This window comes from Pollicipes pollicipes, unplaced genomic scaffold (assembly GCF_011947565.3).
Source record: "Pollicipes pollicipes isolate AB1234 unplaced genomic scaffold, Ppol_2.1 Scaffold_1600;HRSCAF=1878_pilon_pilon_pilon, whole genome shotgun sequence".
Taxonomy (NCBI): domain Eukaryota; kingdom Metazoa; phylum Arthropoda; class Thecostraca; order Pollicipedomorpha; family Pollicipedidae; genus Pollicipes; species Pollicipes pollicipes.
The window spans coordinates 8,658,004-8,861,189 of record NW_023595962.1 but is presented as its reverse complement, the minus strand read 5'-3'; the positions used below and the strand labels follow the sequence as shown (position 1 = coordinate 8,861,189).

Here is a 203,186-nt window from a genome sequence, read left to right as displayed (position 1 = left end):
GTTCAGGAAAGGGCAGAGTCATTAAATTGCCTCGTTACTGGGATTGAATAAACGTTAAAAGGAAAACTTTCTGATCGTCATTTCTTCCTCTCTAGTTCATCCTAAGTGTGCACAATGAAATAAATCTACCACCTACCAGTGGAGGCGGTAGATACCAGAAGTCTATTCTTGTTAGAAATGGATGATACAATATCGGATCTAGTGCGGACAATATAAATGAAAATATATAGCTTATTTTATAGGATAATGCACGGAATATCCTTCATCTTTTCTACAGCTACTAATCGTTGTGGAGATTTCCGCATACAAGAGAACAGCACCTATCTTTTCTCACTATCTCCTGCAGTGGTGTCACCAGTGATTCTAGACTGGCGGAACATATCGCTGGGGAAGTGGAAAATAGCATGAAGAGCCGGAGTCTACAAAGTCACTACATTGTCCCTTTTCCGGGTTTCATGGAGGCTGCTACGTATACTGTTCTTAATTTCAAGGTTGGGAGGTTGTCCATTTCTTCCCGCCCTTCTCCCCACCTTAATAACGCCTCTACTCCCCCATACAGGAACATATCGGCGCTTCCGGTTGTCTTCGCGGCCGAAATACCTCAGTTGGGAAAGCGTTAGACTGAAGGTCTAAATGTTCCTGGTTTCGGCAGTCGTTTTAAGCAAAACTTTAAAAACCCAGAAGCGTATTCTACCACAGTGGCAAGACTGTACGAGAACCGGTCTCGGGCTCCTAATACCCGTAGGGCTGTCGCTCGTTGCAGCTTACGTGTTGCAGCGGGAAGATGATCTTGATGATAAACCGCATGTGGTCTTGACCTCATGCGGTTTATCAACTTGCTAACAAGCGGTTCATAAGCTGTGTAAGGATCGTGGATGTCAGATATATTCTTCCTACTGCAATACTACATTTATATCTAGCGAAAACGCTATGGCTATTAGACCCATAGAGTGACCTTTGTACCGTCCTGCCATTGTGATGGATTTCACACCTGGATGTTGCTTAGCCTAGTTTAAAACCACTGCCGAAACCCGGGATCGAACCAGGGACATTTCGATCTTCAGTCTAACGCTCTCCCAACTGAGCCATCTCGGCCGCGAAAACAGCCGGAAGTCATGATACGCTCCTGTATGGAAGAGCATCAGCGTTATCGCGATAGGGAGAAGGGCGGGGAGGGGTGGCCAGCTTCCCAATCTTCAAATCAAGAACATCATGCGCAGCAGCCTCCATGGAACCTGGAGCAACAGAGACAGGGTACTGATGTGGTGGACTCCGGCTTTACACACTATTTACCCTTCCCCCAGCGACGTGTTTCCCCAGTCTGGAATCACCAGTGACGCCACTGCAGGGGATAAGTGGGACGAGATAGGTGTTGTAGTCTTGTATGCGGCGACCAAAGGCGTCTCACTTGACGTCGGACGTCTCATTTAGGCGTTGGCTCATTTTTTGCTCGCAGGATACCATCTCCTGTCAAGCGTAGATCCAGCATCACATTTTCCAATAACAAGTTATGAGCACCGTGTACATTTCTTGAGCATGAAGCCTGAGGCGAGGATATGTGAGCTTTTCGCGATGTTTGAGAAGGAGGGCTTTAGAGTGGTCACCACAAATGTGCCCCAGAGCACGGTTCTAGGGCTGGGAACGGTTGACTGGTGCCCGGCACCAGTTGGCATGCCTTTAACGCGGCCCGCTGTTTGGTAAGTACAACCGGCCGGGTATCGTCAGCTCAGTTGCTGCTGCCGTGGGATCAGAACTGCTTCAGAACCAGCCGTCGGTTGGACGATACCCACACAATGCACCTCCAGACGCATGTGCGGCCGTGCGACATCGCCCTCCAGAGGCGCCAGGCGTTCTGTGGGCCCCAGCAGGCTTGCGGTGTTATGGGCGTCTAGTGGCCCGGTCCCCACAAGTCTGTTCACACTCGCTCACCACGGAGGCAGGGGAACCGGCGGACGGCCAGCCGGGCGGTCGCCATCCACGAATATTTGGCCAGTTCTGGCGGGTGGACCGCCGATCGGTAGACGGCCTGGTGACTGTAGATCAGTAGGTGAGATGGTGGTGCCGTCGAGCTGCCGAGGGTGGGCGTACGTACGATACTGCCCACCAGAGGTCCCTTTGTCTTCTTATACTCTAAGTTAAAACCCGAGGGTACGAGTGTCTAAGTAGCTCTTAAATGTGTGTGCCCTGTGGCTGTCTTTGGTATGCATGATAGTGTCCCGCGGCTCACAATGATTTTGTCTCATACTGTCTGTGACCCGGAAAACACCAACGTGAGGTGATTATTTACCAACGTTCATGCGAGGCTGATGAAGGCATCATCGCTCAGAGTTCTTTGCAACTTGACATGAGGAGTTGTGTGGTTCGTCCAGCTCATGTGGCACAATATGATTTCTCTGGCCCATGGGTCACGAGATATACCCCCAGGCAATGTTGATGCTTGACCTAACGAAGTTTTGTTCTGAACACCGAAGCACCAATACATACGCATAATAGTACAATAGCGAGACGTCAACATGCGTATGCATGCTGAATATAACTTTTTCAGCGTAAAACATGGCAAAACGGTGTGCGACGGAATTGGGGAGACGGTACATCGTGTCCCTAGGGTAAAGCGAGCCCCGAGAGACCCGGCCTTGTAGGCCTGGGACATACTGTCATGAAGGGCAGTTTGACTGCAACGCCTGGAGTGGTCGATGTGGGCCTGCCTATGTTTGGTGGCCGCAATGGGTCCGCAGTTACCGTCCAAGGACACGTCCGCAAAGCTCATCGACGCCTGGTTTGGTGGAAGTGGTGTAGTTTCGTTCGTTCTAGTCTTCTTTGTCTAGTTTGGTGGTAAGTTTTAGTGCTGAGACTCATTCTTATTGTGTTTTTTTTAGTTGCAGCGGGCACTGGTGTCCATTAAGGCGTCTTCCCGGATTCCATCGCCGTTGCAGAGTATAGTAACGACAGTTACAGTACTATTGAAGTGTTCTCTTTGGAGGCTTGTCACCGACAATGCCATTATCATATTATGCTATGTGTATACATACATACATACGCACAGACACCCCCCCCCCCACACACACACTCACACTCACACACACACACACACCGCAGTTCCCTTGGCTTTTTGAAACAGTTCTAAGAGTGGAAGTCGTTAAGTATCTTTGGTTAGATCATAACAGGACCATTTCTTTTCAGAGCAGGCCATAATATCAGCTGCAAGGTTCATTAATCATTAATTGGCTGCCGTCCCAAACGAGCGCCTCGGTCTGGAAAGCCGGGAGACAAAACTGTCACAAAGCTTTTTCGGGACCTCATTGCCGAAGCTAGAAATATATATGCCAACAGAAAAAGTTAGTGAGCACATCTTAGAGAAGCATCATTTAGAAATCATACTGACATGACGGGTTTAGGTCAGGACAAAGGCCTGCAGACCCCCGCTACATGTTCGCAGGGGCTGGGTCAAGCGAGGCGCTTCATTTCTTCAACAAGTATATGCCCTTTGGCTATTGAGGCTGCCGTGTTACGAACTTGTAGATGCCGCAGTGGGGTCAGGTCAAGGTCATTCTATAGGTTAGTGTGATAATTTGGTGTATTTATGCGACCAATGATTCAAAAGATTTCCACATCCATTTTGTTTGCGCTATGCAGCTTAGGCGCCAGCTACAATTTTGTTCTGGTCAGTACATTGTCGGATGTAGGTAGGATGCCAAAATGAGGTCATAAGAGGTCAACGTGACATGCAGTAAGCTAGTCATGTCATACATGCTTCCGGATTGCTCATCCATCTACGATTAGTCAGGGGAATGAGGAAGAAGTTACAGATAATCAGGATATAGCAGTCATTAAATTGTATCCTTACTGAGATTGGACAAACTTTAAAGGGCAAAGTTTCTGAAATCGTCATTTCTTCCTCTCTAGCTCATCCTAAGTGTGGAAAAATCAAGTAAATCTACCACCCATCAGTGAAGGGAAGTCTATTCTTGTTAGAAATGAATGATACAATATCGGATCTAGTGCGGACAATATCAATAAAGATATATAACTTAAGTTATGTGATAATACTCAGGGCATTCTTTATCTCTTCGACAGCTGCTAATCATTGTGGAAATTTCCCCTTACAAGAGTAGAACCTATTGTCTCGCTATCTCCTCCAGTGGCATCACCGGTGATTCTAGGCTGGAAGAACATGTTGCTGGGGGGAGGAAAATGGCGTGTAGAACCGGTGTCTGCAAAATCACTACATTGTCCCTTTTTCCGGGTTCCATGGAGGCTGCTTCACATAATGTTCTTACTTTAAAGGTTGGGAAGCTGGCCACCGTTTCCCGTCCTTCTCCCCACCGTAATGGCGCCGTTGGTCCCCATACAGGACCATATCAGCGCTTCCGGTTGCCTTCGCGGCCGAAATAGCTCAGTTGGGAGAGCGTTAGACTGAAGATCTAAAGGTCCCTGGTTCGATCCCGGGTTTCGGCAGTGGTTTTAAGCAAAACTCAAAAGCCAGATGTGTATTCTACCACAGTGGCAAGACGGTACGAGAGCCGGTCTATGGCCCCCAACGCTCGTTGCAGCTTAAGTGTTGCGCTGGAAAGATGATCTTGGACGATTATGATCCTATTTTAAATTGTGACTGGGTTATTGGCAACTGTCTATGCCCCATAAAACCAATGCCATAAAATATAGTTAGAACCGTCTGGTAATTCTCACTTCACCTTTGCTCGACGTTAGCAATGCTCCGATATGCTCCTCAGACGCATTCAAGTCTTGGCAACAGTAATGTTATGCTAGGGTTAAGCAAGTATGAGGTGATAACGACTCTACCTCATTTATGTGGTCTTGAGCCCATGCGGCTTAGCAAGTTTCTAACAAGCGGGTCACAAGCTGTGTGAGGATCGTGGATGTCAGATATCTTCGCCCTACTGCACCACTTCAGCTATATCTAGCGATAACGCCATGCCTCTTAGAGCCATAGACTGATCTCTGTACCGTACTGCCACTGTGGTGGGGTCCACATCTGGATGTTGCTGAGCTTAATATAAAACCACTGCCGAAAGCCGGGATCGAACCAGGGACATTTCGATCTTCAGTCTAACGCTCTCCTAACTGAGCTATTTCGCAGGCGGAAGTGACCGGAAGCTCTGATGTGCACCTGTATGGCAAAGCATCAGCGTTATTGCGATAGGGAGAAGAGCGGGGAGGGGTGGCCAGGTCCCCAACCTTTAAATTAAGAACATTATGCTCAGCAGTCTCCATGGAATCTGGAACAACCGAGACCGTGTAGTGATGTGGTAGACTCCGGCTTTGTACATTATTTGCCCTTCCCCCAGCGACATGTTTCCCCAGTCGGGAATCACCAGTGACGTCAGCATAGGGGATGAGTAAAATGAGATAGGTGTTCTTATCTTGTACGCGGCGAGCAAAGTCGTCTCACTTGGCGTCGGACGTCTCATGTAGGCGTTGGCTCATTTTTTTTTTTGCGCGCAGTATACCATCTCCTGTCAAGCATAGATCCAGCAGGACATTATCCAAGAACAAGCTAGGAACACCGTGTACATTTCTTGAGCATGAAGCCTTTGCCGAGGATATGTGAGCTTTTTGCGATGTTTGAGAGGAGGGCTTTAGCGTGGTCACCACGAATGTGCCCCAGAGCACCGATCTAGGACCGGGAATGGTTGACTGGTGCCCAGCACCAGTTGGCATGCCTTTAACGCGGCCCGCTGTTTGGTAAGTACAACCGGCCGGGTACCGTCAGCTCAGCTGCTGCTGCCGTGGGATCAGAGCTGCTTCAGAACCAGCCGTCGGTTGGGCGATACCCACACAATGCATCTCCAGACGCATGGGCGAACTTGCGGCATCGCCCTCTCGAGGCGCCAGGCGTTCTGTGGGCTCCAGCAGGCTGGCGAGGTTATGGACGTCTAGTGGCCCGGTCCCCACAAGTCGGTTCACACTCGCTAACCACAGAGGCAAGGGGACCGGCGGACGGCCAGCCGGGCGGTCGCCATCCAGTAGTTCCATCTGGATGGCGACCTACGTCATCCATCCATCAGGCCGGTACTGGTGGATAGAACGCCGATCGGTAGACGGCCTGGTGACTGTAGATCAGTAGGTGAGATGGTGGTGTCGTCGAGATGCCGCGGGTGGGCGTATGTACGATACTGCCCACCAGAGGTCTCTTGTCTTTTTATAGCCTAAGTTAAAACCCGAGGGTGCGAGTGTCTAAACAGCCTCAAGTGTGTGTGCCCTATGGCTGTCTTGGGTATGCATGATAATGTCCCACGGCTCACAATGATATCGTCTCGTACTGTCACTCTGAAAACACCAACGTGGGGTGATTGTTTACCAAAATTCATGCGAGGCTAATGAAGGCATCATTGTTCAGAGTTCTTTACAACTTAACATGAGGAGTTGTGCGGTGCGTGTAGCTCATCTGGCACAATGTTATTTCTCTGACCCACGGGTAACGAGATATATCACCAGGAATCGTTTATGCTTGACCTAACGAAGGGTTGTTCTGAACGCCGAAGCACCAATACAGACGCAGAACAGTACAAAAGCGAGACGTCAACATGTGAATGCATGCCGAACATAACGTTTTCAGCATTTTACATGGCCAAACGACATGTGACGGAATTGGGGAGACGGTACATCGTGTCCCTATAGTAAAGGGAGTCCCGAGAGACCCGGCCTTGTATGCCTGGGGTACACTGTAATGGACTGCAGCTTGACTACAATGTCTGGAGTGGTCGGCGTGGGCCTGCCTATGTTTGGTGGCCTCAATGGGTCCGCAGTTACCGCCCAACGACACGTCCGGAAAGCTCATCGACGCCTAGTTTGGCGGTATCGGTCTAGTTTCTTTCCCTCTAGTTTTCCATGTCTAGTTTGGCGGTAAGTTTTAGTGCTGGGGCTCATTCTTACTAGTTTTTTTTAAGTTGCAGCAGGCACCAGTGTCCATTAAGAAGTCCACATGGATTTCTTCGCCGTTGCGGCAGTATAGTAACAACAGTAACGGGACTATTCAAATGTTCTCTTTGGAGGCTTGTCACCGACGGTGCTGTTACTCTACCATGATATGTGTGTACATACATACATACGCATACACACACATATATACATATGTACATGTATATATAATATGTATGCATATATATATATACATATACATATATATATATATATATATATATATATATATATATATATATATTATCTCCTCTGATCAGGTCGTTTTTTAGTTCATCCGTAGAATTGTGCGTGATTAGCAGAACTTATTTCCGTCGTTCAGGATGACTGTGCATTTGTGTTGTAATCTTCTTTGGCTAGGATGACAATAGCAGGCTTGTAAGTACTTGGTGTCACAATGTGCTCGTTCTGCCTTACATCGCTGGCGTCACGCCGCAGACGGGGTGGCAGCGATTTTTCCCCTATACGCTCCTCGTCGTGCTGTCTGTAATGAAAATATGATGACACCTAGGATTGGTGTCCATCTTTTGCTGGTTTTTGTTTTTGCTTTGTTACTACAAGATGCAGATGGAATGTTGGATGTTGGATGTCTGGAAATGTCTGGATGCTGAAAGTCTTTTCTGCAAGGGCCTACATAAAAGGAAGATAGGAAGAGACCCGGGATGAAACTTGGCACGATGTTTTAAATGGAGACCGGCAATTGCAACGCGGCCTTTGTCCCAGCTTTCGTCATGTGCGTGCTTCGAAATTTCCACACGAAACCCGACAAGCATCGACATCGCAAACAAGGCAACGACGCTGGAGTTATGGGCAGCTATTAAACCGGTGCCCCCAAGTTGGTTTACACGCGTCGATAACCGCCCCACTGTCCCACCCCAGCACTCTAGGACCGACTGATCCAAGGCCCTAGAACAGAAGGCAAAACCGTCCGGCCAAATGCCGCTGCTTCGACTGATGACGTCATAGGTGTAATCGGTACGTAATGGTCAACGGCGGATACATGCTATCCGCAGTTCACTCGGTTAAATTGAAGCAGTTCTAAGACTGGGAGTTGTTAAATATCTTTGGTTGGATCATAACAGGACCATTTCTTTTCCGAACAGGCCATCATATCAGTTGCAGGTTTTATTTATCATTATTTGGCTGGCGTCCCAACCGAGTGCTTCGGTCTGGAAAGCCGGGAGACAAAACTGTCGCAAAGCTTTTATGGGAACTCATTGCCGAAGTTGGAAATATATATGTAAACAGAAAAAGTTAATGAGCGTATCTTGAAGAACCAAAAAATAGAACTCATACTGACATGAAGGGTCAAGGTCTGAGCAAAGGACTGCAGACCCCCGTTACATGCTCGCAAGGGCTGGTTCAAGTGAGACGTTTCATTCCTTCAACAAGTATATGCCCTTTGGCTACCTCAGGATGCTGGGTTACGAACTTGTAGATGCCACAATGGGGTCAGATCAAGGTCATTCCATAAGTTAGCATAATAATTTGGTGTCTTTGTTTGGCCATTGATTCAAAATATTTCCACACCCATTTTGCTCGCGCTATGGCGCTTAAGCGCCAGCTACAATTTTGTTCTGGTCAGTACATAGTCGGATGTAGGTAGGATGCTGATCCATCTAGGATTAATCAGGGGAATGATAAAGCAGTGACATATGATCAGGATATAACAGAATCATTAAATTGTTTCCCTACTGAGATTGCACAAACTTTAGAGAACAAAGTTTCTGAAATCGTCATTTTTTCCTCTCTAGCTGATCTCAAATGTGGAAAATGAAGTGAATCTACCATCTACCAGCGGATAAAAGTCTATTCTTTTTAGAAATGGACGACACAATATCGGATCTAGGGTGGACAATATAAGTACAAGATATATAACTTATTTTATAGGATAATACTCTGAGAATTCTTCATCCTTTCGATAGCTGCTAAACATTGTGGAGATTTCGGCATACAAAAGAAGAACACCTATCTCACCTCACTATCTCCTGCAGTGGTGTCACCAGTGATCCTGGACTGGGGGAAACATTTCGATGGGGGAGCATGTAGAGCCGGAGTCTACCAAATCGCTATATTGTCGATTTTGTTCTGGATTGCGCGCAGGTTTTGCGCATAATGTTCTTAAGTTCAAGGCTGGGACACTGGTCACCCTTTCCCGCCCATTTCCCCACCGGAATATTTCCGCTGGTCCTCCATACAAGAGCATATCAGCGCTTCCTGTCCTCTTCGCGGCCGAAATAGCTCAGTTGGGAGAGCGTTAGACTGAAGATCTAAATGTCCCTGGTTCGATCCCGGGTTTCGGCAGTGGTTTTAACATAGACTGAGCAAAACCCAGATGTGTATTCTACGACAGTGGCAAGAGGGTATGAGAGCCGGTCTATGGCTCCCAATAGCCGTAGCGCTATCGCTCGTTGCAGCTTTAGGGTTGCAGTGGGAAGATGATTTTGGACGATTACGATCCTAATTTATCTTGTGACCGGTTTGTGGGCATCTGTTTATGCCACATGAAACCAAGACCATAAAAAAGTGTTAGAACCGCCCGGTAATTCCCACTTCACCTTTGCTTAACGTCAGCGATGCTTTGGTTGCTCCTGAGCCGCATTCTCGGCAACAGTGGCGTCATGCCTTCTTCCCACTTCAGCACTACAGTTATGTCTAGCGGTAACGCTATGGCTATTAGAGCCATAGACTGACCCTTGTACCGTGCTACCATTGTGATGGAGTCCGCGCCTGAATGTTGCTGAGCTTAATTTAAAACCGTTGCCGAAACCCGGGATCGAACCAGGGACATTTAGATCTTCAGTCTAACGCTCTCCCAACTGAGCTATTTCGGCCGCAAAAACAACCAGAGGCTCTGATATTCTCCTGTATGGAGGGGTATCAGCGTTATTGCGATAAGGAGAAGGACGGGAGGGGTGGCCAGTGTCCCAATCTTCGAATCAAGAACATTATGCGCAGCAACCTCCGTGGAATCCGGAACAACCGAGACAGGGTACTGATGTGGTGGACTCCGGTTTTACGCACTATTTGCCCTTCCCCCAGCGACATGTTTCCCCAGTCTGGAATCACCAGTGACGCCACTGCAGGGGAAAAGTGGGATGAGATAGGTGTTGTAATCTTGTATGCGGCGACCAAAGGCGTCTCACTTGGCGTCGGCCGTCTCATTTAGGCGTTGGCTCATTTTTGGCTCGCAGTCTTCCATCTCCCGTCAAACGTAGACCCAGCATCACATTTTCCAATAATAAGTTATGAGCACCGCGTACATTTCTTGAGCATGAGGCCTGAGGCGAGGATATGTGAGCTCATCGCGATGTTTGATGAAGAGGGGTTTAGCGTGGTCACCACGAATATGCCCCAGAGCATCGTTCTAGGACTGGAAATGGTTGACTGGTGCCCGGCACCAGTTCTCATGCCTTTAACGCGGCCCGCTGATTGGTAAGTACAACCGGCCAGGTATCGTCACCTCAGCTGACGCAGCTATGGGATCAGAGCTGCTTCAGAACCAGCCGTCAGTTGGGCGATACCCACACGATGCATCTCCAGACGCATGGGCGACCGTGTGACATCGCGCTCCAGAGGCGCCAGGCATTCTGTGGGCCCGAGCGCGCTGGGGGGGGGGGGGGGGCTATGGGCGTGTAGTGGCCCGGTCTCCAAAGTCGGTAGGTTAGTTAGTTGAACCGGAAGACTTTGTACCCTCGCTTTATCAACTCGGAGGATTTTGTACCATTTCTGCTCAACTCGGGTGATTTTAGACCAAGCTGAATCAATTCGGGTGATTTTGTACCAGCATGAGTTTGCGGCCACTGCCGCTCCTCGGAGGCTATTGAGTGTAACCTAAAACAAAAAAATCGTGGTTTTGCAAATCAACAAATCAATCTAACTTTTGGCAAAGGAATCAAGTGAATCGGATTATTAGAAGAACTCGAAAAAATCGGAAAGTTGGGCAAGTTTTGATTTTTCGCTCCGAGAGCATGACTTCAACGCCTTGCAAGAAGATTGAGACGCTGATTCGACCCGGGCGGAGTTGCACCTTTCGTTGATTTAAACCGGCGGGATGTGTATCATTGGTATTTTTGACATTTTTGCATAACAGTTTTCTAAACAAGATACATTACGGAAAAGTGTCTTTTCACCTGTTCTTTGTAATGTATTTGGATTTTCTTGGTTACACCCAAAGGGTTTTGAGAAATTATGTGTTAAAGTAGTTGGCCAAGATTTTCGGAATTTTCCGTGGATTTTCTGTGATAAAGGTGCATGTTGTAAATAACGTGTTATTTATGCTGCAAAAATAATTTCTAGGTTGCACTAAGAGCCGTCTGAGTTATGTCCGTTCCTATCCTGAACAAGTGTATTTTCGCCGCATACAATGATGCAATGTTTCCCTCCTGGTTCCTAAGCAACTGCACGTCTTAGAAAGCTACTTTTTACACCGTCACTCACAGTTTTCTTTGTATTATCCTTTTGCGTTTTTTAAAAATTGGTTTCAAAATTTTTAATTTTGACACAAATGAAAGCTTTAAGCAACATATATTTTCAAAACTTCCCGAATTTGTTTGTTTGTTAAACGTCATCACATATAAAACTGTCCAATTAACAACTTTTATGCAGGTTATTTTGTGATTGGAAAGTTATTTTGGGTTCCTAGGTTTCAGTGAAATATTGTTTTGCTTTTTTGTGCATCGAAATTTTTTATTTTTGCATTCTGGTATAGTGTGTACATGCGTTTTGTGATCATGTACAACGTGCTCTTTACAGCTTGTGGGTATTAGATATATTGAGGAAACTAGCCTCGCTTGAGTAAGGTAGTTTTTCCATGTAACGTTACGCGTGGCACTTGGAAAAAATACGTGATTCTCTTATTTGTAAGTCCATCTTTGGCAGGCTTTTTCTCGGCAGCCATACGTCCTTGGAAGTTTGTTTTAAGACTCTGAGTTACACCTTTGTCTGTTCTATCTGGATTTTATAATAAAAAAGTAAGATCACATACTTTAGCGTTTGATATAGAGACATGGTCTTGTCAAAAAGCATTGCCAATTTTTTTATGTTGATGATTTTTGTGTTTTTCTAGATGTAAAATTAATTACGATAATCATTTTATGAAAATGTTTTTGCCATTTATTCAAAATTTGTGGTAATACCAAGGAATTTGAAAATTATAATGCAATTTGTGGGCTTTCAAAAACTTTGTTTTTTGACTTTGTTGCCTGGAAGTCTAAGCGCTTGTTCATGGTGTACATCATGTTTTCTACAGCTTGTACATTCAATGTATTTTAAAGAAGTTATGGGGGATTGAGTAGATGTATTTCTTTCCATAGCGTTACGCGTGGTACTTCGAAAAATATCGCTGTTTCGCTTATTGCAGATGTCAAGTATGACAGACTATAGCGCAGCAACAAAAAAAGATAGATGGTTAGCAGAATCAATGTCAGATAGGCCATTTTCTGCTCTACCTGGGTGGTGTGCTTTTGAGATGTTTTAGAAAAAGTGTGATCAAAATTTTTTGAAAGGTCTTTGCATCTTAAAATTTGCAAAAAACTACAATATTTTAGAATCGAAGCCAGTTTTTGATAGGAAATTAGTTCTAAAATGTATTATCACCGAGGCATTTTGGGATCAAATAATTTTTTCCACATCATGCATGTCAAGAAATATTAAATTTTGCAATTCTGACGACACAATTTTGAATGTCTCTTTCAGGTTTAGAGTTGCGTGAATTTTTATCTACATCATGTTCTTTAAAGATTCGAATTATCTAGCATGATAAAGAAGCGACAGTCGATTATACAGAGGTACGTTCTCCCATAGCGTTACCCGTGTCACTGAAAATTTCGCGAAAACAGGGCTCAATTGGTTTCCTGTTTGACCGCTTCTATCTTTGGAACCAAGAAGTGTAGAACTACGTTCTTTTCACTGACAGATACTAATTTAAACGTAGAAACGACTCATGTTACTTGCGACACTCATTGCAATAACATTTTTGCAACTTTAAGAAGTATTTAAAATGTTTTGTCGCCAAAATTTTGCACATTTTGAAAAATTTGTACGCAGTTTTGCATAGAAATCTTCAAAAGCTTTGATCTAAGTACCTTTAGGACGTGAGAAAAAATGTAACCCAGTTTGGAAAGGTCAAAAATTTTGACAAATTTTTGAAAATTTTGACTTCGTTAAAAACCATTTCTATTTCCGTTATAGCATGCGGGCTATGTTATGCTTGCTATTAGGTTAAGTTAGGTTATGCTTAACTCTGTTCTGCATTTTACAGAACTAATTTGCATAGGTTGTTGAAAAAGTGAGACAGCATTGAGCGGAGGTAAATTTTTCCATAGCGTTACGCTACAACTCCGCCACGTAGTGGGTGTCTTCATTAAGGTATAACATTTAAGCATTTAGAATAACAGTGTCCAGAGTTTTACTCCTTGTAGACAATTAATGGAGCAATGTTTTCTGATAATGGGAACTTTTGACTCAAGAAGGGTGCATAAGGGTACATTTAGCAAAGACAGCTGTCCTACGGGAAGTAACATGCAAAAAATGACAATTTTTTAATTTTTCCAAGTTTGGCTAATGAACTTTGTAGAACGTAACGTGGGCTGTCTGATGATGCCATTTTGAAACTTTGAAGTCATTATTCAGTCGTCCATGACCGATCAAATTTTGGGCATTTTCGGGCATGTTGAACACTTAAGTGCGTGAAAATCAAGTCATCAGTGCTAGAGGTAAACATCAATAATTTTTAGTATCACAATGCCTTTGGCAACATTTGAACGGATTTCTACGTACAGGGGATCTGCGATTACACTGATTGCTTCAATTAATAGAAGTCGTTGAATTCAGTCGTTAGAACTGGTAAATTTACCCAAAACATGCGCCAGGCGATTGCTTACACAAACCATTTTTCAAAACTTAAATCGGTTGAATAATTAACGAGTTATATGTAAATAAGTACATTGATGTTACCACTTAGCCTGAAAAAAAACGAAAACTGGTACAACATCACGCGAGTTAACTCAGCGGAATCCATTGCGATGCAAAACAGTTCTTCGGATTTTTCTCGGTCTCTAATTGATAGAACTGAATGATCTAAAGAACAAAAGATGCGCACTACATACACGCAGCACATTCTGTGAGGACACGTCAATCGGCGATTTGGTCTTAGCGCTAGACCATATTATGTGACCCAAAAAACTGAAAAACAGTGTTTTGCCTAAAACTGTTTTACCCATTTTTCAATCACTTACAAAAAATAGCGTTGTGCCCCCGGAAATTGCGCGTCTAATAACATTTTGTGCGCAAAAATCGGTTGGATAGATTTCTTATTTTAAGCAGTGGCCCAAACGCTTTTTTAAATTTGAGTTTTTGCTAATATTTCTTGAACACTTCAGCCGATTTTGAATTTTCGACCGCTAATCGATGCTCCGTATTACGGCACAACTTTTTCTGGAGGTTAGAATAATGTGCTAAAAAATTCTGGTCAGGGGAGATTTTTTAAAACAAATGTATTTTTCAAAACAGTATTTTTTTTACAACAGTATTTATTTTTTTATGTATTTTTTTTGGATTTTGTCCGATTTCAATTTCGTTTGTTTTCATTCAACTCGTCTCGCCGAGATCTTTCATTCTTTTTGACTGAAGGCAATCGGATAACTAGAAATATGTTAGGTCGTAACTGGTGCAACTGGCTATGCTCGTATGGAAAATTAACGTGTAAGCCTATGGGAGGAACACGCACACCGGTATATGACCGCCGATTTGGGCACCAAACCTCAAGTACCCTTATCTATGAGTGTACCCTAGAAGAAGCACGAATCACCCAGCTCACCTAAAGCCAAATAGAGGCGTATTAGGCACAAGTCTATATCTCTAGGTAACATGGGTTAAACCTAAGAATGTCATTTCTCCGACAATTGACTCAGTTTGAAGCACCGTGACCCCTAAACCATTCAATCGATTTTGACAAAAACTAACACCATCGTATCCGCCGAACATTTTTCTATATAATTTGTGAGCTTCAGATATCTACATGACCTAGGATAGGTCCGGCGATTTTTTAGCTGAAGGGGGGATTTTAGTACCCGTCGACCACAAAATGATACAAAATCCCCCGCTTTGGATACAGAATCTTCCGAGTTAACTTAGTAGCCTAAGTTAAAACCCGAGGGTGGGAGCGTCTAAATAGCCTCAAGTGTGTGTGCCCTATGGCTCTCTTTGGTATGCATGATAGTGTCCCACCGCTCACAATGATATTGCTTCATACTGTCACTCGAAAAACACCAACGTGAGGTGATTGTTTACCAGCATTCATGGGAGGCTAATGAAGGCATCATCGTTCAGAGTTCTTTACAACTTGACATGAGGAGTTGTGTGGCGCGTCTAACTCATATGGCACAATACTTTTTCTCTGACCCATGGGTCACGAGATATACCACCAGGCATCGTTTATGCTTGACCTAACGAGACGTTGTTCTGAACGCCGGAGCACCAATACAGACGCAGAATAGTATAATAGCGGGACATCAACATGTGTATGCATGCTGAATATAACTTTTTGAGCATATCACATGGCCAAACGGCGTGCGACGAAATTTGGGAAAACGGCACATCGTGTCCCTATAGTAAAGGGAGTCCCGAGAGACCCGGCCTTGTAGGCCTGGGGCACACCGTAATGGACTGCAGCTTGACTACAATGTCTGGAGTGGTCGGTGTGGGCCTGCCTATGTTTGGTGGCCGCAATGGGTCCGCAGTTACCGCCCAACGACACGTCCAGAAAGCTCATCCACGCCTAGTTTGGTGGTATCGGTCTAGGTTCTTTCCCTCTAGTGTTCCATGGCTAGTTTGGTGGTAAGTTTTAGTGCTGGTGATCATTCTTACTAGTTTTTTTTGTTGTTGCAGCAGGCACTAGTGTGCATTAAGAAGTCCGCACGGATTTCATCGCCGTTGCGGCAGTATAGTAACAACAGCTACGGTACAATTCAAATGTTCTCTTTGGCGGCTTGTCACCGATAGTGCTGCTTTTATATCATGATATGTGTATACATACATACATACGCACACACACACACACACACACACACAGACACACACACACACACACACACACACACACACACACACACACACACACACACAGACACACACACACACACACACACACACACACACACACACACACACACACACACACACACACACACACACACACACACACACACACACACACACACACACACACACACACACACACACACACACACACACACACACATATATATATATATATATATATATATATATATATATATATATCCGCTCTGATCAGGTCGCTTTTTAGTTTATTCGTAGAAATGTGCGTGATTAGCAGAACTTATTTCCGTCGTTCAGGATGACTGTATTTTCGTGTTGTAGTCTTCTTTGTCTAGGATGTCAATAGCAGGCTTGTAGGTACTTGGTATTACAGTGTGCTCGTTCTGCCTAACATCGCTGGCGTCACACGGCAGACGGGGTGAGAGCGATTTGTTCCCCTATACGCTCCCCATCGTACCGTCTGCTATGAAAGTATACTAAAACCTAGGATTGGTGTCGATCTTTTGCTGTATTTTTGCTTTGGTGCTACAAGATGCAGATGGAATGTTGGATGTTGGATGTCTGGAAATGTCTGGATGCCGAAGGTGTTTTCTGCAAGAGTCTACATAAAATGAAGTTAGGAACAGAGCCGGGACGAAATTTGGCACGATGTTATAGATGGAGACCGGAAATTGTAACGCGGCCTTTGTTCCAATTCCCAGCTGTTGTCATGTGCGTGCTTTGAAATTTCCACACGAAGCCTGACAAGCATCGACATTGCAAACAAGGCAACAGCGCTGGTGTTATGGGCAGCTATTAAACCGGTGCCCCCAAGTTGGTTCACACGCGTCGATAACCGCCCCACCGTCCCACCCTAGGGACGGTGGGTACTATGGTCCCACCCACCCCGTCCCGTAGCACTCTAGGACCGACTGATCCAAGGCCCCAGAGCAGAAGGTATAACCGTCCGGCCAAATGCCGCTGCTTTGACTGATGACGTCACAAGTGTAATCGGCACGTAATGTTCAACGGCGGATACATGCTAACCGCAGTTCACTTGGTTAAATTGAAGCAGTTCTAATACTGGTAGTCGTTAAATATCTTTGGTTGGATCATAACAGGACGATTTCTTTTCCGAACGGGCCATAATATCAGCTGCAAGGTTTATTAATCATTAATTGGCTGGCGTCCCAATCGAGCGCTTCGGTCTCGAAAGCCGGGAGACAAAACTGTCGCAAAGCTTTTTCGGAAACTCATTGCCGAAGTTGGAAATATATCTGTAAACGGAAAAAGTTAATGAGCGTATCTCAAAGAAGCAAAGATTATAAGTCATACTGACGTGAAGGGTCAAGGTCAGGGCAAAGGCCTGCAGACCCCCGCTACATGTTCGTAGGGGCTGGGTCAAGTGGAGCGTTTCATTCCTTCAACAAGTATATGCCCTTTGGATACTTGAGGATGCTGGGTTAAGAACTTGTAGATGCCACAATGGGGTCAGATCAAGGTCATTCCATAGGTTAACGTGATTATTTGGTGTATTTATGCGGCCATTGATTTAGAATATTTCCACATCCATTTTGCTCGCGCTATGCAGCTAAAGCGCCAGCTACAATTTTGTTCTGGTCAGTACATAGTCGGATGTAGGTAGGATGCACAAAATGAGGTCATAAGAGTTCAACATGACACACAGTAAGCTAGTCATGTCATACATGCTTCCGGATTGCTGATCCATCTAGGATTAATCAGGAGAATGATAAAGCTGTTACATATGATCAGGATATAACAGAGTCATCAAATTGTTTCCTTACTGAGATGGGAGAAACTTTAAAGAACAAAGTTTCTGAAATCGTCATTTTTTCCTCTCTAGCTTATCTCAAATGTGGAAAATGAAGCAAATCTACCACCTACCAGTGGATAAAAGTATATTCTTTTTAGAAATCGACGATGCAATATCGGATCTAGGGTGGACAATATAAGTACAAGATACATAACTTATTTTATACGATAACACTCTGCGCATTCTTCATCCTTTCGACAGCTGCTAAACATTGTGGAGATTTCTGCATGCAAAAGAAGAACACCTATCTCACCTCACTATCTCCTGCAGTGGTGTCACCAGTGATCCTGGACTGGGGGAAACATTTCGATGGGGGAGCATGTAGAGCCGGATTCTACCAAATAGCTATATTGTTTCTTTTGTTCTGGATTTCACGCAGGTTTTGCGCATAATGTTCTTAATTTCAAGGCTGGGACACTGGTCACCCCTTCCCGCCCTTCTCCCCATCGGAATAACGCCGCTGGTCCTCAATACAAGAGCATATCAGCGCTTCCTGTCGCCTTCGCGGCCGAAGTAGCTCAGATGGGAGAGCGTTAGACTGAAGATCTAAATGTCCCTGGTTCGATCCCGGGTTTCGGCAGTGGTTTTAACTTAGACTGAGCAAAACCCAGATGTGCATTCTACGATAGTGGCAAGACGGTACGAGAACCGGTCCATGGCTCCCAATAGCCGTAGCGCTATCGCTCGTTGCAGCTTTAGGGTTGCAGTGGGAAGATGATTTTGGACGATTACGATCCTAATATATCTTGTGACCGTTTTGTGGGCAACTGTTTATGCCACATGAAACCAAAACCATAAAAAAGTGTTAGAAACGTCCGGTAATTGTCACTTCACCTTTGCTTAACGTCAGCGATGCTTTGGTTGCTCCTGAGCCGCATTTTCGGCAACAGTGGCGTCATGCCTTCTTCCCACTTCAGCACTACAGTTATGTCTAGCGGTAACGCTATGGCTATTAGAGCCATAGACTGACCCTTGTACCGTGCTACCATTGTGATGGAGTCCGCGCCTGAATGTTGCTGAGCTTAATTTAAAACCGTTGCCGAAACCCGGGATCGAACCAGGGACATTTAGATCTTCAGTCTAACGCTCTCCCAACTGAGCTATTTCGGCCGCAAAAACAACCAGAGGCTCTGATATTCTCCTGTATGGAGGGGTATCAGCGTTATTGCGATAAGGAGAAGGACGGGAGGGGTGGCCAGTGTCCCAATCTTCGAATCAAGAACATTATGCGCAGCAACCTCCATGGAATCCGGAACAACAGAGACAGAGTACTGATGTGGTGGACTCCGGTTTTACACACTATTTACCCTTTCCCCAGCGACATGTTTCCCCAGTCTGGAATCACCAGTGACGCCACTGCAAGGGATAAGTGGGATGAGATAGGTGTTGTAATATTGTATGCGGCGACCAAAGTCGTCTCACTTGGCGTCGGCCGTCTCATTTAGGCGTTGGCTCATTTTTGGCTCGCAGTATTCCATCTCCTGTCAAACGTAGACCCAGTATCACATTTTCCAATAATAAGTTATGAGCACCGCGTACATTTCTTGAGCATGAAGCCTGAGGCGAGGATACGTGAGCTTATCGCGATGTTTGATGAAGAGGGGTTTAGCGTGGTCACCACGAATATGCCCCAGATCATCGTTCTAGGGTTGGGAATGGTTGATTGGTGCCCGGCACCAGTTGGCATGCCTTTAACGCGGCCCGCTGATTGGTAAGTACAACCGGCCAGGTATCGTCACCTCAGCTGCCGCAGCTATGGCATCAGAGCTGCTTCAGAACCAGCCGTCGGTTGGGCGATACCCACACGATGCATCTCCAGACGCATGAGCGACCGTGTGACATCGCGCTCCAGAGGCGCCAGGCATTCTGTGGGCCCGAGCGCGCTGGCGGGGTTTTGGGCGTCTAGTGGTCCGGTCTCCACAAGTCGGTTGGTTTGTTGAACCAGAAGATTTTGTACCCTCGTTTTATCAACTCGGAGGATTTTGCACCATTTTTACTCAACTCGGGTGATTTGAGACCAAGCTGAATCAATTCGGGTGATTTTGTACCAACATGGGTTTGTGGCCACTGCCACTGCTCGGAGGCTATTAAGTGTAACCTGAAACAAAAAATCCTGATTATAGCCAAAAATCAGTTTCACTTTTGGCGAAGGAAGCAAGTGAATCGGATTATTAGAAGAACTCGAAAAAATCGGAAAGTGGGACAAGTTTTGATTTTTCGCTCCGAGAACATCACTTCAACGCCTTACAAGAAGATTGAGACGCTGATTCGACCCGGGCGGAGTTGTACCTTTCGTTGATTTAAACCGGGGATGTGCATCATTGGTATTTTGGACATTTTTGCATAACAGTTTTCTAAACAAGATACATTACGGAAAAGTGTCTTTTCACCTGTTCTTTGTAATGTATTTGGATTTTCTTGGTTACACCCAAAGGGTTTTGAGAAATTATGTGTTAAAGTAGTTGGCCAAGATTTTCGGAATTTTCCGTGGATTTTCTGTGATACAGGTGCATGTTGTAAATAACGTGTTATTTATGCTGCAAAAATAATTTCTAGGTTGCACTAAGAGCCGTCTGAGTTATGTCCGTTCCTATCCTGAACAAGTGTATTTTCGCCGCATACAATGATGCAATGTTTCCCTCCTGGTTCCTAAGCAACGGCACGCCTTAGAAAGCTACTTTTTACACCGTCACTCACAGTTTTGTTTGTATTATCGTTTTGCGTTGTTTTTAAAATTGGTTTCAAAATTTTTAATTTTGACACAAATGAAAGTTTTAAGCATAATATATTTTCAAAACTTTCCCGAATTTGTTTGTTTGTTAAACGTCATCACATATGAAACTGTCCAATTAACAACTTTTATGCAGGTTATTTTGTGATTGGAAAGTTATTTTGGGTTCCTAGGTTTCAGTGAAATATTGTTTTGCTTTTTTGTGCATCGAAATTTTTTATTTTTGCATTCTGGTATAGTGTGTACATGCGTTTTGTGATCATGTACAACGTGCTCTTTACAGCTTGTGGGTATTAGATATATTGAGGAAACTAGCCTCGCTTGAGTAAGGTAGTTTTTCCATGTAACGTTACGCGTGGCACTTGGAAAAAATACGTGATTCTCTTATTTGTAAGTCCATCTTTGGCAGGCTTTTTCTCGGCAGCCATACGTCCTTGCAAGTTTGTTTTAAGACTCTGAGTTACACTTTTGTCTGTTCTATCTGGATTTTATAATACAAAAGTAAGATCATAAACTTTAGCGTTTCATATATATACATGGTTTTGTCAAAAGCATTGTCTATTTTTTATGTTGATGATTTTTGTGCTTTTCTAGATGCAAAATTCATTACGATAATCATTTTATGAAAATGTTTTTGCCATTTATTCAAAATTTGTGGTAATACCAAGGAATTTGAAAAATATAATACAATTTGTGGGCTTTCAAAAACTTTGTTTTTTGACTTTGTTGCCTGGAAGTCTAAGCGCTTGTTCATCGTGTACATCATGTTTTCTACAGCTTGTACATTCAATGTATTTTAAAGAAGTTATGGGGGATTGAGTAGACGTAGTTCTTCCCATAGCGTTACGCGTGGCACTTCGAAAAAATATCGCTGTTTCGCTTATTGCAGATGTCAAGTTTGACAGACTATAGCGCAGCAACAAAAAAAGATAGAGGGTTAGCAGAATCAATGTCAGATAGGCCATTTTCTGCTCTACCTGGGTGGTGTGCTTTTGAGATGTTTTAGAAAAAGTGTGATCAAAATTTTTTGGAAGGTTTTTGCATCTTAAAATTTGCAAAAAAATGCAATATTTTAGAATCGAAGCCAGTTTTTGATAGGAAATTAGTTCTAAAATGTATTATCACTGAGGCATTTTGGGATCAAATAATTTTTTCAACATCATGCATGTCAAGAAATATTAAATTTTGAAATTCTGACGACACAATTTCGAATGTCTCTTTCAGGTTTAGAGTTGCGTGAATTTTTATCTACATCATGTTCTTTAAAGATTCGAATTATCTAGCATGATAAAGAAGCGACAGTCGATTATACAGAGGTACGTTCTCCCATAGCGTTACCCGTGTCACTGAAAATTTCGCGAAAACAGGGCTCAATTGGTTTCCTGTTTGACCGCTTCTATCTTTGGAACCAAGAAGTGTAGAACTACGTTCTTTTCACTGACAGATACTAATTTAAACGTAGAAACGACTCATGTTACTTGCGACACTCATTGCAATAACATTTTTGCAACTTTAAGAAGTATTTAAAATGTTTTGTCGCCAAAATTTTGCACATTTTGAAAAATTTGTACGCAGTTTTGCATAGAAATCTTCAAAAGCTTTGATCTAAGTACCTTTAGGACGTGAGAAAAAATGTAACCCAGTTTGGAAAGGTCAAAAATTTTGACAAATTTTTGAAAATTTTGACTTCGTTAAAAACCATTTCTATTTCCGTTATAGCATGCGGGCTATGTTATGCTTGCTATTAGGTTAAGTTAGGTTATGCTTAACTCTGTTCTGCATTTTACAGAACTAATTTGCATAGGTTGTTGAAAAAGTGAGACAGCATTGAGCGGAGGTAAATTTTTCCATAGCGTTACGCTACAACTCCGCCACGTAGTGGGTGTCTTCATTAAGGTATAACATTTAAGCATTTAGAATAACAGTGTCCAGAGTTTTACTCCTTGTATACAACTAATGGAGCAATGTTTTCTGATAATGGGAACTTTTGACTCGAGAAGGGTGCATAAGGGTACATTTAGCAAAGACAGCTGTCCTACGGGAAATAACATGCAAATAATGACAATTTTGTTTGATTGTTTCCAAGTTTGGCCAACGAACTTTGTAGAACATGACGTGGGCTGTCTGTTGATGCCATTTTTGAAGCTTTGACGTCATTATTCAGTCGTCCACGACCGATCAAATTTTGGGCATTTTCGGGCATGTTGAACACTTAAGTGCGTGAAAATCAAGTCATTAGTGATGGAGGCAAACATCAATAATTTTTAGTATCACAATGCCTTTGGCAACATTTCAGTAAAACCTGGGCCTCAGGAAACCGATTTCTACGTAAAGGGGATCTGCGCATTGCACTGATTGCTTCAATTAATAGAAGTCGTTGAATTCACTCGTTAGAACTGGCAAATTTGCCAAAAACATGCGCCAGACGATTGCTTACACAAAACATTTTTCAAAACTGACATCGGTTGAATAGTTAACGAGTTACGAGTAAATAAGTGCATTGATGTTACCACTAAGCCTGAAAAAACGAAAACTGGTATAGCATCACCCGAGTTAACTCAGCGGAATCCTTGCGATGCAAAACAGTTCTTCGGGTTTTTCTCGGTCTCTGATTGATATAACTGAATAATCTAAAAACAAAAGATGCGCACTACATATATGCAGCACATACTGTGGGGACACGTCAATCGGCTATTTGGTCTTAGCGCTAGACCATATTATGTGACCCAAAGAACTGAAAAACAGTGTTTTGCCTAAAACCTTTTTACCCATTTTTCAGTCGCTTACAAAATAATCGCGTTGTGCCCCCGGAAATTGCGCATCTAGTGACATTTTGTGCGCAAAAATCGGTTGGATAGATTCCTTATTTTAAGCATTGGCGCAAACGCCTTTTTTAAAATTTGAGTTTTTGCTAATATTTTTTGAACACTTCAGCCGATTTTCAATTTTAGACCGCCAATCGATGCTCCGTATTACGGCACAACTTTTTCTGGAGGTTAGAATAATGTACTAGCAAATTCTGGTCAGAGGAGCTTTTTTGAAACAAATGTATTTTTCGAAATAGCCTTTTTTGGATTTTGTCCGATTTCAATTTCGTTTGTTTTTATTTAACTCGTCTCGCCGAGATCTTTCATTCTTTTTTACTGAAGGCAATCGGATAATTAGAAACATGTTAGGTCGTAACTGGTGCAACTGGCTATGCTCGTATGGAAATTTAACCTGTAAGCCTATAGGAGAAACATGCACACCGGTATACGACTGCCGATTTGGGCACCAAACCTCAAGTACCCTTATCTATGAGTGTAACCTAGAATAATCACGAAAAACCTAGCTCACCTAAAGCCAAATAGAGGCGTATTAAGCACAAGTCTATATCTCTAGGTAACATAGGTTAAACCTAACCATGTAATTTTTCCGACAATTGACTCAGTTTGCAGCACCGTGACTCCTCAAGTATTCAATGGATTTTGACGGAACTAACACCATCGTATCCGCCGAACATTTTTCTATATAATATGTGAGCTTCAGATCTCTACATGACCTAGGATAGGTCCGGCGATATTTTAACTGAAGTAGGGATCTTAGTACCCATCGACCACAGAATGATACAAAATCACCCGCTTTGGATACAGAATCTTCCGAGTTAACTTAGTAGCCTAAGTTAAAACCCGAGGGTGGGAGCGTCTAAATAGCCTCAAGTGTGTGTGCCCTATGGCTCTCTTTGGTATGCATGATAGTGTCCCACCGCTCACAATGATATTGCTTCATACTGTCACTCGAAAAACACCAACGTGAGGTGATTGTTTACCAGCATTCATGGGAGGCTAATGAAGGCATCATCGTTCAGAGTTCTTTACAACTTGACATGAGGAGTTGTGTGGCGCGTCTAACTCATATGGCACAATACTTTTTCTCTGACCCATGGGTCACGAGATATACCACCAGGCATCGTTTATGCTTGACCTAACGAGACGTTGTTCTGAACGCCGGAGCACCAATACAGACGCAGAATAGTATAATAGCGGGACATCAACATGTGTATGCATGCTGAATATAACTTTTCAGCATATCACATGGCAAAACGGCATGCCACGGAATGGGGTGACGGTACACCGTGTTCCTAGAATAAAGCAAGTCCCGAGAGACCCGGCTTGTAGGCTTGGGGCACACCGTCATGAAGCGCAGGTTGACTGCAACGCCTGAAGTGGTCGGTGTGGGCCTGCCTATGTTTGGTGGCCGCAATGGGTCCGCATTTATCTCCCAATGACACGTTCACAGCGCTCATCGATGCCTAGTTTGGTGGCATCCGTCTAGTTTCTTTCTTTCTAGTCTTCTTTGTCTAGTTTGATGGTAAGTTTTAGTACTGAGGGTCATTCTTACTGTTTTTTTTTTTAAGTTGCGGCAGGCTCCGGTGTCCATGAAGGCGTCACCTCTGCTCCGGCATGACGGAGCGAGTGACCGCTGTGTCGTACTCGCGTGTCAGGACCCATGATGCAGCCACAAGTTCTATATAACTAATGCATTTTGTCACCACTGCGTTTATCGTTTCTTTTTTCTTCACATTTTTATCTTCACAATTGACTTATCACAGCATATTCCACGTAAAGATCACTATGTACGCCGATGACACCCAGATTTCCTAATCTTCCCACCAACATTTTTAACCCCAAATCTCTGCTGAGAAGAACTAGACCATAGCACTGCGATGGTCTTGTCAACAACGCCCAAAAATAAACTATTCCAAAACAGAAATTATTCTGATTAGGTATATCCGGCTTAACAACACCGACCCACAACTAACAGACAAATTCTGCTGCGACGAAATGGAACCTTTACAATGTATCAGTATCCTGCGTATCACAATCAACTCTGTATCATACCCTCAGCTGGGAAAATACGTCCCGATCATCATGTGTCGTTGCCGCGGCATTCTGAGAGCACCCCAATCAGGCACCGCTTAGGGCAGAGACTAAGGGAGGCCACGCACTTGTTCCGCTGAGACCGCGTGCCGACAGAGACCTAGAGAGGCCCTACACTTGCCCCAATGAGACAACACGTAGTGACAGAGGCTAAGGAAGACTCCACACTGACCCCCACTGGCATGCTTGTCATGCGGCGCGGCCCGATACCTTATCCGCACGCCTGTCTCACGGCTGTCATCCAGCTGTCATGCGGCTGCCATCCAGCTGTCATGCGGCTGTCATACGGCTGTCATGCGGCAGTCATGCGGCGATTTGCGACTGTGTCCGGCTCAACGGTGGCAAACGGAGACAGGCGAAAACCGTCAGATTTGACCGAGTTATGGAAAAAGTTGTGTCAAACCCCATTTTAGAGGTGTCGCGGTCATTTGAAATTTGCCTTCCATCATTACTTGAAATCATATAAGAACAATTTGGCTTCCTAAATGCGAACTACTCCGCGGTGTCCATGGCCAGTTGAGGCCAGTTGTGGCTCAATGTGAAAAAAGCAATTAAACCTACTTTTCATACCGGACCGCACGACAGAATGCACTGCTACCAAGAATGGAACGTCGTAAAAAGCATTTAAGACATCAAAATTTATATATGCAAGATGAAGCGCGTCTGACGTTTCTTCCGGACCCCTCTCCATTGTTAGCATTGGTGTCTACGTGTTGGGGGGGGGGGGGGGGGGGGGGATGCGTCGGAACCTTGAGCGGAGGGGCATGGTTTCGTCTAAGAGATCCGAAGAGGCACCAATGGTGAGTTCGTTGATTTATGTTTCCTGCAGTGTGGCCAATATTCCACGCAGTTGGGCGAATTCACATAGGTCTTTTCGCTGCGATTTTCTGGTGCTGACAATGGAACATGTTCTCGGATTGATCAAGGCCATTTTGCTCCATTTGCATACACCGATCAGTGCAGAATGTTATTTACGGTCCAGGTAGCCGTATAAGGGGTATGGGATGTTTCGCTCCAGTCGTCCCTCATGTGTTTAAAAAGCCATGAGTGGGCACTAGTGTCTTTGTGTGTGTGTGTAGGGGGGGGGGGAGAAGAGTGGCAGGAATGATACTATTCTTGTATACGCGGAAAGGCTAACGCTCCCGCAACCCCATAAGGCTAATGTCAAGCTTATTACCAATGGAGCAGGTGGAGGTATTAACCCTCTCCCGTTGCCTGGTGCCTACTACCACGGCTTTTCTAACACAATGCCTGCCCTTTGTGCCGTCATAATTGCGTGCAATGTCTTGTCGTCATTGTCAAGTGGCTAGGTATAAAAGAGGAGGATGACTAAGATCTCCAGTGACATAAGGTATAAATGATATAATCACGTTGTGCTTTAGGAGTTAATGAGACCACGACCAGCCACTGATGTCTGCGTATGGTGATGGGGATACAGTAGAGGTAGGGTGAGGTGGGGGTGGGGGGTGGGGGGCAATGTCGAGAGTGACGCAATGTTTCAGTAAGTGGGAAGGCCAAAACTAATTTCCGCGAAAGGACTAACGCCAAACTTGCCAGCAATGGATTAGGGTGAGAATGCAGGAAGAGAAAAGTTGGCAAACCCGAAACACCAATGGAGATATTGCTTATTCGGCATCCATGGCAACGAGCCGCGTGAGCGCGCCGTCGCCCTGTCGCACTAGAGCCCGACAGATGTCGCGTCAGATCGCATCGGGTCGCGCTGAGTCACGGTGAGTCGCACCCTATCGTGTCGCGCCACGCCGCTCTGCATGCAGCGCGCACAGCGTGGCCGGCATTAAGAGGACAATGATGGAGGTGTTGATGCCACTCCACATTTGATGCTGCTTGACACTCTCTCGGGTGACCGTTCAGCTACACAGAGACAGGGGGTTAAAAAAGCACGGAACGTCGGCGCTCGCATTGCCCTCAGAAATAGCCATCGCCCTCAGAAATATCGTGTGTCTCCCGTACTGCTTGAGTTGGGTTGGGCAAAAACACGTGGCATCCTCACCGAACAGGGCATGATGACAGTGCGGAACATGCTGTGAGGCGATGCAACAACGGCCGGTCGGACCGCGGTGTCCTCGCGTGTCACCCGGGCCACAGCTGGCGGTGTGTTGCCACTCCGCGAGTGTACACCGAGGTCGTGATCGAGGTCGGGGTCGGGCTGATTATTTGTTTCCGGGTGACGTGTACGTGGAATTAGCTGCAATCAGACGTTCGCCTGTCTTCCACCGTCGTTTGCCTTCGATCGAGGGGAATCTGTGGTGGCGTTTTATCATCGCGTGTGATACGCATGTCTTTCGTTTCCGTGTTCAATGTATGTGACGTGAATACTGGAAATGGCATGTTATGGAAGACTCTAAATACAATATAACTAGACACCTATCTAGCACAAAGAAGATCTTCGGTGCGGGATAAAGGCACGAAATGAGTCAAGACATCACGCACGTGTCAGCGTATTTAACCGAAACGCTTGCTTTCCATAGGCCCCATTCCTTCGAATGCAATTTCGACCAAATGGGATAGGGCGGGGGGGGGGGGCTGTTAAAAGAAATGTTCCACATTTAAAGATATTGAAGCAGGAATCTGATGCGTTGAGATGAGCTCACCGACAACTATTGGTATATCATTAAATTGGAAAAACTGTCATAGGCGCCACAATTTCTCTGTTTATTTAATACGCTTCTCAATACGGCATTGTTTGATTACGTGACTATGCCTTGCACATCAGTGACTGAGAGCCAATTGGCGGTCGTTATATCTGGAATTCGTGCTTACGAACGCCCAACAAGAACGATTCGACAATTTTGTTTTTCTTGGGTTTGATCGCCACATGGCTAATTGAATTGAAGGGTCTGAATGGCGTTATCATGGCGTCATGGATGCCAGGGAGGCCTTGAAATAGTCTCCTCAAAACAGTCTTCACATGTTCGCGGCAGTGTGGCTCAGAAACGAGAGGGATATAGATCTTAACAAACGCAAGGCTGCGAACTGTACCGAATCATTTTCGAGATGGCTGTTTCAGTTCAAACCCCACACAGATGTGGAACACTCCCTTTAGGAACCACGACATATGCACAAAGGATGTTCACAAACGCCTGTTAATTGGCGGAGCGCACGCACTAGACAGGGGAGTTCTGGTGGTGACGTTGCTTTGCCATTGGCTATGTTACAAGTTATTATATGCATAGCTACATATCTAGTGGTTTATTGGGCATCTCGAGCTTTGGGAATCATCATGGTTTCACCCGTTTGCGTTGCGTAAACTTCCATTGCCGCGCTTTCCTTCAGTGGACTGACGCATGTCCCCTATTCATCGCCAGGTGTACTTAGACCCGTCAAACAAAACGCGCACGGTTTCGGTCAGCTGGCTCTAAAAAAAACGCATCGCACCCGCACAGTTGTGCCAGAAACAGGGGCGTGCCCTGTCGAACTCCACCAGGATCTTACTGCAGCGTGGACTCTTCACCCCAGTGGCAGCATTGTTTACCTCCGTTTTCTGGTTAAGTCAGCATTCGCGAGCATTTTGCAAAATTTCATCATGTTTGTGCGGTAGTTGCGCCGATACGTTGGACTTAGGGTAAAAAATAGTCGATCACCTGATCACATCGGCTACATTGTTTACATTGACATGTTCTTATTAACGATTAGGCTCTGTTCTACATTTTAACGCTGCGACTGAGCAGCATCACCTCTATCTGCATTTTCCAGGCAATGATAATTTCCACTCCTCAAAAACACAACGGCATTTTCTGGTATTCTACCTCTACTACGGTTTAATCATCAAGGGCTCGTAAAAATGTACTTGCATTAATGCATGCAACCTGTATTATATTAGATTCAGCGCAGCCTATCCAACTGTCTTTTTCAGAGGCGGGTTTCCGATACAAGTTGCCGCCATGTTATTTTAGAGGACTTGAGAGGAGATATCCCGCCCAGACGAGACGGGGAAGCGTCAGCACGCGGAAGCGATCGACGGAGACACTACAATGGACGCGATAAGCGCGCTGCTGGGTGTGTATCTTCTGTGTTGCAAAACGCCACCGTATTGCCGGTGAAGCTGTGTCTTCGTGTCCACCGCAAAAAGTGTCCTTCCGCACTTCCCTGTTACTCAACAGAACATCATAGCGTGTTACAAGGGTTTTCCATCGGTAGGTGCAACAATCGCCGATGCAATAATACCTTACGTGGTTAAGTATGACAATCTCCAAGTGTTTCACGCCAATGGCTTCGGTACAAAAGCGGCATCTAGAGCGTCTCATCGACATTGTGTCTGTGGGTTGACTGCTCTGTCGTCAACATGTTGCCGTATATATTTCTGGTAAGTTGAACGCATAACGTGTGGTTTTAGGAACGAACCGGGGAAGAACTCTCCTCCGACTTGGCCGGTCCGCGCGATATGGATTGATCAAGGAATTATGTGGGTTGGATCGAGCGATCATCAGTTGGCAGGAGTTTGGACTGGATTTCGAAACCGACAGCCTAAAAGGGTTTCGAACGGAACGGAATGGAAACCAGTAATGCTGAGTTAGATAAGACAGTAGTAATAGCATCATTCTTCAGAGAAAAACCATGAGAATGGATATATAGATGCGTTGATATTTTAGTGGCATGCCTTTATAGAAACAATAGCAGAAGTGAATTCAAAATTGCCTGCCGATAATCCCGCTCGATTTCTCAGGTTTTATTTGAAACAGCGTGTCGCGATTTTACAGGACACCAACACTCAGGGGATTAAACAAGGAGCAGTGGCCAGCCCCCACTACGATCCAGTGAATCTCTAGCCAATAATTACAATGCGCTAAACTACGTGTACCTGCAAACGAATTCAAGTCAACAGGCATTACGAATCACACTTCAGTCAAACGGGCAGACGAGTTGAAGTAAACAGGCATCACACGTCACGCATCAATTATACATGCAAACAATTTCAGTTCAACAGGCATCGCGCATCACGCGTCGGGCATCATTTGCACATGTTAACGATATTAAGCTAGGACACACCACACATCAAGGCACATATCATGTTCGCGTAATCGACCGCGACGAGCCCTGTACGCTTAAGTTTGGTCGTCGACTTTTGATAACAATATATTCACTTATTTTCCTGTCTGGGTGATCCTGTGGTCTGTCGATGACTTTGAGCTCTAAAAGGCGCATAGGGTTCATAGCTACCTGAATTTCGGCCCGAGCGTGTTTTGTTAAGGTGATCATCAAAGGGGGCTTCCCTATTTTGTTTTTAGGGTCTCACATATGTTCATTAGACCTAAAACGAATAGGGCGCAAGGACTGCCCGACATAGACGATGTTCCTCCAAGGGTTTTAAACAGTTTACACTTAAATTCCTACACAATGTTTGTTACGTGCAAATCCCTTGAAACCCAGACTTGCATATATTTATGCACAACACAAAATTATGCATAAACTTGCATATATTTATGCATGTCTGGGTTTCAAGTAGTTGCTGCCTGCTAGACGCCAAAAACACAACATGGAATACCCATTTCGGTGGCCATTTTATGTGGCAAAGCACGCTCATGCTGAAATTTAGGGAGGTATGGATCCCTCGCCTCTTTTAGAGCTGAAAGTCATCTACAGAGCACAGATTCACCAAGACAGCAAAACAAGTGAATCTGTTGCTATAAAAAGCCGACGACCCAACCTTAACGTACAGGGCTCGTCATGGCCGCTTATGCGAACGTGATGTGTCTTGATGTGTAATGTGTGCTAGCTTGAAATCGTTTACATGTGGAACCGATGTGATGCCCGACGCGTGATGCACGATGCCTGTTGGACTGAAATTGTTTGCATAGATAATTGATGCGTGATGTGTGATGCCTGTTAAGTTCAACTCGTTTGCATGTTTGACTGGAGTGTGGTTCGTAATGCCTGTTTACTCGAATTCGTTTGCAGGTACACATATTTTCAGCGTATCGCAATTCTTAGCTAGATATTTAGTGTACCGGAGCAGTGGCTGGCCATTGCTCCTTATTTAATCCCTAAAAATTGGTATCCTGTAAAAACTGTGACTCACTGTTTTTAAAAACAAAACAGCTGAAAAATCGAGCAGGATCATCGACAGACAATTTCGAGTTCACTTCTGCAGTTGTTTTAATAAAGGCTTGTTGCCTTAATATCAGCGCACCTATATATCCGTTCACGTGTTTTTTCCAGGAATGAGGCTATTACTACTTTCTTTCCTATGTGAATAATGCTCCTCCAAAATACACCTAACTGTACAGTGATAGAAAAATATGAGTGCAACATACAATATGACCCTAAAAATTTACAGAAATTAGATCTACAAAACCGCAGTCGAAATCCATTCTTAGCAAGCCGAACATTCTCTGCAAAATGTGATATTTTCAGCCTTATTAGATGGAGGGCAGCAGCAGTGTAGCCACATTTACCGACAGAAAGCCATGTTTTCCATCTGGTCTCGCCGTAATGCTATGGCCAACAATGCTGCCATATTTGAGGGTACCACCGTAAGTGCGGCCATATTTAGCAACACTGTTGCGCTCCCATAACGTTCTGTAAGTGACGCAGAATAAATGAGTCGTAAACAGTGAACAACCACCAAAAATACTGAATGTGGCACTCATTAGGAGGGACCAGCAAAGCCCACTGGGCTGGGATATATCACATCTAATTCCCGTCCGTTGAAAATGCACCTTTGCAGCGGCACATCCATGATGCATTTGGTAAGTGCAGTGCACTAAGGGCACGCTTAGGTGCCTTGATTTCTACCAAGCCAACCGGAAGCGTGGCACGTTAACTCCGTCACGATGCTTGATGCCTGTTTGCCTCAGTTGAATTGACGGCAGGCTGTGTTCACGTACGTCGTTGGTCGCAAAAGTCTACCACAGAACACTGCTGGAAGCAGATGCTGTCAAATGTAGTTGGCAGCTTTGTCGAAGCCAGTTGGCGGCTTCCTGGCACTGCGTCGCACTTTTGCTACTAGCCTGTTGGGTTCCTGTGTGAAATACGCCATCTTGTGTGAGCTGTGCAGCCCATTCTGGTCAGAAGATCTCACTGAAGCTTACACCAAAAGTGACTTTGATCTTTTGTTTCAAGCCGATCTTCGTACTTGCTAAACAGTGCACCCGCAACATACCGAGCCGGGATTTCTCCGCGCAGCGCGACGGATTTTGAATTTTGAGTTTTGCGACTTGAACCCGGACGTCGTTCCCTAGTGCAGCTGGCATGCGTGCCATCCGTGGCTTAGAGATAATGTGTTCAAGTTTCGGACGGTGGAAAGCTTTCATATCGGTTATCAGTACTGGCTATTCTTTTGTTAAAAAGCTAATCGTGCTGTTCGTATAGTGTAGGCGTCATCTCCCTGGCAGCTCGCTGCAAACGTTCTGAACAGGGCGCTCGTCTAAACTTGAGATGCAACAACTGTGGAAACGCTTACGTCACGTGGTATCCAATTACAGGCCGACAGATGCATATTGGAAGCCAATATTCTAGCTCTTAATGGCGGATGTACTTAATTCTTGAGTCAGCTGGAGATTTGTTGAACAAATTTTGTTCCAACCTTCTCCCTTTACCGGACACAAAGATCCGGAACTCCCTCGAACAGCAAGTTCTGTTACTCAACCCGTGCGTAAATACAAGTTCATAAACATTGACAGAAAAGTGCTTTAACTTTGATGCAAAGGGTGTAAACTCCTTGCTGTAATGTGATCATGGCAGTTGCAGTTTTTTTTAAATAAAGAGGCATCCGGCTTATAAAGTTTGCCAAGTGCGGTCGCAAAGTGACGATGCGCTGCCAGTAATAGCTTTCGTTCTATATGTGTGGCGTCCGCCCTCCACACATTGATATGAAATGTGGTTCTAATATAAAAAACGATTACAATAGGAAAAACTATAAAAAACGAAAAGCTCGCTGGCGGGTGGGCCCGAGGTTCCAGTGTCGTTTTATAGCCATGCTCCTGCGCTTTCAAACTGACACAATTTTACTCACGTCAGTCGATTGCAAACAATTTTAAAACGGTGTTGTATTTCCGCCAGCAACAGGGTGCACACGTCGCCTGTGACGTCATTGCCCGTCTACAGAGACTTCTAAAATTTGCCGGCCAGCAAACAACATTGATAGTAAATACTACCTCGACAGCAGACAACATTGACAAGCCTGCAACGCCTCTGCCACGTCAGCTGTCTCTGCACGTGTGTAATGTACGCGAAGGGCTTCCCGCCGACAGCATTAGTTTTACCAATTTCTATGACGGTAGTTTGACATGGCTGCACCAGTTTGTATGAGAGCAGTTTGGTGTGGCTGCACTAATCTGTATGAAGAGAGCTTAGTATGGCTGCACCAGTTTCTATGAGGGTAGTATGGTATGGCTGCACCGGTTTGTATGAAGATAGTTTAATATGGCTGCACTAGTTTCTATGTGGGTAGTTTGGTATGACTGCATCACTTTCTAATGAGAGTTATTTGGTAATACTGCACTATTTTTTATGAGGTTAGCTTGGTATGGCTGCACCAGTTTGTATGATGGCAGTCTGGTATGACTGCACCAGTTTGTTTGAGGGTAGTTTGGTATGGCTGCATCAGTGTGTATGAAGATAGTTTAATGTGGCTGCACTTGTTTGTATTAGGATAGCTGGGTATCACTGCACTGGTTTCTGTCAAGGTATATTGATATGACTGCACCAGTTTGTTATGAGGGCAGCTTGGTACGACCACCAGCTTCTATGAAGGTAGTTTGGTATGGCTGCACCAGTTTGTATGAGAGTAGTTTGGTATGGCTGCACCAGTTTGCATGAGAGTAGTTGGGTATGGCTGTTTAGCTAGTTTCTATCAGTCACTAGTTTCTATGAGGGTATCTTGGTATGACTGCACCAGTTTCTATGAGGGTAGCTTCGTATGACACCAATTTCTAATGAAGGTAGTTTGGTACTACTGCACTAGTTTCTACGAGAGTAGCTTGGTACGACTGCACCAGCTTCTATTACGGTAGTTTGGTATGTCTGCACGAGCTTTTTTGAGGGTAGATTGATATGGCTACACCAGTTTTTATTACGGTAGTTTGGTATGGCTGCACCAGTCTTGACACCTTTTCCGACTTCCTGCAACAGTTCACCACCTTTCAGGAGGCCGCATTTTGCTGGCGTTCGAGGCGTAGCACCTGACTACATAGGACGCACCCAACGCTGATATCAGTCAGGCCACAGTGCACAGCGTGTTGTTGACAACTTCCTGCCACACGCGGCCGCACCAGTATGCTCACTGCGATTACCATGGTGCCGGCCTGTGAATAGTGGGCTTTTACTGACGTTTAACTCATTCTAGGGCAGGAGTATCGCTCTCTATTCGTAGTGACATACCCAACACCGCTCCAAGGATGAGTCACGCTTGTTGCCGCTTGAAGAACAGAAGCTTCGTCTGCAGCGCCACCCTGACCTTACAGCATGCAGTGGAACGTATGCATATGCGCCGTACCGTACGCAGCCTCCGAAGCCGATACACGCCGCTGGAACCTGAGAACGAATCTGCAGCGGACTGGCTTCTGAATGGCGACGACGCCGCGTGATTTTGCGCACATGATGACTGAGTATAATGTAGCCGTCTGTTCTTTGACAAATCCGCGATGCGATGCGTTGCGGACTGTCCCTAGTGATGCGATGCGGTCCATCCCTTATGATGCGATTCAGGCCGTCTCTTACGATGCGATGCCTTCCGTCCGATACGATGCGTTATGTGGCTTATTATGTTTCATCTGATGCGATGGGATGCAGTCCGTTCGATGCGATGCCGTCCGTCCAATTCAATGTGATGCGGCCCGTCCAATTCAATGCGATGCCGTCCGTCCAATTCGATGTGGTGCGGTCCGTCCCTTCCACAGATGATGCCGGTGTTACTGACGGTCGCCGCGGACACCGAGCCGGAGCTGCCGCCGTTTCTGACGGTGCTGGAGCGTGAGACGGTGGCGATGCCGCCCGACCGGCTGGCGGCGGCGCTGAGCTGGGCAAGGGGCCGGCTGGCCGCGCACCCGACCGCGACGGCGGCCAAAGCGCCGCACCATCCGGGCCGCCGCTCGCACTACCACATGTCGCGCCACGACTCGAACGCACGCGTGCAGACGCTGGCGCGCGAGGCGCTTGTCTGGGTGGAGGCGGCGCGAGCGCCGGCCAACCTCAGCGCCGCGCGTGACGATGACATTGAGTGCCCGGATGACTCGGAGCCTAGCTGCGACTTTGATGATGCGCGGTACCGGCGCCAGGACGGCGCCTGCAACAACCGGCGGCACCCAGCCTGGGGCGCCTCCGACACAGCGATCGTACGTCTCGCCGCTAACACGTACGATGACGGCGTCGACGCGCCGCGCAGCGTGTCGGCGGCGGGCGGCGCGCTGCCGTCGGCGCGCAGGGTCAGCGCCGGGGTCACCGATAGCACCGACGCGGAGAATGCGGCGCTCACGCTCTGTTTCGTCCACTGGGGCCAGTTCATGGACCACGACATAACGTTTTCGCCGGTGCAGCTCGCCGCGCCAGGCGTCAGGATCCGCTGCTGCGCCGATGGCGTCGTCGCTGACGACGCGCACCCACGCTGCCTGCCGATCGCCGTGCCAGAAGACGACCCGTTCTACGGGCCGTTGGGCCAGCGCTGCATGGAGTTCACGCGCTCGGTGCCGGCCATGCCGACCGACTGCTCTCCCGGCCCAGCCATCACCGTGAACTTGCTCACCGCCTTCATCGACGGCAGCGGCGTGTACGGGCCTCACGAGTCGCGCGCGGCGCAGGTGCGCGCCGGGGAGGGTGGCCGTCTACTGATGCAGGAAGGCGCACTGCTGCCGCGCGACCCTCCCGGCGTCCAGATCGACACGGAGCTGCCCTGCCTCAGCCCCGACCCGGAGGGACGGCCCTGCTTCCTGGCCGGCGACGTGCGCGCCACGGAGCAGAGCGGCCTCGCCACGGTGCACACTATCTGGATGCGTGAGCACAACCGACTAGCACGCCGCCTGGAGCGCGTCAACCCCGAATGGGACGACGAGCAGCTCTTCCAGGAGGCGCGCCGCATCCTCGGCGCCGAGATCCAGCACATCACGTACAACGAGTGGCTGCCGCTGCTGGTAGGCGAGGCATTCATGCGGCGCATGCGTATGGGCACGCAGAGACGGGGCTTTTCACGCCGCTACTCGAATCGTGTCAACCCCAGCATCGCCACCGAGTTTTCGACGGCCGCGTTCCGCGTGGGCCACACACTGATCCAGGGCCATCTTGAGCTGTACCGGCGCGTCGCCAGCTCCTCGGTCAGCCTGCGCATCAACCTGCGCGACGTGTTCCTCGACCCGGCGCTGCTCTACGACGGCCAGCTGGACCAGATCGCCATCGGCATGATCAAGCAACACCCACAGACGTGCGACGCCAGCATCGCCGAGGATCTGACTGAATTCCTCTTCCAGCCGAAGGGCCACACCTTCGGGCTCGACCTCATCGCTCTGAACGTGCAGAGAGGCCGCGACCTCGGCATCGCCTCCTACAACACCATGCGCTCGCGGTGCGGCCTGCCACGTGTCTCGAGCTTCAGGCAGCTGCAGCGACAGATGCCGACCGATGTCGTGCGCCGCCTCCGCAGCGTGTACGCGCACGTCGACGACATCGACCTGTTCGTCGGCGCCGTGTCCGAGCGGCCGGTGCCAGGCGCGGCGGTCGGTCCGACCATCCGCTGCATCGTCGGCGACCAGTTTGCACGGCTACGCTGGGGAGACAACTTCTTCTACGACCTCGGCGACCGGCCGTGGAGCTTTACGCGCGCCCAGCTGAACCAGGTGCGCAAGGTGACGTGGGCCCGCATACTCTGCGACAACGTCAGAAGCATCGTCAGGATCCAGCCCAGTGCCTTCCGGTCGGCCGGCATCGGCAATAGCATCACGGCGTGCGGGAGCTTGCCGAGCATGAACCTGCGCGCTTGGAGGTCTGACGACTGAGACGGCGGGTGCGCTTGACGGACGTCAGACGTCAGACGTCAGACGTCAGACGTCAGACTCCTTCTTCGCCAGGCTTTAAGAGGGTTTTGGGTTTTTGCTTTCGGTTTCCGGGATAGTGTTCAGGTGTTCGGTGCGCGTGCCTCGCGTTTTTCGCTACGATTGGCATTTCGCGGTTTAGTAAAGGGGTTTTTCGTACAGTGATGGTGTTTGGTGATTACATTAATCATCGATCTCCTGCCTCAGATAAGATAACTGAATGTGCATATGATGATGCACGACAGCATGACGAGCTTAAAATGACCAATATTGCATTGTGTGGTGTTCAAAACACTTCTCTGTCCTTCCCTTATGGTCGAGGTTACCTTTAGATGACCTCAAGTTTCCGAGAGGTTTCGGTGTGAATAAATGTTGGCTTTCAAAGCTTTCGTCTTTTTCTTTGGACGAATATGTAAATTTCTACGGACGTATGTCTTCGAAGATGTGCGAAGAGCATCGCCGCATACCGGTGCTACCACCGAAAACACTTTGAATGACCTTAGAACGTGAAATGACCATAGAAGCCCGTGCGCTCGTAAGAGCCCCAAACATCATCATGCCACCACCGATGCAACCGGAAGGCAGACCTGTAGCCGCCCCACGCCGAAGAGGCCCAAAGACGAACAGTTTGGTGCCTACTTAAGCTGTCAATTTTGAGCACCAACATATTATCGGTTAAAAGAAGGCACGTGCATGAGTTTATGCGCACACACGCATACACGTCCGTTAGGGTGTGTCACCATATAGGGTTTTCTCTCAGATTATATTTGGAATGTGATTTGTCGTGGAACAGCATGCTGGAAAGTTGATTAACATAAAAACAAATGCACAGCTATGTGTTTTTGTTGGGCTAGAGCGACCTTTTCTCGTTTACCTAGAAGTACCCATTTTGATCTCAGCGCCAACTAAAATGCCTTGCGATTGTACTGGTCGCCGACCGAATTTCACTATTTCGGAGGTGCTATGATATATTCCACAGCAAAATTGCAGTCTTGTGTTTGTTTTGGTAGTATTTGTCTACAATGTACTTATATTTTTTCATAGCATAAAATACTTACAACCACCTGGTTCTATGGAACATATCATTACATACATTCGGATATCACTGCTGCTAAAATCGTTCAAACATAAAAAACTTTTACCGAATAAGCGTGGACATTTGGAAGGTAATAAGTATTTCGGAGAACTGATCTGACGAAAAGTTCATGGAAGCGCGGATAGTTAAGAGGAAAATGTATTTAACGCATTCGCGGACTCACCATATCATGCTAGGTCAGCCAACCTCGCTACAGAATACACAGCTACCAACGAGAGGCGATGTTATGAATCACTTGAGATCGTTAGCGCAAGGCAAGTGAGTTGTGTAGTGGAAATCACCGGATTCAACCATCTTCCGTTACGTAGCTGCACAGGTCATCAAAGTCTGGGCTAATGAGGGTATTCCAACTCACGACCCATACTACGTCTCCGAACGTGTCAAAGTAGTGAGATGCCATGCACTTAGAAAGACGGGCTAAAATCCTAAGGAATCGAGAAAGAGGAAGGGGAGTGAAAAAATGAGCAAGGCCTTCTTTACCAAACTGACATCGCCATGTGCAAGTGCCGCTCTCAGCAACATGTACTTGACTAGTACCCAACACAATTCCGGCGGAAGAACGGGCAGTTTTGAAGCATCACAATAGCCAGCGGAACCTCATTCTGGGAGCCGTCGATGACAGGGTAGAGACTGCAGTAAGGGAGGCGCTCCTTCAAAGAAGAGAGTCCCGACAAATCCATCATCAGCGGCAGGCGGCTGATCCTGCACCTGGACTAAGCAACACCACTTGCAGCTTCGACAGGGACGACAATGCGAGTGTGGATGACCCCGTGGGAGAGGCAGACAACTCCCTGTCGACTGACAACTCCCTGGGACAACTCCCTGTCGACAACTCCCTGGTTCGCCGCCACGACCACGAATACATTTCAGCAGGAAATCGGTCGTCCAAGCTCACAAGATAGATCAGCAAGATGGATCCCGCGTTGTCGAGTCGAAAAAGATCTGGCGGACAAGGACCCTCGTAAAGCAAGGAGCGGCACGCGAGAACGCAGACGACATCTTGGCGTCGGCATTTGTTAGGTTATTCTTCGATCGACAGAAAGGCAAAGCACGCGTGGACCGAGGCCATTACTAAAACTGAAAAGCACGTCATCCTCGCCACGGAGCCGGGAGAGAGGCGTGTGACGCATTTCACCCCGCAGTCTGGAACATCCATCGACCTGCTGAACGAGCTATACTCGACCAGTCTACAGTCTTCGACGGAGGAGTGAAGGTCTTGGGCTGTGGTGGGACGGCCGCGAACACTAGCGCGACCGGCAGAGTGCGTCGACTCTTCGAGCCCGTATCCGAAGCTCCAGTTAAGTAGTTCACCTGCCAGTTACATGCCGATGTACTGAACCCGCGATATGTTCTGCTTACCCTGGATGGGACCACCTCCGGGCCACGGTCTTTTACAGAACCCGCCGGCAAAAAGTATACCACCGATGTGTGGCGGAGTAAGATGGTCGCATTTGATGCCGTCGCTGGGTTCGTGGAAGAAATCCCACACGCTGTGGTGCGACAGCTCAGTCACGACCAGGAGCAGCTGTACCACCTGGCTCATGCCGTCCAAAACGGCACCGTCCCGGACCGGACAGCCAGCAGAAGAAGAGGAGCAGCTGTAGCGCCTGGCCCGTGCCATCCAAAACGGCATCGTCCCGGACCCGACAGACAGCACAAGAAAAGGAACACTGAACCACGCTAGGTAAGTGAAGTGAAGGCTGGAATGTGTTTTATTCGATATCGCTAACAATGCATCAGTCTAGGGGTATCAATTTTTGTAAATCATTGGGGACCAAACCGAAGCCCCTACAACCTACCACCCCATTTTTTTCTTACAAGGTCTAGCCCACTTTATTGTGGTTAAAGGCTATATATGCTTTAAATATTTGTATAATTTATCAGAAGTCTCTAATTTGAGCAGCATAGAAGTCATGCAGGGTTAGATGCAGAGAGCAGACACTGCACGCACGCTCATCTTCCCATCAGCAAGCGAAGGCGCCCGTTTAGAGGCCACTTTAGGGCGTTGATGTAGCTCTCCTATGGCTGTCATGGGAGGCGGCACGCATTCTGGTTGTGGCGGACGAGAACGGGATTAGCCATGAAGGATTTTGGTCATCTCATATTCCAGAGCTTTTCGCTTAAACCTTAAAAGGCAATGCGTGTCTTATGACTCTAGCCATGAGAAGCTTGTTGCATCGTTTTTTCGCTTAGATGTTGCGATTTGTTTCTGGTGGTAAGAGTGACCGTGACTTTATGTTATGAGAGTAGCACGAGACGCCACTAAAGAAAAAGATTAAAGGAGATAGTCTTTTTCTTGTGGCCATCTTTTAAGTTTTTTGTAGCATTCCGGTCGGAAACATCGGGGGCCCAAACCATTATGGGGTCATCTCATTGGGGGGGGGGGGAGGACCCTCACAAAAGAATACAAATGGACACTCGTGCATTAATCGTTCAATAATGTTCCCAATTGCTACAAAGTACTAAAAACACCTCGTCCAAATGAACAAAGGATGTCTTGAATGATGTGCTTTGTTCAATGACTTTTCTCGTTTGAGATCGTGAGGGAAGATGTACTCTGCAGACTGTACACTGCACGTTAGGGACCGTCCATTAGTTACGTTTCACGGGAGAGAGTAGGTAGGGGTCATCCACAGCGTTACGAATTGTGGCGCAAGGGAGGGGGGGGGGATGTTGGCACCTTGGTTAGTGTAGCACTACGTCTTGAAGCCAAAATCATCGGCAACAAACTTTTGATGGTTTCTTGGTAAAATGCCTTGAACCTGATTTGTTGATGAAGGGTATTCTTCGTATACTGCAATCATGACAGGGGATACTGTTCAGTGTGACAAGGGAAGGGGATAAAAATGATAACTTTTACGTAGCATCATTAATGGACGGCCCGTTCTAGCACATTGCACGACATACACGCATACGGCAGCATGAATTCATTGTTTTGCAGGTGGCTGACGATGGCCGTGCGCCACCTGCGGCTGTACATAGCGGCCGAATCTCCATCTGCTGAGCTAAAACAAGTGGCTAACTTCATCGCGGCCCACTACGTCCCAGCCTGGTTCACGGTGCGCCAGAACAGCGGCTACAATTCCGACGCCAAGACCCTGCATCTCAGCGTTGAGCTGTTCTGCTTGCAGTTGCCGAGCAGCTAATCCATCGTCTGGCCGGTGCTGCTGAGAAACGGCTACTGGGCCCACCCCGAGCAGCTGCTGCTGGCCATGGCCTCCAACGATAGCCGGCAGACACGAGAGAAAACGGCCCAAGTCGTTCGTGCTGCGCGCCTGCGTGTGACGCAGGCCGACAGGCGCTTCAATCTTCCTGATGACAGCTTCGGAACTGAAGGGAACACGGATCTCACCAACGGGAGCTCAGTGGGGTGAACGAACCACCGCTGCTTGGAGACCTCAGTAATGAGAGCTTACAGGAGGTCGTCAAAGATTCAGCCTCGCTCCCGCTGTATTCGGTGCACACCCAGGCCGTGGAGAGGGCCGTCAACACGGTGACGGAAGTCTGCTCTTCGGTGCTCGGGGAGAAGTCGAGGCACGGCCTCTTCACAGCGAGGCTGAAACAACGGAACATCATCCCGGCCTTCGCCTCGAAGCAGGACTTACATCCCTCTGTTACGTGGGACCACTATCGTCCTTCGATAGTAGATATATCACAAATTTCAAGTTTATCTCAGCAGACCCAAATAACTACAAAAGAACTGAGCAGTATGCATACATTGCAACTCATCTCTTTCATCGATTTACTTGTCATTGTGGCATACTAAGATTTACGTGAAAAACCAGATTATCACGATTTTACACATTTTACAGATGCTTTAAGTTCTCGTGAGTCATCAGAAGCCTTCTCATCAGCGTGCGGATGCAGTCCTGCCTCGAAACCTATTTCATTATAGTCCATATCTTAATTGTGTTCTAACACAACCCTTTTCTAAAAAAAACAAGTCATTCATCCCACGGAGACCTAACCTCGTACCTAAGCGTTTCCACACTCTTTCTAGTCCACATCGGCCGGGACGACCGCGGCCTGTCGACGAGTAGCAGTGACCTGTCCGTCCTGCTCCACCGCCACAACCTCGCCCGTTCCGTTACCAACACCTGTCTTCTGTCTGCCAATGCCGAGCTCAGCTGAACTGGCGTCAGGAGTTACCGTACTTTGAACTGGAGTGAATATGCGGGTTTTTGCCTTTGTAAATCTGATTAAGATCTTGAGAAGCGCTGAATACAGCTTTAGCTTGCAGTCCGTGTTATTTCCCATCTGTAATCAGCAGTCTATCCAAAAAGATGGTTTCATGATCGTTTTCAGCCCTTACCAGAATCATAAAACATCATAGTTAACTTCAGAAATATGGGCGATATAGGTGGCGCTACTATCGCCAGAGCAGAAAAGTGGTGCTCCAGAAAATCGTCCCTCACGGAACTATTTTTGATTTTTGCTCTATAATTCCTTCAGATTTGATGTTAGTTATCACCAGCGTCGCTTTTTATCATATTCCGAAGCAATTTTGTAATTGACAACACATATTAATGCCCGTATGTCTGTCGCGCGTGTGTTTATCTTACGAGCAATGAAGAAGCATCAGTAGCCATCAGCATTCAACAGAGAATTAATTCGGTGTTTGCGACCACAAAGCCAATGCACACATCTTGTTCTTGTACCAGACTACAGTCCTCACAAGGGAGGCACTAAACGGCCGACCAAACCCGTTGATAACTCCTTGCTCCAAGCCTATTGCACCGATTGGTCATGAGACCCTCACCAATTGATGTGTCATAGTCAATATCTTATCCTTCCCAGAACATGCTGACGTCAAATGTTGTAGGTCACGTCAAAGGTCACTGTAAATATCCAAAATCCGGAAAATTGGGATGCAGACAACGTCAGCGCTCCAAGCCGAGCTTGTGGCACCAATCAGCATAGAAGCTTCACCAATCGATGCACCGTAGTCGAAATCCTATCTTTTCCAGATCATTTCCCTGGGTCAGGTCAAAAGTCACCAAAGAGACCCAAAACCACGAAAATTGGTTGCAGACAATTTCAAAAAAATACAGCAAAGTAAAGGTTGCAAATAAAATCGTAATGAACGAGCATTTCATGCTCTAGGCAACTGCGACATGGGGACATGTATTTATTTATTTATCACATGTCATAAGCTCACTCCATTCAGACTGTGGCTATTACAGAGCCCATGCCATTGAAATAAGACACTGTAGGTCAGGGAGGCTCGCGCAAACACGTACACACGCAGGCACACATACGCAGAGCGAACTCCCTCACCTTTGCTAAAGTCATTTGAAGTAGGCGTCGCTATCCGTTATTGATCCGCCGCTGCAGGACATAACTAGGCAGTCGGGTTTGAATTGTGGAGGGCTCAGCTCGCGACTATTCTGCGGTAGTGCGCTGTAGGCGGTCACGGTGGAGTAAACAAAACGCCGCCTTCCCGATTCGGATCTGATGGATTCGTTCTGACATGGATTCATGTCCTGGTCGCGCCGGGTTTCTGGTTACCAATTTTTTCACGCCTGCATCCCTGCTCGCCTCGTTCAGCTTTGCCGAAAATTTCATGGACGTCCGATAAAGTACACGTAGGTCTGCTTCCAGGACAGAATCTAACGTCAGCTAAAACCGTTGTACTGTCTGTGTCGGAGCGCGTGGCCCGTCGCTCCGCACACTGTTCCTGCCCAGGCGTCACTGGATGTGATGTGGTCAGCGCAGGTGGGAGACATGTAGGCGGGTTCCGTGTTGGACGTTTATGTCTCTTGTAGCAGGTGTACCAGGATGGTGTGCTTCGGCTGGGTTCGGCTGGACAAAGCGGGCTCGGCATGCGGTAGTGTGCGGCCCGCGACGACGGCGACAGCGACGACGAATGATTCGACAGCGACGAGAAACACCGACGAATCGGAGACACAGCATCACTGCATGACAGGCCCGAATGTCACACACATCTCATAACTATAAGGCTCTTCTTCATGCCTCCACTTTGACTGTCTAATTGGCGATCGCCTTCACGGTAATTCGCAAGACCCCGCCAGCCAATGAAAAACGAATGAGAGCAGTGCCAGGGGACGATGTTTGGGAAAGATGTCCACAAAAGCCGTTGTTTAGTCAAGCGCCATGGCAGGTCTCTTCCGATCACATTATGCATCTTGTTGGTAGACATAATGACTCTCTTGATATAACATCATTAGATAAAACTGGTAGTGAGGTTTCACCAGAGTACGTCTTTGGCATACGTCCCAAGAGCGGCGTACTCACTTTGAAATCCTGGTGCGACCATCCTGGGCGGGATGAACACGACATAAAACCCAGGTCCCGGCCTGTGGGGTAGCCGGTGCACTTGATTAAAGGATAGAAAATGGGGGTACTCGGAGCGCAGTACGAACACCCCGTCTTGATGCAGAATTGGACAACCTGAGCAAGTGCAGCCGGCAGCTGGACTCACAGAACGGTCACCAATCCCTCTCCGGACAATGGTGATCTTAGGTCGAATCAAAAGGTCAACGAAGGTAAAAAAGGCCAGCAAAAGGTCAATATGAAGAAAGGAAGCATACATCATCACGACCTCGCAAGATTATCGCAAGCTCCGGAAGCCAACTTTCAAAATTATTGTAAAATATTACGGAACGTTGCATCCATTATCACGCGCTAGAGTGGGTGTCAATTTGACCGCCCCCTCCCCCAAGGTTTTCCGGGATGACGTCAGAATGGCGCGGTGGAGTAGCGCCAATTTTGCATCGCTGTAGACAATTGAGTAGCAAATCATTTGGTGCCAGAAATTTCAAATGTACCGTAAAAGGTGGCTGATCCACGGCAGGTCCAAATCAGGCCATGGATTCGGCGCAGTCAATTTCTAGGGAATCGTTCAATCTGATGCAACAACGGAGTGTCAGACGAAACCGTACACCTCTGAGATAGTTTCTTAGGCCCTTAATAAATTGCAGCATTAGGGGAATTCAATCTTCCGAAGCCATTGGTGACGGTCACAGCGTTCCTTTGGAGTTCATTTTGCTGTTATTAACACGCGCCCGGGGGCCGGCTGGCCATGGGTTCGGCGACACAATGTGTTACAGCAGGTAATTACTACAGTGTTAATGCAATACGACACATAACACACATAATGTGAATTCAGAACACAACAATTAAATGGGCAAATTACATTGACTTAGGGTCAGGTATGAAGGTCAGGCCAAGTTCACAACCAGCCTGTCTTGTTGCTCCAGGGTTTGCTCTACGGGGTAGTTCTGGTATTTATTTCGGGTTCATTGATAACAGAAACCACATTGTTATCTTTCATGCACTTTTAAAGGTCGGAATAGGTCACTGACCTAAAACGACCCAGGTCAACATGTTGTTTTTGAAGCATGCTAGCTAGCGTTATTTTTGTTGCCTATTCAGATATAAAACTCGAGGCAGTCTTGTATAATTTTGGTCACCATGACCTTCATAAGGTAAAACAGGGTCACTAACCTTAAATGGTTTTTGGATTACTTATGCTTAGAACAGGTATCTAGATTATGAGGGCCCTTTGAACACCAGCCTGGAGTTTGACCCTGTTTAGACATATTTGACCCACAGTTTATGACCTAGGAAGCTAGAAGTTTGGCCCAAGCGAGTTCACATGCAGACCAACACACTCTTTGCATTTATTATTTCTATCTCTCCTACTTCCTGAGATCTCAAGGGTAAAACTGACCCCAACCCGAGGGAGGGGCATCCAGCCGGCCACCCGGGCGCGTGATAATAACGGCAAAATTAATTCCAAAGGAACGCTGTTACCGTCACCAATGGCTTCGGAAGATTGAATTCCCCTATTGGTGCAATTTATTAACTGTTGGAAGGGTTGTAGGATGTTGTAGCGTTTTGGGGAGTAGTGAAGCCGGGCGGAGCTTTAGAGCGGCTGCCAATGACCTCGCAAGGCACTAAATAACACTTTTGAGATCGTTGCATGAGGTTACAAAATGATACAACAGCAGTTTACGACCAAGAAACGCAAGGTAGCACCATATAATCACCTCCATTCCTCTCACCAGACACGAGAACCCCTAGTAAAGATGGGGGGGAATCACAATATAGGAAATAATGTCTCAACTTGCAGCGAGCACCTCGTTTCAACGCTAAAATAGGCACGTTTGCGACTGACGTGTGGGCGCGACCAGACGTGCCTGGCATCGGCTTTAAGGTCCGGAACGTCAGGTCTGGTCTCAGTTGAAGTCTGGCTAACTTAAGCCTGGGACGGATGTAGTAGATCAACTCGCACCAGACGTCGTCGGCACCGTGGAGACGTCGGCCCGTCTGCGCCTGCAGTTTACGGGCAAACGCGGCATGTAACGCTTCGGTGTCCTTAAAATAATGTATTCGATGAGAGCGACGAATGACAGGTGGCAGCACCGTGCGCAACAAGCCAGCAGTGATCCCGACCCCTTCACACGCACACACGCGCACGCGCGCCCACGGAATGATTGCTCAAGATCAAGGACGAGCGTCTCCCTGCGTGGCCCAGACCATGGCCCAGACCATGGCCCAGACCATGGCCCAGACCATCCAGACCATGGCCAGCTTCCAGACCACGCCATCTACGTCACGCGCACGCTGCCAGCGTCAAGGCCGTGCGAGCCATGTCAGAAAGACGCGAACCAAGGGCAATGCTACGTGTCACAGGGCGAATAAGGACTACGAGCAGGCGCGGCTCGGTTCTCAACAGGCGTGCTTTGTGAATGATCCGACCTTAAGGACCAATCCACATATTGACCGAAGAGCGCGTACTATCCTACAAGTATAAAGTCAACCGCATATGCGAACGTCGCTTACTTCGTTCCGTGCTGTCTCTTTGTTTGACGCCTGGCTGATCGTGAGACTTTGCGCACGGCGAGGGCCGGAGGAACTGGTCACGTGGCTGATCGTCAGACTTTGCGCACTGAGAGGGCCGGGGGAACTGGTCACGTGGCTGATCGTCAGACTTTGCGCACTGCGAGGGCCGGAGGGACTGGTCACGTGGCTGATCGTCAGACTTTGCGCACTGCGAGGGCCGGAGGAACTGGTCACGTGGCTGATCGTCAGACTTTGCGCACTGCGAGGGCCGGAGGGAACTGGTCACGTGGCTGATCGTCAGACTTTGCGCACTGCGAGGGCCGGAGGGACTGGTCACGTGGCTGATCGTGATACTTTGCGCACTGCGAGGCTCGGAGGAACTGGTCACGTGGCGGCGAACGGTGCGACGGTGCTGGTCCCATGAAGTGGTGATATCTGACCAAGGTGGCATCAACACAGACACGGTATCGGTTACGTGGCCGCTGCAACACTACGTGACCGCCGTCGTGACGTCATTTTCAGAGGCACCGGATGTACCATAACGTACGCCATCTGCAGCCTGTTTCTGGCCATCCAATCGCGCGTCTAGAATCAAGACAGCAGGCCACTCGATCCAAACAGGATATTGTGAAACCTAGCACCTCGGTCTGCACGGTCCTACATCTCGAAACGCCATGGACCTGGGAACATGACGAAGGTCCATGGCAGGGCATGAAGTCATGCGATGAAAAACCATGCGATGATACGTTAGTGAGAGAATGCACGTTCACAAGATGAAGTAACTTGAAGGCTCCACACTAACCTCGTTTTGCAAAGTGAATCTTGCGGTGTCATGGCGGGGTTATAACAAGGCCAGTAATCAGATGGCATAGCAGATGTGCTTTCTCACTTAAAACAGTCCTTTCACGGTCACTTCTATCGACGTCCATCACAAAATGAAGCGCTCAAATCAGTCATAACACGCTCTCTGTTCACACAACAACATGCGACCAAAAGACATGCCACTGGGCACTCGTTACATGGTGAAACGCTTTTCGTTCTTGCCGTCTCTAACACCGTTCTGATACGCCACCGGAGGTCATGTCACGAGCTGACCGATGACCGAGGCCGGTGACCTGTCGGTCATCCTCTGCGGTCAGTGCCGGGCTGGTCCCGGGGCAGCAGCGCCAGGCGTCGGCCAGCACTGGGACCTCTTGGCAGGGCCGAGCCCGCCGCCTCGGTTCGGGATGTACTCCATGCCTGGGTCAAACTGCAGCAATACAAACACCTGGCGGACAGAAAACGAACAGAATTATGGCGATTTCGAATGAGGACACGTGGTGTAAACTGTAAACCAACGGCCGGGTACACAGGTGTATCCGGACGCAGGACTCGAGACTCAGGACTCAGGACTCAGGACTCAGGACTCAGGACTCAGTCAAGGCAGACAGAAATATTCAAGCCAGTCACAAACTGAGTCCAAGCAGACCAAGGCCAGCTCAACTGCCGGCCAAACCACCGCATATGCAAAAGACGCCCCAACACAGCAAAAACACTGCAAAAGACGACCCAACACAGCAAAAACACTGCAAAACTTCCCACAAAAACAACCATCGTCAGTCGAACGCGTGAAATCCGCCACTGTGCAACGGTGTCCCGTGTCGACACGGCACCTGTGTGGGTTGGCGTACTGTGGAGCAATATGTTAGCGGGCGTTATGGCTACGCGGCCAAAAATGCGAGGTCTGAAAGCCGGGAAACCGGGCAGCGGGTTCTCATCGCTGTAACGGTCACAAGTGGTCACACTTTCAAGCCTTCAAAACTTTCAGACTTTCAAACATTCAGAACTTTGCAATTTTCAAGGCTATTAAATTTACAAAACTTGTGAACTTCCAAAACCGTTAAATTTTCAAACTTTTCAGCTTTCAAAACCTGAATTTTAAAAACCTTAACCTTCAAAACTTTTAAGTTTCAAAACCTTTATACTTTCAAGGCTTTCAATTTCTAAAATATGTCAACCTAAGAACTTTCTACTTTCAAACGTTTTGAGCCTTTAAAACTTTCAGTATTCAAACTTTTAAAACTTGAAAGCTTTCAAAATGCTCAAACCTGCAAAACTTGAAAATTTTTAACACTTTCAAAACGTTTAAAGTTTTCAAAGCTTTCAAACTGTTTAAACTTTCAAGCTTTCAGAAGCTTTAAACGCTACAATATTTCAAATAAAGACACAATTTTTAGCCCGCCAGCTCGACAATTTTTGATCTGCATGAAATCGTGGGCTTCTGGCTGGGTCATGGGCAAGACCTTTTGGGCTTTTCCGGGTCAAACTTTTCTCAGGCAAAATAATGTATACTTTTCGCTATTCCGTAAGTTTTGAATCTCTCCAAAGCCAGATTATGCTGCTAAATGCAAAGCAGTCATGAAACAAACATATTTTTACAGGACGAGCATCGGTGACAGAAAACCTGTCGTGGACATGAGACACCAGAATACCAGATAACATAAATTAAACAGCTTTAAGCAATCATCTCACTGGAACATTTGAGAAAAACAACCCAATTTCTTAAAACTAGGGCCTGGTTTCATTAAGCAGCAGCTAGGCGGTCATTTTTATAAATACAACTTTGCGCTGCACTTGGTTGCTGTTGTGAGGGTGTGGAGCACCCAGCCTTTCTCGGTTTGCACAAAACCATGCCTGATAAATCGCAATCACTTAATAAAATTAATTAAACTCATGGGAGGCTGCGAGCCTTTCATTGCCCTACCTCCCCTCACATGTCAATACAGCCAGCAGTTATTGGCGTATAAAATGCGCAACAGTTGTCCAAAGTGGAAGTGGTGGCATAGAACTAGTCTATCTATGTCTGAAGAAAATGCAATTTGCGACCACAGTGTCAGGGCAATTACACAACACGGATTTCCTTACTACGATTGTGACTATTTTTCAAAGTGTTTTCTACGACGGATTGCGTCCCGTTTGATTTGTGAGCTTTTTCCACTATTGGGAGCCGCAGATAGTTTTTGAGAACAAATTTCAACATATGACGTCGATGAGGCATTTGATGAAGATCAAAAGATGCAGTCCAGAAGCCTTAATAACTAAGAGTTTTTGTAAACAATTTCTACAGTTTGTTTTTGGTTTTCGTGAAGTTTTTCTGCAGTATGCAGCAATTTGTCACGGTTTTGATGACATCGTTAAAGGTGAATGACGTCACTAGATGAACAAATATTCGTGGACAACATATTACTGCTATCTTTACTTTCAAGCCGTATCAAGCGGCGCGGCACTGGTTGTGGGATGGGGCGTGGACGGTAGTGAGAGAGAAATGTGAATAATTTCAAAGTTATTACGTGGGTTTTATGAGATGTGGTTGCATAATGTATCCACCTAAGAACATCAAACAATATGTAGGGCTCTGGTTCTTCAATGGGATTTCATTTGGCAGGCATCATTATGGCTATTGTGATGCAGTCAAAAAATAAATGAGTTTATGCACTGTACTGCACTGTACTGTAACTGTATGCACTGTAATGATCTGGCACCCCCAGTGAATTGAAGCATCCAGCATATTTTACTCATTATTGCAAAGAGCAAATTTATCTATTGATACATGCTTCTTTTTTTAATGGTCTGTGGTTTATTGATTTTAGGTAGAGTGACAATTTCTTTGGAGCATTTTCGTGCAATTTAATTTCTACCCTCTTATTTCTCATTTGTGGTTGAAAAACTCCTTTACCCTGCCTAATATCTACTTTGGTGCGTTCAAAATTCCATTGTGCAGGTACTGAGACGGCTGCACTCTGAACAACATCGCCGATGTTAGCCGAACAATGTTATGCATTAGATGACACTTGCGCTTCATTGTATGCACACTTGAATGTTCAGGTCTAAAAGTAAGGTGAAACGATAGAATGCATACTGCAGCAAATTAGTTATCGCGGGTTAATTGTGAAGCAGCATTGCAGCATAGCGGGATTTTGCGAGCTAGTGACTAGCTAGGCGGGGCAGGCTGGGCTGCGGGCTGATATTTTGGAGAAAGTTGCGGCTCTAGTTTCAAACTTTCAAAAGTTTCAAGCTCTCAAATCCTTCGCAGTTTCCAAACTTTCAGACTTTCGAATGTTTCAAACTTTCAACGGTCACAAGAGGCAGCGGATCTGTCGGCTTGATGGTCCAGCAAGGGAGCAACGGTTTGAAGCAAAAGCACGGCAGATCGCCCAGCGTTGCCCACTTGGAAGGCTGTTTTTACTCACGACCACCAGATGGAACAGCGTCACCGACTGTCAATAGTATGATAAGGCAGCCCCGCTGAATGAGTGGAGAGCGAAGACCTGGCCAAAGGGCGCCGCCGACTGTCAGTGGGGAGGGGAGTGGAAGAGGAGGATGGGGTTGGGGATAGATACACACGTTGACAACGGGGTTATGACTCGATTAAGGATTCACTTGTCTTCAATCACGATACATTTGTGGTTCAAATTATTAAAAATCTCTAGGTTTTTCCAAAAGCCACCTTGGTGAAAACATGCATACCCGATTAAACATTGCTATCTGCCCTGTAAATATCATGGTATAAATATGATCCGAAAAGCTCCAAAAAGTAAAAGCGGAGCTGTATGTTACGAACAGCTTTAACGAACGTTTCAAGCCTCGGCAGATGCTCGGATGCCGCTGAGTAAGAAACACGCGGCATACACACAGGATGCATTAACGATGACACCACAGCCGGGAAACCACTTCAGTGGTCGGTCTTGGAGTTTGGAGAGACTGCAGCCCGTTCATCCCCACTCGCTTGCAATTAGCACCGTTGGACCTTTGTTAGACTGTCCGTAAGTCTCAGCCCCACCAAGCCCTCGTTTCGGACACCAACGCACGCAGCCCAGATGGCTTCAAACAGCTCCCGAATGGACAGAGAATCTTGCGAGCCGTGTTGAGTCAAACGACCCACAATGAGTATCCGGCGAGCCGAGTGGGCCGTGAGTCACATTATCAGACGGTGGATTTCTGGAACTGCTATTGTTACATTCACTACTGTATTTTCGTACGAGTACTTCTGTTAGATACGCCAATAGACACTTTGTTAGACATTAGACACCGTGTTAGACACTTGACACCGTGTTAGACGCTAGGCACTATGTTAGATACTAGATGCCATGTTAGACACTGGACACCATGTTAGCCATTAGATGCCGTACTGGACACCATATACTCTGTAAGACACTAGGCGCCGAGTTAAACACTAGACACTGTATCAAACACTAGACACCGTGTTAGACACTAAACACCGCATCTAAACTCATTCTCCCGGCCCGAAGCCAACGCACCTGGTCGGTGGGGAGGATGGCAAAGTCACCGGGCGGATTCGTGATGACGTATCGCTTGGTGGACGCGTCCGGCGAGCTGTTCGTGTCACGGAATCTGCGCCAAACGGTCAGCAGGTCACAGCAGGCAGGTCAAACGGTCAGCAGGTCACACCAAGGTCAACCACCGCCGGCCGCGGGGGAGACGGCCAGGAATGCAGAGGTGGGAGCTTATGAAGTTTTTTTTCTCGAAAACTACCCCTTTCCAAACCAAAAACTGCCTCTACTTACCAACGGCGTCCAGCATATTTTGCGTTTCCCGGGTTTTAGGATACAATAAACGTATCAGTAAAATAACCGGGGTCAACGAAGTGTTGTGAAATGACAGAACGTCAACGTTATCAAGCTACGTTTGAATTTACGAAAAATTGCGTCATTGTGCGGTCACACATCATCACGCAAGCCGTCATGGAGCAACCGGACGGCAGGCTCCGGCTTCGGCTCCGTCTCTCTCTCTCTCTCTCTCTCTCTCTCTCTCTCTCTCTCTCTCTCTCTCTCTCTCTCTCTCTCTCTCTCTCTCTCTCTCTCTCTCTCTCTCTCTCTCTCTCTCTCTCTCTCTCTCTCTCTCTCTCTCTCTCTCTCTCTCTCTCTCTCTCTCTCTCTCTCTCTCTCTCTCTCTCTCTCTCCTCACCTGTAGAGGCCGATGCAGAGCATGCCGTACTGCTGCAGAGAGGCGGCGAACAGGTCGCCATACTGGCCTCCCTCGCCGAAGTGTGCCAGGGGCCCGTCGCACAGGCTGATCTGCCCCACGCGGCATCGGTCCCGGTTCGTCAGCGTGTCGGCCGTGCTGTCCGGCAAAAGGTGGACTGATAACTCCCCGCCGGACTCGCGAGCAAAGCAAACAGCCGACACTGCGAGGCTACGAGAAGTCACAAGAGCTGTGGGGTAGGGGGCGCGTGGAGAGCAGTTGACACTGGCTTTGTTTGCTTGGGTCGGAGCTTTTTCGGCCAGTCATCACCATTTCAGGGCTATGCAATGAAGGAGAAAGGTAACTGAAGGACGGCGTTGCGCGCACCTGGGGTCCATCCACCGAGGCTAGGCCCGCACATGGATCAAGAGTACGCACACATACACACACACACACACACACACACACACATATATATATATATATATATATATATATGTATATATATATATATATATATATATATATATATATATATATATATATATATAGGTGCGTGTCGAGAATGCGTTGCTTCATTTCACCGCGTTTCATAACAAATGTTTTTGGTAAATAGTTGCTGAAGAACCGGCACGGCCCTAGTGGAACGCAAAGCAGTCAATAACAGCAATCCATTAATCTGCCCCCTAACGGCGGTTTTCCAGTGCCCTTTTCGAAACCAGACATTGGAGTGTCACCAAGAAGAGCATATGTATGATTCGTGGCGTTTGACTCAGTCCAAACACCTGTCACCATTCAAACACCTGCCATCCCTGACGATGCATCGCATACTATCTAGGGACGTACACACGACTTCACAATGGCATGGGCACATCTCATGATTTTCCACACAAAAAAACTGAAAAACTGGACAAAAAACACTGGGCGTACACTCGCGCAATTTATTTCTTCTTGCAAAGAACATCGCCTGTTCCACCCATGTTTCATTGCATCGAACATCGATCATATCTGTGCGTGTCAACCTGGAGTTTTTAACTGCCAAGATTTGGTCAAGTGTAAATTAATAACTTTCAATTTGATAACGAGGAGGTGTTCTCGGGAGCTACTACGTGCATATGCCCCTGAAACTACCGCACCGGCCAGCGTTGGCGCATACAGCTGGCACAGCAACATTGCATAGCGCTGCTCAGCTGGGAAAGGGCGTCAGACTGAATCATTGGCCTGAAGACTTACGACATACTGACTCAAACCTGCCGGATTCCCAAAGCTGCCCAGTGAAACGGTGGAGCCCGGTGAGGACATTGGGACACAACGCAAGAATTGGTAGAGATTCGGCTTGTGTCTTCCACGGCACATACGCCGGAATACATGTTCCAGCCTTTCAGTTGTCTGACAATGATGTCAACCATCAGTTTTGACGCTCTTCCGTCGCAGCTGATGGTCTGTTTTTGCCACATTCATGATGGCGGATTTTTTTTTTTTTTTTAATCCGTTGACCGCACCTGCCGACCGTGGCGTAAAATAGAGGGACTCATCGTGTGCCCAACAACACCAAGGAGAAGTACCAGAACTACCACTTTTGGGTTTGCAGACACGCAATGTGCGGCTAGCAAAAGCACACGGCGTTTAAAGGGGATATTTTTGGCAAAGTGGCGGTTTCTGTTTGACGTTTAAAGATGGCTTTGAGAACAGAGCATTCACACAATAAAAAAATATCGGATTCTACGAGGCATTATAAAATTCTAGCTTAAATTGAACTCTGAAGTGAAAAATATGAAATAACATCGTGTTACATTCAAATGCACTCACTGACTACTGAAATGAAGTATAGTAACTACATGGTTCTATCTGTAGCACAATAACAGTCATGCAACAATTATCATGCAGATAACTGCTCTAAACGTTTTATTAGTTGACTGCCACAAAGCCTACCACGATTTACAACTTTCCTAATTAGGCATGGAAGCAAGACGTTTGTCCAGGTGGAGAATGTGTGAATGTCAAATCACGGGTCAACCTGCATTACACAATGTCCTCCGTCAGTCATCCACATCACAGTGATCCCGTGATCAGCAGCCTCCCGCGATGTCACCGCCCTCCCACCCATCACGGCGACCCCGGCGGCCTGTGCTGACCGGCACGGCTCCCTGTGACCGACCTGTAGCCGCCTCTCAGGCCGGCGCCCTCCGCCAGGATCAGCTCCAGCTCCGGTGTGGCGCCGCCGGTGATCAGGGACCGGATCAGCGTCAGCGCATTCTGGTTAAAGTACGTCTGAAACGCAGCATAGCGGCCCTCACTGCGGCTGGTCCGAGAAGCTCACAACCCGCAGATGACGGCCCTCACTGCGGCTGGTCCGAGAAGCTCACAACCCGCAGATAGCGGCCCTCACTGCGGCTGTTCCGAGAAGCTGGCGGCCCTCACCGCGGCTGGTCCGAGAAGCTGACAACCCGCAGATGGCGGCCGTCACTGCGGCTGGTCCGAGAAGCTGACAACCCGCATATAGCAGCCCTCACTGCGGCTGGTCCGAGAAGCTGACATCCCGAACATGGCTTGGAGCTGAAGCTCGCTGTACGTTATGGTTCGTTTCAGATGTCCAAAACATAATGATCGGTGTGCGGTTGTGCGTCTTCGTTCTCAGTACGATGTCTTCAGGCATGCCAGACGCAGTGTGCTAAAAAGGTCTGGCGAATGCCATATCAGCAGCAACGTGACGTACCCACATATTGGGCCAAGACAACGACGATGACTGAAAACAACGCTACGTTTCGAGTTTCGGAGAACAGAAGCATTCCAGATAAGCGCAAAATCCCATACAAATGGGTTTTAAGTCACGAGCCATCACACTTTAACATGAGATCTTCGTAAGTCGCAGGAACAGTGAGTTCTTAACTCAGCAGGACATGAGCACGACCCACATGAACATTAACACCACAGGGAACACTGCAACTGAAACGCAAGCGAGAATCTAGCATCTTTCGGGCTGCGCAAATGGAGTTAACATCTACGCCACGTACTTGGGGTAGGCGCTATGTACTTGGCTATCGTACTTGGCAATCACTTTAACTTGGCACTTTTGAAAGTCGACGAAGGTAGACACAGCTGCTTGGAATAAATCAGAAAGCCTAACGCTGACGAGATTCTTCCCACAGTGTCAATGGGAACCTGATGCATTCCAGGGGGACGATGTGTACGTAACGTGGAAGAGGAAAACCCACAGGATGAGGGTTACAGGAAAACGCGCAGAATTAGAGTCACAGGAAAACCCGGAGAGTAAGGGTCACAGGAAAACCCGCATAGTGAGGGTCAAGAGCTGACAGTCTGTGAATAGTGGAACACAGGGTCGCAGGTTGAGAAAATGGCTCAAGAGGGTTAATTCCACAGCCTCAACAGCCCAACATGCTGGGGTCAAACGCGGAACGCGTCGTGCCCTCAGTGGTCCACCACTGCGGCCGCAACGAGGTCAGGGTGCCGGAGGGTCACAAGGGTCCCGAGGTCACGGCGACCGGAGGATTACGGGGGTCACGACGTCACGTCGGTCGGAGGTCACAAGAGTCACGGCGGCCAGAGGGTCACAAGGTGCACGAGGTCACGACAGCCGGGTCACGAGGGTCACGGCGGCCGTACCGTGGACATGAGCGAGTCCAGCACGCTGACGGCGAAGGCGGTGCCGCAGGCGAAAGGCTGGGTCAGGTACAGCTCCGTGTCCGGGTCATCGTCGTCGTCCTGGTCCAGAAACTGCGGCGGAGCGGCAGGCCACGGTCAAGGCGCCGGCGGGAGCGGCGACTGCATCCCTCGCCAGACCCGTAGCTGACGTTGGAGGTATGGGTGCCACTGACACTGACACTGACGCTACACCTTATTCGGCAGAAGGGAGGTCGCAGTAACACGATCAAGTCCCGCGTGCCAAGGGTCAGGTGGCATAGCGAAGGGCAAGAAAGGCGCTACTTTGGCGCTACTTTGGACGGCAAGAAGCGACAACTGAGGCCTGACAGAGCAGCAAACGAGCAACTAAGCTCTTTTGTCGACTCAACAAATACTTTGCGCCTGTCGGTTTGACCGCAGCGGCATCCTGGCGGCGTCAAACCCCCCCCCCCCTTCGGAATGGGTGAGCGCCCCCCCCCCCCCTATGAGAGGGGGCGCCCCCCTTCAAGAGGGGGGTCATCCCTCTCCCGCAACGGGTCTACAACAAGGCTTTCGGCCCACAAGCTACCATGCCCAAACTCTCCTCGGTCCTACAGTGCGTGAGATCGTCTAGTATGTGCGGTGACGGCAGCATACCAATTCCAACGATTTAACCTGCGTTCTGTGTTTAAGTGTGCCTGCATGTTGTGAACAGTATCATGAAATCATGAAATCATGTACCATGAAATCATGAAATCATGTATCATGAAATCATGAAACGTAAAGTGCCACCCACCCAGTCACGTCCCTACGCAGGGCTGACGCTTGTTGCCCTAACAATGGTGCGGCCATTCGACACAGAGATCCCGTCACTTGACGGCCACATGTCATTCCCGCGGCCTGGCGCCCCCGGGCTGCCGACCTGGACGTTGGAGTCGTTGACAAGCTCAGTGATCATGGGGACGTTAACGCCGAACACGGAGCCACGCCGCTGAACGACGAGAGGACTGCTCGGCGGCGTCCGACTGCCACTCGGACCTGGTGGTGCGGGCGGACACAGGTCACCGTTAGACACACTCACAGTCAGACACAGGTCACAGTCAGACACAGGTCACTGGAGGAAACAGCTCGGGTCTTGCAGTGCAGTGAGACACAGATCACAAAGACGGCGCAGGTGAATCCGGCGGTACAACCAATCACACGTCACCAGTGAACACAGCGGCACGCAAGCAAGGAAACCAACAGAAACGAACAGAATGGCCCAGGTTTAGCATTTAGGGTGCATAACATGTTATTTTATTCAGATCATAGAGCTAGGATAGGGGAGCCCTGCTGCCGGCATTTGACCAGCCCAGCAGGCCAGCTGAAGCGTAACATCATGATTGGGGTGTGTGCCAAATAAGGGATCAATTATCAACTGAGAAGCACTGCCGCGGAAAGTTCAGACTCGAGTGGGCTGTCCTGCGGACCGTGCTCCTCGCCATCCAAGCATGTGGAGCTGGACCTTTTGGCAAGCTGCCAACCATTTGGCACGGCAGACCGGACAGAAGGGGATTGACAAGCGCTTAAGCGTCGACGGGCGGCACAAATAGTTGTTGTTCCTGTCGGATGCAAGGTAGCTATACGGGTGATTTGGGGGGTATTTCATCTACAATGCTCAGCCTTCAATGCTCAATTTACATTGCTTAGTCTATCTCCTGAAAAATGGCACGTATTTACGACTAAAATTGACAACTGCTATGGAACAGTCTAGCCGCGTGCTGGCTTCACATAACTTCCTCGGAGAGCAGGCTTCCGATGCGTGTTCAGAGGCGATCGCGACAAGCCGTCCAGGTGCCCCCTCCCCCTCCCTTCCCCCCCCCTCCCCCCGCGCCACTTACTCTGGCTGAAGACACCAATCGTGTCATCGAACGTCATGGCCTTGATGTTGAGGGAGGCGAGGATTGCCTCCTTATCCGCCAGAGTCGGGTCGTCATGACCTGGCACCTGGCCAAGGTCAGCAGAGGTCAGCGGAGGTCAGCGGAGGTCAGCTCCCCGGGCGGTGGCTCAGGTCAGGCGGGTGTGACGTCAGCATGGCGTGACGTGACGTTGCGCCGGACACGGCATCAATGTTTGCACAGGCGTGCGTGGCGATCCACAGGCAAACATCGACGTCGAATTTCAGAATCGTTCAATTCAATTCAATCAGTCGACGTTCAATTTCAGCATCAGCAGCATCAGAACGATGGATTCTCGTCTGGTCTGAATTGATGGAAAATCAGTTCACGGCAGTATACTTGGTCAAGAGAACAGATCAGTTTATTCAGAGAAGAAATAGCGTCGCCGGTTAAAGAGTGTTCCACATTTGTACGGAGGTTTTAACTGAAATAGCCATCTTGAAGATCATTTGGTGCAGCTCACAGCCCTGGCCTTGTTAAGACCTAAAACTTTCTAGAGTCTGAGCTATGCGCCCCAGAAGATGTACAGACTACATCGTGCAGACTATTTCAAGATCCCCTAGGCATCCATGATATCATCATTACGTCATTCTAATCCTGTGATTCCACTGGGTACGCGGCGATCTGGGCTAAGAAAGCATAATTATCGAGTCGTTCATATCTGGCGTTCGTGAGAGCAACTTCCTGGTATAACGGCCGTCCATTGACACTCATTCAATGTTGTGCAAGGTGCGATGACGCAATCAACTAATGACATACTGAGGAGAGTATTTACCAAACAGAAAATTGCGCTGTCTAGAGGAGTCTTTGCCACTTAAAAATGTATCCATAGTCATAAGCGAGCTTACTTCATCATATCTGATGTTTGCTTCAATATCTACAAATGCGGGGGGTTCCAGATATGTGGAGCGAGCATCCCAGATCACACCAACTTAACTAGATCAGCTCAGCTAAGTTCGATCGGCATAAATGCAGGTGCATACTCAGCCCAGTGCAGATAACCAGCAAAGTCGGCAATGCGCGCTGAGCCGGCGCGGGCTGTCCTGACTCTGTGGTCCGGTGCCGGCAGGGTCTGCCCTCTCACCTTGGCCGACAAGATGACGCACATGTCGCAGAGGTTGACGTTCACCGCTCTGAGGTCGGCCCTGCTCAGCGGAGATCCCTGAAGCAGCGGCGTCGGGTGTGATCCGGGCCATGACCGCGCGCAGCAGGGCGGGAGAAGCATTGGCGCGCGCTGTGACGGACTTGTGAACGGACGTTTGCCGACCGCTTCGTGACGGAAACTACGTCACGTCTCATGATGCAACGCGTTACACGGTCGTTAAAGCGATGGCCCAGCTAAAGCCGGCCAGGTGCTGGCTGTGTTCGGCCCTGCCCTGAGGGCTAGTGGTGGGGTCAGTGGCGCGCTGCCCCCCCCCCCCCCCCCCTGTTCCGTTAAGATTCAGATCCCAGGTCCCGCGAGCCGACAACTGAGACAGCATGTAACAAGCGGCCATCAAAATCTAATCTGATTAGTGGGCATCTAGCCGGCGCTAGATGACCCCAAACTGACGTTACACTTTGCTGAGAAAACATGGCATCACACTCAGTTTTGCTGGTTCACAAAATGAACCCAATACTTGAGGACACTGCCCGGATGTCATATTTGTCACTACGGCTTTGGTCTTTGACCTGCAAACGACCAACTGGACAGGGCACTGGGCGCGGCCGTGGCACTGACGTTCAGTATGGAGAGTTTGGGCAGGTTCTGCAGGTTCTTCCAGTCCCGTCGGACGTAGTCCACAGAGCCCACGATCACCACGTGCTTCAGCTCGTGGTAGTGAAAGTTGGAGGCGCGCAGCGGCATCACCAGGTTACGGAGGCCTGCCGGCGTACGGAGACATCATGTCGGACTCGCTGACAGAGCGACACCTTGGAGACTTGCAGGAGGCTCGGAGGCACGCAGCGGCAGCACCGGAGATCGGACCAGGCTGGCCCCACCCAGCGGGAGCGCGGAGCACGGCTGTTCTGAGCACTCAGTGCTGGGGAGCACCGCTCGCAGCTGAGACACTGGGGCGAGCTGGGGTGAGTTGCTCACCCGGCAGAGGGCCGTGAGGAACTCACACCATTGGAGGCGAGCCCGTCTCATTCACGCTCTCGGGTGACTCGAACACAGCGGTCACATATCAGTCAAGATGAAGCCCTGTTCATAGATTAGAGATGCGAACAAGTCACCCATCAGTGAGAAATGACGTCATAAAGAGCACGCTGAGAGCAGAGCTGGCCGCAGGGCGGCGGCGGCGGCGTGCGCCGGTCTCACCGATCTCACTGGATCTCACCAATCTTACCGGACCCAAAGATCTCACTGATCTTATCGGATCTTATCAGATTTTTACGGATCTGACCGGTTTCACCGGTCCTGCCGGATTTCACCGGACGCAGACTCTCACCGATGAGGGGCGAGTCGGGGTCGGCGAACAGACAGACCACCACATGGCCGTTGAGCACTGTCATCGCCGCCTGGTTCCGATCCTGCGAGGTCAGAGGTCAAGGCCAAGGCCCAGTGATGAGTGGTCACACCGGTGGACAAGTAAGGCCTCATCAACCGAGGCAGAGGCATTGACTGAACCGGCTATGGACAGATACATTTTTATTTTGTGAAGTTAATTCTCGGAGCAAATCACCATGGGTCGTTGTTCAATTGCCACAAAGTTTATGGCCAAGCCCATGCCCAATACCTCGCTCCCATAACTTTGGGCCTCGGTGTGCTGGGTGAGGGGGATGACCATAAACACTGAGTGCATATCATACAAAAGCATGCCAACCCATTGGTGCACTGCCAGCATGAATCCAGTCAACCAACGTTGTGATTTCTAGCCGATTGGTCGGCGCCCACCAAACGAGTACATCACCGTGCAACCCACCGGCATGCCGGCTCCCCGTCGGCCAATCAGCGACTGGCCCTCTAGCGCGTCGGCCAATCAGCGACTGGCCTCTAGAATGTTCTGGCGCCGCCATTGGACGACAGCGCTGAACGTACCAGCATGCAGTCCTCCATGGACCGGGCTGGACACCAGTGGAACATGCCCGTGCTGTCGTACTTCATCTCCGTCTTCTCGAAGTCGAAGTCCTTGGACTGGTCGTCGGCGATGCCGGACTGGATGCCGCCGGGGCCGGCGTTGGCGCCGCTGGCGGCTCGCGACGCCGGGCTGAGGTCAAAGTTCGTGACACAGGTCACGTCAGGGGTCAGGCTATAAGTAAGATGTCACGTCAGAGGTCAGACCATAGGTCAGAGTTCATGCCAGAGGCCATGCCAGTAATCAGGGTACAGGTTAGAGGTCATGCAGAGGTCAGAAGTCATGCCAAAGGTCAGACTACGTTTAAGAGGACATGTCAGGGGTTTGGGTACAGGTCAGAGGTCAGGCTACATGTCAGAGGTCATGCAGAGTTCAGGCTTTAGGTCAGAGGTCATTTAACAGGTCATGGGGAAGTACGCAGGTCAGATTGGAGGCAACAGATTCGATCTAGGGCACAAGCTAGAGGTCACGTATCGAATGCCACAGATGATGATCACCAGTCAGGATGGATATATGACACAGGTTACATGCCAGAGGAAACATCAGCGACCAGAGTTAAGATTACAGGTCACGAGAAGCCTCTGGCAGAACGTTACACGTCTAAGGGATGATCACAACCCAAAGGCAGGTTACAAGTAGTGCACTGGTCACGGGCCAAGGCGAATATACATCAGAGCACAGCCCCAGGTTTCCAGGTCAAGGAACTGCCAGAGGTGGCGGCACCGAGATGAGCATAACACCACCAGTAGGAAAGAGCACACCGCATGTTTGGGTCAACTTCCTCATCAGAAAAAAGCAGTACCGCAGGGAACATCAGCAACACCCATCATCTCTGAACGTAACACACAAAACAGCCCTGAATAACAAGCTTCCGAACAGGCATTGAATAACGAACATCAGACAACCATTCAGATGTCGAAATACAACACCTAACCCTCAACTACCAGGGACAAGATGGTCCATCTCCAAGTTTTGGAGAGAACTTCCGAACAGTGTCAGGGTAAGTCCCGCCAGAAGGTGTGTCCTTTATGCTGACTTAAATCCGTTTGAGCGATGGTGAGGAGACACAACTTCCGTGCAGAAAGTCGCGTCTCCAAACAGTTGGATTGACATATAGTCCGTCCTTTTGTTAACCCATTATGTCGATGGTGAGGAGACATGACTTCCATGTGGCATGTGAATCTTAAGAGCAGACCTGATCTGGGTGGTGCCCTGATCTGATCTGGTGACCTGATCTGGGTGGTGACCTGATCTGGGTGGCGACCTGATCTGGGTGGTGACCTGATCTGGGTGGTGACATGATTTGGGTGGTGACCTGCTCTGGGTGGTGACCTGAGCTGGGAGGTGACCTGATCTAATCTGGTGACCTGATCTGGGTCCGATCTCCTGATCTGATCTGGTGACCCGACCGGGACTTCATAGAACGCCGGCCCTTGGCATGCGCTGATGTCATAATATGATAATGAAGCGCCAGAATGCGGTAGCTAATGGTGTCACCGATTAACCTGTTCAACAAATATCGCGAAAATTAGCATGCCCGGTGTTCCAAACTTACAGGACAATTTCCTTTATTAACAAATGACTTAACTACAGCTTTATGTGGTTTACTGACTTCAGGCATTTAGCAGGATCTGTGGCGACAACCATCACGTGACGGATGTAAACTTAAACGCATTTGACCAAGGTCATCTGCTGACGCTTGATTTTCCAACCTGCGATTAGCGTATAGGTTAGATCCTGAGCTTCCAGGGGTATAGGGTTATTTAACTCCCTGGCGGTCGCGGGAGGCGAAATACCCCAAGTGTGTTTTTTTTTAAGGTCGTTTAGAGCAATGTCTTCCACGCAATTGGAAACACACATTTGGGTATACCGATAGGGAAACGAAGGATTTCAAAGGATGATAAGAACATGCGCATCGCCCGAAGGCCATAACACCTCTTTCCCTGTTGCTACCGAGCGCTGATTTGTCGGTCCTCGCCACTGCTGAACGCTCCTGACAGCAGATGACGCTACGCCATTTCAATCATTTCGGTAAGGAGCTATCCATACGTTACGTTACGCATGGAGAGACATGCTACGTTACGTATGTCAGCGGACAATCATTCGGTGAGCACAGCAAACGTATTTGCATGACCGTACTTTCAGCATCACACGAGCTTTAACACTATGCGTATGTTTGCTCACTCCTCCATTCGAATCGCCTTGAACGGGTCCCGAACGAACACCTCGTAATGCACGGTACAGGTCTGTGCATTACAAATATATATATATATATATATATATATATATATATATATATATATATATATAAGATTCGTGCGACGTGCGATGCAATTCACAACTTAGCAAAGCAACTTTTCAGCGCAGGTGCGGGATCATTTACAATTCCAATTCAGGCCTTCTAAATGCTGTCCAGCCGGCGTCCGATGCTGACCAGCGACCTCACATAATGCGGCAGGTGCCAAGCCGTAGTGGGAACCCGGGCATGCCACTGACCTTGTGACCTAGTGGCCCGCTAGGTCTGTGAGGATGCGAGGCTCACCGGCGCAGTACCCTTTCTCACACAGACCAAATAATCAATGGCTTCAACATAGCAATTAATTATTGGGCCCATGTGTCTGCCTGTCTGTAGAACCTCATTTTGGCGCAACACCTTACCAACTTATCCAACGCAACGCTTCCTAAAGGATTTGTGAACACCATTTATGTTCTACTGACGACCACTCGGGCTGTCAATCCTACCCATCCCGGCCGAGCGCGGAGATCCACCCGGCTACTCCCTGTCGCGCGAAAAGGTCCCAAAAAGATCAAGAACGTCATTCCAAAAAGGTCCCGCGGCGTCCTGGATGAGCATAGAACACGGTACGCAATAGTCATGGTCTCTTTAATCCGAAAATTATCTAATCTAACGTTATTTGGGCACTCAGCAATCTGTACACTAACCTCCAAAATCAGTTTGGGAGTCGATCAGTTTGAACCGCGATGATCGGTTAGTTGCCGGGCGGTGCGTGCTCCAGTACAGATGCTGATATCGTCTGCCCATACTGACACTGCGAATGGGGCTACGCTGACCAATCCACGCCACCATTGCAGATGGAGTGTGCGTGCGTGCTTGCGTGCATGCGTGCGTGTACTCGTATGCACCGTGCCCGCATGCAGTCCTTAAATAGCGCTTCCAACTTCCGATGCGGCAAAACCGCTTCCAAATTCGGTGCCGTTTCACTGCTCGGCATTCACGAGCCATTTTCGTCATGCAACAATGCGCTCGTTTTCCGCACGAGCTCGAGCTATTTCAACGCTTACGCACCGTGGAAATATGGCGCAACAGGACAGAACACGCACTAATTTCGGCACGGTTCAAGCCATTGCAGCAGCCAAGCAAGTCGCTTTGACATGGAGGAACTTTCGACAGCATGCTTGGACATTGACTGGCTAAGAAATATAATTTCATTGATTTAGCGACACAAACGAACACATGGCACGTCGAGATGTTCATAATGCGTCTATTTTAAAGACGCCGAAAGTCTAAAAGCTGGATTGCGTGCGCGACATGAAGTGGGTGGTACGGCGAGAACAGCCCACAGGCATCAGGCGTGACACGAAGGCCGCGTGTCCAATAGTACGATTCCGTGTATGACGTAATCACGTTTCAATCCAACGGCTTGTTCTGACAGCGTCATTGGTGTTTGCTGCACAGACCCAAGTCAGTGCGTGACAGTGCTTGCCGTGCCAGACGTAGGCACACCAAACACATCACGTGACTAAACAAGTCAAGGGAACGAACCAACCTAACAATGTTCGCAATACAGCATGGCAAAATGTAAAGCATGGATGATGTTTCAAAATGCAAAACAGGGCTGAACAGCGAACCTGTAAAAGCTGTTGCACTTTTGCTCCCGATAGCCGTGGCGATCTGTTTTCATTTTAAGGGAATGCGACGCACGTCGTCGCGTATCCTGTTATGGATATTAGCGCTATGAATCTTCCTGGATTTCAGCCCGGGCCCCAAAGTGGGAGCCGAGGGTGCCTACCACTTGGCTATCGCACCTTGCCTCCGCTGTCGTGAGGTTTTGCAATATTGTCGGTAACATCAGAGTGCGATGGTCGGTAACCTCAGTGTGATGGACACATCACGTGTCCAAGACGCCAATGAAATATGCCAGCGTAAGAACTGGGTGGCTGACTAAGAATACGTCCGGTTCTGGTTCTTCGCAAGCGACTAGAGCGGTTCGCAGCTTGTATAGGACTAAAAGTGTCATTCCGGTATCCTAAATTAATTTATATATGAATACACTAGATATGATATTTAGCGTCATTTGTAGTGTATTATAGCACTAAGTGAATGCAATTTATGGCATTTATGTGATGGCACCACATATCATTTAGTGCCATAAACCCTTAAAAACCGGGCAACTTTTACAGGGTTCGCCAAGGACTCGGGCACAGTGTCATAAAATGAAATATCGATTTTCCGTACTGTTGGTTCGTGTAGTACTGAATCATACACCAAGAAGAATAAGCTTCAACCAATACGTCCTTCTCATCAATGGCTTAAAAGCCGGCCAGGTCGAAAATGGGTCGGGCCAAATCGGTTTGTTTCTTGTTCGTATGTTCACACGACGCAATTCAGAGACACGGAAGTTCCTGTCTTCGTTTTATGAAATAGGTCTAGGTAAGAGTCGGACTGGAGAACTAACGATGAAACTGATCAGATCAAAAGAACGAACCCGCCCGCTGGTCGCGCCGGGAGGGGATGAGCGCGACAAAAGAGGAACGACGCCCAGCAGCACGAGGCCGGGTCCGATCCAGTCCCACCAGCGGACGTGCCCGAGCGAACGTGGCCCAGCGCACATGACCTAGCGGACGTGACCCAGCGGACGTGACCCAGCGGACGTGGCTCAGTGGAAGTGACCTAGCGGACGTGACCTAGCGGCGCCCTCGGGAAGAGCATGCATGGAACTGAACCAGGCGTCCGGAAGTAGCGGAACGGCTCAGATGTTGCATGTCTGCTGGTTCACTGCGCCGATTTGGCAGCCTGCCAACCCGACGCATGAACCTGGTAAGCTACTGGCTGCGAAGATGAGGTTGATCATGCAGTGGTCAGCACCGCAGCCTCTCCAGCTATCTCTAAGTTACAGGGTTCACAGCTAGCTACCACACAGAGATACTGGGAGAGAGTCACGCAAATACGCTACGACTGCGGTGCGCACAGCAGCTTTTTCACTTCATAGGCGAGAGGAAGCGCCTGGTATCCGGTGGGAGGCGTCTCCTCCGGCAGTCTGTAAAACGCGGTCACACGCCTCATGAGCGGCACACCCGAGCGTCCAACGGCCAACGCTTGGACAGGAGACACCCGCGGTCCGGACCCTCCGCCCAGCTCATCGGCTCACTACCCGAGGCACAGCCCGCGAGGACTCAGTCATTGCTAACGCCGCGTTGGGTCTAACCGCAGTTGTATTGCTTCTCTAGGGGTTAGTCAATGATCGCATACTTAGACAGGTGTTTAGAGCTATACGCACACTTTGCCTGGGATGAAGGCAATATTCTCATGTATGCAAGCTGTCAACGTGCACCGACAACGAGCCAGACCCCACATTGCGAATATTATTGAAGGGAAATAAAAAAGCTCCAAAGACTTGTCAGAGACCAGAAGTAAAGAGGAGACCAAACACAAGAAAAAAATTGCAGGTCCTTTCGAACAGTTGTGTGAACACCCAGTCCCGACAATCCACACAGAGGAACATACACACACATCCCAGTATATAGCAAAAGGTGCCGTGCACAGAGTAGACCACTCCACATTTTCACGTACTCCACGAGCACTATCGTCTGCAAATCCCTCCTTATGGAAGGTATCCTTCCAGCACAGACCTAGAGTGAAGTAACCCCCCCCCCCCCCCCCCGGTGCGCGTCGAATGCACCGTTCAACAAAACATTAGAGTCATGATCGCTGTGTTGTTGGCTAGCCGTCGTAGGCGGGCTCCCCTACAGCCAGGAGCGGCGCGAGGACCACGGTCCCTCCTCACCTGTTGTAGGCGGGCCCATCCGGACTCAGATCCGTGGAGCTCTTGCCCAGCTTCGTCATCTGCCGGGCAGCGCTCAGGAGCCCGCTGCTGGGCGACTTGACCGGCTCCGAGCCGCTGCTGGTCAGCGCCACTGAAACACCGCCCACAGATGCTCACCCCAGCCCGCCCACCTCTAGGTCAGGCTCCCCACGACCTTCCGGCCCTCTCTGCTCACATGGGAATCGTGGTGTTGTGACGCCTTCCGCTCGTCCCTGCTCATTCCGTGGCACGCTTCCGGGAAGCCTTCAGACCATCCCTGCTCACCCCTACGTTAGACTCGCGTGAAGCCTTCCGCTTGTCCCTGCCCACCCTTATGTTAGGCTCCCGTGAAGCCTTCCGCTCGTCCCTGCCCACCCCTATGTTAGGGCTCCCGCGAAACCTTCCGCTTGTCCCTACCCACCCCTATGTTAGGCTCCCGTGAAGCCTTCCGCTTGTCCCTACCCACCCCTATGTTAGACTCGCGTGAAGCCTTCCGATTGCCCCTGCCCACCCCTATGTTAGGCTCCCGTGAAGCCTCCCGCTCGTCCCTGCCCACCCCTATGTTAGGCTCCCGCGAAGCCTTCCGCTCGTCTCTGCCCACTCCTACGTTAGGCTCCCGCGAAGCCTCCCGCTCGTCCCTGCCCACCCCTATGTTAGGCTCCCGCGAAGCCTCCCGCTCGTCCCTGCCCACCCCTATGTTAGGCTCCCGTGAAGCCTCCCGCTCGTCCCTGCCCACCCCTATGTTAGGCTCCCACGAAGCCTCCAGACCGTTCCTGCCCATCCCTCCACAAGGCTCCTGCGAAGCCCCCAGCCCGTCCCTGCCCACCTGCATGTCAGGCTCCCGCGAAGCTTTTCGACCGTCCCTACCCACCCCTATATAGGGATCTCGCGCAGCCTTTCGTCCGTCCCTACCTAAGCAACCACCCTTAAGCCAGGCTCCCGCGAGGTAACCCACGCGATCCTACCCACCACTAAATTAGGCTTCCGTGATCCCCCAGACCATCTCCGCCCCTACCCACCTTATGTTGGGCTCCCGCGAAGCATCCCCCACATTCGCGCACCTCTGTACCACGGCCCCACGAAGTCTTCCGCCCGTACTTGCCATGTCATGCAGCTACGAAACGCCATCTGCTACTGCTGCGATGGTCGTCACTGATTTTCTATAACGTTATGCGATTTTTGATAGATATAGACACGCTCGGCATTTTCTTGTAATTGTGTAAATACCCCGTTCTGTAACCACTTGCCCAAGTTCATTCGTTTGAGTCCCTCAGACCACCCTGCCTCATTTCTCCTCGCTGCGTACTGACCAGAATAGGTAAGTGTACGGATGCTCCGAGTTTGCCAACTTTGTTCTTTGTTGCGAAGAGATCTCCGTTCGCTTTGCATACCATCGGTCCATGAGCATCAGAGCCAATTTGTATCGGTCTCACTCGGAAGATCAGAAGGACCACCATACTCCGCACAGCCGACAGACCGACCTGTGACGCGGGTACCGGCCAACATATATATATATATATATATATATATATATATATATAGTTATTTATTCATTTAAATAGAACATTACATTATTTTTACGTATGCAGTTTATTTCGCTGTGATGTGATCAAGCCATTTTGGCAGAGGCCCTTTAATATCAACTTGGTTGATGACATGAGCTATTAACTGATGTGCAGCGAGTTGTTATGTATTTTAACAGGTGTGTAAAACCACAATATCAAAGCCTCAGGCAACGTCACAACCGGGATTACTTCTGACAGCTGTTTTTTTTAGCATTGTTTTCATTGAGTTTCTCCATGACGTTTTAAAGTCTTTTACATTGGGGCACCGAACGTACTCCCAAGTTCAGGTGGGGATTTGGGTGGGGTGGGGGAGTGATAGCCATTTCTGATTACCTATTCTCCCCCGCCCCCCCCCCCCCCCCTCCTCGAATCTTGCACCGCAGTTCCTGCGACATGCAGCCACGCTCTGTATTTTGGAGTCTGTCTGCCTTCAAATCAAGGACATCGTGTTTTAGCAGGCCCAGCCATGTTTGGAAGCTCGCGGAAGGTCACAGAAGCTCGCGGAAGGTCGCAGAAGGTCGCGGAAGCCCACGGAAGCTCTGACTGTTTCGTAGACAAAGGTGCTGGAGCTAAGATGTCCAGTCCAGTGAAAAGTTAACATGGGATATATTACCTCAAATAAAGCATGCGAGTGAGAAGCAGCATGCAGGGAGATAGTAAAACTAAAACCACGTTATCTTTTTTGGAATACACTTTACCCCCAAATGATCCTAAGAAAAGTTGTTCAGTGCATTAGCGAGGAACATAAGTCACACAGATAAGACAGTCGAATTAGCCTTATTCCTCGGAAAAACATATCATCATTCTCTATTCTCTATTTCTCTATATCATCTCTCCATTCCTTATCTCCATTTTCCTCTTTTTCTGAGGAAAAAGGCTAATACTGCTGTCTTATCTGTGGTCCAAGAAAAGGCTTGGATAAGGCAGCAACAGGCTACAGCAGCTGTTTCGCTTCCTGGCCAATCGCTGCACGCCTGGGAACTGACTACCGTGTGCGGCACGAGCTGAGGAATCATTCCAGCTGCGTTAGCCGGCACGGAATGAATCCGAAGAACGCAATGGGGACGCCGTCGTCTGATCACAAAGCAGGCGGGCAGCTGCAGCCGCTCCTTTAACCGCCGCCGTTAAACCCCGGTAGTTTCCAAGCCGCCCTCTATCGATTATGCCTGAAGCTATTGCTCGAGCGCATTGCATTTAAAATGCTGACAACGTACACAACACCAATGTTTGCGGAACATTCGGTCACCTTCGGACGACACACAGTGAACTTGTCCATGAGCCGTAATGCGTAGAAGCGCAAGGCATAAACCGTGCCCGGCTAGTCCGCCACTGGGTACGCCCTGGGTCTGTTGCATGGCTCCCTCCGCGGTCAGGCTGGTGCTTGCCTGCAGCGGTTTAAAGGGAGCATGCCGCCTTTTTTCGCGCTTTTCATCTTTTTTCAGGTCAGGTGCGTCGGATTTCATTGCTGATACCAGTTTTCTTCAAATCCTTTTGAATTGCCCAGGATGTTGATTTTGAGTATCCGCGCCAACGAAAGAAATCGTATTCGACACCCGGCGCATCGCTATCAAGGACATACTTTTCATTAGCCTTACTTTTTCCAACGTGTGTTTGCGCTCTGTCATGTTTGCAATACACTTCTTCGTTAAAATGTTTGTGTAATGAAAACTACGAGAGTTTGAAACACCATTTACGAAAATGATTTACAAACATGAGGCTGAAACACGTGAATTCAGCGAACCGTTACACTATGGCTTTGATTTCTCCCATATGGCATTTAGCACAGGGACGTTTTTCGAAGCGCACTTTGACTTTGGGAAACGGGGCATCACATAGTTTATAGTGGCACACAGGTTCAAACCTCACCCAATGCGCAACCAGGTTCAAACTTCAATCAAATTAGTATCCCCCTTATGTATTGGTGGTGCTGCAGCTACACTACCCAATGCTATCATTAGATACAACTGGTCCTAAGGTTTTACCAGAGTATGCTTTGAATCGCGCCCCAAAGCAGTAAGGTTGGTCATTCCTGTGACTGCATGATAATTTACTCACAACCTGGTGGATAATCGATAACGTGACGGTATTTGGATGTTTAATATGTGGCCAACTAACTAAACAACGGCGAGTGTGTACCCCTGCAAGCGTCTCTATATCCCAGACTCTCATCGAGATGTAGGCCGTGTAAGTCAATGTTGACTGCTCATTCCTAACATATTTGTCGTGTGACTGAGGAGAAGACAAAACATCTCAAACTGATATATTGGCAAGGAAAAAAATGTGCGTGATGGGCTAGCACGCTTCCTGCAGGTTAAATCACCTAGCAAAAAAAAAAAAAATAATGAAGAAGAGAGACCCTTCACATCTGGCCCAAGGGCGTGGACTCCATGCCACAAAAAGGCTAATGGAGGAAGGACGCGGTCTGGGTGGGCTGGATTGAGTCGAGGTGAGCATTACACACAGCTTGCCTCACAGAGCAAGTGAGCAGTCGGGGTGAGCATTACACATAGCTTGCTCACAGAGCAAGTGAGTAGTCGGGGTGAGCACTACACACAGCTTGGCTTCTGCATATCGCGTGACCTGCTCTGATGTTAATCTGACTGACCCGCCCACATTCGCCATCGCCATCATGGTACTATCTAAGAAGCACTGAACACCTTTCGTGGTGTTATCTAAGTGCCATCGAACACCTTTCATAATGGTACCTTAGTACCATCGAAGATCTTTCATGGTGTTATTTAAGTACTACTGAACACCTTTCATAGTTTGTCTAAATATTACTGAACACCTTTGATGGTGATATCTAGGTAGCGCTGAACACCATCCATGATGCTATCAGGTAGCACTGAACACCTGTCATGGTGCTATATAAGTAACAACGAACACCCTGCATGCTGAAATCTAAGGAGCACTGAACACCTCTCAAAGTGCTATCTGAGAAGCACTTGACACATTTCATGGTGCTATCTAAGAAGCACTGTATACCTTTCACGGTGATATCTGAGAAGCACTGAACACCTGTCATGGTGCTGTCTAAGAAACACTGAACACCTTTCGTGGACTTAGCTGGCAGCAACATTCGCCACACCTGCAGATGTGCGGTCATGACAGGTGAAATTCTAAAAAAAGATTTTAAAAAAACTGGTGAACGCTTTGCATTTCGGGCATGTTCCTGGCTCGTGTGGTTGCTGTGTGGGCAGATGACGGCTGATCGAGCATGACACAGCCTGGGATCAGCTGGCTCGGTGGAGACAGTGCTGCATCCTTGCCATGACAACTGGTTTGATTCATGCTCCGTTATATCAACATTTAGCGAGTTCTACAGAACTCTTACCTTGAGTGAGTGCAAAGTTGAGATTTGACATCATGATTATAAAAGGAGCAAGCACCATAGGTGTCATGGTATATACTGAAATGCCCCTTCCCCCCCCCCAAAAAAAAAGAAAGAAGCAGGACAGGACTGGACCTGGCACACGGCTAGGCAGGAGAATGCTTGAGGCGTCCCATATTGCGTCACTATAGTATATATCTCAGCTATGCCGCATACGTGTTTTGCATAGCATGCATTTTAAAGCGTTATGGCTCAAGGACAAACTCGTTTATCGTGCCATACTTTCAAACATTTCCGAAATTGGCGCTTGGTGTGTTATGCTTAGCATTTTCAAATTCTGCGCGATCGAGCAATAACTTAAGGAATTATCCTTAACAAAGGGACGTTCCAAGGGGTTTAGCGTTGACCGAAGTGCTACAGGAGAAGCAGCCAAAGACTACGAAGGGCTGAAAAGGACACACGGTTATTGGAGCCCTCATATCCTCACCGCCCGGACAAAACGGAGACAAACCCAACTCAAAAGGAGAAAAAGCTCGACGGTGGTATTCGCTGAAGCCTCTCTCTCTCTCTCTCTCTCTCTCTCTCTCTATCTCTCTCTCTCATCTCTCTCTCTCTCTCTCTCTCTCATCTCTCTCTCTCTCTCTCTCTCTCTCTCTCTCTCTCTCTCTCTCTCTCTCTCTCTCTCTCTCTCTCTCTCTCTCTCTCCACGTCAACTGACGGAAGAGAAGGGAAAGAATGAAGATGCAGTTGAAGGTGACAGCCAGAGGGGTGAGAGCAAGACGGCAAAAGTGCGAGAGGGCGAAGGGTGTGCGGACGAGAGCGATAAAGCGGGGGATAGTGACTGGCTGATGGCAGGGGATCCACTTACTTCCATTGCTCTCCAGGGCTTCAGCTGGTGCGCGCCGCAGCAGGGGGACACAGCGGGAGGGGGAGGGCAGCTGAGGTCACAGAACGACGCACACCGACCTTGACCCCAGCCAGCAGCCAGCCAGCCAGCCAGTGTTGACACATTGATCCGGAACGATTCACTCCAAGCGAACCACCCGAGTAGCCACGGCAGACATGGCCGATTTGGTAGCTCTGCTAGCACCGTGGTTCAATCGCTCAAGCCGCGGCGAGCCATGTCCAGCCACAGCTGCCGTGTCTTCACTGCACACCGAGTCCGGTGGTTGGCCACACGAGATGTTACGCCAGCGGCGCGACAGAACAGAACTGCACGAGACTTATCTGACGCAATTAAAAAATGCCTGGGACTTATCGGGTGCAATTAAAAAATGCATGCCTGTTGGCACAATTTCGACGCGCAGCGACGACAAATTTAAAAGCATGTCTTGCTGCTTGTAGTGCAGTGCGGCTACACAGACGGACCAGAAAAAAGCGTTGTGCATAACGCCATGGAAATCACGGCGGGCTAACAATGGCGGTGCAAAGAAATTCTACCGGAAAGCATACTAGCTATAAACTGAAAGTAGATATGTTTGTTCACATAGACAACAAACTCTGGGTCTCAGGCAAAACGAGATCCGCACAATCTATGCGGTCCGAAACGCATGCAATGACAGACACACGATAACTGACTTGATGCTTGTGAACACAACATGTCATATCCGTCCTTCATCCAGTTTGAATGCATGGATGACCTTAGATTTCATTATTTAGGCTAGAAGTTTAATAGCTGTATTTTTCATCACGTGACGCATGACAGACACAGATTAGCAGAGTGCATATGCACTGAGTGTATGTCACCCATCTTTATATGAGGACCATCATGCACAATTTTGTATCACACTTGACGTACCGGTTCTTAAACAACACATCTGAACTGGCGGGCAGGCTAAATGTTCGTTTTCAGCCAAATATTCGCATATTTCCTATCACTTTGTTCGATCGAGCGCAGGTTCACGTTTTTAACGGCAATCAGTTGGCCAACCGCTCGCAACAATCCCGCACAAATCAGGGAACAGCCAAGAAGAAGACCCCCAGGACAGAGCAGCCAGCTGACAAGGGAATGCCTCTAGGCGGGCGACACAACGCCTGTGACGTCACTGATGAGCGGGGCTGAGAACGGACCGTGCGGCCCGGCGCCGACGTGCTGGAAGGCGAAGGGAAAAACAGCTCTATTAATCAAACGGCAGGATGCCCTAACATATCAAGCCTGACCACATAACCAATTTTCGAATGAATGATGTAATGGAAACTTGCCTAGCGCACATGATAGAAAGGCAAAATACCGAACGATAGATGTCAACGGGAAAATATGTTGATATGGAGACTGATGAAATGGGAACCGGCGGCACAACTATTGCCGAGAGTGACTGTCGGCGTGGAAAATGTTCAAATGCAAAAGCGTTGACCGGCTAGGCTGCGACGGGAGCAAAGCTGGAGATGGGAATTGAAAGAATAGCAAAATTTTTGGCGAGACAGTCATCAGTGATAAACTGTAGCACACATGGGCCAGCACGATGTAGCGGGCTCACATAATATTTTTTGCTTCTTATATCAAGTAATCAAAACCAAAGTGCTTTCATTGCAATAGCTTTTATCAGTGGTGGTATTGGCGGGTTTTGAGCCATAGCGGAATGCGTTTGCAAGTGTTATAAATGTGAATTCAAGTGTTTCATGTGCATACTTATGCATGCATGCATATTGGAAGTTGGCATTCGCTCGCGGTTAGTATGCTTGCGTGATGTTTGATAATAAACATTGATCGACAGATAGGTCCATGTTTTGCCTGGCAAGAATCAAGGCTTTTACCCCACTTTAACGCCATAACCCATGAGTATGTCTTAGGGTCGACATGTCCCTCATCTCCCCACAGACATAAAACAGTGAAAAGACCAAGCCCGTTTTTCTAGATTTGGCTTTCGGGACATTTTCGCGGCATCTGAAACTGAGGCCTCCAAGGTTTACGCTAAGCCCGCTCATAACTCATCCTAACCTGTCTAATGCAAGCTAAAGGGACACAATATATAATACTCCAGCTTAACTGCCCCGACAATACTGGCACGCCACGACGCGAGCCAATGCATGCGCGTAAGCTATAAAGGGAGTAAGGCATTAGCCGCTCGGTGTTTGCCAAACGCAACCAGCGCTTAAAGCTCACGTGCATTGCGCACACAATTTTGCGCTTGGTCACTTACATTATGGAATGAATGAGCTATATCCCCTTCATTTGTGTGTGTGTGGCCTCTTACTTTCCACTCCCTTCAGTTTATATGTTTATTCCAGCCGAGCTCATACCGCACTGTCAATGTTTCGCAGGAAAGCCATTCAATTTCCATGAGTCTTCATATCCACATTTATCCCTGATATAAGCAAGGCATTCCTAAAGCCGCGAACGACGTCAAGGATCCGTCATGCCAGAATGCTTTGGAACGTGCTCATGATGGGCTAATTCAGACACCATGCTGTCCAAGGTGGTGTCCAAGCAATTCATTTGCTAAATGAAATCGTCCCGTCAGAAAAAGAAACCTAAAAATACTTCCGTTTAGCTTCTCTTGCTGGCGTTATGAGAAGTCATGTTGAGAAAAACTGCCCTTCAAAATGACAGCCGGTACTGGTTAAGCAAAGATATCGAGAAGTTGCTAGGATATCTTATGACAATACGAGCCGTTCAAAGCAGAGGTCATGTATGTGAAGGACCATGAGAACTGCGTTGCAACGTGAAGCATTCGCTTTTCTCACCAAACATGGAAATGAAGAAAATGAAAATCTGAGTTGAATCATGTTGTCAACGTTAGAGTTTAAGAAGAGGAAAAATAATATATATAATACACAAACCACACACACACACACACACACACACAACACACACACACAACACACACACACACACACACACAACACACAACACACACACAACACACACACACAACACACACACACACACACACACACAACATAGTATATATATATATTTTATATATATATATATTATATTATCTATATCTATCTCTCTCTCTATCTCTCTCTCTATTCCTTTCTCTTTTCTCTGATTGCCTGACAATATTATTCGTGTTTACCAGTACCTTCTGGCTTATTCCCAGTTGGTTTCTTTCGGCATAACAACTCAAGATATTGGTTCGGTGCAGTTGCTTCCATTCCACCATGTGAGCATTTTGTTGTCGAGATCTTTGCTTTCGACCACTCCACATTTTAGAATTATTCCTGTCAATAACAGTCTTCGCCAATAGTTAGCTTTCCGTCATCGTGGTCTGACATACTTTCATTACCTCCTTCTGCATTTGTCAGACTACAAGCACTCAACGATGAAGCACAGAAAAAGCAACAGTTATAGACCAGGTGCATTCCCTGATTGCCGCTTATCAAGTAGTCAAAGAGACAAGCGCTGCCAACAACCACACGGTTGTCGCGAGACACATCCGATTACGCCAACCATTTGGCTGCAGATACATGGGCTTGCAATCATCCAAGCACGCAATGGTAACATAGTATTTGCCTTTAAACATATTGTATGTTTTTGTCAACTTCACTTATGCTGTTCGCTGTCTTTGCTATATGACACTCGCATATGGTGTTTCTTTTAAATTGAAGTGTATCCTTCCCATTCAACAAGGGCTGGTTGGTTTTAAATCAATTCATCGGGTATGCCTACCAAATAAAAGTATGATGCCGGTCGAACCAAGGTGAAGCTAAAAAATGCACAAAGCACATAGTCATGCGTCCAGTATTTGTCAATGCCCATTATCCATTCATCGGTAGCGGCGCTGCCCCGGTGTTTGATGTCAGTAACACGCCATACGCCGAGCTTCATGGGGATTCGGCGTCAAAAGCTATGAACTCTCACCCGACATTGTCTAGGCTTGGCGTTTGGAATAGTCGTATGCATCCAAATGGAATCAGTACAGGCACGTAAAGTCTTTTCTTAACGCCAGCTGGGGCCACAGTATGACTGAGACACCATCTGAGACCGAGACGCGTCTCGCATCTGGATGAGGCGTCGTCTGAGACCAAGATGGTGTGAATGAGACAACACCTGGGGCACACGCTGTGAATGAAACACTAAGGCAGACAGTATGAATAGGACACCAGCTGGGACCGAGACGGTGTGAATTAGACGCCAGCTAAGACCGATAGTACAAACAAGACACCAACTATGGCAGACAGTGTAAATAAGACACCAGATGGGACCGGGACAGTGTTATTTAGACACAAACTAAGGCCGATAGTGTAAATGAGACACCAACTAAGGCAGACGGTGTAAATAGACACCAGCTGGGACCAAGACGGTGTGAATGAGACACCAACTGAGGGCGAGAGCGTGAACAAGACACCAACTGATACCGAGACAGTGTAATTTAGACACCAACTAAGCGCGACAGTGTGAACAAGACACCAGTTGGTACCGCTACGGTGTGAATTAGACACAAACCAAGACCGACGGTGTGAATAAGACACCAGCTGAGACCAAAACGGCGTGTACTAGACACCAACTGAGGCTAACAGTGTGACTATGACACCAGCTGGGATCGAGCCGTTGTGAATTAGACATTGCCTAAGGCCGACAGTGTGAAAAGGACACCAGCTGAGACCGAGACAGTGTTAATGAGACACCTGCGTGGCATGAATGCGTGAATGAGGCATGGGGCAACGGCATCAATGAGGTTTGGTGATGAGAGCGCACGCGTCCACGCGGGCGCGGGCGTGCGCGCGCGCATGTGTGTGTTGCGTGTATATGTGTGTGCGTGTGGGTGTGTGTACATGGTTTCTATGCGCATACACACGCATCAGCAAACGGTGGCCGCTCGGCCAGGCGGTGCCAGCTTGCACTGGGCGCGCAAACTACGCAGAGCCAGCCAGAGGGAGAGAGAGAGGAGAGAAAGAGAGAGAGAGAGAGAGAGAGAGGCCATGCGGTGCCAAGTCAGCCGCCAAGCACGATGGAACCACCGCCGCACACGGCCCAACAAACCACTACGTACTTGCACGTCCCACCATTTGGACTGCTCGAACGCCCTTACGAAACAGGGCCACTGCGAGAGACAGCAGTCTGTTAGTGGAACAGCATGAGAGACAATGGTCTGCTGGTGGGGCGGGCGGGAGACAACGGTCTGTGGGATGGGACGGTCGCAGCCGGTTGATGGAGACTAGGTCAGGCACATCGGCTCGATAGTAGGAAATGTACGGCAGGGTGAGGCAGCCATTCATTGGTTGGAACACAACGAATGTGTCGTTGAATGAATGAATGAATGGCCACACAATGAATGTGTGGCCATTCATTGTGTTCCCACACAATGAATGCATGACATTCATTGTGTGGGAACACAATCACGTTCGGGGGATCGGATGTCAACGCTGTGCGAATGGGGCAGCATTCTGCTGATCAGACAGTAAGACTGACTGACTGAGGCTGAGCCTGTCTTTTGGTTGGGTGCTATTCTAGTAGGGTATAACATGTCATCAACAACTTCTACCAGCAGGGTATAACTTTTTGTCATCAACTTCTACGACTGGCTGCAATTTCGACGGTCGACTGCATCGACCGTCGCTAGGCGGGCTCCCAGATCACACAAACAAGTATGGAGTCGGACTTTGCCCAAGCATTTAGAACCGTCTATGAACTGCACGAGCTCGAGCAGGTTTGTCAATGAACTTGCGAGCTAAATGATGTTAAGCTTGAATAAAAATAGCGTAAACACATCCTTTGCCAGTGGCATATCATACCCGGGGAGTTCGGATATGCTTACTGAACACCAATCAACCACGGAAACTCTGGGTTGGTTTGCGCCAATATGCTCACAGAAATACCCACTGCAGTAATACCATCGAATGATATGCACATCACGACACCAACGTGCCACACGTCCCAGTCTAAAACATTACATCTATAATTATATCGAACATCATCTACATCTAGAACTTAAATGGTGCACATCAAACGCGTGCAAAAGCTGCGTATTGTAGGCAGCGCTTAACTAATGAAGGAAGTACTATAGGACAGCCCGTGATAACAATAGGCTCGCATTGTTAAGCCTAAACTCAGAGCTGTAACATACCGTCGGCCCATTGTCGATGTCTGATGCTCTAACGCTGCGATCTAGCGCTATCTGGGGGCCAGACGGCGTTGCAACACTATAGCAAAAGCACATTCCTAATATTGCAGCGAAAGGTTATTACAATGATGCAGCCAGGGAAGAGGATGAGGAGGCGCTGTTCCATGGGGATTGTTAACTGATCGTTGACTGGTTGAGCAGATCATTGAGGATTGATGGACGTAGTAGATACTGCAAACTTTTTAGGGTTTACTGAAGCATTTAAAACGCTGTTTAACACGTTTAAAGTCATGCTGTTAGGTTCTTGGAAACTACGAAACCAACAGGTGGCGACCTGGACGGTAGGCACGGTAAGGAGCCTTCTCCAAAGTAACTGAGTCAACTCTCCCGTGAAATCTTAGCGGAAGATTTTTGTTCTATGAATACTATGCTGAATTTCTGCATGAGTTGCTGCGGGAGCCGGAGAGAGATGATGACAGACTGGTTCAGGTTCTATCGTGATGTCGGAATCTAAACTCATGAATATATCACAATGGCCTATAGCTTTGTTTAAAAACAGCAGGGGCCTTCACTGCACCAAGTCGCGCGGCAGGACCGCGACAGACTTCGGAAGGTATAAGGAACAATGGCATCGGAGGACAGCCGCGCCAAACGCCCTCACCTTTATCTGGAAAAAAACTAGGCAGCGGATCATCGTCCTTTTTCCGGCGAACGAGAAAAACACACGGCGAAGCAGGCATGCGGTGGTACGGATCAGCCCCGGCGGGGAAAAACTAACTTGGTCTGACGCAAAAACGTTAGGCAGGTAAGCTGGCATGTGCCTTTTGCATTAGAGCCATTGTTTGCAAACGCCAAAGATCCATCGACAAAAAAGGGCTGGCGTACACGACAGGGCCAACACAGCCATCGCTTCACTAGGCTCACGTCAATTGCATCTTCGGAAAGCTAACACTACCCGCCGCATACCGCCTCTGGCTTGAGCCGTGTTTCCAACACATGCTCTATTCACTTAACTGTGTCTCATGCACCCCAGTAAATAACTGAAGTTGGCCAAAAATATTCTTAAGGCCTGTCATGGTCGTCATGCAATAATTAGTGTAAAAAACTTCACGTATGCTTGGAATATGTGACGAACGCTGCCATGTCATGTAGGTCGTGCAATACAATGAATAGTGCACAACTCGTCTCGCAAAAGGCCGAATATCGACCGGCGCTTGACCTTGCTAGTCGTCAAAAGCGCAAGACTGGACCCGATGGTCGTCAGAAGTGCAAGCCTGTCTACGATGGTTGTCAGAAGCGCAAGACTGGCCCCGATAGTCGTCAGAAGTGCAAGCCTGTCTACTATAGTTGTCAGAAGTGCAAGCCTGTCTACGATAGACGTCAGAAGCGCAAGACTGGTCCCGGCAGTCGTCAGAGGCGCAAGCCTGGTCTTGATAGTCGTCAGAGGCGCAAGCCTGGCCCCGATAGTCATTAGAAGCGCAAGCCTGTCTACGATAATCGTCAGAAGAGCACGCCTGGTCCCGAAAGTCGTCAGAAGCCCAAGCCTGGTCCCTATAGTCATCAGAAGCGCAAGACTGACCCCGATAGTCGTCAGAAGCGCAAGCCCGGCGACGACAGTCGTCAGAAGCGCAAACTCCGCAGGTAATATCACATACAACTCAGCTTCAGTGGTAATATCACATACAACTCAGCTATCTTGGTCAGGTCCTTCAGGTCATAGTGACGTCACATCGGTCAATACTCATCCCTGTTGTTATCGCGATCGTGAATTGTTACGACGGAGCCTTCATTGGCGAGTTTTGCTTGAACTATGATAAGATGTCGAACTATGATAAATAATAAAGGTGTGAACTTATAGCTTATATAATAAAAAATGGTACGATTATGATGATAAACATAAACTATGATAAGGCATGAAAGACCAGCACGGTCATCAGGCTTTCCAGACCTTTTTAGGTATTTGCAAACGCTGATCACAAGATCATGCAGGCTGACAACATGAAGCGCAAGTCCTCAGCATTTCTATCGCTCAAATTTTTCCATATCTACATGCAACTTGTTTGATCAGGTGCGTTTCTCCTAAATAATTGTAGCATCCCCAGAAGTTCACTTTCCCGTTCGAGTAGTAGAGAACATAAAAATTTTCACACTGCGAAAAACTTGAAAGGCGGTGTAACCGGACTTAGATGCCGATGACATATAAAGTCGCGGTGACGTGACGGTAACGGATTCTGACGGAGGGCAGAACGAACCAGCATATACTAACCAAACGCAAGTGGATATGTCCAGATAGTCACGTGCTTTTGCTTGTAAGTCACGGACCTGTCTATGTTGGGGCGTTTTCATTGACTTATCTCAGGAGTCAGCGGCCAGGGCAAATGCGAATATCAAATACACTACACAGCGGCCAAGGTGAATACGAATGTAAAATACACTACACAGCAGCCAGAGCAAATGCGGACGCAAAATGCACTACACACGTAGGCGTAAGACCCTAATCCCGGGACAGACGAACATTGGGGTAGGTTGTGTAATTTGGCCGTAATGCTTGGTCCCCAAAACCCGGTAGCTGGATTCGTTAATGTAGTCGGATGTTTATCTCCTGACAGAAACGCAAGTTTCTAGTATACAGTTCTGTGCCTACCAAGACTAAAACTCTTCCTCTGTCTCGTATTAAAAAATCGTGGTTGCTCGCACTACCAAACGAACATTGTAACTGCTGAGCGGATAAACGATGCATTACGCTGAGCACGCCTAGGGTCGTAAGACACGCAAAAATTTGTAATGTTATAGTGAGAAGCTCTCGAGTGCAGGAATGACCTAAGTCCTTCATGATATCCCCGCAAAAAATGTTGCAAATATGACGTGAAACTTACTTTCAGCAGCTGTCCATAACTGAGCCCCGCGCTCATTTCCTAATTCGTACACCACATTTCCCTGGCCGTGTCCGTCCGATGTACACATTTTTTATTGTCGTATTACAAAGACACCTTTTTCTACCAATCGACCGTTGAACGCACAGAATATGAAATTTGCTTTTTAAGAGATGATTAAATTGAGTGATTCGGTCTTTGACATCAAACAATAGCCTTGATTAATTGTCAATTATCTACGACACGTAATGAAAGCTGAGTACTTCGACGCTGTACATTACCAGCAGCGGCGAACGGTGGCATTCGCAGTGTGTGTGTGTGGGGGGGGGGGGTGTACTCAAAAAGTTTCATCAAAGGCCTAGATTATCGTGCTGCTGGACAGCGAAATTTCTGGCATAGCAAAAAGCTTCATCACATGTTTTTTATTTGTTCAAATTTAGTACTCGATCTCCAAATCCAGGTTGTTGGGATGTATTCGCGTACCTATTAATGCATGTAACAAATGTGAGAAGTGCGGACCTCGTGACCCTGAGAGACAGTATGGCGTACGCCTCTACCAAAACAGCGGATTTCACGAGCAGCGACGGTGCCCCAATGAGAACTGATTTCACGGACAGTTACTAGTGATTAGATTGATAGTGAATTAGTGATTGTAGTAGCGATAAATTACTTGCAGATGAACCAAATCTATAGCACTGCACTCCATTTCAGGATAGAAACTCGTGCAGCCCCTTTAACCTGTGCCGTCTCCTGCAGCGTCCAGTTTGCCAAGAAATCTCCATGACTCGCAAGATGCGCCAGGTACCGGTAATGTGGTGGTTAACTAACGCGGTTGCGTGAGCCACTGCACGTCTGAGAAACCAGAGGTACCGGGTTCGACTCTCGCTGTGCCGGTCCTTCTTGCCAGGGCGGGAGGCAGCTGACGCCATATAGTCTGAGCAGCTGAGTTCAACGTCAGGCTCCAATGACCACGACGAAAGGTACATCAGGCGTCACTAGCAGCATGTTGGGCATCAATGCGCGTATGTTGGTGTTTTGCGGTGCTAAGATCCAGCACCGAATTTGTGTCGTTCGGAGGTTGCGAAAGATGTCACGGCATCAATTACAAGGGCACAATTTCAAACCCAGTTAAGGGGGCTCATGAGTTTTGTGTCTGCTGCTGACTGGCCGCACCGCACACATTACACGCACGCTGGTTGCTTTTTGCTGACCCCGGCGACCCTTCAGGTCGAATGGGGCGCCCTCCCCCCCCCCCCCCACCCCCAGACGCCTCAGGGGACACGGCATTGCGGCGCAGTCGTCAGGGGCAACGATCAGCCACAGGGGCGAAAGGTCACGGGGTCGGCATGCTGGAAAGCCCGGTGTATCACGGGCCTCGGGCGGTCCCTGTTCGGGGTGTGACGTAACACTGGTGAATCCACAATCGCCTGGGGATTGAGTTGGAAGCATCTGCCATCCAAGTTTCAGCAATAACATTGAAATTGTTGCAGGGAGGCTATGCGTAATTTCAGCGCTTGACAAGGGATCAATTAGACAATTCTAAACGAAAAAATGAATGGTAGGTCAGGTAGCGGAGTTGTGCTGCCACCAGTAAAGATGGCTTAGGCACTCATGTTCCCACGAAGTCATTTCCTTCCTTGCATTTAATTGCTATGATAGAGCTCATCGATTGGCTTCACTTTCTTTAAGTTGAGGTAGGTAACACAGCATGAAGTTATGTCACCACCATTATATAAGAACAATTAAGTTTTTAGATTACCGTTAGAGGTTACGCGTCGTTAAGCGACACGCATGGAGCTTCAGTGATTCTTCTTGACCTTCACCTTCGCACGCTTCACCTCCTCACCTCGCCTCACCTCCTCACCTCACCACGCTTCACCCGACTGTGGTGTGAAGTCAGCATGACGGGCATAACGTAGGACTGGGCTACTGCTAGTGAAGTGGCCTCGCCGGACGTGCGAAAACCCTGGTTTGATTCCATTCCACTGGCGCGGGATTTGATTCCCCCGTGATTCCCCCTTCCTACCCAAGTGAGAAACAAGCAACACTATACAGCCTCAGCTAATGAGTGCATGGTAAGCCCCGACGAAATCGTGTCCGATTAAGCAGCTTGATCTTAACCTTGCACGGTCTCAGCCTACGCGACTCTTCTTGGCATCATGAAATGACGCTCTGAAGCTTAAAAAGGCACTCCTTTTATGGAGCCGTTGTCAGGCTGTATAGCAAGCGTTACTTTTGGTAGAGAGCGCGACAATCGTTCAAAGATGTTGGTGATTTTAAGGAGCATGATGATTTAGCCAAATTTTGGGTGATTCGTGACGTCACTAGTGACCTCACGAGTGACAGCACAGATATTCCCGGGAAAGACTGGTAGGACATGACAGAGCGAGCTTTGATCCTAGAAAGCCTTGCCAGTAACGTAATGCTCATGCGAACTGTGTCACTACTATCAGATTGTGAAATTCGATCTCAACGGCGTAACTTTGTGACCTTTGCCGCAATGCTCGGCACGGCCTGTCTCCACCTCCGACCTCATCTCACCTTGAGCTAACCTTGAACAGCCTTTGCCACCTGACGCATGCCATCAAGGTCACCCCCGCCAGGGGCGAAAATGGAGTATGTGCGACTAATAGCGACTCACACGCAGACCCTGTTGCGGGTCGGATGAGAGGCAGGCGCTCTAACCGATTGGGCTACCAAGGCGGGCGATAAGCTGTTTGAGAGGCTCGCTGTTTGGCAACATGCACCTGGCATCATCTGACACCTCACTTATGCATCTGGTAACATCACCTACCAGTCGGCACCCACCCGTTGTCGCTGCCTGAGCAGTTACTTCTTCTCTTGCCTTGGATATAACCTGACTATAGCTTAATTCCCCCTGAGATCCTCGTATTCCCCGGGAATTCCCCTGGGTTGGGAACGTCTAAGCTGCACTATGACTACGATGGATCTTTGAAAGCGCTTCTGTTCTAACAGAGATGGGAAAGGATCACTACAGAACAGTAGACAGGAAGACTCCACGGTCACCAGGAGCAGGGCACTGATCAGCTGACCGAAGCGTAACAAGATGACCATCAGCTGGGTGACGACAATAAAAATATATACAACTGACTGTCAGCGAACGATATCAAATTCGCACATGGTAAAGGCAAAGCTCATCATGATGCGACATGAAAATTGTTTCGCAGCCACACCGCAAGGATAACGTCAAGGCATCGAGTTATTTTAAGAGTTCTGCAGCGTCCGTTGTTATCATGATACCAATTTCACCTAAAAACGTGCAGGTCTCCAAGGGACAAACACCACGTACGAGTATCATCGTCCATTTAATAGCTGTGAGTTCCGACCCAAATCGATATAAATTGATCTTGCGACAGCTCCTCTTCACAAGTCAAGGCGCACTTTCAAAACGGCACGCCAAAATGACACGCTTAAAGAAACCATGACACTGGACTGACGAGAGAAAAGATAGCACGCAACACTGCTACTTTCGTGGCGTGGTGACACAAGAGCAGCCTCAAAGCACTTGAAGCCGTATGCACCAGATATGAAGATCCGCCAATTAACAGACAAGGGATATGAGGGACAGGCTCTCACACTATGATGGTCAACGCCTGATGCCGAACGTGTAATGTGGGGCTAGAAGCCAGAGACAACGATAAATTGATACTTCCTTTGGAAACGCACCGCTTGCACGTGTCCGTGCGCGCAAGTGATTTCAAATGACTTTAATTGTGAAAGTGTAGTGTGAAATCAATATGCAGTTCTAAAATATTTGCATACGGAGTTTCATTGCATGTTGCATGGACATGAGTGATATCGGTGATATGGCCTAACGATGCTTCAGGCATGCAGTCTTGTTTTTTATTCAGTGCAAAATGTGTAGGAATGTAGTTCATGACCTGTCCTGATGATTATTTCAGGAGTAGCAAAACGCTAACGGCAATGAAATATATATACATACATATATATATATATATATATATATATATATATATATATATATATAGGTGTGTGTGTTTTCACCTAATGGCAGACACCAGGTGCTAACGTTCATATATGCATATACATATGTATGTGTATGTATGTGTGTACGCATGTGGGTATACTGTTATGCAAATGTTCTTGTAAATGACAGGATGTTTATGCAATATACCCTCCTTTAAATTCACATTCAATAAAGACTTTTTGTCTTATTAGAATCACATATGATAAATCTCAATATCATCGCATGGTTTCGTCCGACATAGGTCATTGCCAGGCAATGACAAACGAATATGCCATTCAAATAACAGGGTATACTGTGTTTATCTGGAAAACGCTTGGTAAAATTACGATAAGGCAGCAAAAAGAATGCCGCAAATTTGACGATATTGAGAAAAAAACATCAGATGTGATGAAACTGATCCACTAATAACTTTCGGCATGCATTTACGTACAAAACAAACTGCTCTGAACAGCACAATTTCTCTTCTTGGTAAATAGGCTCCTCAATATGTCATTGTTTGATGATGCCGCCATGCCTTACATAACAATTGTGAGCCAATTGACGACCGTTATGTCTGGAAATCGTGCTCACGAGCGCTAAATGTGAACGATTCGATAATTTTATGTTTATTGGCCGTGTTCGTCACATGGCCAAATAAATGACACATTTGGAATGACGTCATTATGACGCCATGAAGGCCTGAGTACCCTAAAATAGCCTGCCCGAAATAGTCTTTATATCTTCGCGGGCGTATAGCTCAGAAATAAGACGGGCCAAGTCTTAAAAAGGGCAGGGCTGTGAACTGAATCAAATGATCTTCAACGTGGCTGTTAGTTCAAAACCTTACAGAAGTGCGGAACACTCTCTTGAATTCTGTAAAGGTCAACTGCACACACGAATCTCAATGAACCGACCACAGTAGTTCGGAGAAAATTATGGGAAGCCCCTTTAAAGCTCCCAAATAAAGTCTCCGTCAGAAATCGTGGCATTCTGTTTGCAGGCGGTGGACCGCCAAACAGGCGGAGTGTGTCCCTGGCGTTGAACTGTCGGTTGGATCACCGGGTGGTTGTCACGGATGTTCACCGCCTCTAGGACTTGAAGCTTCCGCCAGTTAGAGCAACGGACGAGGACGGCGGTGTTGCCTGCCACCCGCTGCCTGCTTAGTTGTGTGTTGCGGGCCCCCTTGAGATGGTGATCAGGGCCCTCATTGAAATACGTCTCCCGAGGGCCGTGGTCGTGTGGCGGTGCCTTCAGCTACCGCTGGGTACAGTCAGGTACGTAGGCGCCCTTCAGACGGCGCGCACGGTCACCTGTTTTGCAGCGAAACTGGTACATAACATTGGCCATTTTCAGCAACCACGTGTCTCAGGATGAGTTTTTCTTCATTACCAGGATGGTCACTTAAGGACTCGAGTATAGATGACGAGCTAAATTGCACTTTGAGGCTGAACAGGAGTTTGGCAGGAGCTTGATTTTATCAGGATGTTTCGACTGATCTTCTCATCCGTCTCTCAGGCTGTTGCCACTCGATTAGGATGGAAAAAGGGGAGTTGTTTTATCTCGTCAGGGACTGACTGTTCGGACCGAGCTGCAGCTGATTGTGCTGCTGTATTTGAGCCGGATGTCCTTTTCGACCACGTGCTCGCTGTGCTCGTTGCCAGCGAGAAACTGGCGCACTCGCTAGAGTTCCTGATGGTCCATCAAGAGCCATTGATCACACGTACCATCCTACATAGGCCACACGACTACGACCCTCGGCAGTCGCATTACGATGCACCTGCGAGATGGAGGCCCCAATCGACATCTCAGGGAGGCACACAGCACAGAACCAAGCAGGCAGCTGATCATCAATACCACCGTCCTCGCCCGTTGATCTCACTGGCGGAAGCTCCAAGTCCTAGAAGCGGTGTACATCCGTGACAACCACCCAGTGATCAGCCGACAGTTCAACGTCTGGGGTACAATCCGCCTGTGGGGCGATCCGCTGCCTGCACTACTGAATGTCTAGATTTCTGACGGAGATTTCATTTGGGGGCTTTGAGCGAGTTTCTCGTCGTTTTGTCTAAACTTCTGTGATTAGTTAATCGCGAACTTTGTCTGGGATCGGTCCTTACTGAATTGATGTCTTAATTTTATTTCACTGAAGGAGATGCAGATAAAAAATGATGCGATGATATTGGAATATTATGTCTTCTTGTCATTGTCCGGCGATGTCCTATGTCAGCCGAAGCCTTATGGTCATGTGAAGACTAAATGCATGACATTGAGTCACATAACATTAAGTGTGTTCGTAGGATTGTGAATTTAAATACCGATATATTGCACAACAACCATAATGTCATGGACAACAGCTTTTGCATATACCTATACACACACGAATATATATATATATATATATATATATATATATATATATATATATCAACACGAACAACAGGGGTACGATCGTGCAGTGGGGTGCCAATATCAATAAAATAGTACAACAGGTCAAAATTGTCTCCTTACGGTTTTTGCACTTGCACTTTTTGATGAGCGTCTCATCTCTGATGTCCTCGTGGCATGACTTGCAGTAGTACCACGCCCTGGAAAATACCATCAATGAAGTGAGAAAACGTAGAGACCAGCACACCCCAAAACGCAGATAGTGCTTCACACATGCTTGCTGCCAATGGTTCGCTGGACTGAAAGCCAACTAGCTGGCTTGTTTCCGTTAGTCCCGCTCACTAAGTGGCTCGCGTCTCTCACTAATCGGTAGTCTCTAGATAAGCGGCCGCAGTTTATAGCTAAGCAGTCCTAATCTCTCGCTAATCGGTGGAGTCTCTAGACAAGCGGCTAAGCGATCGGAGTCTCTCGTTAGTCGGCAGTGTCTCTAGATAAGCGGCTAAGCCATCGGAGTCTCTGGTTTATCGGCAGAGTCTCTAGATAAGCGACTAAGCAATCGGAGTCTCACGTTCATCGGTAGTCTCTAGACATGCGGATGCAGTTTGCAGCTAAGCGGTCAGAGTGTCCCGCTGTGCGACCGGATCGCCCGCCTCTGAGGTCTGTACCAATGTGGTCAGATACGCCCGACATTCGTAAGTCGACTCGTCAATACCGGCAACCCAAGGAGATGAACAGCAAGAAGATGAGCCGCAGTGAGAGAAACACAAGCGGCCGTCGCTGACTTAAACGCAACATGGCTGTTACGTGTCGGGATAGGAAAGGTGGCGATGCAACACACGTGATGTTGCCGTTTTCCGTTCTGTTACCGATGTTGCCGTGTTTCGAAGTGTAGAGGCACCGTTCGGGTGATCGGGATAGTCTAAAAACGTTGCTCATTTTTGGCGCAATTTGAGTGTGTGCGCACAACGCGCTTTGCACCGCTGTTGGTGATTTTTTGCGAACTAAAAGACTTGAATGGAATGGAATGAAATGGAAGACTTGAATTATAACTGCATACTTATATATTTCTGGGGTGCTTGGTAGCACCTACTTCACTGGTGCTGCTTATTTTCCCACGTTCCGACCGCGCTCCCTCTCCATCTGACCTCAACATTGACCTGACCTGCGCGCCATCCGCTCCGCCTCCTTTGAGGGCAACTCACCGCTTCACCTCGTCCGCGGACTGTGCGATGAAGAAGCCCTGCGTGTTGGGCTGCAGCTTATTGAACCGCGGGTTGATGGCGATCTTGCTGTCGCCGCCGTCCTCGCTGCGGATCTCGATCGCCAGAAGTAGCAGCTTCAGCTTGGAAAAGCACAGTCTGCGGCGTGACGGTGGTCTAGTCAGCAGCCAGCGACCGTCAGCAGGAAACCCAGACGGATGACGGCTGGCCCCGGCCGAGCAGCGCTGCCGTTTCATTCCGTCTCTACACTAGTCAGGGAATGGGTGGCAGCGGTGATTCCGTAGCATACTATGGATAGTGGAATGGTGATATCCGTAGCGTTGTATGGATAGTGAAATGCTTGAGGCGTAGGCCCCGTTATAAGCAATCATAGAAAAAGCAACACAGGTTGAATCAGGCTCAAGATTAGGCCGCAGACCGAACGGAGTAAAGTATTAACGGCGTTATTGTCAGCACCTAAGATTTCCGCATTTATTTCACAAGGCGTTGACCAGCTGAGATCATTTGGCGTAAACAACCATCACTCTAATGCAGCAAGGAAAGATAAACTTTTGGGCGTAAGCCAGGCTCGAACCCACGATTTTCCACGCGCCGGCGCCGGTCGGATGTTCTTCCAACCGGGTTTTGCTATCCCTGCTGCCTCCACCGCATCACCAGGGGCAGCCACAAACTTGAGATATTGCGCGGCTTAATGTAGCATGCGAATGCAAAAACATGTGCCGAGAGATGAGGGAAGACGTCTGAGAACAACATCTACGAGTGGGAACATTCAGCGTATGTTGCATCTGGCAAGAACAACGGGTCCGGTTGCATGCAGCAGCACGTAAAGCGCACCATTACATTTGTGAATGAATGTGAGTGGTAACACAATTTAGGTCGTGTTATTCAATTTTATCGGCATTGTACTTGACCACGTCGACAGCCTAGCATCGGATACATGCACATGCGCATGCGCACAGGCACCATGCGTATCCAACCACGACACCGATAGCATGAGCAAGAACAGGCGACACCGCCGACGCTGACAACAGCTCTAAGCCATCAACGACTCCATCCGCACTACAGCAACACTACTGGCGACTCGACTGGTGCGGGAGCACAACGGATGACGTCATCGACACGCGTCACCAACGACACCTCCGTCAGCAAGGCAAGCGTCGCTGGCGATGACTTTCTGGACTCACTCGGACGCGGCGCGGAATGACATGGCCACAAACGAGGCACTCAGCGTCTCCGTGTACATCTCGCAGCCAGTGCCCTGCAGGTAGTCGTTCTGCCACGCCTGTGTGTCTGGGGACTGGGGAGCGGCCCGTCGTCAGCATCCGTCATCGGCCGTGACGTCACGGCCATGACAGCCGTGACGTCACGGCTCTGCCTGGAGTCGCGAGTCCGCGGACTGGCGCAAGGACTGGTGCCTGGCTGATTCTTGTGGCGACCAGGATGGTTGGCCCCGGCTCGTGCGTGAGGCTGCTGAAAGACTGACCCACTGAGAAAACAGCTGCTGATAAATAGGACAAATACAGCTAGTGGGAAGAAAGACTGACCCACTGAGAAAACAGCTGCTGATAAATAGGACAAATACAGCTAGTGGGAAGAATTCAATTGAACCAAGTGAACTTAAAGGATCGCATGATAAGAAAATGGCCAGAAATTTAGAAGTTTTCTCGAAATGCGTCCCCCAAATGTTTTTCAGGCCCCTTTCAACGACGACCACGGCGTCGTTGCGCTGCCAAACTCCACGGCGGCCGAGGGCGCACAATAAGATGCACAAGGCCACAGCGTCCCCAGATGGAAAAAAGGGGCTCAAAACGGCTGCGAGCACGCAGGAGGCCAGCAACAGCTGGACGCCGGCCAGATCGAAAGCCAAGACAGCTGGTGGGTTCAAGAAAACTGAACCATTCAGAAGGCCCCTGATCTTAAAGCTTAAATTCATGAAAAGCATACAATTTCAGTAGGCACTAGCGCCATGAGGCACTACGGGGTTCGCGATGAATACTTATTATTAAACATGTACCGGAAAGTCCAAGACTCGTGACAGTGAAGAGCACCAGCCCAATCACGGGCCTTCAACCTGCGGTCTTCCCGTTCTAAGAGCTCCTGGACCTGCACCTGAGTCCTCAGGGTGGATCCCGTACTCCAAAATGTCCCGTGGGTATAGCATCCTGTATTTTTTGGGCTCCACGCCGCATGCCTGCTATATAGGTTTGCGTGCGGAGAAGCGAGCTCAACCATCAAAGCAACGTCGAGGATCTTCTCTCACACTTTCTCACAGGTCGGCAGCTTCTCACAGGTCGGAGGATTCTCACAGATCGGCAGCTTGTCTCAAGGACGACACGTCGCTTGCACATAAACTAAAAGAGCGCACAAGTCTAAAAGTACTGCGCTGCTGACTTGGCAGTCATGGAGGCCTGGCGATGCATTCAGGTGGAATGGGAAGTCCTCGAGGTTTTTGCAGTGGTCACTGATCACTAGTGACTCGGTGTCCTCTCCCGACTGCCCTGCGCCGGGCGGCCGGCAGCCACCGCCTCATCACGAGATAGACGGGAGATCTCGCTGTGCTGTAGAGGCGTGCTCTCGTCTTCCGAGACATGATATCTCGACCTCCCTTCTCTCTAGAATGAGATCTCGATCTCCCTTCTCCCTAGAATGAGATCTCGATCTCCCTTCTTCCTAGAATGAGATCTCGATCTCCCGTCTTCCCAGGCGAGAGACGGGAGATCCGCCGCGGCTCCTGCACTGCAGACAGGTGTGGCCTTTCGGCGGCTTCTGCACTGCAAGCAGGCATGTCCTTCCAGCGGCTCCTGCACTGCAGGCAGGTGTGGCCTCCCCGTACTCTACTTCCATGACTTTGAACGGATTGTCGCCACGTCCGCAATGCTCCTCTATTGCTCATCTTCTCTGATGCAATCACGCAGACTTCATTAACGTCAACTTCATCTGCGTCCGACGCGTTCAACACCGTTCTTCCGCGTCGACGCCGCGTCATCTCGCCTCGACGATGATCTCTCACCGTGCTGGATGCCTCGATATCAGACCCGACACTGACCGCATTCTCACAGTCAGTCATGCCTGACCGGTAGTGGGCCAGCCAGTCGGGACTGAAGGCACCTCATTCACGACCCCCACGATACATCAGAGCTCGACTAAACAAACGTTATCGGCGGTGACCTTGCCAGGTCACCGCGGTTGACCGCCAGAGACCGGAGAGCAAAGGACACAATGCGCCTCGCAACACCATGCATAAACTATGGGTAAAATAGCTTCACATTATGGGTAAAATGGCTTCACATCAGGCGACTCATCTCGCGAGTGTGGTTAAATTGTTCATGCGTCGCTGGTGGCGACTGCGTTTAAGTATGTAACTCGCATATCACATGGTAAGTATGAGAGCGAGAAGAAATTCTTTGAAAGTTGTTAGATGCACCGACCCCAATGTCCAAAGGAGAGAATTATTGGCATGAGGTGTGATCAGGTGAATTAGTTGTTGCACAGCTTGTTATTTTTTCATGCCACGTGATACGGTTTTTTTATCACGCATGCCGAACATAAAAAGCGATGGAAAACATTCATTCTTACTTATAGGTCGCACGTAAGGCTGACAGTCAAAAGACTTAGGAATGGCGTCGTGGTCGAAAATAGAAATGTAAATAGGGAAGATTCCACCACAGAAAAGAATGTGGAAGGCCACCGTGAGATAAGGCCACAGCACACCCAACAATTCACTCGTTCGAGCAACGCCAGCTTGTAGCACGTAGCAGTATCACAAACCAGTCACGCCGTTTGCTACAGCGGTAATTCTGACGCGACAGCTCTGGCAGTGACTCTGACGTCATAAAAACGTCCGATGACGCAATGAAACTGGTGTAATGAAGACCATAATTTTTAATAACCAAAACTTTGTAATCTATGACAGTCTTTTGCACTCACAACCATAACAAAAGTTACGAGCAAGCTTGTTCCATCATATCTGGTTCTTGCCCTAATGTCGTGAAATGCGGAAGAATCCCTTTAAAAAAGATACTAATTTCAGCATGTCACGAAACCTTCCCTCCACCAGAAGCCACCACCACCAGCGCTGCCACCATCGCTCCCCCAAGCAGGTCGCAGTTCAATCCGCGCCATGACCAGACACCCAGCCAACCAAGGAGCGCAGCACACCCTGGCACTTACTGCGCCGCCTCAGCAAAGGAGAGGTCGGTGAACGACTCGCTCAGGGTGACGTCATATATCTCCATCTCAGCACCACGCAGGTAGTGTCTGAGCCAGTCCTCTCTCTCCGAGCGCTAAAACGCCGTCCAGGGGTCACGATCAGGTCAGGACCCGTGTACAGTCACGCCTCTTGTATCAAAGACGTTATACATGTGGCGCGGTGAGGGAGGGCCTTCTCCAACGACAAAACAAAACACACGCGGATCTTTTACAGTGGACCAAAATGTCACTTTAACAGGACTGCCACCGCAACCCTTACTTAAAGGCCAGGACCCGTGCGGTAAATGTTATTATGATACGGAGAAGACAGAAAAAAACATCCCACATTGCTCTTCCTCTGGCAATCGAGCTTTCTGCAACATCTTTCTCCCGTTCTTGTTCATCGAATCAAGCGAGAGTGCAATAGTAGCCGGGACCAGGTTTCACATCCCTGGAATTCACCAAGTTGTTGAGTGTATTTGCGAGGAACATTATTGGCATAGATAAGGCAGTAGTAATAGCCTTATTCCTGGGGGAAAAACCAGGAGAATGGAGATATAGATGGGTTGATATTTCGGCAACATGCCTTCATCGCAACAATAGCAAAAGTTACAATAACTTCTGCCATTTTTTCGATCAGAAGTTACAATAACTTCTGCTATTGTTTGATATAGGCATGTTGCCGAAATATAAGCGCGCGCACACACACACACACACACACACACACACACACACACACACACACACACACACACACACACATATATATATATATATATATATATATAAATATATATATATATATATATATATATATATGTATGTATATATATATATATATATATATATATATATATCCAATCCCCTAGATTTTCACCGAGGAATAAGGGTATTAGTGCCGTCTTAACTCTGGCATTCACGTCTCCACCGGCTCGTCCGGCACGTACGTGCAGTGCGATGGCCGCGGCCACGTCCGCCGCCAGATAGGCCACCGATCTGGTGAGGCGCGCCGCCAGCAGGCTGGTCTGCGCGCTGGCCGGGACCATGTGGCGCTGCCGGAGGAGCGACGCGAGCCGGGGCAGCTGCCGTCAGTCGGCACGGACAACACCAGCGGTGCGGCCGGACAGGCTGAGAAAACAACAGCTGACTGCCGCGAAAACAGGCGGCCACGTAAACAAGGGAGACGCAGATGAAGAACGAAAAATACAAGCCGGGAGCGGTATGAGCTGTAACGCATGATTAGCTGTGAGAGGTTGGTCTAGAAGGGCCGGCGCATAAAGGAAACTCACGTGTTAAAGCCATGCTGAAGGGCTTAATGGCGAAAATGAACACCGCTGTTTCATGCACATCAAAATAACTTTTGGATCGCGGCCATACAGCCCCTCTGAATAGTCGTGGGAACGTCGGAGGACACGGAGCCTCAGCCATGCTCCATTTGCACCTTCCGGGAGTTTGGCTGTTGGTGGTGCCTGCGCCCCACCCTTAAAGCCTCCATAAAGGGCGTTGTCCCGCTCAGTTTGCAAAGGTGCCGTGGCTATGAGCGCCGGCTGCCCCGGCGCTCCGCGAGGGACACAAGACGCTGGTGCCGGCAGAGTCCAGAGCATGTTGGGAAAGAGGTTCTGGTGCCGGCAGAATTCGAAACATGTCGGGAAGGAGGTCATCACTCTGGCGTCATCTGGAGCGCCATCTGGGACGCCATCTCTGCACTGCGAGAGGCACAAGACCCTGGTGCCGGCGGAGTCCAAAACATGTCGGGTAAGATACTCTGGTGTAGGCAGAATCCAAAACATGTCGGGAAGGAGACCCTGGTGCCCACGTAGTAAAAAAATTGCTGGCAAGGAGACCCTGGTGCCGGCAGAGTCCAAAACATGTCCGGAAGGAGATGATCGCTGTGACGTGATCTGGGTTGTACAGCCAAACACAGCTCTCGTCAAATACATCTGGCGCGACCATGGACTTATTACCCACATGGGATGGGTCGGATAATGTTACAGCAGCTCTCTCGCCCGCCTTGTTCAAATACTTCTTTCGACGGACACCAAAGAATCCAGCGGAACGCAGTTTGATCATACTCCAGTGTTACTGAAAGGAATGCATTCCACTGCATTCTACGTCCGTACCTCAAATGCAGTTAACTTTAAGCCCTCCCGCCACACCTGTGACAAATCAAATGTGACGACTAGCTAGAGACAAGACACGCCAGAGACAAGGCGAATCTCTAACCCAGCATTTTAAGCATATAATCGAAAACATAATGTTTCAGTCAACAAGAAGCACCATTTGGAAGGTGTACGCCAGTTGTTATCTCTGCGACAAAGTTCTGCTCTTGGAAGCCAGCTCTGTTCCGCTTAGCATCGTAGGCGACCTAGTGCCGGAAATTAAGTGTAGGTCTCTAAACAGTTTTGCCAAATGGTTACGTTAATTATTTTTTGTAAAATCAGACCCGCGAACGCGGAAGTGCATACTTAAGCAATTGTAATTCCGTACATTGTAGGTGCAAATCAGTCTCCGAACATTTGGTCACAACGTTGAAAACGAGTTCTAATGTGTGCGCGGACTAATTTTCACATTGCCATCACTTACAACGCAAATTTCCGGCGCAAACGTTGCTTGTTCCCCTTCTTTCGTATTCTTACAGACGCGTCGTGGGCCGGGGAAGGCCGGGGTGACATGCTCCAAGATCGCGTGCATCAACCAGAACACGCCCGGCCACACCATCCGCCCATGACCTCTAAATGACCATGACCTCTGACCTATGACCTATAACCTCTAATTCGCCCATGACCTCTGACTGAGCCACGACAGTCTGGGCCACCTCGGGCACGGCCGATCGGTCGTGCCAGTCCCCTCTGTACGTTAGGGCCTGGTGCTGCCCAACAGGCCCCGCAGATCTATGTTTCTAGCGCGCTCAGGCGCCTTACGCGGGGCAAGGCTGGAGGGAGATGTGCCGACAGAGGGGCAGCAGACTCGTCATACACCAGCCTGCACATATGCCAGACAAACACATGTTCCTGTTATGCATCACATCGCGACAGATGCACGGAGGCCTGTGAAACTGCGTGGACTTTTAGGCGACAAACCATCGGAATGTGTTTGCTCGTGGGACAGAGAAAATGCGATTCCAATAGACTTAAACGCTCTACCAGTTGATAGAATAATTACGGGAATTTTGGAGCACGTCATCAACACAGGAGTACTTTCGAAGCATTCGTCACATTTCAATTCGAACACGTCCGTCTCGCGACGTGGTACTGTGAAATTTCGACTCGGAAGGGAATTACGTCATTGGAAAGAACAACCCCATCCCCAATGCTCCTTCTAAGCGCATTGATGACAATGTCCATGCTGAGCTTGAGCGGAGCTCAAGCTTACCTAGCGTTGATCTAGCGCTGTCACGCTATCAAAAGCGTTGAGAAACGATCGCTCGTGGAGGGATGAAGTCGAGACCAGCACCTACCGTCTTGAAGGAACGCATGGCGAAGAGGTTGGCCATCATGGTGGAAAAGCCCGGCGCCAGACAGCTCTGCGCGATGAAGCCCAGCTTCAGCTCCGCCAAACAAATGACGTCATCGCCTCGCTTCCAATCCCAGCTGGGAATGTTGAGCAGGTACGCCTGTAGCGGCATTCACGCGTCAAGTGACGTCATTTCAATCCCAGGTGGAATGTTGAGCGCTTTGAGCGGCCTTAACGCGCGAAATAACGTCATTCTAATCTTAGCTGGGGATGTTGAGCAGGCACGCCTGTACCGGCGTTAGCGTGTCATATGACGTCATCAGTCTTTCCAACCAGAGTGCGGGATGTTCGGCCTGTACCTCTGTGGTGGGATAAAATAAGTCATATGTGACACTGCCACGCTTACAGTCCAACGGGATACGCTCAACACATATGCCCGCAGCAGTTTAACATTCACATGACGTCATCACTGCATATTAGCTCCAACAGCGGGCACTCGGCAGCTACACCCGGGGCGTTGAGGCTGGCACATCATGCGAGGTGTGGCAGCACCTCCGAACCTAGCCGGGGCATACCTCTGGCCGGCGCTTTGAAACGGAATTACACGTCACATGACGTTACCATTGCACTTCATCACAGCACCATTCAGTAGCCTGATCATAGGAGAAGACTTCCAGCAAAAGCCCCATAATCGCTGGTGGGGTCCCCCAAAACAGGGCGCAGCGGACTCCAGCTCTAGATGTTACGACATCCAAAGCCAAGGTGATCGTGAAATTGAACGTGTTACTGGCCTGTAGGTGAAACTAACTGTACATGGTATTGTATGTGAACCTGCGTAGTCCCATGCGTGCCACAGTACGTGTGCGTCGTCGTCTTCAGCATTACCACGCAGTGGACTGCCACAATCCCACATCAACTGGGCGTCGATGCCGTTGCTGGTGCCTGCTTCCACTGCGCAGTGGTACATCTGTCGCCACGTTGTCATGATTTTACATAAGCTAGATAGCATAAGCTTCGTTCATGTAGTCACCTGCTCATAGTCACCTGATAAGCTGTCGCCATGTTGCCATGATTCTGCATGAGCTAGATAGCTTCGTTCATGTGGTCACCTGCTGACAGTCACCTGATACAGCTGCCGCCACGTTGTCACGATTCTGCATGAGCCAGGTAACTTCGTTCATGCAGTCACCTGCGTTGGCAGAACCGTGAGCGGCGACACAATAGTCACCTTGTTGTGATACTGCATCAGCTGGATGATGATGCGGATGTCGTCGCTGTAGTTCTTGATGGAGATCACCCTCATTATGTTGGCAGCATCCTCGGCGTCGGGATCCTGGCAGTATTTGTTGGCCAGCACGAGGCATGCGTCAGCTTCGTGGATCTGAAGGTCCCGACGCCACCGACATTGGGTCAGGCCTTGTGTCGCAGACGCCGCACTAGGCGATAGCACGTTCGACATTGAACCGACCCACAGCTTTGTGAGTACCGCCTGAGCTCGACGGCAGTTTAAAATACGGATAGGCGATGTTTGATGAAGCCGAGTGATATCCGAGCATGCAAAGCCAGCCTTGAGTTACGCGAGCGGGCTAGCTTTAAGCGCCGGAGCGCAGCTGTTTGCTTTAAGCCGTTAAGCGCAGGAGCGAGCCGTTAAGCGCACTTTAAGCGCAGGAGCGAGCCGTTAAGCGCACGTTAAGCACAGGAGCGAGCGTGTGCTCTAAGCCGTTCGGAAGCGGGAAGAACACGTGCTTGAATCAGTCGACATGCGAGCTAGTTCAGCCTACACGGAGCAAGAGGATACCCATCAAGAGATGCCAGACAGGAATAACGCAGCATATATAAACCGCATACACTTTGCGGGTTAAGCAAGGTGATGGCGTGGCGCAGGGCATGCCGCTCCATGGGATGCAATTTATGGCGTTCGTTATTAATCGCATGTGCATCCGACGCATAGCTTGACTGATGTTTTTCTTTTTTTACTTCGCCACTATCCATTAAAAGAAGCCTCGAGCTGGTTATGGAGTTGGCTCCCTAGCATTGAGTCATAAGTATGAAAATGAACCGCTCTTCCTGTCAGTATGGCAAAATACTTCGTCGCAACGATGATTTGATAAGGAAACGTATTTGGTGACGTCAGCAGGCAGAGAACCATTGTTAGGAAAGGCCAATACATCTTCCACTGCCCGCTAGCTCTCTTCGTGCAGCAAATGACATTGTTGGCAGCATTTGACAGGAATGCTACCGACAGACAGGAATGCTAGGAATGCTAATGATGTTTAACGCTCATAACGGGCATTGACAATGTAAATTACGAAGGTGTGCAAAAACGTCATGTCAAGTGGGAATGGACCGGAAATCCCAACAAGCAACTGCTTGTCTGAATGTTTGTGTTGGGGTAAAAAAGCTGAGCCTATAGTGCTCCCGCGTGAGAGGTGTTGGTTCGATTTCCGAGTGGCGCCATGGCCGAAGATCCCTGAAGTTCACGTGGTCACTACAGTTGATCGGGCTTCATAAAGGTTGTGCTATGCGACCCTTTTAAGGACAATCTTAAGGAGATTGTTGTTCTGAGGGTGCAGTGCCCCGAAAGCTCAATGGATTACCTTTCACTTATTGAGCTTGTGATTGCGGTGACCATGTGATGCCACTTTGGCACCATGTGCGTTATGTTTCTGCTTGTCTGTATAACTGAGAGGGCATTCGGGAAGACTTGTACGTAAGCCGCAAGACTGTTGATGTCTTTTGCCTTCTGATGTCCTGCATATTGTGGGCCAGTCAAAGAGTATGGGTAATTCGGAGCGTTGGCATTTGTCACTGGGGCATCGGTAGAAGCAAATTTATGGACGGGGTCTTGTTTGTTCCTGTCGAAATTTCGAGAGAAAGTTTCAAAAGCATACTTCGAAAAATTGGATCAGCTAAAAAGGAGCAGAAAATATTTCGAAATTCAGTTTCCAAATGTTCAGGTAATGTTTGTCTGACCGTTTCTGTGCAGGGCTTCCCTTTCAATACGTTATCTCTGGTGTGGCGGCTGCTGGAAGGAATGCTGGCTGACAAGGATATACCCGGCGTTTGACAGAGTGCGTAAGCATTCGTCCCATGGATGAGTGTAATAATGGACCTGTGGCGCCTGTGACGATTCAAACATGACGCCTGCCCACTAACTTACAAACACATCAGCAAGCAACGCCTGTCAGCACGTTATTGTTATTCCTTACAGACCACTAAAACTGTTTCGTTTCAACGCTAACCGCGGATCTGGCCGCCGCACACTTTCTACTTTTCATGGATCTTCTTTGCCTTAGTTAAACCTAGCCCACTTGGTAACAGCCAAGCACATTTGACATGAAAAGGCGCCACGAAAAGCAAGCTGCCATATGCATCTGTGACACAAAACTGACCTTGACTCTCTGCAGGTCTATTGGGTTCATAATGCTGCCTTGGAAAAACTCCACCGTGGTGAAATGCCTCTTGAGCAAGCCCTCTAACTCCAAATCAGGAGGCTTTCTGCACGGATGAGTGGAAATGTCACCGTTAGATGGCACCACCATCACGGCACCGCTATCCTGGCGTTACTGTCACCACAGGCCACCGCCAGGGCGGCGACACCGTCACCACACCCAAGCATACGCACATGCACACACAGATAAGAGCAGTTAGGCGGCATACTCCACGCATTCTCGAAACATACAATCACGTGTCCTTTGAAGTCCACGGAGCCAGGGACCGGGCGCGTAAGCGCTGTCAAAGGCGCGGTACCTCGTCTGGCAACTCTCGACCAAAACCCAGGATTTCCTCATTACGACAAGTAAGGAGATTTATGAGGGTCACTGTGATAGGTCACTAGGACGGAGTATGACCAAAACTCATGTGGCATTGTCGCCTCCAAAACCAATTGGACATCAGTCCTGAGCGTTTAGAATGGCAGAGCAACACTTCGCGCCTTCCTCCCAAAGCATAAACAATGCTTCTTAGTTGGGCGGGGGTGTGAATACGGAAATAACAACGCGTGATTCTACTATCAGTCTACTGCCACCGAAAAAGAGCGTGAAAAATGTCAGACACAGTTTCAGACAGCAGTGGAGCTCTGCTTGTCAGCTCCACCGAAAGCCAGACAGCTTTGCACAAATATTTGCAGCTAAGACAGTTCTGCTGGTTTTATTCCTCGTAGAACAACCAGGAAAAATGAGAGGCGGTGCATTGATATTTTGGCTTCATACTCTTATCGAGACGAATATGACTATTCATATTCATTTCCATGAAGGCATGTAGCCGAAATATCAATGCACATATTTCCCCCTTCTTCTGGTTATTCTACGAGGAATAAGGCTTACAGTGCTGTCTTACCTATATGAATAATTTTTCTTTTTGAGACATTGTTTCCATTCCTTAGAAGTTGAAAACAAAGAAATATGTACCTTCAGAACATTTTGCTCTCTGCAAGGTTTGAACAATCTAAAATGTGAGGACATCTGTTTTCAAACAGGCACATTTTGTATATTCAGCCAGCGGCAAAAGGCAGAGGCTATCTTGCACTACCATCGTATGTCTGATATGACTGGTAGCCAGCTTTCCAATTATGCATATCTTCGGTAAACATACTTTTTCAATTGGGAGTGAAGCTCCCGAGAGTCCCCTCGGGAACCGCTAGTTCGTAAAATGGGACACTACGGTGTGCTATGCTGGACGCTATGGTTTTTTGCATTTGGTGAGAGGAGTGGCGCTACTGCTGCCATCCCGCCACGCGGTAAGGATGGTGGTTCTAGTCCCTTTTATCCCTCAATGTCTTCCATCACTTCAGCATGGGCCAACGTATGGCATGTCGCACGGATTAACTTTGAAGCTCAATGTGCCCCCACCACCGTAAAAAATGATCCATCCCTGTTCACCAATTACAACGTACTGTCCCTGGCCGCCAGTCGTTATTATTACGACTCCCACTGTTACCAACGCCATTACCGCTTCCCCGAGCCCACAGGCTGTTTTGACAGAACGTTTTGTAATGCACCGAAACTATTCCCGGCTCCTGATAGAGACACCGCACTATAGCTGTGGCTCAATGTTGAGCATCAACAGCGCCGTGAAGCTCTGCAACACGCTCCGCTCAAAAACAGTTGTTGTAACATCTTGCAATACGATGTCACATTCAATGCTAAGGAAGGTAGTGTCTTCTGGCAAGTGCACAAAATGATTATGAAACCGGCCAAATTTGCTTAAATCATAATCATGACAAGGGGAGGCATATCAAAATGGCCGAAATCATGGGAAAATGGCATTTGGGAGTAGCAATGTCTACTTTATTGACTCAGCCCCCCTCCCCCCCTACCCCACCGATATTAGAAAGGGGACGCGCCTGTCCGTCAGGATACAAACGCGTCGTTTCCAAAAGCTCCTACTCTGATTGATGTGTCGTGGAGAGGTACATATGTCTCAACGCAAGCAACAAATTTCATCTAAAACAAAATAATGTATTTTTGTACTCAGAATGAGCACACTGAAGCTTAACTAATACCAAGAAAATTTATAATGGTATGAGACATGTTGATAGGATGAGAGACTGCTACGTTGGATATCTGTCATTGCTGCAGCCCAGTCCGTGACGCTCCGTAAATCTTCTTTTTGACGATGAGTTACTTTTGTGTGACGGGCGAGCGACGCGATAGAAGCCACGTGCAATCGATCGTCATGAAATATTGCTTTCCGTATGTCCTCGATGCTAGTGATGTGGGTGCTTCTTTGATGCTCTTTTACTTGATGCGGAAGCTTGCAATGTTTGATAGCACATCTAAATGTCACACATGTAGGGGATCAGGTTAATAATTTTTTCACTTCGCAAAGGGCCTCCACATATCCCAACTCGTTTTTAAGAAAATGCGTAGTGACCATTGTCACTTCATACACATGTGCATCACTCAGGACAAATTCCCGCATGACCAGCCGCTTAGCAGCGTCGTGTTCATCTCTGGCGAGCGAGACCGCGACGTCACACCTAGGGGAGACATACCTGCTGCGAGCGCAGATCGTTCACGTTCATGATCGAGCCCACGAAATAGCTGACCCAGCGGTAGTGACGCCGCAGGAGGTGGTCTAGTTTCAGGTCCGGCTGGCGACTACAAACAAAACAAAAACAACAATAATGACAACAAACAAGCGGTTACAGCAACAAAACGAAACCACACAAAAGCAACAGCAATGACAACAAACCGCTACAGCAACAAAACGGGAGAACAACATCAACAAAACAAAAGTCTCACAACACCAAACAACAAAATAAACAAATGAACCAGACAACAACAACAAGCAAATGAATCAGAACCCATGATGATGGTTTGGATTTTTGGGACGCGCCGACTGTGTTGAACACAAGCCGCCCATTTGGACCAGACCCAAACGTCATCAAAACAGACATCAAAAGAAGGCGATACTGACGAGCTGCACGATCTAATAGCAACAATCAATAGGGGGCTCTGTCATAGTGTGTTGGAAAAGTGCCCTCGAAAAACAGATTGTGAACAGAGCAGGTTTCGCACCGTCGACCAGCAGAAAAAGAGCTACCTCTGTTGCATCTTGATAGCAAAAGTGACAGAGCGTTTGCGCGTAAGTTGACATAACAAGCATGCCATCGGCATCCATTAGGTGCTCTAGCAGGTGCACCTGTACAATTGTATCTCGTCCAAAGCCATCGGAGTGATTGACGGTCATGTCCCCCTCGCCAAAAACCAACATAATAGCCGTTTCCACGATGGATCAATGCAGTGAAAAGTTTTCTCGTTAAGGTAAATGTTTCTATGAAACTCAAGTATATGCTTAACAACCTTAGAAGGAAAAGATTGTCAACATGCAATTCTACTGACATGCAATGAGTAAGCTAAGTGTACCTAACTGAGAGCGAGTTTTTTGTACTTAACGTGACCCTTCCTGGACATTTATTCAGTCATGCCTTCAGTTCACTCCAGTTGTAAGAAAATACTAGGCCTGGCAGTCAGCAATGTGAATTGGTCGAGGGCGTTGGATGCGGCCGCCCCATTGCTTACATGGGTGTTCTGTGGAGCGAGGCGAGGTTAGAGGATCGTTTCATTCAAGGATCCTTCATCTTGAATCATGTTAAGGTATTTTTTAAGTCTGTAAGCTTTGTATGCACTGTAAGCAAGCTCCGAAAGCACTGTATGTAAGCTCTGTAAGTACTGCATACCAATGAACATGAACGCTGCAAGGAAGTTGGACCTGGTCCGGAGTTGGACCTTGTTTGACCTTATGTATTTCCGAGATCATGACTTAGGAACCTCAGTTTTGGCACAAGTAATTTCACGTACAAGCTAAACCGCCCTGTGAATTTATTGTCCCTAGCTATCTTAGTTTCCGATATCTCAGAGGGTCAATTTGACCCCCCTCCCCCCGAGCGAAGCTTATTCAACCAGCCAACCGGGCCCGCATTGAAACCGACTCAGACGCAGGACATGGCATTCGAGTTCCCGCAATCCACGCTGTTGGCCGGTCCGCAGCAGAGACAGAACCGCGACGGTTTCGGTGGCAACAGTTCCGGAATCGGCACGGTTTCGGCATTGACAGACCCGGAACTGGGATGGTTCAGTTCCGGTGGGACAGTTCCGGTACCGGGACGGTTCCGGTGGCAACAGTCCCGGAACCGGAGCGATTCCGGTGGCAACAGTCTCGAAACCGGGATGGTTCCGGTGGCAACGGGCCCGGAACCGGGACGGTTTCGGTGACAACGGTCCCGGAACCGGGACTGCTGCCAGGAACCGGGAGTGCACCGCCAGTGGGAGGGTGGGTATGGCAGAGGGAGCAGCGAGGGACCGGCAAACGACACAGGTACCACGAGGCCTGCAGAACAGACGAGCTGCTCACAAAATCTCCAGACCCTTTAAATCGCCAGACCGAGCTCCGTCAGATCACACAAAACTCTCGGCGGGATTAGCGGCTTAACATTGGCTGTTTCAGTCCAGCATAACGCCTGTTGTCAAGCACAGCCAGCTTGCGCCGTCCAATGATACTTTTCTAACGGCACCAAATGAGCCCCCTACTTTAAAAATTGGCGAGCTCGAGGAAGATACTGACAGCATAATGTCGTGCCAAATCCAAAAGCGGGAAGTCCCCACGGACAAATATGGATGTAAAGTGGACTGACCCCCAGTGCAGTCGGCCCAATCCCTCGCATCTACCCACACTGACGGCGACAAGTTCGATACACAATAATTTAAAATGCCGAGCCGTCCCAAGATTGATTTCGCCTTCCAGGCGATGTTTAATCGAAGTGAAACACCGATGGCAAATCTCGGGGTTGATTTCAGTGAATTCGACTCAGTCAAGCGGAAAGGTCAGCTGAACTCGTACGAACGGTGTAGGTTAAAAGCCTGTTCATCTGTCCGATTAACACAAAGGATTTGACAAAGCTGCTATCATCCCTAAGATACAACAGTCGTGATATTCGTGCTAAACTTCATGGGCACTTGGGGTGCCAGAGCAAAACACAAAACGTCACACGATCTTGGCAAGTTCACGCACACCTGCTTGTAAGGGGAGTTGTTTGTAATCATGGATCCCTGTTGTCAATTACGTGAAATTAATGTGCTGTCCTTAGTTAACACTGTTATCTTGCCTAATTTTGTATAGTTGTTGCCAATCACGAGTAATGTTGTTCGAGTTGACTGGGTGACGACTTAGGCTAGCGTGGCCAACTGAGCTCACAATCCAACTCTAGAATTTCTGACAGGAAATCGCTAGCACTCTGACCAAGCCAGGCCAAGGCTGAACCTGACCAAGCCAGATTCTCGGTGATTTTGTTGACGATTCAACATGTGCCGGAATGGACAACAATTGTGCTTTTTTGTCAAGACGTGCTTGTTTTTGCCTTTATTGTAATTACTTCCGCTTTCGAATCCTTGAAACGCGATCACAAATTGAATCGCTTCAGCTTGACCGTTATGAGCAACGCAGCTTTCGTTGCAAATTAAGTTTCCGACAACAAGCAGCGACTGGCATGTCAGACACCAGGCTCTACGACCCTCGCCCGGCGCCACCTGGTTGCGACGCAGACGCGGTTAGAATCAACATGCCAGTAAAGGGACGTTTTCCATGCAGGTAGGCGAAAAGGACAAAGTTGAGCGGGGACACCACTGAGCATCGCGGCTCCGGCTGCACCGGGCGCGTTTCGCCCTCGGTCACCGTCAGAGGGCGCCGCAGCCCTTCTCATACAGCTTCTACGCACGTCATTCAGCACAACGGACGTCATCGGAAGCAAAGCCGCACATATAAACGGGCCCGCCAGCTGACCTCCCGCCGCGTCAGCCCGGATGTGCCAAGACCGATCACGTGCGCTCCGAGAGTACGGTATGGAAGTCATGCGCCGCGGAGAGGGGCTTGACCTCGTTACCTTGACCCTGGCTAGGTCAACAGCTGACATGATTGAGCCCTGGTAAAACTGTACGGCCGTGAAATGACGCTTTAAAAGACCTTCCAGCTCCAGGTCAGGCTCGTCTCTGAAAGGCAACAGTGGGGGCTGTGACGTCACTGGGACACACGCTTGGCGTCAATCGGCTGTTAGCAGGTCAGGTTCGCCTCTGAAAGGTGGCAGTGCGAGCTGTGACGTCACTGGGACACACGCGTGACGTCAACCGGCTGTTAGTGGTCAGGCTCACGGCTGAAATAGTAATGCGTTTGCTGTGGCATAAATAAGTTCCAGTGACGGAATTGGGCACTCGGATAACGTGGCAGTCGCGAGTCAACAACCGAACCTTGTCCAGCCGCCGCAGTCGAACGAGCGCTGTCAAACGCAAACAACTTAGCCCACGCACATTCACACACGAACAAACATACGATAGCACAACAAATGCGACGGCACTGAACTTAAACGCATGTATGTCACTGTGTGAGAACCCTCCAGCGCTGGCTACGAAATGGATTTGACCGAATAGCAAGCGGCTGCATCCAAGGGCGTTTTCAAAGCGGTGCATAAAACGGCGGCAGATCACAAACCCATAAACGCAAGATCTTCGCACCGCACAGTTAGTCGCATTACGGTGGATACCGTATTGCAGCTGTGGATAGATTTCAAAGGAATTGTTCCTTGTCATCCACTGGTTGGATGGTGCTTCTGGTGGTGCATGAGCGTGTCCGGCGGGAATGGTCTAAAGTTGTGGTTGACGGCCGTGGTCGCCCACGGTAGTTGCCTTTGGTGGCTGACACTGCTAGTCGCCCCTGCGATTCTGACGCCGGAGCTGTTGCGGCGGTCGAAGGTGGCGTGCGACTGCGTCTGTGGCGGTGGCGTTTGCGGTGTCGGCTATGGCACCTCACAGCTGCTCCCGCCGGTGTTGTGTCTGTGTCGCGCGGTGGCCGGCGGCGACGCCCGCCGGAGGATCGGCCCACCTGTGCAGGAACACCACCTCCACGTCCACGTCCTCGCGGTCCTCGTGCAGGAAGTCCTTCAGGAAGTGTGAGACGGACTCGTAGGTGATGTGGCCGCACACCACAATATGTCTGCGTACATAGTGGACCCGTCAACGCGCAACTTAGTTGTCACAATCAGTGGAACACTGACTGCGTGGACATCCAGCAGCTGGCTTTGAAATGAAGGCATCTAGAAAGTGTGTCGTAAATGCAGGCGTCAGAGCACAAGATTACACCTCAAGTCGATGGTTTCCTTATAAGATATTCATCGTTTCTTCAGAGGCACGACCGCTATTTCGAGTTTTACAAGCATTCAAAGTTTATCCTTACAGATAACTCGCCACTCTCGGATCAAGGGCTAATTTCTTGCAACCTAGCAGTGCATTAGGTGGACGCAAAGTGGTGGTTAAAACTTGAAAGGCTCAAGTTCTACACTGAGCGTGGCATAGAACATGAGCAAATCATGTGACCCACAACTTTGTCATGAAGTTCGCCATTTGTTTCGACAACATTCAAGGGTCAAAAGTTACGATACACCAAAGGTCGGCTTGAACGTGGTTAGCAGTTCAGATCCCCTTTTAGTTTAATATGGACTTTTATGAGTACATTAAGCCCGTAAACACAATACAAAGTCCGGCATAATAAATACAACATTGGTCGAACAGACCACCTGCGTTTAGTCGTTAGGTCGTTAAGTTAAAAGGCTCAGATTGATCACCAGTCGACGGCAAGTCTCATCAAATAATCTGTTGCTGCAATATTGCACGTCAAACATTCCACATCTTCAATCCTAACTCCGTATACACAACACCTCATCCGCATAGCAATAACAACACTTTTCACCAACCCCTGAGCAGCGAGCGAGCGTTAGGCAGAAACAAAGCAGGCGCATGCGCAGTGGCAGCGGCAGCCGGCGGGCAAGCGGACAGGCGTGCGGTGGAGCGAGCAGCACAGACTGCCACTACACGAACCCCAAGCTGGTGGTCGCACTACCCAGAGTCTGAGAGCTCCGATACTGGGGGCGTTGTGACTGAGTCCGCCGCCGACTGGGCGTCGGGCGTTAAGTCAGGTTTATAAACCCCGGATTTGTCATACACAGCAGCCGCTTCGAGTGGCGTCGCAGTTCGTCGCATTAAAAACGCCGCGGGACGCCGCTGTGCAAGGTGCTTGGTGACTGTTGAGCCGGAGAAGGTGACATGTCTCCATGGCGAGATCGGAGCGCATCGTTTCCGTCTAAAGGTCACCTCCTCGACGACAAACGGGACGTAATGTCATCGATGCATCGAAATTTGAAAACTACGTGCGATACATCTGGCCGAGACACCTCTCCGACGAACAAGGCTGCTCTGTCTTAGATTTTGTGCAGCACAACACGGCCCAATGTTGCTTTTTGCTGCGTTTTTTTTTGGCGTTTCGGCCGCAGACTGGTAAAACCAACCCACATTTTGTTGTGGAAATATTTTCTTGTGGTTATGAGCGAGGAATCCCCCTGAAAGAATTTTGCGAAGATCGCTGTTTAAAATGGAAATTTCAGCCATCAAAAACTTAAAAGAAGAAGACTTGCTGTGATATCAGGATCGGAAATGCCTGGTACAGAGCAGCGTATCTGCGGTTACATTTCAGTACAAAGTTTAATAGTCCACATATCAGAATGCAACAAAACGTATTTACACTTTACAAATGAGATATTATTATCCTTGACATCAATTAGTAGTGGACTGTGCGTGGCTTTACTATGTGCATAACGTGTGCAATGATATGACTGCCACATGACATAACACACCGTATAAAACATGTCACATTCACAGAATGCTGAATCTATGGGGCTTAGAAATAAAAACGGTCATCTATTATCGAAACTCGTGGAATGAGCATAAGTGACTGCAGGTGTGGCATCGGCCACAGCCCTCATTAGCACAGCACATTCCTAACAATCTCAGTTGACAGAGGCTGTTCCGGCTGCCTTACAACATCAACAATGCCCAACAAACATTGTGACACACTTGCTTTATCTATGCTTATGGCGTAGGTGCAAAATGACACCCAGTGACTTGGCTTTTTTCTCCCACACTGGAACTTATGGAAATTACAACGCTGATCACACTTAGAATTACGCCATCCTTTTTCATGATTTTCAATTGTCCCCACCGTTCACAAATTGTAGTCATCAATTTAGATATGTCGAAGTCGCATAACTACCCACAAAACAAAACACTCCATTATGTGCAGCTAATGCATGGTGCTGCATTCACCCAAGCCATACTGCAACGTGCAATCGAATACGAAAGTGACTAAGTGGAAGGAAATATGAATACGCACTAAGCGAAAAAGTGCAAGGGTGTACACATTTCCGCATGGTGCATAAGTGCAAGGGTGTATGAATGTGCACAACTGGATGAGCTGATGCCACTTTTCAGGGTAAATTTGCTTCATGCATGTACCGTGGCAGTAATATTGAGATTTCACAAGAAATGGGATATGAAGCACCAAGTTCCAGTTCCTGAGCTTTTATATAAAACCAACTGTCAAAGGAAACCAGCATCTTCATTTCCAATATGACAAATGACGTTTGTTTCGCACGCCACAAAGGTACCATAAATTTTAAGCCAAAATTTACGTTATGTTCTATAACTATAAGCCCAATCATCCAGACCAACTGACGACGCACATGCATGGTCCGAAACAACCTGTACCGATCAAAATAGACAAAAAGCATCCAACAAAACACATGAGTGTGCTGTTTGGGGGTGTTCACACCTACCTCCTTCCCCTCTCATTCTTCAGTGTTCCACCGTACTTTGACCTGTTACCCACCAGGTCAATAATCTCGGGTATACAGCTGGCGAATATGGCCTAGGGCGTGGAAACAGGTCGGGTAAGTCACGCCCATTTTTACACTGCCGTGTGTACACTTCCTCATGAATGTTTTTGCTCGCGGCTGACGTCACCGCGCCGTGTGGTGAGATCATCATGACGTGGTTGCGTCTTATTGGTGCGAACCTAACAAGTGTCCGCTCGTTCTTCTATGGAAGGGTCCCAGAAGCAACTAAATCAAGTTAAATACAATATCATCCATCTTTGTCTCTGATCGAGTCCAAATAGCTGTCAGCCTAGACTGTTTCCTCAGAGCTGTACCTTCCACTAGGTCGTTCGTGCTTTAACCCTTCCTTTATAGAAGTGCGCTGCTGTGTAGTGTTGAGGCCGATAAACCTAACGATAATACTGCATTTGCTGTTGTGGACTTCGGGAAACATGAATATGCAAGGGCATGATGGGGTCATAGGACGCATAATGCCGCATGCGTGTTCTCAAACCTGAAGACGTGAGCTTTGATACTCTTCGTGACATCATTAAATGTCAATTATAACTTCATCAACGGAAACGGGCGAAAATGGCCGACGTAACAGACGTTTCTCTAAACTACGACCATCATCACCATTATCATTAAAGGAAGCAGTTCAACCCGATAATGAGATTTGAAGCAGCAAGCCAACATGGCCAAGGCTTTGGTCAATAATGCATGTTAAGGGTTACCTCGACGGCCAAGTTTATCCCTCAGGCAGCATCCCCATGGTGTGTGCCACATTTTTTCTGTATTTTTGGAGCATACGTGCATCAATGTGGGCTTATAGCCAAGACCGGTGTTTTTACAGCATACTTTTTACAGCATATTTTTATGCCGTTTCGCGCGGCATTCGCACCTCCCTCCCGATCTCAGATGCGTGTCGCTCGCACCAAAATCAAGGCATTACCTAACTGCTACGCATCTCGACGCCTCCAGAGCCTAACCTTTCCAGCCTGGAATGTCCTCAAACAGACCGCAACCTGCCGCTCCCTGGCACTTTTGGCGATCATTTTTTGCGAAAATTTTTCGGTTCCAGGTAGTGCGGCAGGTCCACATAGCGCGGCAGGTCCACACTGGTTAATCGCCATCCACGTGCTGAAGACCGCACGCGCGCACAAAAGCCCGTCAGCCAGGCTGTTCGTATAGTGTATGTATGTACTACGCAAATACAAGGGCTTTTACATTTTGTACGTGTAATTTGAATATATGTACTATCATGTATACATCCTCCATTGTGCCTCCACTGTGCCAGGTGACGTCATCCACAGTGTTGTCCTTATCATGCAAAGCAAAGGTATTCCGAAGATCATTCGATGCAGTTCAAAGTCACACCCTTAAAAGAAGCTCAAACACTGTTGTTTCGGCGCTGGACGCACATGACCTTGTGCGGACCATTTGCGCAGCCTATTAGAATCTCACCCAGATATGCATGACGTCATAGAAACGTCACGCGAATAGCGTCATCTCAATAGGCATATAATGCTCAAGGTAAAACAGGAAACATGATCATAGTTATTTGGGTATGGAGTCCGTCAACACGATACGTGGCATGATCGGACGGCAGTTGGCCAATAACCAGTTAACCGCGACAAGTGCAAGTTTCGAACATGAACCACGTTTTGTGCTATCATAATAATTTGGACAGTGGTATTAGTGATGTTGGCAACGAAACTTGGAATCGGTTTACTTTAAAATAGGGCCCCTACCGAGTGTGTAAAATATAAATGTGAATAACACGGACAATTTAATGTGAGAACACCATGGGAAAAACCTAGGGCACACAAACATAAAGATGCGTAAATTTGGAAAATATGCATCACTTAACAAACCGCCTCTCGGCAAGTTAAAGTACTGCAGGTGAGTCAGCCCATCCAACACATAAGTAACTGTGACACTGGCGGTCTGACAGCGACTCTGACGTCACACAAACGTGTCATGACAAAACGTATTGAGAGACAGTCTTTTACACCAAAAAGAAAAATACCTGAAAAATATATATTAAGAAATATATACCAAGTACACTAAGTACAAACAATACTAAGAAAAATACTAAAAAGTGACCTAAGCTTATCACATTAGATGTTTGTCCACATAGATGAAATGTGGAACATTCTCGTTAAGTGTTCAGCTTTCGAATGACGTTTCGTGCACACGTACATTCGGGACGCTTCCAAAAAAGCTGCGTTTGTGTCGTTTGCTCGCAGCGAAAATACAAAACAATCACCAGTAGCCGAGAGCAGCTAGGAGCCAACTTGGCTCCACCTGCCGGATCAGCTTCAAGGCAAGACACTTCGCTGTCCACAGTCGCACCGTGTTAGTGTTAGCGTCACCACAAGCAGCCCTGTCATTACCACTGGGGACCGTGCGCAACTGTCGCCGGCCCGTCCCCGCCACAGAGAGTGCGCCGCCGCGTTCGCCGGCGCGCCACCCCCACGCCCTCTAAAGCCTGCAGCCTCGCCACGGTGACATCCAGCGCCAGGCTTTGCGCCGCGGCACGGCAACGGGAAGACGCAAGACCACGGCGTTCCGACCACCAAAGCAGACGACCCCCGATAGCGGCGCCAGCGCAAGCGATGGGCGGCGGACGAGCAGGCGCCGAAGACGTTACCTTTTGCCACGCTGCTGACTGTACGTCCCCGTGTATTTGGACCTCCTCTCGAAAATTTCGAGTATTTCCGGAATGCTTCTGGCAAAAAGGGCCTGGCAGGGAACACGAGCACATGCTGTAAGCCCGGGCGTCCTGTGATCGGCGCTTACACTGCTGCCGGTGCAGAGTTCGCCACTCAGCTCGACTGTCGGAGCCAGGGCGGCGCTGGAGCTCGACTGTCGGAGCCAGGGCGGCGCTGGAGCTCGGCTGTCGGAGCCAGAGCGGCGCTGGTCCCGACAGCCGAGCTGCCGGTGCAGAGCTCGCCACTCAGCTCGACTGTCGGAGCCAGGGCGGCGCTGGAGCTCGGCTGTCGGAGCCAGAGTGGCGCTGGTCCCGACAGCCGAGCTGCCGGTGCAGAGTTCGCCACTCAGCTCGACTGTCGGAGCCAGGGCGGCGCTGGAGCTCGGCTGTCCGAACCAGGGCGGCGCTGGCCCCGACAGCCGAGCTACCGGTGCAGAGCTCGCCGCTCAGATTCACTGTCGAAGCCAGGGCGGTGCTAGCTCCGACAGCCGAGCTACCGGTGCAGAGCTCGCGCTCAGCTCGGCTGTCGGAGCCAGAGCGGCGCTGGCTCCGACAGCCGAGCTACCGGTGCAGAGCTCGTCGCTCAGCTCGACTGTCGAAGCCAGGGAATCGTAACTGTATTCACTCTAGGATATCGCACAAGAGGACTTAATAGGTAACGTGACGTTCAGATGAACGTTCTAAAAAGAGAAACGCCGGTCAAAACGGTGAGTTGATCCATCCAGCAGAGATTCCACGCTTGGATACAAGCTTTAGAATTCGGCACCTCTCGATAATCAAACTGAGGTGAGTAAAGCATAGTAGCGCTTCTACTTTATTAGCATTTTTGGTTAATGGCGTAAAGGCCGAATGTGAGACGTAAAAACCGATTTCGAGTGTTCGGGATTCGTGAGGGGCCAAAACCTTTTTTGAATTAGTGTTTTGTCCTCGTTCTGTGACAACTTAACTAGATGATGAGTAATGGTAAGACATGATTTTGGTATCACAGTTGGTAATCAAAGAAGCTCAAGCCCTTCGACATTTGCCGAACAAGGGTGTTGCGAGCAGAGGGGGGGGGGGGGGGGGTTGTGGTACAACTCCTCGCCAGTTCTTTCCGGAAGCATTCCCACAAGCGTTAACCGAATCTGGTCGTCTTTCTCCATTGCAATAGCTAAAACAATAGAAATGAACACGGCCCCCATCTCACGAACAAAGTGTGATGGGGTCTGACGCCTAAAGAGGACAAAAAGAAATGAAACATTCAATCACTGGTTTTACTGATAAGTAAGTGAGGTCTGTTACCAAGTACATATTTATAAATTTTCATTACAGACTTTGGTTTACATCTGTCACCTTGACAGGCCCGCACACATACCGCTCACTGCGCTGAAGGAACGTGTGGGCAAAGTGAACGACAACCACAGACGTGTGGGCAAAGTGAACGACAACGACAGACGTGTGGGCAAAGTGAACGACAACGACAGACGTGTGGGCAAAGTGAACGACAACGACAGACGTGTGGGCAAAGTGAACGACAACGACAGACGTGTGGGCAAAGTGAACGACAACGACAGACGTGTGGGCAAAGTGAACGACAACGACAGACGTGTGGGCAAAGTGAACGACAATGACAGACGTGTGGGCAAAGTGAACGACAACGACAGACGTGTGGGCAAAGTGAACGACAACGACAGACGTGTGGGCAAAGTGAACGACAACGACAGACGTGTGGGCAAAGTGAACGACAACGACAGACGTGTGGGCAAAGTGAACGACAACGACAGACGTGTGGGCAAAGTGAACGACAATGACAGACGTGTGGGCAAAGTGAACGACAATGACAGACGTGTGGGCAAAGTGAACGACAACGACAGACGTGTGGGCAAAGTGAACGACAATGACAGACGTGTGGGCAAAGTGAACGACGGCCCTTTCTGTCCCCCGCCGAGGGGCATGAACACCTTTTGTATCTATCAAAAGGATCAAGATCGACCTTTGTAGCAACCGTTTTGCCATGCTTACCTATCGTGTGGTGAAGAAGATCTCATAGTTGTGACAGGTTCATTCGTCCTCTTTCATTATCATCATTTACTTTCATTAGTGACGTGGCTAGAGCGTGTTGTGTTGTCCTGAGGTATCACCCGTCAGTTGAGTGTTATTCTGTGTGTGATTGCTGAATAAAGGAGCAACTTATGTCGGTGTTAACGATATCCATCGTCTACCCCAGCAAGAACCCACTTGGGGTCCAAGTGAGCTGGGGTACATGCACCCTCATAAATATCACGAGACACCACCCCGGCATGGTACGACCGGGCCACGCCCTGGCGTGTTGTTCTCCATTCTTCACCTGGGAGGGTTGCATCAAGGCCAGCACCAGATAACGAGCGACTGCACTTAACAGAGGTCGTCTTCCTAACGCCGGCTGGTCCAAGCCAGCGCACGATGTCCAGGAACGTAACGGTCCGTGGTGTGGGAGAACAGGTGTCATCTGCATTTGGCCTGACCCCGACCTGAACCACCCAATGACTGGAGCCCCAAGATTTCCCCTGGGCATCGCGGGGCGCGCCAGGTGCCGAGTGCTGAGTGGCTGCATCGAGCGCAGCGCCAGCTCCAGCGCTCGACGTCAGGTGCCGGCCCACGGCAGCACAACGGCGGGACCGGGGCGGAGACGCCGTCAGGTGTCGGTCAGCAGTGGCACAACGCCGGGACCGGGGCGGAGACGCCGTCAGGTGTTCGTCAGCAGTGGCACAACGGCGGGACCGGGGCGGAGACGCCATCAGGTGTCGGTCAGCAGCGGCACAACGCCGGGACCGGAGCGGAGGCGTCGTCGGGTGCCGGCCCACAGCTGCACAAAGCCGGGACCGGAGCGGAGGCGTTGTCAGGTGTCGGTCAGCAGCGGCACAACGCCGGGACCGGGGCGGAGACGCAGTCAGCGCCACCAGTAAGTGTCAGCCCACAACGGCACAAATCCGGAAGCGGGGCAGAGGCGTCGTCAGCACCACTAGCAGGGTCACGGAGTCCTGGGCTTCGATTTTTTTTTTTTGTTTCAGGGGCGAGCAGGTAACGGAAGTCACTGCACTTCTACTGCGTTGAAACGCAACATTGTATGCGACCAACGCGCTGTAAGCGTGATTGAAGGGGACTTGTACTAATTGCCAACAAATGACATTCCTAGGAGATAACAGTAACTGAAAGCTAATACTCCGATTCCAGAGCGACCAATTGTGATGATCCTGGATTTTTTAACTTTTCCTGCCATTGTTGCAAGAAGGTGTTTAATTTGTTGAACATTCCGCGGCAGATAGCAGAGCCAGAGAGGTGCGCTGTGTCCCCTATCCGTTTTCTTTTGCAGCTCTGTTTCTGGCCAGATGAATTTACAAAACAATGACGACCAGAGAGCGTGCCCAGAAGTAAAGAGCCCTTGAAATTGCACTACGTGCATGCTTGAGAAATGTCTGCAAAACAGTTATGTACAGTTAGCAACTGCGGACAATATTTCACATTTGCTCACTCGGCAGCACTATGTGGACATCCTGGATATTCTGGTTTGAAATCGGATGTCATTTTTAATAACGGATAGAACTTACCAATAAAATTACCAAAATCTGCCCCTCTTTCGGCTTCCATGCCACAAAATCGGTAACCTTTCAGCACAAAAGTCTGGCCAAAGCCATTTCCTATCCATTTTGCTGGGATTGAGGGCTTGAACATATGATAAGCTTGGTGACAGTGTGCAATAAACAAACATGGTGCACAGCTGAAAAAGGCCCACACTTAGCCGTAGATAGTCCGTACTGGTTCACTGTCTGGCATACGTAGCTTGGCCGTCCAAGAAACGCCTTTGTAATTTGTCTTTTTTGGTTGAGCTGGTGATGGGGGTGGTCTGGCGGTGATTTCGCGACAATACATGGCGCGTTGGAAACCCAGTCAGAATTTCCATTGAGGTGAAATTGCCACAAGGTCACTGTGCCAGTTGGGACTTCAAAGCAAGCTACGAATCACGAGGACTCGAATCAAGTGCCAACCCTGAAATAGAGTCAGTCGTGTCTTGCTGTAACAGGCAGGCGCCAATCCCCAAGCCTAACTCAGCTGGTAATCTAATCCGAATACATGATGAACTGAAAATATAATGAAAACCGAGTGAAAACATCAGAAGCGAAGGTCTGCGTCTTTTTGGGCAGTGAGGGCAATCGATACCACAGTTAAATGAGTGTGTGGCCTACCGGCTTACGGCCTTACATCAATTTCGGCATGTATATACGGACCACAACAATTCCACCAGAACGTCGTCCAATCCAATCCACTGGGAAACGATATGACTTGGGCAGGATCGATATGAGTTGGGCAGTATCGACATCGTTTCATCAGCAGTCCACAGGACCTGTCCGGTCATTGCGTCTGCCATGCATACCTAACCACTTCCGACGGAATCGGCGGATGGCCAAAGCTCAATATTGTTCTGAGTACGCAGTGTAGTATCATACCGGACCTGAAGCGCGGTCAACAGTTCCGTGAAAAAGTAACAGAAGGTGCAGTGCGCAAACGTCGCCTGGTGCAGGCGCGCGTGAAGTGGTGCTGGGTTCGGCGCCGCGCCTGACCCGCGTGTAGTCAGGCGCGGCGCCGAACCCGCGTGTAGTCAGGCGCCGCGCCTGACCCGCGCGTGACCCATTGACCGGGTCGAGTAATGTATTCATGTCCAGGGTGACGCTCCTTTCACGTCGGTTTTTGTGATGAAACAGCGGTCGTGAAGACAGCTCGTCCACATCTTAGCTTAAGAAGTGTGTCTTTGAAATAACGGGTTGCAGCTTACATAATACACACAAGACAATGAAACATAAGTGACTACATCCTGTACCAGATGATTAGAAATCAGAGGAATTATATACATACATATATGTATATATATATATATATATATATATATATATATATAGGTATATAAATATATCTTGGACTTGTCTCCTGTACGGAAGAACAATTACTTAAGTTGTCTATCATTTTGTCTTGATTCTAAACGTGTACCATGAGCATATTTTAACTATTTTCCGTTCTGCCTTACTTTACCACACCTGAAGACACGCCACGTCAAACCATGCACAATCCACACAACTGTAATGTGCTTCAACTCCATGGTCCCGCTTGGTGTCGATATGAACATCAGTTACGTTACTAACAATTAACCGACGCCCAGCGCAACAGCTCTTCCTCTCGAGGCACTGCAGTGCCACTGGAGTGCCAGTGCCAGTGCCAGTGCCACTGACCACTCACCAGTCCCACCAGGAGGAAGAACACCAGAAACGTCCTGCCGAGTACCGTCTTGCAGAAGACGTCGCCGTAGCCGACCGTGGACATGGTGACGATGAGGAAGTAGACGCAGGTCCAGTAGCTCAGTTGCTGCGGGTTGTCGAAGTCCAGAGGGTCGCCTGAGTTCTCCAGCTGGCGGAGACAAACAGATCTGTGGCGTCATACCAGAGAATCGCACCATATGGTAACCATGGTAAATGATAACCATGGTAAAAAAACATAATCGCCATGGTAACCACGGATTTCATAATCCCACGCCTGGTTGACAAATTGATTGCCCCAACAGTGTTGAGCATTCATCAGAGGTGGACGATTAACGTTTGAGTTGGAGGACTGAGGAAAATGTCAGAACAAACTTAAACGGCTATTATTGGATAGCAGCACTGCCGGCACCAATGGGTGGCACATTGCTTTCCACCAATCCATGCACCACTTCAAGGACGTTGGTCGTCATACGGCGAAACTTATATTCCAGCATTTGGGGGGGGGGGGGGGGGGCATAAGTTTGCGTCTCTACCTCGCCTATGTGTGATGAACGGCTGTCGTTCAATTTTGTAAGCCAACTTGAGGTGGTTAAGTGGCTCCTGGGATGACGTCATTAGTACGTGTGCGTTAGTGACCACGTGGCGTTATTTGTACAGGTATGCTAGTAGCCACACGCGAGTGTATATTGTTGTAGGACCGCGTAGCAGCCGCGTTTGATCAAGGGTTTTAAATAAAGGTAACGCTGATAACTTCGGCGTCTAGATTTCCTAACGACCGTTGGCTTTATGTGATGACGTCACGGGTACAGCTGACATCACCTAATGACACGGAGAACTGCACTGCATACTTGAATTGTAATTAACTGATTTAATAAGTTGATATATCTTAATTAAAAATTAACTGACAGTTAAAGGTTCCGTAAAGTTTGCCTCTTGTTGTCTTTGGTGGCGAAATCAACAGTCGGTAAACGCGGCATCGTTCCAAAATTATCCCACATCGGCATAACAGCTGAAGTCAGAGAGTATCTACGGAGGTAACCGCACAACAGCGTACAAAATGTAGCACCGCACTTATTCACATGGAATACGCCACAGCCCACTCTGTGCCGTCTTTGTGAGGCTATCCTCCTGGAGCACAAATGTGCACAAGCTCTTTACACTCGGTGAGAATCTATCACATCCACTCTGTGCTGTTTAATGACGTGAAGACACATCACTTGGATCGACTCATAATTTGGATATATTTGATTAGAGCATTCATTGTGTCGGTGGGCGGTTTCGAGTCAAGCGATCTCTTTTCGTTCGATGAGTAAGGCCTCACTTAATTATTCCATTGTCTCCAGACAGGGTCTCGACATTTTTAACAGGTGACCCAAACAGAAACGCCATCCTCAACATGATGTGGCAGCATCTCGCTAGGACGCGCCTCGCCGGCGTGACGTCACTGTTACCAGATGGATGGTGCCGGCGCCGGTGAGCCAGACGGCGATGAAGATGGAGCAGAGCTGCGCCAGCCGGATGGAGCTGGACGTCTTCAGGATGTTGAGGTACTGCAGGATGTCCGGCACCGTCATCAGACGCAGCGCGCGCAGAAATCGGAGCCCTGTAACGGCGTCATGTTCAAACAACACCAGATGCCTGGCGCTGGAGCTGACGAATGCGACGCAGAACGTTCTGCTCGATGTGATTAAGAACAGCTCTCAGCTGCTTGCGCTTTGATGTATTCAGTGGTAATGGCGACACCATTGGTATACAATAACACGGATCAGCACATAAAATGACTAGGAAGCAGCAACCAACGGGCAGAATGACAGAAAACAGAGCATCATTACCGGAATACTGTGAGCATGCTGCTTCTATCCTGCGCCTAGGGCCGAGGTGATCGACCAAGCTTCCCTTCACAGCACGCAGCCGGAAATTGTGGGACTTCAGCGGCCCGTCCCATCTAGTCACGCCTTTGACGGGCTTATATGTTGGGCATCACCGACCGTGCCGTCATGCGGTTTTACGCAACAGTTAACAGATGTCTTTTAAAGTTGTGCTGCAAAAAAGGCATGATATTTGCATGCCTGTGCCGTTCGCCGTGCTAACTGAGCCAGTGGCCTTGTCACAACTGCGGGGCCGGGGCTAAAGTGTATGAAGTAAATACATTGAAAAAGAAGGATCATTGCAGGTCACTCTCTAAAATTGGTTGGGAGGCTCAGCCGAAAAAGTTCATCCAGCCTATCCCAAAAACCTGGTTCCTTTCCGGATTTTGGCCGTTTGAATTTGCGTCTTCGCTGTTAAAATGTAAAAGCAGCCTTTGTAATGTTTCATAAATCCATAACTGGTTTCCGGCAGAGGAAATACTTCCCATTCCAAGTCAATGTGAGCTATCTTTTGTGAAGAATTCAGAATGGGATGTAATAAATAGAAAAACCTCTTCAGAAACATTATCTTCAAGCATCAGCGGTAAGGAATGTGTCGGAACAAAATTTGAACCACCAGAAAAATTTAAAATTGCATTTTCTAGAATGATAGCACGATTCTGTTTTTAGAAGGTAACACATCCCAAAAAAGTTCCCAACACCTGGAATATTTTCACTTTTGGGCTTTTTCCCCCGCCGTAAGCAAAGTGCTGTCGAAGAAACATTATGAGGAGTGAGAGACTAATACTGCCACTAATACATGCGGAGCTCGCTTTCCACTGCAGTGTAGTATTACCAAAAACTCACAAAATTATGGCACCGTAAAGACACAATGCTTCACACATATGTATTCAGTGAACAAGTGTTCGCTACGCATTCCGGCTCACGTCTCCGGGTATTTCTCAGGCGCGTGTACTTACCATTACACTAGCTGATCACCGTGTGCTGAAGGGTCCACTCACCGATCCAGATCCTGTTCAGGTAGATGGCGACGAACGATGGTGGACCACTCACCGATCCAGGTCCTGTTCAGGTAGATGGCGACGAACGATGGTGGACCACTCACCGATCCAGGTCCTGTTCAGGTAGATGGCGACGAACGATGGTGGACCACTCACCGATCCAGGTCCTGTTCAGGTAGATGGCGACGAACGATGGTGGACCACTCACCGATCCAGGTCCTGTTCAGGTAGATGGCGACGAACGATGGTGGAATGGTGGAGTAGTCGACAAATGAGTACATCTCCAGCATGAACCACAGCTTGTCGCCGGCCGCTATAAACTGCGGCAGAGGAGTCAGTCAGGAGTCAGAGTCAGTCAGAGTCAGTCAGGACCAACAAAGATGCGTCGTCAGCTGAGGACCCTCAAGTCACTTAAAATCCTGGCCAGGATCAAAGCATTACATCACAACCAGCGCAGTCCATTGACACGTACCTTCAGGGGGCGTTTTCACCGTTGCCCTACGAGGGATTCGGCCTCCCCTCCAAGACTTCGAAAATAAGTAGGCTAGAGCCCCAGGTAAACAGGCACGGAAAGCTTCCGTCGGACCGCATCAGACGGTGGGACGAAACAACGGCGGCTGCGGCATTTGGCACGTCAGACCAGACTGCAGAGGTACTTGAAATTCAAGTACCTCTGCAAATCAAGTCAATTGTCCACGTCCACAGTCAAATGAAGACCACGGGCACTTGATAAACCCTCCTGCTATCTCAAGAAATAAGAGTGCCAAGATAGCGTAAAGTATCACGTTGAACACCTCTGGGAAAAATCAGTCAGATGAGAGGCAATGGACATCGACAAAGTGACACATGATATTCCATGCCAGGTCAATGAACTGACGGCTATTGTTGTATTGGTCCGTAGAGCTAAATTTAGAACTATATCGGTCACGTTATTGAAGAAAACTACATTAGAAATGTCTTCCGAATCTGCAAAGCATGAGCCATTCGGGTTGAAATGGTGTTATGCTCACAGGGCCAAATTTGGTCAGCCTGACAGGTCAAAGTTTGACCTAACTTCAACTTAGATTACCTGAGCTGGTAAAAAGTCACCAGAATAACAGCAATGTACCATAGAGCAAACCAGGTAAACAAGCAGCCAATAGATATGCCTCTTTGGAGTATATTTTTTGTGATAAATAAACATAATTTGTCTCTTTGAGCAACATCTTGCCGAAATCATCTCGAAAAAAGAGATAATATGTCGTACATGGTCGAGTTAAGAAGTTTGAAACACTCACCAAATGTATAAGCGTGACATAGCCTCAGCTACAAAAATTTAGGCCATGCTCACAATCGTTCGTAATCTATCCCTAAAAAGGCTATGGAAGGGCAGTTCTTGCAACGACCACCATGGACGTGTCAGGAACTAAACGAATCACACCACTTGCGAGAGCATAGTCAGAAAGCTCTTCCGAACTTGTAAGACACGTGCTACGTGTGACCTTCACGTCACTGAGATGACCATAACTTCTCTTAAGCCCTCGTAGAGTGAGGACTTGCGGCAATAATCAATCGCCGATCACAGATACAGATCTTGGCAGCCAGAGCCGCCAGCCCGCGGTCAGACTGTTCCTGCGATTCCCCCCCCCCCCCCGCCCACTCCGCGGCCGGACAGAACCCCCCCCCCCCCTGCCGCCCACGTCACGTGTCTTGGCTCCGCCAGCCGTCATTGCAGCGTCTGGGCAGACCGCAGGAATGACACTCAGAACGTGTTAAATCACTGCACGCGTCTCGTGCCACGGGCCGCTGATGCAGCGGCTGTACCCGTCTCGGGATTTTGTGACAGCCACCAAATAGCGAATGGCAGCCGATTGTTCTGACAGCTGCTTGCTACTATTTTGAAATTTACTGCTGCAATGATTATGATTTACGCCCGCGAGACCAGTCACCGGTTAAGCACGTGGCAGTTTACCTTCAATGCGCGTGTCTAAATTTTTGGAGTAGATTGCTTGCATCAAACCGTGGTAGCATAAATACAGGAATTCGACATTCCGCCGATTTTTTTCAAGCTTTATGATCCATGAATGCTACAGGTGTAGCATTGTCATTGTAACATAAAACGCAGTCTTTAATTCCATCTAATTGCGAATGAGTGACATATTCCCACTCCTGCCTTTGCATTTGGCACCAACTAATGAGGAACCAAAGTGCCATGCTTGCGAGAGCTTTTAGTGTGCACCCACCTCCCATCAAGCTTACACTAGAGTCAGAAACCTACAAGTAATTCTGAAAAACTGCAGAAAAATCTGCAGATTTTTGGAGCCAACATCTTGCGACGCTCAAAACATTGCCGATTTCGCACGGTGTGAAAAGCAAATGCCTAACAAAATCCAAGGCTTAAAAGTGGACCAGAAGTTCCTCAAGCTTTATAACAGCTCAACTCAAAACAAATAGTTCTCCGGCAGGTCCAATGCATTTTTATGTACTCAGCCTGTCAAAACTTCGTTATCTTTTTCTGAGACGGGCATGACATCTTTATTACCAAACTTGTTGACTCAGTAAATAATCATTCATTCGCCTTGTCACAACAAATCTAGAGTAATTTGTGCCCCTGAACTCCATGCATTTTCTTCGCCCGTACAAAAAGAGCTCCAAGACCTTGGCAGTGATGAACCAAGACTTTCTCAATTCTCACAGCGTAAGAGTTCCCGACAAGATAGCGGATGGACCAGTGGAACGGGCTGCAATACAGATGTTTCGTCAAATTTATGTTTGTCATCTGAATCTAGAAACCATTTTCCCTGCAACGTGACGTAAATTGAACGAGGGAACAAGCATTGTACCTTTATCCGGTTGTAGTCGCAAGTAGAGTAAACTTTGCTTGCTTTTTTGGCTGCTGGCCATGGACGTGGGAATGCAAAACAAACATTGTTTTTCATGAACATGAACAAAGCTGAGCTTTGCGCTTTGTCCAGATTTATATCTGGACGTCGTTGGACTTAGCAAATAAATAACTTATTCACCTTGTATCCTCCCCCGCAACTTATGACCTGTTTAAGAGAAAGGAAGCCAAGTAACATATCGCGGCTAAGTTCGGGCATGACGCTCTGTAATTCTGTGCAGCACGGCGGTTGTGTATTTTTGACATCGCATTTCTATGTTTCCTGGCATTTTATTTACATAATGTTTTCACGTGGAAAGATGAAACACAATTCAGCTTTGTCCGACTTATCTCCATTACATTTACAAATTTTCAAAGTGAACATGCGCAAAAAAAATATCACTTACTCTCATAAAAGCTCCCCTTTATCGACCTTAATAAAACCGAGAATTATGTTCAGCTATACATGAAGTTCACCGAGTTCCCTGTCTCATGCAGAGCACAGCTACGCATGGAGTTGACCGGGCTCGCTGCCCCATACAAACCACAGCTTTGTATTGAATTCACCGAGCTCCATGTCTCACATAAAGCACAGATATGCATGGAGTTCACCGAGCTCCGTGTCTCATGCACAGCACAGCTATGCATGGAATTGACCGAGCTCGCTTTCCCATGCAGAGCACAGCTATGCATGGAGTTCACCGAGCTCGCTGTCCCATGCAGAGCACAGCTATGCATGGAGTTCACCGAGCTCGCTGTCCCATGCAGAGCACAGCTATGCATGGAGTTCACCGAGCTCGCTGTCCCATGCAGAGCACAGCTATGCATGGAGTTCACCGAGCTCGCTGTCCCATGCAGAGCACAGCTATGCATGGAGTTCACCGAGCTCGCTGTCCCATGCAGAACACAGCTATGCATGGAGTTCACCGAGCTCGCTGTCCCATGCAGAACACAGCTATGCATGGAGTTCACCGAGCTCGCTGTCCCATAAAAAGGACAGCTTTATGTGGAGTTCACCGAGCTCCATGTCTCAGATAAAGCGCATTTGTCTCGGCATCGAACCTAAACATGCTAGTGGACGTAACATTCGATGGATATTAATGGAAAACGCACAGGTGACAAGCAAAAACAAATTACACTTCCCATGGAGCTGATCGCAACCAATAGGTGACGAACCACCTTCCGCGACGTAACAGAGTTTACGACTAGGCGCGGCCGTGTTGCGATAATAAACCAGGTGTGTTTTGAAAAGAACGCTAAGAAAAAGGAACACGAGGGGATGACCAGGACAAGCATCCCAAATATCAACGCCTGAGGTGGAAGATGAATACCACGGACCATAGCGAATAACAAGGAACCAAGATTCTATCGCGTCCCGTGTCACGCTAAAGCCAGCAGGTGGTCGCCTGATTTAACGTGGCGATATCGGCACTGACTACTCGGACAGCAGCTGATCGGAACGGCGCCTTGAGTCCTCGCAATTGCAGCGCGTCCAGCTTACCCTAATGAAGAAGTACACCATGAAGAAGATGTTGAAGGCTAGGTCGATCTGCTGCGTAGGGTTGCTGCTCCACCGTATGCACTGCTCCACCCCCTGGCTGAAAAAGGAGGCAATGCTTGATATGCAGTATCCTTACCGCACCAGCCGCCCACCTCCAAGCCCATTGCGCGCCTCCAGACAAAAGAAGGCCGAGTTTTACAACCGAGCACGGAAAAATCTCAAGTGCAAGCCTTGAGAACCAGGTCCCGTGATCTGTTTCTGGGATTCACGCTGGATTCATTCGTCAGTATGGTGGTGTGGCGGTCTAGCAGTTAAGCCCAAGGATCGCTCTCAGAGCTCCTTACAGTCAGCCGACCGTCTCGAGACCCTTCTACTGTCTCAACGCCCTTCACTGTCTCGGAGCTCCTTAGTCTACTAATCTGGCTTCAGTGACCGTTAGATGATCGGCTGGATTGACTGATCTTCGACCGATTGAAGCCTGCAGTGGCCTAAATCTAAGGCACTAAGTTAGGCCAGTCAGTGCTTGTATGCCATCGACTATTTCTGGTTTTCTCAGAGTGTTGTAATAGCGGCGTTGTGTTGGCAGTTGCTCACTGCGCAGGGGACTTTGGTAGTCTGCGTGGCGATTGCTGCCACTTTTATTTGGCAGCACTGGCACCGGAACTAACGTTGAATGTGCGCCAGGCTTGAAAATGCATTACTTGTCGAGATGTGGATCGGGTTGCGTGTGTGTGGAGGACGGCTGTGGGTCAACGCTCGGAACTGAGGCGGTTGGACTTGCGACAGAGTTAGTTGAAGTAGCACGTGAAGCGTTGCTAATTTCGAGATCACCAAGCTGTCCCTCTAATCGCTTGACCCTGACGACATTCCTGAACGGTTGGCCGGGCCAGCTCCTTGCGACCACTCGACTTTTTGTGTTCCGTGTCGCCTTTCTCCTCGTCTCGATGTCGCGTCACGCATGTGAATGGTTGCATTAGATTCATTCTGCCTGCATGTTTCTCTACTGTGTCAAGAGGCACGTCCGTCACAATTTTGGGTTCACTTGCCAGTCTCGGTTCTCTTAGACAGTTCGGCAGCCTTGACCTTTCAGTGACCGCCCCTTGACCTCTCGGTCTCGAGTGACCGCTTCGGTGATCGCTCCGTTTGAGTTGTTGCTCATTTTGGAGCCACTTGAGCGCTTTGTGGACTTTGGATGGTACGGGGAAGTTTTGTGGCTCATGGCTGTCTCGAGACCTTTTTATCTTTCATTGATTTCAGCAGAGAGGCTTACAAACCGTAAAAGTTGTGTGAAAACTGATGTCTCAGAATTTTATGAACTCTGAAGATGCGTCGCATAACACAACCTCCGAAGTCTGTATGCAATTAATGTGACTACGTGGCCAAAAGCGTGCGTGGACGACCCTTTGTTTTTCATGATGTTTGTTTATTTCTTCTGAGCGGTTTCAGTGGTTGAGTTGCTGAAGTGGTGTGTCATGATTATGTTTCCAGAGGTGGCAATGCCTGGTTTTCAGCCATAAAACAACCGGGATTAACATCCAGCATTTGAAATACCAAATGATGTGATTTATAAGTTGTTCAGTGCATTGGGGAGGAACATTATCCACATAGATAAGGCAATAGTACTAGCCTTATTTCCTGAAAAAAGACAGGAGACTGGAGAGGCAGTTTTATGACTCCATTCTCCTGTTTTTTTTTCTTCCGAGGAATAAGGCTAATATTACTGTCTTATCTATGACACGATTAGCATTGACCATACTTCGAACTCGAATGAAAGGATTGTTCGGGCTATCGCGTTCGTTTGGTGTGTTAGCATAAAGTTTCGGCTAGCCAAAACTGCGGCCGTCGTCATGTCCTGTTGAGTCCTGAGAGTCAGCTGGCCGAAATGCTGCGTACGTGCTAACAGAGCAAACAAGGTCGATAGCCCGAACAGTTATCCACCTGTGGCACTAGTTCTTCGGCTCACCCTTTCGTAAAATCAAATGTTTCAAACACTTGTAAAGCCAAAAATCCTTCCGCTGTCTCGGGCAGGCTGCAGACCATTTTCGGTTTGTAAAACCGGCTACAAGTGACTGAGCCTCACAGTCTCTCCCCATCCATGAAAAGCAGCTGAGCTCCTCAGCTAATGATAGGAATTTGCCAAGGTTATTTCACCAAGTATTCTACATCTCTGGTGAATTAATCTGTAGTTTAGACATTCCACACCTCTGGTAAATTGGCTTGTAACTTAGTCACTCCACACCTCAGGTAATCCCGTAATTTAGGCGTCCTAGCCCCTCTTGCCGGCTGAAGAGGGTAACAGAAAACTACTTAAACGGCGGCCAGACGGAGACCCAGGACACAGCACTCCGCTACGGACCAGGTTAATAGGACCTCAGCTCCCCAGCCCATGTGGACGCCTTTTGACAACCACGAAGTCGACAGAATTCGAGTGAGTTCGGCAGATGTACGTGCCATCAAATATACCACGTTGCCTCGCGTGCACACCATCACTTCTGATGTGCATCTTCCAACAATGCAAACTCGTCCACTGGCAAAATTCTAGTCCTTGAAACTCTCCGCGCAAGATGCCACGAGGGATTATTTCCCGACCACTCCAACTAAAAACCTGACATACTCAGCTTACAGGACGTTGATCATGACGCCAGCAACAAGGGATAGCCTAGCAACGGACCTGTACCGCTTCTATAAACGCATCACGCTCAGCTGAGTGGTGTCAGCCGGTTTGCCTGCCCAGCGCCCGAAGCTACCTGTCTGCCGGCAGCCGCTGGGTGGTGTCAGCCTGACTGGTGCTCGAAGCTGTCTGTCTGCCGGCAGCTGCCGCGGAAAAACGATTGACATTTCGCTGATTGGTTGTCAGCGAACGTTCATAATGGATGCGAGGAGATTAAGTGCTCCGTGAATGGCATCATCGCTGTACACTATTACTTGTCTATTGGCGTCATCGCTGTACGCTACTACTCGTGCAATGGCGTCATGTCTAATGTCACGCCATGTCTCATGTCATGTCTTGTCATGTTTAATGTCGTGCAATGTTTCACGTCATGTCATGTCTCGGTTCATGTCATGTCTCATGCCTTGGTATGTCATGTCTCATATCATGTACGATGTCGTGTCATGTCTTACGTCACGTCTTACGTCACGTATCGTGTGATGACTCATATCATGTCATGTAGTGTCTCACGTCATGTCATCTCTCATATCGGGTCACGTCTCATGCTATATCATGCCATGTCTTATGTCACGTTAGATCTCATGTCATGCCATGTATCATGTCATGTCATGGGACATGTCATGTCTCATGTCATGTCATGTATCATGCTCCATGTATCATGTATCGTGACATGTCATGTCTCATGTCATGCTTTGTCATGCATCATGTCATGTCTCATGCTGTCATGCATCATGTCATGTCATGCCATGCCCCATACCATGTCATGTCCCATGTCCTGTCATGTCTCATGTCCTGTCATGTCATGTCTCATGTCATGCATCATGCCATGTCTCATGTCATGCATCATGCCATGTCTCATGTCATGTCATGCATCATGCCATGTTATGTCTCATGTCATGTCATGTCTCATGTATCATGTCCTGTCATATGCCATATCACGTCATGTTTGTTTGAAGGATACTTGGTTGGCACTGTAGGGTAAACCTCTAAAAGAGTACCGACAACAGCAGTCGTTTCAATGCGCAAGCAGTGGTCTTAGCCCGTGTGTTCTTAGTGGAACCCGCGACTCGCATGTGGAAATAGATACACTTCCGACTAACTAGCTCCTATACATACGCTTGCCATTCATCCTTTAAACCATGAGAAATTTTGCACCACCAAAAGAAAATGGATCGTCAAAGGCATAACATGTGTTTTAGGCAAACGCCTTGTCGAATGTGTCAAAATACGGCACGGAACCACCCCGAGCGTTATATATTCGTTTATATCCCGACTCATCTACAGAGCTGTAGCTCCGGCCCCATAAACACCGCCACCGTGCGGCGGCAGCGAGAACAACGACAGCAATGCATGTAGCTAATGTATTGAGACGTAATTTACGTAATGCAGTGACGCATGCCGAATTAATTCGCCTCTTGTCGATAGCAGCAGCGGCCATGGGCTGTGGCATCAGACGTCAGTGGGCGGAGGTTATATACCAGATGTCAGTGGGTTAGATCACCGTCCATTCGATGACAGTGGACGATAGTAATGCATCAGATGACGTCAATGGGCGGGGCTGTACATCAGATGACGGCAGTGGGCAGCGACTTGACATGAAACGTCAGTGGCCAGCAACTTGACGTCATGTGACGCCAGTGGCAATGAACTGCCCATCATATGACGTCAGTGGACGGGGCTGTACGTCGGATGACGCCCGTGGGTGGGGCTCTATATCAGAAGACGTTAGTGGGCAGGGACTGAACACGGAACGTCAGTGGGCAGGAGCTGGACATCAGTTGACGTCAGTGGGCGAGAGTGCACATCATATGACGTCACTGGGCAGGAGCTGGACATTATTTGACGTCACTGGGCGAGAGTGCACATCATATGACGTCACTGGGCAGGAGCTGGACATCATTTGACGTCAGTGGGCGAGAGTGCACATCATATGACGTCACTGGGCAGGAGCTGGACATCAGTTGACGTCAGTGGGCGAGAGTGCACATCATATGACGTCACTGGGCAGGAGCTGGACATCAGTTGACGTCAGTGGGCGAGGGTGCACATCATATGACGTCACTGGGCAGGAGCTGGACATCAGTTGACGTCAGTGGGCGAGAGTGCACATCATATGACGTCACTGGGCAGGAGCTGGACATCAGTTGACGTCAGTGGGCGAGGGTGCACATCATATGACGTCACTGGGCAGGAGCTGGACATCATTTGACGTCAGTGGACGAGAGTGCACATCATATGACGGCAGCGGGCAGGAGCTGGACATGCACCGTCAATAAGCGGTGACTTGACATCAGATACTGTCAGTGAGCAAAGCCTCGGCTTCAGGGGGACGGGGGGGTCAGCCCACCTGACGGAGCACCACTGACGGCGGCACCACGAACCGTACGCGTAGAAACACTAGTCACTGTCGCTGTCCCTTCCTCTTTATCCGTGACCTCACTATCAACCATATTGCGATACACAGAAGAACATGGACTTGATGGTGGCGTTTACCCCTCCCCTAATCGCTGCTGTCCTGACGCCGCTGGCTGGCGGGAGTGGGCAGGACGGGGAGGGGGCGAGGGGGGGGAAAGGCCCAGGTGTGCACGCTGCCAGGTGCCGCTCTCCCCTGCCCTATCAAATGCGCCATGATCAGCACGTGATAAGACGCTGATACCGCCGCCATCCGGGGCGCGTTATCCGTGCAGTGAACGTTATCCACGCGGTGATGCCTCATTCGTGGGGATCAGCTACCCGCAATGATGATACATCTGCAATGGTACGTTGCTCACAGGTGGAAGTTATTACACGTCGGCATGCTATCCGGTGACGATGCGTGATTCGCCGTGAAACAATGATATGCAATGCACTAACCACGCAGATCCTGTCCTGGACTGTACGGTATTGTACTGTTTTGCACCGCACTGCACTGTATACACTGTTAAACATTGCACTGCACTGCACTGTATTACACCGCACTGCACGACACTGCACAGCACTGCACTGCACTGCACTAAATTGTTTTGTGCTGTACTGCACTGTTCTGTACTGTACTGCACGGTACTGCAATGTACTGTACTGAACTGTACTGTACTGCATTGCACTGTACTGCAATGTACTGGGCTATACTGCACTGCACTGCACTGCACTAAATTGTTTTGCGCTGTACTGCACTGTTCTGTACTGTACTGCACGGTACTGCAATGTACTGTACTGTACTGTACTGTACTGCATTGCACTGTACTGCAGTGTACTGGGCTATACTGTACTGCACTGTACTGCACTGTGCTGCGCAACGCTGCACTATACTGTACTGAATTGCTACATTGTTCTGTACTTTACTGTACTGTACTGCACTGCACTGCACTGCACTGCACTGCACCGCACTGCACTGCACTGCACTGCACTGCACTGTGCTGCGCTGCACTATACTACGCTGTTTGCCGCCCACACTTGTGCGGGCAGCGAAGAAGCCAGGGCTGCGGCGCCGCCTGTTGTCCCCCGCCCTCTTATGGGGCTGCCTGCCGTGATCGATCCGCTGGCGGCCGGTTATCCCGACCCATCGCGGGACGCCCGGCCGGCTCCGGACCGCAGCTGACTGATGGGGGGGGGGGGGGGGGATAGCGACACAGAGGACGGGAGGGCAGCGGCGACACAGAGGACGGGAGGGCAGCGGCGACACAGAGGACGGGAGGGCAGCGGCGACACAGAGGACGGGAGGGCAGCGGCGACACAGAGGACGGGCGGGCAGCGGCGACACAGAGGACGGGAGGGGGGGGGGGGGCAGCTGCGACACAGAGAATGGGGACCTGGCAGACCGTTTGTTTATGCCATGAGTAGGCCAGGCCAGTGAAGTAACTAACATGTTTCAATTAATTAGTTACATAGATAGCCCGCCAAAGCCTGCAGCGTGGCCTTTTGAAAATATCCGAGGCTTTAACTCGGTGATCGCTGCTCAGTGTGACCTGGGATTTGTACGGCTGTCTCCCTTAGCCTAGTAATACTTGTGGAGCTTTTAAACGTATGAGGGCGTAGCCTTCAGACCTTTGGTTGTTCTGTCGTGGAAAGCCTTTAATAGCGAAAGATACAATGTGACCACACAAGCACACACACCGTTGCTTTGGTCATGTTCACATCAATGAGTGGGCAAAAACTTACTTGGAGGCGTCAATGAAATAGATGACCAGCGAAGCTATGCTGAGGAAAAACACCAACACCACCTGGAACGAAGAAGACAGTCGTTAAGAGCAAGTCAGAACGGCTTGAACGGGTACTTAACCAGCACCTCTTCGCGCCATTGTTGGTAACTTATCCGCGACTTCAGCAGCTTGCTTCAGTGATCAGTGGGCCCGGAGCCAAACATGTGACTCGATGCCAAGGATCCATCTATCTAGAAACCTATAGAGTGCGGTAAGGATGGGATCCTGGTATCGGAGCCCGAGATCGGATCTTGAGATCGGGTCCTGAGATCGGATCCTGCGATAAGGTACCGAGATCGGGCCCTGGGACTGGGTGCTGAGATCGGGTTCCGAGATCTTTAGCAGGGCTCATAATTCGTGGTGGCTTATGCACGATACGTAATGTGCTCACCTAATTTGCTGTGACTGACTTCTAAACTTCTAGCTTAGCTGCCCATATTTTTTCGCTATTGTTTTTGCAGCCCTTAACGTTTATGTTGGGATTTTGGACGGCTTACCTGTTGTGACATGTTTAGTGGCAGCGTCTGCACAGATTGGGCACGTTTTCTGTGGATTCATGTGTCAAAGCGAATCATACGTCCAAGCACAGATCCGCATTTGCTGCGGTGACACTTTGTCACCGCAACAAGCCAAGTTTCGGTGAGGACTCCGTGAGTTTGCAAACAGTTACTAAATCCGACAGCTATCTTTGCCGCCTCCGTGGCCTAGGGGAAAGATTTTGGACTCGTAATTCAACGGCACTGGTTACGTGTTCCAGAGCGGGCACATTGTTTGGCCCGACTGAAGTGGAAAGCCGGCTGGCAACTGGCCAACAAGGGTCAACCCAGGCCTGGGGCAGCCGTGCCGCAGCATTGTGCGGCACGCGAAGCTCTCCCCATTCTTCTCCGCCAAAAGACCATAGGCAAAATTATCCGTTGAACCGGGCGGCACGACCTGAGTGGCGAGTCCATGATACATGCAGCAAGCCATGATTAGCGGGTACTTTGAACCCAAAAGCCATCCATGCAAACCATTGAGAATACATTTTTTATTCTGAAAAACTAGGTATCTACAATGACCGGCGATGGGGCTTTCTGTCGGTATTGCAAAACCATATTAATGCAATACTTATTGACGCTATTGCCAAGGATGTGTGTATTGTGTCGATTACATACGCACGGCGTTAGGCGCAGGTAATTCTGACAGCTTGGATAGGTGATTTTGCCGCTATTTCGCTGCCGTCACAGCGGTCTAACTTGGGCTCAACGTGGAAGCAAATTATGATAATTGATGACAAATGCATTGCATGCAAATGTATTACTCATCATATCTTGCATTATGCACAGCGCGACCTAATGCTGGAAGCTCATTTGTGCCTGCAGTTCTTCACAACATAACGAACAAAAACATGCACGAGACGTTACTGTGACGAAACTCTTCAAACCTATTGTACAAGATTCGGTGTCGGGGCTGCCTATCCCCCCCCCCCCCAATCTGTCATGTCAACTCTCGACCTGTTTATACATTCAGGAGAGTATTTGCTGAGCACGCGAATGCCGATGTTATCTGCGTCTCACTAATGATCGACCATCAGAACTTCCATAAACACAACAACGGTTGACGGATGAGTCAGATGCGTATCTGCCAACGTGCCACGGTTGATTCTGATGTTGATCTGCCAACGGATGACGGAGGATTGAGATGTGTGTCTGCCAACGGATGACGGATGATTCCGATGTGTATCTGCCAACGGCCTGGCGAGAGAACAGCGAGCTAGGAAAGAACGATCACCAATACGGAGAGTCAATGAGGGTGAAAGAGAGAGGCGAAGGAGAGGCAAAAGAGAATAAGAAGAAGAACCCACCTTGAGCGAGATATTTTTATGTATTCCGACTGCGCAATTTGACATTTTGCCGTCTTAAATCCGTGATACTGTTCACATAGATAAAGCAATATATTTAGCCCTATTCCTCGGAAAAAAACAGGAGAATGGAGATGTAGTTTGGTTGATATTTCGGCAACATACCATTATCGAAACAAAAGCAGAAGAGAAGAAAAGCAGAAGAAAAACAAAACCTGCTTTTGTTCGGATACAGGCATGTTGCCGAAACATCAACCAAACTATGTATCTCCATTGTTCTGTTCTCTGAGGAATAAGGCTAATACTTATCTATGTGAATAATGTTGCATCTATGTCTTATCTATGTGAATAATGTTTCTCGCTAATGTACTGAACAACTTACATAATGGTGTTTATCTTGAATGATGCTGCGTAGCAAACTCTAATCTGACATTAGGAAGATTAAAAAGTGTGGTTCTTACCAGGAAAACGCAATATCGTATGGAAATTGTACAAATAGCATGCTTAAACATGCGCATGAAATCATCTAAAGGGTGACAAGGTAGTGCTATCCTTTCAGCCGGAGTAAGGCTGCTACATCCACCACAGCTTTCTAGGTCGTTATTGCGCCGTTTGTCGTTGTGACCCCGCCAGTGTCATCTTTTTCGAAGCTGGTCTTTGACACAACACGCTGTGTCCTAAACCAAGGCCAGCGGGAACATGGTTCGCCACTTTGCCAGGTCTGGGTGGCACTCAGACGAGTCCGCAGGCCATTTCCAGGGACGTGTCGCGTCGCTCGACAGAATGCCCCGACACGGCAAAAACGGCGCCGCGGATTCCGGCATCCATAGGATCGATCCCGAACCCGTGCGAGCCATAGGATCGATCCCGAACCCGTGCGAGCGCCACGTCATAGGATCGATCCCGAACCCGTGCGAGCGCCACGTCATAGGATCGATCCCGAACCCGTGCGAGCGCCACGTCATAGGACCGAGCCCGAACACGTGCGAGAGCTACGTCATAAAATCGATTCTGAAACCGATGAACTCCGAAACCAGGGCAGCTGCCCTGTGGCCTCGTGCGGGTGCCAGGTCATTGGGTCAGATCGGAAAAGCTATCGGGATTTTTCACAGTTTGTTTTGCGCGCCGCGGTCCGGGTCTTGCGGCATGAAATTTCTATAGGAATGGTTTAATGCAGGCTAGCGTATATATCAACGGGGAAGCCGTAATCAGCGAAACCATTGAGCTGTGAGCACCAATCACAAATTTATGCATGTCAATGGAAGAATCCTCCATTCCTGAAACAAGAAATGCTGCATTCCTTAAAGCAGAAATGCTGCATCCCGGAACGCAAAAACTACGCTTATGGTCTAAGTCTAGAATGGATCTAGTGAATGAATGTCATGAATGAACTTGATTAATTCTGCATGTGGAATGAAAAATTCATGCAACATTTTTCGGGTAGAATCTACAGGATTGCACGGCCTCGGCCAGTGCATTTCCTGTGATTTAACGATAAAAGGTGGTGCCGTCACCCTATCTTGTTACGAGCGTCCTTTGACAACGCGATATCAAAATGCGGTTCATTTATATAAAAGCTGGCGTGGGTGGTACATTTGCATATAATATTTTTAGCCAACAGTGCAGATTTTTTAGAAAAACTGTTCAAGGTATGTAAGGTCGCAAACAAATTGGAGGAGGGGGAAATGGTTACGCCTACCCCAACATACAACAGAAACGGGTTTCTCCCCAGATTTAGCCCAATTGCCTCCTAAAGTTGTAAAGGGAGAGGGCTGGAGCCACCCCCCCCCCCCTCCCCACCAAACTGAACAGGAAACTCTACCCCCGGTCCGCTCCTTGTTTTCTTTGTTTGGCACGTCTGTACGCAAACAAGATCCACACAAACCAGGCTACAGTCTTTATGCACGGGACGTAAACTTCACGCCCTTGGAGACGTGAGGCCTGAGAAACTCGTCTCGCTCCCGACTTTGCGTCAAGGCGAGCTCCGCCGGCGCCTGGCACCGCCGCGTCCGCGACACCAGAGGCGTTGCCAGGACTGACGCCTGGGAATTATCGGCAGATCTGGAGGACAAGCGAACCTGTAGGCTAACAGATTCTTTGGGAGAAACAAAAAAATGCACTAGGAAGATGGGGATCTCCGCTGCTCTAGAGGTCACATGAGACGAGCAGCAACAAACCCCCCCCCCCCTCCCCCTCCGGTCCTCCCTCGGACGCTGCGGTCGCGCCTTTTCCACGTGTCTCCCAGTTACGCTATTCTCGCTGGACGATGTCGTGACCTTGCTCGCCAGGTATCTGGCTGGATCGCTGTCGCGCGGTCTGGCGCCGAAGCCACATTGGCCGGCTGGGGGCAGGGACAGCGCGGCTCGGGCCGCCCGGATCCGGACGCCGTGGGGGAAACGCGTCGGCGAGATCGGCACAAATCTCGCGCGGCGCCTCCTCGCCAGCCGACCGGCCGACAGCTGGCAGGATCGATCCGTTGCCATGGCGACGGCCCATATGATCGCCGGGCCTGTGGTTGCCCCGGGCAGCTGTGGGGTCGTCGAAATCGTGACCCGCGTGCGCTTACAGGCTGCTGATTGGTGCTGCTGATGCGGTACGAGAGTTCGGGGGAAAATAAATTCTGTATAAGCCTGATAAAAAACAGACCATCGGCTGGGGGAGGGAAGAGCTGACCCCTTCCTGACACCGTTTTCACACTCAGCCAAATCACCACCAATGGAGTGATCTATAAACCATCATTAGTTGGGAGTTCTTAGTCCAAAAATAGTCGACTTTCAAGATACCAGGAGGCATTGGTTAAGCGACGTCAAAAAGCAAGCATTGGCTGTATTGACGAAGCTGCTTCGGGTGTCGCACACCTGAACGCACACTGCTTCAGGTGTCGCACACCTGAACGCACACTGCTTCAAGTGTGCGTTCAGGTGTCCCACACCTGAACGACAAAACAGAGTTTTGTGAAGCAAAGGCAAAACTTCAAATAAAGGTTTTCAAAGAAGGCGATTGTGTGGATGGTCACCAGGTGATGTGTGGACGGCCATCAGATGATGTGTGGACGGCCATCAGGTGATGTGTAGACGGCCATCAGGTGATGTGTGGACGGCCATCAGGTGGTGTGTGGACGGCCATCAGGTGATGTGTGGACGGCTACCAGGTAATGTCTGGACGGCCATCAGGTGATGTGTGGACGGCCATCAAGTGATGTCTGGACGGCCATCAGGTGATTGTGTGGACGGCCATCAGGTGATTGTGTGGACGCGCATCAACTCGCGTCGAATCTCGAATCCGGCTTTCTGCTTTTCTTCTGCCTCTGTTCATGTGGGAACATGACAACTATGAACGGTGATATCTACTGAAACAGTCCATTCTGATTATACTAGAGTCGTTTTTCCTGCGAAATGCTCAGAAAGACCTATGATAGAGAGCAAATGAGGTATCATGAAGCAAAAGGTGCACAGAGTAGCTCCATCAGGATAGCCCCATCAGATCGATGTTTGTTACCCGTAACCAGCAGGAACGAGGAGAGGGCAGAGCTGACCGCCTAGCTGTGCTGTCTGCTGCTCACCGAAAACACGAGATAGTACGTAATTTCAGCTCCAAAATAATGTTTCTCATGTGTTTTCCAACGCTGAAAGACAGTATCTGTTGAGTTTTGTCCAGATTTCAAGAAGTCTTCTGTCATTTCTTGGGTTAATATTGGTTTGATAACGTCGTCGAAGGCTAATTATTTTCAGCACGAGAACTCCTATCTCACGATGCCGAACAAGCTCCACGCCACCACGGTTGCAAAAGCTGTGTGTTTCTTGCGCCAGAGGCGTGTTTGCAGTCCCGCGTGTGTAAATATGTCGGCGTCAGCGAGCGCTCCCCCGCCGGCACGCATCCCACCGCGCGTTCAACACGCGCTGGAGCTGGGGCTGTTACTTGATTACAGCGGCTGCGGTATACTCCTCCCCCCCCACCCCACCCTCCGAGTGAGGGCAGGAGCTGCTGGGGGGGGGGGGGGGGGGTCGCTGTTCATGCATTCTCCGAGACCGAAAAGGAGCGTAGAAGGGAAACAGCATGAAGCATGACATGGCTAATGATACATTTGTTAAGCGCGCGCTTTAGATAAAAACTTTCCTAGATCATGTCAGGACTTATACTATGACGTCTTTTGGGAGGTCGTGCATTTAGTCATTTTATGTCAGGTGAGCTACTTGCAATCACAAAAGATGCATCCAGTTAATATTTTTTTCATTGGGGCCCACTTAACGTATCGCCAAATTTCTTTAAGTGCTTTGATAGTAAAATCTCCTGGACTTGAACCAATTGTGAAAGACACATGATTTGCACCTCTAATGTAAACAAGGGACGTGACGATAACCAGCTGGAGCGCCTCGGCTTGTGCACATTTGAGGTCAATCATGAACGTCATGAACGCTCCCATAATCATAACGCTTCCGGTCACCGCATTCTCTTGGCATCATCATTCACCACTAACGTTAACATGCATGTCATTTGTGAGTTTCTTTCGCGAGGCACCACGCACTTTAATTTTTTCACCTGCCATGCCACTTCACTAGGGTTACTATGAACGCGAAATGCGCCCATGCTTCCACTGGCTTTCCGCACCGTGGCCGTGTGCCAAGTTGTCGTGATTTTATGACATCCGCGAATGCTTTCCGGCCGAGACGACCCTGCTGATAGCACGTCACATGTGACCCGCATACCTGTTCGCCAAGGCCATGCGACCTATAAAAAGGAATATCTGAGAGGTCATCACCATCTAACATGGTCCAGGCCGCCAGATTGTCCATCGGTTGCTTCCCAAGCGAGCCATGTGCTCGGTTGCCAAGGTGTTTCAGGCAGAGATCGTTATTCCAGCGGGTCTGGGACAGAGGGCGCTATCCCTCGGGGTTTAGGACAGAGGGCGCTATCCCTCGGGGTTCGGGGCAGAGGCCGTTATCCCTCGGGGTTCGGGGCAGAGGCCGCTATCCCTCGGGGTTTGGGGCAGAGGCCGTTATCCCTCGGGGTTTGGTGCAGAGGCCGTTATCCCTCGGGGTTTGGGGCAGAGGCCGTTATCCCTCGGGGTTTTTGGAAGAGGGCGCTATCCCTCGGGGTTCAGGGCAGAGGCCGCTATCCCTCGGGGTTTGGGGTAGAGGCCGGTATCCCAAAACGTGGGAGTAGGCACGCACCCTAGGGAGGCTCATGGGACGTAAGCATTTAGACGACTTTGCTGGCTGGGTAAAGCCGCGGGTTTCCACATGGAGTGGGTGGCAGGCGGGGTTCTCTGCATTTTGAAGAAAAAAGGGTTCATGGCTATGGGTACGACGTTTGCGAAATAACGTGTAAATGTTGTAAGACATGATTCACGATATTACTGCCAGCGCCTTTTTAGTATCATCGCCCACAGCGACATCACCAGGGGCACCCCTTTCTGAAATGGTTTGGGGGGTGGGTTGAGCCGAAAACGTTGGCTTAACCCACCACAATATCTGATTTCTCCCCAATTTTGGCCGTTTTGATTTGCGTCGAGTATTTAAACTTTGCTTTGTTTTGCGTTCATTTCGAATTTGTCATGTTGCCGAGGAACTTCCCAATTCAAGCAATTTGACCCGTTTTATTGTTAGAAGTTCAGAGGGATGCGATCACAGCAGAAATATAATTTTGGTAAATCAACCGGTTGTGATACAGGAAAGGTGTTGTTTTTCATCCATCAAGGGTGGCCGGAAGCGCAGAAAGGACGGTTTAATGCAGAACGGCGTGACCTGAGAAGTACAGAAAAGAAACTAAGAAAATGTTTTCGTGTACACTGGCAGGGCGTTCTTATATTTAAAACAGCAACTGCGCCCATCTACGTACGAGTACGGCCATCTCTACCACTACGGCAATAACTAAGGTGGCCGTATAACTAACTGGCGCCACCAATGCTTGCATACGTGTTAGAAGTTGCATTAAGCAAGAAAAACCCTAAATACTCGGTGTTTCAGTTTAATTAGCTGGGAGTTCACAATTTAAAAAATTAACGTTCGGTATACCGTGGGCAACGGTAAGTGGTTAAGCAACGGTATCATGAAAGCATTGGTTATATTGATAAAACTTGACGGTTGAAAGCTGTTCTCGTGGTCGGATCTCTCCGCAAAAATCCATAAACACCACCCAATGTTTCTTCGCCCTGGAACGCGTCGCGCAAAAATGTGTTGACGTTGTACCTCGGCATCTGTCTGTGGCACAACCAGGCGCCGATGAGCTGCCCCATCTCAAAACGTACTAAAGCCCGCCCCGATGGCTCAGTTGGTAAGAGCGCCTGCTTTCCGATCCACGCTTCCATAGCGGGGTGCGTTTGACTCGCTTCAGGCGTTCTCTAGTTGTAATCTCTGGTCTATCTAGTTTCTAGTCTATCAATCTCTAGTAGTAGTCTAGTTCTTTAGTTCTCGAGTCTAGTTTAGTTTTCCTGACTGGGATAACCTACAGCCGGCGGTAGCGGCCGCACTAACGGTCAGATGACGTCACAGGGCAGGTGACGTCAGGAGCAGGTGGGCCGTACCGAGCATGAGGGTGCGGTAAGCTTTCGCCGAAAAGTTATGCGCCACTAACCCGGGATCTCATGATCGGATGGGAGGGCCGGGGCTTACGCACCAGCACGGCTTAGCGTGGGCGCTCATCCCAGATATATCCGGATATATCCAGATATACACTCAACCAGAACACCCGGGCAAAACCTTAAAAAGACTCGTGGTCAAAGCGCATTACAATTTGGCACGCCTCATGCTTTCTAAAAAAAGTCATGTTATCACCGATGCGGAGGGCGGTGTGTATGTGTTCTGATATCCAGTCGTGTGAATGTAGGACGGTGATGCGGAGGGCGGTGTGTATGTGTTCTGATATCCATTCGTGTGAATGTAGCCAGGCTAAGACATCCTTTCTTTTCCGCCACAACGGGTGCCCGGAGCACTGAGTTGGGTTTCTCGATTGTGCCGTAAGCTCTCGGTTTAACAATACAGCAATATCAGGTTTGCAAATAACTTGTGGAAGTGCAAAACAAATGAGCTGTGTCTTAGTGAAACTATCCTGCCTACAATGAGGCCAAACTAAAAGCCGGCCAACGATTTCCTCAGCAGTGGAAAGCGTATCTGGGATTATTCATGACTGAGATGGCATTTCACTGTCAATGCAATGGTAAAGAACACGAACAGCAACAGAAGTAACCATCAGAGATTTCCCATCAGCCCGTCCTGCTGGAGACACTCTTCGTTTTGATCGATCTCGTGTTGTCGCCCAGGACCGCCCAGAAGGGTACCAAAGCGGTGGCAATGTAGCGCTCCGGTAGCTAATGTAGGACATTGACTAGTAGAACATTCGAGTACATTGAATGTACTCGCACAACGTAGACGCGAGATTCAAAATCAAAACACTGGCCGCCACCCGTGATCTCGCATCCGTAGAATCACGACTCTGCAGAGGATGCCTCTTGTGCACAAGGGCGAGAATTCTGTCCACATTACCCCGGAGCGCTGCATTGCCACTGCTTTGGTACCCTTCTGGGTGGCCCTGGGCGACAACACGGGATCGATCGAAATGAAGAGTGACGCCAGCAGGACGGGTGGCATCGCGTACGGCATGGCCTTCATCGAATTGGTGGGAGGAGCATTACCTGGCATGCACATCATCCTAAGTCCGCGGTGCTGTGGCTTCGTACTCGCCCGACCTTGCCGTCCCTGGACTTAATGCTGTGGGGTGGCCGGAAGAGCCGTGTCCACAAGGGCAAGCCAGCGGACCTTCAAGGCCAGCGGACCTTCAAGAGCTCAAGGCCGCCTTCAGGCTTGAGATGGAATGCATCAACGTCAGCTAGATCGAACGGACAATCGACTGCCTGCAGCAGGTTCAGCGATGCACGTTCTGCACCGGGAGGGAGCATTCGGAACATCTTTTGCAAACACGGTTTGGCTGATGGGGAATCTCTGATGACTACTACTGGCACTGTTCGCGTTCTTTACCATTGCATTGACAGTCAAATGCCATCTCAGTCATGAATAAATCCCAAATACGCTTCCCACTAGTGAGGAAATCGTTGGCCAGCTGTTATTTTGGCCGCATTGCATGCAGGATAGTTTCATTAGGACACGGCCCATTTGTTTTACACTTCCACAACTTATGTAGCCGACCCTGCGGGAGAGATCTCATTTGACGCCTTGGTCACCACTATGTAAATAATGCATTTCATTCACTTTGCTTTTTCCAGCGTGTGTGTTCTGTAAGGTTTGTAACACGCGAATTTGTCAAGAAAATTGTGTATAAATGCTACGAGAGCTTGAAACACTCTGTTTAGGAAAAAAATATGCCTTGGCTTTGGGAATGGAAGAATGACATGATCCACGCGACGCACTGGTTCAATCCTCAACCGATAAACTTCTCGGTTACAAGCCCTGGTCCGCTGGACTAATCACAAACGTTCTTTTACTCGCAGCAGTAGAGATTCGTACGGCGGTTGCTTTAACGACGTCTTAACGACGTCTTCGCCACTGCACAGAGGAAGCGTAGTGCTGTTACAAAGCGTTGGCAGGGCAGTTTAATCTCGAAAATAATTTAAGACGATGTCTTTATTATGTCCTCAAGGCGATGCAATGACCCTATCCAGTGCTATCATAGGACGTAACTGGTCCCGAGGTTTGACTTGAAGATGTTTTTGAAATATGTCCGAAAGGCAGGAGACTCTTTTTAATGAAATTTTTCCTGTGTGTATGTGCGTATGCTTAGTAGTTCTTGTATATGGGTTTGCTGAGTGTCGCCTTTAGAAGTATTTTCCCGGGCTTGGTTTGGACACGGAGATTGGCGATGTATATATATACATATATATATATATATATATATATATATATATATATATATATATTATGATACCCGTCATGCCAACCGATTTTGAAAGACTCGTCAGCCCTCTAAGACATAAACGACTCAACTTCGAAAATGGGCGTGCAAGCTTCCAGTTACAAGCTCAAATGGAGAAAGAGTTAGGAAATTCGAGTCCATTTTTGTTCTCAGTCCTGCCATTTGGCGGGTGAAAAAAGCTCTGCTTGCAAAAGCTGTCTATCAGCAAACTGGTTTTGGTCGCTGCTATAGCAGTGCTGTCAGCCTTTACTGTGACAATGATCTTACAGTTATGACCATTAGCTGAATATTCCGCGAACCGGTCCCTGTTCGTCGAAAAGTCGGAATGCCGGGCCTGGACTTGATCCGAATCCGTGAGATGACGGCTGAGATAAGCGGCCCGTTCTCGCTGATGGCTGCACATGCTCACCACGCTCCACGGGTGGGACGACGCTCACCACGCTCCATGGTGAGCATGTGCAGCCACGCTCACCACGCTTTACGGTGAGATGTGCAACCACGCTCACCACGCTCCACGGTGAGATGTGCAACCACGCTCACCACGCTCTATGGTGAGCATGTGCAACCACGCTCACCACGCTCCATGGTGAGCATGTGCAGCCACGCTCACCACGCTCACGCTCACCATGATCCTGCCGGTGGTGGTCTGTCCGGACATAAGCTCGCCGGCCCAGTCCTTGGCCTCTGACACGAAGCTGCCCTCGAACTGGGGCTTCTGTCCAGGCGGCAGGGCGGGGGGCCGCGGCTCGCGCGCGCTCTGCGAGTACTCCGGCCGGGCCTCTCCGCTGCAGCACAGCCAGCTGCCCAACCGCCACAGGAGCACGGCCAGCAGGCCCGCTATGAATGTGGCGATGGAGGACAGCAGGAAGCACCACCACTTGCGGTCCTTTAGGCACTCCTCCTCGGAGATTTCTTCGTAGGCCATGGCGAGCGGGGGCGACGGGCCGGCCCCGTGGGCGGCTGTGGTCGGCGCGCGGCACGTCGGCTCCTGCCGCCGTCCGCGAGCGGTGCCACCCACGGCTAGCCACACGGCGTCCGCTTCGGAAACGATCCCGTCAAGGATATCTGCTCACGATCACGGCCCTTGTCCGCCGTCAACAATAGACGACCCCCACCACTGACGTCTTGGATCCGGGCTGCTCACATGTACGGGTATGTCCGACGTTAGCTATCGATGACACTAACTGCCGCTGACGTCAGCTACCCGCAGCGGCCTACCGCCGGTTGCACTCGCGCGCGCGTCCCGGCACCGTCACCAGCAGTCACCGCCGTCCTCGCCGTCACCGCGGGTCGCAGCGGCCTCGGCGGCTGCCCTTCACGACTGGCGGCCGCCGTCTCGCCTCGCGCCGGGATGGCGCCCGCACGCCGCGCCGTGGCCGACTGCCGGTCGATAGGACGAGCAGCTCTGCCCCGGCGCCGCGCCCCCGCCCACCCGGCACCCCCGGGCGGCTCGGCGCCAGACCGCGACCACGTCTGACGCCCGCCTCTGGTCCGTGGTCCGTGGTCTGTGGTCTGTGGTCTGTAGTCAGTGATCTGTAGTCAGTGGTCTGTGGTCCGTGGTCTCGGTCTGTGGTCTGTGTTCTGTGGTCAGTGGTGAGTGGTCTGTGTTCTGTGGTCAGTGGTCAATAGTCCGTGGTCTGTGGTTAATGGTCAATGGTCTGCAGTCCATGGTCTGTGGTCCGTGGTTTGTGGTCCGTGGTTTGTAGTCAGTGGTCCGCGGTCCGTGGTCTTTGGTGCGTGGTCTGTGTTCCGTTGCATGTGATTTGTGAACAATGTTCAGCGGTTTGTGAACCGCTTTTTTGGCCCGCGGTCTGTGGTCTATGGTCCGTGGTTCATAATCATCGGCTAGATCGCTACCCTGCGTTCGCTGGTCTGCGATCACTGTCATTTGATCGCTCTCCTGTGGTCTACGAAATTGTATGCATTATCTGATCTCTCTTCAGCGCTCAGAAGTCAATAATCAGTGAGCTTTGATCGGTGGCCAATGGTCTTGGTCAGCTGGCAAAACAGACCTCAGCTGGTACACAAAAATGTCTTACAGAATTACAAGGCAGGGGTGTTCAGAAAAGGGCCAGCGGACCGTGACATGCAAGTCCATAGCACGGACTGATCCCGAAGAACTGTAAAGCCTGTCAGCGGAAGCGGTCCCAGAATTTGACGGGATCTTATCGGCGCCCGGTCCGATGCTCCTGCGTCTGCCAGAGACAACAGCGCCCCAGAACAGCACGGTGACATGCTTCCACGTCCGCGCTTGGTTCTGGAGCTGCCTGACACACCCGCCACGCCAGCACGGCGGGCCAGCTTCGAGGAGGGCGATCACGGTGACGCTGGACAGCTGGCAGCACACGCCAGCCGACCACGGTTGGTATGCAAGAGCATGGTTCAGAGTATCTAGACGTGTTCAGCAGAGGAGGGCGGCAACAGTTTACGGGTTGTAAACTGCAGCTGGCAAGGCCGGCGGACAAACGCGTGAATGACGCAGCATGCTTTGGACAACACGTGTGCTCTGTGGCGTATACAACACAGATACGCAGACGTGACAGCACAGGTGCCTAAACGCGCTCTCAGGTGGCAGGCTTTCGTCCAAAAACCTTGAAAAGCACATAAATGAACGGCATGGGATTTAAATTAATTGTTCCGCGTCCACAGCTAACTTGTGATATTCAAGGAAATTGACCCCTTTTTTAAGTGTTCGTTGTTATAAGCAAAGCTGCAAGCTAAGCGTGTATCAAACGCCAACTAGCTGGAAATTTAGGGATGTATTTTAGCTGGCGAGCATGACCCAGCTTGGTCAGTCGTGTTTTTGACGAGCTAAATCATCGCAAACCACTGACCATACCACCATGCCAGACTTCAGTAGAAAAAACAATTTTTTCAACCTATACTGTGAATTCTTCAGGCATTGAATGCAAGCTGTTTGATGAGGCGTTGTGTCTCTGCAACGTCATAATATATCGCCATAATTTCATTTCCCCATTCGTTTCATGCTGGAAGCATAAAATCCCCAGATTGAAATAAACCTACAAAAGACGAATTGACATCAGACTCAGGTGTCGGCGACCGGACGTTGCTGCGGCGTGAAGCTAGCTAATGCCGACGGATTAGAGAATGGACGATTGTACCAGCAGGAGTATAGGTCAAGGTTTGCCTTAACGTGAATTGAGGTTGAACGGACCGCACAATTGGACGCCACGCCACAGATATGCTCTGATTTGGGGGCGCTTTTATGGCTGGACGTGCACTTATAATAAATAGCAATAAATCGAAATAAACTTGAATATCCAGAGCATACATAATCAACAAGCATGTATATACATACAAATATATATATATATATATATATATATATATATATATATATATATATATGTACATGTATATGTATATGTGTACATACATATAATCATATGACACCGCAATAGATGTCGACGATAAAAGTAGGTAGAAGCGTGAGGACAGCTGTGTGTTGTACGTAAATGTTTTATGCCGGTAACAGATGAAGAAGTGAACAGACTGGCTTTTTCTAAAGCCAGCTTGCGCCACATCAGGCCCTTGCTTAAGCCCGATAGAAACTGACCGATGGAACTGCATAGGCACCTAGTTGTTTCGATTGTGGCTGGTTTTCCCCTAAAATATAAACGTCTTTTCCCAATGCTCACTGCAGTGACAAAGGACGAAAAGTACCTCGTATTCATAGATATCATCTGCTATAATTGGGGAAGCCCAAGTGTTCCATATAAAAATTGAGGAATTGTAAAGCCCTGCCATTCTCAATGTCAGCCTGTCTTTCAACATCATATTTAAATTTTGTGCTACGATGATCAACTTTTTTCTTCCTGCTAAGGTCATAAGGACCAACCCTTTGCCCTAACCCCCACCCGCCGCTCTCCACGTCGCTGCCTTCAAAAGCCCGGAAAAGGGAAGTTGCATTTAAATTTGTTCAAAATTGTATAGATCAGTTGCAATTTTTACGACCTGAACATCGCTGGGGCTTTATCAAATTCACTAGAGGCGTCAAAAATACTTCATTATGTAGTATAAAGCTAGCTGGCGGCCATCGCCAGCCAGCCGTGGCTTCAGTTCTGCGACCTTTCACCTCTTGACCGGAGGTCATTGAAGGTCAGCAATGTGGAGTCGCGCGCTCCGCCAGAGGGAGGCTGGATTCTGATGGACGCCGTGGCTATGTTTGGCCGCGTCCTATCGAGCTCGTGCGTCCGGAAAATTTAATGTCCATGAGACCCAATATGGCATGTGGTTCTGGACCGCGTCCAGACTTATGTCAGATTAGAGCTTACACACTCCAAGGTAAAAATCCAAGTGTTAAGCTGTGGGCTGCTGTGGGATTCCTTTAAAACTTCGTGGTTGGTCGGAAATATACTTCAGATTTTGGGTGTGCAGAGCAGAAGAGGCCAAATGGCATGGGGGATTTTCTAGCAGAATGACAGAATGAGGGTTCCTGGACAGAATGAGGGTTCCTCACAGGGCGCCTCCGGCGCAGCATCTTGGTCAAGTTGGAGGGGTACCGAGGGCATGTGCCCGCTATCAGACTGCTGCATGCATCATGTTCAAATAATTAATTGTTGACAGTTAAACAAATATATAACGGGGCCATCTTATTAGTCAGAAATGGTCTCGCCAATCTACAGGGCAATCCAGAACAATTAACAAAATCCTAATTCTAATCCTAAATCCTTATCCTAAATCTAATCCCGAACAGGAGGCTCACAATTAACGAAGGGGCTTTTACAATCGACCCAAGGAGCCTCGCTATCCCAAAAGAGGACAACCTGATCCAGAGCTGTGGCCATCTGATGCATGTGGCCATCTGATGATGTGGCCATCTGATGATGTGGCCATCTGATGATGTGGCCATCTGATGATGTGGTCATCTGATGATGTGGTCATCTGATGATGTGGCCATCTGATGATGTGGCCATCTGATGATGTGGCCATCTGATGATGTGGCCATCTGATGATGTGGCCATCTGATGATGTGGCCATCTGACGATGTGGCCATCTGATGATGTGGCCATCTGATGCATGCAAGGGGCCCCGGAGACAATTGTACTCAAGGAGAATACCAGCTCTACCAGCTCTACCAGCTCTGCACAAACAAACTCAGATTGATTATTAAATTGCTCAGAATTCGGTTCCCCGTTTTAGGAAATAGCTCAAAACACTACAATATATACACTTGGCTAGTTGGTCTTCACCAATGAAATATCCATTTCGCCTAGCGAAAGGCAGTGCCTCACATAATCGGCGCGTAGGGTGGGATAGTGTGGCCGGTCCTGCAAGACTATCGGGTCCGAGTGGTGATTGGCCTTACGGATGTCCCATGCAGCGTCCTTTAAGCATGACCCCCAACACACACACACACACACACACACACACACACACACACACCACACACACACACACACACACACACACACACACACACACACACACACACACACACACACACACACACACACACACACACACACACACACACACACACACACACACACACACACACACACACACACACACACACACACACACACACACACACACACACACACACACACACACACACACACACACACACACACACACACACACACACACACACACACACACACACACACACACACACACACACACACACACACACACACACACACACACACACACACACACACACACACACACACACACACACACACACACACACACACACACACACACACACACACACACACACACACACACATGAAGATGCTGTTATATACGATATGATGGTAAAATTATGGCAAAATGTCATAGCTAGACAACAGCACTTGGACCACACCATTGATCCATTTTCACATGTGATCATTGCCAGTGCCGCCAAGATTTACCATAAGCCAAGATTGCCCGCATCGCGGAGAGACGTGATCAGTGTGTAGCTTTTAAGCCCTTGCTTCAACGTGTCAAGTTTTGCACGTGCCTATATTGTTTGCTTTTGACAGTGCAAAGTAAACGCTGGGCCCGCAGACTCAGCGCGCTGGTGATGAGTCGCTCCTGTTTGGTATAGGGGGGGGGGGGGGGGAGTGACCTCAGTGGGTTCTCGCTTGCCTTCCAGGTAGCGTCGGTACCCCGTGGTCCTTCATCGACTATTCTGATGACCATGATCACGTTCAGTTGCATTCAATCAGCATTCAACGTTGGGAATTCAATCACCATTCAATCAGCATGTCCAGGGCACTCGTGAAATAGCATGTCACAGCAAATGAGTTTGGCTGGCTGCAGCTATCTGAGTTGTGTGGTGGGTTGATGAATAACCCAACCCCCTGGTTTGTTTTGGTCCTGTGGAGCCGGCCGGCTCCACTTGCCAATCAGAACTGTAGTGTCCTCTCATTTTGTTTTATACGTTGAAAGACCGCATTGCTCCACACGACCGAAATGTGAGACCTGTATCCGATCATCGTTCAAAGAAATCACACAGCAGCCCATAATTTGATGTTTGTTTAGATTGTACCTCATTTTGTGTAACAAGAATGTTTGATGCCTGAGGTTAATTTGATAAAGCCCTAGTGTTACGGGGATCGGGAGCATTAAAAGTGGTATACAGATTTTCGACAGGATAATGTGAAATTTTGATTATTTCCAAACTTCTGAGGGTACGTGAGTGGAGAACAGAGGGAACAGCAGAGGGCTGATTTTTCAACATTCTGAAAATGTCGCATTGTTCCCAAGACCATTTACTATAAAAAATTGAAAACTTGATTTTGGACTCCGGGCTTGGCAAAACTCGCGTTGTGCTTGCCGAAAACTCATCTATATTTAAGCCCGTGAGAAGCCAATTCCCAGCCAGCCAGCTTTGCAAGCGTCCGGCTGCCATTTCTTTACCTGCGTTGGTGTGACCTTAATATTGTCATTGGGGACGTAGCTGCACCGGTCCGGGAGTGCTTAGAGAAAGGTAATGTTATGTGTTTGGAATTGCTCAGAACACATAGTCAGAAAATGGCATTTCTACATTTAACGTTTCTTGGAAAGCTCAGGTCCAAGCCCGCACATCTGCTTAAAAGTGATCCAGACATTGTCGTTGACGGCATTATGTGAAATCAGATCGCATATTTTTCTCCGGCTCATCCGGACAGGAGAGTTCCTGGTCTGATGTTTCCGCTCGATGTAGGTGGCAAGCGCCACCTATTCTCATAGTTGATACTTTTGCCGCGTGGAGCGTGCGCGTGGCGCCATGATTCTTTGTATGTTTGTTTTTGACGTTCGATACCTGCTGATCTAAATCAGTTGCCACCGGTTTTAGTTATCATGCTTTTTTTATATGTCCGAAGCGAAGTTTCCTTGCACACCTTTAAATGCGTTTCAACAGGCACGCCCTCGCTGGTCCATAAAAATTGCACACACACACACACACACACACACACACACACACACACACACACACACACACACACACACACACACACACACACACACACACACACACACACACACACACACACACACACACACACACACACACACACACACACACACACACACACACACACACACACACACACACACACACACACACACACACACACACACACACACACACACCAAGAGGTGTCGGCCACACGCCGTTGCCGGAACACGAGAACGGATGTGCATGCGCGCAACGTCGCTTCGAACACGCGTCGTCACTTCGCGCGTCGTCGCAACGATGGCTTCTTCTGCGCAGAAGCCATCAGCTCTCCTAGGGTGCTCGCGGCGCCGGTCTGAGCACATTGCACGCCGCACAGCGCGGACAACGGGCGCAAGACCCGGTTCCGGACAAAAAGTCGTCTCGGGGAAAAGGAAAAATGCCCCGTCCACGACGAGTGACGCACAACCCAAAAGTGTTCGCACTTACGCTCGCGACACGCATTCAGCAGCGAAATCTTGCTAACAGCCAATTATACTCCCCGCATTGTAGCATACGTGCCGCATCATCGCTTTTGCGAATGTATCAGCGGTTATGCTGTTTTGGCCATAAGCAGGAAATAGCCTGTAGTGTGAACGCTATCGCATAACGTTTCTATGACGTCAATAATACCAAGGTGACTTTGAAATGGGCTTCCAATAAACCTCCTCGCACTTATGCGGGCGTGTAACTTAGGAACCAGAGCATTTTGGGTCTTAAAAAGGACATGACCGTGAACTGCGTCAAACAGTCTTCAAGCTGGCTATTTCAGGTCAAAACGTCATGCAAATGTAGAACATTCTCTTTAAAGGAAGTGTTCCAAGAAGTGTCCCAAGTGTTCCAGAAGTGTGTGGAGTTTTAAACTGAAATAGCCATGTTGAAGACTTTTCTGCAATGTTCACAATCCTGCTTTTCTTAAGACAGAGCCCCTCTGGTTTCTGAGTTACACGCCCGCTAAAGTCAGAAAAGTGGGATCGGGGAGAGTACTTCAAAGGTACCATGGCATTCATGACGTCATGATGTCGTCATTCAAATACTGGCATTCCATACGCCATGCGATGATCGAAGCTAAGAAAAATATAATTGTTGAGGCGGTCACATGTGGCGTTTGTGAGCACCATTTCCATTTGTGACGGTCGTCAATAGCCCCTCAAGCAATGTTGTGCAAGGTGCGATGACGTAATCAAACCATGGCGCCCCAAGGGCACATCTACTACACAGAGGATTATGCTGTCTAGAGCAGTCTTTGCCACTTAACAAGTATACCAATAATTGTAAGTGAACTTGCTTCATCACATCTCATGCTAGCTTCACTGCCTTCAAATGCGAAACATTCCCTTGAAATCAATGGGATCAGAAATCCCTACAAAAGATATGATGTCATAAAAGGACAGATGAGGATCGCGACAGAAAGCAGTGTGGATTGAGCTCCACGCTGCATGAACCCGCATGGGCCTCCCAAGCCGTGAGAGCTCATCAGTAGCGACCCTGGTTGACGATGATGATGGGCCTTTAGCACGCGCCAACTATTGTGGTCACTTTGCGTCCAAATAAGGCCTAGAGATGGGCACAGATACCGCTGTAGGAGGGCAACTGGACTGAATATTGATGGGATTTCCTGCACGTGTGTTCTTAAGCAACTTCTTGGAACGCCAACATCACAAAGTAAATGTAGAGGCGAAGCGGTACGAGTCAATGACAGTCTAAATGCACGAGGTGATGGGTACCGAGCTAACGACAGCGAAGATAACAACGGTGAATGTCGAGAAACGCCTGAAAGAGACACCCACGGACCTCACATGACTACCGGTATCTGCTTATAAAGACATGGTGCAGGCACCCCCGAATTATGCGTAATGTACGAAGACTGTGCACGTGGTGCACCGCCGCAGCCGGCTGCCCCTCCCCCCTCCCCTCTTGTGTGCTGCTGGGGTCGGGGCAATTGGAGCAGGGGGAGGTGAACGCTTGTTGTGAGGAGGTGCACTTAAAGCCTCCTTAGTTTTTGCAACACTGTGTGCGAAAGCTCTTGTCCGAGTTTGGTATTTTACCTCTGATTTGACTTTGAATTAGCCTTCGTAGCTCACAAGCAAGTCCAGAAATGGAGACTCGGCACCCATGATTACCCCATGAAGAGATAGACACGACCATCTATGTCATCCAGATTGAAATAAAAAGCTAATAGGCGTTCAAGATAGCGGCGGCCGGCATCTTGAATTCTGTAAAACGCTCAAGGTTGCGTTAATAGCAACGAAGCTAATTTGGCTTTCCTCGTTGTATAAAACAGATTCCTATGTAAACGTTTGTGTTGTTGATGTTAGTGAACATTGCAGGATCAACAATTTACAAACCTAATTAATTCCTCGTCAAAGTATTTCATAACATGCACTAGTTTGCAAACCCGCCCTGAGAAAGCCTGCGTATAACATCACACATTGCATGAACGACTGCTGAATGCATGATAGGATGCTGCTCAGCGAAACTCTCTGGATGCTTCACGTCCGGTAGGTCACAAAAAGCTCCAGGAAGTGCACACGTTTTGACGTTTCTCAGATTAACCGACTTTTCCCAAACGTGTATAAGCGGAGCAGTCCACTGCCCTGCGTTTCCCCGCTTTCTTGCACGCCGGCGTTGTCCTGACCCGTTTGCGTTTCATACTTATCCGTTGTGCAATGAATGCTCGTCATGACTGCAACGACAATGACTGCAACGACATGGTCGTCAGCTTTCCACATGCCACACGGGATCGGCGACCGATGACCGCCCACGGCGTTCCGACGCGGCAGGCGAGTGGCAAGGGCGCGTGAAGGGAGCATATCCGCGGGTGCGTGGCCGTGCTCGTGCTCGTCCACCCTTTAGCTAACTGTTGACATGTATGCGATGCACCGTAACATAACGCATGTTATCTTTATCCATTTGGTTGGAAAATGCATGAAATTTACACTCTCAAGCAGGCAAACGCTCCCGCAGACTAGCTGCTTTCTGGGCCGCAGGGGTGTACCGCATCAGTACGGCGTGTCCCGCTGTCACCGCGCTATTTCAGCGAGGCCTTCAGTCGGGCGCGCGGTGTCGCCCCCCCCCCCCCACGCCCCAGCCGGCGTGCAAGCGAGAGTGGCCGCGGGGCCTCACAGCGAAACCCGCGCGAGGACGCCTGTGCTCATTTTCGCCGACGTTTTCGCCGACGACCCGTCGACAAACACTCACCGCCTCGCCAAACCGGCCTGCGAAGCCCGGTTTGGGCAACCAGCGTCCGAGAGCTGCGAAGTCGCTGCGTATATAAGCCGGCGACCGGGCTACTGCCATCAGAGCCAGAGCCGCCTCATTTGTGGCGCTCCCGACCTGCGGAGCCATGAAGTTGTCTGCAGTGGCGGTGGTGGTGATGCTAGTGGTGACGCTGGTGGTCGGCGTGCTGGGCACCGCAGAGGAGGAGAAGGACGCGGTGCAGACGTCGGCGCGGGCGTCCGACCGCCACGGTCGCTTCCTCCTCTTCACAAAACTGCTGAAGACGCCTGCCAAGCTGCTAGGGCTGGGCGCCAGCAGTCTTAGCTCGAGCCTCCAAAGCATCGGCACCAGCTTGAGCAGCTTTGGTGAGGACGACCCTGAGGGCGCTGTTACCCCCACAACCACCCAGGTGGTGGTGGTGAAGGGTGAACCGCACGTGGAGCCGGAGCCTACGTACGAGCCCGTGTACAAACCCACGCACAAGCCCACGTCCAAACCCACCCACGAACCCACGCACCTCTTCACGTACAAGCCCACGTACGTGTCCACGCTCAAGCCCACGTACAAGCCCACGTACAAACCCACGCACAAGCCCATTTACCTGCCGACGTACAAGCCCACGTACAAGCCGCAACACTGTCCACTGCCGCTGTTCCGCACCGGCTGCCCAAGCGGCCACGTGTGCGCCATCGGCAAGCATGGCCACAACGTCTGCATCCCGCAGGCGCCCGAGGGCTCCCCCTGCGCGACCGGCTTCCAGTGCACGAGTAACAGGTGCCGGCGGCGCCATTGCGTGCGGGACACGTGCGACCCCAATGGCGCGTACCCCGACTGTGCCGCGGGTGAGGAGTGCGTCGCCACGGACGAGGGCCGCCGCTGCCGGCGGCGCGTCATCGTCGACGCCTGCCCCACCCCGCTGGAGGCCGCGGGCTGCGCCGGCGACCAGTTCTGCAGCAGCGGCGTCGGCGGCAACGTCTGCGTCAGCAAGCGCGCGCTGGGGAAGCGCTGCTCCAGCGAGAGCCAGTGTCTGTCGGGCACGTGTCGCGGCAGCAGGTGCGTGGCGGACGCCTGTCCCACGCCCGACATGTCGGTCGACTGCTTGCCGACGCAGTACTGCTCAACCGGCCCTGACGGTAACGTCTGCGTGGCGCGGCTGGCCAGCGGAGGGATGTGTACCGCGAACGGCCAGTGCGTCTCCGACACGTGCCAGAGCAACCGCTGCATCCTGAACCACTGCCCGACGCTGTTCTCGTCGGAGCAGTGCCTGCCCTCGCAGTACTGCGGCCCGTCGCCCGACGGCAATGTGTGCGTCGCCAAGGGCGCGCCGCGGGCGCCGTGCGCCCATGCCATTCAGTGCGCCTCTGACGCGTGCAGCGGGGGCCGCTGCATGCTCAACCTGTGCCCCACGCCGCTGTCGTCCGACGGCTGCAACAGCGCCACGCAGTTCTGCGCGGCCACCGTCAATGGCAACATCTGCAGCACGAAGCTGGCGGCCACGGCGCACTGCGTTGCCAGCGTTCAGTGCATGAGCGAGATGTGCGCTGGCAGCGTGTGCTTATGATGCGCCGTAATTGCGACGCGTTGACAGCGCTCACGCGCTGCTGGTGTGGCTAGCCACAGACTCTGCACGGCTGCAGTCCTGCTACCATAGGCTCTGCACGGCTGCAGCCCTGCTACCACAGGCTGTGCACTGCTGCAGTCCTGTTACCACAGACTCTGCACGGCTGCAGCTCTGTTACCACTGACTTTGCACGGCTGTGGTACTGCTACTACAGACTCTACATGGCTGCAGTCCTGCTGCCACAGACTCTGCACGGCTGCAGTCCCGCTTCTGCCGTCCGGAAGAAGGCGGGGGAATGCTGTTCGTTGATTTCGCTTGGTGTTCTGATACGAACGCCTGGTACTGTATTTATACGATATGTCTGCGAGTGGTGCTCTGAAAAAGGTTGCTTGAGGCCGCGCCAAGAAGGTATTATCGGTGCGGATATGACATGTCGTGCTGTAAATGAAATCGCAACATACCCGCAGGCGGCTCGTGCCAAAATCCGAGCGTGGTGCTTCACGACGACTTTCCGCGCTGCGTTACGAAGAGAGGAAGTTGAGCCTTTTTCTTCTTTTTTAGTATCAAGGGCATCACCTTCATATCCTTTTGGGGGCCGAAGCCAGCAAGCCAATTTGCCAGCAAATTGGTTCCGGATGGAATAATCGTTCGAACTTTTGCCTCGTTTGGTTTTTAGATTGCACAAACTAGAACATCAGACCACGACGACAATCGGAACACTTATTTCATATGCGATACCAATGACTCTTCTCAAACCTTCCTTAAATCTACAAACAAATACTCGCCTACTCAATAGCTTCAGCGTTCTGCCATGTACAAAAAGCAAGCGATACATACCGGTGAGTTGCGCGCAGCACGATACACGTATGCCGTTGACCGTCCTTTGCACCCGTCCGCATCGTATGACGCTGAGCCACAGTTGTGGATTTGTGTGAAAAAGGATGCGCATGTCGAAGTCCAAAACGTTCTGCTGTCGCAGTGACAAAGAGAAAAGCTACCGGGTATGGGTTTCATTATTGTGCCTGATAAGTACGTCAAAAGACTGTGTTGAACTGAGTTGAAGATCGAAGACCCAGCTGTAGTAGCAGCGGCAGCGCATGTGGACGACGTGGAGATCGCCTCCCAGCTAGGAGCAGCGGTGCCTCCAGTGCCCGCCTTGAGTGAAGCCGACGAGGACGACGGGGTCAGCGAGTTGGGCGAGGACACACTCCGTGGCGGTGACTGCGAGAAGAATGAAACCACCGCATTCTTGGTTTCCACCGCAAACCACCGTGGACCACCGCCACGCCGCCGAGGCGGACGACGTTAAAGAGAATGTTTCACATTTGGAGATATTTTATTGGAGATATTTTAGCAAGCATCAGACATAACGAAATAAACTCGCTTGAGGATATTGGCATACTTTTAAGGAGACTGTTTAGGCAATCAATTTCCCTCTTTAGTAAATATGCTCCTCAGCGTGCCATTGTTTCATTACGTTATCGTGCCTTTCATAATATTGATTGGGAGCCAATTGACGGTAGTTTTATTTAGAAATCATACTCACAAACGCCTGTTATGATTGACTCCACAAATACATTTTGTTGAACTTGATAACCGCATCGCCAATGCAGTGATAAAATTTGAATCGCATTATTATGACGTCACGGATGCCTGGGTGAAACCGCACCGAATGACCTTCGGCATGGCCATTTCACTTGAAAACCCGTGCAAACGTGGAACACTCAATTTCACGTCGAGCAACGGGTGCTGGTCTTCGTGGCCGAGTTCGCGACGGCCAAGTGCGAACATCTTCATCTTTGTGGGACTGTCGACGCGAGAGGCACCAGCTGTGCGTCAGATAATTGGATGTGGACGCTTAGCCAATCAGGACGCTGGAATGTTTCTGCCACTGGCCCGGATGAGCTTTGTCGAAGCTTTCGAAGCTCTGTTCCAGCTAGTGATCTGCCAAGGCCTGGATCGAGACATTGGTGTCGCCGACCGCCTCATGAAGCTGGAAAACACTTCGCGCCTGGACAAGCGGATCGCACGGAAGCTGGAGACGACGCGCGTCCGTCCGCGCCTCAGATGGCCCAACCAAGCACTGGGTGGGCTGCTGCCAGGCGCGCAGCTAAACAAGTGCGACAGCACGTGGCCAGGGTGAAGTGAACATGCCTGTACTCTTTTTTGGTTTCGCATGTTTGTGTCTGGCTGCGGCAAAGACGGCTTCTTCGCTGGAAATGTTTGGGCTGTTTTAGACGGGCATATCATGTCGCACAATTCTACATTTACACTGAAAATCTGCAGATGTGTTCCTCGTCTCCTCCCACCCCAATGACCCTCCAAGGCTTCGTGGCATAGCTGACGCAATATGGAATACTCAATGTCCACGATCCGCTATTTCCTACCAGGCATGAGACAGCATATCACCACTGTCGTTTCAAACTATTTCAATCGCACACCAATGCGACCCCACGCGTCCTATGCACAGTGCTCGGCTCAGCGCGACAGTCCAGATGATGACCCCGGTGTTGATCAGGTCCTCCTTTGGCAACGGCTAGGCGGACCTTTTGGCCCTTTTGGACCTTGGGCAGGTCTGCTATGCTTGACTTGAGCAGTTGCAGGGCAGCAAACTTCAATGCATCGCCATAGAATCGATTTCTTCGCAACTTCAGAAAGTAGGAGTGCCACGACATACGGACTCCTTGTTCATACTTCTAAGCTCGCTGTTATAGCCAGCGTGGCAAAACATTCCCTGCCACATTTCTCCAGAGACTTCTTGAAGCACTCTATGGCAAGCGTCAGATGCACATGCTCGTAGGTACGCCAGTGCGGCAGACGCGGCGGTTATGTAGGCATTGCAGCGATGCCAAGCTGCGACTTTGTGACGTCACCGTAATAGTGAAGGGGAAGTGCCGCGAAAATCCCCGGCTGATCTTACCCTATAACACAGGCTTGTGGGCAAATGATAAGTGATGAATGCGAGTGACAGTGCGTACGTGATTAACCCTCACGCGTCCGTTTGCACTCAAGTGCCACTTGCCGGCCTGACAAGAGTTCCGGTGCTCAGGGCGTAGACTTTAACGCATGAGCAGCCGGGGCAGCAGGATTAAGGCCGGTAAGCACGTCATACTCCGGAACACTGAGCTCTCCAAAGCATCCATTAATTGTGTTTTTGAAAACAAACTTGTCCGAAGCATTGTTGGTTTCTGAAAAGCGATGTTTGCAGTACCACTGCACGGTGACCAATGGACGGCACGGACGGCCGGTTGGCCGGTGACCGAATAATACTGCCATGACATCACAAGGAAAGAAAATACAAAAAATTGCAGAAAACGTTTAAGGAAATCGCAGGTATTGCATGCATGTATGCAACGCCTTACTTAAAGTCACCCAAATCTTCAAAATACAGCATCATCCTCATGGTGTGTATGAGTAAACATTGTCCACCAATTTGTCAAAAAATCTAACATCGCCATTAGCCGGGTGTTGCATTGGGTGTGATGGCCCAAACAACCCGGCAGGGCTCTCAGACAGCACCAACTACACATTAACAATTTATCCACATTTAGCAAAAGCCCCCCCCCCCCCCCCCCCACCTCTCCCGCCAAGATTATGGTTTGGCTCCTTGAGAGAGTCATGATTGCATGCACGACAGATGCGTTTTCACAACTATGTGACATGCAGCAGGGTGGCTATCAATTCCACACTAAAATGCATTGTTTCTTAGCCAATTGTCTTCGTAAATACAAATAATGTGTATGGGTATGTTAATGCAGAGATAGACTTACCTTAATCATACACTTGCAGGTGTCCATGGTCTAGGGTTCTCTAAAGATCATCGCAGTCAGTTTGGGTTTTGTTCCAGAGCAGCTCTTGGGCATTGGTTACCGGCCATCAATTGAGACTGCAGCCCCTTCCAAAATTTTCTCTTACCTTATACAACGGTTTTAAAATACTTCTTCAGACCACAATATTGAACTAGTACAGGAAGCTTAGCGGTGGAAGCTTAGCATCTTATTCCCGAAAAAATACGATCTCATATCAGATGGCACTGACTGATGATTGGTGGACAAGCCAGCTGAACATGGGTCTAAGCCCTCCGTCTCGGTAGGAAGAAAAAGATTAGGAAGGCTAGGTTAGCTGAGGTTAGGTGAATTTTAGTTGAGTTAGGTTAGGTTAGGTTAGGTTAGGTTAGCTTAGGTTAGCTTAGGTTAGGTTAGGTTAGGTTAGGTTAGGTTAGGATAGGTTACCTAGATTGGTAGGCTTTTCTAACGCTTTTACCAGGGACGCCCTACATGGGCGTCCTTAGAAGAGCGGTGCGGTGATTTCTTTTACCATGCACGCCCTCCGTGCAGACACTAGCCCAAAGTCAACGGCTGCCTATTGTCTTCCATTGAAGCCGAATCACAGCTGCGTGGTGGGCATTCGAAGCCAGCGGTCTCAAGTGTCATGATGATTTCAAATGCAGCGTAGCATACTGATCACGTTCATCGCGATGTATCAAGGCTAGCCATGTTTCTTACGGTTAGTAACATGGCTGAGTATTTTTTCATGTGCTTTTTAATACGTAGGGTGAATCTTGGCTGAAATATCTGTGAAAAGCACTAATTTGCAGGGTAGTGGAAAAACACTGTCGCACCACTGACCTGTGTCGTCAGCACTGATATAGTACGGCGTGAAGCATATTTCTGTCATTTTCTAAAATCATCTTGATTTAAGCTGCTATGTTTGGAAGCATTTTGTGGTTCAACTTCCTCCTACAGCGAAACGTTAATGTTTCGACAGGTGCTTTACACAAGCTCACGCTGCAAGCGTTAGCACCTTCAGACCAATGTTAAGAGTTTAGTCTAACTGGGATGGTCTGTTGTAATTTGTTTCCATTTTCGTGCTTTTGTCACCAAATGGCTCGCAGAAGTGTCCGTTTTGTCACAGATCATATCATGAAAATCGGCAGCTTTTTTCATGGCGGATATCACCGCTTGTGAGCAGAACGTTACGTGCCACTACGGGACGAGCCCAGCACTCGCTGACAGGTCAAAATACGGGCAACAGACTGAGAATGGCACCGCTCCCCGTGGAGCCTGATTCGTCTCGCCAGTGTTAACAGACACTGGCCCAGGTGGCTGGCGTGTCCGCAGCTAACATAACTCCGCCTTCGTGCTTTTCAAGAAGGAATTTCACTTGGCAATGGGAGAGGTACTTGGCGTGGTTAATGAGAAACCGAATCACTGAATAGGGTTCTCCAGTCATGTATATGATGTTAGAAACCCCGAATTCCTGGAAGTTCTCTTTCCTTTTCATCGTTCTTTTTCCTCTTTCCGGCACCCGATCCCGGCGCACTTGGTGACTTCGATGCCGACCAGCAGCATTTCTGAGTCTGTGTTTCGAACCGGCCAAGAGCTGGTGAAATTGCTTACTAAGGCTCTCTCTAGCGGATTTGAGGCCACGTGTTCAATCCCTGGAACGCAACGTCCAATGTATCCCTTCTCCTCCCATTAAAGTTGGTGACGTTTGTCGTTCCTTGCATTCATTGTCATTGTTAGTGGACAACGTTTAGTTCCGTAGGTCTCCCTGCTCTCGGATTACCGAATTGTAGAACTGCTGCCTTATCTCAGCCTTCTTCGTGTGGTCCTTCGCTATTTAAGCTGTGCTCTGCTCATTTTCAAACTTTATCAACATACCCTGGGACACGTTTCTGGCTGCCTGTCCGATAACTGGCTAGCGCTTTTGCCGGATGAGCGTTTGGCATTTGCATTGGTCATTACCCAACAAATCCGCTGTCCTCACGGTCTTTGTGGACAACCTATCTGCCTTTGAATCAGCTGTGCGGTCGACTGTACCTGAGTGGGTGAAGCGGGAACTGGGGACTCGACAGAGCAAGAGAAATAATCAAAGTGTGCCAAATAATCAATGAAATAATCAAAGTGAAATAATCAAAGAGAAATCAGAATATGATAGAACTGCCCACACCCTGCCTGAGCAAAAAGCCTGTGGCCAGCGCCCGTTTGGAAACTGGAATTGACAAAAGGTGGGGTGATCCTCCAGCTGTCCACGCACAAAACCCCCAAGTCATATGTAGTTGGTAACAGTCGGCATTCTTTCGTCAGAAACCGCCCAAACCTCCCGGACCCACGCTGCCTGCTTTTGCTGGTTGGAGCCAGTCACCCAGCCTGCCGCCTGTTGTGGAGCCCATCGCTAGAAACGTGATAGATATGTCCTCACGTAATCTGACCGCGATACCAGTGTCGATGTTTCCGTGATACCAGTGACCGTGATGCCAGTGGCAAGGCAGAACTCTTCCGTCCACCTCACCATAACACGATCAAGTCACGTGTCCAATGATGTAGGCCGCGTGACGGTGCTAAGGAGCGATTATGCGTGCTGCTCGCTGCGACGTCATTGTATTGATGTTTCCCCCTCACCCCATCATATGGGATGAGATGCAATACAGTCCATCAGAGCACAAGCGCATTCCAACAACAATGCATACTAGTGCGGCGCAAGTTTTGTGGCTGATCAAAATATAGCGCCTTCAAAAAGCCGCTTTCTCGTAGAAAAAGAAAGTGGGCAAAAAAATCCCAAAAAGACCCTGAAGGTGACCAAATAAAGCGCCAGTGGCTGGCGCCATCAGCGCCCACGTAAGGGGCGTGGGTTCGAATCCCGGTTGCGCTATGCCCTGAGCGCTGGTACGGCTACTGCATGCGCTGGACTCCATATCAGGATACTGGGGGGTGTGCGGTGCGTTCATTTACAAAAACTGACCGGCTCAACGATAGGGCGATCGAAAGAGAAGTGGCGCCTAAGAGTGGCGCAGATACGTGTCAGACTACCACAACACCATCATCACTCTGCGTTTGAGGATTGATCCCGCGATTCAAATGCACGACTGCTGAACGAGTGAGAAGTGGAGAGACTCGCTTGGAAATCAGGCCCCATTTCTCCTTTCCAACACCCAATGTCATGTGCAGGTATGCTTGAACCGAGTGTATTTGCATCGGCGATATGCACGCTTGAAGCAGGCATGGGCACATACATGGATACATGGGTACAGACATGGATACATGAGTACAGGCCGTGGACAGCAGCTCGCCTGGCATGCCCGACCACACGTTGGACGAGCTAGCCCCCCGGGTGCCGCAGCTGGTGCTTCTCCGGAACATCGCGACGAATGTCCGCACGGTCATAACCAGAGACGCAGGCCGAACTGGACACGCGAACCGCAGAGCGGGCGCGCGGCCTGCAGAGCGGACACACGGCCCGCGGAGCGGACACACGGCGTCACGTCAAGCTGCACCGACCGGTGACGCGGTTACAGAAGTCCGTGATGCATTGGCGGCTTTCCATGCACTGGGCGCCGAAGCCAAGAGGTTCCGCGCACATCCCCGTTGACGGCGAACAGTTGCCGCTCGCGCATTCAGTGTTGGCGTCGCAGCCGTCGCCAAACCCGAGCGGCTCAGCGCAATTGCTGGAAGTAGAGGAGCAGTGTCCAGAAAGACACTCAGAATTTGCGTCGCACGAATTGCCCGTTTCGATCTTGTTGGCACACTGCAGGGCCTCACAGTGGCCCGACAAGCAGTCCGAATTTATCTGGCAATCCGATTGCAATTCGAGAGGCTGAGCCGCACAAGAACCGACAATGCAAAACATGGACGTGCACTGGCTGCCAGCAACACAGTTGTTTCCGTTCGGCAGAAGTGGTGGTCCGCACGCCAATGACACACAGTTCCCAGACGCGCAGTCCGCGTTGGCGGCGCACGCGGCACCATCGCCCTGGAGTTGCGCCGCGCACTCGCCGCCCACGCAGAACATCGAAATGCACTGGCCACCCATGAAGCACGGACTCCCAGTGACTCCGAGGGCTGGACCGCACGTCCCGCCAGCACAGTTGCCGGTGATGCAATCGGCGTTTGCGGAGCACATGTCACCCATCATCGCCAGTTGTGCGGCACATTGCATCCTCACGCAGAAGGTGGATGCACACGTCGAACCCATCGAGCATGAGCCGCCGTTCGGCGTCAGAGGGGCAGCGCACTGCAGCCCCATGCAGTTGTTGGACGCGCAGTCGCCGTTGGCGGCACAGGTGTCGCCCGTGCCCAGCTGCTGAGCGGCGCAACGCCTCATCACACAGAAGAGTCCGGTGATGCACTGCGAGGCCATCGTGCACATACTGCCGACGACGCCCAAGGCCTCGCCGCACCTGGTGCCCGCGCAGTTGTCGGAGGCACACTGGGAGTTCATAGAGCACAGGGCACCTGTGCCGCGCAGAGCTGGGGAGCAGACCCTGTCCGGGCAGTTGTTTGACATGCACTGGACGCCCAGCATGCACTGAGCGCCGTCCATGAGCTTGGGGGTGCACATATTCCCATTGGCTGTGGCCGTGCAAAACTGGGTGTTCATATCACAACCCATGGTGGACAGTTCGACGGGGCACTCGTCCAGCATGCAGCGGCCGCCGCTGCACATGGTGGACAGGCACTGGACAGGGTCCATGCAATCGGCTCCCGGCGCGCCCTTGGCGACGCACATGTTGCCGTTAGGCGAAGGGCCGCAGTACTGCGAGGTCAGGCACTGCTCCGAGGTGAACAGTGTCGGACACTGGTCTTGCCTGCATTTGCTGCCCGCGCAGTTGTCGGAGATGCACTGGCCAGAAGCGGTGCAGAATTCGCCCGCGTCTCGCCTCGCCACGCACATGTTGCCATTGGGGCCCGTCGTGCAGAACTGGGTGGGCAGACAGTCGATCGACATGTCGACCACAGGACAGGCGTCCCTCATGCAAAGTTTCCCCCGACAGATGGCCGACAGGCACTGGACCGGGTCCTGACATTTCTCGCCCTCCGCCAGCTTGGGCGTGCAGAAGCTCTTACCCTTGTGGCCGGGCGCGCAGTACTCGTTGTTCGCACAACCGACCATGGTGAACGGCCTGAGACAGACGCTGGCGTCGATGCGCCGGCGGCGACAGCGGAACCCTCTGCTCGTTGCGACGCACTCCTGGCCTGTCGGGCAGTCGGTGTAGTCGCTATCCGGCTCGCAAGCATCCTCCTGGCAGTGGCCTTTCCGGCACCTGCCGCTCGTGCACTGGAAGCCGGTGCTGCAGAGGAAGCCCTCTGGCCCCTGCGGAATGCAGACGTTGTGGCCATACTCGCCTACGGCGCACACGTATCCTCGTCGACAACCGCTGTGGAAAAGGGGCAGAGGGCACTCCTGGTGTCGACTGGGCTTGGGATGCACGGGTATCTTTTCCTTCACCACCACCACCTGGGTCTTGGGAGGGACAGCTTTGTCGCTGGTGAAGGCCGTGCCGATGCTGTCTGTAAGTCTGCTGAAGCCCTTCAAGAGGTTCGTCACGAACAGCAGGCGTCCCCGACGGTCCGTTCCAGGCTGTCCCCGACGTCCCCGACGTCCGTTCCCGACGTCAGGTCCGTCCCCGACGGTCGCTTTTCCCTCTTCTTCCCCATCCGGCGCCGCGCCCAGGACGCCGACGACCATCACCGCCGCCACCGCTGCTGCCACCGCCAGCTTCATGCCTTAGCCAGACTGCCGCACCCAAGGGCGTGCAGAGGTCAGGTCTGACCACGGTGGCCACACCGCCGTCTTATATACGCGCCTCTGCCGCTGGTCACCACGACCTCTGGGGTGGCCGTGTTCCTGGCCCTCCGGCCGGTTTGGCGGGGCTCCTGCGACAACCGGTCAGGCTGGCGAGAATGAGCACATCCCCTCCGCGCAGGTTTCGCCAACACTCCGCGCCGCAACACGTCATGAGCAGAGCGTTGCGTCCCGCTGCGCGACCAGCGTAGTACTCACTGACAGGTCAAAAGGATTGCAACAGACTTCAAATGGTGCTGTTCCCCTGGTGGTGGTGTAGTCTCGCCGGTGTCAACAGACGCAAGCCCAGGTGACTGGCGTGTCCGCAACTGACATAACTCCGCCTTCGCGCTTTTCAAGAAGAAATTTCACTTGGCATTGTGAGCGGTGCTTGGCGTGGTAAATAAGAATTCAATCATCGAGGAGGGTTCTCAAGTCATGTGTATGCTGTTCGAAACGCCGGAATCCTAGGAGTTCTCTCTCCTTTTTCCTCTTTCTCTTTCCTTTTTCCGGCACCCGAACCCGGCACACCTGGTGACTTCGACGCCGACCAGCAACATTTTTGCATCAATGGAGTGGCTTCCAATTGGTCAACAGCTGGTGACATTTTTTACTCAGGTTCTCTCTAGGAGACTGAGGACCTCGTGTCTGGAGCGCAGCGCCTAATGCATCCTTTCTCCTCTCACTGCTTAGGAGTTGGCAAGGTTTGTCCGTCCCTGCAGTCACTGTCATTGTCAGTCCTTGTTATCAGAAAGCTTTCACTTCCTTGGTATTGTGTTGAATTATTATTGTGTTGTGTGTTTTTGTGTCACTTCAATATATTATTAATAATGTGAAATATATTATTGCAATATATAATTACAATTACATAAACAAATATATATATATATATATATATATATATATATATATATATATATATTGTGTTATTGTATTAATGTGTTGTATTATTACTTGGTATATTGTGTGTGTATTGCTTCGCTTGCCACTTCTTGTTTCCATGTCAACAAGCAGGGCACCATTTGATTGTAATCTGCAAGTTTTGCGGGCAAGGAAGGCATGAGCAAAGCATGGACAGGTTATACAAGCTATTTACGTTTTGTTGACATCAGAAAACAGGGGCATTAGAAGTGTACATATGCATATATATATATATATATATATATATATATATATATATATATATATATATATATATATACATAAATGTGCATTTGATCAGCTTCTTGTGCGTTTCTTCGATTCGTCTAATTCACTTCGTTGTTTTCGGTAATGCAAACAACTCGCCTTTAGTCATACACATAAACAAAAGCTAGCTAACGTTTCGAGTACATTCATTCCCTATTATGGAAGCAATGTAAGACGGTCGGGCGGAAAGCATTAGAAAATGGCAAAGTACGAGGCATGCGGTACGAGACATAATCATTGGTGAGCCATAAGTTAATAGATTATGCTTAGGATCTATATTCAAATTACAAAACGGACACAAACACACGCATATCTTTTTTCCAGTGAGTTAGACGTTATGGAGAGCTAAAAACATTAAACACCCTGCTGCCGACTGAACGGGTCCAAAGTAATGTATGGCCTGAGCTGTTTGCTGAAGTCAGGCATTCTTTCCGTGATGAGGATGGATCCAAGAACTTGTAGACGGCGTTTGTTCGCACATGACTTTAGAATCAGTGTATTTTCAGTCACGTCAGAGGGAAGGAGTTTTGGGTTGTGAGTTTTGCGCATATGCTGGTCTGGCGCTCCCTCCTGCAGGTGCAAAGTCATGTGTCGTGATAGGGATGTTGTGGTCATTCCAGTATAGGCAGAATTGCGGAGCCAGCTATCTCCGTGCGGGCATTTAAAATCATACACCATATTGATGCGCTTTAGTTGGTTTTGGTCCGCTGCCAGGCTGTTTTTCATTCGAGGCTACTAGTTGCTCTGCTCTTGTAATAGATGGTAAGTCTTATTTCAGGGATTTCGTCAGTCGGTGTGATATTTTTCTTGTTGTCCCGCGAAACATTTTCATCGCCATTCGGGGCTGCACAGCGCCGCAGCGTCAGTCCACGCGCGTGCTGACGCTAGCTGTCGACAAATGTGGCGCGCTGCTGCACAGCGCTGCGGCGTCAGTCCACGCGCGTGCTGACGTTAGCTGTCGACAAATGTGGCGCGCTGCTGCACAGCGCCGCAGCGTCAGCCCACGCGCGTGCTGACGTTAGCTGTCGACAAATATGACGCGCTGCTGCACAGCGCCGCGGCGTCAGTCCACGCGCGTGCCGACGTTAGCTGTCGACAAGTGTGGCGCGCTGCTGCACAGCGCCGCGGCGTCAGCCCACGCGCGTGCTGACGTTAGCTGTCGACAAATGTGGCGCGCTGCTGCACAGCGCCGCGGCGCCAGTCCACGCGCGTGCTGACGTTAGCTGTCGACAAATGTGGCGCGCTGCTGCACAGCGCCGCAGCGTCAGTCCACGCGCGTGCTGGCGTTAGCTGTCGACAAATGTGGCGCGCTGCTGCACAGCGCCCGCGGCCTCAGTCCAGCAGCGTGCTGACGTTAGCTGTCGACAAATATGACGCGCTGCTGCACAGCGCCGCGGGGTCAGTCCACGCGCGTGCTGACGTTAGCTGTCGACAAATGTGGCGCGCTGCTGCACAGCGCCCGCGGCTTCAGTCCAGCAGCGTGCTGACGTTAGCTGCCGAAGACGCCGAGCGCGACCAGTCAAATCAGGGAACGCCATGCTGGACTCGAGTCACACAAGATAGCATGTCCAAGATGCCATGCCGGTCCGGGCTGGTCCGCCGCTTGCTGCCGAGGCTGGTCCGCCGGTCTGGGCTGGTCCACCGCTTGCTGCCGGGGCTGGTGTCCACCGGTCTGGGCTGGTCCGCCGCTTCCTGCCGGGGCTGGTGTCCGCGGGTCTGGGCTGGTCCGCCGCTTGCTGCCGGGGCTGGTGTCCGCGGGTCTGGGCTGGTCCGCCGCTTGCTGCCGGGGCTGGTGTCCACCGGTCTGGGCTGGTCCGCCGCTTCCTGCCGGGGATGGTGTCCGCGGGTCTGGGCTGGTCCGCCGCTTGCTGCCGGGGCTGGTGTCCGCGGGTCTGGGCTGGTCCGCCGCTTGCTGCCGGGGCTGGTCGGACCTTCTGACAGCACAATGCCTCCGGCGCGACAGCATGACAAACCAGTCTGTGTGGAGAAAGCTGCTGTAGATTTCCTCATTAATCCTCGCGACCGGCGGAGAAATCATCAGTGCAACACAGGCAGCTCCCTCCCTGCAACGAGAAAAGAACGACAGGGCTATGACGGCACCGCGCCTACAGGTCTTGCGATGTGACAGGATAGGACAGATGCCGAACCGGACTCTGGTGAGGTGGGCGCTCACCTTCCCGCAGTCGTCCCGGCAATAAATTTAAGCCGTCAAAAGTGCACAAAAAAGGTACTTGTGTGAGAGTGAGATGCGTCTCATGCGCGTTAATTTGTCATGGCAGACCAAGCGCATGACAAAGGGAACTGGAATCAGTTGCACCAACGTTTGGTACCGAGAGAAAAGCTTTCCCACTGGTAAGGAAGCGACAGCTGTTATTAAAAGGGCTGTTACATATTTGTAGGCAGTTTTAAACTGAGATGGTTATTTTCAAGATAATTTCCTGCAATTCACACTCATGACCTCTTTAAGACTGCTAATCCCCTTGTTTCTGAGCTAGCGCAAGCGCCGTATGTTGCCGGCGTCCAGCAGCCATCATTCATTCATTCATTCATTTTTTCATGTATTTATTTATTTACTTATTTATTCATTCATTCAGCCACCATTCATTCATTCGTTGCGGCGACAACTTTTTCAGTGAAGCCCACCACCTCGATAAAATGGCACTCTCACCGGCTCGCCGAGTTTGTTTGGGAGTTACTAGATTGTCTGAAAGCACGGAAACATCGCAATCGTTTTGATGTGCGGTGGTGGGAATTAGGGAGATTCGGCATTTGCAGAGCTTTTCGGCAGCTGCAGATGCGGTTTTCTTGAATTTTTGGAATTCGTAACAACGCTCCAACGGCAGTGGAAGCCTGGAGAGCAAGATATGAGAGCTGCGCAATGGCTGGAAAGTAGCATCTTAGTAGCATCAATGGAAGAACATGTGTGTCTTGGTCACGTGACACATTTGGCAGCACACGAAAATTTGGGAACCTTAAAATGCGAGAGCGCGTACATTCATTCAACAGACCTCCGAACTGCATTTCATCTCGAATTGTTCGTTGGGCCTTGTCATCAGGTGACAGAGCAACGTTGACATCGGTGATTGTAATATGACGCGAATCACGCTATTGAATCGAGCTGTCATAGAAAGCTTTACAATATCTAAGGCTATCTGCACAGCACAAACACTCACATTTGTATAACTGTTAAGATTATCACTTTACTTCGACCACATCTGTCGGTACTGACCCAAATGATCTGCTTTTTGATGTACTGACAGCGAATCAGCGAAGACTAGGACGCCGCGCCACGAAGGAGCACAACAGCGTGTCGTGTAAACTTGCAGCTGTTGAAGCGCACGGAAAGCGGAGTCGATCGAGCGTAGTGCGCACGCGGGTGCTGAAGGAAACCCGGTATCAGATGCTACTTTAACTGGCGGAGAATGAGGCGGAGAGGATGTAAACATCAACACTGGATGAGGTTGAGTGATTGTAAGTGGCCTCCGGATCCCGTACTGTATTTTAGGATGTGACGTCGACATGGGCTAAAAAAGGGATCATTTGTCCGGATTAGGCCACAAGGACGCCTGATGTCCTGTTCGCCAGGAAATACCAGTTATTATTAGTGTTTTCGAAAGTGGTTTAGCAAGAATAAGAGCTAAATGCTTTCAATGCAGTGTCAATATTTGTATGGGATTTTGAGATGACAGAGCCATCTATAAAACTGTTCGCTGTAGCTCACAGTCCTGCCTTCCTTCAGACCAAATGTCTTTCAGCTTCTTAGCTGCACGCCTGTGACGAGGTGAAGAATTTTTACTGGGAGACTTTTTGAAGATCACCCAGGTATCCACGACGCTATAATAACGGCATTCACATCCTGCCGTTCTATTGGCTATGCGGTGATGAAGGCCAATACAAACCTGACTGTCGAGCAGATCCTGTCTGGCGTTCGTGAGCACGATTTCCTGGTATGGCGGCCGTCGATTGGCTCTCAGTACTGTGCAAGATTTGATGACGCATTCAGACAATGACGTATTGAGCAGCACATTTTTTTCAAAGAGAAGTTATGTTGTTTGTAGCAGCCTTCTCCACTTAAAAATATGTCAATTGCTTTCAATGAGCTTATTTATTAAATTATTTTATTATATTATTTATAGCACCATATATATATATATATATATATATATATATATATATACATATTTTATTAAATATGGTGCTTGCTCAAACACCTTCAAAAATGAAACAGCCCCCTTAATAAGGCAAGATGGCTTCCAGTCCGCCAGAGTGGTGGTGACAGGAGGCTTGACTACCTCATGCTGTGCGATACGATGGCGAGCACCATGAGTAAGAGGTGTGGTTATTTGGCATTGCAGATCTCATCACGGCAATGTCAGTAACACATGCCCGAAATGTGGCCTAAGGCTTCTCTAAAAAGTCCAATTCCTTGCTAGCTAGCGGGACCCTGCGTGCGGCAGCCAGATGGCGTGATGCGAGTGTTAGACTGCGTATGTGGCTGCTCGCCACATCGTCCTTTCTATAACATTGGGCCTGTTCGTTACATGCATTCAGATGTTCAAAAGACGGTTCGGCGAGGCAGTCGTCACGATATGTAACAAATCCCACAGTTAGTATTCATATCAACAAATATAAGATATACGTCTGCCAAAACATGGCTGTGACTGTTCGGTTTGCATTGTTCTTATCGTGGATGGAGTTTAAGCACAGATGGCGTTCCCGTTTGCTTGTCCGGCAAAAACTGTTTCTAGCTACGTGTTTTAAACAGTTTCTAGCTCCGTGTTTTAAACAGTTTCTAGCCGCGTGTTTCATACCCTCGGCCTGTGCCATGCACTGATTGTGCCAATTTTATCACAGAGGAGCATATGTGATTTTGAAAACACCGAGATAGACATGAATGAAATTTGATGATCACGATACAACAATGTCACCTTTGTTTGGAATTTAAAATGTTTTCATGTACGCGTATCTGAATATTCATCTACCAGGATCCAGCTTAGAAAACTCACGCAAATGCTTAGCAATGTTCCATGAATGAATCATTCCGTTGACTGCCTACTGACATCTGGAAACCTCAGATGAACAACAAACGATCCTCGTTTGAGGCGAAATCAAATCGCATTGTAGGTACGGCAAATTCATTCGAATGGTCGCTAGTCGAATAGCTAGACAAATACACGTCGTTCGGTCGAACTCGCTAGAACAAATGTCCTACTGTTTTGGAACTGACCAGTGTCTCTTGGTATACCGTAAGTCGATAACAAGTATTTTCTGAACCAAAATTTTTGGTATATTGTAAATCGATAGCTAGTATCTACTGAACAAATATTTCCTGCCGTTTTGGTGGTCGAGAGCTGTCAGCATGATGCCTCCGGAAAACAAGCTCGAACCTTTCCTGCCTGTATTATGCGCGCTTTACAATTTGAAACGTTATTTTTATCTGCATTTAGTTAGTATTTTATCCAGTCGATGTATGCAGCATGCCATGTGCCGGTCGCAGTATAAAGGGTCAGCATGTGTTCAACCCTACGCATGCTCGTCGATTAACTTAAACAAACTATCCGCACAACTGATACCAAATCCAAGCATGCTTATATTCATATGTATCTATGTATTACGTCCATAGGGCGATCCATAATGGAGGGTAGCTATTACAACCCGCGTCAAATGCACAGGAGATCAGAACGCAAAGGTAAAAAAGAACGTGTAACACGCAGACGCCCATTCACCGGCTACCAAAGGCTTCAGCGCTCAGACAGGTGCGCTCTCACCGCGCGCACGAAACGCCGCTGCGTTAGCTGCGCGACGTCGGCTGGAAGTGCATCACACAATGATGGTGTCCAAAACGTCTCCTACCGACCTCGGGTCTCGCTCCAGGAGGGTGTAGGAGTCTGTCCTGCCGAGTGGGTCGGTGTGTGTGCCGTGGTTTAACACAAACGTAGCCCCTAGCTTATCAGGGTCGCTAGGGCCGGCTACCTCATGAGCCAGGGTGACTATATGAAACTCTGCTATGTTATACCGTGCGGCATTACCGTATGAGCTAGGGTGACCACTTGAAACTCTGCCATGCGTGGAGGTAACATCCCACGAAGTGTCGTATGCAGGTCAGACACAGGTCATATCTACGTCGGCCAAAAATCACTCTGACAGCAAGGCTTTTTCGGATTCTATCAAAGTCTTTCCGTGTGCCACTGCCATAGGTTGTGAAACAATATCTGACTTGCGTTAGCACTAACGCCGTCACCAGAGTTTTGATGACGCTACCTGGAAGGCAGTACCTGGAAGGCAGTACCTGGAAGGCAGTACCTGGAAGGCAGCGCATTGGACAGGCCCATCAGCACGCTCATGCACCGGCGACTGAGCTCGAACATGCGTAAATCTCAGGACAGGGCGTTGTCTAAGACGGCACCTGAGTTCCTTACCTCTTCGCACGCCTGCAGCGCAGCGTAACGAAAACCTACGGTGATGTCCGAACGAGTGCGTAAATTTTGGCGACTGCTGAAAGTGATGAGTTACGATTTGGCCGGGGTTCGTCGTAAGGGTGTGCGAATGGAGCCAGCAGCTGAGTGACGCAAGCGATGCCTCCATGCGGGAGATAAGTCCCCGAAGGTCGTTTTTTGGACCGCTCACCAAATCCTGACTGTCTTCTACTTATTGAAAAGCATGCGCCCTTTCTGCGCACAAAAATATTAGAGAAAACTGTAAAAAGTGGACCTAATGCTGGACCTTGGAAAACACCCATGTTGTTTGCAAATGTTTATTCAAGCCTGCATAGGTTGTAAATGTAGATTCAAAATCAAGTTTTTGCTCGCAAAAAGGTAAAAATTGCGGAAGAGAACGTATTTTATGGTAATCAACAGGATATCCGATTGAACATCTCAGTACGAACACCGATTTCAAACCACAAATCTGCGCCATTGTGAGTATTTCAGACGCTAGCATGGCATACGGAGTCGGACACACCTGATATGGAAATGTCCGTGTATTGGTAAATATCGACCAAAAACGTGGCATTGTCCCCATAGTGGGATCAATGCACCAGACGCTTTGCACGAAACCTTTCATTTTTTGAGGCCGAGACAAACATATATTTCTGGAACATGCCGCCGTATTCAGCAGATCAGATGTGAAGCAACGAAATATCATTTTGAGCTTGTTATGGCCAACCCTACCGTTGCGACACCGTGCTGTGATGTTGGCGTATTTCAGTGGATCACTGGAAGTGCTGCAATATTGCAAAGTGCTACCGTATCCTCTCACGGGCTTAAAAATTGAAGTTTTACAGATTTTGTAGCAGCGTGAGGTGCGAACTTACGGCAGGAGTTAAGACGTCAAATGAACGGACAGAACATACCACGGCGCTTTACTTTTTGAACTCATTGATGATTTGTTGATCGGTCTAATCAGGTGGTTTCATTTTCCCATGAATAGGAGGGGGGGGGTTGCCTGCTTTCTCTTATTCTTATTTCACTTCCGCTCCCACCGCGGCAGTGGAAAAGGAAGGCACAGCTTAACTTTCCTTGCAAGTACCCGGTTCTTGAAATATTCCTCTTCGTCATCTGTTCCGGTCAACTAAGCCTTGCTCTGATTCTGTAGAAACAATGCCCCGAGAGCCGTTGAAACTCCCGTCCTTGCTTCCTACGACCGGTTGTCTTTCACCTCGGTGACATGCTTGCTGTGACCGGTTGTCTTTCACCTTGCTGACTTGCTTCCTGCCCAGGAGCTCACCGAATCCACTCCAGCACCACTGTACTGGGTGGTCCAGCTTTGGAAAGGCTTGTGGAATACTGAAGACTGTAGACGGGGTCGGGTTTGAAGGCCGGCTACAAACCCTCTAGGTGGCACAGCGTCGAGGTTCGTTCGTCACCTTTGCGATGCCAGCCGCACAGCATGTCTTGTATAGCGATGGGCGCCCAATTGCCGATAGCGAAACGATGTTGAGGACGATTCGTAAGACAATGAGGCGTTCGAACTACGTGTTACCTTTGCTTCTGGATTCGCGCATGCTGCGCGCAAGGGCCGAGCTCAGGCGGGGTTTTGATAAAGAAGACCGACCACCAATTTTGTACGCATTCGCTGTGGCTGTTTTTTATGTCGGCAACGCACTTTGCTTTTAGCTTGTAGATTAAGGGAGAGCCTGAAAAGGGCGGGTGCGGGCACTGATCTAGAAAGACTGTGGTCATGACCTCCTTGGCCTCGGATGAGTCTGGTTGATAAGTCACGCAAGTCCTTTCAGTTGCACGTGTCGGTAGATGCATTCCGATCATCGTTATAATTCCTTAGCAAGCTTTTGTGTCACCTGAACTGCCAATCGTTCATTCTGGCTCCTATCTTAAGAGTCTGTCATATTAGTGACCCGATCCTTTTCGCTATCGTTCCACCTCACCTGCTTGCTACCCCCACTCATATCTCATATCAGCTGATGCAAGACCAGATGTCTGCTCTGTCAAAGACCCGGCGTGTCAGGCCCTAAATCCAATACGCTGAGTGGTGAAGCTATAAATGCCTCTGCATGCGCCGTCTGGCCTCGCCACTGTCATACCCCGCAACAGAAAAACCTGCCCCCGGTTTGGAAAGGTGCAGAGGCCGCAACAGAATAAGCCAGCCAGCCAGTGGCTGCCGCCTCGTCATCACTTGTCAGCGGCTGGAACCGCGACAGGAGACCCCGTTAGCCAGCGGTTGCGGCCTCGTCATCACTCGTCAGCGGCTGGGACCGAGATGTGCAGCTGCCCTCGTCCGGCAGAAAACCCGACCCCCAACGTTGACCCAGCGGGGTTCTACGAGTCGGCGCCGCTTGGCGGCGCCGCGTGACACGAGGCTCGGCTGACATTCCCGCTGATTTCTTATAGCAGCGCGTGCCGGGCCGTGACGCAGAATCATTCTTGTATTGTACGCCGGTGGCCGTGTGGGCACACGACGAACAAGTGCGCACCCAGCTCAACGGCTCGTTTTGCCGTTGACCTTCTGTGAAAGACAGCAATTCGAAACCGAAATTTAACAGGGTGATAGTGTTATAGCTCGGAACACGAAGAAAAAGTCTGGGACCTTTTTCGTTGCAGAAGGGGAGGGGGGGGGGGGGGGGGCAGGACGCCGAGGCTGCTGTTGTCCATATTTCGGTTTCTGCTCTGGCGAAAACGCTGCACTGCTGCCACTGCTGCTGCTACAGTCGGTCGCGTTAGTAATGCCACACGCTCCCGCCCAGCTGGCTACAGCTGCTGCTGCTGTTGCGCGAGCCGTCGGGCGTTGTGCGTCTGCTGCGTCGGTTTCTGCGTGCACGTCTCTCCCCCCCCCCCCCCGCACGTCCTTAACGTCGGCACCGACTTGCAGATCCTTGCATCTGCTTAACGAAAAACGGCGAGATCAACCAGTAATAGTTCGTCCGTTTTTAGTTTTCCAGGGAAGTGTTTCACATAAGAGGTGCTTATAGTTTTTCCGTTTACTTCAAACAATGATGCAAGGGCATTCGGGACTATGCGAAGCGCTTCGTCACATGTGTCCACACTTCATGAATTTGATCATCGTTACTCACGTCATAAATCGATTTAGACTACATCAAAACTGCGTCTAACAGCAATGTCCCGTTTGTCGTCTCATCAAAGCGTTTGACCCAATGGCCACTGCATGCAGCAGATAAACCAGCCTAAGCACGCCGCAGTTTGAAAGCCCTGAGCCTGCCCAGTGAGCGACTGCCCATGAAGCTCAGGACCCGGTGGCAGCGCCGCATTGTCTGCGAGCAAACCACGTGCGGAACGTCACGTCCCGGATCGCATCCCCGTCAAACGAGCCGCAGGGGGCGAACAGCGGATGGCGCACCGCCTGTCCGGTGGTTGGTCATTGTCTCAGTCTGTCGAGCAGCAGGTCACGTGGTCAAATTTTGTGCCAGTAGGTCTTTGAAGATCGCCTATTCATGCGGAAGCGATTTCGGCGAGCGCTTCGAGTGCCACTGGAATCGGATTAACTGGTTTCCCACGGGTTGGTTGTTCGCAATCCCGCCGCACCACCGCGAGCTGTGGATACTTGCCGCTTAAAGAACGCCGTTGATAACACGGCGGTATTTCTGGCGAGACGTTTTGAATGGCTGCGATTGTAGTCGACGTGCTAATAAGTGGTCTGGCCTATTTTGCTGTGGAGGGGCTACCTACATTTACGTGCGCTGCAAGCTGGAAATCAGCTTCCATTTGCTTTTCTCTATATTTTCCCGAAGCTCATTGCTTAAGTTCTGGGAAATTACGGGTCCCCATAAAACACAGGCTTATGTAGTATATATGCGTGCACCAGGCGCACTTTTGTTGCGGCTAATGCGTAGCAATGTTGGGTCTGATCTTGGAGAGACTGGCTGTGCACTGAGCACAGCCAGTTGAGCCTGGTTGAGCCTGAGCACAGCCAGTTGAGCACAGCCTGGTTGAGCACCACGTCAGTGGAGGAGCACTGCTGTCGCGCGGATGAGGCAGTCAGTGATAAACTACCGTTAGTACCGGGCACATAGCTTTTGGTGTTGGATTGCGTATGCGCATGAGGAGGTGTGTTGGTGAGTGTGTATGCCATCGTTCTGAATGCTGTCATTTCTTGTGTCGATTATCCACCGTAGCCGTCTGGCTCTGCCCTTCAGAGGGAGCTGTGGGGCCGGGCTGCCGGCTGAGGGCGTGGCTGACTATCCCGCCCTGCCGCCTGACGAATCCTAGAGCTGGCCGACTCGCGCACTCGCGCGGCCGGCGGGCGGCGGCGGACGTCGCTCCGCGGCGGTCAGCCCCGCCCCCTGGTGGGGTCAATAGCTGGCCGGCTCGCGCGCTCGAACGGCAGGCGGGCGGCGGATGCTGCCCCGCGATGGTTGCCGCGGTGGCTCGCGCGGCAGCGCCCGCGGCTGGAGGTGGCGTTGTCGCGACCCAGGGCGGTGTGTATGTCCTTGCGTGATTGTTCAAACACAACACAAGTAGAAATGTAAACGTGAGGATGTTCGAGAATTAATAGAATGTGATCAAGCTTAAAAAAGCAATTTTGGATGCACCAACGTTCAATGACGGCACGAATGTTGTAGGGCTGGAGAGCAAACAAATCGTATGTGCGTTTACACCGGGCACCGCGGCTAGCAGATAACCCTTAATGTTGCATGCGCGGGAAAATAGTCTTTTTTACTTTTTTGTAATTTGTACTTTTCGAATCTGTGAGTAGAGTGCGTGACCGGAAATGCATTCGAAATGCATCTTGTGCCGTGAGTGAGCCCGTCACGTGGTCGACTGTGGCGGGTGCTCTGAAACAGCTCGCTCTCTGCTGCCAACGCCTTGCCGGTTTTTTCATAACGCGCGGCCTCGTCCCGGAACTGCTTACCGTCGAACACCCCCGCCTTCTGGAGCCGAGCAGGCTCGTTATCGCTACTGGACAAGCATCTTGGGGCCCGCCAACTTTGGCTCGGAGCCTTCGGAGCGGGTTTGTCTGTGTTATCGTGCACCGTTTGCCGCGTTTTACCCTGTAACATGCATGTAATTGCATAATAACCCATCCACGTGTAGTGATTTCTAAATATGTGTGAACTACGCCGAACTTGATGTTTGATCAATGCATGCTCTATCACATAAACGGTCCGCTTCAAAATACATAAAGCGTGGCGGAAAGTAAGATATGATATGAAAGTCATCGACCTACAACCCACGGCCAATCAGTGATACAGCAATACTTAACTTACACCACACGGAGCATGAACAGTGGTACACTGATCACATTACCTTATCGAATGGCACACGAACGTGGCCGACAACACTCTTCAACAATGCAACATGACGACGCGCTCCAGCAACGCAACACGATGACACATGCTGACAAAGCAGGGCAAGAGGGAATGTCCATCGAGAGCGAATGGCCTTGTTCTTTTCCTTGGCATCACTGTATACGATAATGCCGTTCATCCACAACAGACAACTACAGCTGCCTAATATCGGTCGGTCAGTGCGCAACGTGGCCGCAGGTATTGCGCCCCCCCCCCCCCCCCGCTTCTGAAGACCACGCGAAGAAAGAATTACACTCGTCAACGCCAAATGCGGTGCTGCATCACAGATATCCTGCACTGCACGTTCTCGCGAAAGACGTGACAAAATACCGCTAACTTGACCCCGCACATCTGTATTTTATCGTTGAAATAGCATGTCGCTGTTCCCAGACCACCTCAGATCCCACCAAAAAAGCATTTTGGAGTACTCTTCTACGTCCGTCCTCTTTTGTCTCTGTCCCAAGCAAGCCTGCTTTTACGCACCGAAGTGTGTGTTGTTAGATTTCCAGGTCCGTGACGAACTTAGGTTCAACACATGAGACTCGCCAATCGCTAATGCTGGGTCTTTTTTTCATTGCCTGGCCCCGTGGCCAGCGCCCACGGTTTCAGCATCCCCACTGGACAATGTACCCACTGGCCCAAGTCCTTGAGTCGTTCCCGCGGGGTCTCCCATTCCCCACATTTTCCTGGTCTCCCTGTGTCCCGCCAGGTCCCTGTCCTCCTGGTCCTGCAGGCTCTCGCGATCCCCTACTCCCCCTGGTCCCGCCAGGCCCCAATCTCCCCGTCCCCCCCCCCCCCCCCCCAGGTACCACTGGTCACGTGAAATCCCCATCCGTCCGCCACTGGCTCCCCCGGTCTCCCCCAGGCCCCCCCCCCCCCCCCCAGGCCTCCTGGTCATTCGCTGTCCCCCCTCCCCACCCAGGTCTTCTGGTCCTCCCCGCTAGGTCCGCCGCCTGAAGCACGCTCGGAACGGTCCGGGACCAACCACCACGCCCTGGTCGAACACGAGCGGCGGCGGGCCTTCGCCCGGCGGCGCCGTGATGTCGAACTTGTGCAGCAGGTTCGCCATGAACAGGAAGCTCTCATGGCGCGCCATAGACTCGCCCATGCACGCTCGCTTGCCTGCCGGACAGGGTAAAGAAGTGTTATATTCAATGGGGGCCGCGTTGTTGTCTTCTGTTCACCTGAAGAAAGAAGCAACTTAAATGGCTGAAGAACCTTGTTGAAATACTCTTTATTAACATTCGTAGTGTTTTTCAAACGATCTCATTCATTTTAAACAACTCCAAACCAAGTTTGTCAGTGCAGCTGTCGACGAACAGCTCATGTAAGTGCAGCACTTCGCGTGCCTTCCCAACGTCAGCGCCGACCGCCGGGCGCCGAGCCCACCTGACGTCACTGCTGACGTCATACGGGGTCGCTCGGCACTCACCTATGCCGAAGGGAATCAGGTGTTTGTCCGGCACGAAATTGTCGCCGGCCATGAAGCGCTCCGGCCGGAAGGTGTCCGGATCGCCCCAGTAGTCGTCGTCGTGGTGGATGGCGTGCACGTTCGGGTGGATCCAGGCGCCCTTGGGAATGGTGTAGCCTGAAAGTGCTCGGACGTCAGCAAAGTTGACGCCTTGCCAGCGTGCAGCTGGTCGTGTCGTCGCATCAAGCAGAGCTTGAAAGATGAGTGACGCAAAGACGGTTCAGTTCCTTTAAATTCCGCACATTCTGACGAGCGCACGGAAGCCATAGGTAGACAAGAGGAAGTTCACGGCGTCCAGGTCCCTCCTGCACTGTCTTGTGGTCTGCATGCGTTGTGTCCTGCATGTCCTGTGCTCTTTCCATTGTCGTTGTCTTGATTTCTGTGTGTCCTCCCCATCGGCCTGTGTCCTGCATGTCTTGTGTCCCGCATGTCCTGTGCCCTGTATGTCATGTGCCCTACATGCCCTTTGCCCTGCATGCTATGTGTCCTACATGTATTTGCCCTGCATGTAATATGTCCCTTGCAAAGCTCTGTGTCTTCATTGCCTGGTGTTCTCCCCATTGGCACGTGTCCTGCATGTTCTGTGCGCCTTCTGCCCGCCGGTGTCCTCCCTACGTCACGTGGCTTGTACTTCCCCTCCCCCCCCCACGCGCACATAAACCTCTGCATATGCTGTGTCCTGTATGTGCCGTGATCTTCTAAAAGCCCTGTGTGTTACCAAACGGTAGCCTTTTGTGCCCACATGCCCAGTGTCTCTGTGGATGTGTGTGTGTGTGTGTGTGTGTGTGTGTGTGTGTGTGTGTGTGTGTGTGTGTGTGTGTGTGTGTGTGTGTGTGTGTGTGTGTGTGTGTGTGTGTGTGTGTGTGTGTGTGTGTGTGTGTGTGTGTGTGTGTGTGTGTGAATATGTTGTGTGTATCCTTGCATATCCCATTGTCCTTGCGTATTTCATTCTCTCGCAAGTCCTGCGCCCTTCCCACTGCAGAGTGTCTTGCATCTTCAGTATCTCTCATGTGTATCCTACGCCCTGCATGTCCCGTGTAACCCTGCATGCCCGGCGTCTTCTGGTATGCCCTGTGCCCTCTTAAATGCCACGTGCTCTCCTGTATAACCTGTGTCCTGCATGTCTTGTGTCCTTTGCACGTTCTATGTCCTCTGCCCGTCACGTGTCCTCTGCACGTCCTGGGTCCCCTATACGTCACTCCTGCACGTCCCGTGTCCTCCTGCACGTCCCGCACCTGCCACGTGGATGTCCTCGATGGCGCGGTGCGGGATGGCGAGCGGTATTACTGTCCCTCTCCGCATCGTCTCGGCCAGCACGGCCTCCGTGTAGGGCAGGTTGGGGCGGTGGCGCAGCTGCACACGCTCGTCCAGCGCGACCAGCGCGCGCAGCTCGGCCTGCACGCGTTTCAGCGCCGGCTGGTTGCGCAGCAGGAAGAGCACCACCCACTCGGTCGTGGTGCTCGTGGTCTCGCTGCCCGCCAGGAAGAGGTCCTGCAGCATGGCGTACAACGCCCAGTCTGCCGGCAGAGGTGGGCGTCAGGCGCGGCGGTGGGGGGGGGGGGGGGGAACGGGGGGAGGACGGGCGGGACGGTTGCAGCGGTGTCTGCAGGATTTGCGAGGGAAGGGGGGGGGGGAAACTCAAGAAGTTTCACTAATAGCTTAGTTTGATGCGTCGCAGCCGCACCATGTGTATTGCATGACTTAAGTTAACAGGTGTCACTACGAGCGCCATCTGCGGTCGTCAGTGATTAATAAGTTATATGATAACCGACAAGCAAGGTAAGTTCACCGGAAAGAAAGGACAAAGTCAGCAACAGCCTAAGCGGCTTGCTTCTGTGGCGGCAAGAAACATGGAATTAATCATATGATGTGTTACACCATGCCTGACGACTTCGCATAACCTAACCATATCGCATTATATAACCTCATCGCTTGTGAATAGTGTGCCATCAGCCGTACCATCAAACTCGGTTGATGTTTGCGCTTCCTCGTCACTCTTGATGAGGTAGATGTCGAGGAAGTCCCGCGGATGCTTGGGATCCAGAGACGCTCGGTGCTCCTTAATCTCATGCTGAAAAAAACGTGAGGAAAATGTCACCACAATAGACAGACCAAGTACACGGCCCATGCGTGATTTGAAATCGCGTTAGCCAATGACGCTAGGATTCACTCTAATGGTTTTACTTCACCAGCTGTTTTACACAAACCAAAAGCTTTCAAACGTCGGAAACATTTGCCGCGATTTCAACAAATGCCTACGTCTTCACATGGTGTGGTTCGGGCTGTCTGCTGTTGTACAGCAGGAATCTAAAACTCAGAGCTGTTGTAGTATCGTTTGTGCTGAGATTTTCACATTCGGCCTCAGTTGAGAACCAGACATTGACGAGCAGCCTCAAGCCTCCACTCTTTTACGCCTGGCGTGATGTCAGCTGTGGGAGTGGATGTGACTGCTGGGGGGCTTTGGGGACATGTCTCCTAAAAAATTTAGCAGTTTTTTTTTGTCACCCTAAGTTGTTTCAAAAAATGTACGTTCTCTAGTTTTTTATCTCCAAAATACCATAATCAGGTCAAGGCACACCTCCAAGGTTTCTTTTTTGGCCAACCCCGAATCCCGACTTCCCCCAACCCCCAATGACAGACGCGAAGACACCCATATTTGTGCGCTTCAATTTAGCTTACTGATTAACACATGAAACAGCTGAATTGGTAGTTGCTAAAAATACGCGAAACTTAAAAGGTGGACAAGATAAGCGTAGCCTTGCCTCTCGAACCGTCGGGTGTTGTCAATGCAGCAGATAACAATAGAAAAGCTGAGCCCAATCCCACGCATAACCTAAGATGAAAATCAAAAACCTGTCAGGGGCATCTATGGCGAAACACCCAAGGAAGTCAAAAAAAGAAATCGGGGTAGGGAAGTCTTTAAAAAGTGTAGGGAAGTGCAATCTAAGGTAGCTCATAAAAATAGCCACCAAGGCTCGAAAACAATCAGGACAGCTTCGCAAAACTCCCGCCGGGGCGTTGCATTCGTTTTGTCAAATGCGTTCCTTTAAATTTCACTGAATGTCACAAGCAAACAACACAAGGACATTTAGCTGCAGACAACGCCTCTGTAACACGCATCTGAAACAACTTGGGACCTCTGGGCGACATTAGAACACTTCGGTGCACCCATATCACCTGATCAGCATTGACATTAGAACACTTCGGTACCCATATCACCTGATCAGCATTGACATTAGAACACTTCGGTACCCATATCACCTGATCAGCATTGACATTAGAACACTTCGGTACCCATATCACCTGATCAGCATTGACATTAGAACACTTCGGTACCCATATCACCTGATCAGCATTGACATTAGAACACTTCGGCACCCATATCACCTGATCAGCATTGACATTAGAACACTTCGGTACCCATATCACCTGATCAGCATTGACATTAGAACACTTCGGCACCCATATCACCTGATCAGCATTGACATTAGAACACTTCGGTACCCATATCACCTGATCAGCATTGACATTAGAACACTTCGGTACCCATATCACCTGATCAGCATTGACATTAGAACACTTCGGTACCCATATCACCTGATCAGCATTGACATTAGAACACTGCTACAGTTCGGATCAGTTAACAGCAGTTGGAAAACAGTGCCGTCACAACACCGTGTCAGGCACACCTTCCTCCACGCGGCGCCCGACTTACGTCTTCACGTGGCAACCCCGCTGACCCCAGCTCCGCTCAACGAAAACATCCTCAGCTGAGAATGGAACCCAGGCTCTCCGCGCGAAACGCAAGTCCCAGCCAACCGCGCTGGTCGCCGCCGCCGCACGCACCTGGAACAGTTTGGTGAGCTGGTCGCGCGCCTCGAGCGTGGCCGCGTACATCTGGCCGCCGGCCGGCTGGTACACAGAGCCAAGGAAGAGCCGCAGCACGCCCTTCAGGTCGGAGGTGCTCCGCAGGAACAGCGTCAGCGAGTTCATGATCAGGTGCATCCTCGGGTCGTCGTGGTCGAATCTGGAACAGGACGCCATGCCGGGGCGTCTCATTGGTGTGGCTGGAGGCATTCAGTGCTTTTTCCGTCGCGATTTGGGACGGAATTAATGGTACGGATGTGTAGTGATGATTTGAGATGAATCGTGGGTCTTCGCGTGGAGTGAACCGGTAGCTCCGTCCTTGTGTGAAACTGGAGGACGGTACGCTATTTATGTTACAGGCAAGTGCACATACATAATTCACCAAGCCATTAGCGATGTCAAACCTGATCGCGTTACCAGAAGATAAAGACAGCACACCGATCATGTGTAATTCGCCGAGAAAATTATCCACCAACATGACGTCTACGGAGACTTCCTAACACCATGCATAGCTTGGTTTCGAAAGCGCGAACGAAAATCATTGACTCGACGACTTTCTGGAAAACGAGCACGTCGCATGTTTCAATTGTCAAGACAAGCCGGTGGCCTTTATGACAGGTCAGTTGCGATTGTTACCGATACAGCAGTTTAGGTGACACCACTGATTACATATTCATATATCACCCTGTTACTTTACTATTATTAGTTATTTACATATACCGATCTATCATATTATTACCGTGTTATCACGTACCGATACACCGCTGATTGCGCGTTGGCTACCAGCACTCAAAATAGCAAATATAGCTCAATAGCCTAAAGCTCGCAGAAAAAGCCTTCATTGACCTGAAGAAGGTCAATGAAGGTATCTTAGGTATCTAAGGTATCAAAAGGTATCTGGCCGTTCAAGCTTGTCGACAGCTGTTAATCGCCGCCGTTACTGAGCGTTCAGAGTTCGCCTTCTAGCGAAACGCACTTTGTAGAAGCATACCCCAAGTAAAAGGGTACGAGACCTGTTCACACAGGGTAATATGTGAACATAGGTTACCAGGCCTGTACGGTTACTGCGGGCTTACTTATTGTCAGCGGTGGGCTGAGATGTTCTTTGCAAGGTGTTGTTATTCGAAAACATCTAGAAACGACGGGTATGTCGACACTGTGCGTTGCATGAGCATATCGTCCCATTCAACACAGGGCAATCCTGTCAGCGCAAATGCTAAGCTTGCCGATGTTTCGTGCCAATCAACAACATTTTGAATATGCTTTGTAAAATCGGCTGCGCGTTGCAGCAGCGTTGTCAATTCTGCAACAATTGCGGGCAAATAGCAACATTTTTAATAGTTTTGTAAAATCTGCTACGCAACACAATCGCCGTCGCAAAAAGTAATCTTTCACAGCGCTCAAAGGTCTCCGTAGGTGCCAACGCACGCTGGCGGATGATCCACTCAGGTATTCCCTGCCTCTGGGCTCACTCAGCGGAAGATAAGACCAGACACAGGTCAAAGGTCAAGAGGCTCAACGATGGAAAGACCACGATCTCGTCTCGGCCTAATGCGGTCAACGGCCTGTCACAGTCGAGCACGTGCTGAGAGTCCTCCTCAGCTACCCACATGGAGCTCCATGGGCGCACCCAGGCAAAATAAAGACGAGGCAATTATCAGTAAAGCAGCGTATGATGCCGGGTGCCGCAGTGGCCCAACTGGACGGTGTGGTACTGCAATCATATGATACTTGCTCGGTGCGGCATTGGGCAGTTTCACCTCTTGTCGTCAAGTAGGAACAAAAGCCCAGTGTTAATGTCTTTCCTCTCTTATCACGGATTCCTTTGCTCAAGTGCCAGTGGGTCAAGGCTAAGATTAGAGCTAACTATCTGGACCGAGTAGAGGGTTTTGGGTGTCATGATAGGAGTGCGTCAATATAGATCAGAGCACACGATGCCCTGAGATATGGTGCTGTAACAGGAGAGAGGTTGTAGCGACTGCAAAAGTCGAGACAGAAGGTCTTGGGGTTGCAGGGATGAGAAAACGAGTCTTTCTGGATATAAATCGCCGTCAGGAAATTGGTGAATGATGTCGTTGGCACACGAAACCCAGGAGAATACTACCATGGTGAACAGCCTATAACTCGCAAAATATAAAAAACTTGCTGCCGTTTTTTGTCGAGTCATGTGACAGATAATGTCTCTAAGGCCACAAACTCCAGTGGAGACTGGGGACAGTCGAAGCTTTCCATGGATGGATAGCGGTCAGCATTGGTTGAAGGGACAAGAGCAAGCCATCGTAAAGAGAAGCCCAGCGAAGCTTTTAGTACTGTTTAGAAGTACCTGTCAAATCGGCTGCTTAATTCAAAAATATTTCCTGATATGACGACACGCATGTGCACAAGCGTTATAAACGAGACTATCGCAACACAACACTGAGCATATTTTCCGGCGGCTAACTTCCAGCCAGCGCCATCAGCGGGCCTGACACCATCCTCTACGCCGGTTTTTCTGCGCCCACGGGTCTCGGTACTCACGTCTTGCCCGTCACTATCTCCCACAGCACGTTAACGATGTGCAGTACTCACGTCTTGCCCGTCACTATCTCCCACAGCACGTTGACGATGTGCACGTTGAACAGGCCGTTGACCTTAAGCGGTTGGCTGCCCAGAGTGTCGATGCGGGTCACCATGGTGTCGATCTCACGCTGCACGATGACCTCCAGCGAGGTCCGACCCAGACCGAGGTCACGCAGGTGGTGCAGTGCGAAGCGCCGTTGCGCCAGCCACGAGGGCCCCTCGTTCAGCAGCACACCTGCACACAGCGGCGGCCAATGTTAGTGAAAAGTCTGCAGATTAGTGTGAAGTCTGCAGATTAGTGCCAAGCGTGCAGATAAGAGCGAAGTCTGCAGATAAATGCCAAGTCTGCAGATTAGTGCGAAGTCTGCAGCCATTCTATTGTGAACCTCGAGGCGAAGACGCATCGTGGGATGGTGCGTTGCAATCAGTCTTCGTGCATCGCAGAACTTGTTTTTTTAGGTAAGTGCAATGAATAACCAAACTTCAGCGCCAGCGGTTGCCGCTAAACACCTTGAAGGAAACAGCCGTGCACACCCCTGCAGACGCGAGAAATGCGTTCAAATTACCTGGCCTATACCGGGAATACTTGCGCGGGGAAGAAGGATTAAATCGGTTAATTAAAAGCAGATTTGTGGTTGCGTGCTGGTGGTTGCGATGACTTGTCAGCTGTTGACGGCACACCAGAAAGATCGCGTCGCACGGTATAATGATACAACATAGTAATAGTACAATACATAATTATAGTATGAAAATGAAAACCTACTGACATTGTTGCCATTTATCACAAATAACGGCCAAGCATTCCAACGACCGCCCGAGGAAGGCACTTTATTCGACAATTATACTAGCAATCAGTCAGCAGATCATGGGGTGCTCATCGCAAGGCAGCCAAGGCCTATCTGGACCCGTCGGAAATCCGATTGGTGGCTATAAGGTTACCGCTTTTGAACCATTATCGCGTAGTGTTTTTAGCATAATCCAAGCTTGCAAGCCCATAGGAAGATTAGCACTGTGATGCAAATAGATGACAGTCAAGTTCTTATTGCTCGCAGTTATGGACGGCATGACGTCACTTACGTATGGACGGCATGACGACACTTATGAGAACTCTGGCACTAGCTTTGTGCACCTTGCTCGAGTGATTCGGCCAAAAATGAAAATCAATTCCTATCAACGCATGACAACATTACTGTCATGGAACCTAAGCTCAACATCAAGTCCACATATCACGGCATTGTGCTTCATTCTGATTGAGCCGACCATGTGTCTACCAAGCACAACGTGATAAGGAATCAAGTTCGTCATAACATTAAAAGAATCCTCAAGCGGAAAAAACAAAATCTTTGAGCGGATATGATCATCGTCGGGGAAATTTCGTATTTGGTTTCAGGAAACGGAAACTAAAAGGGACCTACCCCTAGGCGCTGGTCACTAGGCTCCTGAGGGATGACAACAGTAGCTCTGCTGCTAATCGCTAGAACAAAAATAGAAAATCAGAAGAGTTCTTTTCTTTACCTTGTGCAGGTCAAAAGCTGTTAGGTATGGTTAAGCAGAATTTTTTAGAGTCAGATGATGACTAAGAGCTAGTTTCGAAAAAAATTCAATACGTCGAGGTCCATTTAGGTTCCGCGTTGCCTTCAAAACCGAAAAATCGAAAAATGTCGTAGACCACGTGCAGACGTCTGAGCACAAGCGTGCGTCTGAGATCTATCAGCATGCTCGCAACATAACGGAACAAACCTCTGGCGCAGCGATGGGGAATCATCTCAGAGGAAGACATGATCAGCCAAATCTCCCAACGTTGCCGTGATATGGGAGTGGGTCAATGTGACATCCCCCACCCCCCTCCTCGTTATGGTTTTCTAAAACATATGAAACTAAATACCACATCGGTTTGCGTTTTATGTCCCTACGGAAGCAAAACGTAAATAATGGTTGTGTTGCACATCAGCGTGCTGAGCTGAAAAATTTCGATTTTTTTTTTGGAAATTTAACATTTGTCTTGACGTAGTGGAAGCCATTATTGACCTAGAAACATAGCTAGCAACAACCCTTTATCAATCGCGAGATCTCGTCAAAGGGGATGTTTCACATCTAACGATATTGAAGCAAACATCAGATATGATGAAACAAGCTCACGTTTAACAGTGTTTTGCTTTTCAAATGGAAAAGCTGCTCTAGATAGCACAATTCTCTGTTTAGTAAATATGATCCTCAATGCGTCATAGTTTGATTACATCATTGTGAAATGCACAACACTGATTGAGTTCTATTTGACGGTCGTTATATTTGGAAATTGTGCTCATGAACGCCGGATATGAACGCCTCGACCATCAGATTTTGTCGAGGCGTTATATCATTAGCATTGACGTTCACATTTTGCATATTATTGGTATTGGTAGCCGCATGGCTTATGGACTGGCAGGATATGAATGACGTTATTTTGATGTCATGAATACCAAGGTGACTTTGAAGTACTTTCCCCGAAATATCCCCCGATTTTTGCTGATGTGTAGCTCAGGAACCAATGGAGTGTAGGTGTCAAGAATGGCAGGGTTGTGAACAGCACTGAAAGGTCTTCAAGACGTTTATTTCAGTTCAAAACCCCGTATTAATATGGAACACTTACTTTGAGACTAATCCACTGTTCTCTTCCGCGAGGCTGTCTTCATTACTTCGAAAACGCCAAGGGATCACATTGCCCCCCCCCCCCCCCCAACTTCTTTCATCCCGGATGCAACAACTGAGTGTGAGAAGAAGCCATACAGCACTGGAATCGTTTCTTGAGTCTTTGACCACAGGCCTCATAGTTCCCCGTGAGTCCGTGACTACTGAACTCTCAGTTTCCCGTGAGTCCGTGACCGCTGACCTCTCAGTTTCCCGTGAGTCCGTGACCGCTGACCTCTCAGTTTCCCTTGGGTCCGTGACCACTGACCTCTCAGTTTCCCGTGAGTCCGGATTCGAGCGATGTCGATCTTCGGCCGTCCGGTGGATTCTCTCTTGTTGAACACCTCCTTGGCCAAGTCGAAGTCGGCGATATGAACAGACGGGTTTGACATGATGTAGGTGCCCAGGACCTGAGGAAGATAATGAACTTAGCTGAGCTTTGGTGCCCTAGCTCAGGCACTGTGTGATTAACGTGCATGGTGCGGTTGGTGACATTTTTTTCTTCACACAAAAATTTCAGGTTTGATAAAGGACAACCGGCCGATAGCGCGTTGTCAGCGACGGTGATATTCACTGGTGTTGTCCACGATGTGTCATCACCATCACAACGCTTTTACGCTTTTTCTACACTTCTTTTACATGTCCTTTTCTATGTCTTTAAAATGTCTTTATGGGCTAGACAAACAAAATGGGGCATTTTGTTGGACGCGGAGCCGGGGGCAGCGCAGCAGGGGGGGGGGGGGGAAGGCGCAAGCAAGGGAAGGGAGGTGGTTATCAACTGCCTCCCGGCATGGGAAAAGGGCGTTTTCTTGACACCCGCATCTTGGGAGACTGTTTGAACTGCCGAAGTTTTAAAGTTATACATATGCCATCAAAATTCAGGTCGAGAAAGACCCGTTATTGAGATAGGAATGTGCGCAGAATTTTACAGTGTAAGGCACAGATCAAAAGCTTCCACTGAAAACTGAGCTCAGTGCATCGCAGAAACGTGTAGCTTTTTACGCGTCGTAAAGGAACATGACGTCCCCCATCTTTCTTTTATTATGTGTCTGTCATGTGGTTACGTATTCTCACCTAACAACATTCAGCCATGTACATATACATTTATGCATGCCATAATATTAATATTAATATTAATATTAATATTATATATAATTTTGGTGAGGGAGCTATGCCCTGGGGTGACGCCGTTGAGCTTAGATATGATATCCTCAGCTGGACTCCGGAGGCTTTTTGCGTCAAGAGACCACTTTTCTGGATCAGGAAGCCTCTTTCAGGGATTAGTTGGGTCCTTCTCTGGATCAGCGGTCTCGTTTGGTGCTAGGGATGTTACTGGCTCGGAAGGTCTCCTCAGTGAAAAAGGCTCCTGTTCCAAACAAAGAAGGCACCCTCTTAAAATCAGAACGCTCCCGCTCTGTGCCAGGAGGTCTCTTTATGTATCAAGAGACCGTTTGTTCCACAGTGCCCCTGTTTCAGATCAGGAGACCCTGTGCTGGGATAAAGAGGCCCCTCACTGGATTGGAATCCCTAAGTCATGCAGCGGCCGTTGACACCGTCTCTTTTAACGCGGAGTTTTATCGTGTCGAATCTTTCTACCGCTTTGATTAAACATTCGCGACTGTATCCTATACCCTTGTTTGTGCATTATCCGCCTGCATGCCTATGCCGCGCAAAACACAGGTCCTAACGGAGGTCAGACCGTTTATCGATAACCATCAGCTGTGATTACACTGAAGGTCGCAAGGTCCATGTCTCCCAGCAACAGCGCCGGCTGAGATGTGTGCCGCGTCCCAGCACAGCACGGGGTGGGAGTTGCGGAGTTCTGAGCCCGCGGCGTCGTCAGGGGCGCCAAAGTGCGGCATCCAGGTGATATCTCAGCCTTGAGATAGATCAAGTCAAGATCAGATCGTCGTAGTCGATGATTAGAATCTTGGTTTTTCCAATGTTATCGACGCCAGATTTGGGATGCCGATAAGCCGGGCAGCCGCGGTAATCGTGGCACAGCCCGGAAGATAAGGTTGCCCACCTGGCCACGGCAAGGACGCTTACATCGCACCTCTACTCACCCAACACCCTCCAACGTTTGAACGTTCCATTACAGCACTAGCTCACGGAGCACCTCATCTGTTATCTGGCCCGGTGGTTGACTGTTATGCAGGAAAACTTCGCTGCATCTTCATCGTGGTATGCCGCTTCGATTGGCGGCGCATTATTCTGCGCGTTATCGTTCATGACGGCATGCTAGTAATGAACCAGAAACGGAGGAATCTCATGACAAACTGTCGTAAAAGTAGATCAGTAGGATTATTAGGCTTCCTTCCAGCGCATCTTCCTAAGTGAGCAGCTCCGCATTTCATCCTTACGAGATTTATGTGATGGAATTTGACATTAAGTTTGTTATTATTGAGTTTTAAGGACTTGGTTGTTGTGCATTGGGTATTTGCGCCAGACTTTGGCATTCAAGGTCTCTTAACCACATTACCATTTTGCGCAACCTTGCACCGATCAGCTTACAGCTTTTGTCCAACCATGGATGTTTCGGCCACCTGATGAATCCAGGTATTTTTTGGCATTATATATCGGTTTGGCATGATTATTTCGGTAAATAATATTTTGGAATTTTGACATAAAAATACAAGTACCTTCCAACGGGCGAGTACATCTGCATTACAATGTTATGATTACTGGCATGTCTATGCGATAGACATGCCAGTAATCTGATAGTAATCAGATAGGTTGCAAACAAACAAGTCAATGTTCAAAGGGCTGGCTCACATGAATTTTATCAGGGTTGTACACAGACCACGTATGGCTCATCAGCCGAAAGGAGGGTGCTGATCCACGTAGCGCGCCCAACCCAAGGCGTAATGTCGGCACGAAGCGCGCACGCGGTCGACAATCGTCCGTGTTCCCCATCTGGCCCGCCTCTTGACACGCCCTGGCCCGATAAACAAGAGGACAGCGTGACGTTGGCAAGCATAGGCGAAGGAAATCGCAAGTAATTGGAACGCACGGAGAAAATCGCAACTGGTTGGAGGAGCTCGCGCCCACACACCGCGCGCTTAGTCAGCGGCACTCGCGGAAAGCGCTAACCGGCCATAGAATTTGCTGAAATCCGGAATGCCTTCCAAACGAGTCAATGTGACAAACGCACCGACTTCATCAGCGAAAGCCGCCGCACGCCACCAGCACACATTCCGCCCGACTGGTGATTAGGCTCAGGAGGCTGCGCAGACCGGTCCCGTTCTCAGGACCCGGGCGGGCGTCCACTCTACCACGCAGAGGCGGTTTGGGGGTCCGGGCCGAGCCTTGCGGCGACGGTAAGAATGCCGGCGCGGCAGGAGCCAGCAGTCGGCTGCAGGCCGGTACATTGTCGCCAAACGTTTCACGGAGGCGCGGAGCGTGACGGGCGACGCGCCGGGCACTTCAGCGGCGCTTTCGCCAGCTGTTCTTCCGCTCCTAGGCCGGTTTGGCACCCGCGCTCGATAGCAGTTGGTGTGCTTTCTGTGTTCTTAGATTTGTCAGCATGTTTTTGCGTGAAGATCTTCTTTTGTTCTCTAAATTTAATGGGATTGATGGTGAGGGTGGAACTGGACAAATGCACAGGTCTTCTCTCATCGCAAAAATTGTTTTTTCACTCTATAAATATAAGCCTGTAGTGTGTTATAACCATGTGGTACAACTCCCTCCATTGCAGGACCCTCCAAATGATTGACGCAACAGATGCATATTCATGAATCAATGCGCATAATATTTTATGGCGAAGAACACATTGAATCCACCCTGGTGCAGTAATGTGGATATACGCTTCTGTCGCAAGCAAGCCGCCATTTCGTCACCAGCGCTGAAGCTTGGATTGACGTTAATGGAATGCGCGTTTCTGAAAAATGCCGAGAAATGGCTGCCAATCGAGGTATTATGGAGGCTTTGCATGACAGCTAGGGGTGAGTGCGAACTTTTTTTGTCTTTGAAACGGGCACTTTACCGGGTTAAGAAATACATTTATCATGCCGTCCGAAATGTTAACTTCCGGGCGTCTTATACCGCTACTTAACCTTTTTGATGGTACTTTAGTGTAATAAAGCAAACAGGAATGTCATCGATGACAGCACAAATTGAAGCGCGAAGCGTACAACAGATGGTGGCTAACTCGCCTTCGTGCGGAAGGGCCTCAGCTGAATTTCTTTTACGATGTCCCGGATTTAACAAAGGATCCTGAATCTTGTGTTATCCGAAATGACTTTGAACACAAAAACGGGCAGACAGGGGTGAAAACGAGACGACACCCACCTGCTGCGATTTCGGTCTGATTGGGTCTGACCGGATCGGCTTCAGCCGATATCTCGATTGTTCGAACTGCTACCCTGCTTCGTTCACTTGAATCGACACACTTTGTTAGCATTTACGTGATATTGGCGGGATAGGGCAGTAGTATAAGCCTTATTCCGCAGGGAAAAAAAACAGGAGAAAGGATTTAAAGTTGGGTTGTTATTTTGGCAGCATGCCTTTATAGAAACGATAACAGAAGCTATTGAACTTCTGCTACTATTTCGATAAAGGCATGTTGCCGAAATATCCATCCAACTATATTTCCATTCTTCTGGTTTTGTCCGAGGAATAAGACTAATACTGCTGGTTTATCTACGTGAACAACGTTCCTCGCTAATAGACTGAACAGCTTACGAAACTGACAGGAAATAAAGTAAATGAGCTTGAGTACTTTTTTGTAGATGAGTAATGCTTAACGACGACTTAAAAGTAGCAGGGGGCTGTCCCGGCGGGCGCACAATGTAGCCGTTCTCGGGGCTCTGTGAGTCCCACCAATACCGGAAGAGGCTCGACCTGCTGTGCTCAGAAAGGTCTGCAGTCTGTCCTCTCTTCACATCGCATGCACCGAGGCTTTTTGAGGGTTCTTTGCTCTCCTTGTCTACCGCCCGGGTGAGCCTGCTGAGGGCTTTGGCGGATTTGAGCTCTTGCTCTGCTGTCAAAACTGGCGGCAGCTATCAGTTAACTCAGTCTGCTATTGTAACTATCGCAACTATCGTAGCTATCGTCACTTCGGCCTGCGGGAGGATGGATAGGTGCTTACCTTCTCAGGCGTGACCCCAGTGTGCTGTGACGGGGTCACTTGTATGTCTTCTGACGACAATCGATCCAGTGGCTAGAAGACCAGTGCTTATTTTTTGCATCGATTGGCGAGGCTTCCGTGCATACTGAATGACGTGTGACGCGTGACGTGACGGGTGACGTGTATCTTCATGGTTGCATGTCTGTCATTATATATCGTACAACCGAGCCTTAAAAACGTGACGATGACAGTACAACTGATGCAAAAGGAATAGCATTAATGGAGAGCGGTATATCGTGTAGGAAACGGGCAGCCTTGCTCTGTTTTTCTTCTGGGTGGTAGAATAAGCCGTTATCATATATCGATAAGTTTGCGGTACGATGAATATGTTTCCATCGCTGGCTGTTTATTATGTCCCGACGGAAAACGACCGCTTGCATCCAGCCTTTGACAATCCGCAAGAAAACGCAAGCCATTCCATTCGCTATCTTCGAAGCGCCAGCCTTCCACTGCCTTCAAGAAGAAATACGCCTGCTCTGTCCAGTCGGGACAAGTCTCAGGGCAAGTTAAAAGATGTGGAAAGCGGTCGAAAACATGTGGAAAGCGGTTGAAAAGCTGTGGAAAACTGTTCATAGCCGGGTGGTAGTGCGACTGGCACAAAGGTCATCGAACGGCAGTGCTCCCGGTCCCTGTGCACCGGAGTGATAAGTGGTCTGGTTTTCAAAGTCTACGTGGGATTCCCGCGCTTCAGGTGAAGTGGTAAACACACTATCGACTCTCGGATGAAGTGGGATCGTGGAGTGTGGAAAGCACGTGCAATTCAGGGCCGACTTAAGTAAGTGGATTACGATGTCTTGCATCTGAAGAGGTTTCGTGTCGCCGATTGCGTGATGGTTTGCTCATCTTCGCAGGCACATGTAGTGAATATCAGCTCGTTTTCACCGCAAGCAATGTTGAGCACTCAGGAGCAACGAAACCTTTCTTATCCCCACCAGAAGACATTAGAACAGTGCGATGGACGAGAAACAGAGCGTCCCCACAGACCTTGGATGGAGGCCAGGCTGCCCCTGGCTTGTGGACGACGGCACATTAAAGGAAATATTTCGCACTTGGAGATATTTAAACTAGTATCACATATGACGAAATCAGCTCACTTGTAACGAGTGGTATACTTTTAAGTGGAAAGGGCTACTTTATATAGCGCGATTATCTGCTTACTAAGTATGCTCCTCAATACGTTGTTATGGTTTGATAACGTCACCTACTACTTTGCTGCAACTGCCAACCTTGCACAGCATTGACTGAGAGACAATTGACGGCCGTTATGTCTGGAAATCGCGCTCATAAATGCCATGTATGAACGTCTTGACAGTTGCATTCTTATTGGCCTTGATGGCCGCATGGCTTATGAAATGGCAGGATTCGAATGGCGCTTTTATGACGTTATGAAAGGCAAGGCGACTTTGAAATACTCTCTCAGAGGCAACCTCCACATTTTCCCCGCCGTGTAGCTGAAAAACTAGAGGGACTTAGTTATTAAGAACGACAGGATTTAAACGGCAACGAAGGGTCTTCAAGATGGCTGTTTCATTCAAAGCCCCACATAAATGTGGTACACTCCCTTTAAGAGCGGATTGAAACACTGGTACTAAGCAAATGCCTGGCACTAGCTTGTTTCTTCAGACTTTAAACCGAGTGTGTCGGCGGATGCACGATGGCAGCACGTTACGTTCATGGTGAATGTTCTCAACAACCTCGGTTTTGCAAGAGCAGTTTGCAAAAGCCTCGTTAAGAGGCGAGTTGGGGACTCCAGCATGCCGCCGAAAATAAAGGATGTGTTCTTCAACAAAATAGGCACGCAAGGCTAACACATAAAAGGCGTGGGAATTGGGGAGTTGCGGTTTGGACAGGTGGGTCGGTCACCCGGCAAAGCACCCGCCGTCGCATACCCATGCGTCGCATGTGTGTGGCCAGCGCGCAATCTGTACAGAAGCCCCTCCCCTCGCCGCGTCTCAGCGAGGACGACTGCCACGCCGCTGTCGCGGCTTCCTTGCCCGGAGCTTCCTGGTGGTCACCGCGTCCCAAAGCTGCTGCCATTTGCTTCGTAAAAAGGCGGTGATGACTGGGTTCGGCGCTCGGTCGGAAGAGGCGGCCACAGGTGCGGGACCTGGGCTGAACATCTCACCGTAGAGCCGGCTACCTCATTACCGGCGAGGCCGCCGCAGCTCGGAATCCAGCAAACGACGACCGCCTGTACAATCCGGTCCGGCGCGGCGAGGCGTAATGAAACGTCACGTATGGGGAGGGGGAGGGCTAGGTGGACAAAAGACTTTCAGCGACAGATGACTGCTCAAAAAGGCCGCTGAAATGAGGTGTCGGAGGATTTTCTCGCGTACGGAAAGCACGTGTTTCCTCTGCACAGAAATGCAGCCAAACGGGCGCCGCTTTAGAGTCGAAGAGAGACGGTCTTAAGTCCTTGCCGCTAGCTTGCTTTGAGGACAGTGTAGCCAATTCATCATATTTGTAGGTCAACTTCCTGCGCATTGCTTGTCCCAATCCGTTCGGAAACACCAGACTACATCTCATCAAAGAGTATTAATCTACCTGACACGAGAATGTGTGTTTGTGAAGCAGCGCGAAAAGATCTTTCATATTCCTGGCTAACTAAAAAAACGGAAGCGAAAGTGTTCACCGGACAGAGCGGGCACATTCTAGTTGGTGTCTGCGGTTATTCGCTGCACATTTTTTGTGTAATCACGCTGAGCCATAAGAGGCCCGTGGAAGCGTTCGACATACTTTCTGAAACGTGGCCATCGTTTCATGAAGGCATAACCGAGAGCACAGTTATCCGCGCGACAGCGGTACGCTATCTCAGGCGCGAGTTACCAAACACGAACTTTTGTGAAGAGCTTAGTTCCAAGCGATGGTCGAAGTTTATCATACTGCCACTTACCTTCCCGTGGAGCTTTGTCAGGTTCACGCACCTTTCCGTAGATCTTTATCATGTTCCTGTGTCGTTCTGTGATTGGAATTGACATATTGAGGTGGGTTCTCCAGAGCGTGCCGACGATTGGCATGCGGAAAGGGCCTGCAAACACAGACGCCATCAGGCTCATCAGTCATCACCATCAGGATCATCAGACACTAGCATTGAAGCCATTAATCAGCGCCATCGGACTCATAGCTCGAGTGCATTGTCACTTCCAATGCATCGCACGTACCTGTGAACTTCATGAGGCTCACCGTTCGACGCGGGCTTAGTTGTCCGTCATGTTTATCACGCGGATTAGGGATCAACACTGGACCCAATAACGACCAACACTATCGAGGTGACCAGCTCAGTAAACATGGGAATGGCAAAATTCCTCGACATCCACTCGCAGACAAAACTGTAGCATGTGGGAGGGTTTCATTTCATTGGCCGTGGTTTCATCAATGTCCATCTGCAATGTCGTGGAGATAGGTAGAATGGAGAGTCACTTAAGACAAATCTCTACAAAAAGCGCACTATAAATATTTTTCCAGAAATGTAGCGGCCTCCCACCGCGATCGAAAATGCTTCCCCTCGCCGACGCGCCACCAGCTCAGTCCTATCATTGACGTCGCCGTTACAGTTCGTCATCACCTCGAACGCTCCTGACACCATCCTAGCTTCACATCAGCGCCATCATCACATCACTCCCGCCCCACCTCCGCCCGTCCCCAGTGCCGTCACCTGGAGGGTAGTTGGGCGGCTTCCGCGTCGAGTAGTACAAGAACAAGCAGAAGGCCACGACGGCCACGACGGCGGTGAAGTCCATGGCGACGCGTCCGACGTTGACCTGCGGTGCTGCGTGCCCGGTGGTCCAGCGGCGACAGACGCTAGGTTCGTAAGGCAGGGCTAGGTCCGCGAGGCGGCGCTTATCCGGGGTATCTTGCGGCCATGGCCGAAATCAGGGAGGGGAGGGGCGGGGCGAGAGCGGGGCGGCTCGAGTGTCTGCGCGGCGGTCGCGGTGGCCATAGGTGGAAGACGCTCTTTTCTTGGTTATTCAGGGCGCGATTAGGTTCAGCATCAACGCTCTCTGCGCGACGCTAGACCTCATACAGACAGCCCAAACGTGAACCAGATAGGAGAACAGCACGTGAAATACCAGCGAGCGATGTCAAAGCAAAGCAAAGCATGCAAAACAAGGCAAGTCAAATGTCAAAGTCGTGCAGTGCCGAGGGAGCATTTGCTGCGAAACGCGATGCGTCGCGAGGTTGGGCAGCAGCATAGGTAAACGCGGTGCATCACTGTGTTACTTAGAAAAAAAGCATCGTTATGTACAAACGGAAGCATTGCAAAGACCGAGTACCTACAGTTACTTTTATGGTGCGCTACTACGTTATAACGCAGACCGCTACTCCATTATTCCGTTTTTTTTTTTTGTCCTTAGGCGCATGCACTTCAGGAATCTAACGTCGATGAAGGTTGCAAAACAAGCATCGTTTTGCCATGTGTTTTACTTCTGGAAGTAATTAGATGTGACGGCCGCAAATATTAAGAATTTGGAAAGGTGGATAACGTGTTGTTTTGACTGCGTAAAAATGCACGAGTATCGAGATATAAGGCTTTTTGGCCTACACTCACATGAGGAACGAACCGTTCACGACTAATGCGTCTTAATGCAAAGTTCACATGGATTAGGCACGCATGCTAAAGCAGTTCAACAGCTATTGATGTCGACGCCAGCTTTATAGCTTTTAAGTCGAATATTGATACTCATTGCCAAAAGGTTAATGTCAAATATTGTCAAAAAAGGGGGACTGTGGACGCACTGCTCACCTTCCCCTACCCCATCAACCTTCCTCCTGACCTTTCGTCCATGTCTCCTTTGACTATATGTGCATTGTTCTATCTCTAGAAAGGCTTCTTTGCGGTCAAAAATGTACAAAACGGCATAAATTTAGCTCAACTTCAGTTCAGCAATAGACTCATTTTTCAGACAACGTCGCATGACAGATTTGTGCCTGTATCCCTGTATACCTGTACGATTTGTACCCCCTCAGGTATACATTAGGCTGGAGCCTTGCGGATAAACAGGGGGCTGGCCGCAGCGAGACATCGCGGCTTTATGACGTTTTATTTTACCAAACACATAACTTGATGCTGTTATACCAGGTCAAAAGCAATTTTTGCATCGTAAAAAAACTTTTAGCCACCGGTCTTGTTATCATTTTTACACACACGGACGAGAAAAACTGCTGGTCAGGTCACCAAAATTCAGGTCACCACACGCCGACGTGAGAAATATCGTAGTGACGTCACCTCCAAATGGAACCGCTGAAGAGCGTGCGAGCGAAATCGTTTTCTTCAAAACCTTTTAAGTTGCAAACTTGTACGGACAGCCAGAGCAGATACAAAGAGGAGTAGCGTTGGGAACACGTGTGCCAAATTTCATGTGCGCTGTGTTATGTTCATGCTTCACGATAGCGCAGTTATGGAGAACACGGTGAGAACCATGCTATGACTCTCAGATGCATGCAGGCGGCTCAAATTTCGCACGATCACTATAGCGACATACAACTGGCTTATCAAAAGTGTTAAGACGTCTTTTTGGCTTGTAAGCATTGTTTTAGAAACGAAGTGACGCAAAAAGGAATTTCCGTTATATATGATCTTTAGTGACAGAGTAACGAGTGACGGAAGTACCTTTCTGAAGGAACTGAGCAACGAGTCACGGGACTCTTTTTTTAGTTACGACGCCACCTATGGCGGCCAGCCTCTCGTGGAAGCCTTCCGCGGCGCAGTATCCCCGCGCCTGCAAATCGCGCCACGAGGCTTTCGGCGTCCGTTCCGGAGAATCACTCAACGGCATGGCGCGAAATGCCTCACGCCTGCTCCTTAGATAAACATGAGAGCCATGGCGTAGGTGGGAATGGCTACTTTCCGCGCAATACTCGCGAAACGATGGGAAGCCGCTGGAGCCTGCCGTGGGAATTTTTCACCACGATGGCAAGCCCACGGAGGGCTTTGGATGTGGGTAATAAGCAATGAACAGAACTGTGTAGTTAAAGGGGGTGTTCCACACTTGCAGGGCGTTTTGGAATGAAATCGCTATTTTCAAGAATTTTCGGTGCAACTTACGACCCTGTCCTTAAGACCTAAACGCATCTAATTTCTGAGCTTCATGCCCGCGAAGATATGCAAAGTATTCTGGGAAAACTGTTCCAAGGTCACCTTGGTATCCATGACGCCATACAAGTGTCATTCAATCTTGTCAGTCTATAAGCCATGCGGCGATCAAGGCCAAGAAAAATATGAATGTCGGGTGAATATGATTGTTGGCCCCCTCGAGGAAGATGCAAAGTCAATAGTGGAGGACAGGGATATTGTAGATGCTCTTAGTGGGCAGTTCTCTTCATTTTTTAGAAAGGAGACTGTGTTTGATCTCCCTGGTAATAGACAAAACGTCACTAAAGACGGTTTTTAGATTTGACGGTGGCCGAAGGTATAGTAAGGGATGGCTTGAAGGATATCAAGGTTAATAACGCGGCCAGACCTGACCAGATATATGATATAGTGCTGAATGAATGCGCGAGAGGTTTAGCTTTTCCTCTCCGGTTGATAACTAATAGGTCATTGAGTTTTTTCAGGAACACCAGAGGGCTAGCGCAGTGCCAATATAGTACCGATATGCAATAAGCGGACCTAAAAAGAGTTAGCAACTACAGGCTCGTCAGTATAAAAGTATAAAGTACCTCACTAGTATAAAAGACCTTAGATAAAAACAATTTATGCAAGCATTCAGTTGTGCTTAGATAGGCATCAGCTCATAGTAGTCAGCGTCATTTTCTTTCTGGTAGGTCCTGTTTGACCAACCGGTTGGAGGAGTTGATGGAGCATGTTACTAGTCAGACAAATCAAGGCAATAGTTTAGATGTCGTCTATCTAGGTCTTAGTAAATCGTTTGATAAGGTGCCACGCCAACGTCCACTATATCAGTTAAAATTGCATGTCATTGAGAGAAAAATTATTGGCTGGGTAAGGGCTTCGCTGCAAGGCAGAAAGTTAAGAGCAGTGCTCAATGGTACTAAAAGTAAGCTGGAGCTAGTCGAAAGTGTGATTACACAGGGCTCTGTGTTCGGCTCTTTGCTCTCCATTTTTGTGTGAATAATATTCAAATGGGACTAGAGAGTAATTCGCTTAAATTTCCTCATGATACTAAATTGATAGGGAATCGAAAATTGCTGCCCAGGTGAAACTTGCCCTGGAAAAACTAGTCGGTTAAAAAAGAAAACAACCCTACACTGAGCTTCTCTGTGGCAGATGTTATTCAATTATGATAAGTGAAAGGTGATGACATGGATAGTTCCGGCAGTGGAAGCATTAGCCTATAAAATATGAGGCCGGGAGTTTGGACCAGAAAATCGCGTCACGCCCTTCCACGGACTGCCTGCATTAGAGGCGCATTACCAAGCATCACCGGAGGTGACCGCCAGATCGTACGGTCTTCGCCTGAACCATTGTTTTCAGCTCGACCACGAGGTGGCACTACTTTTCCTGGTTAACGTGCCCAGACCGCGTAAGCGCGGGTCGGTTCACCATTTCTAGTTGTGACTTTTTCACTAGATGACGTAAGCGCACGGCTTGTTCAGGCGTTTTATGTCACTCGCGGACTTCGGAAGGCCAAATGTCGAAAATACCACTTGGCGAGCGCCTTTTTGTTGTCCGCTGAATGGCGACTGCGGAGTGGCATCATATAAACGCCACGCGGCAAAAAGTCGAAACGGCTAAATGGTTAACTGCAAAAGGCGACACCTAAGAAAATTGACATTACACGGCCAAAAGACCGAATGACGAGCTGCAAAATGGCGACATGCTAAAAAGTCGACACGTCAAACTGGCGAACGGCTAATTGGTTAACTGCAAAAAGGCGTTTTAACAAAACATCGATGCGTCATACCAACGAATGGCAGAGTGGCGAAATACCAACGGGTCATATTTGAGCCTGGCACCGGTAAATCGCGACACGCAAACTGTGGGCATATCAAAATGCTGGCTGAATGGCTGACTGGGCGTCTCGCGGCGGCGGAGCGGCGTGACGTGGCGTGGCTGGTAGCTGTGTCACGTGACGTGTCGTCACGTGACGTGATTTGGGGCCAAATGCTGAACCCGATCACATTGCCGTCCAGAGGTGTTTGAACCATCCGTGGGATCCAGGAGCAATCCGACCCTGTTTTCCCCACGTACCGCCGGTTCTTGGCGTGCCACCCTGTGTCGGTGGTGGATTGGCTGGAGCCCCCCCCCCCCCGTTTTCCGCCTTTCGTTGGGCCGGCCGTTCTCGTACCGCGCGGCCCTTTCCTGGAATCGTCTGCCACTGGCCAGTACAGCTCTCGGTACCCGTCAGGAATCTATTTTCAAACTAGACGAGTTGACATTCGTATGACAAGTGTGTGCGTCGGTACCTATTTGACAATCTCTTAATTAGCGTGCATGCCTAGTAGAACATTGCCTCGTTTTAGGTCGCTCGCTTTGTACTCCCCGGTATGTCGCTTTATATAATTTCGGGGGGGGGCTGAACCGCCAAAGCTGACTTGAGCTCCCCCTCCGCCGCCCATTGCTCCTCTGAGGCCGCTCAATGCGTATGAGCAAAGAGGGAATACTGGACCAACTAAGTACAGAACAATTATCTTAACTATTGGTATACTAGGTAGCAGGTACCTTAACACATTACTTATAGCGTCATGCTAATTGTGTGCTTAAAAGTATCCGGTGGGTACCTAATGTTATTGTCATGTTTATTCTTTCATATGTTAAGTATGTAAGGTCAATGTGTCTGCAAATGTCTTAGCATGTCCGCAAAATGTGTTAAAAATCCGTCCAAAAAAATCAAAATGTCTGCATGTCATGTCAA

At 49.4% G+C, this 203,186-nt stretch overlaps 3 protein-coding genes and 6 non-coding genes across 16 annotated transcripts; 4 read left to right on the top strand and 5 right to left on the bottom strand.

Annotated features, from left to right (window-relative positions):
- Window positions 1-1,022: 1,022 nt before the first annotated feature.
- On the bottom strand, window positions 1,023-1,095 carry TRNAF-GAA (transfer RNA phenylalanine (anticodon GAA)). The gene has a single exon. It is a non-coding gene; the product is annotated as a tRNA-Phe (tRNA).
- A 3,287-nt stretch (window positions 1,096-4,382) lies between these two features.
- TRNAF-GAA (transfer RNA phenylalanine (anticodon GAA)) lies at window positions 4,383-4,455 on the top strand. The gene has a single exon. It is a non-coding gene; the product is annotated as a tRNA-Phe (tRNA).
- A 4,715-nt stretch (window positions 4,456-9,170) lies between these two features.
- TRNAF-GAA (transfer RNA phenylalanine (anticodon GAA)) lies at window positions 9,171-9,243 on the top strand. Its single transcript has one exon. It is a non-coding gene; the product is annotated as a tRNA-Phe (tRNA).
- Window positions 9,244-9,700: 457 nt separating this feature from the next.
- TRNAF-GAA (transfer RNA phenylalanine (anticodon GAA)) lies at window positions 9,701-9,773 on the bottom strand. The gene has a single exon. It is a non-coding gene; the product is annotated as a tRNA-Phe (tRNA).
- Window positions 9,774-18,340: 8,567 nt separating this feature from the next.
- TRNAF-GAA (transfer RNA phenylalanine (anticodon GAA)) lies at window positions 18,341-18,413 on the top strand. The gene has a single exon. It is a non-coding gene; the product is annotated as a tRNA-Phe (tRNA).
- A 457-nt stretch (window positions 18,414-18,870) lies between these two features.
- On the bottom strand, window positions 18,871-18,943 carry TRNAF-GAA (transfer RNA phenylalanine (anticodon GAA)). The gene has a single exon. It is a non-coding gene; the product is annotated as a tRNA-Phe (tRNA).
- A 16,400-nt stretch (window positions 18,944-35,343) lies between these two features.
- Window positions 35,344-41,703, top strand: LOC119093488 (chorion peroxidase-like). Its single transcript, XM_037216451.1, has 5 exons — window positions 35,344-35,413; window positions 35,510-35,621; window positions 35,865-37,107; window positions 37,183-37,412; window positions 41,499-41,703. Exons 1-5 carry the CDS (start codon window positions 35,344-35,346, stop codon window positions 41,701-41,703), a joined length of 1,860 nt encoding a protein of 619 aa, XP_037072346.1.
- A 6,000-nt stretch (window positions 41,704-47,703) lies between these two features.
- slo (calcium-activated potassium channel slo) lies at window positions 47,704-145,261 on the bottom strand. Of its 8 annotated transcripts, none has more exons than XM_037226017.1 (29): window positions 144,579-145,261; window positions 133,208-133,269; window positions 126,400-126,496; window positions 122,247-122,358; window positions 120,621-120,772; window positions 119,150-119,317; window positions 113,843-113,934; window positions 108,369-108,479; window positions 107,377-107,482; window positions 99,223-99,375; window positions 97,999-98,154; window positions 91,538-91,650; window positions 90,336-90,491; window positions 89,257-89,333; window positions 78,820-78,870; window positions 73,749-73,772; window positions 67,967-68,096; window positions 67,151-67,219; window positions 61,904-62,072; window positions 61,314-61,395; window positions 60,605-60,747; window positions 59,969-60,046; window positions 58,828-58,933; window positions 57,870-57,985; window positions 56,951-57,061; window positions 55,485-55,597; window positions 53,330-53,485; window positions 52,663-52,756; window positions 47,704-48,632 (listed from the first exon to the last, which is right to left on the bottom strand). In XM_037226017.1, the coding sequence occupies exons 1-29, from the start codon at window positions 144,876-144,878 to the stop codon at window positions 48,501-48,503; spliced, it is 3,429 nt and encodes a 1,142-aa protein (XP_037081912.1). In that variant the 5' UTR covers window positions 144,879-145,261; the 3' UTR covers window positions 47,704-48,500. The 8 variants fall into 8 exon arrangements, with proteins under 8 accessions (XP_037081912.1, XP_037081828.1, XP_037081992.1 ...); XM_037225933.1 differs by lacking the exon at window positions 107,377-107,482 and adding an exon at window positions 103,990-104,095; XM_037226097.1 differs by lacking the exon at window positions 113,843-113,934 and adding an exon at window positions 111,151-111,242.
- Window positions 145,262-179,593: 34,332 nt separating this feature from the next.
- LOC119091396 (methyl farnesoate epoxidase) lies at window positions 179,594-198,153 on the bottom strand. The gene is made up of 9 exons (XM_037214173.1): window positions 198,026-198,153; window positions 197,295-197,398; window positions 189,511-189,652; window positions 186,585-186,810; window positions 183,996-184,176; window positions 182,109-182,220; window positions 181,385-181,666; window positions 180,111-180,266; window positions 179,594-179,800 (listed from the first exon to the last, which is right to left on the bottom strand). Exons 1-9 carry the CDS (start codon window positions 198,108-198,110, stop codon window positions 179,619-179,621), a joined length of 1,470 nt encoding a protein of 489 aa, XP_037070068.1. The 5' UTR covers window positions 198,111-198,153; the 3' UTR covers window positions 179,594-179,618.
- Window positions 198,154-203,186: the final 5,033 nt, after the last annotated feature.

Bases quoted from the DNA above. Each gene is read 5' to 3' on its own strand.
- LOC119093488 (XM_037216451.1), top strand. From the start codon at position 35,344: ATGCCGGTGTTACTGACGGTCGCCGCGGACACCGAGCCGGAGCTGCCG. The intron at 35,414-35,509 runs GTGAGACGGTGG...CGGCGGCCAAAG, and splicing joins GTTTCTGACGGTGCTGGAGC to CGCCGCACCATCCGGGCCGC. The intron at 37,413-41,498 runs GTCTGACGACTG...ATTGTTTTGCAG, and splicing joins ATGAACCTGCGCGCTTGGAG to GTGGCTGACGATGGCCGTGC.
- slo (XM_037226017.1), bottom strand. From the start codon at position 144,878: ATGGCCTACGAAGAAATCTCCGAGGAGGAGTGCCTAAAGGACCGCAAG. The intron at 120,773-122,246 runs GTGAGTGGTCCA...ACGCCGTTACAG, and splicing joins CCTGAACAGGACCTGGATCG to GGCTCCGATTTCTGCGCGCG. The intron at 113,935-119,149 runs GTGAGTGGTCAG...GTTCCCTGCCAG, and splicing joins TCTTCCTCCTGGTGGGACTG to GCCCTTTTTGCCAGAAGCAT.
- LOC119091396 (XM_037214173.1), bottom strand. From the start codon at position 198,110: ATGGACTTCACCGCCGTCGTGGCCGTCGTGGCCTTCTGCTTGTTCTTG. The intron at 197,399-198,025 runs GTGACGGCACTG...CTGTGTTTGCAG, and splicing joins GCCGCCCAACTACCCTCCAG to GCCCTTTCCGCATGCCAATC. The intron at 180,267-181,384 runs GTGCGGGACGTG...GAGCACTTTCAG, and splicing joins CGAGGACATCCACGTGGCAG to GCTACACCATTCCCAAGGGC.